Source organism: Python bivittatus, unplaced genomic scaffold (assembly GCF_059951505.1).
Source record: "Python bivittatus isolate LINGU-HERP-01145 unplaced genomic scaffold, Pbiv_v1 ctg000960_np1212, whole genome shotgun sequence".
In the NCBI taxonomy this organism is placed as follows: Eukaryota; Metazoa; Chordata; class Lepidosauria; order Squamata; family Pythonidae; genus Python; species Python bivittatus.
The window spans coordinates 10,731,518-11,019,875 of record NW_028277124.1 but is presented as its reverse complement, the minus strand read 5'-3'; the positions used below and the strand labels follow the sequence as shown (position 1 = coordinate 11,019,875).

The 288,358-nt window shown below is 40.7% G+C and overlaps 1 protein-coding gene and 1 pseudogene across 1 annotated transcript; both read left to right on the top strand.

The window, feature by feature from the left end:
- The first annotated feature begins 125,353 nt into the window (after nt 1–125,353).
- On the top strand, nt 125,354–281,972 carry PCDH1 (protocadherin 1). The gene is made up of 5 exons (XM_088131581.1): nt 125,354–125,410; nt 153,115–153,926; nt 178,558–180,750; nt 262,120–262,339; nt 277,778–281,972. Exons 2-5 carry the CDS (start codon nt 153,132–153,134, stop codon nt 278,161–278,163), a joined length of 3,594 nt encoding a protein of 1,197 aa, XP_087987707.1. The 5' UTR covers nt 125,354–125,410; nt 153,115–153,131; the 3' UTR covers nt 278,164–281,972.
- LOC148213634 (uncharacterized) lies at nt 233,280–234,191 on the top strand (annotated as a pseudogene).
- Nucleotides 281,973–288,358: the final 6,386 nt, after the last annotated feature.

The following is a 288,358-nucleotide window of genomic DNA, read 5'->3' as shown; positions in this document are numbered from 1 at the left end:
ATCATTTTAAGATTTATTTTCTGAAGAAAAAAATTTGTACAGGAGTTTGTTCCTTTTCCACATTATTGGTTACAAATAATGCATCATTAGGTCTATTAGGCCTCAGTTTTAGCCATTTCATTCATAGATGTTCCTGAAAGTTAACCTTCAGCGTGCTTCAGGTCATATATTCTAATCATGAGAATCAACCTATCAGATTTCTGTTATAGTTACATTTGCTTTCCTGGACTATGTTTCTCCTTATTCCCATACGCTGAGGAGTAGCGTAAACACAATGGAGGCCAGGATCTTCATGAATCAATCCTGTTCTGTTTTATCACTGAATAGTTTAGACCCCAGGACTCCTGCATCTTTCTAAGTTGTATAACTCTTTACAGTACCCAAAATCCTTCTTTCATGGTTTTGTTTAACAACCACAGTTTTAAAGTCTCTTGTGTTCATTATGCCTCAGCCAAATTTTTGCCAGTTTTTTTAGGTTTTGCCAGCACTCTAATCCGCAGATAACTCATACCATGGTCCCAGAAACCAAATCTCTCCCATTTCTATAACCATTCACCTGCAGTATTCTTTTCCTTCTTGGGCCTTTTCCAAACAGTGGAAACAAGCATAAGCTTCCAGGATCTTGAAATTCCTGCCTAAATCTTAAAAGTCAATGGTGATACACTTACTGTTGTGAGATTTGCCCCGTTCGACAGAGAAACTCTCGTGACACGTGTGGTTCACAAAGAAGGTTTACTCATGCGTAACGTAGTAGTCACAAGCAAAGCCAGGACTGGCTTGGTACAATTGCATCACTTGTTATATTCCCCCCTTCCCGCGCTTTTTCCCGCCTCGTGATCGCGTTGCGGCTGTGGGCAATTAGGCCCCCCAATGTCCCCCCTGATCGTTCATGATGGCAGGGTCGGTCAGAGTCCATTGTCCTTGATTGCCAGTCCCCCTCCGGCTGGGTTGGCCCCTCCCTGCTACGTGCAGACCCGCGGGTTCTGTGCTGCGTTGCGATCTTGTTTCGCTGCCCTGCGGCCCCGTTCCTTGCTTGCTCGCGCCGTTATCAGTTCGTAATTAAAAGCTTCCGCTGCGGTTTTCCTGTTTAGCTGGCCGCAGGTGGCTCGTTAATTAGCGGCGCTTTCGGTTCCTCTTTTCCCCGCTAGCTACCGCCGGTGGATTCCGCGTGGTCTGGTTGCGAGCTTCCCTGCAGCCCCGTGCTTCCCTGAAACCTCGTGCTGACCGAACCTGACATGCCGCCCCCCTGACGACAACTCCCCCCCTCGGTCCTATTTCGGCTTCCCGGGGTATTTACTGTAAAAGTCCCGCACTAGGTCCGGCGCCCTTATGTGGGCTTTACTCACCCATTCGCTGTGGGACTTGGGGAAATGTTTCCATTGCACTAGGAGCTGGGTCTGCCCCTTGTGCCTCCGGGCGTCCAGTATCCGGTTGATTTCGAAATGCTGCTCCCCCCCGACCATGATGGGTGGTGGTACTCCCTCCGCCTTGTGCCAGGCGTTCCCCGGCTGGTGCAACTTTAGCAGGCTGCAATGGAACACCGGGTGGATCTTCCCGAGGCTTTTCGGGAGCGTCAGCCTGACGGTCACCGGATTGATGATCTCCGAAATGGGGAACGGCCCCACAAACCTCGGGCTGAGTTTTTTCGATGCCTGGTGCGTCTTTAGGTTTTTGGTTGACAGATACACCTGGTCCCCCACTTTCCACTTTTCCTCGGGGAGCCTCTTGCGGTCCGCGTGCTTCTTGTAGTCGGCTTTGGCTCTTTGCAATGCCGCGTGCGCCGCTCGCCGGGTCTCGTCGATTTGGGCGAACCAGGCGTCCAGGGAGTTGATCTGGGATTCCGGCTGAGGCAGCTCCGGCATGGGGACGAATTCTCTCCCGGTGGCTACTTTGAACGGAGAGAACCCGGTGCTCTTGTGGACGGCGTTGTTGTATGCCACCTCCGCGAATGGTAGTAGCTCCGCCCAATCGTCCTGTTGGTGCCCCACGTAGCAGCGCAGGTACTGTTCGAGCCCCCCGTTCAGGCGTTCCGTGGCTCCGTCTGTCTGCGGGTGCGCCGCGGAGGATAGGGCTTGTTTCGTCCCCACCCGCTTCAGGAACTCCCGCCAGAACCGCGCGATGAAGTTGCCGCCCCGATCGCTGACGATACGTCGAGGTGCGCCGTGGAGTCGGTAGACATGTTGCACGAACAGTTTCGCCAGCCCCTCGGCCGTGGGGACTCGCCGGCACGCTACAAAGTGCGCTTGTTTGGAGAATAAGTCCGTGACCACCCAAATGGCGGTCTTCCCCTTACTCTTCGGGAGCTCCACTATGAAGTCCATGGCGACCTCTTGCCAAGGGCCGTCGGGTTCCGCTACCGGCTGGAGTAGGCCTCTAGGTTTGCCTTTGGCTCCTTTCGCCGTTGCGCACACCGGGCAACCCCCGAGTACGCCTCCACGTCCTTCCGGAGCGTGGGCCACCAAAACTGCCGCCGGATTAAGTGGAGTGTCTTTACGAAGCCGTAATGCCCCGCGCTCCGGCTGTCGTGGGCTCTCTCCATGACCTCCCGTCGGCAACCCTCGGGCACGTACAGCTTTCCTTCGTGCCACCACAACCCCTCTTGGCCGGTTAGCGCCTCTCGGTTCTGCTTGAGCCAACCGTCCCGCTCCGCTGCCTCCGCGAACCCTTGCCTTACTTCAGACGCCGCGTCCCGTCGCTCCCCCTTGGTCTGGCTTCGGGTCACCGCCTTTGCAGCCAGCCTGCTGGCGGGGATGACGGAGTCCACGATCTCCTCCCGTAGGCTGGCGTGTTGGGGCATGCGAGACAGTCCATCCGCTAAGAAGTTGCGCTTCCCGGGGATGTGTTTCAGTGTGAACCTGAACCTCCCGAAGTATTGGGACCACCGTGCCTGTTTGGGGGATAGCTTACGCGGGGTCTTCAGGGCCTCGAGGTTCTTATGGTCCGTCCACACCTCGAACGGTTCAGTTGCCCCCTCCAGTAGATGCCTCCACGTGGCCAGCGCCCACTTGACCGCGTACGCCTCTTTCTCCCACACCATCCACCTCCTCTCCGTCTCGGTGAATTTGCGGGAGGCGTAGGCGCACGGGTGGATGGCCCCCTCCGGGCTGGGTTGGAGCAGGACTGCTCCCGTTGCCACGTCTGATGCATCCACTTGGATTATAAACCGCCGGTCTGGGTCGGGATGGCGCAGGATCGGCTCCGCGGTGAACCGCTGTTTTAGTTCCTCAAACGCCCCCTGGCATTCTGCAGTCCACGCGAGTGCTATGCTGGGCTTGGGGGGTTTCCCAGTGCCCTTGGTTTTTAGCAGGTCGGTTAGGGGAAGGGCGATTTGGGCGAAGTTCGGGATGAACTGACGATAGAAGTTCGCAAACCCTAGGAAGCTTTGGAGTTGCCTCCGGGTTCGCGGCGCTTCCCAGCCCAGAACATCCCTTACTTTCGCCGGGTCCATCTCAATTCCCCGGCTGGATATTCGGTAGCCGAGGTAGTCTAGTTGCTCTCGATGGAACTCGCATTTTGAGAGCTTTGCGTACAGCTGTGCCTTCAGCAGTCTCTGGAGCACCGTGCGCACCAGGCTCACGTGCTCCGCCAGGGTCTCGGTGTAGATGAGGATGTCGTCCAGGTAGACCAGGACGCCCCGGTAGAGTAGGTCGTGCAGCACCTCATTAATTAGCTGCATAAATACCCCCGGGGCCCCTTTTAATCCGAACGGCATCACGGAAAACTGGTAGCTTCCGAGCGGGGTGTTGAACGCCGTCTTCCACTCATCTTTTGCGCGGATCCTAACTCTGAAGTAGGCTTCGCGCAAGTCTAGTTTTGTGAACACCCTCCCCTTCGACAGATGCGACATCAAGTCCTTCATCAGGGGGAGGGGGTATTTGTACTCCGTGCTGATTGCGTTCAGCCCCCGGTAGTCTACGCACATACGGAGCGAGCCGTCCTTCTTCTCCCGGAATAACACCGGGGCCGCTAATGGTGACTTCGCGGGTTGGATGAATCCCCGTGCTAGGTTCTTGTCTATGAACTCGCGCAGGGCTCCCATCTCCCTCCTCGACAGGGAGTACATTTTTGGCTTAGGCAGGGTCGCTCCTGGCTCTAGCTCGATGGCGCAATCACTGGGCCGGTGTGGTGGGAGCTGGTCAGACTCCTTCTCCCCGAACGCTGCCGCCAGGTCTCGATACTGCCTCGGGATTCCGCCGCCCGTCGGGGGTTCCCCGGGTCCGGCCCCTCGCTTTGCGGTTGCCTCGCCAGTCGCCGCTGCCTCCCCTCGCCTCGGGATCGTGGCGGGTCTCCGGGGTCCCGGCGCTGCTGCTGCTGCTGCTGCTGTTGCTGTCGCCGCCCGGGTCTCGGGCCCCATCTGCTCTCGTCCCGTCTCCCGGTGTCCCGGACCCTCCGCTTGTCCGCCGGTGGTTGCGGCTGCCTCCGTCTCCACGGCTCGGTCCCCTCTGCTCTCGCCCCTCGCCGGTCTGTCGACCCCGAACCGCACTGCCTCCGCCGTCCAGTCGACTCGTGGGTTCCGCCGCCGCAGCCACGCCAAGCCGAGTACCACCGCGTAGTCGGCCACCGGGACCACCACGAACCTCAGTTCTTCCCGGTGACTCCCGATCGTCATCTGGACCGGCTCGGTGTAATACTGAGCTGGTCCCCCCGTGCCAGCGTGCCATCTAACTGGCTGAATGAAATGGGCTCCCGGAGGCGCCTCAGCTGTAGCCCGAGCCCCGAGACCACCGCTGGGTGCATCAAGCAGTGGGTGCAGCCCGAGTCCAGTAGCGCCCGTAGCTGCGCCTCCCTTCCGGATCTCACCCCCGGACGTGTATCCTCACCCGGAACGGTGGGCAGTCCTCGTCTCCTATTGGGTCCGCGCGCCTCGACTCCCCTGCTCGCACTGGGACGCCGTTCAGTGCGAGCGCGCCTCGTTTCCCGCCGGCTCCGAGTCCTCTCCGGAGGATGCTGTCTCCGGGGTCGACCACCACCCGTGTCCTTTCTCGGTCACCGCCGCCACTGCCCCCTTCCGCGGTCGGTCACCGGTCCTTTTCCCGTTCGCACGCGGGGTTTTGACTTCAGGCCGTGGTGGGGCGCCTTCCCGCTCCGTCGGGCACTGCGCCGCTCGGTGGCCTCTGCCTCCGCATCGGAAACACAGATTCGGGGCTCTGGTCGCCTCTCGCCTCCCGGTGGACTGCCGTCGACCGCTCCGTCTCTCCTCGGGGGTCCTCTCCCTCGGCCGGTCCCTCGTCTGGTCCCGTCGTCTTGTGCTCTGTTGGATCTGCCGCCACGCCGATTCCGCCGTTCCGGCCAGCCAGATCCAATCCTTCACTGTGGCCGGGTCGTCCCGCCCCAGTGCCCGTTCCAGGATCTCTGGGTTGAGTCCCCTCTTAAAATACTTCACCTTCAGGGACTCCGGCCAGTCCGCGAGCTTCTCGGCCAACCTCCGGAACTCCAGGGCATATTCCGATACCGATTTGCCCCGCTGCCTGAATTGTAGGATGTCGTCCTCCGCCCGCTTGGCGCTCAATGTGTCCTCGAATCTGTCCCGGAGCGCCTGCATGAAGTCCGGGAAACTCCGTAGTTCCGCCGCGTTGGCATCGTACAGCCCGATCACCCAGCTGGCGGCTTGGCCATCTAGCAGCTCGGCCACGTAGGATACCCTGTCCTCGTCTCTAGCGAATAGGTGACCACCCCTCTGCATGAACCCCCTGACGTGCGTCAGAAAGTGCGGCAGCTGTTCGGGGTCCCCTGAGAACTTCCCAGTGATACCTCGAAGTCTCAGGGCATCTGCCGCCCGTTGGTCCTCCGACCGGGGCGCCGTGGGTGGTGCCGGCGGGGGTGTCGGACCGCCCCCCCTGTCGCTCGCCTCCTCGTTTACCGCCGGTGGCCCCACTCTCTGCAGTAGGGTCTGGAGCATCGCCTCCACGGCGTCTAGGCGTCGCTCGACTCTCTCCTCTAGTCGGGCGAATTTCTCGCTCCACTCTCGGTCCCGGAACCCCGAACCCCGGGTCATCGTAACGCCCGAATCGTCTGGTCCTTGATTCACGCCCATCGACCACCGCTCGGATGGAGTGCGCCCGGCCCTGGCCGCTGCCCCGTCGCTCCCGGGCGGCTCCGACCGCCCTTCCGCGAGCTTGGATCCCTCGCGCTCCAGCTGACCCACGGATTCCTCGTCGCTGGTCATGCCTGTATTGAGAAAGAAAACGCTCCTCGGTGGTACCGGGTAGCGCTGACGGTGAGTCCTGGCTTTATGTGAGATTTGCCCCGTTCGACAGAGAAACTCTCGTGACACGTGTGGTTCACAAAGAAGGTTTACTCATGCGTAACGTAGTAGTCACAAGCAAAGCCAGGACTGGCTTGGTACAATTGCATCACTTGTTATATTCCACCCTTCCCGCGCTTTTTCCCGCCTCGTGATCGCGTTGCGGCTGTGGGCAATTAGGCCCCCCAATGTCCCCCCTGATCGTTCATGATGGCAGGGTCGGTCAGAGTCCATTGTCCTTGATTGCCAGTCCCCCTCCGGCTGGGTTGGCCCCTCCCTGCTACGTGCAGACCCGCGGGTTCTGTGCTGCGTTGCGATCTTGTTTCGCTGCCCTGCGGCCCCGTTCCTTGCTTGCTCGCGCCGTTATCAGTTCGTAATTAAAAGCTTCCGCTGCGGTTTTCCTGTTTAGCTGGCTGCAGGTGGCTCGTTAATTAGCGGCGCTTTCGGTTCCTCTTTTCCCCGCTAGCTACCGCCGGTGGATTCCGCGTGGTCTGGTTGCGAGCTTCCCTGCAGCCCCGTGCTTCCCTGAAACCTCGTGCTGACCGAACCTGACAACTGTATCCTCTTTTGGCTTTTCATATGTATTAGCTGAAAGAAGTAATTGTCAAGGGGAAGCCTTGAAAGTTGTTCTTCCACAACTTTAATCTGTGCTCCTGAACACTTTACAAATCAGCAAATCCAGTCCACACATGTTTGCTTGTATTTCTCATAGCAGTGAGTTGCCAATACTATGACCTTGTTGCAGGACATGGGTCTCCTCTTTAGAGAGGGCCATCCTCTTTTCTCCTATTCAGTAACATTTATTTTTCTTCCCTTGAAGACTCCAAGCATATTTTTTCTGTGAAAACTGTTTCTAGATTCCGGTAGTGCATAATATCTATGTCTTTTGTTTCTGGTTGTCACTGTTTACTACTGAACTTGCTTTTTTCTATGATTATCTGTATGTATAACTGTACTGTAGTGATTTGCAGCTCCAGTGCTCCTATGTTTCCCTGAAGCATGACCTCAAACTTGTATTTGCTGCAAATATATGCCAGGTTCTTTTAGGGATTAACCCGAGCATGTCATCAGAATTGCATGCTATAACTGAAGAACAAAGTTCATCTCCACTTCTGTTTCTTAGGGCACCTTTTGCAGGAAGCCTTTCATTTCTTCCCTTCTAAGCCTCTCAGATTAGTCAACAGGGATTGGTTACAGGGATACCAACACAATAGATGGCAGTATGAAGATTCAGGAGATTGGACAGAAACTGGCAAGATGAATTTCAATAAGGGCAAATATAAAATCCTTTGCATGGGTAGGAAAAATCAAAGGCATAATTATAAAATGAGGGTACATATGGGACAAAAGTATATGTAAAAACATTCTGGTTGTCTTAGTAAACCACATGCTGAACATGAGCCAACAGAGATGCAGCTGCCAAAAAAAAAAAAAAAAAGCAAATGTAATCCTGGGAGGTATCCACAGGAGATAAGTCAAGATCAAAGTCTTTTTCTATTCTGTGTTGGTCTAGAATTGTGTCTACTTCTGTGCACTGCATTTTAGGAAAGATATTGACAAAATTGGATCATGTCCACAGGGGCACAACCAAAATGGTGAGGAACTTGGAAAGAGAGAGAGAGAGAGAGAGAGAGAGATGGATGGACGGACGGACGGACGGATGGATGGATGGATGGACGGTTGGAGGTACACCTGTATCTGAATGACTGTCATGTAGAAAATGATTCATTCAGCATCATTTCAAAATTCAGGACAAGAAAAAATGCATTTAAACGACAAGGAGGCAGATTTTGACTGGATATTGGGGGATGGTAACTCCTATGAAGAGGCTTGATTTAAGTACTATGCCAGCTCTTCCTGCAGTGGATGAGGCTGAGGAAGGCCAGAGGATGAAATCTTCTCCCTGCCCCCCACTGAAGAAAGGAGGTGGTGGTATTGATGATTCAGGCAGTCAGACCACTCCCAGGGCCTGAAGGCAAAGGCCATGAATAAGAATCTTCTAAATCTGAGCATATGGTACATATTAGTGGTGATCCAGATATATCACCAGACAATACTACTTCCACCAAAGTAGATATGCTAAGAACCCAAGAGCCACATGATAAGTAAGGATTGTAAGCTTGTACTTGAAGACCTATGCCATTCTGTTTGCAACCATCACTGCAAGAGACAGGCAGCATGGAGGAGGAGATCAAGCATTTTTCAATTTTAGGAGCAGCTGTTGAGGGATCACCCATTTCCATCTCTGGCAGCAATAGGCAACCTGTCCTGCTAACTAGCATTAAGACTGTTAGGGAGTAAGCAGCAAGGTGGTCCAGAGGCATTAGCTGTAATTCATGTCATCATGCAGAGGAGGGCTTTGAATGACCAAACTTTAAATATAGTATAGGATGCTGAGTTGTAGTGTCTCTTTCATCTGGCTGCCCCTGGTCTCCTGATCCCTTCATGAAACATCATGAACAGGTATGTTGCACTCTTCTTAAATCACTGATGCAAGGGAGGAAATGTCTGCAAGCAGCAACAATGTTCATATTACCGTAGACCTTTGGCCTATTCAAGGTGGATCATGTAATTCTTACCTCTCCCAACTTCCAACCTCCAAAAATGAGTATAATTCATTGGAGATGTTCTTTTTGTTAGCGTGGTCCCAAGTTCTTTAGAGTCATACTACTACCTTGGTGGCAAACAATGGCCAAATTTACCACCCTTATCAGGTAAGAGGTTAGTTAGCACTCCAGACTATGAATCATACAGCTCCTATCTTATTAGTATTCTCATTCAATTCATCTGTGCATTTAAGTACTGCTGTAGGACATGCCATATTGGTGATATCTCATTTCAATTCCCTAGAGATTATAGACACACACACACACACAGAATACATAGAAGAAACAAGGCACTCCACAGCAAGACAGACAGATTTCCAGTGCTATTCTCTGGAACCTACCCCACAGATAGGAGCATTGTTGTGTAATGGTTTTACTCCCTTCTCTTATTTTATAGAGATGATCTAAGTGGATAATACAATCAATGTTATAAAAAGTAACTAAAAGATTCAGCAAGAACAGCACCATCATAGTCTATTTGCCCCTCTCTTGGTAAATATAATTCCTCAAGGGGACCTAGGCCAATCCCATTACATAATCAGGTGAGAATCCAGACAGGAGTTGATTTAGATAACATTATCCTCCAAGGAAGATTATAGCTGAATCACTACCACCCTCTTACTTACCTTGCCCAAGAAGATGTATTCACCACTGAACAAGCCCTATTATAACCTTTCTTACCCAGAACTCACTGGTTTGCATTAGGCATAATTACATGCTGTAAACACAAAGCCGCACAATTTCAGTTGCTTTAAGGGCTGTCTTTAAACAGCATGTCAAGAGCTGCTCTCCAAAAATAGATGAAAATAGAGCCCAAAGTGGGCAGGTCCAGGAGCCAAATGAGTGGGGCAATTGAGAAATTCTGGAAAGAAGTTGAAAAGTAAAGACAAATGAGATAAAACAAGTTTATTTTAAAAGAAAAGAAAATGGAGGACTGAGAAAGTGTCATATACTGCACTGGTAATACCTCTGGGCTGCATTTTTTGTAATCCTGTTGTCAGGACTGCATCACCCAACTATTGTTGTTTTCCTTTGTATTGCATTCGATGGGAGTTGGATTGATTTGTTTCTGCCACTTGTCACTAAGGGGGGGGGGGGGTTGCTGTTAAAGGTTGTAATAGGAGTAGTAATAGGAGGTGGGAAGGAGCTTAACCATATATGGGCAATTTAGACTGGCCTGATTGCCCACAAGGCAGCTGGGGCCCAAAGAGCCAGGAAGGAGCTCGAGTAGGAGGGGGAGGAAGGAAAGAGGTCACCACCAGGTGGAGAAGAATCCAGATGCCAGGCAATAAGGGGAGGGGGGATAAATAGAGGGAAGTTTACCCAAGGCTTTAGTTTTAGCAATGTTCTGTTTGCAAGCTACATGTACCCCATAATAAAGAAGTATTTTTCTGAACCAAGCCTGGTTGCATGAGAATGCTTCTGAATTGGGTTTTGGACATCGTGGACTTGACACCTGTTCTCATAACGTGAGACTAGCTGAGCATCAAATCTTTTGCTCTAACATTCCAAGTTCTCTAGTAAACTAGGGAACATCCTGCAAGGGGGAATAGCTGCCATAAAAGCAATTTATCTTACTATGACCCTGGTCAAATCAAAGGTATATGACAAACTGAGACAGCCCTATGAAGCAAATGAAGTCCTGATTCAGCCTGCTCAACACAGATTTATCACAAATATTAATTTTCCTCTGAGTAACTGTTCTATATTGTGTACAGAATTTCTTTTGTGTTTTTATGTTTTAGCTAAGTAATTGGTTTAAAAGTTTTCAGACATATTTAATAATATTTGAAGGATCGAATCAAATTTCCTTAGGGGTATATGTTTCCCTAGGGACCTAAAAACATAATAAATAATTTTAAATGATTTTTAAATAATGAATACATCTTTAAATAATTATCTGATGCAAAGTATGTATTTCTCTGTTTTTACTAAAATACAATTCTAGTATAAATTAAAATAGGCACAAATATGTCAAAAGAGTTTTTAAAAATTTGTTTAGCATGGTACAGCATTCACAACAATCAAATAACTAATGGATAACTAAATTTGTTTAGTAGTTCACCCTAAATCTCAATATCTTCATATCTATGTTTGACAGATATTTATGAGCAGCTCATCTGTGATGACACCTATACCTCAGGTATGTTTAAATAGGTAAAACCATGCTCAATATATGGAACATCTATTCACTGTTTTCTTTCAACAACAGTTTCTAGACTTCCACTCATAATCTTTCTGAGTACTACCAGATACTATGGTCAGAGTTAGGGAAGAAACATAGGTTTTCTGTCTATAATTAACATCACATTTTCTTCTCAGAATCCTTTCCATGTTTTTTTCTTTGAGCGTTTCTATATTTCATTCATCATTATTCTCATTCAACTTAAATTATGCAGGTGATGTCTGTTACATTCCACCAACACTCCCCAATTCTGGAGGGCTTTAGGGTGTGAGATTTGCCCCGTTCGACAGAGAAACTCTCGTGACACGTGTGGTTCACAAAGAAGGTTTACTCATGCGTAACGTAGTAGTCACAAGCAAAGCCAGGACTGGCTTGGTACAATTGCATCACTTGTTATATTCCCCCCTTCCCGCGCTTTTTCCCGCCTCGTGATCGCGTTGCAGCTGTGGGCTATTAGGCCCCCCAATGTCCCCCCTGATCGTTCATGATGGCAGGGTCGGTCAGAGTCCATTGTCCTTGATTGCCAGTCCCCCTCCGGCTGGGTTAGTCCCTCCCTGCTACGTGCAGACCCGCGGGTTCTGTGCTGCGTTGCGATCTTGTTTCGCTGCCCTGCGGCCCCGTTCCTTGCTTGCTCGCGCCGTTATCAGTTCATAATTAAAAGCTTCCGCTGCGGTTTTCCTGTTTAGCTGGCCGCAGGTGGCTCGTTAATTAGCGGCGCTTTCGGTTCCTCTTTTCCCCGCTAGCTACCGCCGGTGGGTTCCGCGTGGTCTGGTTGCGAGCTTCCCTGCAACCCCGTGCTTCCCTGAAGCCTCGTGCTGACCGAACCTGACATGCCGCCCCCCTGACGACAACTCCCCCCCCTCGGTCCTATTTCGGCTTCCCGGGGTATTTACTGTAAAAGTCCCGCACTAGGTCCGGCGCCCTTATGTGGGTTTTACTCACCCATTCGCTGTGGGACTTGGGAAAATGTTTCCATTGCACTAGGAGCTGGGTCTGCCCCTTGTGCCTCCGGGTGTCCAGTATCCGGTTGATTTCGAAATGCTGCTCCCCCCCGACCATGATGGGTGGTGGTACTCCCTCCACCTTGTGCCAGGCGTTCCCCGGCTGGTGCAACTTTAGCAGGCTGCAATGGAACACCGGGTGGATCTTCCCGAGGCTTTTCGGGAGCGTCAGCCTGACGGTCACCGGATTGATGACCTCCGAAATGGGGAACGGCCCCACAAACCTCGGGCTGAGTTTTTTCGATGCCTGGTGCGTCTTTAGGTTTTTGGTTGACAGATACACCTGGTCCCCCACTTCCCACTTTTCCTCGGGGAGCCTCTTGCGGTCCGCGTGCTTCTTGTAGTCGGCTTTGGCTCTCTGCAATGCCGCGTGCACCGCTCGCCGGGTCTCGTCGATTTGGGCGAACCAGGCGTCCAGGGAGTTGATCTGGGATTCCGGCTGAGGCAGCTCCGGCATGGGGACGAAATCTCTCCCGGTGGCTACTTTGAACGGAGAGAACCCGGTGCTCTTGTGGACGGCGTTGTTGTATGCCACCTCCACGAATGGTAGTAGCTCCGCCCAATCGTCCTGTTGGTGCCCCACGTAGCAGCGCAGGTACTGTTCGAGCCCCCCGTTCAGGCGTTCCGTGGCTCCGTCCGTCTGCGGGTGCGCCGCGGAGGATAGGGCTTGTTTCGTCCCCACCCGCTTCAGGAACTCCCGCCAGAACCGCGCGATGAAGTTGCCGCCCCGATCGCTGACGATACGTCGAGGTGCGCCGTGGAGTCGGTAGACATGTTGCACGAACAGTCTCGCCAGCCCCTCGGCCGTGGGGACTCGCCGGCACGCTACAAAGTGCGCTTGTTTGGAGAATAAGTCCGTGACCACCCAAATGGCGGTCTTCCCCTTACTCTCCGGGAGCTCCACTATGAAGTCCATGGCGACCTCTTGCCAAGGGCCGTCGGGTTCCGCTACCGGCTGGAGTAGGCCTCTAGGTTTGCCTTTGGCTCCTTTCGCTGTTGCGCACACTGGGCAACCCCCCGAGTACGCCTCCACGTCCTTCCGGAGCGTGGGCCACCAAAACTGCCGCCGGATTAAGTGGAGTGTCTTTACGAAGCCGTAATGCCCCGCACTCCGGCTGTCGTGGGCTCTCTCCATGACCTCCCGTTGGCAACCCTCGGGCACGTACAGCTTTCCTTCGTGCCACCACAACCCCTCTTGGCCGGTTAGCGCCTCTCGGTTCTGCTTGAGCCAATCGTCCCGCTCCGCCGCCTCCGCGAACCCTTGCCTTACTTCAGACGCCGCGTCCCGTCGCTCCCCCTTGGTCTGGCTCCGGGTCACCGCCTTTGCAGCCAGCCTGCTGGCGGGGATGACGGAGTCCACGATCTCCTCCCGTAGGCTGGCGTGTTGGGGCATGCGAGACAGTCCATCCGCTAAGAAGTTGCGCTTCCCGGGGATGTGTTTCAGTGTGAACCTGAACCTCCCGAAGTATTGGGACCACCGTGCCTGTTTGGGGGATAGCTTACGCGGGGTCTTCAGGGCCTCGAGGTTCTTATGGTCCGTCCACACCTCGAACGGTTCAGTTGCCCCCTCCAGTAGATGCCTCCACGTGGCCAGCGCCCACTTGACCGCGTACGCCTCTTTCTCCCACACCATCCACCTCCTCTCCGTCTCGGTGAATTTGCGGGAGGCGTAGGCGCACGGGTGGATGGCCCCTCCGGGCTGGGTTGGAGCAGGACTGCTCCCGTTGCCACGTCTGATGCATCCACTTGGATTATAAACCGCCGGTCTGGGTCGGGATGGCGCAGGATCGGCTCCGCGGTGAACCGCTGTTTTAGTTCCTCAAACGCCCCCTGGCATTCTGCAGTCCACGCGAGTGCCATGCTGGGCTTGGGGGGTTTCCCAGTGCCCTTGGTTTTTAGCAGGTCGGTTAGGGGAAGGGCGATTTGGGCGAAGTTCGGGATGAACTGACGATAGAAGTTCGCAAACCCTAGGAAGCTTTGGAGTTGCCTCCGGGTTCGCGGCGCTTCCCAGCCCAGGACATCCCTTACTTTTGCCGGGTCCATCTCAATTCCCCGGCTGGATATTCGGTAGCCGAGGTAGTCTAGTTGCTCTCGATGGAACTCGCATTTTGAGAGCTTTGCGTACAGCTGTGCCTTCAGCAGTCTCTGGAGCACCGTGCGCACCAGGCTCACGTGCTCCGCCAGGGTCTCGGTGTAGATGAGGATGTCGTCCAGGTAGACCAGGACGCCCCGGTAGAGTAGGTCGTGCAGCACCTCATTAATTAGCTGCATAAATATCCCTGGGGCCCCTTTTAATCCGAACGGCATCACGGAAAACTGGTAGCTTCCGAGCGGGGTGTTGAACGCCGTCTTCCACTCATCTTTTGCGCGGATCCTAACTCTGAAGTAGGCTTCGCGCAAGTCCAGTTTTGTGAACACCCTCCCCTTCGACAGATGCGACATCAAGTCCTTCATCAGGGGAGGGGTATTTGTACTCCGTGCTGATTGCGTTCAGCCCCCGGTAGTCTACGCACATACGGAGCGAGCCGTCCTTCTTCTCCCGGAATAACACCGGGGCCGCTAATGGTGACTTCGCAGGTTGGATGAATCCCCGCGCTAGGTTCTTGTCTATGAACTCGCGCAGGGCTCCCATCTCCCTCCTCGACAGGGAGTACATTTTCGGCTTAGGCAGGGTCGCTCCTGGCTCTAGCTCGATGGCGCAATCACTGGGCCGGTGTGGTGGGAGCTGGTCAGACTCCTTCTCCCCGAACGCTGCCGCCAGGTCTCGATACTGCCTCGGGATTCCGCCGCCCGTCGGGGGTTCCCGGGTCCGGCCCCTCGCTTTGCGGTCGCCTCGCCAGTCGCCGCTGCCTCCCTCGCCTCGGGATCGTGGCGGGTCTCCGGGGTCCCGGCGCTGCTGCTGCTGCTGTTGCTGTTGCCGCCCGGGTCTCGGGCCCCATCTGCTCTCGCCCCGTCTCCCGGTGTCCCGGACCCTCCGCTTGTCCGCCGGTGGTTGCGGCTGCCTCCGTCTCCACGGCTCGGTCCCCTCTGCTCTCGCCCCTCGCCGGTCTGTCGACCCCGAACCGCACTGCCTCCGCCGTCCAGTCGACTCGTGGGTTCCGCCGCCGCAGCCACGCCAAGCCGAGTACCACCGCGTAGTCGGCCACCGGGACCACCACGAACCTCAGTTCTTCCCGGTGACTCCCGATCGTCATCTGGACCGGCTCGGTGTAATACTGAGCTGGCCCCCACCTGCCAGCGTGCCATCTAACTGGCTGAATGAAATGGGCTCCCGGAGGCGCCTCAGCTGTAGCCCGAGCCCCGAGACCACCGCTGGATGCATCAAGCAGTGGGTGCAGCCCGAGTCCAGTAGCGCCCGTAGCTGCGCCTCCCCTCCGGATCTCACCCCCCGGACGTGTTTCCTCACCCGGAACGGTGGGCAGTCCTCGTCTCCTATTGGGTCCGCGCGCCTCGACTCCCCTGCTCGCACTGGGACGCCGTTCAGTGCGAGCGCGCCTCGTTTCCCGCCGGCTCCGAGTCCTCTCCGGAGGATGCTGTCTCCGGGGTCGACCACCCCCCGCGTCCTTTCTCGGTCACCGCCGCCACTGCCCCCTTCCGCAGTCGGTCACCGGTCCTTTTCCCGTTCGCACGCGGGGTTTTGACTTCGGGCCGTGGTGGGGCGCCTTCCCGCTCCGTCGGGCACTGCGCCGCTCGGTGGCCTCTGCCTCCGCATCGGAAGCACAGATTCGGGGCTCTGGTCGCCTCTCGCCTCCCGGTGGACTGCCGTCGACCGCTCTGTCTCTCCTCGGGGGTCCTCTCCCTCGGCCGGTCCCTCGCCTGGTCCCGTCGTCTTGTGCTCTGTTGGATCTGCCGCCACGCCGATTCCGCCGTTCCGGCCAGCCAGATCCAATCCTTCACTGTGGACGGGTCGTCCCGCCCCAGTGCCCGTTCCAGGATCTCTGGGTTGAGTCCCCTCTTAAAATACTTCACCTTCAGGGACTCCGGCCAGTCCGCGAGCTTCTCGGCCAACCTCCGGAACTCCAGGGCATATTCCGATACCGATTTGCCCCGCTGTCTGAACTGTAGGATGTCGTCCTCCGCCCGCTTGGCGCTCAATGTGTCCTCGAATCTGTCCCGGAGCGCCTGCATGAAGTCCGGGAAACTCCGTAGTTCCGCCGCGTTGGCATCGTACAGCCCGATCACCCAGCTGGCTGCTTGGCCATCTAGCAGCTCGGCCACGTAGGATACCCTGTCCTCGTCTCTAGCGAATAGGTGACCACCCCTCTGCATGAACCCTGACGTGCGTCAGAAAGTGCGGCAGCTGTTCGGGGTCCCCTGAGAACTTCCCAGTGATACCTCGAAGTCTCAGGGCGTCTGCCGCCCGTTGGTCCTCCGACCGGGGCGCCGTGGGTGGTGCCGGCGGGGGTGTCGGACCGCCCCCTGTCGCTCGCCTCCTCGTTCACCGCCGGTGGCCCCACTCTCTGTAGTAGGGTCTGGAGCATCGCCTCCATGGCGTCTAGGCGTCGCTCGACTCTCTCCTCTAGTCGGGCGAATTTCTCGCTCCACTCACGGTTCCGGAACCCCGAACCCCGGGTCATCGTAACGCCTGAATCGTCTGGTCCTTGGTTCACGCCCATCGACCACCGCTCGGATGGAGTGCGCCCGGCCCTGGCCGCTGCCCCGTCGCTCCCGGGCGGCTCCGACCGCCCTTCCGCGAGCCTGGATCCCTCGCGCTCCAGCTGACCCACGGATTCCTCGTCGCTGGTCATGCCTGTATTGAGAAAGAAAACGCTCCTCGGTGGTACCGGGTAGCGCTGACGGTGAGTCCTGGCTTTATGTGAGATTTGCCCCGTTCGACAGAGAAACTCTCGTGACACATGTGGTTCACAAAGAAGGTTTACTCATGCATAACGTAGTAGTCACAAGCAAAGCCAGGACTGGCTTGGTACAATTGCATCACTTGTTATATTCCCCCCTTCCCGCGCTTTTTCCCGCCTCGTGATCGCGTTGCAGCTGTGGGCTATTAGGCCCCCCAATGTCCCCCCTGATCGTTCATGATGGCAGGGTCGGTCAGAGTCCATTGTCCTTGATTGCCAGTCCCCCTCCGGCTGGGTTGGTCCCTCCCTGCTACGTGCAGACCCGTGGGTTCTGTGCTGCGTTGCGATCTTGTTTCGCTGCCCTGCGGCCCTGTTCCTTGCTTGCTCGCGCCGTTATCAGTTCATAATTAAAAGCTTCCGCTGCGGTTTTCCTGTTTAGCTGGCCGCAGGTGGCTCGTTAATTAGCGGCGCTTTCGGTTCCTCTTTTCCCCGCTAGCTACCGCCGGTGGGTTCCGCGTGGTCTGGTTGCGAGCTTCCCTGCAACCCCGTGCTTCCCTGAAGCCTCGTGCTGACCGAACCTGACATAGGGCTTCCCCAAGGGCTCCTTGTGGTTTTCAGTTTACATATTGTACATACTGTACCTATTTTAGATTTTCTAGAAGAACTCCTTCCTGCCACTCCAGCCGAACATTCAGCAATATGCTCTTTGCAATATGGCTTGTACCGTGTGCCTTACCATCTCTGTAAAAGGTGTAGCAGGCTTCACGGTGTTGTACAATGATAAACTGCAATACTAAAAATGAGAGGAGACCTCTCCAGACATGTCATTAGCTAGAGACATATTTCTTCATCACAAATAATAGTATCATTGTATTGTCGAAGGCTTCCACGGCCGGCATACGATGGCTGGTATGGGTCTTCCGGGCTGTGTGGCTGTGGTCTTGAAGTCTTGTTTCCTAACGTTTCGCCAGCACCTGTGACCGGCATCTTCAGAGTGCAGGAGCACAGACAGGAGCAGTTTTCTCTGTGCCCAGGGTGAAGTGACCCTTCTGTGGGTATTTATAGAGATCTGGGGGGGGGGTGGGGGGGGTTGGGTTACTGAGTGGCTGCTTGTTTTGGAGTCAGCATCTGTGTGTATTTTCCTGGGGATTAGGCAGAGTTTTTTCTTCTACTGAATTGTTAACGAGGGGCTGCTGGGGGTGATTAGCAAGTTCATTGTGTGAACTGTTCACATGTCCTGGTGGTTGAGCTGAGTTCGTTGACCTTTTGCAGGCTGTATTTTTCAGGATTGGTAGCCAGGTTTTGTTGATTTTTAGACTCTCCTCTTTTTTATTGAAACTGTGCTGGTGTTTGTGAATCTCAATGGCTTCCCGGTATAGCCTGGTGTAGTGGCTGTTGGTGTTGTCCAGTATCTCTGTGTTTTCAAATAGGATTTTGTGTCCAGTGTGCTTGAGAGCATGTTCAGCTACTGCAGATTCTTCTGGTTGCTGTAGTCTGCAGTGTCTTTCGTGTTCTTTTATCCTGGTATGGATGCTGCGTTTTGTGGTCCCGATGTATACTTGCCCGCAACTGCATGGTATGCGGTATACTCCTGCGGCGGTGAGGGGATCCCTTTTGTCTTTTGCTGATTTTAGCACTTCTTGTACTTTTCTGGTGGGTCTGAAGATTGTTTGGAAATTGTGTTTTTCCATCAGTTTTCCCATGCGGTCTGTGACCTCTTTGATATAGGGCAGAAATACTTTGTTGGTGGGTGGCTGTTTTTCTTCTTCAGTCGCATGTTGCTTTCTTGGTTTGATGGCTCTTTTTATTTCATTCTTGGAGTAGCCATTCGCTTGTAGGACCCAATTAAGGTGGTTAAGTTCAGAGTTTAGGAATTGGGTTTCGCAGATCCGATTGGCACGATCCATGAGGGTTTTGATAATGCCTCTTTTCTGACGTGGGTGGTGGTTGGAGTTTTTGTGTAGGTACCGGTCTGTGTGGGTGGGTTTTCTGTAGACTTTGTGTCCTAATTTGAGGTCTGGTTTGCGTATGACCAACGTGTCTAGAAATGGAAGTTAGCCGTCCACTTCTTTTTCCATGGTGAATTGTATATTGGGGTGGACGCTGTTTAGGTGGTTCAGGAACTTCTGTAGGTCTTCTTCATCCTGACTCCAAATTGCAAAGGTGTCATCCACAAATCGGAACCAGACTGTTGGGGTAACAGGTGCGGTTTCTAAAGCCCGTTTTTCAAAATGTTCCATGTAGAAATTTCTTCTCCACTTCTTTTTCCATGGAGATTAACCTTCCTACTACGATGCAGAGACACTGGGACCATCCCAGCTTTTCTCAGAACGAAAAGGACTCTCAAATCTCTTCAAGCTAACCGCATTTATGACCGACTTGAACAAGCCCTCCTATGTGAGAGAATACACACAACCCGCAGAAAGCTTGCCATCACAGACAAAGAATTATTTGACACACACATCAGCATCAGTCAGAAAATGAGAAGCCAGGACTGGGACAAGATTGACACTCTAACCTACAGGAAAATGGAAAAGGATATCATTGACCATACAACCAGGCAAAAGCAAAAGTTTAACAAATGCCAAAACAGTCAACCAAAACCGGCGCTGGATCCCGCCCGCATTGTCATCAATTTGACGGAACGCCAACTCGCGCCAGAAGAAACCGCCATCCTAGCCAAGGGAGGAAACTTCGCAATCACACCCCCCAGAATTCCTGTGGAAGATATCATCGCCAATGTGGAATCAGCCATCCGCCACTGCCCTGAAGAGGAAGCAGAGGAAATAAGGGGTGAGATAGCAAGGATCCTACGGAGAGCAAAGCCCCCCACCAGCAACATAACGAGGAAAGAGAGAAATGCCATAGAAACCCTCAATTTGGACCCCGATATCATCATCCTGCCGGCTGACAAGGGCAACGCCACGGTAATTATGAAAACAGATGAATACAAAGACAAAGTTAGAGAACTACTAGACCCCACCACATACAGAAAACTAAAACGGGATCTGACCAGCAAAATCATGAAACAAACCAACACCCTGACGAGGAACTCCTCCCTTCACCCCAACGCACTTCAACGCATATGCAAGACAGAAGCCCTTACACCCAGACTATACGGACTCCCCAAAATCCACAAAGACTCGATCCCACTCAGACCCATCGTAAGCGCCATTGGCTCCCCGACATATGAATTATCCAAACATCTGGCCACCCTTCTACAGACCCACGTGGGACAGACTCCAGCCCATATCAGAGACTCAGGACATTTCATCGAGAAAATCAGCACCCTGAGACTCAACCCCACAGACAAACTGGTCAGCTTTGACGTGGTCTCCCTGTTCACTAAGGTACCAGTGAGGGACACCCTGGCACTCATCAAACAGATTTTTCCAGAAGACATCACAGCCTTATTTCAGCACTGCCTAACAACCAGTTACTTCCTATGGGACAATGAGTACTATGAACAGATGGATGGTGTCGCCATGGGAAGCCCCCTGAGCCCAGTCGTAGCAAATTTCTACATGGAACATTTTGAAAAACGGGCTTTAGAAACTGCACCCGTTACCCCAACAGTCTGGTTCCGATTTGTGGATGACACCTTTGCAATTTGGAGTCAGGATGAAGAAGACCTACAGAAGTTCCTGAACCACCTAAACAGCATCCACCCCAATATACAATTCACCATGGAAAAAGAAGTGGATGGCCAAATTCCATTTCTAGACACATTGGTCATACGCAAACCAGACCTCAAATTAGGACACAAAGTCTACAGAAAACCCACCCACACAGACCGGTACCTACACAAAAACTCCAACCACCACCCACGTCAGAAAAGAGGCATTATCAAAACCCTCATGGATCGTGCCAATCGGATCTGCGAAACCCAATTCCTAAACTCTGAACTTAACCACCTTAATTGGGTCCTACAAGCGAATGGCTACTCCAAGAATGAAATAAAAAGAGCCATCAAACCAAGAAAGCAACATGCGACTGAAGAAGAAAAACAGCCACCCACCAATAAAGTATTTCTGCCCTATATCAAAGGGGTCACAGACCGCATGGGAAGACTGATGGAAAAACACAATTTCCAAACAATCTTCAGACCCACCAGAAAAGTACAAGAAGTGCTAAAATCAGCAAAAGACAAAAGGGATCCCCTCACCGCTGCAGGAGTATACCGCATACCATGCAGTTGCAGACAAGTATACATTGGGACCACAAAACGCAGCATCCATACCAGGATAAAAGAACACGAAAGACACTGCAGACTACAGCAACCAGAAAAATCTGCAGTAGCTGAACATGCTCTCAAGCACACTGGACACAAAATCCTATTTGAAAACACAGAGATACTGGACAACACCAACAGCCACTATACCAGGCTATACCGGGAAGCCATTGAGATTCACAAACACCAGCACAGTTTCAATAAAAAAGAGGAGAGTCTAAAAATCAGCAAAACCTGGCTACCAATCCTGAAAAATACAGCCTGCAAAAGGTCAACGAACTCAGCTCAACCACCAGGACATGTGAACAGTTCACACAATGAACTTGCTAATCACCCCCAGCAGCCCCTCGTTAACAATTCAATAGAAGAAAAAACCCTGCCTAATCCCCAGGAAAATACACACAGATGCTGACTCCAAAACAAGCAGCCACTCAGTAACCCAACCCCCCCCCCACCCCCACCCCAGATCTCTATAAATACCCACAGAAGGGTCACTTCACCCTGGGCACAGAGAGAACTGCTCCTGTCTGTGCTCCTGCACTCTGAAGATGCCAGTCACAGGTGCTGGCGAAACGTTAGGAAACAAGACTTCAAGACCACGGCCACACAGCCCGGAAGACCCACACCAGCCACCAATAGTATCATTACTTAAGAGCAAGATTTGCCAGGCAGTTCTATTTTAGATAATGAAAAGCTTGCAGGTATACTAACGAACTTTGTTACACCATCAGAAATACAGGGTGGAGATGATTTTACCAGTTATTGTTGTTTTATTATTAGTCCAGTAAATCAGCCAGATATTTTTGTTTTGTTTTGTTTTGTTTTTCTGTCTGGACCTGACAGAATGTCTCTGTATATCACTTAAATTCCACCTAATTTTCCACAGGATTCATTTCTGATCATTAATATCTCTGCTCATGACATGTCTACAGCTATGTTGTCTTTGTTCAATGTTGTCATAGTAACAATGGCATTTTCCTGTTGCATATTGGATTCTGATTCAGTATGCTTTACTGTATTTTTCTCCCAGAAAGTATTCTGTGAAATTCTTTTCTTATTAAATCTTGCTCCCTCCAATCTCTTTTGCTACCACTCTGTTACATATTGAAGATCTGTTAGCATATGGTCAGTATAGTCACCTACCCTCCAGCCTCAAACTGCCAACATGCTTTGGTTCTGAGGCAGAGCGCCTTGTTTCATCATGTTTACCCAAATGTTGGGAACTTTTTTATTGACTATTGTCAGAATCCTCGCAAGATTTTATAATAGATTATTAAATGGCTAGTTTAAAAAGAAAAAAAAATGTTTTTTTACATGCTGCGGTTCTGCCATTGTAAAAGGGGGGGGGGGAGTAGGGATGAGAAACCGTTAAAAAGCAGATGGCTCCTTATCACAAGCTCTGGCATGCTCAAGGTCATACCAGCAAGAGAATCAGAGGACCAAGAACTAAGGCCAATGTGGGGGGGGGGAAGTAAGAAAAACAGCTTTTGGCGCGCTTTTGATCAGTCTTAGCAATGCTTTGGTTCTGTACACTTATTCTCAATAAATGAACTTTCTTTTGAATCAATATTGGTTGCAAGGAAAGTTGCTGGATTTGGGATCAACAGGTGGCAGCTCGTTACATTTTGCTAAGACTCCAAGTGTAGACTTCCACCAGGGAGATTGCCCTGCGGGGAGTCCAAAGCCTCACGTTGACCGGGACCAACCGAGCAGCGGGATGGCTGACGATGTAATTGAGGAAGAAGAAGAGAGACCGGTCCCCCCTCCATTGGAAGTGAAGGTGATAACCCAGGAGGAGCCGGTGCAATCATTGCGCCAAGCCCAAGCGGGGGCGAAGGCAACGGCGACAAGGGGACGAGGCCCTTCGATGAAATATCGCATGGGGAGATTGGAAGGACAGATGGGGTCCCTAGCCGATGATGTGCGAGGGCTTAAAGCAGCGGTGGATCAACTGCTTGGAGGGAGATTTACGCCCCCCACGTGAGAATCAGCAGCCACACCGGGAGGTACGGAGGCAGCAGAGCAGTCGGCTGAAGGTGAGACCTCCAGCGAGGAGGAGGAGGATCTCACACCTAGCAGAGCCAAGAAGAGCCCGATGCAGCAGCGGGGCATCTCCATGAAATTCGGGGGAGATGCTGAGCAGCTGGCTTGCTTTATCACCCAGGTGCGGATCTACATGGAAGGCTATGGAGGTCTGTTCCGCAGCGAGGAAGAGAAGGTCTCCTATGTGTCCAGTTTTTTTGAAGGTACGGCTGCAGAATGGGTGGTTGGCCTGCACAGGGCAAAGGACCGGGCTTTAAGGAGATTAGAGGATTTCATGGCGGCTCTCTGTGCACACTTTGAAGACCCGTGCGTGGCCCTTAAAGCACGACGTGACCTGGAAAGGCTGAAGCAGGGGTCCAAGTTGGTATCAGAGTACGCCTACGAATTTCGGGGGTTGGCTCAAAGGCTGCCTCACGTGCCTGAAGAGCTCCTGATCGAGTTTTTCCAGAGAGGCTTGCAACACGAGTTGTTGCAGCATGTGGTGTGCTGGGGTTTCCCAAAACCTTTAATGGATGGGTGGCTATGGCCGACGAGGTGGAGGAGCAATGGCGCACCATAGAAGCAAGAACCCGACTTCCGCCCTTACCCGGCACAAAGAAGGCGGCACCCAAGGCGAAGACCAGTGCGCCAGGAAGTAGCAGGAGCCAGCGCGTCTGTTTCAACTGCGGGGAGCCGGGGGACTTTGCCGCTGCGTGCCCTAAAGCAAAGACGGAGCAAGGAGGCAAGAAGACGAAGCAGAAGGGGCCGAAGTCTTCAAAGCCCAGCAAGAAGGAGTCAGCGGCAGTCGGCAGCGAGACGGGAGCTAGAGCGGCAACACACGGCGGCGGGAAAACCCGGAAATTGTTAGCTCCGCTCTCTCTCCGACAGGCGGCTGCTCTTCCGGAGAAAGAAAGCAGCTCACGAGAGGACTCGGAAAGCGAAGAGATGGGGGTGAGTCCCATTAAAATTTGGGTGGAACTAAGGGTGGTGAGGACGAAGCGAAGGGCAGAGATGCGGGCGCTGATAGACTCTGGCTGCTCCCAAAATCTGATTAATCCCACCCTTGCCCGGGGTTTGGGACTGAACTTAAAGAGACTCAAAACCCCTGTGATTTTTACCCAGCTGGACGGAGGGCCGGTGGAGTATTGTACTGAAGAGCTCGAGCTAACCATGGGGGACCATAAAGAGACTATTAAATTCCTAGTGACTCCCATGGCGGGCAACCCAGTGGTTCTGGGCATGAACTGGTTAAAAAGTAAGAACCCAGAAGTGAACTGGGAGGAAAAGATCTTACGTTTCCCAAAGGAGGGGGGAGTGCAAGTTGAAGGAGTTACCGAAACGTTGTCAGATGAAGAGATGGGCGCTGTGAGTAGGGAAAAGGCAGGGGAGGCTGCAACTCAGATTCCCAAGCAATACCTCGACCTGCAGGAGGTGTTTAGTAAAAGGGAGTCAGATCAGCTACCCCCCCATCGTGCCTGTGACTGTGCCATAGAGATTGAACCGGGGGCTAAATTTCCAAGGAAGAAAATGTATCCAATGACACCCAAAGAGTTGGAAGCCTTGCAGGAGTTCATTGATAAGAATCTAAAGAGGGGCTTTATTGTACCAACGCATTCTCAAATTGCTGCACCGGTGTTATTTAGAGAAAAGAAGGATGGCTCCCTACGTTTGTGCACAGATTATAGAGGGCTAAATGCCATTTCTTCTGACAACCGGTACCCACTCCCTTTGATGAAAGATCTGTTGGCCCATTTATCCAAAGGGAAAATTTTCACAAAACTGGATTTAAGGGAGGCGTACTTCAGGGTGTGAATCTGGGAAGGAGATCAATGGAAATCTGCCTTTAACATGCCCCTGGGGTGTTTCCGTTATGAAATAATGCTGTTCGGATTAAAAAGAGCGGCGGGGGTGTTTATGCAACTTATAAATGAGGTGTTACAAGAGCATTTATACCAGGGGGTGTTGGTTTATCTGGACGACATCCTGATTTACACTGAGACCATGGAGCAACATGTACAATTGGTCAGGAAGGTACTAAAAAAGCTACTGGAGGCTCAATTGTATGCCAAGCTCTCCAAATGTGAATTTCATAAACAGCAAATTGACTATTTGGGGTATAGAATTTCGCATCAGGGAATTGAAATGGACCCGGTCAAGGTGAGGGACGTCACAGGTTGGGAGGCTCCCAAAACCAGGTGTCAGCTTCAAAGTTTCCTGGGCTTTGCCAACTTCTACTGGCAATTCATACCCAACTTTGCCCAAGTAGCACTCCCACTCACCGATTTGTTGAAAACCAAGGGCAAGGACAAAGCGAAGGCATCAAAACCTGGAGCCCCCCTGGCATGGACTAAGGAGTGCCAGGAAGCTTTTCAAAGTTTAAAGTGTCTGTTTACAGCTGAACCGATCTTAAAGCACCCTGATCCAGAACAGCCATTTGTCATACAGGCAGACGCTTCGGATGTAGCAGTGGGAGCTGTGTTGTTACAGAAGGGGGCAGGGGGAGAGCTGTTTCCATGTGCATACATATCCCGGAAATTTTCAGAAACTGAGAGACGCTGGTTGGTGTGGGAACAGGAAGCGTTCGCAGTGTGCTGGGCGTTAGTTTGCTGGAGGCACTTGTTAGAGGGATCACCCCATCCCTTTGAAATTTGGACTGATCACAAGAATTTAGAAGCTTTGACTGCGCCGAGGAAGCTGTCACCCAAGCAAATGAGATGGGCACAATATTTCCATCGATTTAACTTCTCCCTGAAGTACATTCCTGGGGGAAAAATTTTTCTGGCAGACGCCCTGTCTCGATTGCCTCAACACAACAGCAAGCGAGAGGAAGTAGTCGCTCCTGTAATTCCATGTACCCAAACAGCCCTAAGGGTGGTCACTAGAGCTCAGAAAAAGAGGAGTGAAGAACAACCAGAAGGAGAAATGTTGAAAAAATTAAATGCCCAAATTGCTCAGGATGATTGGTTTAAAAGCAACAGCCAATTACTAGTGAACAAACAAGGGGCATGGTGGTGGCAAGATAAGCTGTATGTCCCTGCAGACGCTAGAAAGTGGGTCTTGCAAAGAAGTCACGACAGCAGAACAGCTGGGCACTTTGGTTTTGTGAAGACATTACATCTATTCAGGCGACAATTTTGGTGGCTGACAATGAGAAAAGATGTAGGGGAATATGTAGCTACATGCCCCACGTGTGCAATGGCGAAAAAAAGAGGGGGCAAACCAATGGGGCTTCTACAGACAGTAGCAAATCCAGGGGCTCCTTGGAAGCAAGTTTCCATGGACTTTATTGTAGACCTGCCTGAAAGCAACAAAAAGACAGTTATTTGGGTAGTTACAGACCTTTTTTCCAAACAAGCACATTTTGTGGCATGCCAGTCCCTTCCATCAGCACCCAAACTGGCCAAGTTATTTATACAACACGTCTACCGAGCTCATGGTGTCCCAGAACGAATAATTTCAGATCGAGGGGTCCAGTTTACTGCCAAGTTCTGGAGGGCATTCCTAAAACTATTGGGGGCATCGCAAGGCTTGAGTTCAGGGTACCACCCCCAGACGGCGGGATCATGTGAACATCTGAACTCAGTGTTAGAACAATATTTGAGATGTTTCATTAACTACCAACAAGACAACTGGGATGAGCTGTTACCGTTTGCTGAAGTAGCTTATAATAATGCAGTGCACCAAAGCACTGGCCTCACCCCTTTTAAAATAGCTACAGGACAGGACTTTGTACCAATCCCAGAACTACCTAACCAATCCACTCAAGTCACTTCAGTTGATGAATGGGTCCAACAAATGACACAAGTGTGGCCTCAGATTGCTGCGTCGTTAAAGGAGGCCAAAGCAACGTACAAGAAATTTGCAGATGCTAAGAGAACCCCAGAAAAGGAATGGAAAGTAGGAGATAAGGTTCTTTTATCTACCAAGCATCTTAAATCATTACAACCTTCCAGAAAGCTTGCTCCAAAGTTTGTGGGGCCTTTTATTATAGATAAAGTAATTAATCCAGTTGCCCTACGATTACAGATGCCTGCTACCTTTAAAAGAATCCATCCAGTGTTCCACTGCGACCTGCTTAAACCCTATAAAGAGTCATCTCTATGGCATCCCTCCCCAGCACCGCCTAAACCGATGATGGTTGAAGGAGAACAACATTTTGAAGTTAAAGAGATACTGGACAGTAGAAAGCATGGGGGGGGGGTTCAATTTTTAATTCAGTGGAAACATTTTCCCAAATCAATGGCTGAATGGGTTGATAAGAAACATGTAAAGGCTCCACATTTAGTTAAAATTTTTTATGATGTTTATCCTACAAAGCCTTAACATTTAGAAGGGTTATTGTATTATGTTCTTCTTTGCTTTTGCTTTTTTAGAGTGAAGAAGAGGAATCATCCGACTGACATCCTCTTTTGTGAAGGGGCAGTATGTCAGAATCCTTGCAAGATTTTATAATAGATTATTAGATGGCTAATTTAAAAAGAAAAAAAATGGTTTTTTACATGCTGCGGTTCTGCCATTGTAAAAGCGGGGGGGGGGGAAGTAGCGATGAGAAACTGTTAAAAAGCAGATGGCTCCTTATCACAAGCTCTGGCATGCTCAAGGTCATACCAGCAAGAGAATCAGAGGACCAAGAACTAAGGGCAATGTAGCGGGGGGGGGGGGGAGTAAGAAAAACAGCTTTTGGCGCGCTTTTGATCAGTCTTAGCAATGCTTTGGATCTGTACACTTATTCTCAATAAATGAACTTTCTTTTGAATCAATATTGGTTGCAAGGAAAGTTGCTGGATTTGGGATCAACAGGTGGCAGCTCGTTACAACTATAGCATATGCCTATACATTTTTAATCTAAAACCACAAAGCATGAGTCCACAGGTGTTTATTGACTTTATTAATCCAATTAATGTTCCATAATAATTGCAAGTTTTCAGGCTTCTCATAACTCTTCCTAAGGCTAGAATAGTGAAAACCATGAAATGGTTATGGGGTATATATACAGTGGTACCTCGGGTTACGAACGCCTCTGTTAACGAATTTTTCGGGTTACGACCAGCTCTGGCCGCAAAAATTTACCTCAGGTTGCGAACCGGATCTGCGGCCATTTTCCCTGCTGCCACGCGGTCGCGGTTTCCTGTGGGCGAGATCGCGGTAGCAAGGAGACGTTCGGTGAGGCTTGTGGTGTGTTTTGTGGCGTTTTGGAAGGTTTTTGGTGTGCTTGTCAGCATGGCTCCAAAGAAAATGCAGAGCAGGCTTGGCAAGAATAAGGCTTTGAAGAAAAAAGTGACAATCGAACTGAAGAAGGACGTTATAGAAAAGCACGATCGTGGTATTCGTGTGACTGATCTGGCCTCGGAGTACAAGATGGCGAAGTCGACCATCTCGACTGTTTTGAAGAATAAAGATGCCATCAGAGGAGCTGATGTGGCAAAAGGAGTAACGATCTTAACGAGGCAGAGGACACAAGTGCTGGAAGAGGTGGAAAAGCTGTTGTTAGTGTGGCTGAATGAGAAACAGCTGACAGGTGATAGCGTGAATGAAGCTATCATCTGTGAAAAAGCCAGGAAACTGCACAGTGATTTACTGCGGACAAACCCCTCTACCAGCGCAGCAAGTGAGGAATTTAAAGTCAGCAGAGGCTGGTTTGAGAAATTCCGCAAGAGAAGTGGCATCCACAGTGTGGCAAGACATGGTGAGGCTTCCAGTTCTGACAAGGCTGCTGCAGAAGCCTACAAGAAAGAATTTGAGGACTTCATGAAGGCGGAAGGCTACGTCGCTCAGTAAGTGTTCACCTGCGACGAGACAGGGCTCTTCTGGAAGAAGATGCCAAACAGAACCTACATCACGCAGGAGGAAAAGGCACTGCCAGGGCACAAGCCCATGAAGGACAGATTGACCCTTTTGCTGTGTGCGAACGCAAGCGGTGACCTGAAGATTAAGCCGCTACTGGTGTACCATTCCCAGACCCCTCATGCGTTCAGGGAACACAATGTGAACAAGGCCAGACTGCCTGTCATTGTGGAGGGCCAATGCGAGAGCGTGGGTCACAAGGCAGTTGCTCATGGAATGGCTGCACGAGGTGTTCGCACCCAGCATTACAAAATACCTGTCTGACAACCAGCTGCCTGAAAGGTGCCTTCTTCTGATGGACAATGCCCCGGCACACCCTCCAGCCTTGGTGGAAGATATGGACGCTGAGTATGACTTTATAAAGGTCAAGTTCCTCCCCCCCAACATGACACCTCTTCTGCAGCCCATGGACCAGCAGGTGATCTGCAAATTTAAGAACTCTACACAAAGGCGCTCTTCACCAGGTGTTTCAATGTCACTGAGGAAACATCCTTGACTCTGAAAGAGTTTTGGAAGAAACATTTCAATGTCCTCCACTGCATCAGCCTCATTGACAAAGCCTGGGAAGATGTCACCTGCCGGACCTTAAACTCAGCCTGGAGGAAACTGTGGCCAGAATGTGTCGCTGAACGTGACTTTGAAGGGTCTGATGCAGAGGTAGTGGAGGAGATTGTGTCCATGGGCAAGAGCATGGGTCTGGTTGTCAATGATGCAGACATAGAGGAGCTTGTTGAGGACCATAAGGAGGAGCTGACCACGGAAGAACTTGCTGAGCTCCAGAGTGAGCAACAGAAAGCGCTTGGCAAGGAGCATTCCACTGAGGAAGAGGAGGACGGGGAGGAGGTGAGCAGTGAAGTGATACAATCCATCATGGCGAAATGGAATGAGTGCAGGATTTCCTTGAGAAGCACCACCCCAACAGAACTGTGACAAACAGAGTGTTTAACATGATGAATGACAACGTGTTCTCTCATTTCCGAAGGGTTATGCAGCGCAGGAAAAAACAACTGACTTTAGACAGGTTTTTCCCCAGAACTGAGCCTGCAGCTAAGAGGCAAAGAAGAGAGGAAACCCCTGAAGGAGATCTCCCCGATGTCCTTTTGGAGGGGGACTCTCCCTCCAAACAATAACTGCCTCCCCACCCCATTCTCCCTCTTCATACTGTGCTGTACTGTACTTTTTTTCACGTTTTTGTGGTTTAAAAATAAAATGCATATGTTTCAGAACGGATTAATCGTATTTACATTGAACCTTATGGGAAAATTTGCCTCGGGTTGCGACCAATTCGAGTTGCAACCAGAGTCACGGAATGGATTAAGTTCGTAAACCGAGGTACCCCTGTATGTATCTGTGTATAATGTATGTGTGTGTGAGATCAGTCCAAATCAATCCACTGCAGAATGAATTTATGGATGGTAATCTATCATGCTGGTCTAGTGTGGGTTGGCAGATATATGTTTTTTGACTTGCCAGTCTAGGGCTGAGGGAGAATGACCAGCCCAAAGTCATCCAGCCAACTTCCATGCCCAAGGGAGAACTTAGGACCTCAGTCTCCCTGCTCCTAGTCTAGCACCTTAACCACTACACAACACTGGCTGTCTCTCTCTCTCACACACACAGCTGTGTATGTGTGCCATGAGTCAGTTTATTACAGTCATAGACCAGTACAACTAAAAATGCACATGTCTACTTAAAAATCTTAGATATAATAATATCAAGTAAAATCTATATCATAAGTATAATTTGGCCGCCTAAATGTTATTTATACATGAAGTCAAATGGCCTATCCTATAGTGTAATTATTACTCCTTAAATTATGATATCCTACAGTTATGAATCGTTAGCTAAAATAAGGTGATGATTAAATGATAATATCTAAAATTGAAATGTGTTGGTGATATTTCTGTCTGTTTTTTAATGATCACCTACTTAGTCCACCCCTACCAAAATCGATTCCACTCAGCAAGGCCCCCTGACTCTCCAAGTAGTATTTTCAGGTCTCTTTGGGAACTGTTAATGCAAACTAAAATACTAGTTGGCTATAATCCATTACTGCAAAACCTTTCAGCAGCTTCCTATCCGATGTTGACGGATCTTTATTGCCGCCGCGCAGAACCTGGCTACCTGCGGTGTAATGTAAGGCCAGTCATCCATGAGAAGCATGTGAAGATAATCTGATTCTTGACAGCCAGGCTGCTTGCTGATCAGGGGTGCGAGCAATTTACTCCGTGGGACTTGGTAAAAGATACAGTGGAGGAGAACATGGCCCATGTCTTCTACTTCCTTGGCATCATAAGGGCAAAGTCTTGCAGCTAATGGAATTTTTTTGTATTTGCCATCCAGCACCACTGAAGGAAGAACATGGCAATGGGCTAGAGAGAATGCTTTCCGCTGACTGGGGAGCTCAAGCTGGGCTAGATATCTGGCAGCAGTGACTGTATACTTGCTACATGGCGGGGACAAAAAGGATGGAACCTTCCCTAAATCTGCTTGACGTTCAATATCCTCTGTCCTTTGCTTTATGGCCATTCTTGCCTGCTCATATTCCATTGCTAGAATCCCAGCTGAAGAATAGCCTAACTTAGAGAGGTTGAGCTCGATATCCTTTTTCCACAAGGATTGAAATTTATCTTGAAGGATAAGTGGAGTTAGGCCCTGCGGGGAGTCCTTTATTTTTAGCCAAAAATTCAGCGAAGCTAGGCGCACTTTCAACTCGACCTTTATCGTGCCTGTTTCCAAGCGTAATTGTGCATTGGTGACACATCTGGGCATTTGCAGGACCGCCCTGATGAATTTAGCTTAGACTCTTTCCAAGTATGTCACATATGAAGCTGGAGAGCCGACAACAGACCCATAGAGAAGTTGGGCTAGCGCCTTTGGCTGGAAAAGTTTGAGAGCTGCTGGGACAAAATACCCCCCTTTACTTCGAAAATTTTTTAGAATGGCATTGGCGGAACGAAGACCTAAATCAGCTGCATATTCACAATGAGCTCTCCTTGATCTGGAGGCATGCATGATTATGCCTAAGTATTTGAAACTATTCACTTGTTCTATTCTATGACCGTTGATAGTCCAGACGTGTTGTTTTGGTCTTTTGGAAAAGGCCATAATTTTTGTTTTCTGATAGTTTATATCTAGAAGGTTGTTTGCACAGTATTGGACCAGAGTTCTCAGGACTCTTCTTAGACCAATCAGTGTCCTAGAAAGGACAACCGTGTCATCTTCATAAAGCAGCAGGGCAATGCTACGAACCCCTAATTTAGGTGGGTGAAAATCCGGGTGGTTTAGGTATCTCACCATGTCATTGATATAAAAATTAAAGAGTAAGGGAGCCAAGATATATCCCTGTTTCACCCCCTTTTGCACTTTAATTGGTTTTGAAAGAAACCCTTGCCTATTACATTTAACCTTAAGGGTGGTGTTAGTATGTAGCGCCCGAATTAAATAGAGAAGCCTACTGTCTATTGATGCAGCTTCCAGCTTCTCCCAAAGCTTGGTCCTGGAAACAGAGTCGAAGGCTGTCTTGAGGTCTATAAAGGCAGCAAACAGTGATGTTATCTTGTTGCTGGGATACATTTCTATCAGATGTTGAAGAACTTGACATTGTTTGATGGTATCTCGTCCCTCTCTGAATCCTGCCTGCTCATCTGCTATCAGGTTCTTCTGGACCATCCAGTCCTTGAGTTTTTCCTGCAAGTGTCTTGCATATAATTTGCTGATTGTGTTTAGTAAGCTGATTGGCCTATAGTTTGTATGGTCATCCCTCCTGCCTTTTTTGAAGATTGGGACTATAATAGCCAAGCCCTAGTCCTCCAGGATTCGTCCCGTCTTATCAATGTAAGTAAAGAGAGATGCTAGCATCGGAGCCCACCATTCCATGAAATTTTTCAATGCTTCTACTGGAATAAAATCCGCTCCCGGGGCCTTCCCTTTTCTTAGTTGCCCAATTAACATCTTGATTTCAGCTGTTGGGACAGGTGGCCACTCGTTTAGGCCATCTTTCATTTGTATTTCCATCTCAGCGGAGGAATCTTCATATAGTCTCTGAAAGTGAAGTTCCCATATTTCTGGGGCTATGTGGGAATCTAACATGGTAGAGGATCTCGCAGATCGACGGGAAACTAGATGCCAGAACCAGGAAGAATTCTTTATCTTAGCAGCTTCAATAAGTCATTGCCAGGTGGATTTCATATCATTTTTCTTTTTGTCAGCCAATAGTTTCTTATACTGTTTTTTGATATTAAGAAGGTGTTCAAGAGACTTGGTGCTGGTGCTATTATTCTCTATTTCATTTTTATACTGATGGTAGGCCAGGGTAAGCATTTTCTTAATGTCAACACATTCTCTATCAAAACATGGCTTGGAAAAACGTGCCCCCCTTTTGGCCAATGAGTTTGGGGTACGAGTTATTATAGGTTGTAATTTTTATATTAATGTTTTATATAACCTCAAAGGGTCCTGTGTGTTTTCAGTTGACATAATGGATGCCCGAAGTGTTTGTAAATCTACGAGTGCTGATCTCATCTTATGGTCAAGAGAAGGAGGCCATCTGGCATGACACTTGGCTTGGCCTTCTGGGACAATTCCAGGAATATAATGACTCACCAGAATCTCCTGCATAGCTGGAGTCTCCAGCTGCAAACAGAATGGAAGATGGTCATTTTCTGGATGTGGTAGTACCTCGAAGTTCTTCACCAGGTGTGTTAGACTTGAATTGACTAACATATAGTCAATAGTGCTTTTTCTGTACCCAGCGATAAAAGTGAGTTCACCTGGATAGTCACTTGTAATGGAGCCATTTAGGATGAGTAAATTAAATTTATTTGCCAACTTGGCGAGTCGTAGTCTGGCATAGTTAGATTTTTTATCTCTAGAGAGCCGCACCAACACGATAGGGGGTAGATTAGGCACAACAGAAGGGGGATGCTGATGGAATTTAGAATATAGTGCATGGTTATCAGTGCCTAGCCTAGCATTAAAGTCACCCCCAAGAAGAACCATGGCATTAGGGAATTCCAAAAGAAGATTGCCAACATAATCCTCTAGTTCCAGCCAACTTGTGGCAGTTTAATTTTTTTTCGCTTTGGAGAAAGATAAACATTAATAACTAACAAATGCATGCTACCCATGTTCAAAAGTATTGCCATGGCCATTTGTTTAAGAGGGGAGATAGGTATAGGGGTGACTCTCAGGGCGGTGGAGATGAGAATTCCCAGACCACCTTTTAGTTGCCCCGGGCCTTTACTTTCAGTTGCTTCCAATTTAAATGATTGGAACCCATTAAATAGGAGATCATCAGCTGTCCAAGTTTCCTGCAGCAGTAGAACATCCATGTCTGACAAAAACTCAAGATGGTTGAAGTCATTATTGCAATGCCAACCGGCTAAATTCCATGATATAATCTTTAAGGGGCTTTGCCTTGTACTGGTCCGCGTGCTGCTAAACCATCTGTGTTAAAGGACTTTCCCTGCCGGAGTCCTCTATCTGTTCCATCCCATCAGTACATCTATCTTCTGCAAGTCCAGGATTGGGTGTATCAGAGGGTTGCTCATGAATCTGGGCCACTGTTAGTATTTTTTTTCTAGTAATTTCCTGTTGCTTCTGGAGAAGCTTGCACTATGCGTACTAGGGACTTCTGACTCCAATGTTATAACCGGCTTTTGTGTATCTTTACAGCATCTTTATCAATGCTGATGGGAAGTTCCACTCCATCTGCACATTTACTTTGATGTTCAAGAGGGGGGGGGATTGACCTGCATTTTGCAGAGTTCTAGGTTTATAAGTGGCTTTGCTGCATGACATATTGACATCAAGGATCCCCTTAAATCATCTAATTTCTTAAGTATTTCCACTTGTCTGCTATCGGCAAGGGCACCGAAGGAGTTAATTAGACTTTCTTCTAATGAGTCAGCAGGCAGCTGTGCATACATAGGACAAGTGGGTTGTTTGCTTTCATCATTCGTTGTCCCGGACTCCACTGGTGGAATAGCCTTGAAGTTATCTGAAGTAATCTTTCCACTACATATTACAGCTCCATCGTTCTCTCGGCTGCACTGAGCTAATTGCCCCAGAATGAAAGACCCGGATTGGAAATATTGAAAAGGATTTCAAAAAGGCTTTCATTTTTAGGAGCATACTAGGAATCATTGGCTGCCCAAATGTCAGCAAAACACGCTTAAAGCTGCCTCTGGCTGGTAGCCATTCTATCTTATGCAAGTTTAGGAGCTGTTTTTCACAGCGTAATAGCAGACTTAATGATTGGGTGACTGTCCTTTTGGTCTCCCATTTGCCTCTATTCATACTGATGTTTAAAATTTGAAGTGTTATCTTGTTGGTTTGTAAGTAACAATTACTTATTACCGGTCTGTCCCCCTTATCTCCTGAGTGTACAAGGCTGTTTATCTTTACCTTGTCCTCCCTAGCTAGTCCTACTGAGGGGTTTGTTCTGAAACCAGGGTCTTCCTTTCCTCCGATGAGTGTTTGCAGAGGGCATTTTGGAGGTGGATTCTTGGATTTGTCAGGGTACTCAAATTGCTTCTGGTGGTTTTTCGTAAATTCTATGAAGGATTCTTTTAAGGCGTCTACTTGGTTTTTAACTGTGGTCAATAAGTCGAAAATTGAGAGAACAGTCTGTGCCGTCAACAAACTGTGTCTAGATAATAAATCTACAGCGTTTTGATCTTTCAAATTTTGGAGGTCAGAAGCTCCAACTCCCTTCTGGATAAACTGTTCGGCAGCTGAGCTGACAGCAACAGCCTGTGGAGAGGGGGCATTTTCTATCAGGGAAGAGGTAAGCTCCACCAGTTGCTGACTCTCTATCTCTGCTTGTAAGTCCCACTCTAATGGATCATATCTGTCCGGTAAGTGAAGTAGGGAGGAATTACTTGCCGAAGAGATACGTTTATTGGTTATAAATTTATCTACCTTCTGTTGCTTCAGCGGCTTTGCTGAAGGTTGCGTTGTGGAGGGTATTCTTTGTCGCTTCTTCCTTTTCCCCATAACACAAATAGTTAGTTGCAGCTTTAGCTGTTATCCAGAAATACTCCAGATGGGAGGATTGTACCATCTTATATTGTAAGCAGATCTTAAAATTTTAAAGGATATGTGGATTTAGAAGTAGAGAACCTTTTTGCAGGAGCTCGTTGTTAAAGCTGCAGCCTTGTCGCCATCTTGTTTCCTCTCCATATGTGTGTCTGTATATATACACACATATACAAGTATATATGTCCAGGAAGGCCCACCCATAGGAAGAAAAATAATGAGCAACTACTTTCTTGGAACAGATGGTAGAACACCCCAGGGTGTTCAGTGAGAAAACAGCCTGAATGCCTTGTAAGTGGTTCCCAGAGGGTCTCAGCACACAGGATTTTCTTAAGCCAGTTTAGAGTCAAGTTGGCTTAAGCACAAGACAGGAGCAACGTCAATAGTTAGTTGCATGTGCTCAGAATCAGAACAGAAATTGAGTCTGGATATACCTTGAATCAGAATAGGAGCTGATGAGCGGTCTGCATTTTTCCATCTTCACTGAGCAAAGCAGAGCAGAGCAGATAGTGTATCAATCCTTTCATTTTATTTTGAACCTATACATCTTATCCAAGATCTTACTGTTCCAATATAATCAGAATTCCAAGCAAAAAATATCATTTTATGTTTTTATATATTTGCAAATATGTCTATTTTCCAAGACTCTTGGTGAGTTGCAGATTTAAAAATTTTTTTACAAATGTTCTTATATTCTGCAAAATCAGGGGATTTATAAATCATCTGGAAGATAAAATACAAGGCTTTTCAATATCTATGGCAGATTACATGGTATAAAGGTACATTTACCTACTGTCAAGCACTTGATAAAGGCAGAAAGGCAAGACAGCTTAAAATCTTCAGGAGGACGAGGGAGTTCCTACTTCAAGCTGATCTAGCCAGTGACAGAGCAGAGAATGAAGAACTATTTTTTCAGGTTTATTTTTAATCACAGCATAAATTGTCGTTGGCTATGAATGATAGACTGAGTAAACTAGTAAACAGAATGTTTTCAAACAGTGGAATTGTTAAGAAATTTGTTTATGTGTGCACAGAAGCTGGTTGCCTTACCCAGTGCACTAGAAAAGACAGCCATCTCAAAGAAATTATCACAAAATTGAGCTGATTTTTTTTAAAAAAATGTTTTCAATGACTGCAGATGGCAGTTCTGAGAAGGGGGACAAGTTTTCCCCAGTATTTATTAACTTTGAAGATCCTCAAATCTGAATTAAGATTCACTTTCGGGACATGTCTACAGTAAACAATGCATATGCTGAAAATATTCCAAAAAAAGAGAAAAATATTTCTCTAATTCAGAATTCAGCCTAGAAAGTTGTATGGGTTTTATTTTAGTGTCTCTGTAATGATTGGCAAACAAAACAGAGCTTTAAAATAGACACAAACAGGAGAAACAAAGTTGTGGTAAACTTTATGGTTGGCTATACATCCTACTTAGCACATTTAGCTGCAAAATATTGAACTAATGATTTCTTTTTAAAATAATTTTCTGGTAGATATTTAGCATAATTCTGAACAACGTCCCTCCCTTAAATTGCATGGTGTCATAGAAATAGAAGTGGAAATAGTCATTTAGGACCTTGTCCAACTGCCTGCCCAGTAGAGGAATTTAGATTAAAGCACCCAGACAGGCAACAGTTTGAATACATCCATGAACCTGGATGTATCTCTCTTGGCAATTTTTTTTCACTATGGGACCGCTGGTATTATCAGAAAGTTTTTTTTCCTAATAGCAAATATTAGAAACAATATCTTGGTGATTATCCAAAAAAATATGTTCCAGAAATACAACTGTATTAAAGTCACCAACCACTGAACTAAATGCACAAATAAAATCAGCTACAGATTTGCATGCCAGGAAATAAACTTATTAAGAGGGTTGATCATTGGCAGAATCTGTTTCAGGCCCAGTTAGCTCTCATACATTATTCAGACGTACAGTATTTCATGGCTTTTAGGAAACACGGTTCCCAAGTGTGAAATACTATTATTAATGTTTTGTTAGAACTATTAGTTGGAATTCAACTTTGCGTACACCTGATTTCTGTACCTATAAAACTGCTGACCACCAGGAACAATAGATGTAGAACTTGTTAGCAGAGGGACTTTCTGCTTTTATTTCCTTTCCTTGTCTAACAGACAAATTGTTGGGTCAATTGATATTGTCAGTCTTCCTTTTCTCTTCTGATTGTGACATCTTTAGTGCAGGTTGTTACCTGACTTATTCTCTCTCTCTATAATGGAGGAGAATACACTATAGGTTCTTAGCTATAGACTTAGATAATTCAGGTTTTCCATGTTATTTCTTAAATAAAGCTTGTCTTTTTTTCTTCTTCACACAAGTACCAGCCTCAAGATTACTTTCTTATAAAAGTTGTACTCTCAACTTTAGAGATTTTCTTTCCAACATTTGGTCTCCAAACTATTCTTTAGTACTTGAGAGACAGCATGCATGCTGGGTGAGAGGTACTTCCAAAGGATTGCATGCTGTGGGAAATGCAGTGGATTAGAATAATCATGTCCTTAATTCTGATTCTGACACATTGGCTGGCTTGTTGTATCAAGTCTAATTGGCAGGCTGGGCACCTCTAGAAGTTAAACACCCCCAAGTACAGGACGGCTTTTACTTTTATCTGTTTTAATGCATTACCATCAGCATTTCTGGAGGGGAATTTCAAAAAAAAATATACAGCATATACCTACAACTTTGAAGAAATGAAAACAGTGTGGCATGTGTTGCTTTATTGTTCATTCTATCAAGTTTTCTAAAATTATTTATTACTTACTTTTTTTGTACTTCTGTTCTTATCTTTCTGGTCACCCTTCTGATCAAGTTAAATCTGCTATTATAAAAGTAGCCAGATTGTTCCTTACAGCTATAAAATTCACTGCTGAAACACTGAAACTTGAACATACTGGGTTCAGAGTATATCAAGCTATGACATAATATTTAATGCTTTACCATAGTGTACATGAGGTTCTACTGATAGTAATAATGTATATTTATACAGAATTCAAAGAATAGCATTTACTCAAAAAGTACAAAAGCAGATGTAAGGGAGGAAGAGATGCAGAGTATGTTGAAAATATCCACATCTCCTCAGAAATTCAAGTGGATTAATTTGCCAATACTATAGAGAACATTAGGGTCCAGTTAGGAACAATTGAAGAACAAAGGAATGTAATACTAAGTATTTACTTCTGTCTGAAATTTGATGTCATTAAATCTTTGGAGAAATGTATGTTTGGCACGGTCATAGCCCAAGGATTGTAGAGACTCCGATAATAATCCACAGGTTATTAGTTTTTGTTTTATGACATTGTTTCCTTAAATTGAGACACTCATTGATCATTATAAATGGGAGTAGTCCTGAAGGGAAGAACTGGACCTTCAACCGGTAATTTAACATCAACCTCTATGCCCTAACCTCAATTTTAGGCATCCATGTTTTTAGCTTGATGTTAGATGCTGCTCGCATAGATCTAGAAATGTAGTCTGGAGTGCCTTGGGAACATTATTCCTAGCATAAAGGCCAATCTGGGCTCCATACAGTACTTGGGCTAAGGTTTTAGCTTGAAACAGTTTCAGAGCAACTGGTATTAATTAGCCTCCTTTGATAAAATAAAAGTGTTTGATGACATTTGCAGCATCCTAATGCTCCTAGGTATTTGAAGATCTGAACCTGTTCAACTGGGTTCCCCTCTATGTTCCATCTTTGAAGTGTGGCTCTTTTGGAGAAGGCCATAACTTCAGATTTTTTGGAAATTTAGCACCAACTTATTTTCTTTACAATATTGGAATTTTCCAAAAGTAAATTTCAGATTTCCAAAAGGCATGATGGTAATGTGAAGCTTCAATTACCCTGACATCTATTGGGAGATAAATACTGCCAAGAACATAATCTCTGGATAATTCCTGATTTATTTTCCTGATATTTTTTCCTTTGGAGGGTAGGAGAAGGCACAATTGGGTCAGTTCTCTTGACCTGATACTAATAGGAAAAAGTTAGTAAATGAGTGAAATAAAATATTAACCTTGCATTTCAAGGAAGCAGGGGCATCTAAGGGGCCAAGATTGTGGGGCTGACCTTGAATCAAATCTTTGGGCAGAGCTTCAATCACAAGGTTATATCCACCATCTTATCCCCTTGGCCACCCATGTTGCAAATCTCCCTGCAAAAATGGCAATTTTAATAGAACAGTGATAGGTACAATTCCATTGCAGTAGAAACTGAAGGGAAAAGGAGCTCAGGCTGGTTGGAAATTCCTTAAAAATGAAGGCTGCAAGATGTAATAGCAAAGACTTTTAATTCAGGAGAGGGGAAGGTAAAAGACAGTAGAAAAAGAAAATATGGCTATATATTCTAATTACATTTTTGGAGAGCTGTGAAAACAGTTGTTCAGAAAGGCTTAGGGGAATGAGTTCACTCATTTACTAACTCCTTCCAATTAGTATCATGCTAACCTGCATAGTGGTACATCGGACTGATTGGTTATACTTGCTTTTAACTTTTTGATATAACACTGTAAGCTCTTCAGAATCTCATATATATGAGTTAGAAAGATGGACGACTATTCTAAGGAACAGTTGAGAAATATAGAGATAATGTCAGAAAGACTAAAATTCAGAATGAGGCTGGTAAATGGTAACTAAAAGGGCTTCTTCAGATAAGTTCAAAATAAAAAAGATAAGAAACATTATACCAATTGTTTTGTAAAATATGGCAAAAGGCTAACCAATGCAAAATTAATCAATGTTTATTTTGATTCAGTCTTCTTTAAGAAGAGGAAATTTATTCCACCAGCCAATTGTAGGAAACAGATTGAAGAAACAGGATTACAGACATAGGGATGAAGACATAAGAAATACTTTTTGATCTTGAATTATGTCCTAAGGCATAGAAAGCAATGGCTGATTTCTGATGGAAACTCTAGTGTGGAAAACATGGGAAATGGCATATGATTACAAGAGGAACAAATCTTGTTTCCTGTCTTCCAAAAGACAGAAAAAAGAAGAATCTTGGGAAATATAGATGACTCATTCTGATATCATTCCCTGGGAAGATTCTAGCTAGTTAGGTGCATTCTGGTCAGGCTCAACTACTAGTTATTGCATGGACAAACATTCAAATTCAGATGCTTAAATAAGTGCTAAAGGAATATTGAGTAATTAATTAGCAGCAGGTTACATTCAAATTTGAATTTAAATGCAGAGTATAGGCTTAGTTTATCTATCAGTGAATGCTACCTAACGTTCATTATATTTGAAATTAAATATATATTTATTAAATTTATTAAATATATGTATAGGACTCACTTCTATCATGTTGAAGAAAGAGAAGACAAGAGAAAGAGAAAAAGGAAGTTCCCCATCCTCTTAAACAGAGACTTGTTTTACTGGGCTTCTGGGGAAGTATGGCACAGAACTGACAACTGCGGCAAAAACACAAAACAAAACAAAACCCCAGTGAGTAGACTGGTCCCTTGGAACCTCTCCAGATAAGGAGAGGACAGAAGATCCCCCACATGCGCTCCAGGCGGTTATGCCTGGAGACATGAGGGACATGAGGAGACCACAAGACAGCAGTTTTCCAAGGGTTTGAGGGCTAGGAGAAGACAGGATTAGCCATCTTGCTCGCAACCACAGTGGAGACTTTTAAAGGACAATAAGTTCACAAACCTCACTTTCTAATAAATTTGGAAATTGCTCATTAACTACCTCAGAGCTATTAGAGACTTTCAGAATGACAAATTTGAAAATGCTGGGTGAGTCTGCCTTTAATCCTTTATTTTTATTAATATTTTTTATTTTAAATTGAATAGTGACAGAAAAAGAAAAAGAACAAAACAAAACAGAGAGAAGATTATGATCCAAATACATACATTCTCAAGAAAAAAAAATGCATAAAGAGTGCTTTTAAAAAAGTGAAAAAAGAAAAAAAAATCATTATAACAGTTACTGTAACAGTTATAATTCTATATGTACTTATCTAATATCTATTTTTTCTAATACACTTATATAATTATCATTTTTTTAACTGTATTTTGTATAGATGAGTTCCATATTTCATTATACTTGTCCATACAAAGTCTACGTCTATAGGCAATCCATTCATAGGTGGCAAGCATAATCAGGTTTTCGATCCATTGAGTAAATGGGGCCATACATTTATCTTTCCAATGCTGCAATATTAATGTTTTGGCCATAGTAAGGGCACAGAGAATCCATTTACATTGTCCAGTTGTCAGATTCTATGTAATAAGTATGTAATTCAAGGGAATATTATCTTCTGAAAATTTTAGCTTTTGTCACAGAGTCATATTTATATAGTCTGCTATTTTCTCCCATAACTTAGTAGGTTTTAAAGAAGCATTATCCTTATTACATCTCCAAAAGAATGCTATCTTAATCCTTTTTTATACAAATGAAGTGGAGTCCAATAAATTCTAATTTTGTTGTTATAATTTTGTATAAGTCATAGTTTGAAATCCATTAACACTCTTGCTATAGAAGTTAAAATGCTTGCCTAGGCAATATGGGAACTTCTAATTCTTTATCCACTCACCCCTTAGCTTCTGCATATATAATTGATTTATTGATAACAGATATCAATACAAACATATAATAGGTTTTTTAGTTTTAAAGAATTTAACAAGTTGTTCTAGTATCTCAGGTGTCTCAGAAGTTGAAAATGCTGCTGGGCCAAACAATGTTGTTAAGAAATGTTGCAGCTGTAAATATTCCCATTGGGTTGCATCTGGTAGATGATAACTTCATCATCTGTCACTTGGTCCAAAGTCAGTATCTCCGTCTTCATCCAATTTTTCCATATCATCACCTTTTTCCCAATTTTTAAAATTGGGTTTCCTATAAAGTTAATTTAGCATGGGAAAATGGGTCAAATCTTCTTTTATTAGACATTCCATTCCATAACTTTCTAATTGACATAACTGTTTCCAAAGATACTAGAGTTCTAGTGTATTTTGATCCTAATATTGTCCATCCAACCAAGGGTACTACATATGTATATTCCAAAGTTGCCCAAATCAGAAAATTCACACCAGTTGTTGGCTTCCAGTATTTAATATCTGACAGTAGGTAAGCATGATAATATAGCTCAGATTTGGAAAACTGAATCCTCCCTTATTAACTGATAATTGCATTTTGTGTAAATATATTCTTGGAATCGAAGAATCCCACATATTTTCCAGATATATGAACTGGAATTCAGAATATAAATTAATATGGGAATAATATTCATTTTTAGAGCATTCATCTTTTCCCCAAAGGGTGAAGTTTAATGACTTCTTTCTATCAATATCTCTCTGTATATTTTATTTATATTGCATGCTACTAACTGAGTTATGTCTTTTGGTATGCACATACTTAGATATTTAATGGATTTGGTACAAATACGGAATTGATATTCTTTAACTGGATGGGTAACCAAATTTTCATTTATCAATTCCAATTTGGACCAGTTAATAAAGTATCCTGCTATTTTACTAATGGCATCTATAATTTGCATCAATACTGGAATAGTAGCATGAGGTTTAGAAATAAACGAAAGAATGTCATCTGCAAATAAAACCAATTTGTGTTCAACTGAGTTATGTACTACTCTGTAGAACTCTCTATGCTGTCTAATAAAACAAACTAAGGGTTCCAGGCAGATATTAAAAAGCAAGAGTGAAAGTGGATAGCCTTGTCTAGTTCCTCTAAATAGTGGGAAAGTAGCAAAGAACATACCATTAACTTGGGTGACTCATATAATCTCTTGATCCATTTTATGAATTCCAGAGGAAATCTAAACCTATTTAATATGGCAAACATGTACTGTTTATATATTTTGTCAAAGGCATTTTCAGCATCTAATGATAAAATTACAAATTGATCTTTGTTTTTATTAAAATCTATTAAATTTACAACTAACCTAATGTTATCTGCTGCTTGCCTAGTTTTTATAAACCCTGCTTGTTCATTCTTAATAATGAACAGTATAACTTGCTGTAATCTATTCGTTAACACTGCTAAGAACTTTGTATCAACATTAATCAATGAGACTGGATGATAATTAGCACACAGAGTGTGATCTTTACCTGCTTTTGGTATAACTGTAATATAAGCCTGATTGAATGCCGCAGATAAAATTTCCTTATCAAATATCTCATCATACAATTGACAAAGTTTTGGCACTAAAAAATCTGTAATCCATCCAATCCTGGTGGAATCCATCCAATCCTGGTGTTTTACCATTTGCCATTTTTAAAATTATTTGTTTAATCTCTAGCTCAGATAGTGGAGCAAATAGTTTTTGTGTGTCATCCAAATGTAGTAGGTTAATTTTATTTAGAAAGGCCTCTATATCTTCATTCAATACATTCTCTGGTTTGCTATATAATTCTGAATAAAATTTGAAAAATTGACAGTTTTTATCTGTTGAAGTTTTATATATTTCATCTCTTTCACCTCTAGTTGTTTAAACCATTAGCCAAAATCTTGCTGGCTCTTTCCTCCTAGTATCTCTGTTGTGGACATGTTAGCATGAATTCTGTCTGCTGTGATATTATAGTATTTAGTTCATACAGTGGAACCTTGGGTTACAAACGCCTCTGTTAATGAACTTTTCAGGTTACGACCAGCTCCGGCTGCAAAAATTTACCTCGGTTTGCGAACTCCGCCTCGGGGTACGAACAGGATACATGGCCATTTTCCCTCCCGTGACACAGTCCACGGCCATTTTTCCGCCCCTGACACGTGGTCCGCGGCCATTTTCCGCCCCTGACACATGGTCGTAGGGAGGGGGACTCTCCCTCCAAGCAATAGCCGCCTCCCTGTCCTCCACGCCAGAACGGATTAACGGTAATTACATTGAACCTTATGGGGAAATTTCCTTCGGGTTGCGACCAATTCGGGTTGCGACCAGAGTCACGGAATGAATTAAGTTCGTAACCTGAGGTTCCACTGTATTTATTTTTCTTTATTTCTCTGTACAAAATAGTAGCATCTAACCATCTGTGCCCATAACTTTTACAATTCATCTTTCAAATTATTTTCCCTTTAATCCTATTTTTGTATGATGCATAAGGAATAATTTGACCTCTGATATATGTTTTATATGCTTCCCATTAAAAAATTCAGGCATTTGATGTTTCTGAGTTCAGTATTGTAAGGTCTCTACCCACATTTGTTGTAAAAGTTCTTTATCATTTAATAAGGAGACATTGAAATACCAATTTCTTCATACTTTGACCAGTTTCTGAAACACACATTTCAAAATAATTGTATTATGGTCTGATGCATAACAAACATCAATATTACGTTCTTTAATTTGGTGAGATAAAGTCGATGATATTAAAAAAATAATCAAGCCTAAGAAAATTCTGGTGCACTCTTGAATAAAATGTATATTCTCTTTTAGTTGGGTGCCAGGGGTCTATTAAGTTCAATTCTTCCATATAAAACTTAATTGTTTCCCTCACTAATGATTGCTTTTTCCATGCCAGTGTATTTCTATCAAGCTCAGGATCCAATATTTCATTAAGTTCTCCTCCTATTACCACTTTGTCATAAATATACTCATCTGAGTGTTGAAACAATAGGAGAATCTAAGGTCCATAAACATTAACCATAGCTTTTACAGTCCCTGCTATTTTAGCATGTAGAATTAAATAATGCCCATTTACAAGTCTGCCTTTAATCCTGAACAAAATAAAACTTTAGTTATAAGCTTAAGAATGTAAAGAATCTGAAATAAACAGCCAAAAATTAAATAAGATTTTGATCTTAGAAATTTATAAATGGACTAAGGGTCCAAATAAAATTTGAATATTGAAACTTTTGCAATAAGATTTTGGAATTAATTATAAAGTACAAATAGCTTCTTGTGGGAAATAGATCCTGTTTTGGTTTTTACAAGACAAAACATAGATAAATAATTCCATGATTTCAAAAACTGGACACTAGAGAGGACTAAAGATTTTAGGTAGAGGAAAGATATACAGGCCTGCAAGAGGGTTAGAAGAAATGAAGAGAAATGAAATCCTATGACAATATTTGAATGAACTAAACATTAAGACCATTAGAAGTAAAAGGGAGGTGGAGCCAACCCAGCAACCTAGCAACACATGTCTTTTTAAGCTCCTGCTCTTTTAAAAATTTTATTACTTTTTAAATAGTTTTTCACAGCCATTTTTTTCTTTTGATAGTTTTAGTTATAATAAGCTTTTTAGAATACTGTAGTTTTTAAATTTGATTCTTATATTACATTTTTAAAATTCATTCATATTTTCCTACGGTGAGACGAATGTGCAGTAAAAAGTGTTAGCAAAACTGTCAGAGTGGATCTAACATAATGGGAAAAAGGAAGATTCGGCATGGAAATAGTCCAAGCTCTCTTTCTTTTTCTTCAAAGTCTGCTAAACAACCAAAAATAGAAGAACTACTTAAAGAAAAGGAAACTTCTACCCCACTCAGGCCAGCAGATGGGGCATGTTGCAGACCCCACCAGTCAAGGAATTTCAACTGGTGGGATCTGGGGAGAGGGCCTTTTCTGCTGTGGCCCCCGGTCTATGGAACAACCTGCCTCCCAAGGTGCGTATGCCCCCACTCTCATGGCCTTCAGGAAAGGTGTGAAATCCTGGCTGTGCCAGAAGGCCTGGGGGCCGAATGGAGGCTTGCACCAGTCGAGGTGGCTTGTGGGGTGACTGACTTTGCCCCCTCCATCATCTTGAATGTTTTTAGTATTTTCTATTGGGCTTGTTTTTTATATTGATTTTTAATGAATTAATTATGTTTATTTATGGGGTATTTTTAATTGTTGTCGAGGTTTTGATTTTAACTGTGAGCCCAGAGTCACCTGTTGGGGGAGATGGGCGGCATACAAATGTAATAATAAACAAACAAACAAACAAACAAACAAACTGTAAGTGAAACAAAGCTTTCCCCTACTCCCCCCACAGTAGTCCATGAATCATTCGAATGGGATTTCCAAACCGAACTTCAAAAGCAACGGTTGCTAGATATCTCATTATCTCTTAGGGAAGAGCTAAATGAAAATTTGGTTTCCATCCTGGACTCTCATCATGGGTCTTCAACACAATTAGCTAGCTCACCCAGTAACCTCAAGGGAAACAAAAATAAGCTTAAAAATAGGATACAAAACCAGAATTTGGAGAGACTTCCCTGGGATAACACAACAGAATAATAGGCAAAGCAATGCCTTCTTACAGCCCAAACTGTTATCTCATTGTTTGAGCAACTGGCTGATATAAAATACAATTTAGATTTGTTGAAAAAAGACTTGGCAATTTTTGTTTCTAAACATGATCCCGGTCTCACTGCCTTCACTAAATCAAAGGCAGAAGCTATGATAAAGCAAGACTCTCTTAACATGTGCTTGGCTAAAGGGCAAGTTGTTAAAGGAAAACAAACTGATAAAAGTGAGCAATGTCTTACGATGACACCAATAAATCCCAATCTTTTGACAAGATAAAAGGAGACAACATACAGACTAACTCCTCCCTGGGTTTAGTGGGGAAACCTTCCTGCAAGCAAGAACACATACTACAAACACAGCAGGTTGCTCTCTGTATTTCCCTGAATAAAATCAACACAGGACATTGGGACACTAGGAGAGCAATCAAAACCTCACTAGGACAAGTCTTGCACTGTCACCATAGATCGATTGACTTGCTATCGAATGGCTTCCTATAGTGCAAAATTGAAAACAGATTTTGCTATCGTTCAAACAGCCTACCATTCCATCCATGATATTCAAGATGAGACCATATTTAGCAACTTTTCAAATTTTTCCTACCAGAGTGTTCCGCGAGGTAATAGTTAATCCTTTATGTGGCTTTGCTGTACCCAGATGCTATTCCTACACCAAAATTGCAACAGAAGCTAACAAGCTTCCCCCCCCCCCCTCACAAGACCTTGAAAAAGCAAGGCAGTGGGAGTCAATTTTCTCCTCAACCAGACAGCATGACCGATCCAGTTGAAGTAGACCTTATCTGTGCCTTTGGCTCCCTGCCTAGGAAGGAACAAGATAACATTATATTTAAGCTAGAAAATCTTAAGAAAATCTTACTGGACTCTATTGCTATTGCAGAACCTCTCATTGATTTTGTGTCTCCAATTACTAACCCTAATTACTATCACCTGGTGGATATAGATTTGAAGGAAAATTGATACCCAAATAACAACTGCTCTAGCCTTTATGAGATGAATGGGGTCTTCCCTGGAGAGCACCAGTCTATGCAAACTACTGAGGAGGCAGTCTTCTCTAGACCACAGACAGATGCTGACCAACACCTTGTGGATACTAGATCTCCACACGATGGCTTGTCTCCACATTCTGTGGGTTCCTCTAACCATATTCCACAAAAATCAGACATGAACACATCTGGCTCCCCTGATCTGTTGAGAAATAACTGAATATGTCTCACCATAACCCTCCCTCACCCAGCTTTTCTACCCTGCCCCTTACAGGTGTTGTTAAGGATCCAGCAATTCACATATTATTGTGGAATCTTGCTGGATGGAAAAACAAACTACACGAGTGTTCTGATTTTCTGTCCAACCATGATCTGATTGCAGTCCAAGAAACCTGGTTAACTGCTGATGATGAGCAGATCTCGATCCTCGGCTTCAAATCCTGGTTCACTCTAGCTTGGAAAGTAAAAGAGAAAGGCTGGGCGATAGGGGGGTTGGCCATTTTGATTAAGGAAGACCTGGGATGGAAGGGCACTGAAACTCTCTTGGATGCCTCTTCTCCTTTTTGTTTAGCTGTTAAATTTCAATATAATGCTCTTGAGTTTATGATGTTAAACATTTATATACCCCACAGTCATCTACTGTATATACTATCCTCCAGATATATGGGTGACCCTAGAGCAATCCCTGATAGAACTAACCTTAAAATCTCCCAAAACAGTTATAATCATTCTGGGAGATTTTAATGCAAGGCTTGGGCCCAACATACAAGAGCATATTACCAATATGAATATCCCCAAAGAATTACTCCTGCTATTCCCTTCATGGTCTTTTAGGGACCAGAAAAGCAATGCTGCTGGTATACAGTGTAAGGTTCGCTGCATTCACCGCTGAACAGAAACCTCATGAGGCACAGGCTCAGATGAAAGCTAGTTTATTCAGGTGTAATGCGTAGCAGTTACAGACAAAGCCAGAATTGGCCTGGCATGGTTTTTTATAATAGTTTTATAGGGTTCCCCCCTTACCCACAGTTACTCCTCTGTTCCACCCCTTGCCCTTGCCCTGGGCTACCCATCTGTCCATTGCGATCTTCCTTCCCCTTGCCTTTCTTAAACACCTCAAGTCCTTGAAGTGGCTGGCCCAACACAAATCAGTCTTTCAACTAGAAAAGTACTTAAAACTCTTTTACCCCAATATCTTAGAAGAGCTTTTACTAGAGCTTGTTTCGATCAATTAGACTCTATGGTAAGATATGGGAGATTTCAAGGAGTTCCATATGAAAAAATGTATTTGTGGCACCTCAGCTGTTGAAGATATCGCACACATCTTATTTGATTGTAAATTATATTCGGTAGAAAGGACTGACCACTTAGATTTATACATAAAAAATAAAAAAATACTGGAGCAGCCAGCAGAAACTTTTCTACTTTTTACAGGGCAAGAACCTGCGTATTACCAGTAAGACTGCATTTTTCATATCAAAGGCAATTACAGAGAGGACAGATTATTTAGACCAGATTGGTGTTGACTGTAGGGGTGATGGTTTGATATGAACTTGTATCACAGTTTTACTTATATTTACTAATTCTTATCTGTATGTTTATAATGGCTTTTTATTTTATTTCCTTTATATTTGATATGGTCAATAGACTAAATCAATAAAGTTGATTTGAAGTAAAAGGAAGGACTATAAAGTTGGTTTATTTGATCAAGATTAAAATAAGATATGGTGTTACTTATGGCTACCCTTTTTGGACTTTCTGCTTACACCAGGACGGAAAAGAAGATATTTTATGGATTTGTTTATAGATAATAGATGGGATATGGGACAAAGAGATAAATGTTTGCAATTTTAGGGAGGGTGAAGAGTTACTAAATTTGTTTATACTTGTGATGAAGGTTGGAAATTATTTATTTATATATTTCTTTTTTTATTATTATATTCTTACCTTTCTCTTTCTTCTCTTTTTCTTTCTCTTTTTCCTTGTACTTTTTACTCCTATTTTCTTTCATTAAGTTTAGTTTGTATTAGATTGTACTATAATAATCAAATTTCTTAATAAAAATTATATAAAAAATAAACAAATAAACATTGTTTTACTAACAATAGGCCAAGCAAGAGGTAGGGATGGGAACAATGTGTGAAAACCCCTCCCCCCTTTTTTTTATCCCTTCAAGTGAGTGTTGATTCCTGGCGACTGCCTGGACAAGTCCCTGCAGTTTTCTTGGCAACGTTTTTCAGAAGTGGTTGGCCCTTGCCTCCTTCCTAGAGCTGAGAGAGAGTGACTGGCCCAAGGTCACCCAGCTGGCTTCATGCCTAAAGTGGAACTACAACTCATGGTCTCCTGGTTTCTAGCCTGATGCCTTAACCACTACACCAAACTGGCTCTCTCCCTTCCCTTATTAATCTATTGCAATTTGCCCTAGTGGTAAAAAAGGCTATTAGGGCAAACAGTGCAAAGAGATGATGGTTTCCCACACCTCTCAATTCTCTCAAATTATTGTGCACTAATTGGAAAGGGGAGTCACTAGATTAGAGTCCTTCTGGTATATCACCAGAGGTAAACATGTGACCAGCTGAGAAACATTATTTTACTATCCCATTTAATTCTGTATTGTTTCATAATTAGAAGACTGAAAACTCAGTGGAGTAGATATGAGTTGTTGGAAGTTGGGTGGCATACAAGTTTAATAATAATAAAAAGTAAAAAATAAAAAAAAACTTTAGTCTTCTATACGATAATGTCCCTAAGGGGCATCATATAATAGTTACTATTTTGTGGAATAACTAAGTGTCACTATCTATAGTCTACTTTAAAGGCAGGAATGGAACCACAACAAAGTATGTTGCTTTGGAATTGTCCAGCCAGAATGTAATATTATTCCAGAAGGGCAACTTTGCCTGGCAGGCAGGTTCCTGATTTCCTGGCAGCATGCCTGAGTCTATAGATCTGAGGTCAAATGTTGTTGGATGTTTTCTAGCAGATCATTGGGAGTCAATGGAGATTGTGAATTTGTAAGGTGGTATAATGTTCACAGGGATAAAATAACTCTTCATACCATTTGTACTCCAGTTTCTTGAAGAAAGCACCCACCCTCCTGTTGCTGTCTCTGTGAATAAACCTGATCTTGAAGTTAAAATGAGCAAAGAATAATGACCACCAGATCTGCCCCTGGTTGAGTTTGCGGGCTATCTGGAGATGATCTAGATACCAGTGGTTGGTGGTGTAAGAGTTACCACATTCAACTCCAATGAAAACTCTCATGAAACACAGGTTCAGCAGAAGAAGTTTACTTGGGTGTAATGCAGGTAGATACAAACAAAGCCAGGGATGGCTTGGCACAGATTACATAGGTTCCCTGTTCCTGCGCTTTCCCCCGTTGCCTAGTTACTGATTACCCTCGGTAATCTCCCCCTCGCCCAAATGGCAGATTCAGCCTGGTTCTTTTGTCCTCTTTGATTGCTGTCCATTGTTTATGGGGTTGTTGTGTTCGTTAGGCTTTCCTTCTGCAGGTTAAGCCGGGAGTTCTTAATTGCACGCTGATCGCTGCGCTTCTGAGCAGCTGCGGTTCTCTTTGTCTGAGACGCTTGAGGGAAGCCGGCTGTGATACAAGGTATCCGTTCTCGGCAGGAGTTAATTACCGCCACCTGTTGGAAATTAACTTGTGGTTTGGCTGACTTCCCCTTTTCCGCGGCTTGCGCCTGGGGCGGTGAAATTGAGGTGAAATTGAGCAGTGGCGTTCGCTGTGCCATGCTGGCTGAATCTGACAGGTGGCACTCCCACAGGGTGCCAGCTGCCTTCCAGAAGATACTACCATGTCTTGAAAGCCACCTTAATAACCAAAATCCTATAATGTCCAAAAGTGTATAATTATGTTCAGTTATTCTTATTTCTATTTTTCTTTTTCTATGCTTTCCCCTTCATGCAGTTTTAGCTTTCTCTTTGATTTCTTTCTTTTTCTTGTCTTTTTCTTACCTTATATTAGTTTGTATTAGTTTTTAAACTTCCTTTTAAAAAAGTTTTAATAAAAATTATATTTAAAAAAATGGAAAAAAGAGAGAAAGAAATAAGAAATATGCAACACCGTCTAACTGCAAGATTTAATTTTCCCCAGAGCAATGAGTAATTCTTAGTCTGAAAAGGACAGATTGTCCTTTAAACTGTAGGAACAGAGCTGAAAGGTGGCAAGATGCTTTCTCTTTCTGCCCTCAGTATACTGCATTAAACTAAAACAGAGCAAAACCAAGAAGCCTACTTTTACTTAGCAAGATGGGGAAAATGGAGAGGGAGGTAATTTGTTTCAGACATTCAGCTAGGCAGTTACTCAAAACTGAAGTTCCAGCAGCAGCAGTTCAATTGTAATCACAATACAGTGATCAAGGAAGTCCTGATTTTCTCTCTTCAGTAGAAAAGCAGAGTCCCCAGTGGCTCCTCAGTAATTCCTGCTTTGCTCTAGTACTCAGAGCACATATTACCCCATCCAGTCAAGGCCAGTAGAAGCAGGGACATGACTAAGCCCTTCTGTGGGCCTGGCTGGACTGGAATTATTTGTTGTTTAACTCACTTGCAAACCTCAAACATCCAATGATCAGCATAAATATGTGAAGCAACACTGGTTGAAACAGGTTTTAGTGTTTGCTTCAAATTCTTGTAAAACACATGTATTATCTCTACGTAAGGTACTATAATTCACCAAGAATGCTTACAGCTAGAGAGCCATCACCTCCTCAATCATATTATACATCCAGTGTGATGCAAAGGTAAGCGGTTGAACTAGAACCAAGGAGACCCAAGCTAAAATCCATTCTTAGCCATGGAAATTCTCTTATTGGGGGAAAATTGAAGGAAAGAGTATTATGTAGTGGCGCAGTGGCTCAATGACACTGAAAGTTGCTGGCCAGAAATGGTCAACACTTCAGCAGTTTGAGTCCAGCCTTCGCGTTAACAGGGTGAGCTCCTGTTTCCTCCCCAGTTCCTGTCAACCCAACAGTTCGAAAACTCACATGAGTAGATAAATAGGTACTCTCACTCCGGTGGGAGGAAAAATGCTGGCGGTGCCTTGCAAAAGGAGGCAGGAGCAGTTGCCGGGAGCGCGTGAAACCGCGCTCGCCCAAAAAGGGTGCGAAGCAATGGAAACCCGCCTCCTGCGCTCGCCAGCTCGGCTCTGCTCTAGCAAACCAATTCCGAAACACCTTGCCTTGAAAACTGCAAGGACTCGTCCAAGCAGTCACTGCAGAGTCAGTAACGACTGAGCGCAGATAAAAAAAACAACAACACAACCTTGAACTCCTGAATAAAAAGGCAATATAAATTTAACAAACAAACCAGCATGATAGGTTAGAGACTGGCCTATAATTGTCCATCTTCAGGGAACTGAAAGCGAATTTCTTAAGATCATTGAATATAAGAGTTGAAAATGGCCATTTAGGCCATCAGTCCAAAACCTGCTTGTATAGGCAATGGTGTCCAGGGGAGGGGGATATTACAAAAAAGTCAAAATGGCAAATCAACCACATGATCAAAGCCTCACCCCCTTTTAAAATACTGCATTCACTGCATATTAAGAGGGGCAGGCCTTCAGTCACATGTTCATGACCACCATTTGGCTTCTCCCACCAATGCTTCTTTAGACAGGAATTCAGTTTAAAGCATCCATGACAAATGGCTGTCCTACCTCACTTGAGCACACCCAGTAATGGGAAGCCTACTACCTCTTTGAGAAATCGGTTACATTTATTAAAATCCACTTTCTTGGGGCAAAAAAAGAAAACTATACTAGTAAGTCTCCTACCATCTGTCAGTGAGGCATTTATGTTAACTGAGTCATGAATTGCATACTTGTCAACATCTTCTGGTTGTTTTCAAATTATTTTGAAAACATGTATCACGTCCTATTCAGTTGAGCTGAAATCTGCTACTCCTGAAAGATAAGATACTTAGCTAGAGATCTGAAACTAGATCTCTTACCAGTTGGCCAGGTGTTTATTTAGAAGTAAATCTCATTTATTTCAATACAATTTTCTTACATAAAATATTATTTGGCAAGGTTGCAAATCTTGTTTTATAACATTGAAACAATGTTTATCCTCTTCACTATCATAAAAATTCTTTAGCTGTTAGTCTGTAATGGTATTTTCTAAACATTCATGGAAATGTTTCAGCATTTTCTGATGAAGAAACAAAAGCATTTGAGCGTATCAGAAAGAAGAATAAAACAAGTTTTCTTCAGGTATCTCCCCTGACATCTGGGAATTTGTGTCCATGGGAAAAGGGGCACTCTATCCTCCTTGTCACTATGAGATAACAGCAAAGTCTTAACACAACATTACTCTATCAAAAATAACACAATTAGTGCATAGGTGGTGGGTATTAGTCATTTTGATTTTTAAAAATCCAGCTCCTGCATCCACTAGAGGACAAGCCAAACCACTGAAAGACCAGTAAGAATTTTAAAGCTGCTTGTAATACTAGATGCCTTGCTGGACAGGTAGCTTGTGTGTTCAGAAAGCTTGCTTTATTACAGTAGGATGCAAGAATGCTGTTGGGGGGGCTTTCCAACACACACTTATGTGTCTGTGTTTAGGTTAGCCTATTTTACTCAGGGTTTTGATCCCTGCAAGGGCAATCACTTTCTATTCAGTCTCCAAGGCCTCATTATCCTTAGAAGCCAATGAAAGTACGAACAGGAATTTATCAGGTCAGGATACCCATACAATGAATATGAAAAATTATTCTCAATTCATCTCTTAAATCTGTCAGACACAGGTTAGGAAGCAAGCAATTGAGAAATAAAGTATTATGGAGCCACAGTTCACTCCCTGCATCCTGTAATTGTGTTTAACTAACAGGCTGTGTTATTGTAAAGACATTTGATTATAATGCTTAACCCTGCAACTAGCAAACTGAAACACCTACATACTTAAGAACCTGAATAAATGCATGTTCTGTGGGGATTATTCATTACAGATATACCCTGTGTAGTTTAGATATACTGTATTTTTAAATGTTCTCTTTATTCTAGCACTCTCTTTAAAATCCACTCAAAAATGGAAAGAACCTCCAGTCTGGGAGTCCAATCTGCATCCCTCCAGATGCAAATTTAAGAGCTCTTCGTGCAATTCAGTACAGAAAATTTTGGAGCAGCCATGTATTTGTCAGCAGGGAAAACCTTTTGCTTTTGAAAATGCCTCCTTTCTTTGGCAGTTTAATCTTCACAGAAGTTATGTATTATGTTTACTCAGCTAAAAATGCCCAGTGCTATGGTGCAAGTAAAATAAAGATGGGAAGAAATAGTTATTTCTTTTAATGATAAACCATTTACAAAAATTGCACTGAATGTCTGCTTTATGTGTTATCCATTTCTCAAAATTCTACTAGGCCCATTGTTGAGAAGCTGACTTTTTGGTACAACATGACAAATGCCAAACTAAAGTCACATGATCATATCCTAGACATTTATCTGATTTCATAACCATAATTACAAATAATCATAGACCAGAATCCTCATTATAAGATTGTAGTAATTTCACTCCAAGAATTTTTGTGATCTCATGTGGAATGCCTAAAGCTTGTGCATTTGCACATGAAATATCATAAACTTGTATGCAAGAACAATGAAATTATATGAGAGTTGGCAGTCTTGCATGATTTTAGCCTTTTAGATTCATTTTTAATGTAGTATTTTACTTAATTTTGGAATTCTGCAGATGCCATTTAGGTACAAGTGCTTTGGGTCCCACAAGAAGCATATTGATGATTCTGAAATAGATTAAAATAATAGGGATAATCACTCTTTTGTCAGTTCTTTTGCTAACTTGTTTGTGAACAGAATGATAATTAAAAACCAAGCTATTGCATTCTTTAGCTTCTCAGTTTTTTAAAGTTTCCTTTAGCCATGTTTTGTTCCAAATTTTTTTGTTCGGGCTGGAAATTACCATTTCTTTTGGATGAAACTGGAGAGTGATTTTCAGCAGGTAGTTTGAACAGCACATAATTAACTGAAATTGAGCACCTTTAGTCTCCTAGCTGGCACAAGCCTAGAGCAATAGCTTGTTATTTTAGTTCTATTTGGTTGCTATGGAACTGCTGATTACTGAGTAGAAAACTGGCACACATGCATAATAGGTAAGGATGTGCTCTTCAGTCCCACTGATCCCATAAAGGCCACCGTCACTGTTGTTGCTTTATCAAGATCTGTTGTTGCTGGGTTATCAGAATCTGATTTAATTTGTTTCCTAGATTTTTCAGGAAAACCTGTATCTGTCCTCCCTACAGCAAGGCCTAGAGAAAATATTCCTGAAGGCCTGGCAGACACTCCTAGGGGGATGCTTTGATGCTATCATGTTCAGAAATAAAAGCAATGGCATTTTCTCTGTTTTCCTAAAATCATCCTTATTGATAACTGTATAAAACTAGTTCTCACTTTTCACAGGTTGAATTCACCAGATCATAATTTCTTTCTTATTACATAGCTTTCATCTACAACATCAAAAATAAACACTTCCCCCCATTCTTTTAATTTGTTCTTTACACTAATCCTTTCCATCTAAAGGGAATAAGAATAGACAGATGTTGCAGTATCACTCCAAACTGTATCTGGAGCCAGTCTGATCAGCAAGCCTAGGAGATCTCTAGGAATCAGCCCTGATTTGAATTGTAAATTCAAGATTCAGGATTCAAAGATGGCATGATTTGATTCAAGTTTCTGCTTTGAGATTTGAGGATACACTGATTTAAGTTACCTTGAGATTTAATCTGAAATAAAAGTTTGTTTATAAGCTATAATGAGGAAGCATCAAACTTCCTGCACTTTTGGTAGCATGGGATGAAAATAGCAGGATTGGTAGATTCTTGATAGAAATGTTTCTCAACCTATAGTACAACTATTAAAGATGATAAACAGGAGAATGTAATCCCCCTCCCCAAAACAGAAAAAAGACTGAAAGAGTGAGTGTGCGTGTGAGGGGTGGGGAGGGAAGAAAACAGAGAAGATGAGCAGAGCTGCCAGTCTCCAACCGCTTATGATGATACAAAAAGAACTAAGCATCTCAGCAGAGCATTCCTGGAGTTCAGGATTACAGTAGTGTCTGAGAGGTTTGGGTTTCGGAACTAATATGAAATAAAATGATGCTTTATTTAAGAAAGTTGGTGCTGTCTTATTATTGGGTTGGGTTTTGGAATGGGGGCTTAGATGAAAAAACACACACAGAGGGAGACGTGTATGTGTACGTGCATGTGTGTCATTATTTTTGGAAAAAGTGGTCTTTTTGCTTTGGCTTTAATAGGACCTAGGTTCTTTGATAAACTGATTGGTAACTTTCAGATATGAAAAAGTTGACAGCCATTGTTGTTTAGAGCACATTAAAGATGCTAGGTTTCAACCAAATACCTTCAAGAGTTTCACTGCCATACATCATTTGCCATACAAGGCAGGGATAGTGTGGATCAGATATGGACAGCAGTGAAGCAGTCTTCAGATTATCCAGCAGAGACTAAAGGCATTTCCCGACTACTGAGGTATATCTACCTATCCTTGAATTTACAGGAAATTAGATTGGCATGAAATTTGCTACTCTTATGGTCAATCCCTATCTCATCTCACTTATACCATTTGAAGTCACTGCCAGATCACGTTGCTAGATTATGTGTATGCAGCATGTGATAGGCAGAGAACTTGATTTAATCCTGTGATTTTGCTTCCTCTTCAGCAAATACAAGCTGGTAGGAAGAACACACACCAATCACAGCAGTGTTACAGGGATGGGGCAGATCATGACTGGCTTCTCAAGGTTGTTTTATGTGCCCCTCATTCTACATACTATTCTGAAAGCTCCCTCATTTTCATTGGCATCCTTCAGTGTTGACTTTCTCTCCTCCCCTGCCTTCCACAAACATCCCATGTTTCTAGTTTTAGAAAAGTTTCTATCTAGACTCATGGATCCCTCCACCCACCCACCCACCTAGTGGCACTGCTTAATATGTTAAAATCTTGTCTTAATCATCTGATTTCATTCAACAACCTTAGGGGTTACTTGAGAATTTTTAATTTGTTTGTTTGTTTATTATTAAATTTATATGCCACCCATCTCCCCCAGACGGTGACTCTGGGTGGCTTACAATTAAAAACAAAGCCAATAAAAACAATACAAATATAAATACCCCCCCGATTAAAACACAAATAGCAAATCTATAAAAGCAATATACAAATCAAGAAGATGGGGGAAGCAGTATCAATCATCGCATGAGCCAGTTCCAGCAATGTGAGCCCCCATCAGGCCCCCAGCCATCCAGCATAGCCATGCTTTTACACCTTTGCAGAATAATTGTGGAAATAATGCCTTTCCAAAATAGGAGTAATAAAATAATTAAAATTAAAAAGAAAATATGTTTGTGGTGATGCTGTAGCAAGCTTCCTCCTTTTTCCTGGGGCAAAGGATGTAGGGTGAGTTCATGTAGAAAAAAACTAGCCAAGGAAGGCAAAAACAGGTTTCTGCACTCTGGGAAACAGCCCTCATTGCCTTGGCTCTTTAAGCTGACTAAGTTATACAGCCCCTTACAATTCCAGTAGCAGATCTTGCCTGTAGCAAAAACACAACTCCTAGTCCTGGGAATGATATCCCACCCCCCATCATTGGCTTTAGTAGGCAGGGCACACTGGCAAAACGTGACCTCTTTGGGACAGAGTTCAACTCGCCCTCTTTGAATGGTAATGCTTTTCTGGCTATAATCACTGAGTTTTGTGAAGTGCCAGTGTTGGAATAACCCCTTCTGAGAAAGAAATAATCATTAGTGGTTTTAGTGGAAAGAGAAGCAGGGTGAGCAAATTGGCAAAACATGGCATATTCTGGGCAGGGCTTTGTTGTGTCAGGGCTGTGTCATAGTGTTAGAGAACCCCTCATACCTCTCAACAATGATTTGCTGAATTTACACAAATTTCTATTTTAATTCATTAAACTGCTTCAGTGGGAAGACTGAAGCTTCATCAAACCAAATTATTCCTTTGAAACTTTGCAGAATCCTAGCATTTAGGCATGGAGGTGAGTTGATTGGAAGCAAACAAATATTGCCTGGCAATTCTCGATACTCAGCTATTGGCCAAAAAGGTCAAGCACTGATTGGCTAGCAATTCTTTGTGAACTCCAGATTTGTAAACCTGTAAACATGCCCATGCTCATATGCTCTGATATTCATCAAAAGAGAAAAGAGGCAAAACCATATGATTAATCTTGGGTGATTTTAAATTATATTCAGAAGGGTTGATCATCTGGAAAGACCTCCAGTGTCTTGCATTCTGGGAAAAAGAAACAGGTCACAGCTTCCTTCATTATGGCATTTCTTCAGGTACTTGAAGAGTGCTACCATATTGCCCCTCAGCCATCATTTTTCAACACTAAATATATTTTCATTCACTTTTCATAGGACCTAGGCTCCTATCAACATCATCTGTTTTCCTTTTTTGTATCTTTATCAGTTTGTCTGAATCCTTCCCAGACTAGGTTGCTCTGAACCAGACATAGTAATGAAGGTAGAATCAGACTAGTGGAAAACAGGGTGGAACCTACGTACATCCTGTGATTTAGAAACTATACTTCCATTCCTGCCATCTGCAACTGTAATTGCATCAGCCATTCCACACTGCAGAAATAGTCATATGGTTCTGATATCCACTTTGCAAGGAACTATTATAAACACAGATATTCCTAATCTATCATATCCAAGCCAGGGGGTAGGAAAAGAAATTCTCTAAGTCTTTAAAAAGAAAAAAAGGGGAAGTAAAATTTCCAACAAACAGAATAAAAGCAAACCACACTGAGTATTTCATTTTTGCCCCCCAAGTCTTCTTAATCAAAAAGGGTCTCCTTTTACTATATAACACATATAAACACGTGTTAATCTCTTTACTAGTATGCCAAAGGGAGAGGTTTTGTTTTGTTTGGGTTCTCAAACCAATGTCTTTTCCTAATACTGTACCCAATATAGATTTTGGAATTTTGAACACTAGCTCCTTTTTCTTAATTAATATTCCCAGAAAAAAAAAATTCTCAACTTTGATGGAGGAGTGTATAAAGAGGCTTTGCAAGAAAAACTGGAAGCTAAGCAGAGGGAGGTTATTGGAAGCGTAATGAAGAACCATGCATAATTTAATATCTCCTCTTCAAAAAATACTGTATTTCCTGCTACATCCACAAATTTCATGAAACAAAATGTTCCATTCACAAATGTCAGTACATATACATCCTATCCAAACTTCCTATCCTAACCACCATACACATCCCTGATTTCATATTTTAGTGCCCTGCAGTTAGCAGTTTGCTATTCTAGAGTATTCTTCGCCCTGCTTTGTTTTATCTGCAAATTTCATAAATATTCCTTCCACCAATTTATCCAAGTCATTAATTGAACTGATGAAGAATATTGGGCCAATGATGGGCCTTTGATAGTCAACTTGGTATTTCACTCCAGTTTCATGAAGAAGTGTTAATCAGAAGTCTTTGAATATATTTTTCAAACCAGAGATATGTCATCCAGCACACAGTGCAGTTGGATGATGAGCTATTGATGAGAACTCTTTGAATATGACTGACTGATTCTTTATATTTTTACAGTGTTTAAATGGATGGATGGATGAATGGATGGATGGATGGATGGATGGATGGATGGATGGATGGATGGATGGATGCATGGATGCATGGATGGATGCATGGATGGATGCATGGATGGATGCATGGATGGATGCATGGACAAACAAACAAACAAACAAACAAATGATGCAATAAATTGAGGCCTCTCCAGATAAGGTAGAGAAAGGTTATGTATCACTCTTTTTCCTCTTTCCATAAACCTGGCAAGAATGTGACAAAATATAGAGTGAAAAGAGATGCTGTGTCTAAAGGAGACCCTTTTTTGTGTCAGTTGTAGCAGTAATTTTCTGTATCCAGAGGTTGGACTGCAATGTTAACCAAATATTAACTTTCTCATCCAGGTTCAGGTGACCTTGGAAGATAAATTTACAAGTAATCTTATGTAAAAATTGGTTAAGGCAGTGATTTTTAACAACTGACCCATAATCTGGTGTAGACTGCATGATATGTTTACTGATAACCTAGCTTAGTGTGACTCTGTTTCAAACCATTCTGGTTTAAATTCTATTTTTAACAATGATTTGAAGCCTGACAGATGTTATCTCCTGTGTTTCCTCAGATCTCTATGTTCAGTGAAGAAGTGAGTCATTTCTTAGTCTAAACATTTTTATTCATTTACACATAAATTATGAAACATTCACAAAATATACACAAAAATAAAAATGTAGCATTTAAAACAAATACTAGAAAGTTTTAAAAACACCTTTAAGTATGGGACAAAATTGGGATTTTGGAAACTGATTGTTCCAGCCAATAAACTTTTAAGGTACAAAGAATTTCATGCCAATCTCTCATTTCTTCAATTCAGTTTTATAGGACTTTTTCTTTATTGCAAGTTTCATTTCAGTCTGCTTCCAGCAAAATACTATATAGCTCTGTATTTATCAGTTTTCTTTCTTTCTTTTTTCAAATTATCTATTCTGGTACTAAAGCAGTCAAGAAATGCACTACAGACTAGCACTCAGTAGAGCAATCATGAATGCCTTGAAAAAGATATTCAAATGCCATGATGTATCTATATCTACAAAGATCAGAATAGTGCAAGCCATGGTATTCCCTGTGACACTCTATGGAAGCAAAAGATAGAGTTTAAAGAAGCAGAATAAGAAGAATATTGATGCTTTTGAACTTTGATGTTGGAGAAGACTCCTTTTTTTAATAGTAATTTTATTACAGATTATAATTACAGCAGTAAAAAACTAATACAAACTGAAAAAAAGAAGAATAAAAAGAAAGAGTAGAAGGTGCAGAAAAGAAAGAAAAAAGGAAGAAAGAGAAAGGGAAAGAGAAAAAAATAAGAATATAGTAAAGAAAAAGAAAAGAAATATATAAAGAAATGACTTCCCACCTTCATGACAAGAATAAACAATTTTAGTAATTTATCACCTTCTCTTAAAATACAACAAATGTCCTCTTCTTCCCATATCCCATATCTTATCTATAAACAAATCCATAAAACATCACCATTTCAGTCCTGGTGTCAGCAAAAGTCCATTAAGGGTTACCAGAGATAACAAAATATCTATTTTAACCTTGATCAAATAAACCAACGTTATATTTCTTCCTTTAAATTCTAACAATCTTAATCTTTAGTCCCTTCAAATAATGTCATAGAACTTCTTTTCATTTTTTCTTTGTCCCTTCTCACAAGATACTTCATAACTTTAACAAGCCTCTTTTGTAAATCCAATATAAGAAAATTATCCAGGTCACTGTCTTGGTTTATTGTTTGTATATCCCTACATCAATCAGTTTCTTTTGTATATCCAGTGTAACATCTTTTTCCATGTCATTCTTGTAGCCTGTCATTTGTAGATCCACTTTCAACTCAGTCTCAATCTTGTCAGGTAAAACTTGTTCCTCTTCCACAACATCTTTTAGACACAGTCTCTCCATAGAGGCAGACATCTCTGTTGACACTATTAAAATTAACTTCTGGGTCCATTGTTCAAAAATATCCTTCATTATATCCAATGTTAGAATATTTTGCTTCATTCTGTAACTGTAAGTCAAGTTTAAGTGTTGTTCTCCTTTAATTGTAATCTTTAGTTCCCTCTAGTTCCCTCTAGTGTCCAATTTTAAATCTTTTTTTTTTTAAATTCAAAACAAAAGCATTTTGCCACAGGAAGGATTCTTTATAATTAATTACAAAATGTTATTTCAAATTTATCTGGACCCTTAGTCCATTTGTAATTTTCTAAAATCAAAGTTTTAATCACCTTTTTGCTGTTTATTAAAAAAAAAAGTTTTTTAAAGTTCTTAAACTTGTAGTTAAAACTTCTTTTGCTAAGGATTGAAGGTAAGAACCTTCAATCACTTACCAGGTGCTGTAAGGTAAGAACCAAAGTGTAACGAACTGCCACCTGTTGATCCCAAATCCAGTAACTTTCCTTGCAACCAATATTGATTCAAAAGAAAGTTCATTTATTGAGAATAAGTGTACAGATCCAAAGCATTGCTAAGACTGAGCAAAAGCACGCCAAGAGTTGTTTTTCTTACTTTACCCCCCCCCCCCATCTCCCTTAGTTCTTGGTCTTCTGATTCCCTCGCTGGTACGACCTTGCACATTCCAGTGCCTGTGATAAGGAGCCATCTGCTTTTAATGGTTTCTCATTCCTCCCCCCCCCCCTTTTCCAATGGCAGAACTGCAGCATGTAAAAAGCAATTTCTAAACTAGCCCTATAACAATCTATTATAAAATCTTGCAAGGATTCTGACACAAAGGTTCCTAATAGCTGAAAAGCAGTTAACAAGCAATTTCCAAAAGTTATTAGAAAAGGAAGTATGTGAACTCCATGTCCTTTCCAAGGGGCCCTCTGCAGTTTGAGCAAGATGGTTATTCCCTCATCTCCCAGAACTCTAAGCCCACTGGAGACTGCTCTCTTGCGGTTTCCTCATGAGGAGCAATTGTCTGGAACATTTATAGGTGATCTCAAGTCCTCTTCTTGTCTGGAGAGGACTTATCAAGGAGCCAATCTACTCACTGGCTCTTCATTCCACCACAGTTGTCTTCAGTCTGCCATTTTTTCCTCCAGTAGTCAAGAAGACTTCTGAAAATACCATGGACAGCCAAGAAAACAAACTGATGGATCACTGAACAAATCAACCCAGAGTTCTCACCTGAGGCACAAATGACCAGGCTCAAATTAACTTACTTCGGACACATAATGCGAAGACTCAGCTCTTTGGAAAAGGCTCTAATGCTGGGAAAGGTAGAAGGAAAGAGATGAAGAGGATGACAGAAAGAAGGTGGATGGACTCAGTTACGGTGGCAATGAGTGCACCATTCAGAGACTTGAAAGAACAGGTTAGGGATAGATCGTCATGGAGAAAATCTATCTATGTGGTCACTAGGAGTTGAAAACGATTTGATGGCATATAATCAATCAGAAGGAACTCGGTAAAAAGTATTTTATTTTGTATTCAAAGATGAAATAAATATATTGTACATAAGAGGTGAAACTAAGGTTGTGTAAGGTTTCTTATGATAAGAAAATAACATACAATTTTGGTCAAATAAATGGCTCAATATTACAGCTGTGCAATGGTGCTTTGATTTGATCAAGCAACTCATTGAAGCATATTCATGAACTGAAGCAGGGTCCCACTTGGAAGCAGCAAATCATATCAGGTGGCTGAAAAGTGCTTCATAGCTGATGATTTTTCTGCTACTTGGGGTTATTACAGATTATATACAATGTTGCAACTTTGCTTCTACAGATAAAGTTGGAACATTGAATGAATTAGTCAGCCAATTTTTTCACCTCATTAAACTGTAGCTATCAGAACTCTTTTGTGATAGGAAGATTGCCTTGGGCTTCATTTATTTTCTCAGCTCTCAACTTCTTAATGTGTCCACCAGGAAAGTTTGATTTGCTCTTTCTTAGGCTAATGGAATGTTGGCTTTCTCTCCCAACACGTCAGCCCTATGAACATGGGCTTAAGGGTGTCAGTCCACTATGAATGCCTGAATCAAATCTCATTTTTTAATTCTCACAACAGTGACTCATGCCCGCGTCACTTCTAAACTAGACTAATATAATGTGTTCTACATAGGGCTGCTTTTGAAAACCATCTGGAAACTGCAGTTGGTACAAAGTGCAGCAACACAGCAGGTGGGTGTTACCTGCTAAAACTACATCACAGTATACTTAGGGCCCAACATTAGTTATCAGCAGGTTTATGGGTGCAATTCAAAGTTCTGGTTTTGACCTCTAAAGCCCTAAATGGCTTGGCACCTGGGTACCTGCAGGATGACCTTCTCCTGGCAGAATTGGTCTATGTTCTTCTCAGGAGAAGCTTTTGGCCATATCCTACTTTCATACTCTCCCTTAGAGTTAAGACTTGCTCTATCCCCTCTAACTTTTTGGAAGCTACTGAAAACAGAACTTTTCTGAAGAATTTTTGTTCAATTGTTTGTCCTCAGCATCTTTAATTTATTTTACTTTGAAGTACTTACCTTGATTTATTTGTTGATATTATTTTAGTTGGTTTAGGTTTGATTTTTTAATTTATTTTTCATTATCATGATTATAATTTATTATTGTAACTTTAATTAGTTATTGGTTATTTTCATTTATTTATATCTATATTATACTTACTATGTTTTTTACTGATATGGATGTCTTTGTTGATAATTTTGTGAACTGCTGTGAGTCTATTATTTGTTCAGTGGTATTTTTATTTTCTTTTTATTTATATTTCAAATTTGGTCACTGTCCATCTCACTAGGAAGTGACTCTAGGCGGTTTACAATGAAAACCAAAATGAAATATTAATTAAAATACAGTAAAAATAGTATAAAAATACAATAAAAACCATATACATACATAAATATTAATAACTTCCAAGGTGTTGCTGATAGGAAAGATATTAACATACAGGAGCATCTTCAAGGTGCTAGCCACCCCCAGGGTTGGTTGCCCTTTTTTTCACCCCATGCAAGTTGGCAGAGCCAGTTCTTAACTGCTTTCCTGAAGGTCGAGAGAGTAGGGGCCTGCCTCACCTCTGGGGGAGGGTATTCCATAGGGTGGGGAGCATGGCAGAGAAGGGTCTCCTTCTGGGCCTTCCAGTCAACATTCTTTCATTGACAGGGTCCGCAGCATACTCCCTCTGCTTGACCAGGTGGGATGGGTCGATATAATGGGGGTGAGAAGGTCTCTCAGGTAACCCGGTCCCATGCCATGTAGGGCTTTAAAGGTGATAACCAACACCTTGAATTGGACCTGGAAGCAAACTGGCACCCAATGCAGCTCCTGCAGCAAAGGTGTAACATGTGCCATCCTTGGGGCACCCAAAATTGCCCTTGCAGCTACATTTTGAACCAGCTGTAGCTTTCAGATACTCTTCAAGGGTAGGGTATACAAGTAGTACTGTTTTGCTCTTATGTCTTGGGGAACGAACAGAACGTGTATTAAAATTAAAGCTTAGAGAGGCAAGTTTTGAAAACATTGAGGCAGATAAGGCGATGAAAAAATCTACAAAATAATACAATTTGTGTTTGGATTGTATAAACGTTTACAGCCTGATTCATAAGCCACAATGAGGTTTGTTTGGTTTTGGTTTAGCGTGTTATATGAACTTAGCCATTTTGGCTGGTAAGTCATGATTTATAGCTTAACATGATTTATGTACACAGTTGTGATTTATTTAATATTTGTTGTTGTTGTTGTTTAGTCGTTAAGTCGTGTCCAACTCTTCGTGACCCCATGAACCATATTGCGCCAGGCCTTCCTTTCCTTCACTGCCTCCCTGAGTTTGCTCAGTTTCATGCTCATTGCTTCAGTGATGCTATCTAACCATCTCATCCTCTGCCGTCCTCTTCTCCTTTTGCCTTCAATCTTTCCCAGCATCAGGGTCTTCTCCAAAGAGATCTCTCTTCGCATTAGGTGGCCAAAATATCTGAGCTTGAGCTTCATTATCGATCCTTCCAATGAGCAATCAGGGTTGATTTCCTTTAAGATTGACTGGTTTGACCTCCTAGCAGTCCAGGGAACTCTTAAGAGTCTTCTCCAGCACCACAGTTCAAAGGCATCAATTCTTCGGCGCTCGGCCTTTTTTATGGTCCAGCTCTCACAGCCATACATTACTACTGGAAAAACCATAGCTTTGACTATGCGGATCTTTGTCGGCAAGGTGACGTCTCTGCTTTTTAATATGCTATCTAGGCTTGCCATAGCTTTCCTCCCAAGGAGCAAGCGTCTTTTAATTTCATGGCTGCAGTCTCCGTCTGCGGTGATCTTGGAGCCCAAATAAATGAAGTCTGTTACTGCTTCCATTTCTACCCCTTCTATTTGCCAGGAATTGATGGGTCCAGATGCCATGATCTTAGTTTTTTTAATGTTGAGTTTCAAGCCAGCTTTTGCACTCTCCTCTTTCACCCTCATCAAGAGGCTCTTTAGTTCTTCTTCACTTTCTGCCATTAGGGTGGTATCATCCGCATATCTGAGGTTGTTGATGATTCTCCCTGCAATCTTAATTCCGGCTTGTGATTCTTCCAGCCTGGCATTTCTCATGATGTACTCTGCATATAGGTTAAATAAGCAGGGTGACAGTATACAGTCTTGTCGTACACCTTTCCCTATTTTGAACCAATCGGTTGTTCCATGACCGGTTCTAACTGTTGCTTCTTGGCCCGCATACAGATTTCTCAGGAGACAGGTAAGGTGGTCTGGTATTCCCATCTCTTTAAGAATTTGCCACAGTTTGTTGTGATCCACACAATCAAAGGCTTTTGCATAGTCAGTGAAGCAGAAGTAGATATTTTTCTGGAACTCTCGTGCTTTCTCCATGATCCAGCGAATGTTGGCGATTTGATCTCTAGTTCCTCTGCCTCTTCGAAACCCAGCTTGTACATCCGGTAGTTCTCGGTTCATATATTGCTGAAGCCTAGCTTGTAGGATTTTGAGCATAACCTTGCTAGCATGTGAAATGAGTGCAATTGTGCGATAGTTTGAGCATTCTTTGGCGTTGCCCTTCTTTGGAATTGGAACGTAAACTGACCTTTTCCAATCCCGTGGCCACTGTTGCGTTTTCCAAACTTGCTGGCATATTGAGTGCAGCACTTTAACACCATCATCTTTTAGTATTTTAAATAACTCAGCTGGAATACTGTCATCTCCACTAGCTTTGTTGTTAGCAATGCTTCCTAAGGCCCACTTGACTTCACTCTCTAGGATGTCTGGCTCAAGGTCAGTGATCACACCAGCGTGGACATCAGGGACATTAAGATCTTTCTTGTATAGTTCTTCTGTGTATTCTTGCCACCTCTTCTTAATCTCTTCTGCTTCTGTTAGGTCCCTGCCTTTTTGTCCTTTATCATGCCCATCTTTGCACTAAACGTTCCTTTCATATCTCCAATTTTCTTGAAGAGATCTCTAGTCTTCCCCATTCTATTGTTTTCCTCAATTTCTTTGCATTGTTCATTTAAGAAGGCCTTCTTATCTCTCCTGGCTATTCTCTGGAAATCTGCATTCAGTTGCTTATATCTTTCCCTTTCACCCTTGCTTTTCGCATTCCTTCTTTCCACAGCTATTTGTAAAGCCTCATCAGACAGCCATTTTGCTTTCTTGCATTTCTTTTTCTTTGGGATGGTTTTAGTTGCTGCCTCCTGTACAATGTTACGGACCACCATCCATAGTTCTTCAGGCACTCTGTCTACCAAATCTAATCCTCTAAATCTATTCATCACCTTCACTGTGTACTCACAAGGAATATGATCCAAGTTATACCTGAGTGGTCTAGTGGTTTTCCCTACATTCTTCAATTTAAGCCTAAATTTTGCAGTAAGAAGCTCATGATCTGAGCCACAGTCAGCTCCTGGTCTTGTTTTTGCTGTCTGTATAGAGCTTCTCCATCTTTGGCTGCAAAGTATATAATCAATCTGGTTTCGGTATTGACCATCTGGTGATGTCCATGTGTAGAGTCGTCTCTTGTGTTGTTGGAAAAGAGTGTTTGCTATGACTAGCTTGTTCTCTTGACAGAACTCTATTAGCCTTTGCCCTGCTTCATTTTGTACTCCAAGGCCAAATTTGCCTGTTATTCCGATTACTCCTTGACTTCCTACTTTAGCATTCCAATCCCCTATGATGAAAAGGACATCTTTTTTTGGTGCTAGTTCTAGAAGGTGTTGTAGGTCTTCATAGAAGCGGTCAACTTCAGCTTCTTCAGCATCAGTGGTTGGGGCATAGACTTGGATGACTGTGATATTGAATGGTTTGCCTTGGATACGCACTGAGATCATTCTGTCGTTTTTGAGGTTGTACCCCATTACTGCCTTTCCCACTCTCTTATTCACTATGAGTGCAACTCCATTTCTTCTAAGGGTTTCTTGCCCACAGTAGTAGATATAATGGTCACCCGAATTAAATTCACCCATTCCCGTCCATTTCAGTTCGCTGATTCCCAAGATGTCGACGTTCAATCTTGTCATCTCATGTTTGACCACATCCAGCTTGCCTTGGTTCATAGATCTTACATTCCAGGTACCTATACAATATTGTTCTTTACAGCATCGGACCTTCTTTTCGCTTCCAGATACATCCACAGCTGAACGTCCTTTCGGCTTTGGCCCAGCCGCTTCACTCTTTCTGGAGCTACTTGGAAATGCCCTCCGCTCTTCCCCAGTAGCATATTGGACACCTTCTGACCTGAGGGGCTCATCTTCCGGCATCATATCTTTTAGCCTTTTAACATTGTCCATGGGGTTTTCTTGGCAAGGATACTGGAGTGGGTTGCCATTTCCTTCTCCAGTGGACCACATTTTGTCAGAACTCTCTGTCATGACCTGTCCGTCTTGGGTGGCCCTGCACGGTATAGCTCATGGCTTCACTGAGTTACGCAAGCCCCTTCGCCACGACAAGGCAGTGATCCATGAAGGGGTTATTTAATATATGTTTAGGCAAATCATGGCTTAGCCGAGTCCTAATGTTCGAAAAGTCTTACCTCTGGATAAAAATACACAAGATTAGAATGCAATAAAGAGAAAGAACAGATGTAGAGAAATGAGATATAAAATAATTCTCTATGATTTGAGATTTGAGGGACATTAATAAGAATAAGAGAAACCACAAATTAAGGCTTTAACTTCTAAAGTGTTACCAGGAATTATCCCAAATTTAACTCAGTGAGATTTACTTCTGAGTAATCATGTATATGTTTTATTTTTTTATTCTAGAGAAAAAAGGAAAAAAAATATCTGGGATATTTTAAATCTGAGATATTTAAAGCAGCAACTTTAAGAGGAAAAAACTAGGGAGGAAGGAAATATGGAGTAAATAGATGGACTGGCAGATTGCTCCTCTTTAATTATAACATTTAAGTTAAAGCAGATATCTTAGAGAAGTGATGTGTGCTTGTTTGGGTTCAACTTTAATGTTATTTCACTGGCAGCGCAAATCTGATAGCAACATTAATTATACTTTTCTTCCATTTTTAGGAGTTAAATATTTTGGAAATATTGTAAAACTTTAAAGAATATTGGATATAAAGAAACAAAATTATAGATGCCTCCTGAGAGTTTTAATAAATGCAGGTTCTTTGGAGGATCATAAGAGATTATGATGGAGTGATCAGAGTGACAATGGAACAAACAGGGAGAGGATTGCAGCTTGAGAGTCATAGAAAGATGTTGAAGAAATACTATTTATCTCAAATAACTTCCATTTTCAGGTCCATATTAATTACATTCTAGAATGCTTGTGAACATCCTTATGATCTGTCCAGACCTCCATACATTATTTTTCAAAAACCCTGAATAATGGATGAAATGCCAGATAGCTAGAAAGGGCAAATATTTCATTCTTCAAAAGAGAAAGAAAGGTGGATTTAGAGAACGTTCACCAACTCTTAGCAGGAAAATATCTGTAAGGACAATGAAAACTATTCAATAATTGCTAGTAGACAGCATGGATTTGTCAAATACAAATCCTGCCAGATCTATATTTTAATAGGATAACTTATTTAGTATGTTGTCTGAATGCTGTGGGTGTTGGTATAGGTAACATTTATAGGTGCATGATACATTGTAAATGTATCATTTACAAATATGTTGAATAACATAGAGCATAGATGAGTGTACCACTTGACACTTCCTTCTAGGTTGACATGAAATATTGATATACACTCATTGTGTGATTGTTTGACCACTTATGTATTCATCTAATAAAAGTACAGTCCAACCCATATTTTGCCATCTGCTCTACTAGACTTCCAGTAGTCATAGGAGACCTTTTTTTATTTTCTTTCTTTCAATGCACAGTGATACTTTTTTTTTACATAGAAGTGCTTTAACATAAAAGTGAAAAAATATAACAAAAAGAAAAAATAATAATATATCATTATAACAGTGAACAATTACAATTCTATATACAGTATGCTTATCTAACGCAAATATTATTCAAGTACATATATATTTGATAACTTTAGGTTAGTTGTAGATTTAATAGACTTGAATAAAAACAAAGATCAGTTTGTAATTTTATCATTAGATGCTGAAAAGGCTTTTGACAAAATATGCAAGCAGTATATGTTTGCTGTATTAAATAGATTTGGATTTCCTTTGGAGTTTATAAAATGGATTAAGATATTATATGAGTTGCCCACATCTAAAATAAAGGCTAATGGTATGTTTTCTCCTACTTTTCCACTATCTAGAGGAACTAGACAAGGATGTCCACTTTTACACTTGCTTTTTAACATTTGTGTGGAACCCTTGGCTGGTGCTATTAGACAACACAGGGAGATCTACGGAGTAGTACACAACTCAGTTGTGTACTAAATTGGTTTGATTCACAGATGACATTCTTTTGTTCATTTCTAAACCACACACTACTCTTCCAGTATTGATACAAATGATAGATGCCTTTAGTAAAATAGCAGGATAATCTATTAACTCATCCAAATTGGAATTGATGCCAACAGGTGAAAACATGGTTACCCATTCATTTAAGGAATATCAAATCTGTATTTATACCGAACCTATTAAATATTTAGGTATGTGTATACCAAAGAATATAACTCAGTTAACAACATATAATATAAATAAAACATATAGAGAGGTTTCTTTAGATATCAATAGATGGGAGCCATTAAACTTCATCCTCTGGGGAAAGGTGAATGCTCTCAGAATGAATATTATTCCCAGGTTCATTTATATTCTGAGAGGAATTCCAGTTTTTATACCTGGAAAATATTTTCAGAAACTAAATTCTTTATTTAGAAAATTTCTATAGTAGTCATAGGAGACTTGGTGAAATGATTTGCTGAAGTCAACTGTTTTGGCTGATTTTTAACTTTTTTTAAAAAATTATGCTTTTAAAACTTGCTCTCCTGAAATGAAGTATAAACATATGACCATCCTCAGTTTTCCCATTATGTGGTATCTTGAAATTCAAGATACAGTATATATACACTTTCCGTAAGGTTTCACTATTCAGTCACCTTGTCCTTTTGGTCACTCCAATGCCACCTTGATTACTGAATAACTTGATTACATGATAGGTTTAAAAAAACCCATAGAAATAATAAAATACAAAACAAATAATAATGCATAGCCATATATTGAGGAAGATAATCAACCTAAAACTATAGTAACCATCTGGAACAAACCATCCAGTAATTGCCAGTTACTGAACACTGCCCATGGGCCTATTAGAAGAGCCAGGTTTTCACAGCTTTATGAAAATCCAATAGGATCAGGGCCAGGATCTGGAGAACAATGTTCCAGAAGGCAGACACAGCTATGGGATGCTTCCTTGGCTCCACAAGATGGCTCTACATCAAGTTGGAGAACAGTATACCAGGGTCCCTCAGGGATCTGTCTGGGGGCCAATATCATTCAACATTTTTATTAATGACCTGGATTACAGGACTGATAAATTGATTGGTGGAAAGAGACACAGGAAAAAAATCAGACTTGAAAAGAAGGATCATCTAGTTTTGAGACCCATAGATGGTCTTCTCTAAATGTCTCTATGGCAATGTATCATTAACTTTAAAAAGACACGGTTGTACTACCAAAGAAGGTGAATGTTATTAAATAATTTTTCTGAAAAAATGATTCCATTATATTGGAGTTTAGGGAAACTTGGATGACTAATGCAGTTTGAAACTAATGTGATAAAAAATATACAGTACTGCTAAGATAATGAAGAACCTGCCTCTTTTTATTAACAGTATTCCATCTGCATCAATCTTCATTGTTCCAAAAGACATGCATGTGAGCACTGATTGCTCACTAACTCTCCTTCTGATAGGATGTAGTTAGCTAGGTGCTAAGCTTTGCTTATTCCTGTCATGCATTTCCTTAAATAGATCTTTCTTTTATAGTTATAAAACCTGCTTAAGGTTCAGGTTTCTTCTTTGTAGTTTAACCCATTGGTTCTGGTCCTGTTTTCTGGGACAATAGAGAATAAGTCTACACCTTTTTCTGGGTGACAACCCTTCAGATATTTGAACACTGCTATCATATCTCCCCTCAGTTGTTTTTCTCCTAGGCTGGACACATACACTTGATTTCCAGACCATTCACCATCATGGCAGCCCTTCTCTGAACATGCTCCATTTTTTCCTTTCTTTTTAAACTGGACCCAGTACCCCAATGGGGTCTGATCAGAAGCAACATCTTATGGGAGTTTGCTGGCCTGTTATAGGCCTGCCAGTGTGGCATATATAGCTCAGTAATATTTATGTTTTACGCTATGCTTTGAACATAAAAATATGTGTTCAACTTTAAATGGTTCCCATTTATATTTAAATGTTATAAACATCTTGCCTTGAGGTTATAAAAAGCTTCAAAACAATAAAACCTAATGACATAATTATTACACAACATAACACATATAAAAATAGGACCAGGTATAAAAAAACACAACAAAGTAATGATGAATGCAAGAAAGTGATTGTACTATAGAGAGTAAGGGAGATGACCTTGACAGAAATATGCAAGAACCATTACCTAGGCAAAGACGGCTGAAACATTCATTAAACCCTGGGAAGGAAGATAATATTTGGAAGCACCTCAGGGAAACTCCTCCCTGATCTGCTGGGAAGGCCAGAGAAAGAGGGCATGGGTATGTGTGTGTGCGAGCACAGGGAGACCATGAAAAAAGGGTGTGGGTATGTGTGTGCACGTGTGTGATCGCAAGGAGGCCATGGAAAGATGGCGCAGGGTGTGTGTGAATGAAGGGATGAAGGGGGGCGCAGTGCATGCAAGCAAAGAAAAGGGGGGACTTATTCCAGAGACTTGCAACCTTCCTTGCCAGTTTCCCATTGACTTTGCTTGGGGGAAGCCAGCAGGGAAGGGCGCAAATGGTGATCATGTGACTATGGGATGCTGCAACTCGTTATAAGTGCGAGCTGGTTGCCAGGCACCCAAAATTTGTTCATGTCACCTTGGGGATGTTGCAACAGCCAGAACGTTGAGAACCAGTCATAAGTCCCTTCGTTCAGCACCATTGTAACTTCGAACGGTCGCTGTACAAATGGTTGTAACTCAAGGACTACCTGTATCTGCATCCCTCCTTCCCTTGTGGTTAGTAGAATGTGAGATGCTACTGAGAAGTGGCAGTGCCACTTAAGTTTACTTCCAACAGTCATCTGAAACTTCCCACTTCATAACATTCTAATTTAGTTCTCTCTTCCTAGCTGAATGTTAAATGTATGGATAATATGGAATATATTCCATTTTTTTTCTTGCTTTGGTATTTTGCTGCATACATTCATATACACATAGACAAAGCAGAGATTTTCTAAAATGAAGGCTGCTGATGTCAGCTCCCTTTGGTTTCTTTCAACAAGTTATTCTATTGCTAAAGCATACAAAAGGCAGTTTTGTGTGATATATTTGTTGTTAGATTGTACCCCACTTTGGATTACAAGTGGGCTGTCAAATTAGGACTAACATATCTGGGCTGCAAAAATATGACCACTAAATGGAATCAAATAGATACAGAAAACTAACATATCAGACAGCTCAACTAACACAATTGAAAACTTTTTTATGCCAGTAGTGGAGAGGAGGGGGCAGCAATCTGTAAATACTTACAGGAAAAACTACACAGATTCAGTTTCATCATGTGCCTGATGAAAATTAATTAATTTGATAAGCATCCAACAGATGCTTAGCATTAATTCCAGTTTTAAACCTGGGACCATTAAGAATACACTCTGTGCTATCAGTAAGATGACAACTTAGAATAGTGAGCTTTCCTTCTCTCTTCTCAAAGTTTACCTGGTACTAGTGGAATGTAGGACTCATAGTAGGATCTTTGCAGACCTGAAATATCATCACAAGCATTTGTTAAAGCATCCATATCACAAAGAATAATGAGAATATTTTTCATATTTCTTGGCAGCCTCTGGAGCACATTTGCAGCAGCAAGGAGAGCCTTAAAAGAAATTTCACTATATGACTTTTTAATTCCTAGTGAGTTTGACACAGGTAAGAAAGGTGCAACAATGGTGGAGGAAGCTCACAGCAAGGGATCTTTCTGTTCAGAAAAATGTGACCTAAGTCTGGAGACTTCAAATCCCCTGAATTCAACTTTGAACCTCTCAAAATCAAATGTTATCTTGTATTGTACTAAATATATAGGACAAAATATTGGAAAGAACAGTCTTAAATTAGTCATGACTCTGATGTGCTTCTTTCTCATGTACAAGTTTGGGGCATTTGAACCTTTAACTGAAGTCTGAAATCCATTGTTCTGGATTATTGTGTAGCTTGGTTTTCTTTCCCTTTTTTTCAAGTGAAGAAAAAATCCAAAACAGTAGAATTCATTCATTCACTGAAATGATTATATCTGAATTTGACAATATATTAGCAGTAAATGCCTGTACAAAATAACTGCAATCCAATCTCACCTTTAAATTTACTTTTCACTATTTGTAAATGTTGCGATTAATGGAACCACGACAAGAAGGATTGATACTTGTAAAGGAGTAAGACAAGGATGCATACTTGCACCATTGTTATTTAGCCTATATATTAACGACTTACCAAGACTAATGAAGGACCCTGAAGTACATATGCCTAAGGTGTTAAACACATATTGTAACACCTTGCTATATGTTGACAATATAATTTTACTATCATATTCGCAAGTTGGGTTGCGTAGGTTGTTAAGAAGACTTGGCTCCTACTGTCATCATAATTCTCTAATCATTAATAAAGTAAAAATTATGGTATTTGGAAAACGACATCATGACCATAGATGGCTATTAGATAGTGAGACAATCGAGCAAGTTAACACCTTCTCTTATCTAGGGGTAGTCTTCTCTGAGACCGGATCTTGGCTTCCTCATCAGCAAAGGAGCTCACTTAGAGCAAGGGCATGTATGAACTTACTGCACAAATTAATAAAGCATAGTTATCCAGGCTCCTTAGCCCCAATTATCACAGTATACAAGGCCAAGGTTACTCCTATGCTCTTATACGGCACTGAAATTTGGGGCTTAAAACACATATCACTATTAGAACAAACGCAACCATCTGAGAAGTATCCTGGGTATGGATAAAAGAACTTCAGCTGCTGCAGTTAGAGCTGAATTGGGAATCCATACAATTTGTTCTTTGTCTAAAATCAGGGCTTATAATTATTGGTGCAAAATCAATGCTATGGAAACTGACAGACTCCCAAAATTGTGTCTGTTAGAACAGACAAAATCTCAATTACAGACTTCTTGGATAGTCCAACTGTTTCTGGGGAACAAGCTAAAAAGATTGCCACACAAAGAAACTTGGATGTAGAAGCAAAGAAAGATATAGCCACCCTTAGTAAGGTTCACCTTCCAAATTGCCAAGTATTTAAACACAGAAATGCCCAAATATCTTAGGGTGGTATTTACTCAAGCAAGATTTAAGCAGTTGGACACAATGGTTAAATATGGAAGATTTAACCAAGTTCTTTATAATGAACGCACCTATATTTGCAGAGCCCCAGAGATAGAAGACATAACACATATTATTTGAATGTCAACTGTATAAAAGAGAGGGATCAGTATCTTGGACCGCACATTATATGAATGATCTACTGGGATCCTTATATTAAAACAACATATTTAATGTGTGGTCAGAATTCAAAAATTACATACAGCCCTATAAACAGTATAGCTGAGATCTGCATATGTGAATCTGATTGGAGTAAATTGTAGGAGTGATACAGAAACATGATTTGCATCTTTTTTTCTTTCTTTCTTTTTTAATTTTAATTTTAATTTGTTTTTCTTATCCTATTTTTAATATATGGTCTTAATAATATCTTATGTTTTATATGTTTTATACTCTGTATCCTGATATGGCCTAATAACTAATCAGTAATAATAAACTAAACTAAACTATTTGTAAATGTAACTTGAGAGTCTCTGCAGCATTCTGTTACACTACAAGGAGAGATATCCGCTTCTAAAGAAACCATTTCCAACTTTATCCAATTAAAACCATCAACTTACCTCATACTAGAAAACTAATTTGGAAGCATGCTGGTCCCTTAGCATAGCTGAACTGTGGTACAGAAACCAATAACTGTGTTTGTTTTATTGCCATCGCAGAAGCAGGAGAGAATAATTTTACCTATGAAGGTTCCTAGTCCTGAGTCTTCTAGTCCCATGTTGAACAGAGGTAGAACTGGATTTACTGGTAGATGCTTAGGTGATTTGCCACAGATCAGCAAGAATATCTGGCTTATTTAACAACAGTATAAGCTCCCTTGTACTGCTGAACTGAAGAAAGTATAGAGGCAGCCAAGACCGGATTTTTAGTTGTGATGAAAACAACAGCTCAGAACTGTTGAATTTTAAATGTACCTATGTCTTTTGCATCTGGCTGCAGCTGCAGATCTTGAAGCCTGCTCATTCATGCTCTAGGGACTTAGCATGTTGGTTCTAATACTTGTGCAGAACTGAAGTCCAGTTCCTGAATGCCTTCAGCTAGTTTTTTGTTTTCCCATACTTCACATGTGGTTGGCCACCCCTTTCTTCCCAGCTCACATTCTTCTCGTAAATGACTATGTACTGGAAACAACATGGATTAGCTGTAGACCTCCATTCTAGAGGATCTGAAAAATCTCTAGCCCTCCATGAAGGTAGCCTCTGCTTGTCAATTTTTCCCCAGAGCTCTGACTTAAAGAGAGTTCTTGCTGGCAAGTTAAGGCAAGGCATTTTGAAGACAATGTATGGGAAAGCTGCATTGTTTTACAATGCCTTGGATATGCTTCTCAAATTGAATGGATTGAGTTATGGCAGAGCTCCCATGAAATCCTACTCTACTCAGAGAAATCCTACTCTGAATAGAGATTTTTGCTATTTGTGATAATAGTAATTCATTTTGAGAAATTCTATATGCATCTTAGTGGAAAAACAAAATCTCTCCCTTGCTGGAAATTAAAGCAAAGCATGAGTACATAATGTTGCCATTGCTGACTATTAGAAATCTTTTGTAACATCATAGTAACATTTCAGTGTACATAGACAATTTGCCATGAAACTATCACTGAATTCTCAAACTTGGCACTGTAAGGTTTACCCCGTTCAGCTCCAATGAAACTCTTGTGACACGCAGGTTCAGCAAAGAAGTTTACTAGAGTGTAATGTAGGTAGGTACAGACAAAGCCAGGGTTGGCTTGGCATAGCTCACATAGTGTTTTATAGGTGCCCCATTCCCGCGCTTTCCCCGTTGCCTAGTTACTGATTACCTGCAGTAATCCCCCCTCACACAAATGGCAGATTCAGCCTGGTTCTTTTGTCCCCTATGATTGCTGTCCATTGTTTATGGGGTTGTTGTGTTCGTTAGGCTTTCCTTCTGCAGGTTAAGCCGGGAGTTCTTAATTGTGCGCTGATCGCTGCGCTTCCAGGCCGCTGCAGTTCTCTTTGTCTGAGGTGCTTGAGGGAAGCTGGTGGTGATACAATGTATCCACTCTCCGCCGGAGTTAACCACCGCCACCTGTAGGCAAGTAACTCGCGGTTTGGCTGACTTCCCCTTTTCCGCGGCTTGCGCCTGGGGCGGTGAAATTGACTAGGTGAAACTGAGCAGCGGCGTTCACTGTGCCATGCCGGTTGAATCTGACAGGCACAAAATATGCTAACTGTACTACCACCAGCTACCTGATTTCTCAGAAGATGACTTTGCTTTCTTCAAATATATTGACTTTGAATAAGGAACAAAAACTATTGCCCTTCCATAACATGCGTATATGCAACAAACAGAGTTTTCATCAACATGATAAAACATAAATTGTGATGTCATAATGTAATCTGTTCCTTATGTACTTGCATACAATAGCATGTTGCAAGTTCAAAATTGCTGAATTTGCATCATGACATAGTGATGCCTGTTTCATCATTCCCTCCCACTCCTGTTGCTGCAGTGGTTTATTCTTTATTCCTTTATTCTTCAGTGCTTAATGAATTGGATGAAGAGATGGAGGGAATGCTTACTAAACTTCTGTTTTGCCATGTTCCTTCTGGACTGTAGCTTCCTGGCCTGTGTATAGGTTTTGCATGAGGACAATAAGGTGTTCTGGGATTCCCATTTTCCTAAACATCTTCCACAGCTTGATATGGGTGACACAATCAAAGGCCTTTCTATAATCAATGAAGCAAATATTGACTTAATTTTGATATTCTTTGGTTTTCTCAATTATCCAGTGTGCATCAGCAATAATGTATCTTGTTCCTCAGCTTTTTCTAAAGCTTGAACACCTGGCATCTCTCTTTTCATTTAGATCTCTAATCTATGTTGGATAATCCTAAGCATTATTTTCCTGGTGTGTGATTTTGCAGTATAGGATACACTGTACAGGTAGTCCTTGAGTTACAACTACTTGTTCAGTGATCGTTGAAAATTATGATGGTTCTGAATGAGGTGGAACACTCGTTGCAGCATCCCCATAATCAAGTGATCACAATCTGAGCATTCAGGTGCCTGCTCGTGATTACATTGCAGTGATCTGTGGTCACATGATTGCCATTTGCAACCTTCCCTGCTGGCTTCCCACAAGCAAAGTCAATGGGGAAGCCAGCAGGGAAGGTTGCAAGTTGCTCTCATAAGTTGCTACCACTTTCTCCCAAGAGCCCCGCTACCCTCCCTGGCTGCCCACACTCCATACCATGCTCCTGCCTGCAGCACTCCCAGCCCACACTCTTTAGCACAGACCTGTGGCACTCATCATCCCCTGCAAGACCTTGCTAGCCTGCCTGCGCTCCCTAGCCCCTGCCTGCAGTGCCCACCTCCCCATATTCTGTAGTGCCTGCTCACAGAACCCCCCCCCCCGTTCACCTGTGCACCCCCCCTCACGCTCCTTGCCTGGGACTCCTGCTTCTTCGCGTTTAATGACCCATGCTGTCCTGGGGTTATGACAGCAACCAGGACTGCTGGGATTGCAGTCGCTAAGCAAAACAGTCACATGACGTCATGCTTTATGACTGCATTGCTTAGCGATGGAAATTCCAGTCCCGATTGCCATCGCAACCTGCGGACTACCTGTACCACATTTTTATGGTACTGATTGACTGTCTGACAATATTAAAGTATTAGACTTAGAGCAGCAGGACCAGACAAGGAAGATGGAAAAGTTTTAATTGCCATCCAGCTTTTTTGGTAATTATATTCCTTTTGTAATTTTTCAAAGGTGTTGAAGGTGTCATTACATATTTACTTTTTAAGATATTTATCTGCTTTTCAGACAAACTTCCAAAATAATTTTTCCTGTCATTTTTAAATAATAAATATTCCTAAGTATCAGTTTCTGATGAGATATAAATTCAAATTTATAAAATTTCTACTTAGTTACTATAGAAAGAACATAAAACTGTGACTCTAATCATTCTATATTAACGAAGACTTCATAGGTATTAAGTAATGGCTCTCAAACTGACCTCATATTGAAAGGTATTCAATAGCATCTGCATTCCAGTATCTTATTGAAGTTAACAAATATACCCAATTATATGCTTTAAAATCAAAACCAAAATAACTTTACTGCAGTCATTAACCAGCACAAGGGAACTGATATTCAAATATCCAAAACTGAATTGATAATATCAGGGTAATTAGAAAAGGTACATACAAACAAAAGAAATACTAAATGAAAAAATGCTAATGCTTGCTCGGGCTACACATGTGTGACAAAAGAGATTAAAATTAGCAGTCCGGGTAATATAAACTTTGACATAGGAACATAAAATACCAATACAAAAAAATATTGGTAAATAAAACAATAAAATTATCCAAAAGGGATTTGGTGCTTATAAACTTCACTTACAGACCCTGTCAAACCTGAGAAGAATATAGTATAATGGCTGACATAGCATACATAGCATGTATACACCAAAGCATAAAAAAAAGAAGCTAAAAAGTAGCCAATGCTGAGCCCAAGCCATTTCTGGCTATCCTTACTCAGGCAGGTTCAGTTGCTCTTAATTATTCTTTGCCTGATTTTGCATGCCGCCATGCACCTGGCAACCTTGTGTGTTTTCAGGGTTGATGTTGGAAAGTAGAAATTGCTTATACTGTTGATTGGTGAACCCTATTTTGCTGGTCAGGAGTGGGGTAATTAGAGCATTTCGAGCTTCTGCATAAAACTGGTAATACAGAATAACACGTTCAATAGTTTCAACCTGTCCTGAAGGGACATACTCATAATGGAAATGGTATCGTTTTGTATCTTCCAGACAGAAGTGCTGAAGGGAGAGCATTACATCGGGCTAAGGTGAAGGCCCTTCTCTGATCTGGGATGTTAAGCTATGTGAGATACATAGCTGGTGTCAGAATATCTGCCTGGGAAGCTGAGTGGTATTACCAGCATCCGTTTGACAGTCTATGTCAAACAAATGTCGCTTAAGTGTGGCCCTTGCATGTTCATAGCCCAGAGATAGTAAGTAAGTGGGGGGAAATCCTAGGAGAGAGAGCTTGTTGTAAACTGCTTGTTTCCACCCACTTTGAAATCTGTCCTCTAATGTCAGTGGAACTAAACCTATAGGAAAAAGTGTCAGCTGTGGCCAGTAGTGTAACACAGCTTGCCATATTCTCAGCATTCCAGCCTCCATGTATAGTAAAGCATTGGGGATACAGCAAGGAACCTGGAAAATTGGTCTTAAAAATTTAAGTTCCAGTGGTGCAAGGTTGGGGGTGGTCCAAGTTGTGTACCATATAGTAATTGAGCTAAGGGCTTGGCCTCAAAGAGCTTAGTGACTGCAGTTATATATTGATCTCCTCTGGAATGATGAAATCTTAAAATAGCTGCTGCACTCCTATGTGCATTTTGTGAAATATAGTTAGTATGGGCCCTTTTATTTCCATTAGCCTGGAAGATTACCCCCAAGTATCGAAAACATTGCACTTGTTCCATGGGGCATGGTTGTTAATAGTCCAGGAGTGCTTTTGGGGCCGATTTGTGAATGCTATTATTTTAGCTTTAGAGTAGTTGATTTCCAGCTGGTTCTCTTTACAATGACGTGCAAAGGTGTTCAAAGCTCTCTTAACTCCAGTGGGTGTCCTCAAGAGGATTACTGCATCATCTGCATATAGCAGTATAGCAAGATATCTCTCTGCTAGTTTGGGTGGATGGAAGCTTGGGTTCTTCAGCCAATCTACCACATCATTTATACAAAAATTAAATAAGAGAGGTGCCAATATGCAGCCTTGTTTTATGCCTTGGTAGTTGGAATGGGTGCTGTCAGGTGTCCTTGAGAGGTGGGAAGTAGTACTCCAAGAGGTGTATTTCTTGATAAGGTGTTGAAGTATTAGACATTGGTCAGTTGTTGAATGACTTCCCTAAAACCAGCTTATTCCTCCACCAATAGTCCTTCCTGTTTCACCCAATGCATAAAGTTTACTTATAATATTAAAGAGGCTTATAGGTCAATAACTGGCAGAATCAGTCTTATTCCCTTTCTTATGTACAGGCATGATGATTGCTTTAAAATCAGAAAAATTTAAACTACCATCTTCACATGAAAGCCATAGCTCTGAGTGAGAAATTCTAGGTGTTTGTTCCTTTCATAAAAAATTAAACATTAGTTTATTGACTTTTAAAAATATTTTTCTTTTTTTTATTAAGTAAAGCAAGCAACAAAAAGGAAAAACAAAGAAAAGGAAAAGGATTCCCTATACATACATAAAAGTAACTTTACACTAGAGAGAAGGTTGAAGTGCAAATATAATGATTATGAAAAAAAATTAAAAGAGCAAAACAAACAAAACATTATAGCAAAAATCATTCTCACCCCCTTTCTCCTCCCTCCCAGCTAACTGCTATTTAAATATTTTTATACTATGCTTTGGACATCTGCAATTATTGCTCATTTCTATTTGGATCATTTTATTTATTTTCAAACAGTTTTTCTTTTTCTTCAAAAACCATATTCTACGTGTCTTCACTTGCTTTGCTGTGTAATGTGTTGTATATAAGGGAACCATTCCTGCTTGAATTTGGTTAGATTTCTGCTGTGAATATATGCAGTCAATTTTTCCATTGCCACATATCCTCCAATTGTAGTCTCCCAGTCGGCAAGGTTTCTCTTTTCCAATGTTGTGTCAGATTGATTCTTGCCACTGTCAGCATATAGTGTAATATATTGTTATGCTTTTCATTTATATTCTCTGGGATCACCTAATAAACAAATATGGTTTTAATTCAAATTTTATTTTCAGAATTTTCTGGATGTTTTGGTTTGTTTCTTTCTGTACTTTTGAGTCTTTTTTGCATAACCACCACATATGATAAAATGTTCCATCTTTGTTGTGGCATTTCTAGTATTTATTGTTGAATGTTTTGTCCATGTGGGCAATCATTGACAGAGTTATATACCATTTGTAGAATACTTTATACCAATTTCCCCTCAAATTGTAGCTTGGTGTGAATTTTATTGATTTTGTCCATACTTCTTCCCATTGTTTCCCTGTTATTACTTCTTTAAAATTTTGCATCCATTTTATCATACAATTGTTAATTGATTCTGTCTCCATGTCATATTGGAGTAACAATTTGTATGCACTGTAAATCTTAATAAATTATCTTGATTCTGTATAAATGTTTCAAATTATGTCATCTTCTCAGAATCCCTCCTTCTTCTCTGAGATTGCATTTTAGTTTTCCAGTTATTCACAAATACATTAATCATGGTAGATTCCTACCTTCATTAAGCAATTCTTGTTGTTTCTTTAGTCGATTTCTTGAGACCAGATTTATCATTGTGTGGGTATGTGTATGTGTGATCAAATCTTACTTATTGTAATTGTCCTTGAAATAGAAAGCATTTGATGGTGATGACATGGTGAAATCATTGGACTTAATCTTTTTTTTAAGGAATTCCAATTTTTAATAGACTTTCTCTTATAATATATCCCTTCAGATTCTTGTCTTCTTTTGTTTCCTTATACCATAGATATCTATGAAGTCCATTGGCTAAGCCTGTTCCTTCTATAGCTGCTATTGGGAAATGTTATTCATGATAGACAGTTTGCTCTATAATATAATCTGAGATTGGGAAAAGCTAGTCTACCACTCTCATTTAAATTTTGCAGAATTTTAAAATTTACTCTTGATTTTTTCCCTACTTCATGTAAATATATTAATTATTTTTTGCCAGACCTGCAATTTTTTTATCTGGGATTTTAATTGGTACTGTTTGAAACAAGAATTTTATCTTAGATAATACATTTATTTTTATTATTGCCATAACTCCTAGCCAGGGAAGTTTTCAGCTTTTCCACCTTTCAAAATCTTGCTTTATATCTTTCCCTAATTTGTTGTAATAGTTTTGAAATATGTCTTTACTGCATCCTTCTCTGCCATGGAATACTCTCCCCCTAGAGGTGAGGCCAGGCCCCAACTCTCTTGTCCTTCCAGAAAGCAGTTAAAACCTGCCTCTGCCAACTGGCATGGGGCAAAAAAAGGGGCAACCTTGAAGATGCTCCCATATGTTAACATCTAACTGATCATCAACATCTTGGAAGATATTATTATTTGTGTATGTGTTTGGTTATATTCTATTTTTACTGTATTTTTATATAGTTTTTATTGTATTTTAATTAATATTTATTGTCATTTTATTGTGAACTGTCCAGAGTCACTTCTTCGTGAGATGAGCAGTATCTAAATTTGAAATATAAATAAATAAAAATCCTGTCAAGTACAGTCCTAAATATTTCACTGGATCTTTTGTTATCTCACAGCCAGTCTCTTTTTTCACAAAATTTTCTTCCTCAGAAGTTAAGTGCCTTGTTATTATTTTTGTTTTCTTTTCATTGAATTTATTCCAGAAAAACAACAAAAATATTTTATTACTTTCATCAACTGTTGTCTAGAGCTTTGTGGTTTCATAATTGTTAGTACTATACATCTGCAAAACATTTCATCTTGTATTCCTCTCCTTTAGTTTTGATCCCAGTTATCTGTTTATCTTTTCGGATCTTGCTGACCAAGAGTTACAGAGCTGGGTGGCTATGGCTGCCTTCAAGAGCAATAGCATAATACTGCTCCTTGTGCTCCATCAGCAGTGAGTACCTCCTGGTCATCTTGCTGTGACATGCTTCCACTTGTCTTTCTTTTCAGGTTCTCAGGCATGGTAATTCAGAACAAGTGCTTTGAATGCTGTGCGAACACAATGCATTTCTTCAGAATCATTTTCAAAGTGACATCATCTCTGATAGCTACTTTTAACATAGCACTGCAACTCCTCCCTCCCCATATTGCTCTGTTCTTTTGAATGAATTCAGTTGCTACATTCCATTGCTATATTCCGGTCATGTGAGTCATCACACCACATCTCTGTTGTACTTTTAAAATTATATTTGCTTCCTGTGTCAGGTTCAGCTGGCACTGCACGCCTAGGAACTTGCCTAGCCGTGCTTTAGTCAATTTCACCGCTCAAGCGCCAGCGCAGAAAGAGGAAATGCGAAACCGCAAGCTAATGAATGGGCCACCTGGCGCCACTTCACTAATCTGGAGTGGATGCGTTGTGTTAACGCCAGAGGGCCGCTATAGACAAAGGAGAGAGCCACGGAACTGAGGAAGAGATCAGCGCGAGGGGATGCCCCGGCTGTGCGCGCGACAGAAGCCCCAATGAAGGCAACGACCACGCCATAGGCAACAACAATCAAAGAAACAAGAGAACTGGGCTGAACCTGCCATTCCAGTAGAAGGGGGGGATTACAGGGGCAATCTGCAATCTAATTTGTAATGTGTAACCTAGCAACGGGGCCCGCAGGGGGATTGAGACAACTATAAAGGAGTAATGTGAATGTACCAAGCCAGTCCTGGCTTTGCTTGTGACTGCTACGTTACACATGAGTAAACCTCTTTTGTGAACCACACGTGTCACCGGAGTTTCTCTGTCGAACGGGGCAAACCTTACATCCTGTAGTAGCAGCTCAAGCCCATCTTGTACACTTCTCATTTTGTTGGAATCCTAGTCCACCAAATTATTCCCTTTGTGGTGTAGAATAGAAGAAGGATTACCTTCTTCCTATTTCCATCTCTATTCTGCTTCTGCTGTGTACATAAAAGATTTAAAGCTGGAATAACCAGAGGCCACACCCTTTGGGACTGCCTATGCCAACTATCCACAGTAATTCTGTATTCTTTTGACATTTAGATATAAATTGTTGCCTTTTGTTCATCTCTCTCTCTCTCTCCCTCTCTCTCCCTCTCTGCCTCTCCCTCTCTCTCTTTCTGGTTTTGCCTGCCTTTTGTCCTATTTTGCTAGTTAACTGTTTTGATGTTTGCTGATAAATAAACATCAGGCTACATTTTTTGCTAGCTGAACTGAGTGATGTGTGTGCTTGCTCTGATCTGCATATAGGGATTGACTGGGGGTGTGTTGGATGCAGACTAAACTGGAAATTACCCACAAGTAATTTTCCAACAGATTCATGGAGAGTACAGGTCACATATTTTATAAGCCAATGTTCTTTCTGAGTTTTCACCAAGTGGTTTAATAGACCTCATTACAGCAACACTCATATGTCCTTCTACAGTGCACAAGCCTTTGTCTTAGGTTGTTCATATCCAATCCTCCACAGGATTCAGTTTAAAGTTCTTTTGATAAAGCTCACTAGGCTTTGGCCAAACACATTTTTACCAGAACTTATAAGATTGGTCAGCAGAACTGAAGAAAATTTCTTCTATTCAGTGAAGGTATCCTTTTCATTCTAGGAGTTCTCCTCTAATGAAAGGCCTTTTCTATGAAGCTTAGTTGATTTAGTGTTGTAGGCTTCCAAGGAGCTACATGGACTTTTTAAAGATTTAGTGATTTTTGCACTTCTATGTGGTGCATGTCAGATTCGGTATGTACATACATACATACATACATACACACACAGTGGAACCTCGGTTTACGAACTTAATTCGTTCCGTGACTCTGGTCGCACCCCGAATTGGTCGCAACCCGAAGGAAATTTCCCCATAAGGTTCAATGTAATTACCGTTAATCCGTTCTGGCGTGGAGGACAGGGAGGCGGCTATTGCTTGGAGGGAGAGTCCCCCTCCCTACGACCACGTGTCAGGGACGGAAAATGGCCACGGACCACATGTCGGGGGCGGAAAAATGGCCACGGACCATGTCACGGGAGGGAAAATGGCCGTGTATCCTGTTCGTACCCCGAGGCAGAGTTCGCAGACTAAGGTAAATTTTTGCGGCCGGAGCTGGTCGTAACCTGAAAAGTTCGTTAACAGAGGCGTTCGTAACCCAAGGTACCACTGTATATATACAGTAATACCTTGGTTCGTGAACGCTTCTGTTTATGAACAATTCTGTTCACGAACAGCTCCGTTCGCAAAATTTTGCCTCCGTTCGCGAACGCCGGATCGGGTTATGAACAGGATCCGCAGCCATTTTCCCGCCCGTGACACATGGTCGCGGCTTCCTGTAGGGAGGGGGACTCTCCCTCCAAGCAATATCCGCCTCCCCACCCGCCTTCCTGTCCTCCACGCCAGAAGTCGCGTCGAGCAAGGTTAGCGTTCTCTCTCTTCGTGCTGTATTTTGTTTCATATTTTTGCGGTTTAAAAAAAAACCCATATGGTTCAGAACGGATTAACCATAATTACATTGAACCTTATGGGGAAATTTGAATCGGGACACGATCAAAAATCGGTTGGCGACCAAATTCGGAGGGGTCAGAACGGATTAACCATATTTACATTGAACCTTATGGGAAAATGTGATTCGGTTCACAACCAATTCGGTTTGCGACCAGAGTCACGGAACGAATTAAGTTCATGAACCGAGGTACCACTGTATATATAATCTGTTCAATCATGTCCGATTCTTGGAGACTGCCTGGACAAGTCCTTGCAGTTTTCTTGGCAAGGTTTTTCAGAAGTGGCTTGCTATTGCTTCCTTCCTAGGGCTGAGAGAAAGAGACTGGCCCAAGATCACCCAGCTGGCTTTGTGCCTAGGCAGGACCAGAACTCACAGCCTCCTGGTTTCTAGCCTGCTGCCTTAACCCCACACCAAACTGGCTCTCATGGATATGTTACTAGGGATTATATTGTAGGACACAGTTGAGAACCATTTGTTTAGTCAGCCTGAGTTTATGGACAGCACAATTCACACAAGGAAGGCAAAGATATGTAGAATGCACCTTGGGACTGAAGTGAAAGGCATCTGGATGTCACTTACCATTGATATGTGATAGAAACATACTTGCCTTTTAGGCTGTTCATGATTGTTCTATCATAACAAAGTAATTGAATAAATGAAAATGAAAATCATGTCTGAATCTTTAGTAAGATTTGTTTGGTTTTATGGTGATATTTTCAGAATCAAGTATGATAAAAGAAAAACTGTCAGATCATGGTTCTTTTTCAATGGCTATAGCTGTTGGTTTGAGAAGTTTCTGGGAGCTGTCATTACAGAAAACTTGTGAAAAATAGTCAAGATTTGGAACTTCATTTAGTAAGCATTTATGCATCTTTCTCTTATTTACCATCAAAGTTTAGATTTCTTAATTATGTAGCTGAATGGAAAATGAAAAGGTTTCAAAGAACTTTTCACCAAAAATGAAAAAATTCACAGAATTTATATTCTGTATTAGCCAACAGGTGAAAAATGGACAAGAACTAGATTTAAATTCTTACACAACCATGAAGTTCAATGGGTAGTCCTGTGCAAATCCTATATCTCATTCTTCTGATAAGGTTGTTGATAACTTCATACTGCTCTGAGCTCCACAAGGGAAGGAAATGCCAGCACAAATAAGCCCTTCACACTACACACATTTAATTTGTAAAGTAAGTATCACTCATGACTATACGACTGCCCCCTGTTTTTGTAGTAAATCAAAAGGCAAAAAAAATCAATGCAAAATTAGTAATAAGATCAACATTCTAATGTCTATCTGACTTTAAAAGTAGTTGTAATAAAATATCCCTTGTAGAAAAAGGAAACTGATTTGGAAAAGCTATATTTTAGGAAATTGTTTATCATCTTTGGAGACAGAGATTGCAAAATCATTAATAATGGGACATTAACAGGGTTGAGGGAAAGAATATCTATCCAGGATCCCAGTTTGAGTAAAATAGATTTCAGTGCTAAAGGTAGCAAAACCTTTAGGCAGAGTTAGGCAGAATGTTACTTTCTACTTTGTGACTTTATCTCCTACCTCACTTCTGTGATAGTATGAGCTTGTAAAAAATGTTCAAAATGAGATTGAGTACCTGTACAAAATTCCACTTCCAAAGGCTACTCCCTTACCCCTGCTCTAGAAATATCATCCAACCTGGAGGCTGGTGTTAGGATTTTTTAAAAAAATTGTTCTGCAGCAGAATTGTAAGCTTCAGTTGGGAAAACATAGAATGTTAGAACAAGATAAGGATTAGAATAATGATTAACAGAGGGGTGGTGCAGTGAAAGTACCCAAGATGAGAAGCACGTACTTCTTAGAATGGTGAATACTGAATGCTCAATGCATAGTGGACAGGCAATTCCAAAAGGGGATGAACTTCAGACTTTATCTAGATGGGTTGTACTGACAATCAGTGGCCTGAGAGAATGACTAGATCTGGCATTAATTGATTCATAATGGAATATACCTGAAGACAGACATTACAACTATATGCTTTGCCCTGCCAGTTTGATAAGACCAAGACTGAGGGAAGGCTGAGAAGTCCAATCGCCTGCTGAAAAGAAACACATTGAGGCTTGAGGCAGCCAAAAATAAAGGCCCTAGATTTTATTATTTCCCATAAACTATCCATTGAAGCTTCACTGGAAATTTATATGTCACAGTAGTTATTATAAAAGACTCTCCCAATGTATCAAGGAGCAGGACACATCTTGTCATAGTTGATATTGGCAGATTTAAAGAGGAATCCAGGTAGAGATTGCAAAGCTAAAACTAATTTCAAAGAGCAAAGTACAGAAGTGGGAAAAACTTAGTAAATTAGGAGAACCATGACATAAGCAGATGTTTATAGAATAGATGGCATGTCAGGATACTAATCTCAGAACTTTACAAAAAATATGTGTTATCCAATGGAAGGAATATTTCAGACAATTTCAGACAAAGAGGTTATGGTATTTTATGAGCAGGAAAGTCATGTTCTAGATCCTGTCTGCAAGGAAGTGCCATCTGGTGGGACTCAAGAAAAGAGTCTTTTCTGTTGTGGCACCCACCTTCTGGAACATCATCCCACCAGAGATAAAACTTGTCCCAACCCTGCTGGCCTTGGTTTTGCCATTAATCCTGGGCCCCTGATAGTATAGGTGAGCCCATTTCTTGGTTATATTGATTGGGGGGAGGTTTGTTGCTGTTCTCAGCTGCTATTTTATGTTATTCATAATTTCAATTACTGTTTTTAATTCTGTTTTAATTGTTAGCTGCCCAGAGTCATGTATGTGAGATGGGCAGCCATACAAATTATAAATTATAATTAAATAGATATGTGGAATATATAGTTGTTTCTGTCTCAATTTCTAAAGAAAACTCAGTATCACAAAAAGAGTTCATGGCCCTAGTATGCATTGCTGGAGCTCCCCAAAAATAGTCCATGTTGCACCAATGCAACAAACACAATTTAGATCAAGAAGGAATATTTAGTGTGCAAAGCCTGGGGCTGAATAAAAACAACCCAAGATGATAGTGAGAAGAACAGAAGGTACTATACATTTGTAGCAAAGAAAAGGAAATTGTTGGAATGTCTTGGAAAGTTCCACAAGAACTTGAAATTTCATTGGAAAATGCAGAAAACAAGAGCTTTCCAGATGGGACAGTACTGAAATTTGCCAAAAACATTGCTGCAACATGTAATAAGATAGTAGGGCAAAGAGATACTCACTGCCCCTAAAAGAAAGGGCTTTCTCATGGAGAGATATTAGATTTAATAGCATTCCATTCTCTCTGGTATTTAGTCAATTATCCTTTAACGTATGAAAGAGATTATAGAGAGGATTTCTTAGGAAGCAGAGGCAGCTTTCTCAAGGCAAAAGTTAGATATACTGTACGTTATGTAAAATATATAAAAAGTGCAATCTATCATATAACATGCTTTTTTTAAAGAACAAATTACCTTAGCAATGGCTATTTAAACCAATGTATTTGTGAATTCTTATTGTGCAGTTACATAGGAATTCAATAGTCCTCTGTGATTCACTGTGATTTTCATTAAAGAGAATGGTACACTCAGATTGATAATGTATTACAGACATTTAAACAGCATGCTTATCCTTTCCCCAGGATAAAGAAATGTTTTCCTTCCTTGCTGAAGGAAATAATAATGGGGGACTTTAATTAACTTGACATCTGTTGGGGACAAACTCTGCCAAGAACAGTTCTTCCAGGAAATTCCTGATTATTCTTGCTGATAGCTTTCTCTATCAGAGTATGTTAAATCCAAGTGGCTATCAGAGCAAGCTATTAATATGCAGGGAAAAATAGAGGATAAAAGCCATGGGTAACAATAAAATAAAAATGATGGTGTAATACAGATTTTTAACATCAAGTAAGAAACAAAGAGGAAAGGTGTCTGAACCAAGAGTTAACAGAGGAATATTATAAGGAAGAAAAAACAAGCTATCACTTTAAGATCAGAGAAATTTGCAGCAGAGGAATGAATACTCAAATGTAAGTACAAAATAGATCTGACAGAGGGAAATAAAGAAAGATTGTAAGACTATACTGAAACCCATTCTAATCAGAATAATCCAGAACTGCTTTCACTAGAAAGTAAAGTGTGACAAGCAATAGATCAGCAAAGAAAAAAATGTACCAAGCACCAGGAACAGATGAAATATTCCTTGAATGACTGAAAGCTGCAGGAGAAAAGGAAGTTAAAAATACTAAGAGATACAGAACTCTCTATCAACAAATATGGAACAAGACTGTGCAGCTCAGTAATTGGAAAAGGTTGGTGTATACACCTATACCCCCAAAAAAGGACATGTCAGAGAATTTGCAAGCTATAGAACCATTATAATGATTTTTCATGCAGGCAGATAATGCTTAAGATCTTACAAAGAAGAATAGAAAGACATAGAGATGTGCTGAGTTTCAAAAAAGGCTGAGGGACACAAGGTCAGATAGCTAACATAAGATGAATAATGGACAGAACAAGAGAGTACATGACAGAGATTTAACTTTGCTTCATTGACTACAGCAAGGCTTTTGACCATGTCGATCATGGCAGATTGTGGAATTTTTTTAAGGTTAATGAGTAAACAGTTGATTATTCTTCTGAGCGATCTTAACAATGAACCAGAAGCTACAAGAATTGAATTTGGGAGGTTCCAAATAGGGAAGGGAGGTAGACAAGGTTGTATATAGTCCTCATGGCTGCTTAATTTTAACTAATATTAAAAAGACGATAAGATGATCCTTTGTGCTTAATTAACTTAAAATTGACAGAGCTCAAGAACAGATAAAGATGATCAGGATACTAGAAAAGTCATTTCAATATCAGCAACAAAGTTCAGAACAGTTTAAGCAATGGCCTTTTCAGTGGTGTGAGAGGAAAATTTTAGTAGCCTTCTATATGTTTTAATGTTAGTTTTGATTGCATTTGATAAAGCCAGGTTAGCTTCTTGTGACCTGTAGGGCAATGACAGGAAAAGTCAAATGCAAGACTAAGCAAACTGCTGATGGGAATAGAAGAGGAAGGTATGGTAAAATTAGCACCAAGGACGTTACGAATCAGTTGCTAAACCTAGGAGTCATGTCTGTGGTTTGTGGTTTTTGAGGATAAAAAGGATTGCATCTGAGGGGGTCGGTACCATTTTGGTCAAGCTGTTTACCTGACGGCTCGATTAAAATGGTCACGACATTGCAATGTGAATCTAAGTAGGTACCTTGTATGCTATTGGTTAAATTTTACTTCCTTGTTGAACTAACATTTAATAAAGCTTTTAGAACTTTGAAGTAACTTGTTTTATGGTGTGTCTGCCTCCCGTGTTTAACGTGGTTTTTCCCCTGACAGTGGTATATACAATTGTGAAAAAGGGCAGAAGAAAAAACATATATGCTTTCAAATTATGAGCAATTGCTAACAGCAGCATGGATTGCAAAAAGAACCTATCTATCAGTCCTTGACCAAGTAAAAGTTGACTGTTCCCTTGAGGTAAAGATCAGTGAGCAGAAATTTACTTTGGGCATGTGATATGAATGGATTATGAACTAGAAAAGAAATTATACTTGGGGAAGTAGAAGAAAGGAAGACAGCGGATAAGATAGATGGGTGGGATGAAAGGGATTATTGGAATGTCCTTAGATGAAGTATAAGTTGTTACTGGAAGCAAGTCAGTATGACAAGCAGTTGCCCCTGCAGGTATGGAACCTGATGTGATGGCACCTAAGTAACTAACTATCTAGGTCATAAAGTAGCTATGATTATTGTGCTCCCTCTTAGCAATCTGAATTTTTATTTGTTTGAAGCTCCATCTTTATAGGAGCCTAATTATGTTTAGGTTTGAATGACAAAACTCTATCACTTTTTAAAAACCATGTTATACATTTTGTCTTTAGGCACCTACCATTTAAGTTATTCCTATCTTGTGCTTATGCTGGCTTGACTCAAAACCTGCTGAAGAAAATAGCTTGGAAAGTATTCCGTCTGGACTGTAGGCTACCATGTCATCCCCTGCTGCTGCACCCTCCCATCTTCTGTTCCATGAAAGGAATGGCCAATCACTTTCCTTCCTGGGAGCAGGTCTTAAGTTATATTTATATATACAAGGTTAAAAAATCAATATGCAGGCACACACAGGCACAAGAAACAGCTTTTAAAAAGAATCTCTTCTTTCCTCCATGCACTTGAGTGTTTCTATATCTCCTTTTACCAGCATTATAGAAAAAGCATAATGATTAAGTTGCTCACTTAACATAGAGAAGGTTGCAGGTTTGACACTTGGCAGCAACTTTTTTAAAATTACTATTTCTTTCATGAAAAGCTAGTTTCCCCCCTGGGCTTTTTTAAAAGTAAGTTTAGGCTTTTACTGTTTTAATGTTTTTCCAGTCACTTGGGTATAAGGGTTTGAATCCTTTCTTACTTACTAGGCTATTTATGCAGAGCTGGTAAAGGGTGATACAGGACTCATTAGAGTACATTGTAAACACTGGCTCAGTTGAAGAGATGGTCCTTCCTTTACAAAACAGACAACTAACTGCTAATGTTAGCCTGGAACAAACTGCTCTATTCCAAATGAACAGGAGCACTTTTGGTGAAGTAAAAATGTATTTCAGAAGTGGAACAGAAAGGCAGTCCCTGAGATCATTTCAAAGGTGAATAGGGATTAATAGGAGGTGAATGAGTTGTCCATTTCCTCCCTCCAGAAACAGCTGTCTGCCTGATCTAGCAAGGCACACGGTTGAATTGGAAATTCTGTCCTGCCACATGATCAGTATGTGTTGCAAACGTTTCCCTTGGCATGGACATATACAAAGGTAATAAGTAAGAGTTTTTTTAAAATTATCAGTTTATAATGGAAAATAAGGTAAAACCTTCACATTCATTTCCTTGCTTATTTTAAAAAAGCATATGCTGCCTCAGTCAAACACACTGGATGGCTTCCAATTCATAAAAACCTATCAATTAAATTTATAAATAATCAATAAAATTAAGCAGCAAATCAACATAAATATGACAGCAGCCCCCTACATAGGCCTCACTCCCCAAAAAATCAGTGGAAGAGCGCTGCCTTGACTGGCTTGGAAAAATTTAATAGGCAGGAGCCATTTGATGTCATAGGATAGCTGTTCCATGATGCTGGGGCTGCCATAAAAAAAGCTTCTTTGGTACCCTCAGTCTCCTAGCTTTTTGCAAGGTGGGAATCTTCAGCATACCCTTTCTGTATACATACAGGATGGGCAGACTCTGCTTGGGAAAGATGGTCCTGCAAGTAACCAGGCCCTGAACCACATAGGCTTTATAAGTAATAACTATCACCTTGAATTGTACAAGGAAAACTAACTGGCAGCCAAAGCACCACCATCAGTATAGGTGCTGCCTGCTGAAATGGCTCTCACTGGCTAGGAAACAAGCAGCCTGCTGCAGTCTGCACCAGTTAAAGTTCCTGAGTAGTCTTCAAAGGCAACTCTAAGTAGAATATAGTACAATAATCCAAATATGAGTGGATGAGAGCACAAGTGACAGCTGCCAAGCCATTCTATTCCAAGAAAAGTTGCAGCTGAGACACCAACCAAAGCTGGGCAAAGGTTCTTCTGGACATGGGCTCTACTTGCTGTTCTAGTAGGATCTGTGATTCCAACCTGCTTCTTCAGGGGAACACCCATCTAGCAGCTACAATCAATGTACCTCTTTCTTTTTCCTCTTGTCTTCATCAGCATGGATAAAGATCTTTCTTTCTACAGATACTTTATGGTTGAAAAATTGATGTTTTTCTATCCTGAAATGATGAAAATGGGGAGGGGGGAGGGGAGGGGAGGGGAGGGGAGGGGAGGGAGAAACTTAACATTGGGGTTTATCTTAGCTAGCCGCTAAGAATTTTCACGCTGAAGAAAATTCCCATGGAATCTCTGTATCAGTTGTGAATTGATGTCCTACAGAGAGTAAAACTAATATTTTGGAGATAATCTGGAATCTTTATATAATACAGTATTACAGGGAGTTTTTTTTCAGTTGTGATGGCAGGCACAATGATAAGCAGATTTGGATATTACTTTTGATTGTACTGATCGTGTCCTAGCAGCAAGCATATAATACATATGTGAGTGTGTGTGCATTTTCCTGAGGAGAATGTCCATCTGGGAAACATATTCTAGTCCTACTGAAAGGATACCCTGCAGTAGTAATTTGATGCCACTTTATGCTGTGCTAAACCAGGCAACTGCCTGCACTAGTCTCTGCAGTTTTCCTGGCAAGTTCTATTAAATAAACCAGAATGGCTGTATTAACACAATATTAAGCCAAAACCAAACAAACCATTTTATGGCAAAATGTGAATTCAGCTGAATTGTATGTTGTATAATTATGCAGTTATAGGACCACTTATCTAGACTGGCCATTAGTTTCTTCTGCATAAAAAAGGAAAGACAGATAGGTATCCATTTCTAACCACAAATACACCAAAATGATGAAATATGATCATGACATCAGAACACAAGCTCTATTATTTTGTACTTGTGTTGCAACATCACCTACAAGTATGTAAGGAGCAGAACTTGTGTCAAAACATCATAATGCACATTTTGTTACATGACACCCCCCCCCCAAAACTTGCAAGTTCTCAGGGTTGGACAGAACTGTTATATAAATGTTAAGCAGAGGTCTCCCAACCTCAAGGATGGGAAAAAATGGCCCAAATTCTATTGAGTCAAAAAGTAAAAAAGAAAGGATGAGAATTTATTTATTTCAGCCCAAATCAATCCATTGCAGGATGAAGGCCTCTTCACTGTGAACTGTTATCTACCTTGCTGGTCCAGCGCAAGTTGGTAGATAGATGTTATTTGACTTTCCAGTCCAGACCTGAGAGAGAATGACTAGCTCAAAGTCATTCAGTCAAATTCTATGACAAGGGAGGACTACAACTTGTGTCTCCTTGCTCTAGTCTAGCATCTTAACCACTACACTGGCTTTCTTTTTATATAGGCTTTGATTTCTGGGTTTTTCAGTAGGCAGATCTTTTGCAAATATACGTTTATTGTCTACAATAAAGCAACACATCTGACTGTATCATATTTGTGAGGTTCTACTGTAAGCAAGTTTTTAAATATGAGATAAAGGGCCTAAAAAGTCAAGAGAGGAACAGTGGTGGCAAAGTACACTATCCTTATTTACAATTTATAATGCACATTAAGGGCAAGGATTGGTAGATTCACTCATTTGTACTTCCTTCCATTCCTATCAACATCATTAGCTGATGGGAAAACATCCACAAATCACTTTCCTTGGTGTGGGCTGGGACTGGGGACAAGGTCTAGCACGCTTAGCCATCTGTCAGAACCCGCCCTGGTTCTGCACAAGCATTTTGCGCCAGTGTGTTCATCAAAAGGAATAGAACTATACTAGAATAGCACTAAACCCATGTCCAAAAGAAATAAGAGTACTAAATCTGTGTTCAAAAGCAACTTGAACTACAACTAATAAACATGGGGAGAATTTGCACCATGAAGCAGCAGGAGCAGCTGAGGGACAGAGAAAGTAAGCACACACTCTCTCCCACTTCACCTACCCCCACCACTGTTGGTTAGCTGCTATTCAGGCTGATCCAGGTCTCCAACCTGGGAATCAGCTTGAAGATCTGGTGAATACATGGAGAGGGCCCACTGTGAAAAAAAAACAGATTGACCAAGTACCTAAAGTAGAATACAATATCCAGGAACCAATGTGCCCACACACATATAAATTGGCCAGTAGGATACCTGTCTTTGTCACTGACCAAATAATCAGTAAAGTATGCGAGATTTTATCTGAAGCAAAACTGCATGTCAGGATAAAGGGGAAAACATATTTCAGCACAGAAGCAAAATCTGGGAAGCATACTATAGGTGACTCTAATAGTCATTCCATCCAGCCTACATTTCATCCAGCCTACAACCTGCCTATTGAATATTGTGGACTCCCTGTTCACTGAGCAAAGGAATATCCTAAACAGGGATAAGAAATAGGGAAAACGAACAGAATTTTGGCAGGAGAGTTTGACTGTGGATAGAGAAGCAGCAGGGGAGAAAATGAGTGTGGCTGTTTCTCTGAGTGCTTCTGATAGTTTCTTGGGAGATACTGGTTGATTCCTGAGTGCCTCTGATTGCTTTCTGAGTGCTACTGATTATCCGTTGTGTGTGACTGGTATACTGTGTTCTGCAGAGCTAGTTGAGACAGCTTCAGAGGGCATATAAGGAAACCAGTTTCCAGGCAATGGGTGAGTAAACAGAGGTTTGGTGAAGAAAAGAAAGAAGGAATATGGAAATGGAGATAACTTCTCTCATGACCTGCAGAAGATGTGCCATAAATATTTCCCCCCCTCAACATAATAATAAGTACATGTCCTGAAAGTGTAGCCTGACTCCCTTTCTGGGAAGAAAAAATGAAAGGGCTAGAGGTGAGCCTGTCTATACTCCAGCATATTGGGTAAGATAAGGAATTCATGAATGAGACACAGGAAGTGCTTGTCCTTCTATAGGAAGACTTCTAGAAAATAGGGGGAAAAAAGCTAAAAAAGTGTTTTTTACTCTGGTCTGCCACCTAGTGCAGTGGTTTTCAAACTATCTGTGCTGAACGACCAGTTTTTAAAATTTCCAATCCATTGTGGACCTATACTTTTGAAAACAAAAATGAATTATTAGAAAAATAAAATGAAAAAAAGGTCATACAAAATACAACCCCATGTTTTTATTATAGGTAGTCCTCACTTACCAACTATAATAGGGATTGGCAACTCTGTCATTAAGCATTGTGGTTGTTAAGTGTGACATCATGTGACCATGCATGATGTTAGTTCCAGCTGTAGTTATAAAGCAATTCACCATGGGTCATTAAGCATGACATCATGTGACTGTGACTCACGACTTCCTGCTGGCTTCCTCATTGACTTTGCTTGTTAGAAGCTGGCTGTGAAGATTGCAAATGGTGATCACATGACTGCAGGATGCTGCAACCTCGTAAATGTGCCCCAGTTGCCAAGTACCCGAATCACAATCATGTGATTATGGGGATGCTGTGATGGCTGCAACTTTGAGGACCAGTCATCTCATTTTTCAGTGTTGTCGTAACTTCAAACGGTTGAAGTTGATGAATGAATGGTCAGTAAGCAAGGATTACCTGTGTTAGATTCAACAGACATAAAATTACATTTCAATAAATACACTCAGAACAAACAAAATGTAAGACAAAAGAAAAGAATTACAAAACACATTGGTCACTGGAAGTGTGGGCATAAGTAGTTAATATAGAGAATTGCTATTACTCTCATAACTTTTTGTTATGAATTGTAACTAAACAAAAAATTATGAGTGAAAGAATGATTCCCCATATTAAATGTGTATACTTTGAACTAATACGTTATACATTAATATTTAAAGTTTTTAATGTGACAAATGAGCTTTCTCCTTGCTTGTTAATTCATCTAACCTAGTTGGATTGACTACAATGCTACTTCCAGGAGGTAACGTATATCTAAACTGTTTCTGTTTTATTTTTTTAAGTAACACTCATAGTAGAGAGTCCGTATCTGCCCTCCGATTTGTCCTCACCACTCATTAAAGTTTGGGTGAAACTAAGGGTGGTGAGGACCAATCGGAGGGCGGAGATACGGGCGCTGATAGACTCGGGCTGCTCTCGTAACTTGATTAATCCCGCCGTCGCCCGAGGTCTGGGACTGTGATTAAAGAGTCTCAAAACCCCTGTGATATTTACCCAGCTGGATGGATCCCCAGCGGGGGGAGGTCCGGTCGAATAATGTACGGAAAAGCTCGAGCTGAGGATGGGAGGCCATAGAGAGACCATTAAATTCCTAGTAACTCCCATGGCATCCAATCCAGTGCTTCTGGGCATGAACTGGTTGAAAAGAAAGAACCCAGAAGTGAACTGGGAAGACAAGATTTTGCGTTTCCCGAAGGAGGGAGGTGTGGAAGTTAAAGGGATTACTGAGACGTTGTCAGAGGGGGAGATGGGCGCTGCGAGTGGGAAAAGGCAGCAGAGGCTGCAACCCGGATTCCCAAGTGGTACCGCGACCTGCAGGAGGTGTTTAGCGAACGGGAGTGGGATCAATTACCCCCCCATCGTGTCAGTGACTGTGCTATAGAGATTGAGCCTGGGGCTAAATTCCCAAGGAAGAAAATGTATTCTATGATGCCAAAAGAATTGGCAACCTTGCGGGAGTTCATTGATAAGAATCTAAAGCGGGGCTTTATTGAACCTACGCATTCTCAGATCGCTGCACCAGTGCTTTTTAGGGAAAAGAAAGATGGTTCTTTACGTTTGTGCACGGACTATTGGGGCCTAAATGCCATTTGTGTAGACAACCGATACCCACTGCCCCTAATGAAAGACCTGTTAGCCCATTTATCCAAAGGGAAAATTTTCACAAATCTGGACTTAAGGGATGCTTACTTCCGGGTGAGGATCCGGGAGGGGGATGAATGGAAAACAGCATTTAATTGCCCCTCGGGTGCTTCCAATATAAAATCATGCCGTTTGGATTAAAAGGGGCACCTGGCGTGTTTATGCAACTTATTAATGAGGTGTTACAAGAGGACTTGTATCAGGGGGTGTTGGTTTATCTGGATGATATTTTGATTTACACTGAAACCATGGAGCAGCATGTGAAATTAGTCAGAAAGGTGCTAAGAAAGCTGCTGGGGGCGCAGTTGTATGCCAAGCTCTCTAAGTGCGAATTTCATAAACAACAAATTGACTATTTGGGATATAGAATTTCGCATCAGGGAATCGAAATGGACCCGGCCAAAGTGAGAGAGGTCGTGGGTTGAGAGGCTCCCAAGACAAGGTGACAGCTTCAGAGTTTCCTGGGCTTTGCTAACTTCTATCGTCAGTTCATCCCCAACTTTGCGCAAGTAGCGCTTCCACTTACAGACTTGTTGAAAACCAAGGGCAAGGACAAGGCAAAAGCCTCAAAACCTGGAGCCCCCTTAGCATGGACTAAGGAGTGCCAGGAAGCCTCTGAGGGATTAAAGCAGCTGTTTACAGCTGAACCGGTTTTAAAGCACCCTGACCCAGAGCAGCCATTTGTCATCCAGGCAGATGCTTCGGATGTGGCAGTGGGGGCTGTTCTGTTGCAGAAAGGAGAAGCAAGGGAGCTGTTTCCATGTGCCTACATTTCCTGGAAATTTTCAAAGACAGAAAGGCGCTGGTTGGTGTGGGAAAAGGAGGCGTTCGCTGTGTGCTGGGCATTAGTTTGCTGTAGACACTTGTTGGAGTGTCTACACTCCATCCCTTTGAAATTTGGACTGATCACAAAAATCTAGAGGCCTTGACTGCACCAAGGAAACTGTCTCCAAAGCAATTGAGATGGGCACAATATTTTCATCGGTTTAACTTCTCCCTGAAGTACATTCCTGGGGGGAAGAATTTCTTGGCAGATGCTCTGTCCTGGTTGCCTCAACACAACAGCAGGCGGGAGGAAGTGGTTGCCCCTATAATCCCATGTGTCCAGGCAGCCTTAAGGGTGGTCACTAGGGCACAGAGGAAAGGAGTGAAGAACAACCAGAGGGAGAATTATTGAAAAAATTAAATGCCCAGATTGCCCAGGATGAATGGTTTAAGAACAATAGCCACTCCCTGGTAAACAATCAGGGGGCATGGTGGTGGCAAGATAAGCTGTATGTCCCCACAGAAGCTCGAAGGTGGGTTTTACAAAGAGGCCATGATAGCAAAACAGGTGGACATTTTGGCTTTGTGAAAACCCTACATCTACTCAGACGTCAATTTTGGTGGCCAACTATGAGAAAGGATGTAGGGGAATATGTGGCTACATGTCCCACGTGTGCAATGGCCAAGAGAAGGGGGAGCAAACCAATGGGACTTCTACAACCAGTGGCGAACAGAGACTCCTTGAAAGCAGATTTCCATGGACTTTATTGTAGACTTGCCTGAAAGCAACAAAAAGACAGTCATCTGGGTGGTGACAGACAAGCCCATTTTGTGGCATGCCACTCCCTTCCATCAGCCCCCAAACTGGCTAAGTTATTTATACCACATGTCTACCGAGCTCACTGTGTTCCAGAATAAGTAATAAGTGATCGAGGGGTCCAGTTCACCGCCAAGTTCTGGAGGGCGTTCCTAAAACTACTTGGGGCATCACAGGGCCTGAGTTCGGGTTACCACCCCCAGACGGCAGGATCCTGTGAACGATTGAACTCAGTACTAGAACAATACCTGAGATGTTTCATCAACTATCAGCAGGACAATTGGGATGAGCTGTTACCTTTTGCTGAAGTAGCATATAATAATGCAGTGCACCAAAGCACTGGTCTCACCCCTTTTAAAATAGCTACCAGACAAGACTTTGTACCAATCCTGGAACTACCTAAAGAATCCACTCAGGTCACTTCGGTTGATGACTGGGTCCAACAAATGACACAAGTGTGGCCTCAAATTTCTGCATCGTTGAGGGAGGCGAGGGCATCATACAAAAAATTTGCAGATCAAAAGAGAACCCCAGAAAAGGACTGGAGAGTAGGAGATAAAGTTCTTTTGTCTACCAGACATCTTAAATCATTGCAACCCTCAAAAAAAGTCAGCCCCAAATTTGTAGGTTCTTTTGTTATTGATAAAGTGATTAATGCAGTCTCAGTACGATTGCAGATGCCTGCCACTTTTAAACGAATTCACCCAGTGTTCCACTGTGATCTACTTAAACCATACAAGGAATCTTCTCAATGGCATCCCACCCCATCACCACCTAAACCTATTATGGTTGAAGGAGAGCAACATTTCGAAGTTAAAGAAATACTGGACAGTAGAAAACATAGAGGGGGGATTCAGTTTTTAATTCAATGGAAACATTTCCCTAAATCATTGGCAGAATGGCAATGACAAGAAACATGTGAAAGCTCCAGATTTAATTAAAAAGTTTTATAATGCTTATCCTACAGAACCTTAAGACATAGAAATGTTATTATACCATGTTTTGTTTTTGTTTTTCTTTTTCTTTTGCAGAGTGAAGACTATGATTCATCTGACTGACATCCTCATTTGTGGAAGGGCGGCATGTCAGAATCCTCGCAAGATTTAATAGTAGATTTTAGTGTTGGCTAGTATGGTACAGTGGTACCTCGGGTTACGAACACCTCTGTTAATGAACTTTTTGGGTTATGACCAGCTCCGGCCACAAAAATTTACCTCAGTTTGCTAACTCTGCCTCGGGTTACGAACCGGATCCGCGGCCACTTTCCCTGCTGCCACGCGGTCACGGCTTCCTGTGGGCGAGATCGCGGTAGCAAGGAGACATTCGGTGAGGCTTGTGGTGTGTTTTGTGGCATTTTGGAAGGTTTTTGGTGTGCTTGTCAGCATGCTCCAAAGAAAGTAATTTCCTTTGGGTTGCAACCAATTCGGGTTGTGACCAGAGTCACAAGTTTGTAACCCGAGGTTCCACTGTATTTGCTTTTTACATGCTGCGGTTCTGCCATTGTAAAAGGTGGGGGGGAATGGGGGGGAAATGGATGAAACACTGTTAGAGGCAGATGGCTCCTTATCACAGGTGCTGGAATGCTCAAGGCCATACCAGCGGGAGAATCAGGAGACTAAGGAGGCAAGGGGGGTGAAGGAGGGAAAAAGTAAAAAACAACTTTTGGCGCGCACAGACTTACTCTTAGCAATACTTTGGAACTATGCACTTGTTCTCAATAAATGAACTTTCTTTTGAATCAATATTGGTTGCAAGAGAAGTTACTGGACTTGGGAGCAGCGGGTGGCAGATCGTTACACTTTTTAAACTTTTTTTCCAAAATGAGGCAAATTATGGTTATTTTCAAAATTCTTCTTCAATGCATCAGTAGCCAAATCCAACAATTTATCCTGTAAAGTTATAATTAAATTTAAATTATCTTTTGATGAAAGAAATGGATTCCTGATCCACACATTTCCTATGCAATTCAAAATGTTCTATCAAATTTGTAATGTGTTCGGTGATAACCTTTTGCAGATGTGCAATATCAAGATAATTACCTACTTCATTGTTAACTGTTGTTAAATTATGGAGCAATTCATAACAATCTATAGAAACTCTGTTCTTCCAAGCTTCTAACTTTTGCTTTAGCCCTTTCATTTTATCTGCCTTTGAAAAACATGTTGCATTCCTTCCATACATGGAAATTTCATAATTCAGTATCATTAAGATAATTAAAGATATCAGAAAAGTTGTGGTTCTTAACTTTCAAAACAGTGTGTTCCATAGTTCAAACATTCTTGACAGCACTTTTCCTTTCAATAACCATCATGCCTCAGCATGCACTAACAGTTGTTTACGCTTACTTCCATATGATCATATGTAAAACCTAATGCATTAAATTCAAGATTATTCTCTTTGTTATAAGGAAATAATCTTGAATTTAACGCATTCGCCTTTTACATTAGTCACAATTTTTACTATGTCACTAAGCACACTGCTTGGTTCAGCTGACATTTTTTTCATAGCAAGACTTTCTCAATGAAGGAAACTGTGGTGATTTACATTCTGGAGCAAGCTCCTTAATCTGGGTAACTACCCCAGAATGTTTTCCTGTCACTGCAGAAGTGCCATTAAAACATTAAGAGTTTAATTTTAATTGTATTTAAAAAATCACACATATATGACAAGTATCGCCATGTTAGCGATAGCTGTGCATTTCTTAACTTGCAATGAAAACTACTTTGCTAGCTTTATTTGTTTCAGTACTTGCTCTTCAATATCATTATCCAGTTCAAGCATACCCTGAGTTATGGTATCTTTGGAAAGTGCTCTTGAGCTACTTTCCTTGCCACAGACTCAGCCAATATTTCCAAGCAAACATCTTTGATGTAGTCTTTCACTAATGTCTTGGAAATTGTACAGTTTTTTAGTGTTAGCAACCCAAAGTGCTATTTTATAAGTAACCCGCAAAGCATTACTTTTAATGCTGTTTCTTTCAAAGGATTCTTTTACTTTGAACTTATTTATGTTTTGTATGTAAATATCACTTAAATTTTAATGGTTTCATTGCTTCATTAGCCAGTACATCTCTGCAAATAACACACTGTGGCTTTAGCACTTTACCATCAATTAAGGCTACAAAACTGAACTCACTATATGAGTGATCATAATTCTGAGTAAAACTTCATTTCTTCATAATCATTTCCAGTAGTAGTTTACTGCTACTCCCGCATTTGGAAAAGTTGTGTCATTTGACAAATAAGTCCAATGAACCTTGTTTCACAATCTGTTAATTAGGGTTAAAAATAAATAATACAAATTCTACTTCCCTAATTTACCTAATTTACCTAATAAATCTGTGATGCCAGTGAATAGCACTGGTCATCTGGATTTGTGTTGCCACTGGAACAGTGCTGTTGAAAAGCTTGAGTTTCAGAAAGGTATTTTAGCACTGGGGATCAATGTGGGAGTTTTAAACTATCCCAACATTACCCAAGGAGAACAAGTAAGAAACCATGGTTCCTGGGGGTAGCAATAATTAAAAAGGAAATTCCCTGGCAGGAAGACTCCAAGAATTCAAAAGTCAAATCCTTTCAGTTATCCTTTCAATTAATACTTTAAGCTGGGGACAGGCTAGTTAATTTCAGGGTTTCAGACTTTTTGGGTCTATAGTGACTGGTTGACCAATCCTTTTAAAAAAGAAAAAAAAGTGAGAGTGAAAGATAGAATTCTAGTCTGCCTCATGGGTGGCCCCACAGGAAATTGGCAGAACCATTTGGAGCCACAGATTTGCCAGCATGGAATATTTCATTTCAGACCACTTGCTCCATGTGCATTGATATGTCCTACAGTGCCCACATACAGCATCTGGAGACAGGATAGAAGGGAAAACACCACTTTCAAAGTGGAGCACCTAAAGCCATGCTTGGACTGCCTCACCTCTGGGTGGACAATTGTAACGAGCTGCCACCTGTTGATCCCAAATCCAGTAACTTTCCTTGCAACCGATATTGATTCAAAAGAAAGTTCATTTATTGAGAATAAGTGTACAGATCCAAAGCATTGCTAAGACTAAGCAAAAGCGCGCCAAAAGCTGTTTTTCTTACTTCCCCCCCCCCTTCACCCCCCTTAGTTCTTGGTCTTCTGATTCCCTCGCTGGTACGACCTTGTACCTTCCAGTGCCTGTGATAAGGAGCCATCTGCTTTTAACGGTTTCTCATTCCTGCTCCCCCCCCTCTTTTACAATGACAGAACTGCAGCATGTAAAAAGCAATTTCTAAACTAGCCATATAACAATCTATTATAAAATCTTGCGAGGATTCTGACAACAATAAGATGTACATAGTGTCATATGAACATGCATTCTGGAAATGGTTAATGGGTTGCTCTTGTGCCATGGCAAGGGGGCTGTGTGGATTTGCCCTTTATCCACCTTTCCTTTCCTTTTTTTTTTTTAAGAATAACATGTTTGCCCTTCCCAGTCATCTGGTACTTCATCCATTCTTCAGGATTTCTGAAAAAATGTATGGCAGTCTGGACAGATCAAAGCAAGTTCATTAGCCTTCTAGAATGCTCTAGAATGCAATTAATGTGGTTCTTAATTTATTTGAAATAAATAGGTATAGCTCATAATTTATCTTAACCTTAAGCTCCAATCCTACCTCTTCAACCTGCTGTTTATTCCACTGTTTACTCTGATCATCCAAAGAAGCTGCATTTACTAAAACGTTCAGATGTATCTATGTTATTTTTTAAATCTCTAATTCAGTACTTATTACTGAAATACTGCAAGATGAATACTGCAGAATACTTATTTGTAGAAAAGGAGGTTACTAATTTAATTTGATTAAATGAAAAAATGATTTTTTCTCTCATTTGTTTTCTTTGATGAACATTGTTTACAATCTCAAAGTAGCTTTGTATCTTATAGGAAAAGGGAAATGAGATGAACAGAAAAGCTGAAAAAGCTGTTTATATACAGTATCTACCAATGTAGGACTCTCACCTTTCTACAAGCAGAATTGCATCAAACCCTATAATATCATATGGGTATAATTAGGGAAATCCCTCTTCTTCCTTGCCTATTTTTAAAAAATGAATATTTTTAAAGACTTGCAAGGTTTGGGGCAAAGAGAAAACTCCCCTTTGCAAAGTAGCAAATGTCTTTTTCACTCCTTGTCTCTTGTTTTGGTGGTTGGGGAGCAGGAATGGGCAAAAGGCCCAAAAGACAGAACTATCATGTGGGGAAATATATCACCTTGGTGGGCAAAAGAAAGCTTGCAATTTTTAAACATTTGGTGGGGGGGGGGAATGGAAGGGGTTTATTTTTCACAGTGAAACTGAAGGGGGAGGATGATACACTCAGGTACTATCCAATATCTAAACAAAGACTGGATAAGACGTCTCTGTGCTCATCGATTAGGTAGGAAGGAGACATTCTGATTAGCTGTTGGCTCTTTGTAGTGGACATAGACTCATACAGAAATAAACATCCCCTTTTCTATAGGGCCCTAATAGCAGCATGCTTCAGCCCAGCTTCATTTTAATTATGGAGCTAGATGACATGAGTGTGGGAAGTGCCCAGGCTTTGAAATGTCAGACTCAAATATATGAACAACATGAAACAGGTAGCAATGTGACAAAATTGTGCTGTCATGACTTGAAGTGCTTGTGGCCCCAAAATAAACTGGCATATTCTTGCAACAAGTGTAGACTTGTGATGCCTCTTGAAAAAAATGTCAGGATGAACATAGATCAGATCCAAAAAAAGGAGATGCTGACAGAGGAAGCAATTCTCTGTAAGAAAATAGTCAATCTAGGGAGCAAACCCCATGGAAGAGACATAGCAAACTCCATGCAAGAGATGTAGAAGATACTGATGTTTGGCATGAAATGGATTGCACTTAACAAGCACTGATAAACTTTAGCCAAGCCATGGTGAACCTGATTAGGAAGGCTTAAAGCTGAATCCTGGGAAGATCAGAGGTGGAAACTCTGAAATGAGGCCTTCAGGTGAAGATTTCTATACAGTAGAAGGAAGTGGAAGTGTTGCTGTAAAATGTTGCCCAATAAAACATTGGGGGGGGGGGGGAATGGAATTCATGGCTTTAATTGTCTATACACTATTTTCAGCAAATAAATTCTTAATATAGGGAGGAAAATATGAGTAGAGACACTATTTCTATGATTGGAATATAGAACTTGAAGGGCACAATTTGTTCAAAACCAAGAGAAGCAATAGCAAGGAAACAGGATTTATGCAATATGTTGAAACTACTCACATCTGCTCAGAAATCCAAGCAAATGAACTTGGCAATATTATACAAAGCATGGGAGTAAAAAGACTGGATGGGTGAATACAAGCAATGCTGAAGTTGCTGTCTATTCTTATCTGTCAACCAAAGAAAAGATGTGGGCAATGCTTTCCAAAGCAAAATAAGGCTCTTTTGATGAGGCATGATGTAATTGTAACGGTGGACTATAATTCCCCCAATACTTTTTGGGAGACCAGTTCATGCTCCTAGAAAATTCTTGATCTAGCTTGCTGACAACTTTCTGCTACAGGGATTGGAGTAAGTCATAAGTGGACTATCTATCCTTACCTTGATACAAATCAATAGAGAAAACTACAGGTAGTCCTTGCTTAATGTCCATTTGTTCAGCAACCATTCAAAGTTACGATGGCGCTGAACGAATGGTACTTATGCCCAGTCCTTGAAGTTATGGCCGTTGCAGTGCCCCCATAGTCACATGATCAAAATTCAGTTGCTCGGCAGCCTGCCTGCATTTACAACTGCATGGTGTGCTTCAACTTCCCCCCACCTGCCTATCTCCCCCCTTTTGGCTGCCCTGTGCTCTGCTCCCTGGTGCCCCGCCACCCCTACTGCCCCCACCACCCTGTACTCTGACTTGCACCTGTGCTGCCCTGCACTTCAACTGCCTCTGCTGCCCCCTCTTAGAGTAGGTCCCTCTACTCTAGGTGGGGTGGTGGGGGCAGCAGGGGTGGCGGGGCACCAGGGAGCAGAGCACAGGGCAGCCAAAAGGGGGGAGATAGGCAGGTGGGGGGAAGTTGAAGCACACCATGCAGTTGTAAATGCAGGCAGGCTGCCGAGCAACTGAATTTTGATCATGTGACTATGGGGGCACTGCAGGTCCCTCTTAGAGTAGAGCGAGGACTACCTGTACTTCAAGGAAATAGATGTAGCCAAAGTATTGTAGAATATTACTGGAATCAAACATGTATCTTGGACTACAAGAAAGCAGATTTTAATAAACTCAGAGCAAGGATAAGGATTCAATGGCAGAAGAGGCTAATGGGAAAATGGGGAGCTCAATATGTTTGGGAGCTCCTAAAAATAAGACTCTAGCACAGTATCAAACAATAAAACAGAAAAAGAAATGACAGAAGAAGTCAATGATGCTGCAGAAGATCTGAAGAAAAAAAAGTCATGCGTAATGTATATAAGGACAGGTTACCAAGAAAGAGTAAAGAGAGGTGACCTGGAATTGTCTAGATGGTGTTAGAAAGACTGAAGATTGAGGTTAGTGAATGAGCTGGCGTTAACAAAGAAATCCAAAAGGGCTTTGTCAGATATTTTCAAAACAGAAAAATAGAAAAGAAGTTTCCTTTGAAATTATCAAAATGATAATAGGTAGCAAAGAAAAGACAGTGCTATTCAACTCCTAATTTTGCAAAAACACCTTCTAATGAAAGGGTATGTTTCTACCAGACAATCAGAAAGAGCAGGAAGTGGGGGGGGGGAGGGAGGGGTGCAGAAGTGAAGGTTAAAATTAACAGAATCATGGTCAGGAACTTTCTAGTTTTAAAACTGAGTTTATGAGTTTAAATCTCTAGGGCCAGATGAACTGCATCCTTGGTTACTGAAGAAACTTGTGGATGGCCTTTGAGAAAGCCTGGAAAACAGATGGCTCATAACTGGCAGGTAAATGTTTGTTCTTTTCTTCAAAAAATAAGGACTGGAGAGTCCAGAGAACTATCAGTTTGATATCAATATCTATGAATATTCTAAAATAGATTGTAATCTGCAACATTTGAAAACAATACAGTGATTAACAGAAATGAATGTGCCAGACTAAACCTAATTTTTTGGTAGAGTAACTTCCTTAATACACTGTAGAAAACCAATTTCAGCAAAATATTTAACAAAGTACTTCTGATATGATAATTAGCAAGCAAGTTATGTGTAGATGGCATGATAACTTAACAGATACATAGCTGGGTTGAAAATGATATTCAAGGGTGCTAATCAATTGGTTCTCAGTGAACTAGAATGAAGTTTTGAGTGGCACGCAGTAACATTAAACCCTGTCTCTATGCAACATTTTTATTAAACATTTGGATGAAGAATTGGAAAGAATGCTTATCAAATTTGGGTAGAATACCCAGTGCTCCAGAAGACAGGAAAAAAGAAGACATCATTGATAGCTTATAGAAATGGGCTGAACCTAACAGAATGAAAGGTATATGTGTTATTCTTTTTAGCTAGGAAATAGAAATAAAATGCATATGTATATGGCGGGAGGCACTAGTTTTGTAGTAGCATTTGTGAAAAAGACTGAAATAGTATTTGATTTCAAACAACATGAGTCAGTGGTGTGATGTGGCTGTAAAAAAGGCAAATATAATTTTAGATTGCATTAGTTGAAAAATAGTTTTGAAACTGCTGCAAGTAATGTTTTATTTTATTCTGCATTAAATAGACGCTATCCTGAGTATTGTGCTCAGTTGTGGTCACCGTATTATAAGAAAGAATCAAGAAACAAACCAAGTAGGCGAGTAAGAATTATCAGGGGGCTACTTCTATGAAGAGATTGAAGAAACTTCCTTTCTTTCTTCTTTCTTTCATACTTATTCACCATAGTGTAACACACATAATAATAGATTCAAGTTACAAGAGGGCAGATTCCAATTGAGTGTTAGGGGGAAAAAAAACTCCTGACAGAAAGAATAGTGTGACACTGGAATTAATTACTCAGACTGGACAGTTGTCATACACCTGATCTGGTGTTCCTATTGGAGGAATGGCTATGTGATCTGAAATTGGGGGAGCTCTCAGAGTCTCCCTTGTCACGGTCAGATCACGCCCTGATTACCATGGGATTCTCTAGTGTCACTGTCCATTGCAGGGAGGCTGGACCCACTAGTTTGGTCAGCCCTTGGCGACTGATGGACCCAGATGGGTTTCAGAGGGAGCTGGGGGTTGTTCCTGTTGGTCTGCTGCATCTGAAGCCTTGGTTGCTGCTTGGGGACAGCCAAGGCTTTGGGTCGGATGGCCCCCACATGACCTCTCCCCTCTTGTAGATCCTGTCACTCCCCATGGTTGACAGAGGAGCTGAGGGAGATAAAAAGAGAGGAGAGACGTCTAGAGTGTTGCTGGTGCTTGATGAAGGATGAACTCGACCAAACATGCGTTAGAGCTGCTATTAAGGCCTACCTGTGGCGATAAGGGGAATGAAGCATCAGTATTTCTCTGCCCTTACTGTGTCTGTGGACTGCCATCCCGCAGCCTTGTTTAGAGTGACACATGCCCTCTTGGGAGAGGGGGCTCAGAGAACCTCTTGCAGAGACATGCGGAAGAATTTGTTCAGAATCTATCAAAGTTGCTTGAATTTGTTCAGAGTTGGACTCTGGCCTTGTTGCAGATCCAGGGAAGATGCCTGGGGAGGAGTCTTGCCTGGTTATCTGGGATCTGCTGTTGGGCCTGAGGAAGTGGACAGTGTGGAATGTGAGCTCAGCTACCTGCTCTTTAGATTCATAGATCCTGGCTTGTTAAAGCGGCGGGGGGGGGGGTGTATTGTGTGAGTGGGTTCTAGTGGTGGTGAACTCTTCCTTGAGTGAGGGGGTTGTTCCTTTACCTCTTAAAGAGATTTTGGTTTGCAGTCTCCTCAAGACTCCATCACTGGACCCTACTATACTGGATAATTTTCATCCAATATCTAAACTCCCCTTTCTGGAGAAGGTGGTTGAGAAGGTGGTTGTGCAGCAGCTTCAGAAGACCTTGGATGAAACGGATGATCTTGATCCCTTTCAGTCAAGATTCAGGCCAGGGTATGGGACATAAATGGCATTGGTCATGCTTTTAGATGATTTAGAAAGGGGTTATGCACACATCCTTGCCCTACTTGTGGCTTTCAGTAGCATCAACCATGGTATCCTTCTGGATTGGCTCAGAGGACTGGGGGTGGGCAGCACTGTGTTGTGCTGGTTCACTTCCTTTCTCCAGGGGCGGTTCCAGTCGGTGGTGACTGGGGAGAAGAGTTCCTGCCCTTGGCCCTTACTATATGGCATGCCGCAGGGTTCGGTGCTCTCTCCACTCCTATTCAACATCTGCATGAGGCCATTGGATGAGCTCAGCAGTCGCCATGGGGTGAGGTATCATCAGTATGCTGATGATACCCAATTAAATATCTCTGCTCCTGGTGAATTAAGCAATGCTGTGGACGTCTTATTCTGGGGTTTGGAGGCTGTGAGGGTCTGGATGGGGAATATAGGCTTCAGCTGAACCCTGGCTTTGGGTTTTGGGTCCTGCCAGTTCTAGGGCTATGCCATCTTTGGTGCTGGGTGGAGTTGTATAGCCCCAGACAGACCCAGTGCTTAATCTGGGGGTCCTTCTGGACTTATGACTCCTGCTTGAAGAGCAAGTGGTGGTTGTGGTTAGAAAGGCCTTTGCACAGCTTTGTGTTGTGTGTCAGTTACGCCCGTTCCTGGATCAGGGGGCTCTGCTGAGTTATTCATGCCCTAGTCACCTCCTGAATGGATTATGGTAATGGAGCTACTCTTGAAGAGTATCCAGAAGCTTCAGCTGCTGCAAAATGCAGCAACACAGGCAGCTATGTGTGCTTCTAGAACAGCACGTGTATGCCTCTGCTCTGCGAGCTGCATTGGTTGCCAGTTTATTTGAGGGACCGCCTCTCCCCACTTACATCTGTTCATCCCATCAGATCTGGCAAGAGAGGCATGCTGCGGGTCCCATCTCTCATGGAACTGGACTTGGCGGGCCCAAGGAGGTGGGCCTCCTCTGCTGTGGGGCCCGCCTTATGGAACATTCTCTCCTCTGAAGTGAGGTCAGCTCCATCCCTCCTTACTTTCTAGAAGACCCTCAAGGCCTGGCTATGTCATCAGGCCTGGGGGGTCTCAGGGGATTGGTGAGATCTAGAGATGGCTCCATTGCTGATTGAATCTCATGTGTGTGTGTTTTGTTAATATGACTGTGTTTGACATGTTTATTGTTTTATACTTTTTTTGCTATACACCACCCAGAGTCACTTCTTGTGAGATGGATGGCCATATTAATTAGATAATAAATAAATAAATATGCTCAAACAGAAAGGATGCTTTAATTTGGACTCCTATACTGAGCAGATGTTCACATCAAAGGCCTGACCTTTCCAGCAATGTGATTCTTTGAGCACCCTGTATTTATATTTATCTCTAGAACCTGTTTTGGAGGAGTCAATAGTTAAGAAGGAGAATTATTTTATTTATCATATTTATATAGCCACCCATCTCATAACTAGCCTGAAATGGAGATGTAAAGAGTGTAATTTATATTATAGTGTAATCTCAGGCGAATGTTTTCATAATCTTCGAACAGAGACTAAGGAAGGTCTTAAAAGGTGTGAGCTATGGGCTAATAATGGGAAGTTTCATGTAGCGCATGACCTCATCCCTCCATCACTGCAGAGTCTGCATCAAACTGGCATTTGCAGCAGCCAACACAAGCTGCTGTGTTTTCTTATTTGTGTTATTTCTAAGAAGATATTTTAGCACTGAACACATTTCCTTTTGTTGCCATGGCAGCCATGACTGGGGTTATATACCGTGAGAAAAATACCAAAATTAATGAGTGACTGCAAGTGCAGTAGAAGGAAAAACAAGGTTAAAAAGGAGTTAAAATAGTAATAAAAACAATATTTTAATAATTTGGCAGCAACATTCTACAGACAAGAGAAATAGAGTTGGACACCATTTCCAGGTAGATATAATCTCCATCAAAATTTCAGAGCCCCCCAAAATTATATTAAAAAAAAAACTTCTTTCTGATTTCACAATGACATGTGAATATTACTTCAGTTTAAATCCATTTTTTTTAAATCTCAAGGGCATTTCAGCATAAGGCTTTAAATGTTCTGATAGCCTTTTGATTATAGACTGTATTTAACATAATTCCTTTGCAGCCTTATAATAAAATTACTATAATCCTTCAGAATATACCTAAATTTCTTTTCGGTATAAAATGATGCTCTTCTATTTCAGGCCCTCAAACTAGTACATTTCCAGACTATACTTAACCAATTGCCGCTGAAACCTCTCAGATTAACTCTAAAATTAGCATTCCAACATACATTCATCCTCAAATCAATGCAATGTTTTTGAATACTGTAGTTCCCGTCTTGTCTGTCCCCTGACATTAGACTGAAAGTAAGTAGTTAATTTCAGAATGCTTCTTTTGGCCATATGGGTGTTGTACATTTTCAACAGCAGCCAAAATGGGCTAGATATCATCAGAAGATTTTCCAAGTAGAATATTACATATTTTAATGATCTGGCTTGAAAAATAATTATTGTGCTCTGAATACCAAAACTCAAATCCATGCTTCCTTCTCTCCTTTAGTTCATTAAATGATAGAATTTAAAGGGATCATTTAGGCTATCCTGCTGAGTGCAGTGATCCAAATTAAAGCATCCCAGAGAGATAGGGCACATCTCTCTATTTGAACACACCTAATGAAAGGAAGGCAGGCACCTCTCTGGGTAACTGTTTACAGGAACAAAAGAGAAAATGTTTATGAGTCATTTATGTTGTTCATTTTTCCTCTTGTTCTTTTTTTCATGTCTTCATTGTATTTGTATGAAGGGAAGAATTGTCAGAATAAGTGTTCTTAGCTCTCCAGATTCTCCCTTTTCTTCTCTACTGTGTAAAAGGCAAAGATGCTTTGAACTCCTCCATAGAGTCGAAATTATTCTCATGTAAGATTCATTTAGCCTTCTTCTTTTGTTGAAGAAATCTCTTCTTTGAACAGTCTTGGCTCAGATTTAATTCTACTAATAAGGCCCACTGAACAGCTGTCTTGGTACAATGTGCCAGAATAAGGCTGGCCTTAGGTATTCTGTTCCCCACTGGTCCCCCAGAATGTTATGAAAGGGGCAACATCAAATGTAGGGCTGCTGAAGTGAGAGAAACTAATTATGGGAATCACTTTATATAATCATAGAGTTGAAGAAATCTTAAAGCTCATCTAGCCCAACCACCTGATCAGTGCAAGATCCACTAGAACATCTCTGACAGATGATCAGAGTTCTCTCCCTCTTCTTGCTGCAGTTCCCTCATTCTCATAGTGACATAATGATGTCATTTTTCCTTTCTGAGAGAAGACAGATGCAAAATAGAGTTAATAACTTCTGCCTTTTCATCGTCATCTATTACCAATTCACCAATTTATCATTGCAATGGATCTCTTTGACATTATTTTTGTTTTTAACATACACAATCTTTTTCTTTTTGTGTTGTTTTTAGCTTATCTCACAAGCCTCAGCTCATTCTGAGCTGTAGCCTTTCTAAGAGAGTTCCTACATGTCCTTTCAGTGGTTTAGAGAGGTCTGCATCATGCTGGCCTATTCAGATTTCTCACATTTTTTCTTCTTGTAGGGATTGTTTACATTTGTGACTTCAGTATTTCATTTTGTAGATGTTTTTTAATATTTTAATTTTAATTTAATTTTAGTATTTCTTTTATTTGAAACTATTGGATCTGACCTAACTTTGCTTGGAGTTCATCAAAATAGGTTCTTCTGAAATCCAGTAGGCATGTCTAACGTTTATCAGCTGTTCCTCCTCTGGATATCACAAACCGAAAGATAACATGATCACTAACCCACAATGTGCAAAACATCTTTACTTCTTCAACCAATGCCTGTGTTCACTTAGCAACCATTTCACTTCTGATTTAAGGAACAGATTGCAGTTGCTAAGCGAGGAGAGGATGTAAGTATCTATGCTCTGACTCCTAAATTTCTGTGCAGGCATCTTTCTTTATGTACAGCACAACACCCTCTCCCTTTCTGTTGAGTCTGTTCCGTTTGAATAAATTGTAGCCTTCCAGTGCTGTGTGCCAATAATGAATATATCATCCCACCAAATTTCAAGGATGACTATTGCATCATAGCTGTCTTCCTAAATCAGTTTTAGTTGTCCCTTTTTAGTTTCATTACTCTGTGCACCGTAGTAGAAACATCTAAGGTTTTGAACACTGGCTTTTTTTTTTCATGTCCTGAGAAACCATGAGTCCCCTTTCTGGCCTCCCATTTCTCCTTTTTTGTATTCTGCTTTCTTGGCCCCACATCTTGGCTGTGTATTCAGTTCTGTACTTTTGCCGCTCTTTCTTTTTGTTCTACTTTAATACCTTCCTGATCAGACTGATGAGATGCCTACCAAACACTTCTCCACTTTTTGTAAGATGTACCCCATCTCTTCCCAGGGTTCCTTCACAAAGTACTGAAGAATCCAAACCCATCCTGGTGACACCACCCCCATAGCAAGTTGTTGACTGCCATGTCCCTGTATTCTCTTCACCTGAAAGAGGGGACGAAAAAACTACCTGTGCTCCCAGTTTCTTCACCTTCCTGCCCAAGGCCTCATTGTCTCCAGAGATCCTTTCAATGTCTCTTCTGGCAGTGTCATTCATCCCCATATGAAACAAGAGGAAAGGATAGTTGTCAGTAGGTTTGAATAGACAACACACCTCCCATGAATTCCCTAGAAGGCTGTTCATTTTTTGTGGAATTCCTACAGTTGTTTTTAAAACTGTAATACAATGTTTTGTGCATTTTGTAAGGATCTTTCATTCTGAAGATCCTTACAAAATGAAGATTTTAAATACATAAAAATATGTATTAAAAAAAAAAAGAATCATAAAGATACTTTGGATTTACTGGGCTCCATTGGGTTTATATAGAAAAGTCCTGAGCAAATTGTCATATTGTTGGAAATGTAATAAGATTAATGCTTCATTTTAAGCATATGCCTGTACAGTATCACATAATTGTTTCATTTGGAGAGGAAGATACTACGTGTATTAATTCAATTTTTAGACAAGATTTAATATTTTCAGACTCCTTATTTCCCATATTCTGTGGACTGATGTGGAAACATCTGATGTCTCATAATGTCTTCTGAAACTCTTGAGTCCCCATCCTGGCCTTCTCTCTTTGCATTCTGTTTCCTTCGCCCCAGTCCTTGGCTGCATATTCAGTTCTGGGCTTCTGTCACCCTCCTCCTTTTACTCTAACAAGTACAAAAGGCAAGGTGCCTGCCAAAGTCTCTTCTGGTTATGCCATTCATCCCCATATGAAAGGAAAGGACAGTTATCAATGGATCTGTATAATCTTGGTACCTATCACATCCTGTATACAAATATTTGGAAGAGATCCCATATTACCATAGTGTCATAGTGGATCTGCATATAGCTGCCTCAGTTCTGCTTACCGGGTAATTCCCACCACCCCACCACACCTCTTATTCTCTTCTTTCTCAAAGTGGGTCTTGTTTCTTTGCTCCATGGAGGCCCAAGGGTCTTCTCTGTTCTGAGATGTAATTTGCTCAGGTGGCGATTGATCATCCTCTAGAGTAAGAGCCTGTACCAGTACTTTTCATATTCTTTCCCTCCACCAGAAGATTTTTCCCCTTGCTCTTCAGTGTTTCTTCACTTCGCTGTCCTGGAATGCTTCAGCTGCTCTGTTCAGAATTTTTTTTTTCTTTTTGCATGGCTGCCTGGATAAGTTCCTGCAGTTTTCTTGGCAAGATTTCAGAACTGGTTTGCCATTGCCTGCTTCCTAGGGCTGAGAGAGAGTGATTGGCCCAAGGTCATCCAGCTGGCTTTGTGTCTAAGGCAGGACTACTGTAGAACTCACAGTCTCCCAGTTTCTACTCTCATGCCTTAACCACTACACCAAACTGGTTCTTTCAGAAGCCTTTATCCAGGAGTCTATATATTTCAGTATAGGAACTCTCTTAAGCCCCTTTACTTTCACCAAGCTTGCACATGCCGTAGATGTAGTTTAGGTTCTTTTCAGGCAGGAAGACAAACAGTGACTATATGTTGCAATTCACATTGTCCATGTTCCTTGGAGCCTTCCTCAACAATACTTCTCACCAAGCTTCTACACAAACCATCCATGTTGCTTGCTGTGGTTGTGAGCTCCCATAAGCTGTCCCTTTGGATGAGGACTAGTTTGGACACAGAGATGACACTGGAAAAAAAGAGGAAAGAAAAGTGTGTGTGTGCCTTTCTCTTGACCTGCCCTGGAAACTCCCTGTCTCCTTATTCACTCACTTTCTGGAAACTGGGTTTCCTCTCTGCTGCCTTAACTTCTAGGTCAGCAAATGGAATATTCCAATCAAAGACAATGGGCAATCTATCAGGAAACTATAAGCAGCAGTTAGTAGTCAGTTATCACCATCAGCAAACAGTCAGCAGTTTTCCCCCTCATTGGCTCTTCCTCTCCCTTTTATTTTCCTCTCTTCTGCTTCTCCCAACTCTCTTGCCAAACTCTGTTTATTCTTCCTCTTTTCTCAAATCAATGATTTCCACTTTTGGGGCAAGAAAGGAGGGAGGGAAGGAGGAAGAAAGAAGTAATTTGTCACCTTGAAGTTTAACAAATTTCTTTCCTCGTTAACTGCAAATAAACCACAAATGTTTATGCAGGATATGTTAGATCCTAAGTGTCACAGGATTCTTTGTCATTCTTGATCTGAGGATCTATGCCACCTACTGTGGGCACTTGGCAGGCTTTTTCTATTTCTAGACTTTCACAGATCTGCACTAAAACAAGAGAACAGAGCACATCTGATGGCAGTTCTGAGATCTTATATTATTCTATGGTTCAAGAATTAGTGACAAATAAATCTAGCCATTGATGTTAATTAATGGAAGGAAAATTGCTACATGAATCTCCTTTGCCAGAAATGTGCAAAGTACTGTGCAAAGGTTTTAGGCAGGTGTGAAAAAATGCTGTAAAGTAAGAATGCTTTCAAAAATATATATTGTAATTGTTTATGTTTATCAATTTACAAAATGCAAAGTGAGCAAACAGAAGAAAAACCCAAATCAAATCAATATTTGGTGTGACCACCCTTTGCCTTCAAAACAGCATCAATTCTTCTAGGCACACTTGCACACAGTTTTTGAAGGAACTCGGCAGGTAGGTTGTTCCAAACATCTTGGAGAACTAACCACAGATCTCCTGTGGATGTAGGCTGCCTCAAATCCTTCTGTCTCTTCATATAATCCCAGACAGACTCGATGATGTTGAGATCAGGGCTCTGTGGGGGCCAAACCATCACCTCCAGGACTCCTTGTTCTTCTTTACGCGGAAGATAGTTCTTAATGACATTGGCTGTATGTTTGGGGTTGTTGTCCTGCTGCAGAATAAATTTGGGGCCAATCACACGCCTCCCTGATGGTATGGCATGATGGATAAGTATCTGCCTGCATTTCTCAGCATTGAGGACACCATTGATCCTGACCAAATCTCCAACTCCATTTGCAGAAATGCAGCCCCAAACTTGCAAGGAACCTCCACCATGCTTCACTGTTGCCTGCAGACACTCATTCTTGTACTGCTCTCCAGCCCTTCGGCGAACAAACTGCCTCCTGCTACAGCAAAATATTTCAGATTTTGACTCATCAGTCCAGAGCACCTGCTGCCATTTTTCTGCACCCCAGTTCCTATGTATAGGAATGCATAGTTGAGTCGCTTAGCCTTGTTTCCATGTCAGAGCTTTTTGGCCGCAATTCTTCCATGAAGACCACTTCTGGCCAGACTTCTCTAGACAGTAGATGGGTGTACCTGGGTCCCACTGGTTTCCGCCAGTTCTGTGCTTATGGCACTGCTGGACATCTTCCGATGTCAAAGGGAAGTAAGCATGATGTGTCTTTCATCTGCTGTGTTAAGTTTCCTTGGCCGACTACTGCATCTACGGTCCTCAACGTTGCCCATTTCTTTGTGCTTCTTCAAAAGAGCTTGAACAGCACATCTTGAAGCCCCAGTCTGCTTTGAAATTTTTGCCTGGGAGAGACCTTGCTGATGCAGTAGAACTACCTTGTGTCTTGTTGTGCTCAGTCTTGCCATGGTGTATGACCTGTGACACAAAACTGTCTTCCACAACCTCACCTTAGTAGCAGAGTTTGGCCATTCCTCACCCAGTTTTAAGCCTCCTACACAGCTTTCTGTTTCAGTTAATGACTGTGTTTCAACCTACATATGAAATGGATGATCATTATCACCTGCTTGGTATACTTGGTTAATCATACACCTGACTCTAATCCTACAAGATCCCTGACTTTGTGCAAGTGTACAAAGTTTGCAAGTGTAAGAATTGATGCTGGTTTGAAGCCAAAGGGTAGTGATACCAAATATTGATTTGATTTGGATTTCTCTTCTGTTTGCTCACTTTGCATTTTGTAAATTGATAAACAATTACAATATATATTTTTGAAAGCATTCTTACTTTACAGTATTTTTTCACACCTGCCTAAAACTTTTGCACAGTACTGTATATGGTTTAGAAATGTGGCATAGAGATGGCAGTGATGTGGAGAGGATTGAAACCATACAAAAAAACCCCCTGCAGCCCAGAGAATACATTCAATACCCTTGATTGGGTACATTCAATACCCTTGATCCAAACAAACTGCAAAAAGTTAGATAACTGTAAAATACCAAAAAAATTATTTATAGCCTTAGCTTATAGATACCGTATAGTCTCTTCTATAAAACAAAGAGCCAGTTTGGTGTAGCGGTTAAGGCACCAGGCTAGAAACAGGGAGACCATTGAGTTCAACACTGACTTGAAGGCACCAAAATAAATAAGAAACATTAACTTTATAGATTTTCTTCCTTTTATATATGTATTAGGTAACCTGTGAACCATTAGGTTATCGTTTCAGAGATATTTCCTTGCCTAAACAGAGAAAAAGAATGACAATGGGTGGGCAAAAAAGCAGTGGAAGCGGGAGTGACTTTCGAATTCCTGCAGACTTCCCCACTGACTTTCCTTGGGGGAACCTGACAGGGAGCACTGGAAACCAACCAACCAACCTTCCTTCCTTCCTTCCTTCCTTCCTTCCTTCCTTCCTTCCTTCCTTCCTTCCTTCCTTCCGTCCTTCCCCTCCCTCCCTCCCTCCCTTCTTTTCTCCCTGTTCCTCCCTCCCTCCCTCCCTTCCCTCACACATGTACCCTCCTTGACCCTCACCACATTTCTCACGTACCTCTTCGTTCCCTTCCCCATCTGGAAACAGCCACTTACCTGCCTGCTGGCCTTGTACTTGCAACTTCTTGCTGGCTCCCTCACTGACTTTGCTTGTGGGACGCTTGCAGGGAGCATTGGCAATCATTGACTCGAGTTCAGATTTCTTTCCAGCTTGCCCATTGACTTGTGGGAAGCTGTCAGGGAGCATTGGAAACGATGATCACGTGACTGCAGCTGACTGTGGCAGTGTGACAGTGCTGAAACAGCCACAACTTTGCCAAATTTCAATCCCATGGGAGTAATGGGTGCTGGATTTTGGATGCATGCTGTAAGTGTTGCCATATGACGCACTGTTTCATCCAATTGAAGGTTACAAACAGACACAAGAGTTTTAGTAGCATATAGATGTACTATATATAGTTATTTATATATGTATTAATTAATTAATATTTTTAAAAATCTTTGACTTGGTATTGAACCATAAATAAATATATTTTTTTAAAAAAATACCCAATACATGTATTAATTTGACTAAATGTCCAACTATATAACTAGTATTATTGTATTTCCTTAGTCCCTTATGTAAGTACGGTCTGATGCCAATCGTCAGACATTTGTGCAAATAAACTCTTGCATGTCTATCTAATAAACAGTGTTCACTAATAAACAGTGAAAAGTCAGTTGAGGTACAGTGTACTGTCCCTCTCAGTCCTAACTTTCAGGTCTTTGGTATAGTTTTATTACTTCATTAACTGAAACAAAATCAGCATAGTTCCAAAGCAGTGGTCCGTAGTAAAAAGACCTGGAACAAGCCTGTTGGATTAGCATGGAGTAATGAATACTGTAAAGGACAGAAAGGAACAGAAAGAAGAACCTCTCATGGGGGCGGAGGTGAGGGAAGGAACGGGCATCTGGATAAGAAAACCACCCTCCTTGCAAGCCCTGCCCCCACAAGATAGGAATGGGATTCGTATAAAGGCAGCCATTCCACGGGGAAACAAGATAGCCTGTAGATGGTGCAATGGGTTATGCAAGAAAAATGGATCATGTATGGAAAAAAAGGAGAGATGCAACAGGTTCATAGCAAACAATTTGAGATGTGGGAAAACAGAACTGGTTTATGTTTTGTTTGGTTTATATGTTTGTTAAATCGGTGCAGGTTTTCACATAAACTATTTGCAAGCTACAAAATTTCAGAGCAGAAATGGCCTCTTCCCCCACCCCCTGCTCATCTGGAAAACAATCCAAAAGCCGCATTAATAGGTAGCCCTGCCCTCTTCAGCCCTGCCTGAACTAGCTCTACGGAGAGCACACATGACCCGCCTGTCTGACGTGGCAGGACTGTAGGTACACAACAGGCAAGAATCTACCGAGCCTGGCACTGAGAACACCAGGCTGAATAATAGCCGTGCTCTGCCTTTGGCAAAGAAGTAGAGCCCATTGTGCTTCTTAAAGGTACAGAGGAATCAGTTATCCGTTGTCCAAGTGAAAGTAGGTGGTGGTGTTTCTTAGTATGTATGTTCAATAACCAGGAATGTGTTTGCGGGTCCCGATGATAATACTCACCCACCATGAGATCTGGTTAAAAGATAGGACATTTGACTTGTTATTTATAATTACTGATTCCTTGTTTAATGGTGATCGGGGTCCCTCACGTCTACCTAGTTCTGGTGCATCGCCCTGCACAAAAACCTCCTTAGTTCTGAGTTTCTGCGGGATAACCTCTGCTTTTACTATAAAACCCTGAAGATGGTGCTACGATGAAGGACGCGTCAATTTGCAGGTGCGTAGCCCCAACTCCTTCCCTAGCAGGTGCAGTAATAGACGGAACCAAGTCTCACCGGAACCAAGAACGAGTTTAGAGATGGGAGGCATCGAGATTGCTATGCTTTGGTTTGGGGACAGAGTTTGGCAAGGTCAGATCCAGTCACATGGCAAAAGGGCCCCTTGTTTATGGACTGTTGGCGTGGGTCATTTGGATTTAGGAATCTCTCGGCGGAAGGAAACGTAGGCCTAGCGCTCCCACCCCACCCCACGCCACGCTACGCTTGAGGCGCATAAGCGATTTGGGAAGGAGGCCTAGGATGCCCCTAGTGGCAGTGCTGAGCGCCCGCCGCGATAACGTGCGGAGAGCGGAGGGGAACAGGATTCTTGCTCCTGTCACCCAGCTCCATGCCTGTGGCTGCAAGCGCGCAACCTCGAGATTTAGGCAGCGGCAGGAGCAGCCGACAGTAAATCAACTTTTCTGTTGCTAAGAGGGCAGCACGCAGCAGGCAGTATAAATTTCTGGGTGCTGTTGCTATTTGATGAGCGTGAGGGAAGCCAGCAAACGTGAAACTCAGGCAAGTAAATGGCCGCGAACTCAGGGAGGGAGGGGCAGAGCGAGTGAGACGCAGAATGGCGACCAGGAACTGGGGATACTGCTAGGATAAGCTGTTGAGAGGAGATTCAGGAGATAATCTGGTTCGAATTTGCATGCATATAAACATTGCGAGGCTGCATTTTTTCCCCCGTTTATGGATTTTTCGGGAAAAAATTTAATGTTCCTTCTGGTGCACCACCAACGAGCATCAAGCTTTAAAGAGCTTGAAGAGGATTTGGCCATGGATGCCAGTTTTCTTGCAAGTGGAAATGATTAAAGAGAAGGTGAATGAAGGAGTCCTCCGACCGCCCGGTATATTTGGTATAAAATGTTTATTTATTTATTTACACAATTTATTAGCCGCCCATCTCATTTTTTCCAAGCCAAATGTTGGCAGCTGCTTGGCCAAGACAGGCGGTGGTGGTTACATAGATCGCTTCTGGCAGTCCCTGCGATCTCCGCGAATAGTTTCGACTGGGTGCATGATTTGATAAGAAGCCGGCGCATCACCTCTCCTCTGGTAGCTAGAGGAGGAGGTCAGCCGGGAGGGAGGAGAAAGGAGGGTGAGGCGGGTGCTGCAAACCCGGGGCTGCGCTTCTCTTTCATATCTATCTCCTTTCTCTTGCACACACGCGGGCACGCATTCTCACACACACACATTTACGCATATAGACAAACGCACATCCATCCAGAGGCAAGCTCTGGTTTGGACACAGCCAGTAATTCATCCAGAAAGGCTGCCGTCTGCCCCTCTTTTGAATGCGCACCCAGAGAGCTGCATAGCTGTATTCTGGTAGCGGGTGGGTGGGGTAGGTTTTTTAAATTGTTTTGATGATCCATCACAAAATAAACCCGCCACAGCCCCAGTGGCTGAGGTAGAAAATCCGAGCAAAACCGATCTCGATTTCCTGGGAAGGAAAACAACCCGACGGTTAAAGAAGATGCCTGGAGAGGAGAGGCGAACTCGGAGAAAGCCCCGGGTTGCTCTGTGCTGGCCACCATTAAGTAAGGAGGAGCTGTAGCTGCGTGCAAGCTGGAGCCGGTCGAATGCATGAGAGGCTGGGAGGATTACGATGGGGACTAAGAACGCATCTTTGCCGCCGTTGTGTGATGGAATGTAGGAGGTGTAGTTCATCGGGCGTCCAGTTGATGCTGGGGATGCGGGAGGGAGATGAGAATTTAGCAGAATTTTAGGATGTTCGCGGAAAAGCGTCTGGTTTGCGATAGCAGCTGCAGCAGTTACTCGGGGATGGATGGATTATGGGGATATCACGTTTCTGGTTCAGGCTGAAGTTGCAATGGCTAGCGGATCTTATTGGAATTCTAATCGCACCTAACCTCTCTCCAGCTTCTGCCGCTCATCAGTTGCTGCTCTCTCAGGAGCAAATCTGAATCGTTCTCCCTTTTTGCTACACCATAATTTCGTGTGAAAAAGTCAGTGGTTTATGAGGCTGCACTGTGTAGTTTAAATGGACTGGGAGTGGCTAATACAGTGGCCCCCAATAGACAAAAAAACTCGTTAGCATAAAGGAAAACCGAGAAGGGTCAGGGAGGAGGCTCTGCTCAATACTATTTTTCACCTACTAGTTGGATCGTTACACATATGTAGTGTGTGTACACCTTTCCTGCTTGGAAATGGCATTTGGTATAATTCAGTGTAAGCAACATGGCAGGATATTACCTCTTGCTGCTGGCTTATTTGATGCTGGGGCGGGAAAATGCTCTGCTTCATCTCCTGGAACATGCAGAATGAGCTGGCAGCAAACCCCCTCCCCGCAGGACTTGCGCGATGCTTCACCCCTCCCCCAATCTGGCTAGGCGTTGGCTTGGGGACATCACGTAACTGCTGCAAATCCTTTTCTTTTTCTCCAAATGCATTTGTTTTCAGTTGCTGGTACGAGCATTCTTGGGGGATAAGGAACACAAACGAGTTTGGCCAGGTACAGTGGCTCCTTTTAGTGCTTACTGCTGTGTTTTTTAGTGAAGCATCTCATTCTGGGGTGGCCAGGCCATGTATCTAAGGTAGAAGGTGTGTTGTGTTATGGCTCATGCTAGAGCAGTCTTAAAATATTCTTCTAGAATCGGTCATTTTACAGGAGCTGAGAAATGCTCCTGTAAAATGTTTCTCTGGACATAGAGAAAATGGAAATAAGCCAAAAGAAAAGGTGAAAAATATATTGTTTCCCTTTGAAAGAAGCATTAATGAAATGAAGAAATAGGTCTAGGTAAGTGTGGATGGAAAGAAACTGGTTCTTAGAGATATGGATCATGCAGATAAAAGGTGGATATCTGGATAGATTTTAGGTTAATTGTATATGATCAGCATGAATATACACCTTCTTGAGCAATTTGGTAGACATATTGGTATGTATTTGTGATGAAATTGTAGAGAGACTGGGTGAATAATGAACATATGCTATGTTGAAAGGAGATGGGTTTGGCAAAATGCAAAAATACACTTGAAGGAATTGTATGCATGGTGTATAATCTATCTGAAAGAAGAGGACATAATATATATATTAGAATAGATGTAATAGTGGAAGATGTTTAAGATGTGCCCTGGAGTAAGGAAGCATATTGCTTTGATCGTTGGATAGTATTTATGCCACTTTTTGCTTCCTGGATTTGTTTTAATCTTACCTACGTTAGAAGATGAGTTATATTAATATATTATGTAATATGTAACATATTAGAATGAGATGGATTTGAGGAAGGTAAGGATTCATTACATTTGAAATTTTTGTTAATACCAATGATTATATTAGAGTCTCTTCTGCCTCATAACCAGGGGCATCCCATTTTCTCAAGGTTAGCATTGTGCATTTCTTATGCATTGTCCCTAGTGAGTCACTATTTTAAAAACCAGAACTTGGTCCAAAATTATGTTTTGTTTTCTGTTATAAGGATTTGGATTGTGCACAGTATTTTTCCAATTTCTATTAGTGTTTTTGGAAGTTTCCAAATTCTTGAAAATCTCTAATCATGAATACAGCTGAAAAATACGCAGAAAGAGTCAAGGGACTGGAATAGTTTTCCTGCAAGGAAACTGTGTGTTGGGGGAGGTATTCATTTATGTTATAAAAATTATTCATCAACTTTTTTCCCTTTCAAAGACCTAGGGACTTCTGGTTGGGGAACTGAAACAGATAAAATGGCTTATTAACAAGAATGACAAGATGGAGTATGGCCATAGTCTTGGTCAACATTTAAAAGGATTAGGCAAATACATGAAAATAAGAGAATAAATGGCTTCTAGACATAACGGCTGTAGCAAATGCAGTAGATTTGGGAATCTAATTGGAAGGTTGCCATTGTTCCCAGTGGTACTTCAGTCTGATCAGAAATGTTCTTATAGATTTTGGGGATAAATTTAGTCCCTATTCTGGACTAAATTGTGGAAGGGAACATGAATATGCATATAAAGTACAATCCTATATGCCAGTTTGAAAAAAAAATCTTCAAATATTTTAAGGGGCCTGTAAGTATATAGACCCAAATGTGTTCTCAAAATGGATAATGTGATATTTAAATTCACTTAATTTGCAGGTTTTATGTTGTGGAGTAAGCAGTGGGGAGTAGGCCCATTTAAGCCATTGAGAGTTTATGAAAGATTTTGTAGTGGCTGGAATCAAGGAAAGGAAAGCATGAGACACTTCGAATGTTTTATTGGGAGGCACATTTTTGTGGCATATGTCATATATTTCTCTCAAAAATAGTAAAGTTACGCACTGAAATCCTATATACACTTCCTAGGCAATAAATCCCAATTTACATAATGGAAATTATTTCTGAGCAAACATTTGTAGGATTGCTAAAATAAGTAGCTATACTTGCACAAAGCTATTAGTTTATTTAATAACATAAATTGTGAAATAGACTGTCAAGGATGCTCTGTTCAGAACCCTGGTATATTGCTTCCAAATTTCACTCCCCAACTGGTCAAATTTGGCAGGGCAATTTTTTCTCCACAATTAATAGTGGAAAGGAGATGCAGACATTGTGATTAGGGCCATTTTGTAAGGTTTGGACAATGGAAACTGGAGCAGTTTGCCTCTCAAAGGTCTCCTGTTCCCATTCTCATCCTTACAATTCTTGCAAAGCCTGAGATGTTGCCATGTCTTATGATGATGTCACCACCTCACTAGACTACTTCCTGCAGCCCTCTAGAAGATTGGAAGACTAATTTGTGGCCTCTAACCTCTTATCTTTCCCATTCTACACCAGTGATTACAAACTGTAATGGCTGTGCTATGACATGGTATGCATGATTAACTGTTGGAGGGATAACTGTTGCTAAATGTTAGCAATGGATTACATAAAGAATATTGGGAGTTTGATTCGATTCGTGGGAAACAAAAAACTGTTCTATTATTCTATTTAGAATAAACTTAGTTATGTGCAAAATTTAATTTCTAATATTGATCATTATGATGGTGTCTAGCGAAATGGAATTGTAGTAACACCAATTTCATGTTTAATATTAAAACATACATTATGAACTTAGACCAGTGGTTGGTTTGTATCCTCACTGCAGGAGAAGCTAGTATTGGATATTCTCTAGTTAATCTAATGATTAAATGTTGACTAAGCTAACTAGGTTGTTTGTTTACATATTTATTTTATTTATTTTGTGTGCTGTCCTTCTCAATCAGTTTTTTCCTGTCATGGCAACTTGTATATTATTTCCTGTCAATAATGTAGTGAGGAATACTTGATCTGTGATGAATTCATATCAGCATTCCACTGCAGTGAACTAGTTATTTCACTTTTCTCACACTGAATTTTTGAGGAGAATATAAAGTTTGATCCACACTGAATCAAGGCGCTCAAGAGCTTGCTATGAATCCTTGATTGCCTCCTTTTCTTCATTCTTTCCAAGAAGGAAAGAATTCACAATAGGAAGCAGGGATGGATCAGTTTGGAGGAAGCTTCCTTAAAAATGAAAGAAACCTAAGCTTTTTTTCTGTTTCCAAAATGAAGTTGTTAGCAAAAATGATTTGCTCCTGAATATCATATTTGTATGGTTGGAGGCTGAGAAAGTAGTGAACTGGAGCAAGGAAGCAGGAGAAAACAATGTGTTTAGCTATCATATCTGGGCTGAAAAAATCCAGATAACCATGGCACCAAGGAATTAGAGTTAGTGAATTTATTTGCTGCCATCTAACAGTTGTCTGGATTTTTGTAACCCTAAGCAATGTGGCCATCCATTCTCCATTACTCTGCTTGACACTGCTGGTTATTCTGCTAATGGAAATAGGAAAGTAGCAATTCTGAATAAAAGATTTCATGATCCTTTATTCATATATGGCTCTCAAGCTGTAAGGATTGCTTCTCCATCATCTAAAAATAACTTGCTGTAATATGGTGCCTCTACATGTATTGAGGCTACGGTATCCAAAATCCCCAACCAACATTTTGGGAGTCATGGTCAAATGTATCTGGAGGGGACATGGTTGGGTATATACTGCCACTTATTTTGTAAATCTTTTTCATGTAGTAAGTAATGCCATATGGGTTTCATGTAGTCAGTAATGCCATTTGTATTCTGAACATAATAGAAATATTTACAATTCAATAAAGTTTAAATTTGCACTTTTAATTTTGTATAAAATGTAGGAAAGTTACAATACAAAAGAGTATACTGGCAGTAGCAATGTGTTGATACTTGCTCATTCAAAACCAAGAGAAAGGCAGGGCAGGAGTCAAAGCAATTTTATTACAGGAAATCTTTGTTTACTTATACATGTTAACTGATATGTACATCCGTGTACCTAATTGATCTGGAAATACAGGGATCTTACATAGAGGTGTGGAACTCTTTGTCATTGAACTTACCCTGAGGTAATTAGCTTACAGATGTGGGTCAGGAGGAGGAAGCAACGACAGATCAGCCCATGTGCTGTAATTTCAAGATTTGTGGACTTTGTGCGAACTTGGCATTTTATTTTATTTTTTATAATGTAGGAAAAAGGGAACTTAACTTTTTGAGGATCTGATGAGTATTGCATAATGAGATTAAAAATGTAAAGACTTCCTCAAGTAAAGCTCAGCTTCTGATGACTACATGGGTGTGTCCATGTAGTTTTCTTGGCAAAAAATATGGCAGTGGTTTGCCATTTTCTTCTGAGATTTTAAAAAAAAATTCCTTTAGTTTAGGTTGCTTCACCAGGAAGGTAACCTCTGCCAGTTTCCCCCCCCCCCCCTCTATGCATTAAAAGTAGCATTTTCTGGCTTGTGCTGGCTGAAGCTGTGCTTGCTTTGCTTGCTATTCTTCATTCTATTGTAGGCAGGCATTTCCACTCCAACTGGCTACTGTGCCCTGTAGCAGGAATGCCCCTCCATGGACATTTTTAATGAGTTCACTAATGAAGCAGTGAAATGATGGACCTCTCTTTTGTTTAAAGAAACCAGCTGAAGTTAACAAGAGTTCTGTCACTTTCTTTTGCTAACTCAAATGACAGGAGAAATGGCATTTTTTTCTTTTTCTTTCGTTTTTTTCCAGTTCATGAGGATAAAAAAGAAAGGGAATGAATCAATCATTGACCATAGTAAATGCAGTCCAAACAGAGCATCAGGCCATCTCCATGGCCAAAGCAAAGCAAGAGGTTAAAATCTGGAAAGGGATTTCTTAGGCCATTTTCATTTCTACCCCATTTTTGCATGGGAATCAAGCACCTTAAAGCTGCAGTGAGGGAAAGACCATAGTCCTGAGAGTAAGGCAAGTAAGACTTTGACAGGATCATGAGAAAAGGGCTAACAACCTAATCAAATCTTGGGGGGTGTATCCACATTAACCTTTTGTTCTAAGGAGGGAGTGCACAGGGAGCCTGAATATAATAATATAGATCTCAGACAGAGAGCCCAAAAGCAGGCTCAAGGTAAAATTAAAAGGGACAAAAAATATTGGGGGATAAAAGGATTTTTTCTTTTGAATGCCTGTTTTTTTCTGAATGAGGATTTTTCTGCACATACACTTCCAAGCCTTTCCCCAACCTGGCTGTAATGGCTTAAAAAGCAAACTCTTAAGAATAATAAATCTGAGCATTGAGATCTTTCATCTCGACCTAAAGGCTGATTCCAGTGAAACATATAGATTTGATTGGTCCAAAAACAATCAATTCAAATAATTTTCTGCCTCTCTTTCACAGGAAATAAAGTTTGCTAGGAGAAAGAGACAAGGAATGGAGGAGAATGTAAAAAGCTATGCATTCTGGATTCTGGGTAATTGTTTGTTTAGCTGTGAGGCCTGAAAATATCTTTTTTTGAATAGCTGTTGATTGCAAGTGTGATCTCAGAATTGCTGATTGCCCATTGTGGGTGATTTCAGGATTGCTTCCTGTTGAATAAAGCAGAGGCTGCTGTAGCAGGAATATAAGGCTGCCAATTTCCAAGAAAGGAGTTTACTGACCAAGTGAAAAGGAGAACTAACAGACATTTCTGGGGAATTCAATTTTCTCCCTAAGTCAGTGAGCCCTTTGTTAATTTGAGAACAAGAAATATGAGCCTTTCTACTAGTGTCACTTAAAGGAACAGTGAAGAGGAATAGATACGACTTTGCATTAATGACTTACAATGCTTGTGACATGGTTGTATTTTTGTCTGAAAACAGTTTGGCTCATGCTTGCAATAAGTGCAAGCTTGTAGCAGTACTTGAAGGAAAAGTGAGAGATTAGAGCAATTTAGCTCCTTAGAACAAAAGTTTAACAGATCAAACAATGGACACACTACATCAGGAAACAGCTCACCATAAGAAAAACAAAGAAGCAAACCTGTAGATAAAAGTGACAAGAGAAATAAGGCACAAATATTTTCTACATCTTTGAAATTCAAAAACATCCTTGAGACTTTCAAAGTTTCTTTAGGAAAAGAAAAAGAAACAGTAGTGAACAGGAAACAAAATGGCGAATCCTGAAGGCAAAAAGGGATGCAATTTGGCATGAAGGGACATATCTTTCTCTTCTACTGTGTATTTTTTTTAAACTACATTAAATTCTGTGCTATAGGATCAACACTTCATTAATCTTTACATTTCAGTATGTTTATTATACTTCTGTATTTTGCTTTAAATATGTCTACAAGAAAGCAGCAGCTTTATCTTCTTCTAAGGAGAGGGGAACTACAATGGCTTTATTAGAAGACATTTTCTGTCAGCTAAAAGCTTTGAAACCTATTCCAGGATCTATTTCATCTCTTCTGACAGCAATTGTGAAATCAATAACTATGAAGCACATAGAAAATAAGGTCAATAATCTCAAAGATCATTTGCAGCACAAGAAATTGCAATACAGACAAGTCACACTGTTTTGATTTCTTTTGCAACTGTTTTAGAAGCTCAACCATAACTTTGGGTAAGTGGTGTGTAAGATCTGATAGCACAAGATACTTTGCTGCAGTTTATGGAGGATTTTTTCAGGGAGTTAACTAATCCTGTCGTATTAATTAAAATCAAATAGGTTAATAATATTCCCATAGCAGAGAGATCATGATCTGAAATGAACATAAGACATTGTTCAGTTCTGATGCATCATCACAAAAGATGAATTCTGCACAAATTTAGACAAAAATCAAAACCCTGCTGGAATGGAAACCCCCAAGGCAGTCCGCTGTATCTTCCCTGATATTCCAAAATAAGTATATTTAAAGCAAAAAAGTGTCAACACAGATCATGATTTGGCCAAATCCCTGCAGCTTCAGCATTGCTTTCATGTCCCTTCTACTTTTTGTATTAACTTTCAAAGTGAAATCAAGAAATTTCTGGTCATGGCTGTGGTTAAAGCATTTTTAATGGGCCTGAGAATGACTCCTACTGTTTCTCCAGTTACTCAGTTTTATTCATAATATGTTATTAAATTGGAGTTTTAAAAAATACATCTCTTTTCCCCCTATTTCTTCTTTTCTCAGTCTTCATCACTTTTTCATCACTTTTTTTTAATCACTTTTCTGGGCATATTGCCAGTTCATATTTAGATTCTCAGGACTGCCATGTCCTGTCTCCTAGGTGACTTCTCATACTCTCTGTTCTTTTTTCTTTTTCTTTTTAATGTAATTTAAGTAGGCAACTTTGTGATCTAATTAGGATAAGATTTTCCCCACCCACATACTGATGTAAAGTCATATGCTTTTTATTTTATTATTTTATTAACGATATATATTTTAATGTAGTCTTTTTCTTTTCAATTAGAGTACATATTTTTTAGACTGGTGTGAAAGGAGGAAAGAGTAGGCTGATGGCAAGACCTGTGCTCCCTTCTTCCATTCCTTTTTGGTTGTTTTCCCCAGTGATGGAAAGCAAGTGGTGCTCCGTGCATGGGGGGGAGGGGAGAAGGAGGAGCAACAGTTGGAGCCAGAGTTCAGCTGAGAGAAGGCAAGCAGAAAGACCATTGAAAATACAAGCTTAGAGAGAAAGAAACAGAACTGAGCAACCTGGTGGTGGTTCAATCTGCAGGATGGGTGAGCAGCATTAAACAGAAACAAAAAGGAAGAAGCTGAAGCCAGTTGAGAAGGGAAGACCTTGGGGAGTGGCAACAGTTGAGAAAACTGGGGTCTGGACAGTTGTTCCCTCCTCCATCAGAAGAAGAATATTCTTGATGAGAACAGCTGACAAATGGATGGTGGCAAGTGCAGTAACATGAACAGCCACTATAATGCTGGTGGTGCTGTACCCAGCTTCAGGAACCCTGCAGCACAGAAGTGATGATGAATGGCAGGAAGATTCAGTCACCCTCTGGGGAAGATGGGCAGCAAATAAATAAATAAATAAATAAATAAATAAATAAATAAATAGTCCAACTTCTGGCAAAGTGAAGAATTGTGTCGGAGGGAATTCTGAGGAAATCACATCCACCAAAGGTCAGGAAACTAAATCCCTGGAAGCAAGAAGCAAGGAAGAAGCAGACAACACCAGCGTCAACTCTGTCTGAAGTCTGCTGAGACCATGCAAATGACTTTGGGACAGAATGGATAAGAAGGACCAGGGGAGAATTTGAAGGGCATGAGAAGTGGAATTGAAAGGGAAACTAAGTGGGGGTAGCTTAGATAGATAAATGTGATAAGAAAGAAATATTGCATTTAGGGTATAAACCCAAAATAGTGGATAGACTATAAAATATAACTGGGTAGACAGTAGAATAGAACAATACAAGGTAAAGGTAAGAATAATTCCTGGGAATAAGAAAAAACAGCCTCTTTGTATTAGACAGACGTTTTGGACTTATTCAGCCTCTTGTATGGCTCTAGCTGCATTTCCCAAAAAGAACTGGCAACAATATATATCTGCATAATCATTAATAGATTTAAGTAATGCAAATAATACAGACCAGATGAATATCATTAAAATGAGTTGCTGTTTTGATTCATAAAGATTTCTGTTGCCAGATATCATCACTTATAACTGGTATCAATTAAAGATTTTAAATTTTGATTCATATTAATTTTGGTTATCATAATAGTTAATATATATGGACTTAATTTGCACTTTTCCTGCTATGTTACATGAATGTTTTCACTATTTAATAGAGATATCTTATGACTTATATTATGGGGGGAAACTTTAATAAAAATTCAGACTGCAAACTAGGTAGAAATACCCACATACATTTTTAAAAAATCAGTTAAAACTACAATTTGAACCTACAATGAAAAAGTTAAATTTGATTGATTCTTGGTGATTGCTACATCCTGAACCAAGAAGAATAGCTTTTTATTCAGCAGTTCATCAAAACTTTTTTTTGATCAGAATGTTTAATCTTTTCAATATATTCAAATATGTAAGATTAATACCACTGTATGTGTATTTCAAATCATAGTCCTTTTAGTTTAAAATTTTATTAATATAGTCAACCCCCTTGGAACTTGATGATTCAAATATTCTTTGTTGAATGATGTTGATTTTATAAAACAGATTAATGCTGTTTTAATTAATGGATTATAATTAATCCATTATAATATTTTGAATTCAAAGCAGGTACAGCCAGTTCCCTGATTTTTGAATAGGAAGCATGTAAGGCCCATATTTGTGGTTGTTTTATCACATATACATCAATAAAAAGAACCAAAAAAAATTACATGAGACCAAAATGAAAAATTGGAAACTTTTTGAACATATGTTGTTAGAGGTCCTATTTGTAGTTTATATAGGGAGATATAGCAAACTAAATCTGAAGTAAATAATATCTTATTGGAAATACCTGAATTTGCTGTTGTTTATGTCAAATACATTAGGAAAAAGTGAATTTATTTATTTTTGGGAAATGTATATGGCTGCCCTTCTTAAGCAAATAACTCTCAGAGATTAACAATACAAACCAATAAAAACATCAACATTAAAAAATCAACAATACAAACCAATTAAAACATACTTAAAAACATGCAGTTAAAAAAACTTGAGCCCTGGTCAGTTCTTGGCAAATTGTTTGAAGAAGAAAAAGAAAGAAAAATGTAGCTATTAAAATGAGGAAGATAAATTATGTAGTTCCTCTGAAGACATAAACTTTCAGCTTTTACTTTCACAGGCTTTCTTTTGCTAAAATTGATCTTCCACAATTAGTGAAATTGTGAATTTTGAACTAATTGACTTTTGACTTTTGATCAAATTAAATATGTGACTTTAACTTTGAGTAATAGTAAAGCAACAAGATTTGATGGATTTCTTGTCTAATGGCATAAACATTTTCTGATACTCTTGATTCTAAACATGATTTATATGAAAGATCTTGGAAGACAGTTATTTGTTGTCATTTAGCAAAGACTACAATATACTTACACCAAACTCAACAAAGATAATACTTTACGTCCCATGTACAATAGATGTCAAAATTCACACAGCTCTTTTTGCAAGAAAGATTGTAAAAAGTGATTCCTTCAGTGGTCAAGAATGATTTGCTTTTTAACCCCCCCCCGACATAGATTAGACAATATTTAACATAACATATATGATTGATTTTAATAAAGATAGAGTTTATTAAGATGCAGTTACACTGTCAGAGGCTGAAAAAGTCTTTGATAAAATTTATAGGTAGTAAATGTTCAGTATGGGTCAGTATACTACGTGCAGCCCCTACATCCAGAGTTTACCACCCACTGTTCCAATTCATAAAAGCACCAAGCAAGGATGCTGACTTTCCCTTTTGATTTTGAATATTTATTTGGAAACCTATCTTGTGTTATTAAATAGGATTATAATATGTGTGGTTTATTTTGTAATTATTTAGATTACAAATTAATATTAAATGTTTATTATACTTTATTTATATCTGCATTTCATGTTGATTCCAGCTTTGATTAATTGGATAAATGTGTTTGTGAAAATAGTAGGATATTAAGTTAACTGGTCCACATTGCTGTAGATGCCAATAGATAAAAATCCCTTAATTCATTAAACACTTTTTAGTTTCATATTTGTAATGAATATTTTATTTATCAAATTCAGCATTAATCTTCAGAAAATGGTAGATCAGATATTTAAAGCTACAAAAGCATAAATAAGAACTAATAATTATAATCTTTGGAATTTCTGCTTTTAAGAGGCACTAAATAAGGATATTCACTGTCATCTCTTTTATTTAATTTGGTTACAGAAGTGTTAGCAGTAGTATTACAGATGAATAGCCACAACAAAGGAATGAATATAAAACCTATTAGACTTATTTGCTGGTGATCCGATGCTTACTCTGTCAAATCTGGTACATTCAGGCAAGTTTATTTTAGAAACAGTTGCAAAATTTTACTATGGTATTGACCCTGTCAATTAATTATAAAAAATCTTAATTTGCATCCATACTCCCCACAAAATCCAAAAAATAATATCTAATGCTAACAAATTTAAATCAAAAAAAATTTGGAGGGGGGGTGCCTTCAAGTCAGTGTTGACTCCTGAACATATAATGTCTGGACTAGTCCTTGCAGTTTTCTTCACAAGATTTTAGAAGTGGTTTGCCATTGCCTCCTTCTGAGGGCTGAGAATGACTGGCTCAACATCACCCAGCTGACTTCACCATCTCCCCGTTTCTAGCCTGGTGGCTTAACCACTAGACCAAACTGGCTCTCTGTTTAGTATTAATTACAGCCAAATATGGGGAAAAAGCACAGATCTGAAAAACAGGATAAAAAGTTTAAAAAAATATTTTAGGCCAAATTGCATCATTTAAAATGATGATTATTCCTAAATTGACCTTTCATTTGAGACACTCCCAGTGGGTATCTTGGATAAAGACATAACAATTTGGCAGAGAAAAATTGAAGCATTTTGTTTTAAATCATCAAAATCTAGAATTAATAGAAATACTTTATATGTACCATAGAGTATGGGTGGGTGGGGAAGCCCATACTTGAAACCACATTGTCAAGCAGCACAGCACAGGGTTTATTCCATTTATTCTAGAAGATTCAGTAAGGTTTATTTGAATGAACATAGAAATTAAATATTCTTCTTCCAAAAATATCTATAAAATGAAGTTAAATAAATAAATGGATTTATTCAAGTTATGACCCAGTTGCATAGGAAGAGGTATTTGGCACATACTGGGTACCTCTTCATGAACTACCCTGATGATATACACAGGTTTTTATAATCAGGGCAGAATAGTCCACTTGAAATTGTGGAAAGAGAAGGGTCTATTTAGAACAAGGGATTTTTATAATGATTTAGTAAGTTACATGGGCTAAATCAAAAAGGAACTTTCTTCCATATTTGATGGAAATACAGTGCTCAAAATTTTGGAGGTTTTTAATGCCAGCAATGACAAAACAAAAGGTAGAATGTGTACCAATATCAAGCTGGAAGAATGGAAGAAATAAAATCATTCAAAGCAAAACCGTAACCTTTTACATGCCTTTAGCAGCACTGGCCTTGACCACCAGTGGAAATACATGGATAATTTATCACTTGAAGTGGAACAGTCTTATGGGAGGATCAGCCTGCCTCCTGAAGTCATGGGTGCTCCATCAGTGGAGGTTTTCAAGAAAAGATTGGACAGCCATTTGTCTGCAGTACAATGAAAAATGGTATGATAAGATTTGGTCATTAAATGATCAACATTTATTTACAGTCCAAGACCAAACACAAAATTGTTATTTTTATTGCTTGTGAAGGTCTCTGATAAAATACACATGCTTAAAGAACGAAGTGGGGAAAGTGTTATCAGAGTAGTCAGGATTTTATCTATTTTATAAATGGCAAAATGAATATTGATCAGGCTGAATGGAAATTTTAAATTTAAATGAGCTGACATAAGAATAAAGCTGTTGTGTGCAGTGCAATGTAAAGAAACTTAAGGATAAAAAATATATATTAAAAACACTTAGAAAAAGGAGAATAGTTCAGTTATGTGTTTCTTATCCCATGTGATATTTCAGATAATTACTCATACATGAATAAAATATATAAGGAGATATTTTTTAATCTAGATAGATGACATTCTTTAAACATTATCTTTTGGGGCAAGTCTAATGCTCTTTAAATTAATTAGCTAGAATATTCATCTTGGTGGAATTCCTACCCATATATCGATAGGTAGGTAGGTAGGTAGAGATTGTGTCTGTGTGTGTGTAATGTTTTGTAAACTTTTGTAGATGCTTTCTAATCTGAAGCTGTATTTTTGGATTTACAGGACTCCATTGTATTTACATAGAAAATCTTGAGAAAATCATCATGTTGTTGGAGATGTAATGAGATTAATGCTTCATACTGGTATAGGATTTCACAGCTGGTATCTATTGGGCAGTGTTGGGCTCCAGGGTCTAGTGACCATGGTCTAGATGACAGATAGGAGAGTAAGCTATTATTCTCTTTCTCAGGGTGATTCTTCGATTTCATATTTACATAGGAGCCTATGGAGTTTTCTCTGTTCTGTGGTGTGATTTGCTCAAGTTCATCATCCTCTAGAGGGAGAGGGTGATATTAATTCCTGAGTTCCACTGGCACCAAGTGCTTCCTTGATCTTCTTGCCTCTTTGGGTCACATTCTTCTACATGTTTCCCTCTGTCAGAGGGTTTCCCCCCCTCTCTTGTAGGGGAATGTGGGGGTAACCTTGATGAAGGAACTTTAGAACTGTTAAGAGAGGAGAAACCAAAACTTAGTGCTGTGAAAGTGTGAGAAAGAAACTCAAAATAACCCTGCTTTGGTTTTGCTTTGTATAACAGGGGCAAAGTGAAATCTGACTGGCTTTCAAGATTTTGTTATTATACACTACAACAAAACAATAACATTCCTGTAATCCATGTGAAGTTTGTTTCCTGACCTGGCCTACTTCAAAGAGCTGGAAGCCTCACTATTCTCTCAATACAGAGGCATTGTACCTTGGTTTTGATTTTGGAGCTGGTGTTGTATCCCTGGGTCATCCTGCTCTCTACAGTATAGGTTGCCAAGGTGGTGTTGCAACATTATAGTGAGAGGATATGCAAAAAGCAAACCTCTGCAGTGCCATGCAATTGGGGCAAGGTTTTCCACAGCCAGGAACGGCTAAATGGCTTGCAGCCCAACCAGTATTACTTTGTTCTCATGGAAAATGGAGAAGTTTGGAGGAGCTGGAAATCAATTTCTTCTGACCCAATATGATTTTTTTTAATAGTAGATTGGCCAGCATAATTTCCTACAGATCACTCTAAATTTGCCTTTGTTCTTAGTCTGCTGAAAGAAGAGGCTGTCAAATGGGCTGTGCCCCTCATTGAGGGCAATGATCCATTGTTGGATAATTACCAGAACTTCATGCAAATATTTAGAGTTGTTTTTATGATTTCGCCAAGAGGACAACAAATCAGAAGATTTGTAAGCTGAAGCAAGGAAACTACAGAGTTTGTGAGCACATACTGGATTTTCAGTTGTATGCCAGAAATGTGGGGTAGAATGATTGTGCTTTGATCAACCAGTTTCAGGTAGGATTTGCTGATGAACTGAGAGATGAATTAGTGAAGCAAGGCACCACCAGAAGAACTATTCCAAGGTTGTGTGTGAATTGATGGGTAACTGCAGGACTTGAGGCACAAAGGAAATAATAAGGGGAGGAGGTCTTATACAGTAGTCTCTCTTCACCCATACCTCCCTTTTCCTATGGCCTCTTCGGATTCCAACTCCAGAGAACCCATGAAAATAGGAGCAATGAAGAGATCTCTGTCCTCAGCAGAGAAACTGAGAAGGACAGACCTTGGTTTATGTTTTTACTAGACAGTATCTAGCCAAGAGTTGCACCACTAAAGTAGAAACATTGAATCATAGGGTTGGAAGGGACCTTGGAGGTCTTCTAGTCCAACCCCCTGCCCAAGGTAGGAGTCCTCATACCATCTCAGACAAATAGTTCTTCAATCTTTTCTTGAAAGTACAGAATATACAAATCTCTGAATCAGTTGTATCTATGGAACTCCACGTCATGGCAAGTGCCCAAAGCACTCCAGAGCCTCATCTTTGGGAAACTTTACAGGCTCCCTTGCCTTGAATTCAACAACTTTCAAAAACTGCTTTCCTCCTTGGCTCCGGTTGTGGTGGATGAAGATGTAAAGGGGAGAAGGAATGACCTTGAGGAACAGGAGAAAGAGGCACAACTAAGGCAATCATTAGATAAATCTGAGTCAAGGGCAGAAATGTTATTTGAGAAAGTGCCTCAGACATGACCCCAGTTCTCATGAAGATGGAGGGAGGGGGGAAGCACATTCAGACTTGCAAGATTCTGTTACTGTAACCTTATAATAAAAGTATTAATATTCATAACTTTGGTTTCCTAGTCTGGTCTATCTTGAAGGCTGACAGAGGAAGAAGAATATGAAAGAGAATGTATTTTGGATTCTAGATGCAGGAGAAGACATTTGGAATATCTTATTCACTGAAAGGGCTACCTTGAATCAGGTCATGAGAGAGAGAGTGACCAATGTCCACGCTTCAAATCTTATACACCATTTCCCATGACCTCCCACTATTGTTAATAGGCAACAAGCCCCAAGACAAAGGAAACTCTTTACTTCTTGCCACATAGATTTTCTAGTGCCAGCTGCCATGTAATAAGGGAGGGTGAACTTTTCAGCTGTATGACTCTGGGTTGCCAGGCTTGTCTTCTGACCCTGGGCAACTGCTGGGACATCTGCAAGCAAGGGTGGAGGAAGTGAGTCTGCAGCTGTTTTCCATATTTCCATAGACTGAGCGAGAATGATTCTGATGGGGGATGTAATGTAGAAGACTGTTGAGATCATCTTGATGAAGGAATGCAGGAGAAGTTAAGGGAAGAGACGTGACAGTTAAGTCCTTGGAAAGGGAAAGTATGAGAAAGAAACCCAAAATAACATCTTGATTCTATTTGGTAGAAGTGGGGCTAAGGGAAACTCTGTCAGGCTTTCAAGATTCTGTTATACCCTGCAACAATAAAGTAGCATTCCTGTGATCTTTGCAGTGTCTGTTTACTGACCTGGCCTACCTTGAAGGGCTCACACCTGCTCTTTGGTATTCTCTTCTCTGTCCTCCTGGAGCACTTCAGCACATCCTGTCCAGAAACCTTTCATCTTCCCTGATACACTTCAGTAGAGCAGTATAGCAACACTCTCCTCAAATCCCTTCAGTTTCTCCTCCAATCAGAAATAAGGTTGTACTTGCAGCAGGTGTAGTTTGAATCCTCTTTAGGCAGGAAGGCAAATATTACATGTACTTTGCAGATCACGATGCTTCTCTCATTGTCCATATTGCTTGCCAGCCTTCCCTGCCAATTCCCCTAGTAAACTTCCACACAAATTTTCTATGGTTTCTTGATGTGGTTGCAAGCCCCGAGAAGCTGCTTTTCTAAGTAAGGATTGAAAGAAAAAGATTAGGAAGAAAAATAAAGAGGCAAAAGAAAAGTGCCTCCCCTTTGACTTCTCATCCAAACTCCACTGCTAGTCTTGTTTGTCTCCTTATTTGCTTGCTAAATGAATTTACTCTTCAGAAACTGGGTTCCTGATATTTCTCCTTCACCTGCCTCAATTAGATTGAGGAATGCTGCAATCAGACATAATACAACAGGAATGTTGCCATCAGACATAATGAGCTCGGGGAAGAATCAGTAATCAGTCACCAGCTCTTAGGAAACTATCAGCAGCAGTTAAGACCCAGTCGGTAGCAGCAAAGAGTTAGCAGTGTCTCTCCCTGTTCTGCCTCTTCCAGCTCTCTTGAGAAACTTCCATTTTCTCTTTCTGTTAATACCTGCAAAAGGAGGAGGACCCAGGGAACTACAAAGCAGTAAGTCTGATGTAGATACTTAGGAAAATTCTATGATTGATTGATGGTGCTATCAAGTCAGTATCAAATCCAACATTTGATTGATTGATTATGTGCCACCAAGTCAGTGTCAGCTCTTAGTAAACACATAGACTTTCTTCAAGATAATTTGTCTTCAGTCTAGTCTTTTAGTTCTTTCAATGTGCATTCATTGCTGTTGTAATTGAGTCCATTGACCTTGCTGCTGGTCATCCTCTTTTTCCTTCCATTTTCCTCAGCATTATGGACTTCTCAAGGGAACTGAGTCTTGTATGACTGTAACTGAGTCTAGTATGTTCAAAATATGAAAGTTTGAGTCTGCTCATTTGTGCCTTGAGTGAAAACTCTGGGTTGATTTATTCTATGAGTTTTTTGTTTGTTTTCCTGGCTCTCCTATGGTATTTTGGTGTTGGAGTCATCTCCAACACCAAAGTTCAGAAGTGTCAATGCTTTTTCAGAATCCAACTTTGGCATTCATAGGGCATCAGAGAAAACCATTTTCTGTTTCTTTTCCAAAGCTTTCATTGCTACCTTACTGAGTGGTAGCTGTAGTGTACTGCTGATTTCTTCATTACTGAGAGTTATATTACTGTGAATTACTGATTTCTTTATTACTTAGAGTTGACCCTAAAAGGCAGAAGTTACCCACCACTTCAGTGTCTTCATTGTCACAGGTTGCTTGTACCTGTTGTCACTAGCTTGGTCTTCATACAGTCATGTGAAAAAGAAAGTACACCCTCTTTGAGTTCTATGGTTTTACGCATCAGGACATAATAAAAATCATCTGGTCCTTAGCAGTTCTCAAAAGTAGGTAAATACAACCTCAGATGAACAACAACACATGACATATTATACCATGTCATCCTTTATTTTACAAAAAGAAAGCCAAAATGGAGAAGCCATGTGTGAAAAACTAAATACACCCTTACTGCTTCTGTAGGTATGAAGAGGCTAAGTAGCAGCCAGGTGCTGCTAATCAAATGCCCTTGATCAGTTGATCATCAGCAAGTATGACTACCTCTATAACAGCTGAAGTTTTAGGAGTTTGCTGGTCTCGAGCATTGAGGTGTGTGTTAACACAATGCCAAAGAATAAAGACATCAGCAATGATCTTAGAGAAGCAATTGTTGCTGCCCTCAGTCTGGAAGGGTTATAAGGCCATTTCCAAGTCCATCATTCTACAGTGAGGAAGATTATTCACAAATGGAAAACATTCAAGACAGTTACCAATCTTCCCAGGAGTGGATGTCCCAGCAAATGCACCCCAAGGTCAAACCGTGCAGTGCTCAGAGAAATTGCAAGAGAATCCAAGAGCTACATCTCAGACTCTATAGGCTTCAGTTAGCATGTTAAATGTTGAAGTTCATGACAGTACAATTAGAAAAAGACTGAACAAGTATGGTTTGTTTGGAAGGGTTGCCAGGAGAAAGCCTCTTCTCTCTAAAAAGAACATGGCAGCACGGCTTAGGTTTGCCAAGTTGCATCTGAAAAAATCACAAGACTTCTGGAACACTGTCCTTTGGACAGATGAGACCAAAGTGGAGATGTTTGGCCATAATGCACAGCACCACATTTGGCGAAAACCAAACACAGCATATCAGCACAAACATCTCATGCCAACCGTCAAGCATGGTGGAGAGGTGATGATTTGGGTTTGTTTTGCAGCCACAGGACCTGGGCACCTTGCAGTCATTGAGTTGACCATGAACTCCCCTGTATACCAAAGTATTCTAGAGTCAAATGTGAGGCCATCTGTCCAACAGCTAAAGCTTGGCCAACATTGGGTCATGCAACAGGACAGTGATCCCAAGCACACCAGAAAATCTACAACAGAATGGCTGAAAAAGAAAAGAATCAAGGTGTTGCAATGGCCCAGTCAAAGTCCAGACCTCAACCCGATTGAAATGCCATGGCAGGACCTCAAGAGAGCTGTGGATAAACAAATGCCCACAAACCTCAATGAACTGAAGCAATGTTATAAAGAAGAGTGGGCCAAAATGCCTCCACAATGATGTGAGAGACTGATAAAGTCATACAGAAAACGATTACTTAAGTTATTGCTGCTAAAGGTGGTTCTACAAGCTATTGAATCATAAGGTGTACTTAGTTTTTCACACATGGCTTCTCCATTTTGGCTTTTTTTTTTTGTAAAATAAATGACATGGTGTAATATGTCATGTGATGTTGTTCATCTGAGGTTGTATTTACCTACTTTTGAGAACTGCTAAGGACCAGATTATTTTTACTATGTCCTGATAAAACCATAGAACTCAAAGAGGGTGTACTTTCTTTTTCACACAACTGCATCTTTTCATTTTGCTCTTAGTTTTTCATTGGTTGAATAAATATGCAGCCTTAACTCATTCTCTTGCCAAACTGGAGGTTTTTCAGTCTGTCACTTTGACTTGGCAATGACCAGAGTGCTGATCTTCATCTTCTAGTACTAGAGATCTAGTAAATAGGGAATATCTTCTAAGGTATGTTGGATATTGACTTCTCTATTGCACAGAGTTCCAGTATACTTCTTCCATCTCTAGTCTTTTACTGTTACTATTGGTGTTCTTTAGAATTTGAGGTTGGAACCTTCTTCTGAATTCAGAGATCTTTTGGATGACTTTCCTAGTTTTATGGTTCTGTTTTCATCTTCAGTGTCTTTACAAATGTTGTTGTAATACTGCTTCTTGTCTCTTCTAACAGCATGAAAGATTAGAAAATTTATTGAAAATAACAATGAAATTTAAGAGAAATCTAAAGCTCTTCACTTAGTACATAGAAATCAAATGCGTAGGTATAGAATGGGGAAATATCTGGCTAAGATATTCATCTGTATGCTGATGATACCCAGTTATACATCTTTACCCCAAGCCAGGCAGGTGATGCTATTTCAGTGTTGACTCAGTACCTGAGGCTGTGAGGGTCTGGGTGGGAAGGAACCAGCTCTGACTCAACCCTAGCAAGATGGAGTTGCTTTGGGTTTTTGGTCTCTGTAGATCTGGTGATGTGTTAACTTTGACTTTTGATGGGGTACTTCCCTGGATAAAGCTGGTGCACAATTTGGGGGTCTTCCTGGACTCATGGGCCCTGCTCAAGGAGCAGGTGGCTGCCATGGCTAGTGGTGGCCTTCTTACAGATTCATCTTGCGCATCAATTGCACCCATTCTTGAACTGAAATGCCTTGTTCATGATTAGTCAGGCCTTGGTTACTTCCCACTTGGACTACTATAATGTGGTCCATGTGGGGTTGCCCTTGAAGACCACCTGGAAGTTATAACAGGTATAGAATGTAGAGGTGTGCATAGTGTTGAGTGCCTCCCCATATATCCATGTTATACCACTGCTGCATAAGCTACATTGGCTCCTAGTTTTTTTCTAGCTGCAATTCTAGGTGCTGGTTATCACCTTTAAAGCCCTGCATGGCATGGGGCCAGACTAATTGTGGGACTACCTTTCCCTGAAGCTATCTTCCTGTTCTATCTGCCAGGTTGGATAGGGTGAGTGAGCTCCAGGTCCCTTCCCTCTCTTCTGTTGAACACCCTTCCCTGGAATCCAGCAGGCCCCCTCACCCTTTTAGCCTTCCAGAAAGCTGTAAAAAAGCTGGCTTTTCCCACAAGTGTTGAGATAACCATTGTGGGGAGATGGGCGGGGACAAGTCTACTAAATAAATAAATAAAATAAATAAAGTTTGTATTTGTTGATGCATTAGAGAGTGTTGGTTGGGACACTAGGTTCTGGTTGTTGTTGTTATTATTATTATTGTAAGCTGACAAGTCAAATAAATAAGCAAGAAAGCAAGCAGTAATATTTACAGTAAAAAGGTCTTGGAACATAGCTGATAACAACCTGGATGTGTTAACAGTATGATATGATTTAAAAAGGAAAGAAAAAAATGGCAATTTTAGCTTGTCTGAACTTTGGTGACACAGAAGTATAGAAGAGTCCTCAAGATTTAATAGACAAAACCACAGTACGTAAGCACAGTCTTGTGAGCCAGTTCAAACTTTACTGTAACATTCTAAGATAGAAAAAAATTTGTCATGTAGATAAAATAAACAGATCTTCAGATCCCCATTTTCTTCACTACTGCTCTAACTGACATAAACAGGTTACAATGCAATAAAAGCAGCAAATTACATTAAAACATTAACTGTGCTACTTTATAGTAATTAAATATTTCCTTGCCTGGAAAGTAATGCGTCTTCTGAAGTCAGTGTACCTATGTTACTGTTTGGTGCATAGCTACACCAAATTCCCCATAGAGTTAATCAAGGACTTCAGATAAATTTAGCAATCTCTCATAACTAGCAGACCATTGGTGTTAAGATCCCATTCTCTCCCTCTTTGTGTCAGAAGATCATTGTAAAAAGTAATTGCATCAGCAATTATTAAATGCTAGCTTTCTAGGAAAAGAAATAGTAAAGTAATTAGCCAGAACAAATGTGTGTTTTCGACAAATATTGCTAATAGCACCTATGGAGTTCTTTGATAACTGATGGCTAAAGGATAGCTCTGTCTTACACATGGAATGCTGTAGGGAGATTTCTTTCAGAACTAGCTATTCGGGAGCTCCATAGGGAACTTCTGTGATGGGAGGCATGAGTGAGGAGGATACTGGAATGGAGCTTCAAGGTTACAGGGAGGGGGAGAGACATTCCAAGCATCTCCTCAACCCCCAGCCGGAGCGTGTGAAAGTGAAGAGGAGACTGGTCCCTCCCTAAGGGATTCAGGGTTATAGTTGTTGTAGTTGGGGGTTAGAGTTAGTCTGGTGAGATTCTGTCTAGTAGGTGTAAGCTAATAAAGTAACTGAGCTGTTCCTGAACTGTCTCGTGGTGGTTCTTGGGCTGAACCTGACATCAATCTCGCCAGACTCCTACTCCCATCAGGAGGGAGGAAATTCTCAGCATCGCAACTGTAACCCTAAATCCCTTAAGGAGGGGCCAGTCTCCTCCTCTTTACTTTCACACGCTTCCGCTGGGGGCTGAGGAGATGCTTGGAATGTCTCTCCCCCTCCCTGTAACCTTGAAGCTCCATTCCAGTATCCTCCTCCCTCATACCTTCCATCACAATTTCCCTGTTAATGGTATTGAAAATATTTTTAGCGGCCCCTCTGAAGCATGTCTGTGGTTGAACATCTTGAAGGTGTTTCCATGATTATTTCTCTGTGCAGACCCTGCAAGGGATTTTTTTTTTTAGTTGCTAACATGTAGTAAAAGATATACACATGCTCAAACATACACATTGAGAGAAAGGCCAAATGCTAAGAGGGTAACATTCATCTCAGCTTCTCCGCCATAGCTGTGCTTTTAGTGGATAAGCGTGCATATTTTTGGTGTGAATTAGATTAGATTAGATTGAATTTAAACATTAAAGCTTAGAACTTAGAAACTGGTAAGTGGCATTAAAACCTGTTAATTGCTCTCTTAACTTTTTTTTATTTTACTTTCTTGCAGTACTCATGGTCCTTGCTGTCAGGTTTTCACTAAAGAAAAAATAAATGTTTCTGCTCTCAAATGAACATTGCCTTGTGACTCTTTCTAAATATGGACATTATTAATCCCACTGAAACAAGTCGATACTAAGCCCCTCAGGTCTCACAGTAATGCTTCTAATATGAAGTAATTGTTTGCTGTGAGACTTATCCATGGGATATCCTGATCCTCAGAGATCACTCCAAGTGGGTTCTGAGAAGAGGTTATTGTTCAACCTGTAATCTGAGAAAGGTAAACATGATCCAACATCATGTTATTTTCCAACATCTTTGGTGAGCTTCCTTTCACCCAGGAATTTGCAGATCTCCAGTGGTCTTTGATCCATCCTGGAACCTGCAGTTCTTCAGCAGCCAAAACTGCCTACTGCCACCTGTCATATTCTTCTTCTCTCCAGCTCCAAACACAACTCCTTTTCTGCCCACTCCTTTCAACTTCCTTTCCCTCCAGCACAGTGATGGTGAACCTTTTGGGCTCGGCATGTCAAAATTTCAGAAAATGCCTAACTTGACTCTGCTGGCGTGTTGCCGCCCCCCCGAACAAAAGGGAAACAATTCTTTATATATTCACTTATTTTAAAAAATACAGTCTGATCATGTGTGGTGCTATGTATTATATAAGGAAAAATCAAATAATTACAAAAATGAGATATGAGTAAAGCAAACTCAGTTTCTTTGGTAACTCAAATAGGGGGAATAGTTGTTGGTATTGGTGAACACTGGTGCGTCACTCAAAATGTCATGGCATGCCATCTTTGACACACGTGTCATAGGTTTACTATCAGTGCTCTAGCATGACAGACTGAGTGCGTTTCATATCCAGCTGTTACCAGACTCCAGGCATAACTTTTATGTCTAGGAGATTACATGACAAGATTATCAGATAGTGTTTACCTATACCATTCTATCACACTATGCCAAATAATACTTGTTCAGACCCCTGCGTTAAGTATTGTTGTGCCCAGGTCTAGGCACCATACTTTAAAAAACATTCAGACAAACCTCAAGTGAAATTCAACAAAGATGATTGGGAGACTACAAACAAAATGTATGTCCTAATGGAAACGGGTGATATTTTTTGAGCTGATTTAATTTGAATTCTTGCATTGAATAAGGATTGGACTTAATTGTTTATTATGACCCTTTCAGCGCTGTGATTATTTGTATGTGTGTGTGTGTGCGCATTTGTGTGTATCCAGTGATATGCTGATGATATTTTATGCTTTATTGATAAACCAGAAACTTAAAAGCATCTCCAGAGGGGGCAAGGAGGATAAGTGATTTGTGTTTTGGCATCCTGATGACTTTGTTGTTGTTCAGTCATTAAGTCGTGTCCAACTCTTTGTTACCCCATGAACCATATCGCGCCAGGCCTTCCTCTCCTTCACTGCCTCCCTGAGTTTGCTCAGTTTCATGCTCATTGCTTCAGTGATGCTATCTAACCATCTCATCCTCTGCCGTCCCCTTCTCCTTTTGCCTTCAATCTTTCCCAGCATCAGGGTCTTTTCCCAAGAGTCCTCTCTTCACATTAGGTGACCAAAGTAACTGATGACTTATATACTTGTTTTTCATGTTTGTGTCATGGCATTATGATGCACTTTTCATCATTTTTCATTATTGTAGTTAGTAATGGACTCCTATGACCAGAAGGCTTTATTTCTAATCTTATAGCATTATTATGTGACTTTGGGATCCTGCTTGGTTGTTCTGTAAACTGGAATAAATCAAGCTTGAAGCCACTTGGTCCCAGTAACAACCTAGTAGAGCATAAGGATTGGGTTATTAGGTTATTCTAACTCTTTTGTTTATCATAACATGAGAATTTCTAGAAACTATACTCAGTGTATAGTTTATACTTATCCTCTGTTTTCATGCAAATAGAACTTGTAAATAAACAGAGGGTATACATTCCTTGGATATTTGACATACGATAAGTGTGATAAATTCTTTTTAAGAATATAATTGCAAGTTTGATTAGTTTGAGCAGCCTTCCCAAATGTATTCCAGCATTTTTTTAAAAAAATCTAGCTTATCAAAAAAATGTCTTATGCAATTTTCTTTAAATAAATTATAATTATCTGTTGAGAAATTTGGGTTTAATTTTCCACACTTTCAGGCTTACATTGTGCGTTTCTCCTAGTTTTGAATCCTATATGGAATAAGGAACTTTAGAATTCAGCTTCTTTTGGAGCTCAGCTTCAGTGTTATTAACTGACCACACTGAAATCCCAGCAAATATCAGGAATGCTGTTTGTGCAGTACCTGCACTTGTTGTAAAACATATATTGAAAATACATGCAACTGACACATTGGTCTTGAAAATCTTTAATTATGGGATAATTATAGTTTTAAAATAGCCTTTAAATAATTTAATTTTTTAAAATAAACTGAGCCTTTCATAACACTTATATTCAATCAACTCAGTTCTGAGGAAACCATTTAAATTTTTTTTTACAGAATTAAAAAATATGTGTTCCTTTGCAGTATATTCAGTCTAAACATTTGTTTATTTGATCCTGACATGAAAGCTGCATTTGAAGATCTATAGTCATTAGAGATTCTGGAGGAATTAATTGTAGCTCCTACACCAGTTCCCCTTCTTTATAATAAGCTGAAGGAAGTTAATGAAATTGATGTTATTTGTGTATTATTTATTACAAGTGGTTTTATGCTGCTCCAGTGAAATGAATCCAAACAGCGTACACAAGTTATATACCAGTAAATCTAGCATGCACACACAATATGTACACACAGAGAGCTAGAAGGAGATGCATATCTATATCTCAAAAACATTCAATAATAAAACAGCAGGAAGCAGTACTCATACACTTCTTATGTTGACTCCTCACTCCCTGATGCCCGCTGCTAGGTTTTAACAAGCTTTCAAAATGAAGATGCTGATCTTGTTTGTGAGGGCAACTGACTGAGAAGTTTAGTTTGTAGCCCCTTCTGCCATACATCGTGAAGAATGGAGACTCTTAGTATGCTCTCTTGACCAGCATGCCTTGAATAGGCAGTTTCTACCTGAAGCAAGCACTCCATAAATATCCAGATCCTGAGGTATTTAGGACTAATAATAATTTGTAGAGTGTTACCAGCATTTTGACTTGTACCCAGAAACAAACTGGCAATTAATAAAGCTCCTGTAATATTGAAGTTATATGGCAATATGGAGGTATTATATGGAGCATACCATTAGCACATGACCTTTGGAATAATGAACTTACATTTAATAATATGAATTTTGTTTCCTATCATCTTAAAATGAGATTAATGCCACACACACATATATACAAACTTCCTATGCACTGGACATTTCAGAGAGTATTCAATAGGCATTGATTGAATTATTGAAAATCAGAAGTTTGAACATTGACCCATATGATTTAGTTTTGTTGTATTATTATTATTGCATTTGGGGCTGATATTAACAAGAATGCTAGTAAGATTCTGGATCAGTCACTATCTTAATTATGCATATGTTCTTCTTAGCTCCATCCCCAAGATTTGGAATCTCTGAAGATATCAAAATTGGTGGATTTTTCAAGCATAGGGACAGGCTAAAATAATTTTTATACTAATCCTGAAGGAGAAACCTAAAAAAAAGTGCCAGTTTGACTTTTATTGCTGGCAGCTGGTAAATGTAAGGCCTTATGGGAAAGATAGGGTTAAGGGAACTAAGTCACAATTCAATCTGCTAAAATTATCTGGAAGTTTTTTTTAATCTATAGAAAGGTTATACAGAAAAGTACTACGTTATAATAAATGAAATCATAAGCCAGTTTTGAGGTTGTTTTTTTAAATGAGATCATGGGGATTAAGCATACACATGTTCTAAAGTTACACAGTACGACATGGTGGTTGTTAGGTAGATGAGTAAGATCTTGTAAATAATTTTTCTTTGTCTTGTGGTAACCTGTGGATTCAACAGAAACTTTGAAATTTCTTGGGGCACTTCATTAGAGAGTGTAACTTTGAATTGTCTTTCCCTCTTACTTTGCTGTTAGATTTGCTGGCTACAAACTTGCTAAGGACAAACACTACTTCCTGTAGTGTTTACAAAATATTTATTTTCTTAGCTTTATTCATAATTACATTTACACACATTGGCATTTTCTTCTGGCTCTGATCCTCTATTCAGAGATTGAGTACCTGCTCCATAAATCATGCGCCACATGAGACTTGTGACATTGTTATTTCACTTTTTATACTCAATGTCATAGCTTCCATAGTGTTTTTTTTATTAGAGTAATTCTATGTAATATTATTTAGCCTTCATGTCATTTAACTAGCACTTTAAGTATTTCTTTTATAGTCATTGTGTACCTAAAATGCTTAGCAATACACACCTTTTTACTTCTAATAACATACTTGGAGTTAAGTTTACTTCCAAGACTGTGACGTCCAACAGCTCATGCATGTAAACATGCAGATACTCAGATTTTGGGGGTTGCGTAAGATAGGTTGATATACAGAACATTTCCCATGGATATTCAGGTTCATGTTTATTTTTTTAGCTTTATTCATAATTACATTTACACACATTGGCATTTTCTTCTGGCTCTGATCCTCTATTCAGAGATTGAGTACCTCAGGTAAACATGTATGATGAGGGACTGATTACTGTAGATTGAAACTGCAGCTATGAGAAGGTCCTATATCTGCTTTACCTATGAGTGTGAGATATTCCATTTTTTATAGTTTGTCTATCAAAATGGTTGTAAAATTGGCATGCTAGTAATGGATCATTAAAATATCAGGAAGAAATTAAAGTTCAGTTCATAGCAATTAACCCCATAATAGTGGACACACAATGATAAGCTTTGTGCATAGATCTACTCATATGAAATATGCTGTTAAACATATTTTTAGTTAATGTAACAGGGATCACTAATTTTTTTAATAGAAGAGATTCACAAATGTTAGCTAGTCTTTGTGGTTAACTATATATTTGCAGTCAGAGAATACATACGTACATTCTTTATTACAAGTCTGAGAATATACCTAATCCCAGATGAAATAAGAGCCTATCTGGTGGCCCTAGAATCGAGCTGACATGTATGCAGACAGAAGCATCTTAAACTGTAAGTGCAGGTATGCCCATTATTTTTGCCAGGACAAAACTGTCTGGGAAAACCTGATAAAGAAGGATATTCCACAGCATACTAGGACTACCTTGCTGATTCATCTTGTGCCAAAATGCTAGCTGTGTTAATATGTGGCAGTAAGTAAGTAAATATATCTTGGTACATGAGAGATAGGGCTAAGCATGTTGTATTAAAAAGGCTTATTACATTTCAACAATGGGAAAAAAGGGTTTTTTCAGGAAATCAAAAGATTGTTCGCTCAACTGTAGAAATGTCTTCTGAAAAGCGATGCAGAGATTTTGATGAGGGATTGTTTATGTACATTCTATTCTGTATGCATTTGTAATGTGTAGTTTTTTAAAAAACTTTTGTTATATGTTATTTTCAGAAACATGTAAATGCTTCTGTGATGCAAAGTCATACCATGGATTTCTGTTTGGTATTGTATGTATTCTTGGTGTTTTTCTATTTTAGATGGAGCTCTCTGCCAAGTTCTACTAGGCAGGGTAACTACAGATTCCCCTTCTTTGCATTTTTATTAGAGATTATAATTTATCATTTAGTGACTAAGGTATGAAGCAGTGGTAGGTGTGGCCTTCTCCAGAGCCAGGCAGGTGTGGCCATTCTGGTATCGAGCCTGGAGTGATTCACAGAGGCACTTGATTCACAGAGGCACTTCTGAAAATGGGAATGCTTTCTCTATATTCAGGAAGAAGCTGAGGGTTCGTAAGTGTTTGTTCTGTATTGACCTGCATATATAGTCCACAGCAGCTACATGCTGCTTTGTGTAAAAACTAAATTAAGTTTTCTTGGGTAGGAAGTGAACTTGGCTATTATTAATTATTTGTTTTCTCTGCTTTCTTTCAGTCTCACCACAGTTCAAAATGCAGCACCTGGTTTCTTGCCTGGGCTTGTGGTTTTTCCTCCAGCTTCCCTGCCTGGGTTCTGGAACGCGTGTAGTCTATAAGGTACAGGAGGAGCAGCCATCCAACACACTCATTGGAAGTCTGGCAGCAGACTATGGTTTCCCAGATGTAGGACACCTCTATAAATTAGAGGTGGGTGCCCCCTACTTGCGTGTGGATGGCAAGACTGGTGACATCTATACCACAGAAACTTCTATTGATCGGGAAAGTCTGAGAGAGTGCCAGCAGTTATTCCCAGGAGACCCTTGTTTTCTGGAGTTTGAGGTTTCTATCACAGACCTGATGAACAATAGCCCTCGCCTACTGGAGGGACAGATTGAAGTGCTGGACATCAATGACAACACACCCAACTTTGCATCTCCTGTCATCACGCTAGCCATTCCTGAAAATACAAATATTGGTACACTTTTCCCTATTCCATTGGCCATGGATCGTGATGCTGGTGCCAATGGTGTGGCTTCCTATGAACTCATGCCTGGTTCAGATGCCCAGAAACTTTTTGGCTTGCAGGTAGCAGAGGATCAAGATGAGAAACAGCCACAGCTAATTGTTATGGGAAACCTAGACCGGGAACAGTCAGAGTCCTATGACCTAACCATCCGGGTCCAAGATGGGGGTAGCCCACCACGTGCTAGCAGTGCTTTGTTGCGCATCACCATTCTGGACATGAATGACAATGCACCAAAGTTTGAGAAACCACTATATGAGGCTGAACTCTCAGAAAATAGTCCTATTGGTCACTCTGTATTGCAGGTGAGCCTTTTTTCAGTAGAAGAGTCAATACCTATATAATTCTAGAGTTCCTACTAATTGCAAAACATGAAAAGGATTAGGTATTTTAGATATTATTTTACATGTTTTACTTATTACTTCATATTAATTAATATAATTAATTATATTATATAATAGTATATAAAATATTTATATTTCATATATATATATATATATATATATAATATGAAATAATTATTATATAATAATAATGTAAAATTATTATTTTAGATACTAGATATTATTTGAGGTTTGGATTTGTCAACAGTTTTTGCTCATCAGCAGATGTGCTTTGCAAGGAATAGTTTGGGAAGATGGGGGCTGGAAAAATGAGTTGGGAATTTTTATAGTGTAATCAAATTCACTGGAGTTAACGGGGAGAGAAAAAAGCATATATTTCGTTTTTGTTTTTCCTCAGCTTCTGATCACATAGTATATTGTTCTAATATCACCCACTAATACTACTACCAGCAGCAATAGCACTTGATTCAGCGTGGTTGCATCAGAAGGAAGGGCAGTGAGACTCCGTCCATCAGCCTGGCTGAGTTCAACAGCCATTGTTTTCTCTCCCTGTCCACCCATGCCATCAAATGTGTTTGTTTTGCTTTTGCTTTTGTCTTATGCATTATTTTTATCACACTGTAAATGCATTAACAATAGGTAAATATTTTCCCTCTTAGGTTTATATATCCAGGAATTATAATTTGGGAGATAAGACATGATCCTAGCTGACATGGCTAAACCAAAGCCACCTCTTCCTTTCAAAATCATTACCACAACCACCCGTTTCACATTGATTTTGAGACATAGACATTGGGTGTAGATAATTTTAACTCATTGTACTCACTGTATCCACATTCAAATCCATTAACTGAGCCCTCCTTTCATACACTTAAATCTGCACGTATTCTCTCATTTCTCTAGGTATAAATGCAAACCATAAGGGGAAGGCATTTTCTAACTAGCCTGATAGAAAACTCTTTTAAAATACTTATTACTGTTTGGGGATTGAACATGACACAGAGACGGCTTAAATTTCTCCACATGCAGCAGTCCTAAGAAGAATATAATTCCGTTGCAATGTAGAGCAATATGAGAGTGGATGCAGGGTAAGAAATTGATAGGGCCTTAGAGAAGAGTTCAGTGGTTCAGATGGAATGAGAATGCTGGCCCATGGATCACTGATAATCTGCCAGGCTAAAATAAATTTGTGCAAGAGTATTGGCAATAAAGCATTATGTACATGAAACACAAATATCAGCATTTATAACATGCAGTTGAAGTACTTACAGTGCTTCATGTATCTTCCCTTAATTTATAATAATTGCAATTCATCAAGGATCAGATGAATCTTAGACTATTGTTGGCAAAGAGAGGATATATATGTATTGTCGAAGGCTTTCACGGCCGGCATACGATGGTTGGTGTGGGTCTTCCGGGCTGTGTGGCCGTGTTCTGGAAGTTTTGTTTCCTAACGTTTCGCCAGCACCTGTGACCGGCATCTTCAGAGTGCAGGAGCACAGACAGGACAGGAGCAGGAGCACAGACAGCTGCTCCTGTCTGTGCTCCTGCACTCTGAAGATGCCGGTCACAGGTGCTGGCGAAACGTTAGGAAACAAAACTTCCAGAACACGGCCACACAGCCCAGAAGACCCACACCAACCAGAGGATATATACATTTCATATTTTTTCATGTTTTCTTTAAATTGCATATTTCTATTACTTTGGCCATATCCTGCTCAGATAGTTTATTTCTTCCAGTAATTTTTTTTGTTGTTAAAGTCAATAACTTTTAATATTCTGATGAGTATTTTTAGCTTTATCCAGTAAATCAATATCCACATTGCAACTATTCCTTAATTTTGTTGGTATGCCAGTGGCATTATCCCACATTGTAAATATTTTATGATATCTTGCAGTTATCATTAGAGATGAGAGAAAAGTTTGACATTTTAATACGAGCTTACCCATTCTGGCACTTCTCAAAAATTATGTGAACCAGAATGCAGTTATACATTTAAGTAAGTCCACAGCTTAAAAATATATACAGACAAATGCATGTATTAAATAATAGTACACATAAAAGAGTAAATTAAACAAAAGTGTATAAAATGTAGAAAAATTAGCTTGTAAAAATGCCTATCTGGAAAAAGTACATTCAAAAACTGATACTGTAGTAATTTATGTGCATTACTAGAGAAATGCACATAAATGTTTATGAGGGCATTTTATTTATTTGCAGGCAGTTTTTGTTTAGTGACCACAATTAGGACTGACAACTTGGTTGTTAAGCAGAGCGGTTGCTGAGTGAAACCGTGACTGTCCTTATGATCTTACTTCAACTTTCCTTTGCTTTACAGACCTGTAAAGGTCGTAAATACGAAGATTGGTTGCAAAGTTACTTTTTCATCACATCGTAACTGTGAACAGTCACTATATGAGGCAGTTCTAAACAAGGACTATTTATATATGATTTATATAGCTGCCCATCTCACACAAGTGACTCCAGGATGTTTACAAGAGGGGCCATTCGAATCTCCAGAAGGATGCTGTTCCACAGAGCAGGTGCTGCCACTGAAAAGGCACAACTCTGTTAAAGCAAATTTAAATTTCATTTCTTGACCCATTGTTGATTACTGTAATGTTTATTTAGAAGATAGATTTCTGAGTTCAATAGGGATTTATTGACAGATAACATGTATTATATAATATGCTTAATAATAAATGAATAAAATTAATTATTGAATAAAAGTATGTTAGGCTTCAATCTTTACCCATATATCTTAAGAACAATCCTCATTCATTTCAGTATTTCTTGTTTTGGAGTAGAAATATGTAAGATTGTGTTTAAAGTACCTTTTAATTATGTTTTCTTATTTAATGGCCCACTGTTTTTCCCCATTTTTTCTTCCAGTTCTGTCAGCAACCCTTACTATGCAAGGTCTAAGTAGAGGGATAAAGGACTGTGGTTCAAACTTCCTATAAGCAATTGCTGCCTGCAAAACAATACAGGATCCTTAGTGAGGTGAAGGTGATTTGGGAAGAGAAAATGGAACAATGTAACCCTTTATAAGAGCTTACCTGCTAGTAACCATATTAATATAGCAGCCAAACGAAAATTTGCTATTCATTCAACTTAGCTAGGCACCAGAATTAAGGCTTTTTTTATATTTGAATACCCAAGGTAATAATTTGAAAGCTTTTCTCAGAAGAAAGTCTCTGCTTGTAAGATACAGGAATTCAGAATTCTTTTCACTGACTTACACTTGGCTTTTGTAATCTGCAGTTTGGAGTTGACACCATTAGGAAACAAATAGTTTGGAAGAGTGTGGCTTTTGTTAAACTTACTCTTTCATACTTTTTCATTTGACAATGACAGAGTTGGCTTATCCCTAGGACAGTCCCACTGAAGGGGCAGATCATCCCATGCAGAGATTGCTAGTGCCTACCAAGGTTGCAGTTACAAGTTCCCCCCTCCCTCTTCGTTGGTAATTTGGTGTCCTGACTTCAAAACTGTGCTCTTACCCAATTCCTATTCATTATGGTTACATCAGAGTGATTGTTTTGGATGTGAACAATTGGTTTCATCACTAACTTTGGCTCCTCAAAACTAGAAGAGGATAATTTTAATCTTGTATTTGGTACTTGCTTTCCCTGTTATCAGCATTGTCCCCCATTTTGGGAGAGGATTTGTAGGTAGCCTTCAACGTGGCCTTAGTTCCTTCCTGTTGCTTACTAGCAATTTACTAGCAGTATTTTGTTGCTCATTTTCTTGGTAAATTCCTCACATACCATAATGGAAGAAGTGGCCTCTCAGTTAAACCTGTCAAACCTGTTCCACAAAAAAAATCACAGAAAGAAATACTACCTTTCAACTTCTGGCATGAGCAGAACCTAGGCTAAGAGCAAGAAAAATGTTTAAAAAAAAGCTATAAGGGTCTTCAGAATTCAGTGTATGAGGCAATATTGGATATGGCTTGTATGTGCCAAATTAATAGAGAACATGAAAAATGGCTTTATATTTTATTTATTATGACTGTGTTATTTATGTATGTATGTATGTATTTATTTATTTATTTGACTTGTCCCTGCCCATCTCCCCATAACGGGGGACTCTGGGCAGCTTACAACAAACTAAAATCAGAAATACAATTAAAAGTTATAAAAACCAGACATGACAAAAATAAAAAAGCTAAAAAATCCAAGAGGCCAATAGGGGCCACACTAGGCCGCTAAGGGGCCAGCCAACCCCATTTCTGATATCCTCCCTCCCCGCCCCAGGCCAGATGGCAGAGCCAGGTCTTCAAATCCCTCCGAAAGGCCTGGAGTGAGGGGGCCTGTCTCACCTCCGGGGGCAAGATGTTCCAAAGGGCGGGGCCACAGCAGAGAAGGCCCGCCTTCTGGACCCCGCTAATCGAAGTTCTTTTACCACGGGGATCCGGAGCATGCCCTCTCTGTGAGATCGGTGGGACGGGTTGAGATCGTGGGGGCGAGAGTTAGCCAGATAGAGAAACAGAATGGCTGGCCTAAGGTCAGCTAGTGAGATGCCATGTATCATTACAGTTGCCTTGTTGTTAAATGTGTAATTTAACTATTGGAAAAGCGGTAAAGTAGGTTAAACAGCTAGTCAAGACTGAGGAATCTGCCCTCAAGAGAGGCTTAGAGGATCTGATGGTATAAGGAAAAATTGGCAGGGAATGCATGAATGGATCATGATCCATGATTTTTTTTCCCACATAGACTTGGAAAATAGGCACAGCACGTAATTAAATGTGGAATTCATTTTATGATGTTCATTTATATGACTTCATGCTATCTGGAATCTCTACATTTGAAACACAAACTATATTTAAAAGCTAGTTACACATGAACAAACAAAAATTCCTGAAGGTATATGGCTGGCCAATAGTGGAAATCATTTATTTATTTACAGGGCTTATAGGCTATGCCAGTCTACCAACTGAGTGGTATATAATTTCCCAATACATATCTGGGATTAAAAACCATAAAATGAGTTTAAAGAACAGCAACTAGAAATATTCCTATTATAGTAGAAAAAAGTCCCTAAAAAAGATTCATTTAAATGGAGATCAGGTACTTTACACTGAAGCACAAATTGGTTTATTGATAGCACTGGAGGCCTAAAGAGGTGTGGGGTCAACAGTCCCTCTTTGTAGACTTATTCAAATTAAAATCATCCTTGTAGGAGGGGGTGTTCCCAAAGCCTTTTAAGGAGGCCCTGGTCTGCCCCCTCCTCAAGAAACCATCACTAGATCTCACCCTTCTGGACAATTTTTGTCCAGTTTCCCACCTTCCCTTTTTAGGAAAGGTGGTGGAAAAGGTGGTTGCACGACAGCTTCAGAGGATCCTGGAGGAAACAGATTATTTGGATCCCTATCAGTCAGGTTTCAGGCCCGGCTATGGGACAGAAACAGCATTGGCCACACTTTAGATGATCTTTGACAAGAGCAGGATGGGGGTAGTGCATCGATCCTTGCTCTTGACCTCTTGGCAGCTTTTAATACCACCAACCATGGTATCCTTTTGGGTTGGCTGCAGGAATTGGGGCTGGGTGGCACAGTTCTGTGCTGGTTCAGCTCCTTTCTCCAGGGCGGTGTTGGTGGGGAGCGAGAGGCCCAACCCATGGCCCCTACTTTTTGGGGTGCCTCAGGGTTCGGTGCTCTCAGCGCTCCTATTTAACATCTACATGAAACTGTTGGGTGAGATCATCTGGCACCATGGGATGAGGTATCATCAGTATGTTGATGATAATTATATATCTCCATCCCTGGTGACCTAAGTGATGCTGTGGCTACTCTTTTGTGGTGCCTGAAGGCTGTAGGGGCCTGGATGGGGGACAACAGGCTTCAACCCTGGTAAGATGCAATGGCTGTGGGTACAGGGAGCATCAAGATCTAGGAGTTTTTCATCTTTGGTTCTTGACAGGGTTGCACTACCCCAGACAGACCCAGTGTGTAATTTGGGGGTCCTCCTGGACTTACGACTCCTGCTCAAAGAGCAGGTGGCAGTCATGGCTAGGAAGGCCTTTGCGCAACTTCAAGTTGTGCATCAGTTATGCCCCTTCCTGGATCGGGAGGCTCTCTACATGGTCACTCATGCCCTGGTCACCTCCTGGTTGGATTACTGCAATGTGCTGTACATGGGGCTACCCTTGAAGAGTATCCAGAAGCTACAGTTGGGGATAGCTGCAGCAGCGCAGACAGTTCTGAATGCTGCCGGGGGGCCCATATAACACCTCTGTTACACGAGCTGCATTGGTTGCCGGTTTGCTTCCGGGACCAATTCAAGGTGTTGGTTATTACCTTTAAAGCCCTTCATGGCACACGACCAGATTACCTGAGGAGCCATCTCGCCCACATTATAGCAGCCTGCCCTGCTCAGTCTGGCAGAAGGGGCATGTTGCGGACTCCACCAGTGAAGGAATTTCAACTGGTGGGGTCTAGGAAGAGGGCCTTTTCTGCCATGGCCCCTGCTCTGTGGAACAGCTTACCACTTGAGGTGCAGTGTGCCCCCACTCTCATAGCCTTCAGGAAGAGTGTGAAATTTTGGCTATGCCAGATGGCCTGGGGGCTGGATGGAGGCTCACCCCATTGGAATTGGCTTGTGGGGTAATTGATTTTAACCCCCCCATCTTTTTGAATGTTTTTAGCCTTTTATGTATATGGTCTTTTTACATAGTTTGACTTTTTAACTAAATTAATGTGGATATTTATATTAACTGTTTTGGGGTTTTATTTTAATTGTGAGCCGCCCAGGGTCACTCTCTGGGAGAGATGGGCGGCATATAAACAAACAAACAAACAAACAAACAAGTAACTGGATTATAGTTACAAGGTATTTTATTGGATATACTCTGGGAGAGATGGGCGGCATATAAATAAATGAATGAATGAATGAATGAATGAATGAATGAATGAATGAATGAATGAATGAATGAATAAATGTAACTGGATTATAGTTACAAGGTATTTTATTGGATATACCACATCATGTGCCTAGTGAGGTCAGTGAGGTAATTAGGGTGTACTATGAAGAAATAGGCATGGCCAGAAAAATAAATTAAAAATAAGTAGCACTAATAAAAAGAAACCCAATCTCATAACTACAGGGCAATTACAAATCACCTTTCTGGCTTGGTGGAACAACCAGGTTTTTACCAGCTTCTTAAAAACCACAAGGCAAAGAGCTTGATCATACATTGAGAGGTCAGTGACTGGAAAGGCCATGAGATGGCCCTTGAAGTGACAATCTCTAATTGCGAGGAGACATAGCGGGTCTTGTTAGGCAGGAAGATGCTACTGGGAGAAGGTGGTCCTGCAGATACTCAAACCTTGAAACCTGAAGAGTGTTAAAGATGGCAACCAGCACCTTGAACGGTAACCTGGAAGCCAAGTGGCAATCAGTGCAGATCTCACTGAAATTTGAACCCACAAGTAGTTCATCTTGCTGCATTGAGTCTCAACCTTTTCCTCCCCATACAGACAGACAGCCTCCAGGTACTGTACCTCAACAGCACTTTGATAATATCACTTATTGTCAGCCCAACAAGGTAGGTCAAAGTAGGAAACCAGTGCCATATAGGTCAGGACAACTTTGATTGTAACAGCTATAATAATAGAATCATGCAAGTTTGAATGTGCTTCCCCCTCCCTCAGTTTTTCTTCATATAAACTAGGGAGGGACTTGTCTGAGACATTTTCTCGGCCTGGGTTCAGGCCCTGCTTATCTGACCATTGCCTTGGTAGCAGCTTTTCCTTCTGTCCTTCAAGACCATTCCCTTTTCCCTCTACAGTTGGTCCTTGTTTAGTGACCACAGTTGAGACTCCATTGCTAAGTGTGACCATGACAGGCTTACAATGTCACTTCCCATTTGGTCCTTAAGCAAATCACCACAGGTAGTCCTCACTTAACAACCATTCAGCGACTGTTCAAAGTTACAGTGGTGCTGAGTGAATTGTAATTATGACTGGTCCTCAAAGTTACAGCCGTTGCAGCACCCCTGTGGTCATGTGATCAAAATTCAGGCTCTTGGCAGCCTGCCTGCATTTACGACTGCAGCATGCGCTTCAACTCCCCCCACCCACCTGTCTCTCCCCAACTCTGCCCTTTTGGCTGCCCTGCACTCCCCCACCACTCACCACCTGGGGTATGTGACAGCAGGCGAGTGCAGGGTAGCCAAAAGGGCAGAGTTGGGGGGGAGATAGGTAGGTGGGAGGAGTTGAAGCAGAGGTTAGTGTGGCGGGGCAGGAGAAGTGTGAGGTCTTTGCCTAACAACCAGGTAGTCCTCGCCTAACGACTGCAGTTGGGACTACCAGGACTGCTATTGCTAAGCAGTGTGGTCATGTGACAATTTGCTTAACAACCACTTTACTTAGCCACAGAAATTCCAGTTCCAATTAGGGTCATTAAGCAAGGACTACCTGTAACTCTGCTTGTTGGAAACCAGTTGTGAAGCATGCAAATGGTGATCATGTGACCACAAGATGCTGTGATGTTTGTAAATGTGAGGACTGGTCACAAAGCTGTTTCTTTTACATGTAATTTTGAATGGTTCCTAAATGAGGCAGTTGGTAAGTGAAGACTACCTGTATACTTATTTGGCCAAAGCTAGAGATGTATGAAACCTGATCCCATACTAATGGATGATCTCAGCCAGTGGTTGCATGTAGATGTTGAATAGGAGTAGGGAGATCTTTGAGCTTTGTGCTACTCCTCAGTTAATCTTTCCTTCCTTATTACCACCAGCTGGAACTATCTCTTGTATAGTGAATTAAATGAAGATCTGATCTGATCTAGCAGAGCCTTTGTTTTTTAAGGGCCAAGAGAAGATTTGATCTTAGATCATCTCAGTCAAGTTTAGCAGTCTGTACATTACAGTTCACTGGCTTGTTAAATGCCTTTTATATTCTCAAATTCTTTATTTACAATCAGAGATCAGCAATAGAAACCAGTAAACAAAATCAAAACAGCTAAAAGGAAAAAGAAAAGATTGTCAAGTTATGTTTGGTGCTAATTGTTACCTCATGTTAGCTGCTACAGCGATAAATTTGATTACTGTGTAGGTGGTTTTGCGGTTTGAGATTTGACAATATAAAGTGGGCGTAAAAATAGTCTGTTCTCCCAGGTGCGCTTGGTAAAAGAGGGATTATTATGTCATTTCAAAATCCTTATAAAATTACAATAAAAAAGAACATGATGAATTGTCTCTATCTCCCCAAAGTCACAAGGGGAAGTGTGCTGAGATAGGGGAATATTGGCATACCTGTCAAATAATAGTGTGGATGGAAGGGTGTTGTGTCTGACCCTGAAAAGTCCTTTCCTCAAGCTAGAGGAAGTAAGGGTAGAAGTTGAAATGTCTTGCAGGTTCCCAGAAACCTGTGTCTAGCATACTTCTGAGGCTCTGAGAGAATAAGTTGACTTCAGATTGATATTCAGTGTTGTTCAATCTTTGTAGCACCAGCTTTTCACCTGAACAAAGTCTGAAATTAATAAGGAATCTACAGGTACTCCAGATGTTCTTAATCTCTGCTTGACTGCTTTTGTCCATAGTGAAAGAATTGTGAGCTAAGACTAGTGGTAGCTTATCAGCTTTAACTGGAATGCCACCGATAGTCTCCATGTCCTGTGTTCAGCTTTGGCCATCCCACACTCAAGCCTGAATACTACACTGGGAGTGCCCTGAGGGGTTAGAAAAAACTTGGTTTGTACATCTCTAGGATGTTTTCTTCATACGTAGGCCAACCTGAACTGCATAGAATGTTTGAGCTAGTGTTTTAGCTTCAAAAAACTTCAGCACTGGAGGTATCAATTTACCTCCTTTGGAGTTAAAAAATATCTTTTGATAACCTGTGTAGATTTTGATGCTTCTTGCTTAATATACATGATGGGCTTTCTAGGATACTCCATCATGAAAGACTGCTCCTAGATATTTAAAGGAGTATACCTGTGTAATCCTGTTCTGCTCAATTTTCCAGCTTTGTTGTTTTGGTTTCTTGGCAAAAGCCATGATCTTAGATTTCTGGTGATTTATGTCCAGGCCATTTTGGGTACAGTAATGGACAGTGGTTCTCACCACATGTTTAAACCCACTATGTATACTAGAAATAACTGCAGCAGTGCGTGCATAAAGTAATATGGGGACCTTGCATCCCACAATCCTAGGCACAAGAAAATCTGGGGAATTCAGCAGTTTGAACCATTGTGTTTACATAAAAGTTTGAATATATGTGGAGTCCTTGGGGTTCTTTGAGCTTGGTTTTTTTCTTGCAAACATTTCATTACTTGGTTAGGTAACATCTTCAGTGCTAAATGGGATGAGGTTTGCTCTCTATACTGTGGCATGCCTTGGCAGTGCTGTGGCATGCCTTGGCAGTGCTGGTGGGCTTTGTTTTGCTCCTCTGGTAGTTCCTTGATTTGTTGTTGTTGTTCAGTCGTTAAGTCATGTCTGACTCTGTGACCCCATGAACCATATCGCGCCAGGCCTTCCTGTCCTTCACTGCCTCCCTGAGTTTGCTCAGTTTCATGCTCATTGCTTCAGTGATGCTATCTAACCATCTCATCCTCTGCTGTCCTCTTCTCCTTTTGCCTTCAATCTTTCCCAGCATCAGGGTCTTTTCCAAAGAGTCCTCTTCACATTAGGTGACCAAAGTATCTGAGCTTGAGCTTCATTATCAAAATTCCTTGATTAGCATATGTTTACTGCTTGATTGTGTGTCTGGTGGTAACCTTTGCCTTTTGTCTCTTTTGAATAGTATGTAGATGCTGTTTATCTCTATGTGTCTGTTAATTGCTGCCTTGTCTGAATACCAAGCTTCCAGGAATTCGCTTGCATTTTTGGATTTAGCTTGGTCTAAAATGCTGACCGTTTCCCAGTTAAAACTATGGTTAAGTCTGTCCATGTGTTGTGAGATTAAGGAGTTCTCATCATGTCTTCTGACTGCTAGTTGGTACTCGTGGATGTTCTCTGCTAGTCTTCTGCCTGTCTGTCCTACATAGTGTTTACACTGTATGTTGTAGATGACTCCTGTTTTTTCTTCTTGTGCTACTGGGTCTTTTGGTTTACTTAAGATATTTTGGAGTGATTTTGTTGGTTTGTGTGCTACTGAGATGCCATGTGGTTGTAATAGTCTGTTGGTGGTTTCTGAGATGTTTCTGATGTATGGCAGTGTGATCCTTTTCATAGCTTGTGTGGGTTGTGTTGTAGTAGGTTGAGTGGTCAGGCACTTTTTGATAAAGTTGCGTGGATATCCATTTTGTTGGAAGATGTTGTATAGGTGGTCTTTTTCCTTTTTTTGATGTTCTGGGTTGCTGCAATGTGTTTGTGCTCACTTGAATAATGTTCTTACCCAGCATCTCTTGTGGGAGGTTGGGTTGTTACTTTGGTAATGGAATACTTGATTGGTGTGGGTTGTCTTCTGATAAACTTGGGTTTCTAATTTACTGTTGTTTCCTCTGCTGATGAGGATATCCAGGAAGGGTAGCGTGTTGTTGTTTTCTTCCTCTCTGGTGAATTTTATTCCTTTGAAGATGTTGTTGATGGTTTCATGTGTCTTCTCTAGTTGTTCCTTTTTTATTATGACAAATGTGTCATCTACATACCAGATCCATACTTTAGGTTGTATGTAGGGAAGTGCTATAGCTTCTAGGCGTTGCATTACAATCTCTGCTGTGAGTCCTGACAGTGGTGATCCCATGGGTGTACCTCCGATTTGTTGGTATATTTGTCCATCAGACTGAAAATAGGTGGTGAGGCAGAGGTTGATGAGGTCCATGATTCTGGGTATTTCGATCTGGGTGTATTTGGTTAAGTTGGGTGTGTTGTGTAGTACTGCTGATATGGATTCTTTTGCTAGTTCTGGGTTTATGGATGTAAAGAGTGCTGTGACATCAAATGAGACCACAATTTCACCTTCATCGATGTGTACGTCTTTGATTTTCTGGAGGCACTGTAGTGAGGAGTTGATAGAATATTCACTGTTCTCTGTGAGTTGTCCAAGCTTTTTTGTCAGTTCTTTCACTATGTTATATGTTGGGATCCCTGGTAAAGATACAGTTGGTCGGAGTGGTATGTCAGGCTTGTGTATTTTTGGTCATCCATAGAAGTGTGGGAGGATGGGTCCACTGCTTTTCATCTGCCACTGTTCTTCCTTTGTGATCTGGCCTTTCTTAGTTAGGTCATTGAGGGTTCTCTTGATTAGGTTGTCTAGTTTCTGTATTGGGTTGGTGTTAGCAGGGATGTAAGTTTCTTTGTCCTCTAATAGCTTTTTGGCTTTTTGCAGGTATTGTGATTTATCCATAATAACTGTGGTGTGGCCTTTGTCTGCTGGGAGGATGATGTTGGTTTGGTCCTTCCTTAGGCTATTGAGGGCTGCTCTGTCCTCTGCTTTGAGTTGGTGTTGATACTGTATTCTTCTGATCTGTGGTATGATTGTCTGCCTTATGTTTTCTTGGGTCTCTGGGTTGAGTCCTGTCATTTTGAGTGCTGCTTCTAGGGCTGCGCAGAAATCTAGTTGATTGGCATTGTCCATGTTATAGTTGAGGCCTTTCTGGAGGATATTGTGTTCTGCAGTGGATAGTGGCCAGCTAGACATGTTGATTACCCATTCTGGTTCAGGTACCTCTTTGTTTCCTGGGTTTAATTTGAGTACTTTAGTTTGCAGTTTAGTTTTCTTTTCTCTGCTTGTCTTCTGGATGTGTTCTGGATGGTGGTGGTCAGTATCTTAGTATGCTCTGGGGTCATGGTCAGTTCTAGTTGTTCCTTGAGGTTGTCTGTTGTTTGCTGGTACTTGTTCAGTCTGTGGTGCGCATCCATGATCATTAGTCTTACCATTTTGCGGCCGTTTTGTTGTGCTATCTTCCATCTAGCTGTGCTCTTTATTGGGGGTTTGTATCTGACGCTGGTGGGTAGGTTATGCTGTCTTAGGCATTCATGTAGAAAGAATAGCTGTTCTTTGGTGGGGGGTTGCCTGCATGCAAATTTCTCCCATCTGCGTGCTTTCTGAAGCATTTGACACCCATATGTGGTACCAATAGAGGCGAATATGTGTAGCTCAGGGTTGAACTGTGGAGTCCTTGGGGTTCTCTGAGCTTGGTTCTTTTCTTGCAAACATTTCAAGAAAAGAACCAAGCTCAGAGAACCCCAAGGACTCCACAGTTCAACCCTGAGCTACACATATTCGCCTCTATTGGTAGTTTGAATATAGCTCTTATATTAAGAGAAGTAGTGTCAATGTTGGCATCCAAAAGTTTTCCCCGTAACAATGACTGAGAGATGGAATTGAATGCTGCTTTAAAGTCATGGCCATATAAAGAGGAATCTTTAGTTTGAGGATGTGTCTCTCAATCAAGTGATGTAATGCAAAAGCACAGTCTACCACTGAGCATTCAGTTTGGAACCCTGTCTGTTCATCCCTGATGAAGCCTTTAGATTTGATCCAATCAGTTAATTTTTGATTCAGGTGTTTTATAATTTCCTTAACATACTCAGAAGGCTAATAGGTCTTTAGTTTGCTGGGTCTCCTTTATTGCCTTTATTTTGATTTTTTATTTAATTATTATTGCCAGTCCTCAGTCTTTGGAGATGTGTCCTGTGTGATCAGTATGCATAGAGAAAGAGGCAAGAAGAGGTACTCACCATGCACAGTTCAATTTAAACAGTTCAGGAAAGATGCAGTCACTACCAGGGGCTTTTCCTGCTCTGAAGGATTCAATTAATTTGGCAGCTTCAGAGAGGGAGAAGCCAGATGTTTAGTGTAGCAAACTCGGGGCCTCGGTGGTATTTGCCTGCTTGGGCTCTGAGTATAGAGATCTAAAATGCTCCTTCCATATTTGTAAAGGAACTTGATTTGCAGGGTTTTTAAGAGTTTTCCTAAGGCCTTTAATTATAAACTGCCAGAAGAATAAGTTTGTTTGTTTTTTAGTTAACTGACTTGATTAAGGTCTGCCAACTTTCCCAGGTGGCTTTATACTTTTTACTCTTGAGGAGGGCCTTTTGTCTTTTTTCTAAGTCAAAGATTGAGCCCACTCCAATATAGGGGATTGTCTATACAGTTTAGAGGTCTCTTTTGAGTTGTTTACATTCCTGATAAAACCATGGTTGATGTTTGGTTTTATAGTCAGTAACAGTGTAGGGTTTCTTTGAACCCATGCTTATTAGATCTCTAATAAACTGTTCATACAATATTAAACAGTTGTGATGGGCCTCTATGATGGAATGGCACTTTTCTGAGGTGGGTGCTGAATGAAGGCATTCAGCTTCCATACTTGCATACCTTTCATTCTATCTGACTCTGACAAGGCCATTTGTGTTCTCAAGGGGTAAAGGGAGTCTTCCTCTCAATCTTCTAGTCTCACAGTCAAATTGTAGTTCAACACAATGGGATGATGGTAACTCTCCATTCGTGGTTCCATGTGTAGGCTAGTCAGAGGTGAGATTACATTATGGGATACTAACCATACGTCAACTCTGGATTTCCTGTCTGCTTCCTGGGAGGTATATTCTGCAGGTCTATCATTGCTCAAGGCACCGTGAAGAATGCTCAAATCTAAGCAGAGGCCATCTGCTTCAAGCAGAATCCAGCGAAATTACACTTTCTGTTTTTTGCTTCTCTAAGGAGACAGGGCTCCTCTAATTCCTCTAACTGTAGGAGGATTTGAAATGCTGTTAAAGCGTTTGATCGTGTGGGCCCAGCCAGGCATCTAAGTCCTGGTTTATAACCAGCTATGCAGAAGAGAAGTTGGCAGAGCAGCTTTCTATATAGCTTTTTATTCAATCCCAATCTAATTTGATTTGGCCATAAGTTTTAAGTGGAAGGATGCACCCAGTAAAAGGTGGTATTTCAACTCCCTAAATATTACTAACAATGTCAAGTGGTCAAGAGGAGGCAGTAAGATATAGTCAAATTGCAATTTAACATTAATAAATTGCCTTTTATATTTTGATAAGGCAGATTTCAGGGCATGGGATTTTCTGTTCTGTTATGTTTGGTTTTCCATCTGGAGTTTGAGGCAAAATAGAAATCCAAGGAATAAACTTAAATGTGAAATGAGAGAAAAAGGAATCCTTGAGTGCACCCTTAGCTCAGGAATATGAGTTTAGTAGCAACACTACACGTAAGCGCATTCCCGAACTTCCCATAAACTTCTCTTACATTTATAAAATTTAAAAAGTTTTGTTTATTGTGGTCCCTCACATGCATATATGAATTAGACAGCTGCACAGAGACTCATTTAAAATGTTTCAGAGCTAAGATTTTGGTGGGTGCCCCAAATCTCTTTGTATCCTCTAAAGCTCAGTTTCTGCCACTTTCCTATGTCTCCTTCCATTGCTTCAGTGGTAGTGGTAATTCTTCTGGAACTTTATTCTTTTTCCTAGTGCTATCATCACTTATTAATTTGCTTTTCTTTTTTTAGTTGTTATATTTCTATTTCAGTTTGGTTTTAAGGTGGTGCCTTTGCACTGTTTCTGCCAGTATTTGGACCATATGGACTCTGTTCTGTAAATGACAACAATGTAGGGATAAACTTCCACAACCAGGTGAATATTGTCTGACTTTTCTTCCTGTCATGAAATAAGTGAGCTGCAGCTCACTTCATCCAATGCATAGACTGGCTAGACTCATTTAGGATTTCATTTGGGGTGAGGTGGGGGGAAAGGAGGGGAAGATAGGTTGGTTATGCGGATGCAGGTTACATGTGAGACAGATTACAAGTTATCTTATCAATTAACAATTGTAATGTGTTAAATCCCATTGTTTTTGTTGAGACCTTCTGAAATAACCTGAAATCTTTTTATGCGAGTTCAACAATTTTTCACTCAATGAAGAAAACCTATGCCTTTTATTAAAATTTATTAGCCAGAAAGGGTGCTACCAGATTCCTGATTTTTTGCCACCTTAGACTAAGACAGCTGTCTCCTACAATATCTAAATAAGCAAAGAATACCTGGCCTTGAGATTAATGCTGGTAATGTGAGCATTACTCCTCTCATTGCCCAGCCCTACATATTATCTACTAAGAGGCTCATCATAGCCAAGAGACAGGGATCAATTTCAATTGCACTCCATCTGCTTCTTTCTCACAGTTTCTGCAATTAGGATTACTAGAACAAAGGTGCACTTAGCTCTCCCCATTCAGCTCCTCTACTTTCATGTCTCAGGCCAGTTCTCATTCCTGCCTGTCATCCAGCAATCTTTAGGGGCACCACCTCTGGGATTCTTGTAGGCTTTTGAGCCATAGTACATTCCCACTGTCATTCCATTTTACCATTGCAAGAGGACCATGCTTCCATTTTGCCCTCAGAACCTTAAATGACAAGATGCAGAAGAGCACAAGTCTGATTTGGATTCCTAGTTGAGGTCACCATCAGCATGTTCCTCAGATGCTGAGATCAGGTACCAAACTTCCCTATCTCCTTCAAAAGTCATCTGTGTAATATAGAGAAAAGTCATATACCTCCAGTATTTTCCTCAGGATTCTGAACTACCAACTCTGCATAAGAGAATACCAGCATTTTTTTGGGTAGAAAGTGACATTCATTTCTCCTCACCTGGATGACAGAAAAGGATGAAAATATTCCATTTGAATGTGTCCTAGTTGCAGTGCAGCAAAACAGTGTTTCTTGTCAAGCTATCAAATTGAAAGTTGAAGGAGTTAGTTCCTCTTAGTTAATCAGGCTTGGCTGCATTCCATGGACTTCCCTCTCAGGTCTTTCTTTAGTACAAAGATAGATGTCATTCTTGATACAGAACAGAAGCCAACATTTTCTGTCAGGCAAATGAGACTTATACATCAACAGTGTTCATATTACCTTAGATTGTATTACTGACTTCAGGAGTAACGGGAAACCAGATCTCAAGCTGACAGATTTCACTGTTCTTTCAAATGAAATCTTCAAAGAACTTTCATCCTCCTTCCACTTTTCAAAACAGCATCTTTAATTAAAGGATGCTCCCCACTTCCCCCATTTGGGGATTCTAGCCCACCGATTATCACAAACACACAGGTGGTATTTATTGTCTGCATATCGTCATGTTGTACTAGGAGGTATGTAGCCTGCTGTGGATGAGAGCAGTTGAAGCTGTCTCTTCCTGGTAATGATGCATGAGTTCTTTTTACATATGCTTTGTGGTTTTTTAAAGGCATGGAAGAGTGCAACTCCTTTTGAATCTTAAGAGATTGTGAGCTTATTCCTCTCATATTTCAACTGTTTCTTGCCTTCAGCCTGCCCTTTCTCCATAAGGGCCAGTAATCTGCAAAAGTAGACAGCTGATATGCAGCTGATATTGACAGTTTCTCTGATACACAGTGGGATCAGATGCATATGATCCCTTCTTTTGGCTTGGCTACAGACTCATTCATGTTCACAGAATGCATGGTAGATTGCTTCAGGCTACAAGTGATATTCTTGGATAACTGGCTCTACATTGTTCCTTCCTGGGAGCAGCTTGCCTGCACTATTTAATATATTCTTCCCTTATTTGCTGAATTAGAGTTACAGATAAATTTAGACAAATTTCACTTGTTTCTTCCTAGGTCCTGATGTTTATTGGGCTGTCTGTGACATAACCCAGAGAATAGTTTTACCTGACAACAGGTTGGATTCCAATGCAGTGTCTGCTTTCTCAGATCCTCAACTATACTTTGTTTCCAGCTCAACTGATCCTTCAACTTCTGTGACATGTGGGTTCAACTATAATTGTGAAGCTATTCACACATTTTTGGACACTGTAGAACTAGGATTTGTACCTGTAGATAGTCCACCCCGAATTGATTTTTGAGCTGTACAGCTTGCATTCCCACAATCTGTTTGGGACTTTCTTTATCTGGATTTCAAGATGGGAGTATTCTCCCCCTCTTTTTTTTAAACATAGTTTTATTAGAGATTTTAACAGGTAAAAAATAAACATGAAAATATGTAAGGAAAAATTAAGAAATAGAAAAAAGATAAGAGAAAAAGTACAGGAAATAGTGCAGATAGAAAAAGAAATATAAAGAAGCAACTTCCAATCTTCTTTACAGCAGTTACAAACAAACTTATCTGTCCTCCTTCTTATCTGTCCTCCCTCTTTAAGATTACATTACATGGTTCCCTTCTTCCCATATTCAACCCTTTTTAATCAGCAAATCCATAACTCACCAATTCATTTTTTCCCATTTTCAGCAAAAAGTCTAGAAGAGGTTTCCGGTCTCTTATGAAAGTACTTATTGTTTTATCCCTTATCAAACAGATCAGTTTTGCCATTTCTGCAAATTCCGCCATCTTCACAATCCACTCCTTCTTGTGGGTATTTCAATGTTTTTCCATCTTTGTGCATATAGTAGTCGCGCTGCGGCTACCATATACAAAACCAGTCTTTTGTAAGTCTTTTCTACTTGGCTATCCATAAATCCCAATTTTAAAAGTTCTGGTTTCATCTGAATATTAATCTTTAAAATTCTTTGCATCATCATGTGTGTTTGTATCCAGTATTCTTTTGCTTTTTTGCAAGTCTATCATGCATGGTAAAATGTCTCTTCATGTTTTTCACATTTCCAACATTGATTAGAAGTACTTTTATACATCTTAGATAATTTCTCCGATGTCATATACCAACAGTACATAATTTTATGAAAGTTCTCTCTTAAATTGTAAAACAGTGTGAATTTAAATCCTTTTAGCCACATTCTCACCCATTGGTTCATGTGTATATTATAACCAAAGTTCTTAGCCCATTATATTATGCACTCTTTAACTTCTGCTTCTTCTGTTTCAAATCTCAACAGAATTTTTTACATTTTAGCAATCACATGTTCATCATTTGTACATAATTCAATTTCAAATTCCATCTTATGTTGTTCAATTCCAGTTACTTGTTTATCTATATTATATCTCTCAATTGTGCATATGACCATTGAAAACTATATCCCTCTGCAGTCAGTTGTTCTCTTGATTTCATGGCAAGTTCTCCATGTTCCTGTACTAACAAATCTTGGTATGTTAAACATTTCTCTTTGCCTGCTGTTTCTTTTCTGTAAAATGCTTCTTGTGCTGAAATCAATAAAGGTATTTTTGGGCAGAGCCTGAGTTTATCTATTCCATATTCTTAATATGGCACTTCTAACATCATGATTTTTAAAATCTAGATTAACTTGAACTTTATCATGCTATAAAAAGCCATGCCATCCAAACCTCAGGTTGTGTACTTCAAATTCGAACATGCTCTTATTTTTCAACAGCACCCACTCTTTCATCCAAACCAAACAGCAGGCTGCAAAATATAATTTGAAATCGGGCAGTCCTAGTCCTCTTTTCATTTGCATCTTGAAGAATTTTATATTTAACCCTTGGTTTCTTCCCTTGTCATATAAATCTAGATATATCTTTTTGCCATTACTTAAAAGGTGCATCATTTGTCAAAACAGGTATTTGAAATAAAAACATCATTCTAGGTAATACGTACATTTTTACCACAGAAATTCTCCCAAACAGTGATACTTGTAACTTTTCCTATCTTAACATATCTTTCTTAATTTCATTCCATAACCTTAACGTAATTATTTTAAAATAAGATACAATTCATATTAGTCATAGTAATACCCAGGTATTTTACTTCTTTCTGAATCAGAAAACCAGTTTTTGCCATCAATTCTTTTTGAACTTCCATCCTCTTATTTTTGTTAGCATCTTCATTTTCTGATCGTTGATTTTAAATCCAGGTAATGCACCAAATTCCTTTAATTTTTCCATTAATATTTCTATTCCTTCCATAGGATTTTCCAAAACTAAAACCAAATCATCTGCAAGTGCCCTTAGTTTATATACTTCTTTTTTAATCTTCGCCTGGCTATTCTCTTATCACGTCTTATATCTCTATTCAAAACTTCAAGAACTAGAATGAATAACAGTGGTTATTCACCATTAACTATAATTGTGCCATTTGTGAAATATATATTGATTTTACCCATTTAATACAATTTTCTCCAAGATCCATATCTTCCAGAATTTTAAACATAAAAGTCCAGTTCAAATTATCAAATGATTTCTCCACATCAAGAAATATCAACATGGCTTGTTTTGCATTATGCTGCTCCAAATATTCTAATATATTATCATAAATATTTTATAATCATTGTTCAGTAAAGATATTGGTCAATTTTTTGGCAAAGTTGGGTCTTGACCTCTTTTAGGAATTAGTGCTATATTTGCACCTGTCTAGCTGTCTGGTATCCTTTCATTATCTAGAATGGAATTCATCATTTTTTGAAGAGGTTGTACCAATTCATCTTCAAAATGTTTATAATAGGAGGCCAGCAGTCTATCTGGACTAGGCATTTTCCTTTTTTTTTTTTATAGCCTCATAGACTTCCCTTATTGTTACAGCTCCATTCATCATCTGCTTTTGTCTGTTGGTTATCTTTGGTAAATTTTGTTTCTTTAAATATTCATCCACTTTTGCCAGGGAAATTTCTTCTCCCTTATACAGTATAATTTTGTATGATACTGATTCTTTGCATATTTGCATTGTCTATTACCATAGTTTTCCCATTTTGTAATTTTAATATTTTCTTCTCACTTTCTTTTCTTTCTTTCTCTTCTTTCTTTCATTTATATACCAAACATTTCCCCAGTTTATTTGCAAACTCAAAATTCTTCTATTTTACAAAGTTCATTTTTATTTCCATTTTTCTTATTTTTAACATGGAAAGTTGGCGTTGTAGAAGTTTAATTTGCCACGAGTCATTTTTCTTTCCTCAAAATTCTTTCTCTCTTAATTCCTGTATGCCATATTATTTAGGTTTTTTTCCATCTCTTGGTGTATTATTTCTCTCTTCTTTTCCAAAATTTCTATTTTGTCTTTAATTTGTTTAACCTGTAATTTGTATTACAGATTCTTCAAATTTTTAATTCATATTTTCTTCCATATTTGCAAATCTTTCCTCCATTCTCTCTTCAAGTATAGCCAGATCTCTCTTAACAGATTCAGTCACTGATGCCGTCATTGGTCCTGTAACATTCTTCCCCAGTTCTTCAGACATCCTTTGTAATATCTCTTGCATGATCCTTTTTTCTGTTATTTGCTCTGTCAATTATCCTCTTCTCCCTTCTGTGGTTTTTGCTGTTTCCCAGTAGTAGCCATTTCTCTGTTTTAATTTATAATTATAATTATAAGGGGAAGTAAAAAATAAAGGGCTGCCTGGCTGCCTGGCTGCCTGGCTGCCTGGCTGCCTGGCTGCCTGGCTGCCTGGCTGCCTGGCTGCCTGGCTGCCTTTCTCTATATCCTTAACCCTTTAATCCCATTTGGCACTTCATGGTTCTATAGTCACATGATCTTTCACAATTTTCCCTTATCTCTTTGTTTAATAAAACCAACCAGTCATTCCTCTTAGTAAATTTAAACAGTCCTTGTTCCCAGGGAGGTATATATTATTTATTTAATTAATTCAAAAGTACTTTAAAATAAACAATATTCCAAATTTGGCTGTCCCCTTAATTTGTTTTAACTTTCGTAGTTCAAACCCTTCGCAAGCCTTTTGCTTTTAATTGTTTTTAAATCCTTATAATTATTTCTTCACTTTTTACTTTAATCTTGCCCTGGGTCGAAGGAACTCCCACCAGGTGGTTTAGTTGCTCTACTGCTTGGAAGATCTCTGTAACTTTAAAATTTTTTATAATCCAAACGTGCTCTAGAAAGTGGAGTTTTAAGCCAACCCAGTGTCCTTGAAGCAGGCTCCACATGAGACTGCGAGCTTGATATTCTTCCTCCGCTCCCAGTACTCTACTCATGAGTCATTTGCAGGTTCCCTCTGGATCATGTGGGTTTCCTCATGCGGAGCTGCCTTCTGAAGCACAAGTGAGCAATCTCTTGGTTTCTCCTTGTCCAGAGAAGCTTCCTTGGCCTGGGCTTGCTGCCCCTCTACCAGTCTCCATCTCTGCTATTTGGAGACATGTTAGTTTGCTATTTTCTACACCTGGAAGTCCCGATGGGAGTATTCTCTCCAAGTGCAAAGGACATATACCAATCCTGAGTGTAGCTCTCTGTTGATGAGCTCATAGCAGACTTCAGACTTTTCAGATTTTCAAAATCTTACAAATATGCCATATCATACCACCATAGTTCTCTGGTACACCAGCAAGTTGAGTGGAAAGAAAACAGTGACTGCTGAATTTGATCTTTTTTCTTTGGGATTAGTGCTCAACCAGAGGGATTGACCTGTTCATCTGGCTGAATCCAAAAACTTCAGCTAATAGTCATCCAGTTTTGATGACTCATGAGGAGAGACTAAATTGATAGGTAGTTGTATTCCTCTTTGGACAGTAGGGACGCCCAGCATCAGTCTGTTTGCCTCCATGGACAAGAATCAGTGCAAAGCAGATATAAATCATGGACTAGATCATGGACTAGTTAGCCATGAAACACATTTCCTTCACTACTATTCTTCATTAATATTGTTCCAAAATTCATTCAGGACATACTAATCATCCCATAGTAACCATAACAAACCATCATTTACAGCATTCCTGCTTCATCTCTTGAGAACCATGTTTCCTTCCATCTCATCTAAAAATATTAAGTCTCTATAGAGACACAGTATATTATCTAAACCTGTCAACTTTGGTGATTTGGAAACTCCAGACAGAAACCAATTCCTGACATAACTATTGAATGTTTGTTTTGTAGCCCAACTGGTTGTTGTATGGAAAGCTTATCAGTGTAAATTGAAGAAATTTTCAGAATAAATTCTGGTCATGATCTTGTTCTTATTAAATATAATATTTAATACATTTTGGAATGTCTCCTATTAAAATTTCAGGGGCTGCATTCTTATCCCTCAAGGTTTACTCACCATGAATTTTACATTTTATAATGCAGCTGATAGTATCTCAATTTTATCTTACTATTGGTTAAACAGTTTCTTTAAGGATTCATGAATATGTATCCACACTTATCACACACTGGTATTTGTTCTGGTGCTCTTCATTGCAATCTTTAGGCCGTTTGAGTTCATGACTACCTGCCCCTTATACTTACAGTTTCTAAAACTATCTTTTTGCTGTCTCCTTTATCAGCTTGGGTTAGAGTTAGGTCAAATGATCCTCTCATCGAGACAATGTATTATGTGCCATTTTTTCCCAAGGCCATTTCAGTCCTTCTTTTAATAAAACAATGAATTTTCCTCATATCCTCTCCAGTCCAAGCATCCCTATCCACATATTCCTAATAGCAGAAAAGTGATAGGCTTCAAGTATTCTGAAAGTGTTTTCAAAAAGGATTGGCAACTAGACATGAAAAAAGGAACTACTGACTCCCCTCAAACATATTTTAACTGTATCAGTTAAATGATCTCAATGATCAAATCTGGTTGTCATCTGGCCAAGCAATTTGCCTGTTTTAGTTTGGCACATTTCATGAGAGTGATTGCAACATGAAGTGCATTTCTGAAGGAAATTCCTTTGCTGGAGATATGAAAGAATCCTACCTAATTGTAGCCTTCTATCTTCATTTGGCATTTTGGCTTGATCTGCAATTTCTCTATGATTTATTTGTCAGAGCAATGCTTTCTTTTGTTCATCTGTTAGACTCCTAACAGAAAGAATTGATTATCACTTTATTCACACAACTCACCCCGTTCCCTATCTCCAGGCAGTATCACTTGTGATTTGCTATCATGTCTGCTGCTTGAGTCTTCAGAACCAAGGGGGAAATGACCGGAACTGCACATTAGAGGATGCATGATACAGAAAGAGCAAGGTTCCTGCCAAAATCTTAACTTAGGAATATTTTGAGTGGAAGTTCATAGGTGACAATTAGAAGAATTAGTTACAAATAAGTAACCCACTCTTTTTTGTTGTTTCTATTAAAACATGAGAGAATCAAAAACCTCTTGCTAAAATACTCTATATTGACAGTATATCCCATTCAACTTCCTGCTCACTCATATTAGATATAACTTCTATGGGTGGACCACAAGCAACAGCTCTAGTGCACTGGTGTTCCTGAAGTTAGTAAGGTTTACTCAGTTTTAAATGTCACTCAATAGCAGAGATGGATAACCTTTTCAGTTCTGAATGTTGCTTTGATTATTAGAGGGGGATGCACTTTTTAAAAAGGAAGCTGGATCCAGGGCTGTACTTTTTTGGAAGGAAGAGGCAAGCTTTGTTCCTTCCCCAGTGATCCTGTTCAAGATTGCTCTCGCTCTTTCTCTCTCTCTCTCTCTCTCGCCATAAAGGACAACCAGCGACCTTTCCCCATCAACTCAGTAGTAAAAAGCAAGTAGGGATCCTTGATGTTTTGTAGGCCATAGTATTTGTTGTTGTTATTGAAGATCATATATTGTCTGTGTAGTTGCCCAGTTCTGCATTATACTGTGTAATAGCTAAATATGCAGTTGAGAGGCTCACACTTGCCAAAAATTGCACTCCAAAAAATAGACAGTGGGACCAGGACAAAAACTAAATTTGATTCAATGTAAATGTAATATTCTGTAATTATTTAATAATTTCTGCTTCTGTTTAATTACAGTTAGGTGATGATATTTTAAATTCTCCGGAACTAGCTCCCAATGCTTGAAAACACTGAAGTATTACCTGATCAAATTCTTTTTTTCATTGCAGGTGAAAGCCAATGATTCTGATCAGGGTGCCAATGCTGAGATTGACTATTCCTTCCATCAGGCTTCAGATGTAATTCACCGGCTACTTCGCCTAGACAGAGCCACTGGACTCATCACTGTACAGGGTCCTGTTGATCGTGAAGACATCAACGTGCTCAAGTTCTCAGTGTTGGCTAAGGACAAGGGAGCTAACCCCAAAACTGCCCGTGCCCAGGTAGTGATCAGTGTCAGGGATATGAATGATAATGCTCCATCCATTGAAATTCGTGGCATTGGTTTGGTCACTCATCAGGATGGCATTGCCAATATTTCTGAAGATGTGCCAGTTGAGACACCTGTGGCTCTGGTACAGGTGTCTGATCGGGATGAGGGTGAAAATGCTGTTGTAACTTGTGTAGTGGCTGGTGATGTACCTTTTCAGCTGCGACAAGCCAGTGATACTGGCAGTGATAGCAAAAAGAAATATTTTCTACAGACCACTACACCTCTGGATTATGAAGCAGTGAAAGAATATACCATTGAAATTGTAGCTGTGGATTCTGGCAATCCACCCCTGTCAAGCACTAATTCCCTCAAAGTGCAGGTGATGGATGTCAATGACAATGATCCAGTGTTCAGCCAGAGTTCAACAGAGGTGGCATTTCCTGAGAATAATTCCCCAGATGACTTGGTAGTAGAAGTGAGTGCTACAGACGCAGATAGTGGATCTAATGCTAAACTGGTCTACTCTCTAGCTGGAGAATCTTTATCAAAAGATATCTTCTCAATTGATCCAGAATCTGGTGAAATCCATGTAAAGAATGTGCTGGACCGGGAACAGCAAGAACGCTATGAATTCTTGGTAGTTGCAACTGATAAGGGTAGCCCTAGCCGCAAGGGAACTGCCTCAATTGCCATCAATGTCATGGACCGCAATGACAATGATCCAAAATTCATGCTAAGTGGCTATAATTTTTCTGTGATGGAAAACATGCCACCCTTGAGTCCAGTGGGCATGGTGACAGTTATTGATGCAGACAAAGGAGATAATGCTGTCATTCAACTCTCAGTGGAACAGGACAATGGTGACTTTGTAATCCAAAATGGTACTGGAACCATTCTCTCCAGCATATCTTTTGATCGTGAACGGCAGAGTACTTACACTTTCCGGCTTAAAGCTGTGGATGGGGGTGACCCACCTCGATCTGCTTATGTGGGGGTGACAATCAATGTGTTAGATGAAAATGACAATGCTCCTGTAATTATATCTCCATCCAATGCTTCCTATAAACATATTCTACCCAACACTAGTCCTGGGCAGCAGGTCATGAGTGTTGGAGCTGAAGACATTGATTCTGGGATTAATGCCGAACTACTATTTAGAATTGCTGGTGGAAACCCCTTTGAGCTCTTCAAGATTTCATCTGTAAGTGGAAATATCACACTAGAAAAAGAAATTCTCCGCAAGCATCATGGACTTCACCGCTTGGTTGTACATGTAAATGACAAAGGGAAGCCTTCTCACCATGGCACAGCATTAGTTCATTTTTATGTTAATGAAACACTGGCTAACCGGACACTGCTGGAGACCCTAGTGGGACACAGCTTGGACACACCTATTGACATTGATATTGCTGGTGACCCAGAGTATGAGCGCAACAAGCAACGCAGTAATATTTTGTTTGGAGTAATTGCGGGCATAGTAGCTGTCACCTTGATTATTTTGCTTGTCGTGCTGGTGCGCTATTGCCGTCAAAAGGAAGCCAAAAGTGGCTATCAAGCTGGCAAAAAGGAAACTAAGGATCTATATGCTCCCAAGCAAGGTAGCAAAGGGAACAAAGCCAAAAGCAAGGTGAAAAAAAGCAAATCCCCTAAGCCACCAAAACCATCTGAGGATGAAGAAGAAACAGGTCTGCAGAAATCCCTTAAATTCAACCTTATGAATGATTCAGTTAGTGACAGTCCCCGCATCCACCTGCCTCTTAATTATCCACCTGGAAGCCCTGACTTGGGCCGCCATTACCGCTCCAATTCACCTTTGCCTTCCATTCAGTTGCAACCCCAATCACCATCTGCCTCCAAGAAGCATCAGGTAGTACAGGACCTCCCAGCCACCAATACATTTGTGGGCACTGGGGACAGCAATTCTACAGGCTCGGAGCAGTATTCAGACTACAGCTACCGTACCAACCCTCAGAAATACACCAATAAACAGGTAGGAGAGATTGTGCTGCACCCTCCCACCATCCCCTCATGCTACAGCAGGGCCATATGGACAGAGGTGTGGGAGTGAAATGGACTTGGCCCACTTTGCATGAATGGATTGGCATAATGCAGGTTGAAGGCCTGCAGTGTCCAGATGCATGTTACATTCATAGGACTGCTTAGAAAAGGCATCATTCAGCACAGCAAATTAAGGGAATAAGTGTGTGAGAGTAGGGAGAAGATTGCATAGTTGAGGTAAACCAGAGTAGGCTGATTGCATTTAGGAAAATGAATCCTGACACTTGCGTGGAACATAAAGGGTTTGGGTTGTCAGTGGTCAATGATCTATGCATCAGGATGCGTTCAGTTCTAATTTTTGGTGCTCATTACTATAAAACAGGCTTTAAAGTCCTGCAGCTGAGTCTTTGTTTATGTATCCCATATTCCAGCCATATTTCCATACAGATATCCAGCACTGATTTCTTCTGTAGGAATTTGATGGCATTGGAGCCTTAGTACATTTGAAGACATGGTATGGTAAAATTGAACATTCTCAGTGGAGTGACATGGGCTATGGATGTAAGATTTTTGCATGCAGAAATGGTATTGACTCTACAGCTAGGATGGTGTGGGGAGTCTTTGCTGAGGGGAAGTTCTCTGGAATATGTAAAAGGTTAGATTATGAGCACATGCAGAGCAAAGGTTACTGCTGCGGGAATTCAAAGGAAGGAAAGCTATCTCCTACAAAATGTTCTGAACTGTATGATAGGGAACTTGGCCGTATAGAGAAGTGATATATGGTTTGCAAGTTGTATAGCATCCTGGAAATATTATTAAGCAGTAAGGTTTTGGTGGATACAGTTTTAGATGCCATGCTTCAAACTGGCTGCAGTTAGTTATCAATTTTTTTAAAAAATGAAACATTCAGGGAATAGTGTTGATCTTCCTTCCATTGTATCATTAATTCCTTTCTTTTGGGGCTTATATATGCTAATTTTCCTTCCCAGCTTTGTTCAGGTAAAGTTATTTTACCTGTTATGTGATTTCAATAAATGTTTCCATTGTTGGCTGGTGTGTGATGATCACTGACTTTTGTGTAGCAGTCTATAGAGCAGTGGTGGGGAAGCCAAATGACCCGGGGGAGGGGGAGTGGTCATGATGACATTGCTTTTGGAGGTTGTTTCAGCAAATGAAATTATGTTACATTTTTGCAGTTATTACAAGTCCAAGGAAATAGAAAAAGCATATCAAAGGAACCAATATGAAATTCACCCAAACACATCACAATCAAATTGGAATGGAGTTATCACAGAAAATTTTATTTTTGACGTTATCAGAGAGATTTAATGTACTGATTAAAAACAAAAGGTGGTTTCTGTCTTTTTACAATTACTTGCATTTCTTAAACTACCTCAGGGCACAGAAATTATAGTAGTGATTTCATACATATTGTAGGTACTTACAATGTCTGTAAGATCTTATTGTCAGGATTTTTTAGATTTTTTTTTTGCAATCAACATTTTTTCAAAATAACATTGATAATTAGGCTGACCTAGAAAATTTTAAAAATAATTATGTATTCTTTGTTTATGAATTCCCAATGAGGCTATGTTGGCCTACCTGAGATAGTTTAGATTGACATACTGTAAATAGCTGAGGCTCAGTGGGAAATTTATTCTCTGCTCTATTCAGATATTTAGCCACTACCCTTCACTGGATCACTTGTTCTGTGGAGTACCACAGTTACTCAATCCTCTTATATAACTACTAAATAAGATAACATTTCTAATGTTAGATTGTAGCACTACATTTTGTTTGCTGAACTATGTTTTGCCTTGTTAACTTGGGTACATTATAAATGTTGTTGCTCTGCTGAGAATGTAGGCAACTTTATTCTGATGTGTTTGCCAGTAGTGCAAACTACTTTGCCTTTTTTGGGGCTGAAAAGCAATAAATAAATATTTTAGATAAAATAACTTTGCAAAAGGTTTATATTTAATAACTGTATTCAGGGATCCAAATATTCTTCATCTAAACAGTTTTACTCAATCTGATACATATATTATAATGTCCAAATCTCATTTTACTTTATGTTAGTTAAAATTTGCCTGATTATCAAATGTATAATATATACATTTGATAATCATGTTTCAAGATCTAATTCAGCTTCAGAGTCCTTTATTTATTTGTTTATTTATTTATTTGAGATCTAGAGGCTGCTGAACCCTGTAAAACTCTGAGTGGCTTACATTGAAAACAATAAAACACAAACCATGCATGTCTAAACAAACCCAGATCTACAAACAAAATTCTATAGGGCCTTGGAACCCATTATAATCCTTGAAGTCTTTACTTTTGTTGCAGCTGGACTTTGAGCTCAATTTCTAAATAGGAAATTTAAAAGAAAATACACTGTCAAACTGCTGTTTGGAAGGTTTTTCTAATATTTAGCTTGAATTTGCCTTCCTTTAATTTCAGTACATCGTTCTAGGTCCTATGCTTTGAAACAATAGAGAACACATATTTGCATATCTTCTTCCTTTCAGGTATACATAAAAAAGTTTAAACAGCAGATTAAAAGAAAGTTGATATTACGTTAGCAATCGACTATTGTTTCCCTTTCATGTTTGTATGCCTAAACCTACAAAATTGTAACTATAGCTGAGTTGGAACTATAGCAAGCTTCATTTCAGAACTAGAGAAGTGGAAGCTGGCAGTCTATTCTGGCTAATCGCTGACGACAGGGTAGTTTCTCACCTGTCTTGTGATAGTCCTGGTTTATGGACAGATAGATGCGCGCGCGCGCGCACACACACACACACACACACACGTAAAGTATCCTAGCAAAAATCCTCAAAATATCAGTGAAATATTACCTTACTGATAAGCTCTGAATAACCTGTGTTTAAAGCAGTGGGTCATGCCTCCTGCGCTCATTCCAATTTTTTATTCAAGCCATAGAATTGAATTCTGTGGCACCCCACTTGATCTCTCATTCTACTTTGTTTAGGAATTGTTGGTGAGTGCACTTTGGAGGCTAGGTGTAGAACTACCTTGTAGACATGCCATTCAGCCCAAGCTAAATTAAACTGCTAATCAGAATGTCATGGGATATTTTTTAAAATCCTTTGTAAAGTCAGGGTATGTCCACAGCATTCTCACAATCTCTTAAGAAAGTTATGAGAAATGTAATTAGTCTAACAGAAGCTACTGTAGAAAAATCTATTCTGACTTAGTTATCAATGTATTGATTTAAGATAATTACAAATTGATCACTTCATGAACTGCTCTAGAATCTTTCCCAGTCAGACAACTGGGAAATCACTATCTAGACCCTACTTTTTCCTCTTTTTGAAGATAGGAACAATATTTTCCTCCCTCTAGTCATCTGATGCTTCACCCATTCTCCTGGATTTCTGGAAGATAATGAATAGAAGTGTGGAAACTTCCTTTAATAATTACCAGAAATCTACATGGATTTGTTAAGAACAAATTTTGTCAGAATAACCTGATTTTATTTTTAGATTAGATTATTTATCTCATTTTTTATTGGATAGCTTTTTCAGTAGATTTGTGGAAATTACATAGACATAATATATCTTGATTTCAGCAAAGGATTTAGCAAAGTGTCCTATGACTAGCAACCTTGTTAGATGTAGGTTGGAAGGCATGATGATTAAGTAGGTACATAGCTGGTCTTTAAAATTATACTCAAAGAATGTTCATGAAAGGACTTTCATTAAGCTGGAATGAGGTATTAAGTGGGTGTCAGAAAATTCAGTTCTGGGCACTGTATTTGTCAATGTTTTTATTCTTGATTTGTATGAGGAGGTGGTGAAAATGCTTAAGAGACCTGTCAGTTTTCAAAAATTGGGTAGCATAACTCATATGCTAAAACACAGAAAAAAACGTTCATAATATTCTTGATAAGTTAGAGAAAATAGAGAAATTAAATTTAACAGAAAGAATGGTAGAGTAATTTCTTCAAAAATAGAAATCAAATAGCATAGAAAATACTTGCAATGGTAAAAACTCTCACAAAAAGATATTGGAATAATAGTTAATTGCATAGTAAAAATGAATCAGAAGTCTTATGTTGCTGCCAAAAAGGCAAATACAATTTTAGGCTGCATCAATAGAGGCATAGTTTCAAATCCTTTCTTTGCTTTCTTTGACAATGTGACTAGGTTAGTGGACCAAGGAAATGCTGTGGATGTAGTGTATTTAGACTTTAATAAGGCATTTGATAAAATAGACCATAGCTTCTTGATAAATTGGAACAATATGGGATGAATGATCCCCCTACCAGATGGATTTGTAGTTGGCTGAATAACTATAGCCAGTGCCTGCTCCTTAATGGGACTGTGTTCCACATGAAGGGAGGTATGCAGCGGCATACCTCAGGGTTCTGTCTTGGGCCCAATAGTCTTCAGTATCTTCATAAATGAGTTAGGTGAGGGAATAGAAGGCATGCTTATAAAATTTGCAGATGGCACAAAGTTGGGGATTGCTAACATCCTAGGAGACAGGCTCAAGATTCAAAAGGATCTTTATAGAGTTGAACAAGAGGTTCTAACAAAATGTTCAGTGGTGAGAAATATTATTATTATTATTATTATTATTATTATTATTATTATTATTATTATTATTATAACATGTATGCTGCCTGAGTCCCAACTCTGGGCAGCTCACAACAATCAAAGAAATTACAGTAAAATTAATAAAAGATAAAAAATGGCAAGCATGACAGACCAGAGGGAATGAAGCAAGGGATCTCACTCTCCCTTGCCAAAGGGTTGGTGAAGAATCAGGTCTTTACTACTCTTCTGAACAGCAGCAGAGTGGGGGCCATATGGATCTCGAAGGGAACCTTATTCCATAGGGTGGACTTCTAGGGTCCCGATATATGACACTGTTTAATCAAAGGAACCCAGAGTATGCCAACCCTGCAAGATTGAAGTGGTTGGGCAAATACTAGGGGAGACAAGTAGTTCCTCAAGTAACCAGGCCCTGTGCCATCTATGGCTTATAGGTAACAACCAGCTCCTCGAATTGCATTTGAAAGCAAGCTGGCAACCAGTGCAGCTTGTGAAACAGAGGTGTTACATGGGCATAGCAAAGTATGTTCATCACTGCTCATGCCGCTGCTCTGGACCAGTTGAAGTTTCTGGGTGGCTTCAAGGGCAACCCCATATACAGCACATTGCAGTAGTCAAGGTATGAGGTGATTAGGACATGGGTGACTGAATATTTGTTTGTTTGTTTGTTTGTTTAATTAGTAATCTTCCGAATCTTGTTGACTCAAAGCAATTTCTATTAAATCAACATCCTTCAATACAACATCTTCAATAAAACCTGTACAAGAAATCCTAACATGTCATAAACAAGATCTAAACAAACAACCCCCCAAAAGGCAGTTAAGTTGCCCAAATACTCAGTGACTGTCTGAAGGGCCCCCCGATCTAGGAAAGGATGCAACTAGCAAACCAGATGGAGTTGTACAAAGGCCTTCCTGGCCACATCTGCCACCTACTCTTCAAGCAGAAACTGCGAGTCCAGGAAGACCCCTAGATTGTGCACCAACCTTGAAGGGGTAGTGCTACCCCATCCAAGGTCAAAGATGGAATATCTCCAGATCTGGGTGGTTCAGATACCCACAGCTATTTGGTCTTGGTAGGATTGAGTCAGAGGTGGTTATTCCCCATCCAAATCCACACAGCCTCCGGGCACTGGGACAGAACCTTGTCAGCCTCGCTTGGCTGGCCCTGGATCAAAAGATATAATTGGGTATCATCAGGATACTGATGATACTGAACCCCAAACCAGCGGGGGACTGGCCCCAGAGAAAGGAACAGAACCACCGTAAACAGTGCCCCCAATCCCCAACCCACGGAGCCAGGTGGTCAATCATATCAAAAGCCACTGAGAGATCAGGGAGCACAAGGATGGATTCACCACTTCCCTCCTAGCTCTGCCACAGGTCATCAACAAGCATGATCAAGGATGTCTCAGTACTAAATCCTGGCCTAAAACCAGAAAAACTATATACAGAGGTACAAGATAGATAGTACCTCACTTGGCAGTAATATTTCAAAAAGGGTCTAAGAGTCTTGGTAGATCACATATTTAACATGAATCAGCAATGTGTCATAGCTGCCAAAAGACCCACTGCAGTTTTAGGCTGCATCAACAGAGAATATAGTATCAAAATAATGAGCACAAAGAGCGGTTAAAAGTATGTTTAGCCTATAGCTGAGGGGAGACATGATAGCAGTGTTCCAGTACATGAAGGAATTGGAACAGGGCTAAGAGTATGGATTTATTCTCCATATCACCCCAGGGTAAGACAAGAATAGCCTGGCTCCTGTCAGATCTGCAGTGTTCAAATCCCAATGAAGAAAAATCTTGTGCAACCCGAGTTAGGTTCAAAAAGGATTTCATTTATTGGAACGTACATGCAACTCTAAGCAAAGCATTGCTGAAACTAAAACCTGCACTTTTGCCACTTTACTTTTACCCCTACTTCTCACCCCCCTCTTTCCAGATGCCGTTCTGTTTCTCACAGAGGTACAACCTTGCACATTCCTAACCTTTGATAACAGTCCATCTTCCTGGCCTTTGATAGCATACCATTTCCTTCTACTTTCATTACCCCCCTCCCTCCTCCTAAAGAATGGCAGAAACAAAGCAAGCAACTACTACATTAATATTTTGATTGCTGAAGGTTCTGACTCTCCTGAAAGTGTGGGTGCTCCATCACTGAAGGTTTTCAAGAAAAATTGGATAGTCATTTGTCCAGGATGGTATGAGAACTTCTGTACTAGGCAGGGTTTGGGCTAGATGACTTCAAAAGTCTCTTCCAACCCTCTCCTTCTATGATTCTAGTCAAATCCCACTTTTGAGTATTGCATCCAGTTCCGGACATCACACTAAGAAGGATTCAGACAAAGTGGAACAGGTTCAGAAAAGGGCAGTGAGGACAAAGACCAATTCAGCAGTGGAATCAATTACACAAAGAGGTGCTGGGCTCCTTCACTTGATGTGATCAAGTGGAGTCTAGACATCTATGGGGGGATATTTTTAATTCTTATTACTTTACTAAACAAGTCGTTGGACTTGCCAACCTAAATGGTGCCTCCCAAATCTGATTCAAGTATCATAGGATGCAGATGCATAGAGATTCAAATTCTATAAACGATTTATGCCTTTTTCTGTCAACCCTTAACTGGAATCTGGGTCTTTCAAACTCCTTTTATTAAAATACGTACCTTCTTTCTAAAAAAGATTATGAAAAAACAGGAATTGAGGGGTTTTTTGGAGATCTACAGGTAGTCCTAGCTTACTGACCGCTTGTTCAGCAACTGTTTAAAGTTGCGATGGTGCTGAATGAAGTGGTACTTATGATCGGTCTTTGACATTCCAGCCACCACATCAAATGGTCACATGATCACCATTTGCAATTTTCCCTTCTGGCTTCCCACAAGCAAAGTCAATGAGGAAGCCAGCAGGGAAGGTCACAAGTTGCTTGGGTAAGTCTGGGAGCAGCCACCCTGAGGCCCGAAATTGCTTAAGTACACTGCTGCAACCACCCATGCATCCTCCCCCACCTGGCAGCAGCCACCCCTGGACCCGAGAATGTTCACGCATGCCATTTACCTGCCTGCTGGCCTGCTTGCAAGACACCTGGGACTTGCACCTTTTGCCAGCTTCCCCACTAACTTCTTGTTAGAAGCCAGCAGGAACTTGGAAGGAGGTCCTCACTTAATGACCTGCAGTTCTCACTTAATGATGGCAGCAGGGATTGCCAGAATTGCCATCGCTAAGCAATGTGGTCATGTGAAGTTGCGCTTTACAACCACATCGCTTTGCGATGGAAATTCGGGTCCCAATTACTGTCATCAAGCAATGATTTCTTGACTTTTGCCATCTTCCAGAATAACTAGAATGCTGTGTTGAGGATGTCTGAAAGAGCCCTTCTTTGTTGTTCTCAATCTTCTCCATAGCTTATTTTAAAATTTAGGTTTTCTAGCTCCATCTCTGTAAATCCAAGTTATCCGTACAGATTCTGCCTTGGTGAAAATCCCTTCTGATGTGTCCTTTTTGATTTGAAGATTTTAATATGTTTTTTGGGGAGCCATAATGGCTTCATCTGCTTATTTCCCCCTTAGTTATAATTGCTTCTTAATTGTAAATGCATCTTAGTACCTCCTATTTTTTTAAGGAACCCCAACATCTTGGATTCCCTTTCCCATTATCTTCTACTGGTATGGAATTTTGCATATGATTGTTCTGTATTTATTACAGTCTGCTTTTTTTGAAGTCCAAGACAGACTTTTCAGGTACTTAGCTTTAGTTTCCCTTAAAATGAAAAACTCTAATATTACATGAAAAGTTTCCTGCTCCCTCCAATTTCTTGGCTAAATGTTCTTTATTTCTTAGTTTGAATCAGTGATGAGTGATCTTGTGCCTTCTTTCATCCCCTGAAGGAGAAAGTTGTCAGGCAGAAAATTGGAAATTGCCAGAGCTTATCTCTGCGCAAATACAAGTGTAAATACAACTATACTAAATTCTCCCAGGATGGATGGATGGATGGATGGATGGATGGATGGATGGATGGATGGATGGAGATGGATGGATGGATGGATGGATGGATGGATGGATGGATGGATGGATGATGGGACATTGAGTTGGTGTTGACTCCTAGTGACCGCATAGATAGATTTTTCCATGATGGTCTGTCCTAACCTGGTCCTTCAGGTCTCCCATCATTATTCATTACTTGTTTTTATATGAGGTCCTTGCTTCTAGTCTTTAATGTATTCCACTGGTGTTCACCATTGTCTGGTTGTTCCTCCTAAAAAGGCTCAGAGCTAGTTTCTTTCGTGAGGGCAAAAAATGTTTCTGAATTTCAGTGGTGTGATATATTTTCTGAATCTCTTTTTTCTTATTGTCATTCGTATCCATTTAATTTACTCTACTGCTTAATCTTCTTTCTTGTGGAGAGTTGATTTCTCTGTCAGCTCCTGCTATAGCTTTCTTTGTTTGGTTGAAGAAACCTTCATACTTCTTATGATCTGAAGTGTGGCCAATTCTCTTACTCCTTTAACCCTCTTATTTATTCTCAAGCACTGCACAAAATACACATTTCCTTTATATATACTCTCTGCTTTGTTTTGTGGGAGGAATACAAAAGATTTTACAAGCACATCTGACGGGAACTTCAGAAATACTTCTATCCACTTAAACAGTCAATTAAAGACCTCCTACACCAAATTCCACAGCTAAACTTCTGTTTGTTCACCCTTTACATTCAGTCAGTGAGCTTGCTTCCTGGAAACTGGCTGCCTTATATTCTTTTTCTAATCTCTACTATAGCTTTTGCACTGTTACCCAGTTATCCATAGTGGCCAATGAGCAGCGATTAGTCTTTTATAGAGTTTGATAGAGAGCGAACAAGGTATTTTGTCCCTTTTCTGTGTGACAATCCTCTGTGACAAATGGAAAGAATCCATGGTTCTTTCATGGGATTTACACCTGAAAATAAACCATTAATTTCAGAAATTAAGACTGGAATATAAATTTCAAAAATAAAGAACTATACATAAAATCAGCCTGTTGACTAGGGATATTTAGAGAAATGAATCCAGTGGTGAAAAAGGAAGTATGCACATTGTTGTATTTGAGATTTAGGCAAGAGACATCAGAAACTGGAATAATCATCAAGAGTAGCATGAAGGAAATTGTACTGTTTAACTGTACTGTTTAAGCATCAGCAGAAGAAGAGGCAGCAGATGTATCATGTTTTATCTTATTAGGTGACTTACCAGGGACCAGCATTTTTAGGAGGTCCTAACAAGATCTAGTCAATGAGGCTATCTCAAAGCATTAAGCATGGTCAGACTGGGTTAATATTTGGATGATGACCAACAAGAAATGCCAGTTCTGTTGACTAGTCTGGGAAGTAAGAAGAAATGTCCATGATGAAGGCAATGGCAAACCATTACCATATATTTTCCAAAAAAACTTGATGTGTCCATGAAGTTACCAAAAGTTAAGTTCAGCTCAAGGGAGACTTAATCTTATTAGTTTTTATTGCTGAAGTGCAGCATCCCCTGATGTAAAAGAGGTCCACTGGTCTGTCCCATGCACAATAGAAAAATCTCATCCCATTCAGATTTAGAGGGTAGGCAGCCCAGGAAAGCTACCGCTTGCCTACTTTGCTGTGAAAGGAGATTTGTTGGGCTAAATTCTCATCCTCCCTTCCTTTAAAAGAGAGAATCCGCATATGGAAGCTGTCTTCTGTCTCCTCTCATATAGATTCTGAGAAATAATGACCATAGGTTAGAGCAGGGTATAGAGGATAGGTTTCAATAAAGTAGCTTGGAATACAGTATCTGATATATGCTTAAGGAAGGTTAAAAAATTTCTTAGAAAAGGAAAATTGTATTTTTAGTGACAAAAACACTCATTTCCTTGTAAAGGAAAAAAGTCATTTATTTTTTTGGTAAAATTTATTGGACAAGAATTGAAAAAATACCCCCCTCCCAATTTCTTATTTATTCCAGAAATTATACTATACTAAATATAGTATACCTCAGAGCTGACTGTGCCCATATGAACATGCTAATAACAGCATCAAAGACTGTTAGTAGACTCTTACTAAAAGTCTATCCAGTTGCCAGTACAAAAGATAAAGCCTTTTCAGTCATTATCCTGCACAGGTAAAATTGCATCCCCTAGAGATCAACTTGGCCTCCTCCCTAAACATTAGTTCTGTTATTCTGACAAGCTTCTTGCTTATTTTATTACTGGTCCCCTATGTTTGTATTGTTATTTTTATTATGTTTTTTCCTTGGTTTTATTTATTTATTGTAATGTAGTCTGCCACATTCCAGGGTAACTCTTGGCAGTTTTGCCTTTTCTTGTCTTAGAATTGTAGAATTTTAGAACAAAAAGATACACAGATTTTCAGTTCAGCATCCCTGTCAAACTTTACAAAAGAAGAACCCAGTAGTTCTTAATGCATTGACTTCCACTCCAAAGCAGCTGTTAAATTTAGGAAAATTCTCATGGTGTTAAGTCAGTCTGCTTCTCTGTAGTTTACATCCATTGCTTCTAGTCCTGCTCTCTGGTGCAAACATCTTTTGCATGATAGTCTTTCACCTACCAGAAGATCACTTTCTTTCTCTTACAAACTAAACAGTTCCAGTGCTTTAAGCTGTTCCTTATCCTTATCATCTTGCTAGCTCATCTCTGCTGTATTTTGATCTGTCAGTCACTGTTGACAAATTTGACAGCTTATACTGGGCTTAGTAGTTCACATGTGATCTGATCAATATAGAATGTGAAGACATGGGGAAAAATACAGAAAATAAAAGTTTTCCATTTTTTCCAGTGCTTTGTTTTCTTTGATATTTTGTCTTTTTTTTCTAAAAAATTTGGGAGGAGGGAAATGCAGTGAAGAGTAAAGCTCCAATAAAAGTTTCTTTTACAATAGTGAATACAATAAGACAAACCCCATATATACTGTAGCTATACTTTTCCCCCTCCCAATGTTTTGCAGTAACTTATAATTAGACTTTAATCTACAGTATGAGAGCACTACAGTTCCTGAACACAAAGGACTAATACAAAAGTGCAGAGAGAACTAGGAATCTATCAAGAAAAAAAGAGAGGTTATTTTAATGGATAGTTATTAGAGACATGGGTATGCATGCAACCCTGAACGCTAATTCTTGTGTATGTAGCCTGCGTGCCATCCCTTCATGGCAGACTATTAATCCACATCTGCTTGAGGAGAGCAGTTCTTCATGTCAGTACACAACCCATGAAGGAGGGCTGTTCTTGGTTACAAAATATTTTATCTTTTTATAAGAAGTTGGCAAAATTCAGTTGAAGTCCACATATTGGGGCTGGAAAAAGTATTACTGTTACCCACAGCTTTGGATTAAACTTTAGAATTGCCTCAAATTTTACAGAAGTCCAACTAAATGAAGCAGAGGAGCTTTTGTTTCAGAAAATTGCTATTTCAGTAGAAATAGGTAAAATGTCTAAGCAGGAATTTGTGCTAGGATTTTTGAAGTATAGTTCTAAAGTCTCATTGTCTTATGTTGTTATTTCTCTCTGTACGTGTTTAGGGAATTGCCTTTTTTCAGGTTATGTTCCAGAAAATATATTTTTCGGTGAAAGATTGCTTCATTTAAACTTTGTCTCTATTTTTAGCCATAGGAGTGAATTTTCTAATTTATTATCTTTTTCTGTTTAAAAATACCTTCCCATGTAAAAGCATTGAATATGGCTGTTTAACATTTTGGTATGTCTTTATTCATATATAAATACTCCCAAGTTTTAAAATTTGCTTTTGCTTATGTTTTTCTGTTCTTTCCTCTTTTATGGTCTGTCTTTTAATTTTAATTATTTTTTGTCAGCAGTAAAAGCAAAGTTGGGTTTTTCTGAATGCCTGATTTGAAGACTTGCAGAAAACCTGAGGGAAAATGCTACTATTTGCCCTTGCTTGCTTTCTTGAGTATACCAGCAATGTATGTACAGTGGCAGTAAAGGTGATATGTGTCCAAGATCCAGTCCTATAAGGAATGGAATTAGAAGTATACGTCCCCATTTCTCCAGTGAAAAGAATAATGCAGTTCCGCGTGGAAGAAAGCACTCTTCAGTTTTGTCTGCTCTAGAACCAGACCAACACCATTTTAAATCATATCTTCCTATAATTCTTTGGAGGCTTGCTTACTTGCCTGGAGACTGCCTGCTAGTTTATTTGGACTGTATTGTTTTCTCTCATTGTGTCAGGCTCTGACAGCTTGTTCATACTCCACTAATCACCAGGATTGGATATTTGCAGGAGGGACAGGGGCTGCAAACAATTATACCTGTGTGAAGACATAGTCATGCAAATGCTGTGTCCTCATGCAAGTAAATAATTGAGGCATTTGCATAATTACATCATCATATAACTATTGTCATTGTCATCATACATTTTGTTGTGAATGCCACTGGGATTGTATTATTACAGGATGTCCTCAACTTATGACCATAATTGGGACTGGAACTTCCATCACTAAGTGACGCAAAGATACAAAGTGAGGATAGAAGTAACAAGCAATAAATTAGGAAACATTGTGGAGATGGTGAAGAAAAGTTCACATAGAATCCACTTACGTATTTTCTTGACTTTGGACTTAATGGATACCCACCTTAACATCTGCACATTAGCATCTAAAGAGGCCCAGTGAGGAATTTTTTGTGGGCCCTTGAACACCATCTGGCTTCTTCTACCATTTCTCCAGCACAAGCTCATAATATATTTATAAGACAATACAATAGTAAATTGCTTTAAAGAACATTTCTTTGAAGTTTCAAATAAAACTTGGCAGGTACTTAACTTCTTATTTCTTTAAGTTAGAACACATTTTGTTCAAAGTAACTGTTCTGTCTCATGTGTGCCTTATTCCCGTCCCACTCACCAGTTTCTGCTTTCTGCTAATCACTCATTTCTTACCCAACACGTGCAAATCATACCACTATCTCCCTTATACAGTACAAGGGAAAGTTTACATGTAGGATAAGAATGTGATATAGTACCACCCTATTAATGTTTTGCAGCAAGTGCAGTTACTTAGATTATAAAGTAAGAAGGAGCCATTTAGACCTTTAAGTTCATCCCCCTGGTCAATACTTTAGAATCAGAATCATATGGTAGAGGTCTTCTAGTGCAATTTCCTGCCCAGGGCAAGAATCCTCAGACCATCCCAGATAAACTTTTGTTTGAAAACCTCCAGTGATGGAGCCTTCAGGACTTCAGCAGACAGGTTGTTCCACTGCTTAATGGATCAGGAAATTTATCATTATTTTGAGTTTGATCTCTCTCTGTAAAGCTTTCATCCACTAGGTCTTGTCCTAAGGTCAGACACCATTGAGAATAAACCCACACCCTCTTCCCTTGGATATCCCTTTAAGTACAGGTAGTCCCCAGTTTGTTTGTTTGTTTATTTATGTTTCAAATTTAGTCACCATCCTTCTCACTCAGTAGGTGACTCTGGGTGGTTTACAATCAAATAATTAAAACCAGTTAAAATACAATAAAAATAGTAATTATAATGTATATTATAAATAATATAATCCAAGGGATTATAATAAATTATTGACCTCTGGGAGTGTCTTCAGGGTGCTAATGTCCCCCAGGGTTGGTTACCTCTCCTTGAGCCCCATGTGAGCTGGCAGAGCCAGGTCTTCACACTTTTCTGGAAACCCAGGAGAGCGGGAGCCCACCTCACCTCTGGGGAGGCTTTAAAGGTGATGACCAACATCTTGAATTGGACCCAGAAACAGACTGGCACCCAGTGCAACTCCCAAGCAAAGGTGTTACATGTGCCATCCTTGGGGCACCCAAAATGGCCTGCGCGGCCGCATTTTGAACCAACTGTAGTTGGTTAAGAACAAATTCCATTCCAAAGGTCTGTCCTTAAGTCGAATTTGTACGTAAGGCGGAACAGTATTATTGTATAAGTTATATAAGTAGTTTTGTGTAATGAATTTGAACCATTGTGTATTTAACTCGAATCATTATGTATTTAACTCACATTTTGCTATGGCAGGCTCCATTCTTAACTATGGGTCATTCTTAAATCGGGCATTCTTAACCCGGGGATTACCTGTGTTATAAAATTGCTATCATGCCTCCCACTAGCATTCTCTTCTTTAAGCTAAATCTACCTAATTCTTTTAATCATTCATTATATGAATTAGCCCCTCACTATCTTTATTGGTTTTCTCTGCACTTTCCAGTTCCTTGGCATTTTTCTTGCATTTTTGTAACCAAAACTGGACACAGTATTTCAGATGCAGTCTTATCAGTGCAGCATAGAGGAGAACTATCACTTCCTGTGGTCTCAACATTATATTTCTGTTGATGCTGTGCAAGGTTTCATTGGTTCTTTTGGCAACTGTAATACACCATTAGCTCATGCTTAGTCTGTGGTACTACTGCTGAGCCAGGTGCCACCTATCTTGTATCTCTACATCTTATTTTTTTCCTACTTAAGCGCAGATCCCTATGTTTCTTGCTACTAAACTGCATTTTTTTGGAAAAAGCCCAATGTTTAAGTCTATCAAAATCTTTTTTAACCTTGAGCCTGTCTTACAACTTGTCAGCAGTCGCCAGCTTTGTGTCACCTACAGATTTGCTGAGCATTCCTTCTGTTTCCTCATTTAAGTCATTTATAAAAATGTTGAAGAACACTGGGCCAAGGACAGAACTTTGAGCTGGCCCACTGCATACCTCTTTCCATGTAGATATTAGACATGCTGGCTTCTAGTAATCACTAGTTGTTTTCTAAGTCCTTGATTATCTTTTCTAGGATTTTTCTAGGCTTTGATGTCAAGCTGATTGGTCTGTAATTCTGGACTCACTCCCCCCCCCCCCTTTTAAAGATTGGAACAACATTAGCTTGTTTCTTCAGTCTTCTTCCACTTCCATTGTACCCCAAGAATTCCCAAATATTACAGTCCATGGTTCTGAGGTCCTGTCTGGCAGTCCCTTGTAGCACCCTGAGATATAATCCACCCAGCCTCAGTGACTCGAATTCGTTCAAAGCAACTATGTATTCTTCCACCACTTCCATGCTTATTTTGACTTGCATTTGTCTTCTCCTTCCCATAGTGCAGCTTCTTCATTTTTTATTATTTTTATTGAGAATGTTTACTTTAATTAAAAAAAAGTAATATATAAAAGAAGAAAAGAAGAAAAGAAGAGAGAAAATAGAAAAATGCAGGAAACAATACAGTTAAAAGAAATTAAAAAAGATAATTAAAGAAGTGACTTCTGACCTTCATTATAGCAGTTACAATATCAAAATTATTATCCCTCTTCCCTCTCAAACATAACAATAATCTTTCATCCCCTTATTCAACGTTTTTTCAGTTGTCCAGTCTAAAAATAATAATTTTAGCTCTTTCCTTTTTTAGCAAAAGACCATAAAAGGTTCAGTATTCTGCAAAGATACTTGTTATTTTATCTTCCATTCTGGGTACTTCAGTATGTCTCCATTTTATACACTTATAATAATCTTGCTGGCCGATGAAATAGTATCTTCTAATGTGAATTTATCCATCATAAACAAATATATTCTTCTGAAATGGTCCAACAATCCTCTCCTCCCTTCTATAACTTTCACTCCCTTTAGTAATAATCATTTTTCTTCGTTTCAAATTTGTAATCCATAAAAGGGGCCTAAAAATAAAAGCTTTTTTTCCCATGTCATAACACTTTGGTCCCTTTCAGCACTTCATACTTCTGTAAGATCTTCTCAGAACTTCACGTTTCCCTTCTTTTTCTACTTATCTCTTTGCTTGACACAGTCAGCCAGTCAGCTTCCCTAACAAATTTAAACATTCTTCTTTCCCACAGAGATATATATTACCTATTTATTTAATTCGAAAAGTGCTTTAAATAAGGCAATATTCCAAATTTGGCTGTCCCTTTAGTCCATTTTTTAACTTTCTTCCTCCAAAATCCTGGTAAGCCTTTTGCATTTAATTCTTCTTAAATCTTTATAACTGGTTCCTTCCCTTTTATTTTAATCTTTCCCGGATCTAAGGTACTTAGGTGCTCTGCTGCTTTGAAAGTCTCTTTACACTTTAAATCTGCTCCATTTAACTGTGCTTTAGAAAGTGGATCGGGCAGACCCAGTGTCTTTACCCAGGCTTCACTCAAGGCTGTAAGCATGGTGTCTTCTTCTGTGGCTCCCAGCGCTCTACTCCCAGGTAACCTGAAGGGTCCAGAGCTGTTCCCCTGGAGCTCATGTGGGTGCTCTCATGGCTTCTCCTTGTCTGGAGAAGCTCTGTTAGCTGAGCCATATTGCCTGGCTGTTGGCCTTTGCCTCTGCATCATCCCTGCTGTTTCATGGAGACATGCTAGACTGCCATTTCCACCTGGAAGTTTCCCCATGGTGCAACTTCTGACAGGTTGTACTGCTTCTTTTGCAAAAAGACAGATGCAAAATAAGAATTAAGCAGTTTAGCTTTCTCCCTGTTGTCCATCACCATCTTGCCATCTTCTCCAGCCAGTGGATTAATAGTTTCCTTGAGTTTCCTTTTTTGTTATTTTTGGCATTCATTCTAAGCCTCAGCATTCCTGACCCCATCCTTACAAGTTTGGGCTATTTCCTGATACTCTGCTTTTGTTATATGCCACTCTTTCTATTTTTTTAAACTTGTCCTCTTTTTTTCTGTTTATCAGAGAGCTTTTTATGCAATCACTCCAGTTTCATCAGCTGTCTCCCAGTTTTATTACTCCTTGGTATTGTTAGTATCTGGGCCTTAAGTATCTCAATTTTCAAAATTTCCCAACTCTCCTGAAGTGTTTTTCTGTTCAGGATTTCCATTAATTTAAAGCATTGTTGGCAGATGGCTGTCTAGCTTGAACACACCCAGTGAAGGAGAGCTCAATACCTCCTTTGGTAACCAATTCCACTATTGAACTGCTCTTACTATGGGAAATTTTTCCTAATGTTTATTTGGAATCTGTGACATAAAAACATTATTCCATATCCTGCATTCTTTATAAAGAAATATTTATTATTTTATAAGGAATATATTCTGACCTTCTTCTGCATGACATTCTTTTTAGTATTTTAAAGCGTTATATCCCTGTCATTCATATTTTCTCAAAAGTAAACATATTCAGTTCCCTCAGTCTCTTCTCAGAAGACAGTTTCTTATTCTCTGATCATCCTGGTTGCCATTCTTTGAATCTATTCCATTTTCTCTGAACCTCTATTAAAATACGATGCCAAGAACTGGATACAGAATTTGAGGTCAAGCCTGACCAGTTGTCAGGCCTAGCCCAAGGAACTCCAGAAGACCATGTAGATTCAGTTCAGCAATGTTTATTAGCTACAACCTCTGGCAAGAATCTTCCCAGACTGAAACCTCCGTTCCCAAAGTCAGCCAGTCATAACAGTGTGAATTCCTCAGGGAGGTGCCAGCCTCATCCTCTTATCACTTCCTCCCCCCTCAGGAGACGAAAGAGCATGTTTTCCTCCCTGAGTTTGGCCTTCATAATTCCATTCCATCACACCAGTGTAGACTCTGATGGATCATTACCTTGTAAACTTGCATATTCCAATGACATTATGAACCGTACTGTTAGGACTACATAACTCTCAAAAAGGTCTCCTGTGGCAGGTAGGACAAAGATGAGGGATCAGACTAAATACAATCCTCTATAGAAGGAAAAAGCAACCACTTCCAATATTCTGACCCCCCAAAAATTACATGGGCATTCACAACCAGGACAGTGTCAACCTGACAATGGAAAATGAGCCCTCCAAGTTAAGATATGTCCAACAAGCTACTGGGGAGGAAGAGGTAAGTAGGATTAGCAGTTTATGATGTTAAATGATGCCTGGCTGCTGATGTGCCCCAAAACAAAAAGGAGCTTGATCATCAGGAAAGGCAAATTTGATCTTGTCACAACAGAAATGACATTCTGGGAATTAATAAAATAAAATGCACTGGAATGGGTCCCATCACATCAGAGGAGCATCAGATCTACTGTGGACAAGAAAATTATTGAAGAATGGAGTAGCCATCATTACCAAAAGAACATCCAAGTCAGTGCTCAAATACAACCTAAGAAATGATAGAATGATCATAATTCATGTCCAAGGCAGGCCAAATAATATTGCAGTGATATAAGTTTCATAGATGCAAAGGAAGGGGAAGTTGAACTATTCTATGAAACACTTTGCCTACAAAATTGTAAAAAGACATAGAAAACCAGAATGCTAAAGTTGGAAGTAAAATAGCATATGAAGTAAAAGGAAGATTTCATATTCAAAATGAAACAGAATTCTAATAGAATTCTTCCAAGAAAATTAAATGTTTAGAGCAAGTATATCCTTCTAATAATCTAAAAAAATAACACTATTTGTGGACATCACATAATGCAAAATATTTAAATTAGATAAAGTGTATACTCTACAAGCAAAGATGGAGACATTCTTTTCAGTCAACAAAAACAAGACTAGGTGCTGACTGTGGCCCAAGTTATTCACTCCTTGGAAAATTACAATTTAAATTAAATAAGATAATCACTAGCAAGATGCAACCTCAGCAGTATTCCATGTGATTATACAGGGAAAGTAAAGAATAAATTTAATGGGTTAGGTTTGATAAATAGAATGCTTGAAGAATTTTGGATTGAAATTTGTGATACCATGAAGCAAACAAAAGTATCTTGAAATGCAAGAAGCAAAATGGCTGTCTGCTGATAAAAACAAAAGGCAGTGGATGGAGAGGGAATATTTGCCCAACTAAATGCTAAGTCCCAGAGAACAACAAAAAGATCAAGGAGTTATACCCAAATGAAAACAAAAAAAATATAACAATGGGCAAAAGGTCTATTTTAAAAAGTTACAGAAATTAAGAGAAATTTTATGTCAATGTGGATATAATAAAAAGACAAAGAAGACAAAGATCTACTGAGGAAAGAAAAGGTAAGATATGGCACAAATATATAGAACTGTAAAAAAAAAAAATCCAAAATGTAAAGGTTTGATCACTGAAGTAGAGCCAGACATTATGAAAAGTGAGGGTAAATGGCCCCAGTAAATATTGCTAAAAAGAAATCAGCAGGAGTGGATGAAATACCAGCAGGAAAAAAAAATCTTACAAAATGATGAGTTAGTGCTACCTAAAGTTTGTATGTAGGTATCAAAAACACAGCAGTCACCAAGGAAGTGGACAATATCAATTTGAAGCAACATAACAATTACACTTATCTCAATGCTAGTAAGATTTTACAATCCAAACTTCAATAGTACCTGGAACAAGAACTGCCAGATGTACAAGTTGAATTCAGGAGAGTCAAGGGGCAGACTGTAGCCATGAAATAATAAAAACTGACATATCTATACAAAACATTAACAGAGACATTGCACTGACAACAAAGATACATACTGTCAAGGCTATAGTTTTTCCAGCTGTAACATACACCTGTAAAATCTGGATCACCTGAACAAAGAAAAATTGACTGGTTTGAATTGTGATGCTGAAGAAAATGGTTGAGAATACCTTGGACCCCCAAAAGAACAAATTAATTCCTAGACAAAGTAAATACAAGAACAAGAGTCATTTGAGAAGACCTTGATACTTAGAAAAATTGAAAGCAATTGAAAAAAGGTCTGCTGAATACATGGTGGCTAGGTGTAATCACACAAGCATTAGCTTATTCAGAGAACTAGTTACTGACATAAAATCCTGAGAAAAAGATGTTCATCAGGTCATGAAGAATCAGCAGTGATTGAAGAATGATTGAACAATGATAGTTGTGTTTTGGAAATTATACTTTAGATGCAGCCTACAGCTGCCTTTGTAGCCATGTTACACTTCTCATTCATATTGAGCATGTAATCATCTTCAATTCCAAGACTTTTTTCTCATCTAGGCAAGATATCCCCCATCCTATTCCTGTACATTTTATTTCTTGTCCTTAAGTGAGAGGCGTTGCAATTGTCTCTATTAAGGGAGAAGGAAGCAAAATGGCAACACAGTAACATTTCATGCATAAAGCTTCATATCTAGAAGCTGCGTTTCTTTTCCCTTCAGATAAATGGTAGCCAAATCTCTCTCCCCTTTGTGCATTGGAGACCTGTTTTTCTCTGCCAGTAACTTTACAAGGTTCTTTTTATTGACCAATTAATATGGAGAATAAGAAAAAGCAACTGAGGGCAAGCCCAAAGGACTCCAAGCCACAACAATCATTGAAAGGCTGTAAACAATAGAGGATTCTCAGGTGGATGAAATAGAACACTGGATCCTTTTGTAGTCTCAAATGTATATGCTCCTTTGGCATTGCCTATTAAGAATAATGTTAAATCTATCTACCTCCAATGATAATGATAATGAAGCAGGAGACTCATAGCAGACAGATTCAAACCAGCAGTAATTCATTCTATTTGAGTGCCAGGTCCATAGATTTGTTTGACTAAGTGTATAGTACAGCCGTGTGAAAAAGAAAGTACAATCTCTTTGAGTTGTGTGGTTTTACATATCAGGACATAATAAAAATCATCTGGTCCTTAGCAGTTCTCAAAAGTAGGTAAATACAATCTCAGATGAACAACAACACATGACATATTATACCATGTCATCCTTTATTTTACAAAAAGAAAGCCAAAATGGAGAAGCCATGTGTGAAAAACTAAGTACACCCTTACTGCTTCTGTAGGTATGAAGAGGCTAAGTAGCAGCCAGGTGCTGCTAATCAAATGCCCTTGATCAGTTGATCATCAGCAAGTATGACTACCTCTATAACAGCTGAAGTTTTAGGAGTTTGCTGGTCTCGAGCATTGAGGTGTGTGTTAACACAATGCCAAAGAATAAAGACATCAGCAATGATCTTAGAGAAGCAATTGCTACATCTCAGACTCTATAGGCTTCAGTTAGCATGTTAAATGTTGAAGTTCATGACAGTACAAATAGAAAAAGACTGAACAAGTATGGCTTGTTTGGAAGGGTTGCCAGGAGAAAGCCTCTTCTCTCTAAAAAGAACATGGCAGCACGGCTTAGGTTTGCCAAGTTGCATCTGAAAAAATCACAAGACTTCTGGAACACTGTCCTTTGGACAGATGAGACCAAAGTGGAGATGTTTGGCCATAATGCACAGCACCACGTTTGGCGAAAACCAAACACAGCATATCAGCACAAACATCTCATACCAACCGTCAAGCATGGTGGAGAGGTGATGATTTGGGTTTGTTTTGCAGCCACAGGACCTGGGCACTTTGCAGTCATTGAGTTGACCATGAACTCCCCTATATACCAAAGTATTCTAGAGTCAAATGTGAGGCCATCTGTCCAACAGCTAAAGCTTGGCCAACATTGGGTCATGCAACAGGACAGTGATCCCAAGCACACCAGAAAATCTACAACAGAATGGCTGAAAAAGAAAAGAATCAAGGTGTTGCAATGGCCCAGTCAAAATCCAGACGATTGAAATGCCATGGCGGGACCTCAAGAGAGCTGTGCATAAACAAATGCCCGCAAACCTCAATGAACTGAAGCAATGTTGTAAAGAAGAGTGGGCCAAAATGCCTCCACAATGATGTGAGAGACTGATAAAGTCATACTGAAAACGATTACTTAAGTTATTGCTGCTAAAGGTGGTTCTACAAGCTATTGAATCATAAGGTGTACTTAGTTTTTCACACATGGCTTCTCCATTTTGGCTTTCTTTTTGTAAAATAAATGACATGGTGTAATATGTCATGTGATGTTGTTCATCTGAGGTTGTATTTACCTACTTTCGAGAACTGTTAAGGACCAGATGACTTTTATTATGTCCTGATACGTAAAACCATAGAACTCAAAGAGGGTGTCCTTTCTTTTTCACACGACTGTATGTAACTGCTAAGCAAAACCCAATAGCACAATTCCATTTATATCAACATTTTACCCAGATACCTTATCATTAATTAATTAACAAGATTTATAAGGCTGCCCACCTCAAACAGTTCTGAACAGTGTACAGCATAAAAAACAAGCAGTGAACCATCCCTACCCCAAGCCATATAACATTCATCATATATAGTATATAAATATAATATATAAAATGATGACCAAGCAATATAATAAAACACATTGGAACATAAAAAACAGTATAAAGCATATAGCATAGCTAAGTTTGAGTGCAACTAATAAAGCACACAAATTACTGTAGCTTGATCTGGTATAACGAACAAACAAATCCAGAGTGAGTTATGTGCTGTGTCATTAGAATTTTGTATTTTGTTTTAATTGGCTTTATTACACTATATTATTGTAGTGTAATTTTGCTGTTAATTTTTTCCTTATTCTGCTTGTTGATCAAAAAAATCTTGGTCTGTCTGTATCTGTTAACCTGTAACCTTTGAGAACTTCTGGAGAACTAATTAGGTCCTAGATAGAAGACTGGAGAGGAACAAATGTTGTCCCTATCTTCAAGAAAAGGAAGAAGGAAGACCTGGGAAAATAGCTTCATCTGCACAGGCCACAGTTGAGATGTAAAGCTGGGTATCATCAGCATACTGATGATACCAAACCCTGAACTGATGGATGACCTCATCCAGTAGTTTCATGTAGATGTTAAATAGGGGGGTGAGCATCAAGCTCAGAGTCACACTGCAAGTGAGAGGCTGAGGATGCGATCTTTCCCCTCCCATCAACACCATTTGGGACTGACCACTGCAGGAAGGAGGTGAACCACTGCAGCCTAGTGCCTCATTCCCAACTCCCACAGCTGGTCCAGAAGAATACTTGTCTATCCTATCAGATTTTTCTTAATTTTATTTCTGGGTTTTGGATAACCCTAACCCTATTTTGTATTATCTGAAAATTTGAAAAACATTCTCTCTACCTCTTTGTTCAAGTCATTAATAAAATGTTAAAGTGTACTGGTTCCAAGAGCAAACCCTCTGGCACTACACTCATTCCAGTTTGTTGAGAAACTGTTGATGGTTGTTTTTCAAGCCTGCTATGTATCTTCTTAATTGCTATGCCATCCAGGCCACTTTTAACTAGTTTTCTAGTTAGGATGTCATCCAGCTTTCATAAATTGCTGTACATCAAGATACATTGTGTCTATAGCATCCTGACAATCGGCTAAGGAAGTTACCTAAATTGAAAATAAGATGAGGATAATTTTGATTTCTGGGAATTACCACATTATTTTCAGGTCCTTTCAATGGTTTTATGATCTCTTCCAGAAACATCTTGATATTGAGGTCAGACTGATTGGACTATAATTCCATGGATTTTCTTTTTCCCCCACTTTAAAGACAGAAAGAAAATGTATTGTCCTCTAATCATCTGGTGCTTCATTCTTCAGGGTTTCTCATAGATAATGGGCAGATATCAGTAGGTTCCTTAGTGGTCTAGGATACTATTCATCTGGCTGTGGATATTTAAACAGGAATTTTTCTTTCTATGTCTGTGTCAAACTCAAGCTGCAATTGTGTAACAAATCTTATCCAATAGAACATACTGTAAACTTTGTTCTTTGGGAAAATGAGACAAAATAAGTGTTTATCAGTTTTCCTTTTCTCTGTTTATCTGATCACCTCATTCTTAGTTTCCTTTCTTTTTATTTTGAACATATTTATCAAAGCTAGCAAATGGAGGAAAAAGGAGAACTAGTTTCTTAATCATTTCTTAATGAACACTATGCAGAATTTTGTCTCTCATTATCCTTCATTCCCTCATTCATCCTTTTTTAAGCTAAAATGTAGTAATCCTTTAGAGAAAATTTTCTGGAATCCCTTCATTATATTGGTTTCCCTTTTCTAGCTCTACAATATGTAGTTGAGGTATAGTAATCAGAGTACAGTAATTCCAGGTCAGATACATCAGAGATTTGCATTTACGATCTTCACAGTTTTATTGCTGACTTTTCCAGCTCTAAGAGTGGTGAATGAGTTTTTTGCCTACAAGGAGTCAGTTCAGTTCATGAGCTGAACAGTTCATAAGGAAGGCGGAATATAAATAAGATAATAATTAATGTCATGTAAATTAAGTTAATGTAATTTAGCTAATGATAGGGAGTGTTATGCTTTACCTCTTTTTTGTTTTTTTAATTCTCATTTACACAAGTGTGTATATTGATAAATCATTGAAAGTAATCTGCATAACAAAACATACATGTGTGCACATACCACACACCCCCAAGCCAATGATAGAAAAAATAATACAGAATATATGGACTTGCAACCTTGAAGAGAAATACCAAAATTATAAACATCAATACTCATTTTTTTCTGATAAGAAATAGATTGAGGTAATCTATAAGGAACTATTTTGTTACTATAATTAAATGGAGACAAACATTGAATAAAACAGTCCTTAATAAAAGGATTCTTTAAGATGTTTGCTATTGTGTTAATGCTATTTCATGATTATGAAATCAAAATCAAAATTTGATTTTGATTAAAAAGATTATAAAATATATTTTGATTTTCTAGGGTTTTGCTAGAATAAAATTGTCAGCTAACCAAAGAATTGGAATAATTTCTTGCATAATTTTGTGAGTCTTAAGAAAAAAAGACAACAGAACCATACTTAAATTATTTCTCCAGTTTCCTCAAAAACTTCCAAATAAATGAGTAACTAAGTAGATTTTGCTACCAAAGATGGTAATATGTATCAATTTGATTACAATATTCCAACACAGAAATATGTAATGCAATTTTAAAGGAATATATTTTATTTATTTATTCAACTTAATACTGCCCAACTTCAAAAGATTTTGGGTGGCTCATAATACACCAAAACAATATAAAAAGATTATAACCAAAAAAAAAACATAACCACATTAGGACAAAAAAAGAAAAAAGATCAAGATGGCAAACCTGGCAAACCCCAAAACATCCCACCAGCAACAAAGGGGCACCAACTACCATAACCCAAGGCCTGGGAGAACAGCTAGGTCTTTATGGCTCTTCAGAATGCATCTCAGAGGAACCTCATTCAGAGTAGGCATGCTTTCTGGGTCCCAATAGGTGACATTGTTTAATCGAAGGAACCCAGAGAGTGCCAACTCTGTCAGCAGACACCATGAGAGATAGGCTGTCCTTCAGATAGCCAGGCCCTATGCCATGTAGGGCTTCATAGGACAAAACCAGCACATTGAATTGCACCTGGAAGCAAACTGGCAATCAGTGCAGCTTACACAGCAGAGGTGTCACATGGGCATACCAAGACATGCCCATAACTGTCCATGCCAGTGCATTCTGGACTAGCTGAAGCTTCCAAGTGGTCTTCAAGGCAACCCCATGTACAGCACATTGCACTAATCGAACCACAAAGTGACTAGGGCATGCCTGAGTGTCTGAATATTTGTTTGTTTGTTATAATTTGTAATCTCCCCAATCCTGATGACTCAAAGCAATTTACATAAGATCAACCCACAATAATACCTGTACAAATCCTAACATATCCTAAACAAGATAAAAACATGCAACTCCCCAAAAGGTAGTTATGTATTACCGCTATTGCCAAAATATGCATCAGAACAAGATGTTTTTAACAGCCTTCTAGAGTGTCAGCAGATTGGGGAACAGGTAGTCCTCAGCTTATGATGGCAGTTGTAACCAGAATTGTGGTCACTAAGTGATGCAGTTATAAAGCCCAACATCAGGTGACTGTTGCTTAGCAACAGCAGTTCCAATGATCCCAATTGCCATCATTAAACAAGACTGTGTGGGTTGTTATGCGAGGACCTCACATGACCGTAACTTCCCCATTGGCTTTGCTTGTGGGAAGCCAGCAGGGAATGTCTGAAATTGCAATTGCCTCACCTCGGAAATTGCAGAGACCTCGGCTCTCTGTGATGTCATAATTGGGAGCCAGATACTGAGTGCCTGGATTGCGACCATGTGACTGGAGGGATACTCTGAGGACTGGTTATAAGTCCTTCTAATTCAGCACCATTGTAACTTTGAACAGTTGTTGAACAAATGGATGTAACCTGAGGACTGTTCCATAATGGTGCAGCAAGACTGAGAAGGACTTCTGCTTGCAAGGATGGGCAGATCCTGATTGAAGGACATGGCCCTGAAGGTTCACAGAACTCAAGTCATGTACAGCTTTGCAGGTCAAAACCAGCATTTTGGACTGGACTCAGCATAAACAGTGCTGCATCTGTAGCACTGGTATCACCTCTGCCAGCAGATATATTTTAGACCAACTGCAGTTTCTGAATCTTCAAAGGCAGCCCCATATAGAGTGCATTGCAGTAGTTTAATTTACCAATTTAAACATTGGTGATAAAGGCATGAGTCACTCTAGCAAGAACTTTTTTTGTCCAGAAAGGGCAGCAATAGGTGTAGCAGCCTAAGCTGGGCAAAGACTTCCAGACCAAGCCTGTATTTGCTGTTTGAGCAGGTCATGAATGCACTACAGTCTCCCAGTCATGGCTTTTCTTCATCAGGAGATTAGTAGCTTGAAGAGGCATTAATCACCTCCCTAACTGTCCAGAGGAGCCAGGTAGGGCATGGACAGGTAGGGCATGGATAGAGATGGCAGACTTCATTCTACAGAGAGTCATATCTATTTCCCCAAACTTCACAAGCTCAAAGAGTCCCAGACCACATTGCTCCATTAATCTCACTACATGCTATGAAACAGGCATCTAATCCAGAGTGAATATGAGTGACTTTATCAGCAAAGAATCTTGCAAATATGCCATAATGGCCTGCAGAAGTATCTGCCTAGTAGATTCTTGTGGTCTGTTTATTTATTACATGTATGTCTCACAGCAATCAAACAACTCTTGACATTTGCTCTAATAATGGTTGGATTGATCCCAGACTCAGTAAGACTTGGAAAGCGTCTGTTTTTGAGTTTTAGCACAGGGAAAAATTTATTATACAAAATAAAGAAATATAGATATATTCATTAATTTTACTAATCTATACTTTATTTCTAACACATCTTATTTCTAATAGACTCATACCTTATTTTGTAACAGACTTAAGTTACATTTTTAACACACTAAAATCTTTTTTCTAACACTTATTCCTTGTTTCTGGGTTTCTACAGTTATTTTATTGATTTCTATGTAACTTTTATCCTACTCCTGGGTAATATATTACTTATCCTATTTCTATCTTATTTCTTAGATCAGTGTTCTGTATACTTTCTGTTTCAATATATATGATCTTTCCCTGAGTTTGTCCTCTTTTCGAAGAGACTAGTGTCTGCTTGCTTGCTTTCCTGCTCTTTTGAGTCCTGTTTTTCTACCTTCCCCCACTACAACCAATAGATGGAACTCTTGCATTTTTTTTTATCAGCTTCTGCTCCTTTTCCAGCAGGGGAGTGGCCCTTTCTGGTTTCCTTTTCAGGTTTGAGAAAGTTTTTCTTTCAGATTCCAAGGCGGAGGAAGGGGGACAATTCTGCAAAACCCGGTTTCCCAGTTGCCATCACTCTCACTGGTTTTCTGCTTAGTGTGGTTTCAGTTGCATTGCTGACCTTTGCATTTTAAGCACGCACTCAGACTCCCAGTGCTTATACTATCAGAGATGCCCAAGGTCTAAGAAATGCTTTACCCACTGATAGGTTTCATTTTTTTTTCCTCTTGTGTCTGGCTGCTGTTCCATGTGACTTTTGTCAGTTGAATCTTCTGTGTATGTCCAGCTCATGCTCCTGTTTCCTCTTTTCCTTCTTCCTCCACCCAGTCTGAAGCACCAGAGTTTTCCTATCCCACTGCTGAAGAAAGCTAGAAAAGGGAGTGGAAGGAAGGAATTAATCTGCTTGCAATCTATGTTTCTTTCTTTTACATAGGATCAAACATGTGTTGACTTTTTCTTCTTTCAAGTAATCCAGTGCTATTTCTGTGTTCTTCCCATAATGGGACAGATAATCAGCCACCAGGGTTTGGTTTCCTGCTCAATGAATTATATTGAATCAGTATGGTTTGTAATATTGGATACCGTCTTGGATACTGATGTTATCTTTCAGTCTTTCAATTGAAACCAGGTAAGTGTTTAATAAAAGAGAACTCTCAGCCCCATAAGTATTCACAGAAAATTTCTGTTGTCCATTTCAAGGCATGCACCACCTTCTCTAAATTGTTGCATTTTTTTTCTCCAGGTAGAAGTTTTTTTGATAGATCACAGGGTGATCTGGTCCATTATAGTTTTGAATTAATATAGCACCCAATCCTACATTTGAGGCATCTATTTGGAGGACAAAAGGATAAATATAGTCAGGTGGTTTAACATGGGCTTGGTTTGAAGTGCTTTTTTAATGTTATCAAATGCTTCGTGGTGTACTTTAGTCCATCTTATTTTCCTGGCTCAGTTTTCCACATTACATCTGCTAGGGGTTGGATCAAAGTCTAAATATGGGTGATAAAGCTATTGCAATATCCTGCCAATCCTAAGAAGAATCTGGCTTTCTGTTTGTGAGGTCTCTGCTTGTTATAGAGTGTCAAATTTTCCTTGTACAGGTTTTAGGGTTTCTTCCCTACCAGGAACCCTAGATAACTGGTTTTCTGATATCCTAGGTTGAATTTTTTAGGACTAATTAATAGTCCTAGAGGGGACCTTCCCCAGAGGGGAGGCCTCACAAAGGGCCAGCAGCTGCCTCCTCCAGATATACCTCAGCAGCAGCAGGAGGAAGAAGATGGCAAAGGTCAGCTGGAGGTGGTGGGGGGCAGCAGCACTACAGAGATGGGGAGGTATAGGTGGGGGGGAATGAAGCAGAGGTGGGCAGGGCAGGAGAAACATGAGGTCTTCACCTAACAATGGCATGGTCCTGGCTTAACAACCACAACGAGGACTACCGGAACTGCCATCACTAAGTGGAACGATCATGTGATGTTTCTGTTCTGTTTCAAGGTAGCAGACACAGTTGCCAAAGAGCAGAAGCAGATGACAAATTGCAAACAAAGATCTAGCAAAGTAAAGTACCGCTTGTAGTGTGAAAAGCAAAAGAGTAGTCTAGTTACAGTACCAAAAGTCACAAAGCCAAATCACGTAGTCAGCCAGTCCAGAAGTCAGGAATTCAAGAACAGGATACACACAAGCTAGTTTTTCAGTTGTTTTCCAACAGAGAGTGAAGGCAAAGCAAGCTACATAAATCTCTCTGCTGGCAGCTGGCTGCAATTATTCAGGCTTACCCTTTGCCTTGCAAGGAGTCTCCTTGATTGATGCTGCTCTGCTCACCTCTGCATGCATCTGGATCTGGGGCTTGGGGGTCGTGCCTCGTCATCTGACTGCTCCAGCTGATCAGGAGATGCCTGTGGCTGAGCAGCCTCAGATGCATCATGGCTTAATGATTCCTGAGGCTGACATTCACAGGCTCAGCTGGAGCAACATTGTCAGAATCAAATTCAGATTCTGAATCATGGCTCATGACAGTTTCACCTAGCAACTGCATCACTTAGTGACAGAAATTCCATTTCCAGTTAGGGTCATTAAGAACTACCTGTACTGTCTTTTCCCAGCACTGGCCTCTAGAGGAATGTGCCAGTATCCTTTTGTCATCAGGTCTAGAGAAGGCAAATACATGACCCCACTCAAGCCATTTAGGAGATCATCAATTTGGAGCATTGGGCATCTATCAAATTTTGCCACTTTGTTCATCTGCTGGAAATCTACACAGAAGCATACTTCCCAATTGGCACCAATGAAATAGGGAAACACCAGTCACAGACAGTTCAGTGATGTTCATTTGGAACACTTAATTCATTTTCTCTTTCAGTACATCTTTTGAGCATTTGAGGGCCCTGTAGAGTCACCTCCAGCTGGGCTGATCTCCCTCAGTCTCTATAAGGCTCCATCACATTCATTAAGCATGGTTGAGTATTTCTTGAAATTTAGTCCCATTTAATTCTTACTGTTGATTTTTAGAAAATTCAGGATTCAGTCTTTTGGGAGGACTACATTACCACATTCCAGGCTTGGTCCAATAATTTTGGTTCTATTCTATTCAGAATTATTAATTTTGGCCTAAGTTCAGTTCTATCAAGCCACTTCCATAATAAATCTTTGGGGCCAGTTCATTCATTTAGGCCATCTGCTGTAGTGACATTACAGAAGACTAGTGTATTTTGAGGAGTATAGTGACATCTTTTACTTTTTCCTTCATATAAAGAAGATTCTAGAAGTTTAGAGTTCATTAACTTGCTTGCTGTTCACTTCTGTTAACAGATAAGGAAGGAATCTTAACACAGCTGTAGTATCTGTACATTTACCATCTCAGGTGCTATCAGTTTGCATGATGAAGGTCAGGTCATGAGGTTTTGGTATCAGTGTAGACAATCAACCACTTGGCACATGATCTGGTGCAAAATAGGGATAAAAAAAACCCTGGTATTGCCCTTGAGTCTGGAGCTTGAACATAAACTTGCAGCTGGGTATTGTGTGAATTGGCTGCCTTGGAGGCTCTTCCACTGGGGTTCCTGACAACTGAATGGAGATTGGTTATCATTTTGGTTGGTATATGATGCTTTTGTGTTTCTGTTTAATCTGTCTACTAAAATGAACAATAAAGCTTAAAATTTCCTTACTTGCATGTTTATTGTCTCTGGAACCAATTGCCTAGCCCTTGGCAGTACATCTGACTGGAGACAATATGGCCTGGTATGCATGTTTCTAAAGTCTCCTAGTATGCCAATGTAAAAATATATTAGTAGAACCAACTGAAAGTTTGTCCCTTGATCAGTAAGGAGCTATTTAGATATGCCTACTCAGCTGAAAATTTGGGTTTGTCACCTATTTTCTTGGCTGCCATACTTCTTAATAGCATGGCTTCTTGATAGCAGGGTACATAACTACAGATAACTAATATGCATTGGTTGCCTTTGCTGGAACACAAGAAAGGGCCCATGAAACTCCAGGCTCCTTTGGTAATCGAAGTAGGATCAGTAGTATTCTCTCCATCTGTATTGTGTATAGTTTGGGGTTTGTTTAATAGACAGATGGACATGGCTTAGATTATTGAGCCACATCCTAGTAATTTCTGTCCAAAATAACTGGTCCAGTATTCTGTATAAAATGTTATGTCTGCCCAGGTGTCCAGACAATACATTTTGTATGCTATCTCTAATAAACACTTTTAGTATTCTTGTGGAATCTGTTCTACCTATATGAGTGTCTCATAATTTGGAATATAGGTAGTCTTCACTTACTGACAGTAATTGGGACTGGGAATTCTATCGCTAAGCAACACAGTCATAAGGCATTATGTCATATGACTATGCTGACTTATTTATTTATTTTATTTATTTTTAGATTTTTTTTTATCCCGCCTTTATTATTTTTATTAATAACTCAAGGTAGCAAACATGACAGCAGTTCTAGTTGCTGTCACAACATCCTGTGGTCACATGAACACCTTGCAACCTCCTGCTGTCTTTCCCATTGACTTTGTTTGTTGGAAGCCAGCAGTGAAGGTTGCAAATGGCAATCGTGACCGTGGGATACTGTGATGTTGTCATTGCAAATTGGTTGCCAAGCACCCAAATCGCAATTGCATGACTATGAGGATGCTGCAGGGGCCACAACTACGAGGACTGTCATAGGTCTACCTCATTCAGCTCCATCGTAACTTTGGTCACTGAATGAGTGGATGTTAAGCAAGGAGTACCCGTAATAATTCTGTTTTCTTTAAAAATTAAGTTTCCTTTCCCCTTTTTGGCCACCATCCAATTTCATTTTCAGGTGGGATTCTTCTTAGGTAAGGGCCCCCAAAAGACCTCCCATTGGAGAGTGTTCTTCTCTATAGGTCCACTGAGGCTTGTTGGCTTTTTGCAACTTTCCTCCTTTTTATGGCAGCCCACTTCCCTTATTAAATCAGGGTAATTAGGAAGAATCCCAGGTTCCTCCACCTCCTTGTTGTGTTCCTTCTCCACCTCTACCAGAGCTTGAGAGTTGGCTCTGATAGTTACTCCCACTTACCTAGAACCCTTCATAATGCCTTCTTTTTCAATCCAACCTTTGGAAATAAGAAATTTGTTCCATTTTCCAGATTGCAGAGTAATTTCGAGATTACATGTACCAGCATGATTTCCTCCAACTCTTTTGCTTGTATCCTTTCCCTGACTAATGAGACTTCTTCAAAGACACTAATTAGGGGCTCTTTTCCAATATGAAAAGAGTTATACCACTGACTTTTACAGAAGAACATAATTTTGTTCCCCAGGGGTGCCTGAACCTCCACAGTTGCTTCAACCATTATAGAATCACATTCCTAATACATTTGTAATCAGTTATATTTCTGGTTCGGAGATGTTTTTAAAATCTCAGGGCCCTGCCCTTTAGATTGAGGGCCATCCAAGCCACCCATTCATCTTCAGGCTATTTACAGGAAGTAGCAGCATACTCAAACATTGTGAAGAAAACCTTGATTCCCTCTTTTGTTAACTTTGGTATCATTATATACAGTATTTGGAATGTCTTTCCTCTCTGCTTGTTCAGTAGGCACTGAAGGTGAAGGGTCCCTTCTTGGAGACTGAGCTTCCTTGATTAGGTCTATTAATCCCTTAAACTTTTGCTTTGTGCTTTCCTCTCACATTTTTTCCATTCCAAATGGCACTTCCATTTGGAGTTCCACCAAATTCTTCTTTATCTTTCTTCATTAATCTAGCTCTTCTTGTTGTTGCTTCAATGTTTCAGTGATAGTTGGTGCAAACCCTGGAACTTGTTCCCTTATATTGACTTTCTGACCCTTTTTGTTGGCTTAGCATAAGAGGCTTTTGAAGAAGTAGCAAGGCTCTTGCCTTCTCTGTTTGGTTTGGTATTAGCTCTAGTTCAGGGTATCCCCTCTGAGGTGAATAGACTGGCTTCTTGCAGACTTGAGGCCTATAATGATCACAGTCTCACCTTCTAGCAACTTGTTCATGTTTTCTCATTCAGAGAAGGTGTTGAATTTGCACCAATCCCGCCGCTGCCACCAGTGAGACACAAGTCTTGGAAATTAACAATTTTTAAAATTTTATTTCTGTTCAGTGCATGTGAAAATTTATTATACAAAATAAAGATTTTGCTTTGCAAATAAAAGTGTGGGTATATCTGTTTATTTTACAGGCCTATACTTTAATCATAACAGAACTATATCTTGTTTTTAATGGATGTATACCTTATTTTCTAACAGACTTAAATCTTACTTCTAATAGATTTAAGCTTTCTTTTTTAGCAGGCTTATACCTTATTTCTGGATCTCTACAGTTATTCTGTGTATCTATGCAACTCATCCTATTGCTGGGTATTATAGTACCTATTTTATTTCCATGCCTGTTTCTTAAATCTATTTCAGTAATTCTATTATTCAGTCTACCTTCTATTTCAGTGTCCATGTTCTTGCACTGTCCTCCTTGTCCTCCTCCTGAAGTGGCTTGTTTCTATCCCATTGCTCTGATTCTGAGATTTAAGAGATAGGAGTGAGGGCAGGAAAGAAAAAACTACTCTCCAAACCTTGGTTTCCCAGTTGCCATCACTCCCATGCTTTTCCACTCAACAAGGTTTCAGTTTCACTGCTGGCCTTTTTGTTCAGCATACATTCAGTCCTGCTATGCCACCCAGAGATCCCCAAGGTGGGTTTCAACTTCTTTCTTCTTGTGTGGTTGCTGATCTATGCACTTCTGTCAGTTTAGCTGTCTGTATGCGTCTTCCCCCTCCCAACACCCAGAACACTGTTATGTTATAGGCATCCAGTTATTGGAGAAGATTACAAAAGAGAGAACTAGGGAGGACAAGTACTTGGTATCTATACCTCATTCCATAGTCTCCCTAGTATGAACAATCTGAACAAGGTCATCAGATAAGAATCTGCAGACACAATAAATGTGGAAAAGTAAGCACACTTTGCCCCTTTTATGGCCATATATTCTGAAATGTGGATACGTAACCATGTTTGGCTGCATTCACTGTACATTTTCTGATTATTTCTCAGAACTCCTTCATAAAGCATGAGCCCTCCCACCCACACCTCTCAGGACTGGTGCTGGGGGCAGTCTCATCCAGCATTCTGTCATCTTTGAATGTCATATACTCAAGTTTAGATGACTCACAGGAATGAATTTAAAGGGAATTTTATACCATAAAAGGCTCCAGGTTGATATACACTCAATTTTATATCCCCAATAATTTTCCTACTGTTTTAAAGACTTTCAAGAGGGTCTTTAAATTTGTTTAAATTTTTTGTACAGCATTGAAGAGGTAAATTTGATTTTAAATGATGTGGATATACACAATTTTTTAAATATTGTTCACATTCTAGATCAGTTAAGTTCTGATAAGCTTAATAAATGTTTGCTCTTATGTCATTTGAAGCCAAGTTAAAACTTGTAACCATTCTTCACTAAATTGTATACAAGAGTGATAAAGTCCTATTAGTAATCACTAATCAGTAATTAGTAATCGCAGCTCTAATCCTATAATGTCCTTGTTTTCCCATTCCTTGTATACATATCCATGTATCCGTATATTTAGGAGTGAGCTAGAAAAGGGAGGAGAGGAGATGGTTCAGGGTCAGAATTTGTTTGCATCTCTTACAAATGTCTAAGGTAAGTTTTAAAATGGATTTTTGATAGCATATATTATTTTCCTAATAATAGGGAGAAATGGTATTGTCCTGATAGATTTGGAGTCCCGTGGTAACTCCACTTGGACCCATTCACCATCATTAGAGTTCTGAATAATATGACTTGTCTTAATTGAAATGCATCAAAGAGATGTCAAAGATTTGTTATGTGTAAACTTTTCTTTAATTTGTATAGTTTCCAAGATCCTAGGTATTTGTATATTTAAAGTAAAGAAAGAAAAAAAAATATTTGCAAGATACAAAACACATCCACAGACAAGAGAATTGGAAGTATTAAAAACAAGAAAAGAACTTTAGGGAAAATAGTCATTTTAAGTATGGTTATTCTGACAAGCAGTGATACAGAAAAATATTGCCATGATTTAAACTATGTTTTCATCTGTCAGAGACAGTGTTCATAATTATCTTTCTTTCACTGTTTCACTTCACTTCACTTCTTCACTTCTGTGAAGTTTGTAAATTTTATTCCTTAGTATTTAAATTCACCTAAACTGAATCCTCTAGCTTCTTGAAACTGTTTTTGTAATTCTTTGTCATAGCCTTCCAATCCAGTTTAAATATATAATTTAATATAAATTGTAACTGCATTACAGCTCTAATAGAATCTTGAAGAATAAGCATTTTATTTCCAAACTGAATTTCTATTCATGTCTTAATTAGCTAATATTAATAATCACTCTTTACACTGTGTATTTAAAGCAGCATAAACTAGCATTCTGAGATAATTTGCATTTAGTCTTGATTTTGTTGTTTAATAATTTTCTACTATTCTATAATGGTTGGTCTTTTAATCTTTATTTTAATATAATTTCTCATACTTAGAAAATGCTGTCTAGTGAGTCCCATATCTACAGTATTCAAGTTCCGCATGTTTCTTTATTTGAAATAACTTTGTATTTTTAGGAATGTGCTGCATTTTGGATCTGAACTGAAAAGTTGCCGTTGGAGAAAGTGGAGTTGGTGAGGAGAATACATGCTACATCTGGTAGCATCTATTAAAGAAACTACAGGTAGTCCTCGCTTACTGACCACTCTTTCAGCGACTGTTTGAAGTTACAGTGGCACTGAACAAGTGGTACTTATGACCGATCCTCAAAGTTCCAGCCATAGCAGTGTCCCTGCGGTCACATGATTGTGATTCGGGCACTTGGCAACCAGCTCACACGACAGTTGCAGCAGTGTCCTGCGGTCACGTGATAGCCATTTGCAAACTTCCCTACCGGCTTCCCACAAGTAAAGTCAATGGGGAAGCTGGCAGAGAAGGTTTCTAGTTGCTCTGGTAAGTCCCTCCCCTGCCATCCTCTGCATCATGCCAAGCCCTCCTTCCCTGGGCCTCCCTGTGCTCACATACATGCACATACCCACCAGCACCCTCCTTCCCCAGCCTCCCTGCATTCGCACACACCCACTAACACCCTCCTTCCCCAGCCTCCCTCTGCTTGCGTCACACCGCAGCATGCCCTCGCCCAACCCACAAGTGGCCTGTGCTGGGTCTCCCAGGGCCTCCCGCACCCCCCACAGCAACCCCACATTCCTTACCTGAGACTTCCTCTGCTTCCCACTTAACAACCTGTACATTTTGGGTTACAACAACAACCTAGACTGCCTGGATTGCTGTCACTAAGCAATCCAGTCCTGTGACATTGACTTTTATGACCTCATCGCTTAGCAACAGCAATCCCAGTCCCAGTTGCTGTCATAACTACCTGTACACCTTTTCCTGGGCTTGCATGATAGCTGTGTGTTCCCAAGAAAATGTGGGGTTAAGAAGACACTAGCAGTATACCCACACCTGCTCCAAAGCACCTTTTTCCATCCTGGCAGCATATCCTTTGACACATATGGATTGGATTGAATGGCCCTAGAAAAAGGCACAACTTGTCTAAGGAGGCACCAATAAGTATAGTGTGTGTGCCCATACCAGCTCTGAAGCAGGATCCAAAGCACAGCACATCCCTAGCATTTTCTTTAAATATAGTCTTTAATTCAAGTATTCTGTAGTAATGAAGGATTTAATCTCCGGTTCTGATCATGTTATCTAGCCTGGTAATGAAACGTCTGCAGGAAGAGAAGCAAGCTCAGAGACCACCAAGAACACAATTCAGCCCTGACCTAGAGATATTCTCCACTGTGTTAGGCTTCTGCTTGATTACATCCAAGTGCCTTCCTCCTTTCTGTATGATCATTTTACTGTCAAACTGTTCTTATTGTTAGAAAGATCTTTTTAAAATTTAATAGGGTTTTTTTGAACTTCTCTGCATTATGGTGCCTGGAATTGGTGATAGTACTCAAGATAAAGTCTGACCAAAGCAGAATTTCCATGATTTGAACATTGTACTTCTATAGGTGCAGCTTAAAATTGTGTTTGCCTTTTTTCTAATCACATCATATTGTTAGCTCATAATCAGTTTGCAATCAATCACTATTTCAAGACCTTTTTCACAAGTATCATTAACAAGCCAAGTATCTCCATCTCCCACAAATACCTGTGTATCTGATGTGTTTCCTGAATAAAAAATGTTGCATTTATGTCTCTTAACTTTTATTTTGTACTTTCAGCCCATTTCTCTAATGTATCAAGATTGTTTTGAATGTTATTTCTGACTTCTAGAGTATTAGCAATCCCATCCATTTTTGTGTTGCCTGCAGATTTGATGATGCACCTTCCTTCTATTGCTTCCACCAAGTTATTAATACAAACACTCAAGAGTAGAAGATGTTAGATATCTCTCACCAATTTGATGAGCACTCTTGAGTACAATTTTTAGCCAGTTATGCATTTATTTAATTTTTATTAATTCAAGATATATTGCTTTATCTCTTTCAGTATAAATATACTTTTTTCCTTCCCATTTAAATTTAAAATTAATCAGAAGGAGAATGCCCAGTGACATGCTTTATCCTGAAAAGTAGACTATAAAAACTGAAATGAACATATTCCGCAGTCTGTCGCATTAAAGATTTTCTAGGCATTTTCTAAGATATTCAGTCAAAGTTTTAAACTTATGTCTTTTCTGAAGAATTTCAGTTGATATTTCTTGAAATATTTGGACTCTATATTCACTAATATGCTTCACTAATATGCTTTGTATTATTCTAGCCTTCTTATAATAGTTTTTTAGACAATAATACAAAAACTTACCAATATATATTTTTTTTAAATTATCCAGGGGATTATAGTGTCTTACACTAGTGTCTTCCATGTCCTCTAAAACTAGTGGATCCTAGAGTTAAAAACTGACCTTATCTCTAATAAATCCTAAATGAAAACTTAATTTTATCACACCACTTCTGATCTTTATGTTTACAATAAATAAAAACTCTAAATCAGTTAATTTGATTATTTAGGCCATAATGTTCATTGATAATATTCCCAATTCAAATATCACTAACAATTATCCCTTTTCTAAAAATAATTATAATAACTAACAATAGACCAAATGTTGTTGTTCCTATTTTTAGAAAAAAACCATTGCATGTACTACATTACAAATGTGTGTTAACAGAAATGGGGTATATTGACAAATAGGTAAAAAAAGACCTAGTGGGATGTAGTCTTCATAGCAAAGAACATTCTATGGAACCCCATCTTGGATTGAAGAAAGTGGGAGCAAAATTTTGGAAAGATGGAATTGTTGAAAATACCTCAACTCTACAGACTTCATATCTACAGGGTTTGCATTTTTAATGTTGCATAGCAGACATGAACAGAACTATATATAGATATAAACTCCTGACCATTTATATCTGTATAAACTGCTCAATGTTAGTAAGATATACTTTATTTATTTCCTTGCTTGCTTGCCATTTTTATATACTGCCACATTCCAAAGCATTTCCTGGCAGTTTATAATAAAAGAACAATAGAAATGCAGGTAAATGCCATTTAAAAGAAAAATAAACATTTATGACAAAACCCCCAATCTTGGAGTCTAATATAAGTGACAGTTTTATTTTTTGGGTGCCTTCAAGTCAGCTTTGATTCCTGGCAACTGTCTAGACTAGTCCCTTCAGTTTTCTTGGCAAGATTTTCAGAAGTGGTTTTTCACTGCCTTCCTAGAGCTGAGAGAAAGTGACTGGCCCAAAATCACCCAGCTGGATTCATGCCTAAGGTGGGACTAGTATTAACAGTCTCCTGGTTTCTAGTCTGGTGCCTTAACCACTAGACCAAACTGGCTTTCAGGTAACAAATACATGCCAAATGTATCCGAGGCTGATCAACCACAGGCATCTCCTGATCAGCTGGAACAGTTGGATGATGAGGCATGACCCCCAACCCCAGGTCTCGACACATGTAATGGTAAGCTGAGCAAACACTATTCAGTGAGGCTCCTCGCTAGGCAAAGGGCAAGACCTGAGTAATTGCAGCCAGCTACCTGCAGATAGATTTATGTAGCCACTTGGCCTGCAGCTTTCATTGGAATCAACCATTTGGAATTCCAGCTTGTGACTCTCGTTCCTGTGTTTCCTTGCTCTTCCATCCTTGACTATTGGACTGGCTGACTACTCAACTCGGCGCTCTAACTCATGGAATGAATTTGGACCATTCTCTTGCTACTTGAACTTCAAACAGAATTATTCATGCAAGCACTCTTTGGAAAGACCCTGACTTATGATCTTGCCTACTGTTATCTGCCTAGATGTAGCAAATAAATCAGCTCTTAGCAACTGTGACTGCATGTGTATGTCTGCAACCTGAAATCAGTACACTGGTGCTGGGAGCCTAGCCACGTAGGAAAATCAGTAAAAAATTTCAAGTAATTTGAAAGAAAAGAGAAAGTCATATTTCATTTAATTGTTAGACTTAAAACCTAGTTCATTCTTTTGAACATGAAACATATTTCAGCTATCTGTATCTGAGTACTGTGACCCTACAAATGTTGCTGAATTATAACTCCAAATTTCCTTCACCAGTAGCTAAGTTGGTATGGGTTGTTGGGAGTTGTGGCTGTGTAGAATTTTGAGGGCAACAGGTCTTCACACTGTGAAATTTAACTGCAACAAGTGCAAAATATTTATGTAGGAAACAAAAACAGCATGTGCAAATTTAGGATAATTAATATCTGGATCAGTAATTATACTCTTAAAAACAATTTTGGAACAGTAGTTGCATGCAACCAAAGGATGATGTGGCTATATGACAGGCACATGCAGTTCTAGGCTGCATCAAAAGGGGTATAATTTCCAAATAATGAAAAACAATTATTCCACTTTATTTTGCTTTGGTCAGACCCTGCCATGAGAATTGAGAACACCTGTGGGCACTACAATGTAAGAAAGACTAAGAGAAATATTTAAATTTAAATATTTAAAAATTTAAATAAGTCAAAAGAAGAGCAATAAGGATTATCAGGGGACTAAAAACTAAATCCTGTGAATAAAAGGTGAAGGAGCTTGATATGTTTAATCTTGAGAAAAGATGACTGATAGCACTCTTCAAATACTTGAAGGATGTCACAGAAGTACATTCCAGAGAACAGTACGTGGAATGGTGGATTCAAGTTACAGGCAGGCAGATTCTGACTGAATGTTAGAAGAAGCTTCCCAACAATAGGAATAAGAATGAAAGTGACAGTTATCCAGAAAGGTGGAGGATATTATTTCATTGGATATGTTCAAATGGAGAGCTAGACAGCCATGGGTTGCTTTCACTGGAATATGTCACTGAAAAGGCTTGAACTAAAAGGCTCTTTTCAACTCCTACATTTCTTTGAAGAATGAATGCATGAATTCGATCTGGAGCTATGTGTTAGATTCCTGCCTCCAAAGTATTAGACTTTAAACCTAGCATGGAAATAAATATCAGTACTCCAGACACTCAACACCATAATCAGGAACTTGCTTACAACAGAAGGTTGTAAGACACAATACAGCCAGCTAAGTTGTTTTATTGTGAATAAGAAAGAAGCCATATATGTAAAGAAGATCTGCCTACTGCTGAATGTCAGAATCAAGCACTATGTATATATTTTCTTGAGAGTTTAAATGATACAACTTTTTCTCCCACCTTTTCAAGTCCACAGACTTTCGGCTGCTCTTTTCCTAGTCTTGACAGTGGGAGACGTCTGTTCAGTGGTTATATAACTCGTCTATGGCCTGAGGATCACTAGTTCTTGTTTTGTCATCTTCGGCCCTTATGTGACCACCAGTTCCATTTCTTGATTTTTGGTATTTCAGAGGGCAACCTTTAGCTAAGGGCTACATTTTTATTAACAAGGAGGTCAATTAAACATCTAAACAAGGTTGGATGAACATTTACAATCTCACTTCATGCCTTTTGTACTAACAGCCAAAGTTTGGGATAAGTGAGCAAATGGCACACCAAAGTATTGTATGCAATTTGATGCTTTCCTCGTAAGTATTTGCACATGGTTGAAATAAAGCCTGATTTTGTTTGTGTGTATGTAAAATGTTATTTATTGATAGTGGTCAGCTAGTTATAAAGAAGAAGAAATATTAATAAATATCTTAATATAATATATTAATATAAATATAAATAAATAAATATAAATATCTTAATATAAATAAATGTCTTCAGATATGATGAATCATGCCACTGCCACATAATAATGTGGCAGTGGCATGATTCATCATATCTGAAGACATTTCTTTTTCTTTTTTCATTCATTCATTCATTCATTCATTCATTCATTCATTCAAGAAATGAATTTTACTTGAAACAACATTTACATTCTATGTGCTGATAATTGTTTATCAAAGAGCCCAACATATGATAGGCTATCCCAGGATAGGTTTTCTGCCCTTGTCTGAACATGGCTTGATGATTGGTATTGGTCTGCCATGGGTAGTTAAAAAGACCTTGAGCACAATTGAGATACAGATACATGATGATGAAATTGTTTCTTCCTAGCCAAGATTAAAGAAATATGAAACTCTTTTTTATGTTTTGAGCAGAAAGGATTCTTCTTGGTTTTGGATACCTGCTGTCACTACAAATTAGTTAACCATATTAGTTAAAGACAGAATAGAATGAGAAAGTCTTCCATCATGAATATTTCAAGTGCCCTTAGGTAAGTCAAGTTTTTTTCTCAGCCTCAAAACTTGTACTTGCAATTAGAGATTATGGTACCAGTTTACAATTGTAAGTTAAGGATGGGCAGTTCATAATTGTGTGTGCTCCCAAAGCCTACCATGATTTTCCAGTATTAAAAAAAGGAAAAACAAAATCCTGCTATGCTCTGCATTCTCCAGAAATATCAGCAACATGTCGCCTGCAGACCTCAGAAACTGAAGAAAAAAAAAATCAACAAAATGCAGCCCTTGATCATTCAGGGGCCTTGAATACAAAAAAGGCCACTTGAACTCTGAAGCTGTGTTTACTTAAAGCATAACAAACAGTGATGGTTGGGTTTATACTATATAGTAAGCCACAGAAAAGCAAAACACACTTGTTTATTGAGTTGTTGAAATCCAGTTTTGATCAATGCTACAGAAAGGCAGGCAACTGGAGTTAAGGAGCAGAGGATGTAACCCTATTCTGATATACAGGTAGTCCTCACTTAACGACCACAGTTGGGACCGGCAACTCCATCGCTAGCAAACTGGTTGTTAAACGAGACATCACATGACCAGGGCAGACTTATGACCTCACTTCTGCCATGGTCGTTAAGCAAATCACTGAGGGTCATTAAGCAAAAACATGTGACCACAACTTGTGATTTTACTACCGGCTTCTCCATTGACTGCTTATTGGAAGCCAGCTGTGAAGTTTGCAAATGGCGATCACATGACCATGGGACACTGCAATGGTCATAAACACCTGCTGGCTGTGAAGTGTCTGAACGTGGATCATGTGACTGCGGGGATGCTGTGAGGGTCGTAAGTGTGAAGATGGGTTATAAAGTTACTTTTACAGTTCCATCATAACTTTGAATAGTTGCTAAACAGGGCAGTCATTAAGTGAGGACTACATATAGTTAAAAAAAAAAACTTTCCCCACTTAGACCTAATTATGTTACAAACATGACCTAACAGTTTCTTATCTCTGCCATGAGGTTCTTTTCCCAGCTCATGAGAGAGACAGGCTGTAGTGTTTCCCCCCTCCCCCTTACTCCAGGCATATACAGTGTGTTAGACTGTGTCTCTTATTACCTTGGAGAGAAGTTAGGGGAGTGGTAGTGAAGCAGGATAAGGTTTGACTGTGGTTACAGCAGATTTCCTGCCAGAATAATTTTCTGCTGACTTCAGGATGAGTGAAGTCCACTGTAACTTGGTAGTGGGAAAACACTGAGTCTTACAAAGATTTATTTATTTATTTATTTATATTTCAGATTTAGATACTGCCCATCTCTCAAAAAGTTACTCTGGGCGGTTCACAATAAGACAGCAATAAATATTAAAATACAATAAAAACAATATAAAATACAATAAAAATAGAATAAAAATCAAACATGCACAAATATGTGTATTTCTACATGTTTATTTAGCTAGTAAAGTGCATTTTTAAACTATTGTCTATTTTATGGTTGATTGTGGTTAGTAATATTGACTTAGTTTTGCCTGTCACCTATAGTTAATACTGATTTAACATATGCTACTGGATATTTTTCTTCAGGTCTGCCCATCATCTTAAGCTAAAATGCATTTTTATCTTAAAGAGAAAGACTGTTAGAAATTGATAATGTCTCTTCCCATCAAAACTTTGTACTTCACCATATTCTTAAATAGTTCTCATTTATTTAAGTGAAAATATAGGACAAATTCTTAGTGAATTTAATCTGATGGGAGAAAGCAATTTCTCTACCAATCCTAGCAACAACCAGAATCTGTGCCTGAAGAAGTTATCTCAAGCTTTCTCTTCATAGAGCTGGTTTAGCTTAACTTTTATGAATGTCGCCTTGCCTGAATATGAGTTTGGAATTCCTGCCAGACAATGTCCACAGTAGAGCTAGCATCAAGGATAACTATTGTACGCCACCCAGAGTTGCTTTGTGTGAGACGGGTGGCCATATAAATGTGATTAATAAATAAATAAATAAAAATAAAACTATTGTCAAATGACACTTCAGAACTCAGGACACTGCAAGAGCTCATTTTTTATCCTTGACATACTGTGGAGGAGCAACAGCAATTACTGCTGCCTTTACTTTCTTGTGAATTAGTCTTTTTCCCTTTCAGTGCTGCCTCCATCTGTAGTTTGTGGTACTGTTCCTTTTTTTATCTACAACATTGCTAAACCTGTTCAAAATCCCAGGATTGTGAAATACATTTTTGCATATTTAAAATAATCATCAAGAAAAAGGACAAAATGGGTGAATTGGAATGCCTGTTTTTAAAAGATATAGTGGGTGAAACTGAAACCTGTTGGCTAGGGAAAAGTCAGTAGGACTCAGTAATTCCTGATTACAAATTCTATAGGAAAGACAGAGAAGGGCATAGTGGAGGAGGAGTTGCCTTGTAATTGAAACAATTGAAACAAGTTATCTTGACATCTCCAAAGGGACAGATCATTTGGTAGAATTGCTCTAACTATAAATATCAGATCATAAAGGGAAGTTAATATTGGGAGTGTACTATTGTCCCCCTAACCAAGATGCTCAAAGAGATCCGGAAATAGAAATCAGAGGCACCTGAAAAGGAACTCTTGTAATTACAGGAGATTTCAATTATCCACACATTGACTGGGTAAATGTGTGTTCCAACCATGATAGAGAGATAAATTCTTAGGTACTATAAATCACTATGTACTGCAGTAGTTGGTCATGGAACTGATAAGGGAGGGGGCAATACTAGACCTACTCTTAAGTAGTGGTCAGGACTTTGTTAGAGAAATGTATGTAGTTGAACCGATTGGGAATAATACCATAATGCAATAAAATTCAACATTCAAAGAAGCAATAACCCACATAGCAAGTCCCTCACAGTCATATTTGACTTCAAAAAAGGAAGTTCTCAGAATTGAGAAGATTAGTGAAAAGGAAACTTCAAAAGGAAGGTCAAAAGAATGCTCTCCTTGTTCCTTAAAACCACAATAATAGAGGCTCAGGTATATTGTATTTCTAAAATTAGGAAAATGGCCCCAAAGCCCAAGAAGAAACCTGCATGGTTGATTAGCATTGTAAAGGAAGTTATTAGAGCCAAGAAGGTATCATTTAGAAAGTGGAAGACCTATCCTAATGAAAACAAGTCAACACAGTGTGCATCTGCTACAAAAAGGCCAACAGCATTTTAGAGATAATAAGAAACAGTGTTGAAAATAGAGATGCCAATATAATGTCCTTATATAAATCAGTGGTGTGACCACATATGAAATATTGTATGCAGTTTCTGGTCTCCACACCTTGAAAAGGATATAGTGGAACTAGAGAAGATTCAGAGGAGGGCAACTAAGATGATCAAGGGGCTGGAGCAGCTTCTCTATGAGGAAAGGCTATGACACTTGGCACTTTTTAGTCTTAGAAAGGAGATGAATGAGAGGACATGGTTGAAGTGTATAAAATTATTCATGGTATGGTCAAGGAGATATTTTCCCTTCCCCAAAATGCTAGAACCAGAGGTCACCCAATGAAATTGAATCCTGTAAGAATCAAGACAGACAAAAGGAAATATATTTTTACACAATGTGTGAACTTCGGAATTTGCTGCCACAAGATGTGCTGGCTACCAGCTTGGCTGACTTCAAAAAAGGATCAGTTTATGGAAATCATGAGGATCAATGGCTATTAGCTTTGATGACAGTGTCACTGCCCCTGAAGGCCATCTGCTGGCAGACTAGTGGGCTTCCTTGTACAGTTGGATGGCCACTGTGAGAACAGACTGCTGGACTAGAAGGGCACTGCTTATGTTCTTATCTTATAGCCAGAATACTTTCCAAAATACTGTATTGCTCTTATAAAATCAAGTATAATTTCTAAAATTGCTAAAATCGGTTTTTAAAAAATTATTTATATTTCAACCCACCAAAATAATACTTATAATATCCAAGATTGCCTTAAAGGCCCAAGAATTAAATCAAAAAGTAAGGGGGAAAGTGGGCAACCCTGCCAAGTAGCACAATGTAATTCAAAGGAGTCTGAAATCATCAGTTATAGCTCTAGTGTAAACTAGATTGCATTACGATTAAATGAATGCATAGTTTGATTGAAAATTATACTCAGTGAATGCTTATTAATGGTTCTCCATCAGAATGACATGAAGTATCAGATGTATTGCTGATACTTATATGCTGGTTTGGTCTTACATGCTGAAATTTTCATTTTTATTCAAGACTTAATTTTTTTAAAAATTAGAATTTTATTAAGTTATAAAAGCATACAGATAAAAGCAAAGAATTAATAATTGAAGAGAGAAGTAGAAAACAGTTGGAAATAAAGAATACAAAAGTGATAAAAATAAAGGAAAGGGAAAAGAAAAATTACAAAAAGAATGACTTCCAATTTCTTATACAGTAGATATAAATAAAGCATATAGTGACCTCTTACTCTAAAACTACATCTTAACATACATATTTTGTATAACCTATTATTTTAACTAATCATCAAATCCATAAATCATAATTTCATTTTTTTTCTGTCTCCTGCAAAAAGTCCAATTGGCATTAAAGATAGTCAATGTTTTTTCTCTAAGCAAAGCTGTCAATTTTGCCATCTCAGCTAACTCCATCATCTTCATGATCCATTCTTCCATTGTGGGTAATGTCTATTCAAAACTTAATTATGAATGGGGGAATGTTTATCACATATACATGACATAAAATTGGGTGTGTGTGTGTAATACCGTAGAAGCAGAAACAACATTCAAAGTCATCAAGTTGGAGAAGTAGCCTAAACATACAGAATTTAATTTAACAAGCACAAATGAAAAATCTTGCCCTTAGGAAATCAAAATCAAAGGCATAGCTATAAAACGAGATACATCTGGCTTACTAAAAGCACACATGAAGACCTGTAGTTGATCACACACTAGGAGTGTGACATTATAAAAATCCAAAATGATCTTTTTGTATATCAAGAGAAATAGAGTTTTCAAATTATGGGAAGCAATATTTCCGCTCTACTCTGCATTGATCAGGCCAATGTGTAATTTTTCTGTAAAACAGAATAGGATAAAATTACAAGTAAGCTACAGTGTTACTGTTATGCTTTTCTGGAGCTTAAGTAAAGAATTTAAGAATTCTTGAAATAATTCACAGGGAATCCCCATCTAAAAATTGCAAAAAATATTAAAACTTTGCAATGGAATTCACTTCTAACCTACACAATTCATGTTTTATGTTTACAACAACTACAAAGCATAAAAATTCCCATCACTGAAAGTGCTAGCTTTGCACAGTGTATGAAGTTCAAACAACTTTTTTTTTTCAATATTGAACTCTTGCAGAACTCCCTAACAATCTGTTGCAGAGCCCAAGAGTTCTGCAGAACCCCAGTTGAAAAGGGCTGGGTTAGATTATTATCACAACGGGAGAACTGTTTTATGCCTGAATGTTACATTATGCTGGTTGATGATCAAAATAAAGGCTTCTTAAGAAACTGGTGGACATTTTTAGCAACATCATGTTTTTCATATTTTGATGACTTACTAAGATTTATCAGAAAAAGAATCCCTTATTCTAAAATAGGACATTTAACTAAGTGTCGTCAATGAAATTAGCTCTTCAGATTTTCAAACTGCAGTATTTTCCCAGTTCTACCTAAGGAAGCCAGAGGTTAAACATGAGACCTTCTTCATGCAAAATGAAGGCTACAAGGTAGTTAGCACCATTTCAGCAGTAACAGAGATTCCCAACTTAACCAGTGTATGAAGTAGGTTTTCAAACCCAAGTTAAGATGGAGTCTGGTTAGAAATTACCATAGATAATAATGTCTTAATTAACCATCAGTGCATCTGAAGGACATTACTGTAAAGGGACGGAAAGCCAAGGGAAACTACCAGATGCATGCAAAAAATGATATGTATAACCCAGAGTCTGGTTTCTGATTTTCAAACCATGGTTTCCAGGGAGGCAGCATTATTTTTGTATCTGAATAGAGAAAAATGGTAGCAAGAGCTTTTGTTTGGTTGTCAGACATAAACACCATCTGCCGTAAGAACAATAGCTGCTCTGATTGTACAGCAGGAGTTTAAAGAAGTTATTACTTTTGGAACAATAAAAATACTTCAGATATTTGTCAGAATGCTCATTATATTTGTTCACATCAACAGCTTTGTGAGAGAGAGCCTATTGTAGAATTAAACCATGAGCGTAGGACAATTTTAATTAACAAAAGCATAAAATATAAAGGTACTTACTTCCTTTAATTGTCAGTATTGTGTTCTTTTCTGAACTAAAATATTAAATAAAAGAAAATATCTTCTGTTTAGTTGTGACAATTACATATTTATGAACACTTATTGAATCTTAGGAACCTTGAAAATCTTCTAGTCCAACCTCTGCCAAAAGCAGATATTTTCACACCATCCTAGGCAACTGGCTGTCCAACCTTTGCTTAAAAACCTCCATTAATAGAGCACCTACAACTCCAAGAGGCAAGCTGTTCCACTGCTTAATAGATCTCACAATCAGGAAATTTCTCCTTATTTTGAGTTTGAATCTCCCTCTGTAAAGCTACCTGTTGGTTCTTGTCCTATTTTTGGGAACTATGGAGAATAAACCTATACTGTCTTCCCTGTGACACCCCTTCAGGTATTTGAAGAGCCATCAGATCTCCTCTTTGCTTTCTCTCATTTAGGTTAAACATACCCAGTTCCTTTAACAGTTTTTTGTAAGATGTAGTCTGCAAGCCCCTCATTTTTGTCACACTTCTCTGCCATTTAGTTAGTTAGTTAAGCTGCCTGTTTGTGACTCTTTCCAGTTCCTCAGCATCTTTCCTGTATTTTGGTAACCAAAACTGGACACAGTATAGCAGGTGCAATCTCACCAGTGCAGCATAGAGCAGGACTATCATTTCCTGCGGTCTTGACACTATGCCTCTGTTAATTTTGCCCCAAGATATTATTTAGCTTGTTAGTAGCTGTGGCACACTACTGACTCATGCTTAATCTGTGGTCTACCAGACACTCAGACCCTTAATTGATACTGCCACGCCAAATACCACCCATCTTGTACCTCTGCATGTTTTTTTTTCTATTTAAGTGCAGAACCCTACATTTTTCCCCACTGAACTGCATTTTGTTAGATAGGACCCAGGGTTCAAGTTTATCAAAATCCCTTTGAACTGTTTGTCATCTGAGATGTTAGCAATCTTCCACAACTTTGGGTCATCTATAAATGTGATAGAAATGCCTTTCTATCCCCTCGGCTAAGTCATTTATGAAAATAGCATTGGACCCAGGACAGGCCCCTGAGGTACCCACACTAGATATCTCCCTCAAGGTGACATACAACCCCCAAGGTGGATAAGGGCCATTCATTGGGTATGGTTCTTCAACCAGCTGGAAATCTGTTGGGTAGTGGGACCATCCATCCCATATTGTTCCATTTACCAAGGCTATGTATTCTCTCTATAAAAAGAATGTGATTTAATTTCTGTTCCATGGAAAGATTAATATCATGTCCTATAGTTTGTTATTTTACAATTATGGAAACAGATTTTCAGGAAGCACCTACCTAAATAGTCTCTTATTTCTTACATAGCATACATATAATTCCATAAATATTTTTTTTTTCTCATTTATTTTGCTAAGAAAAGAAAAAAAATGTTGATCATTGTTTGTAATAGGCAACTTTGTATTGGGTATTCTAAACCACAACAGCTCACAAATGATGATGTTAAAAACAGTTTTGGGATCTATGGAGACTGCAGGTATTTGCCTCTTCCAGAGTTAAGTAAATACACATATGCTAAATGGTTCATTTGAAAGTAGTACAGGATGGAAAATTCTTTCTTACTCCTGACTGCTTTTAGAGAGTTTTGAAGCCTGTTTAAGATAATGGATTGGCTGTTAATATAATTCTACAAACTATGTGGTTGGTATATAGAAAGGTTTTCCTTGATGCCACTATACAGAAAACTTTTTATGTATCAGCACATCCAATTTCTGTATTGGCCACTATTTACAGGAATGTTTTATACTGCAGTATTTTGCTGCTGGAACAGATGCAAAGACTATATTTTGCAAGTATTTTGGACAACCTATCTTGTAGCAGCTTGCTTGCTTGCTTAATTATAGCATTTATATGGCCACCCCAGCTAAATGACATGACTCTGGGCAGCATAAAAAATTCATCAATACAAAAAAGAAAAAAATACAGTCTTCTATTATATTATTATTTGTATTGTTTTTTGAATGCCTGTATACATCTAATTATTTTATAGCTGGGTTCCATATGTATCTCACGTCAAGTAATTCTTCATGTGTTGGTTTTCTTCATTCGTCACATTCATCTTCAAACAATTGGCAGTGTCTTCCCAGTGTTAGACTTAGTTGCTCCTTCTGGAACAGTAAGTCCTTCTGTTCTCTGCTGTGTCACAGTGTATTTGGATGCTCCCCCTCCCAGGACTGGCATCTTTATTTAAATGTCTCAGTAGAGTTATAGGTGCTCTGGGACATTATTTAGGTCATCTGACTACTGGAACATGACTTTGGGTCTATAAGAATTGTATTTTGTATGTGAATTGTATTTTGTATATATGAACGATAGCAGCTTTACTGTTTCTTACCTTGATGTTGTATGCCCACATCAAGATATAACCAGTTACAATTGTTTTTATTTGAAATCAGTTTGGGTTTATTAAAGATTTTTGCTAACTAGCTCCAGTTTAATGCTTTCTCACTGTTCTAAATTGCTGGCTAGTTGGCCAGTTAGTTTGTGCAAAAAGGAACCATACTGTATCCCTTAGCCAAGAACTTTCAGTAACATGAGCCATTCAGTAATCTGGTACTTCAGTTATTTGTTTGCTCCAGTTTGGTTCAGTTATTTGTTTGTCCATTTGAATGGACAGAGATTCAGGCAGACCATCAGAAAGCTTCTTTCTTATCCTGGAATCCAGTCGATCTAAGCCTGGAGATTTCAACTCATGTACATATACCCTTCATGATGATTTCCTTTGAGATAAGCAGAATTATACAGGACACAGAAAAAGAGTACAAAAAGCAAGACAGAAAGAATGCAAGTATGAACTAAGAAAAAGAAATGGCTAAAATGAATGCTAATCATTATCTCTCTCCTTATTTTATGTCTTTGCAAACCATCCTAGCTTCCATCATGACTCATCATGACTTCTTCATGCATTGTTTTTTGTTTTTTAAATTTCTTGCCTCTCTTTTTTTCAGAATCTTATCAACTCTATCCAACAATGACTTTTTTGATCTTCCTTATCCTCTTACCCTGTTCACTCTTCATATATTTATTTACAGTTTTTTCCACGTTCATTTTCTCTATATATGATCAAATCACCTTTCATATTGTATTCAATCCACATTCATTCAGTACCTATTTATTCTTGCTCCTATTTCTTTCTTAAATACCCATTTCCACTGTTTTCAGCTTGTGTGTTTTTTCTGATAAACTCCAAAATATTCTTTGAGGAGTCTTAATGCAGACTACAGAGTAATTTGTAACTCTTTGTTACGTAGCAGTTTTAAATACAGAACTCTTAAATCTGTTTTTATTTCCTTCCCTACTCCCTATCCTCTTCCAGTCTGCTGCAGTTCCTCCTAGGACTTGCAATACTGTGTTACACACCAAACTATCAATTTCATATGAAGCAAACAAGTTTTATATACAACCATTTTTGCTTCTTTTGGTTAAACATTCATTCCTGACAGTAGACCACGTATCACCCACCATCTTTCTAACAGCATTTGCATATCTTAGAATTTCTCCATTCATTTCCCCGTCTTGTACCAATCTACCTACTTGTTCCAGTTCATCATTATTAATATATAATATTCAATTGCTAACCCCCTTTTTTTGTCAAGTACGACTGCCTGGTCTGCAATACATTTATTTTCCAAATTCATATTCCTTATTCATCATGCAGTCCATTTGCTGTGAATTATTTGGGTTCTTAGCCAACAGTGTATCATCCGTATGCAAAAGTATATGTTCGTTCAAGTGCAAAGCAATGCACCACTAACATCATCACAAGCATTCCTGATGCATTTATCTGTAAATATATTCAACAACCAAGGGGACATTGTAATCTTTATGTTACTCCATGCTCGCTGCTGAACTGTTCACTAAGCATTCCATTTATTCTGACACATAGAATCATAAGGTTGGATGGGACCTTGGAGGTCATCTAATCCAAAACTCTACCCAGTGCAGGAATCCTTATACCATCCAGGACAAATGGCTGTCCAGTTCTTTCTTGAAAACCACTTAATAGCGCTCATAGTCAGGAAATTCCTCCTTATTTCAGGTTTGGAGCTCTCTCTCTTAAGCTTCCACCCATTGGTTTGTGTCTTATCTCAGGTGCTTTGGAGAATAAATCCACACCCTCTGACCTGTAATATCTTTCATGCACTGGAAAGCTGTTATCTTGTCTCCCCTTAGCCTTCTCTTCTTTCAGCTAAATATATCAAGTTCCTTTAACTTATCTTTGTAGGATTTAGCCTCCAAGCCCCTTGTTGCTTTTCTCTGCATTCTTTTCAGTTCCCCAGTGTCCTTTTTGTGTTGTGGCAACCAGAATTGAACACAGTATTGCAGGTGGGTCTGATCAATGCAGCATAGAACAGTTCTATCATTTCTCATGATCTTGATACTAAGCCTCTGTTGATGCAGCCCAAAACTGTGCTGGCTCTTTTGCCAGATGCAGCACATTGCTGGCTCATGTTTAATCTGTGGGTTACCAAGACTTCTAGTTCCTTCTTGCAAGTACTGCTGCTAAGCTAGGTACCATCTATCTTGTATCTGTGCAGCTTGCTTTTCCTGCCTAAATGCAGAACCGTACGTTTCTCACCATTGAACAACATTTTATGGGATAGGACCCAATGCTCAAGTCTATCAAGATCCTTTTGAATTTTGAGCCTGCCTTTGGAGTGTTAGCAATCCCCTCCCCCACAAAAAAAATTGTGTCATCTGCAAATTTTATGAGCATGCCTTCTGTTCCTTCATGTAAGTCATATATGAAGATGTTGAACAGTACTTGGTCCAGGACAGAACCCTGAGGTATCCCATTGCATACCTCCTCTGATGTGGACATAGACCCATTAAGGAACATGTCTTGGTTATGGTTGTTCAACCAACTGCGAATCCAGCTGGTAGTGAAAGTATCCATCCCTCATTGTTCCACTTTATCAAGAAGGAGGCTATGGTCTACTTCATCAAATGCCTCACTAAAGTCTAAGTATACTACATCCACAACGTTCCCTTGGTCCACTAATCTAGTCACATTGTCAAAGAAAGCAATAAGTTTTGTTTGGCATGACCTGTTTCTAACAAATCCTTAGTGGCTTCTGGTAATAACCCAGTTAGTTTCTTAGTGCTCGCCAAGCCCACTCCTTGATAATCTTTTTTAATATTTTCCCAGTTATTGATGTCAAGCTGTCTGTATAATCCATCTGGTCCAGGAGACCTGAATTCATTCAAAGCAACTAAATCTCACCAATTCCTTACTTATTTTGATCTGCATTTCTCTTCTGCTCCCCATGATGCAGCTTCTGATAAGTTGGACCACTTTTTCTTTTGTGAAAAAAAAAAGATGCAAGGTAGGAATTAAGCAGTTTAGCCTTCTCCCTTTTGCCTATCACCATCTTGCCAACTTCTCCAACCAGCGGGTCAGCTGTTTTCTTGACTTTCCTGTTATTCTACAAAAACCCAAAAAACCCTTTTTTGTTATTTTTTGCATTCATAGCAAGTCTTACCTCAAGCTGAGTCATATCCTTCTTGAACCCATCCTTGCAGATTTGGACTATTTCCTGATATTATCCTTTTGTTATATATCCTTTTTTCCCTTTTTAAACTTGACCTTTTTGTTTCTCAGTTTGTCAGAGAAATCTTGGTGCAACCATGCTAGTCTCATCAGATGCCTGCCCCCACTTCTTTTTCTCTCTCTGATACTGTTTGCGCTTGGGCCTTAATTATCTCATTTTTTAGATTTCCCAACTCTTCTGAACTGTTATACCCTTCAGGACTTCCATCCATGGAAACCTTCCTATTTTTTCTGTTAGCTTGTTGAAGTCAGCTCTCTTGGAATCTTGAACACTAATCTGGCTATCTTCAATTCTGCCTGCCTGCAGTATGATGAATTTTAGGATTATATAATCACTCTTTCCTACAGTTTCTGCCACTCCTCCAACCACTTCTTACCTGTTAGTAAGTATTAAGTCCAATATAGCTGATCCTCTAGTTCCCTTCTCCACCTTTTGGACAATGAAGTTGTTTGCAAGGCACTTCAAGAAAACTGTTGGATCTCCTACTTGCTGCAGAGTTTGTATCCCCTATGATGTTGGGGTAGTTGAAATCCCCCATTATCATAGAAGCATTTTCCTAAACACCTTGGCCATCAGATTTGTGAATATTTCATCTACAGGTAGTCCCTGCATTAAGAATGCCCAGTTTAAGGATGACCCATAGTTAGGAACGGAGCCTGTTGTAGCAAAATCCAAGTTAAATACACAATGGTTTGAGTTAATTACACAATACTACTTATTGTAGTAGTATACTGTTCCAGCTTATATACAAATTCAATTTAAGGACAGACCTGGGAAACAGAACTTGTTGTTAAACCTGTATATCTTCTGCTTGGTTGGATGACCTGTAGTACACACTCACAACAATATCATCTTTGTTTCTTTTTCTGTTAAAATTCACCCAGACACTTTGAACAGGATTTTCTTCTTTGGATCATGAATTTCCATACAGTGTTATCATTTTTACATATAATACAACTCTACCTTCCCTTTTGTTGGCTCTGGTTTTTTGGGACAAATTTTACCCTTCCAGTACTGTAGTCCAATCATAAGATTCATCCCACCATATTGGCCTCACACATCAAGTTCTGCCTGTTTATTTCCCATACTGTACGCATTAAAGGGCATCTGAGCCCTTTCATACTGCCCTTCTTAGGTTTCCCTGTTGCATCTCCTGGTGTATTCTTGAGTACTCCTTCCTTCCTTGTTTTAGGGTTTACTGTCTTTGGTCTTATGTTTTTGGTGTGGTTGTAGGTAATGATGTTCCTCCCTCTCCAGATTTTGTTTAAAGCCTTCCAGATGACCTTAGCAAGATGTCTTCCAAAGGCATTCTTTCCAGTTTTTGTGAGGTACATTGTATCTCTCAACAGAACCCCTTCATATATAGGCAGTGAAGGCTGTGGTCAAGGAATCCAGTTTCCTCGACAGCACCACCCCTTGAACTCCAGCCAGCAGTCCACCTCCTTTTCCAATGTATATTGTTCTTATCACCTTCAGCAACCAATCTTCAGCTCCATACTAATGCAAGATGTTCCATAATCCAAACCTATTCATTTTATCATATGCTGTCTTTCTTTCTCATATCAATATGGTTCTCAATGACTTGGTCTACATCATTCCACCATTCGGTGTACCAGTGTATCTTTCCCATACAAATCTCTTCCAGCATTCCCTCACTTCAATTTCATTTCAAATCATATTTCATTCACTCTGCTGGAGATTCCTTGTTTAGTCCACTTCACTGACTTCCAGTGTTTTTAAAATTCTGATCAAAATCACTCTACATTTTCTTTACCTCTTAATCTTGACTGTTCTTTGCTGTCTTTGACTACATTCTTTGCAACTATTTTTTCTGTACACATTATAGAGTATCTTTTAGCTTTTTTTTTTTTGGCAGCAGTCATTTTCTTAGATACATGTTTTTCCTCATCCACAGTCACTTCATCATTTCAATAAGCATCCTTTTTCATACTTCTCATTAGGGTTCCACAGACCTCTGTGGCACTCTATAATAATTTTTTTCATTCTGTTTCAAGCAGCTTCTACAGCCTCTTTCCTTTTGTCAGTTTTTCATTCGTTCTGTTGTGAGACTGATCTGTTTTCTAATATTTTTTCACATACTTATACAGTACTGTGCAAAAGTTTTAGACAGGTATGAAAAATGCTGTAAAGTAAGAATGCTTTCAAAAATATATATTGTAATTGTTTGTTTATAAATTTACAAAATGCAAAGTAAGCAAACAGAAGAAAAACCCAGATCAAATCAATATGTGGTGTGACCACCCTTTGCCTTCAAAACAGCATCAATTCTTCTAGGTACACTTGCACACAGTTTCTGAAGGAACTCGGCAGGTAGGTTATTCCAAACATCTTGGAGAACTAACCACAGATCTCCTGTGGATGTAGGCTGCCTCAAATCCTTCTGCCTCTTCATGTAATCCCAGACAGACTCAATGATGTTGAGATCAGGGCTCTGTGGGTGCCAAACCATCACTTCCAGGACTCCTTGTTCTTCTTTACACAGAAGATAATTCTTAATGACATTGGCTGTATGTTTGGGGTCGTTGTCCTGCTGCAGAATAAATTTGGGGCCAATCACACGCCTCCCTGATGGTATGGCATGATGGATAAGTATCTGCCTGCATTTTTCAGCATTGAGGACACCATTGATCCTGACCAAATCTCCAACTCCATTTGCAGAAATGCAGCCCCAAACTTGCAAGGAACCTCCACCATGCTTCACTGTTGCCTGCAGACACTCATTCTTGTACCAGTCTCCAGCCCTTTGACGAACAAACTGCCTCCTGCAATAGCCAAATATTTCAGATTTTGACTCATCAGTCCAGAGCACCTACTGCCATTTTTCTGGATCCCAGTTCCTATGTTTTCGTGCATAGTTGAGTCACTTAGCCTTGTTTCCATGTCAGAAGTATGGCTTTTTGGCCACAATTCTTCCATGAAGACCACTTCTGGCCAAAGTTCTCCGGACAGTAGATGGGTGTACCTGGGTCCCACTGGTTTCCACCACTTCTGTGCTGATGGCACTGCTGAACATCTTCCGATGTCAAAGGGAAGTAAGCATGATGTGTCTTTCATCTGCTGCATTAAGTTTTCTTGGCCAACTACTGCATCTACGGTCCTCAACGTTGCCCATTTCTTTGTGCTTCTTCAAAAGAGCTTGAACAGCACATCTTGAAACCCCAGTCTGCTTTGAAATTTTTGCCTGGGAGAGACCTTGCTGATGCAGTAGAACTACCTTGTGTCTTGTTGCTGTCCTCAGTCTTGCCATAGTGTATGACCTGTGACACAAAACTGTCTTCCACAACCTCACCTTAGTAGCAGAGTTTGGCCATTTCTCACCCAGTTTTAAGCCTCCTACACAGCTGTTTCTGTTTCCGTTAATGACTGTGTTTCAACCTACATATGAAATTGATGATCATTAGCACCTGCTTGGTTAATCATACACCTGACTGTAATCCTACAAGATCCCTGACTTTGTGCAAGTGTACAAAGTGTGCAAGTGTAAGAATTGATGCTGGTTTGAACCCAAAAGGTAGTCACACCAAATATTGATTTGATTTAGATTTTTCTTCTGCTCGCTCACTTTGCATTTTGTAAATTGATAAACAATTAGAATATATATTTTTGAAAGCATTCTTATTTTACAGCATTTTTTCACACCTGCCTAAAACTTTTGTACATTACTGTATATTCTTTTCTCATAGTTTTCCTTTCACTTTATACACCTTTCTCATTCAAGTATTAGCTATGATTCTTTCAAACTTGAACGGGAATTCTGTCTTTTCAACTCTTTTATCATAATTACCCAATGGAATATCTATCCTTTTCTCAGAGAATACAGATTTTAAAATGTGGGTTAAGTGTTTCTGCCTTTTATCGTTTATCCCCTTGTATTTTTACTGATTAGTTGGTATTCTGTTCCTTTTTCTTTTAAAAAACCATATGTTTAACAGTGTATTTTTCTTGACCTGTCTCTTGTTCTACCTACTGTGTTAACTTTTTAAAGTCTGTATGCAGCTACATTGGCTGTTCCTGCCGACTTTGCTTTTTCTCATTGAAATTTTTGTAGTTAAACCTTTAGATCTTCTTCAAGAACTCTCACTTATTTAGGACTCTTTTTCCATTAGATTCTCCTACCATGGAATTCTACTTACCATAGTTGTGCTCTATTAAAATCTGTTTTCTTCACATTCAAGTTGCATTCAGCTACTCTCAGCTTTCGTTTCCCTTAAAATCAAGAATTCCATCTTAGTATGATAACCTTTCCCCAGAAGGCCTGCTACAACTGCTTAATTGATTATAATCAGTTAAGAATAGTTTATATTCCTGTGCTTTCACATCCTCCAGAACAGAAAGGTGCTTGGGATTTTATAGTTTTTGTTTTTTTGTTTTTCTGCAACAGAGAACAGGAATTTTCTGGAAGGACTGTGCTTGATAGAATTTGTTTCCCACAAAACGTTGTGGTCATTGGAGTTTCCTATCACTACTATTTTATCTATTTTAAAAAGTTGCTTCATAAAGCATCATCCATATCTCCTTGATTAAGTAATCAGCACTGCTTGGGCGCTGCTTATATTCTTCTTCAATCCAAATGCTCTCAACAGCAGTATTAACAGTACCACCAAATTTATTCCCCAAAAGCTGTCAGTGTGTGATAGCCTGACAAGAAAAGTGTGCTGCCTTCCTGGGGCTCTCATTCAGGATGTGATAGCAAGACCTCCAAGAATCTTTAAGACCACTCATAGATTCACCTTTCTACTGACCCATGTGTGGATGAATGACGCAGCCAGCCTTGAAGGCACTCTGGGGACTGGGACCCTGGATAAGTATCATGGTAGCTTGGTTGGCTGATAGTTATGATTGGAATATAGGATTCAAACAATATTACTTATTCAAAACAAATACAAGAGCAAAAATGGAGGCCCTATGTAGAAATTCATTGCACTGAATGTAGAACTCCTGTTGAAAGCACCTGGTAAGAAGTAAGAAACTAAAATCATAGGAGATCCCTATACAGATAATCCTTGGTTAACCTCTCATTCAGTGACTGTTTGCAGTTAGGATGCCACTGAACAAGTGGTACTTACAACAAGTCCTCAAAGTTCCAACCATCCCAGCATCCCTGCAGTCATGTGATCGCGATCCCAGTACTTGGCAACTGGTTCACACGATAGTGGCAGCATCCTGCATCACATGATTGCCATTTGCGACGTTCCCTGCTGGCTTCCCACAAGTAAAGTCAATGGGGAAGCTGGCAGGGAAGGTTGTAAGTCACTCTAGTAAGTCACTTGCATTCCTGTGGCTTCCCCCTGAGGATCCTGGCTATGGCGCCCACAGCACTCCCCTGCCCGCGGTGGCCACCTGTGCACCCTGTCTCACCCAGCAGCAGCTGGCCCCACCACACTTGTGCCATGCTCTGATGTCCATTCATGCAAACTCCCTCACCCAGAATAGCTGGCCATGCTGTGCTGACCACCCATGCACCCTCACAGACCGGCAGCAGCCATCCCCAGTCCTGTCGCAGTTGTACTGCACCATACTGGCCACCCTCGTGCACCCAGCAGCCTCCACTGCATTCATACCATGCTCTGATAGCCACCTGTACAACCTCATGTACACTTCTACCCGGCAGCAGCCACCTCCAGCCCACTTCACTCACGCCACACCAGCCACTTGCACACCCTCCCCAACTTAGCAGCAACCACTTATGTAGCCACCGGCATGCTTGAGAGCTGCCTGGGACTTGTGACTTCCTGTTGGCTTCTTCATTGACTTTGCTTGTCGGAAGCTGGCAGGAAGTTGCAAGGAGGTCCTCATTTAATGATCTGTGAGCCTCACTTAATGACAGCAATGGGGACTACAGGGATTGCCATCACTAAGCGATGTGGTCATGTGATGTTGCGCTTTATGACCGCATTGCTTAGTGACAGAAATTCCAGTCCCAATTGCCATCATAACCCAAGGACTACCTGTGGGCCACTTTACTCATGCAGAGCAAGTAGAAGATTCCTTTTTAAAATCAAGTTCTCAAGAAGTCAGGTTATAATCATAATGGGAGATTCGGTTACTCTGATACCTGCTTGAAATCTAACTTAAGTAGCAACAAGAATTTGAACACATTTCTAGACGATTTCATTTTTTTAAAAGGTGGAAGAAGAAAGGTGTAGAAAGTAAGGAAGATGACTCTCTTTTTATTAAATGCTAAAACAGGATGAGAAAAGATATACAAACAAAAAAGAACAAGAAAAAGAAAAAGAAAAAAAAAAGATATAAAAAGTGATTCCCCTCTCCCTCCAGACAAGTATAAGCATTTACTTAACACCTTGTCTGATATTACAGAAAAAGAAACTCTTCCTCCCATTTCTTATCAGTAAACAATAACCAAATTATAAAAAGGTTCATTGATCAGTCTTATACAGCAAAAGGATTAAAAGTACTAGTAATAATAACCTATATATTTTAAGCTTAAACAACTAAATCTATTTTACATTGTGATTTACAACTTTCTCTAACAAGGAAAACGTAAAAAAGTATTCCCATAGGCATAGAGAATATCAATAATAGTAACATATATATTTTATACTAGATCCAATAGGTCCCTTTTACATACTAACCCCTAACTTTCTCTAACAAATAGGAAGTAAAAGATTCATTCCTGTATAAAAAAATCTTGACATCATCTTGCAGTCCTGGTCAGAAAAAAAGATTCCAATAGTAACAACCCAAAATCAAAACTTATACAATTTAACCCTGGTCAAATAAGTCCACTTTGAACTCCTTTTTCTTCTTTTTAAGAGGCTTGATCTTCAGTTGCTTCTGCAAATAAAGTCGCACATAGTGATTTCTTACATTTTCTCCCTGTCTGTTTTCAAAAGCAACTTCTGAGATTTAATGCTTCCCTTCTGTGGATCCAAAGTAAAATAACTCTCCAATTCACGCTTCTGATTTGTAATCTGGATATCCCCCTTAATTCTTAAAAAATCAGCCAGCATAGTTTGTATCTCCATTACAACTTCTTTCTCCATGTCACTCTTGTAATCAAACATCTTTAAGTCCATTTTCAGATCCACAATATCTTTTTCCATATCTTCCACATTTCTTTTATAATCTGGCATTTCTTTAAAGTCCATTTTAAACTTATTCAAATCATCCTCAGCTGTTTTTTCCAGTAAAATCTTTTTTTCTTCTATGACCTCTGTCAAATCCAATTTTAAAAATAAGTCCTGAACACATTGTTCCCAGACAGATTTTATAGTAAGACAATGTCCCTCCATTATGTTAGGAAGTATCTTTTCCTTTAATTGCTCTCTGGTTCCCTCTAGTTAACCTTCAAAGCCCAGCTTTATCTTTTGTTTATTTTCAGAGCCAAAACTTTGCCACAATAGGTTTTCTTACAGTTAAGTCCAAAATCATCTGCTGTATTTTTATAAAATTTAAAACAGTCCATAAAAAAAAAAAAAGAAACTATTCTTTCAAATCCATCTGGCTCCTTAACTGTCCTCACTCAGCATTCTTAACTCCCTTTCACTGTTTCCAAAAGTTAAGATTTTTCTTTTTAATCTTTAAACTTACCTAAATCTTCTTTCTTCAGGATAGAAGGAAATTCTCCCAATGTACAATAATTTGCCTTTCAGAAGGTTTTTAATTTCCAAGTAAATTGTTAATAAGTAATTTCCAATGGTAATTAAAAAAGGAAATGAAAGCAAATCCAGTGTCTCTTTGGAGGCTCTGAACTGCAGCTTGGGCTCAACATTTCCCACGAGCCCCAGAGTGCTCAACCTGCTGGAGATCGCTGAATTGCAGTCTCTTCACAGAGATCCTTTGTAAAGAGTACTTATGGGTAATCAAGTCATCTCTTTGTCCAAAGATGGTTCCGAAGAGCTGGGCCTTTCACCACCTCCTCTAATCCACCATGGTTGTCAGCTCCACAGAAACAGAGCCATCTTCAATCCATCATTACTCCCCCAAAAGTCCAGGAAGATGACTTTCATGGAAATATATAAGAACTGTTACCTAGGCAAAAGGGGCTGAAACAAAGAGATAACATTCAGAAGTGGCTTAGGTAGATGCCTCCCTAATTCACTGGAGTATAAGAAGGAGGAGTAGGTACAGTGCAGTCAGACTTGCAATATTCTGTTATTATAGCCTATCTCAGTAAAAGAAGTTTTAAGTCTTCTTGTGAAGTTGATTTCCTGATCTAGTTTACCTAGTGAGGCTAACCCTCTGCAATTCTGGACCTAAACCTGATAACTAGAGAGAAACTGATCAAAGGAGTGAAGGTGTAAGAAATCTTGGGGGAAAACGTTGAATTTCAAGATAACTAAAGGATGAAAAATGGAAAAGTCAGTCATGTACCTTGGATTTCAGGAAAGCAGATTTTTATGAACTCAGATGAAACATGGGCAGTATATCACTCATTTGGAACCTGCCTTCCAAACTTGAAATCCTGATAAACAAGTCAGAAAGGGATAGGAGATACTAGAAAAGGAGATACTGAAACAAAAACAATCTCCATAAGAAGGAAAATTGGGAAAAGCCTTAAGAGATCCATATGAATGAACAGAAACTCACTGGCAAGCCAGAAAGCAAAAAGGAGATGTAAATAAAAGAGAAACCACAACTAAAGTAACTAAAGAAGAGTATAAGATAGTAACTCATGTAAGGAATGCCCCATTCGTCAAGAGAAACTCCCGTAACACGTGTGTAGCACAAAGAGGTTTACTCAAGCATAACGCAACAGTTACAAACAAAGCCAGGACTGGCTTGGCACATTTCATGGTACAATGTATAACTCTCCCCTTCCCACATTTCACCCTGTCGTCAAGTTACATGTTGCGGCTTGTCAGTACCCCAATAATCCCCCTTAATGGTCCAAGTGACAGGTTCAGCCAGTTCCCATTGTCCTGTGATTGCTCTGGCCCTCCAGTGTGGTCTTGTTTTCTCGGGGTCCTTTCAGCTGCGCGCAAAGCCGGGGTTTTCTCGATCGCGCAGTGATCGTCTTTCCACGGCTCGCATCTTTGCCCTTTGTCTCGGCGCGCGCTGCTCATCAGAGTGGATACAAAACATCCACTCTGCAGTTTCCTTGTTAAGTGGGCGCAGGTGGCCCATTAATCAGCCGCGGCTCTCGCTTCCTCTTTTTCCCCAGCTTGCGAGCGGGCGGTAGAATTGGCTCAGCATGGCTGGCCGGGTTTCCTAGCAGTGCTGCGCCGGCCGAACCTGACAACTCATACCTGCAAGAATGAAAACAAGGAAGGTAAAGCTCATAAAGAGATGAGGCTAGTGAGGAACCTATTATATTTTAGGGGGTATGTGTGAAATTTTTAAAAAAGTCAAGGAGGATGTTCATTTGTTGGGTGGGGAATATGGGGAAATCATGATAAGGAATAGGAAGAAACTGGGACTGCATGACACCTTTGTGTCTGTCTTCTTTCAGAAAGAGAGCGAGCACTTCCTGTAATATGTGAGGAAGTGGTATGGGGAAGGGAAACTCAGCTCCAGTTTAATCAAGCTATAATAAGAATCCACTTTGCTATCTTAAATGAATCCAAAGACCAGACAAATTACTTCCCAACCTGTTGAAGGAACTGGTGGGAGTGATCTCAGAACCACTGATCATAATTTTTCAAAACTGGAGAACTGGTGCAATGTCAGAGAACTGGCAAAAACAAATATAGTCTCAATATTCAAAAAGGGAGAAAGGAGGACCCAAGAAAGTACAAACCAGTTAGTTTAACATCCATATTGGGCAAGATATAACATATTGTCAAGCAGAAAGTCTGCAAGTACTTTAAAAAAATACTACCATGGGTTTGCTAAAACAATTTGTGTCAGAGTTTATCATAAGAACAGGTAAAGTTTGGTAGATCAAGGGAACATTGTGGATGTAGTTTACCTTATTCTCGAATAAATGCAGGATAGAGGATTCCACAATCTGATGAATTTGCAACTGAATGAAAAACTGCACCCAAATTATATCTATATATAATTCTGGAGGGGAGCTTTGACTGGGTTGGGCCAATCTTTGGCCCAACCCGTTCAAAGATATTTGAAAATGACTTATGGATGGAATGGAGGAAGCGTTTATCAAATTTTCAGATGAAGCCAAGGAAGGGGAAATGGCTAATACTTTAGAGGAGAAAATCACAACTCAAAATGATCCTGACAGGCTTGTAGGATGGTATTTAGTGGTGACAAGTTCTGAATTTGGTAGGAAAAATCAAATGCATAGGTACAGGACTGGAGAGACCTGGCTTGGAAGCAATGCACATGAGAAGGATCTAGGAGAAGGAATAGATCACTAGAAAAATATCATGCAGTGTGGTGCAATCACTAAAAAGGCCAGTGCAATATTGGGCTGCATTTATAGAAGCTTTGCACGAAGATCATGCAGTGTAACAGTTCTGTTGTACTCTGATTATACTGCATTTGGAATACTGTGTCTAGTTCTAACCACTGCATTTTATAAGGGATATGAAGAAGCTGGAGCAGGATCAGAAGAAAACTACCAGGATGAAAAGGGACTTGAAAAACAAATGTCATGAGGAATGATAATGGTGTTGGATAGGTTTAGCTTGCAAAAGAGAAGATTGAAGAGAAATATTACTGCAATTTACAAATAACATGCAAGATGGGATGGTCAGCTTCTCTGTTGAAAGCGATAGTAGATTAAGGACCAAGGAGCTGAAATTAAAAGAATGGAGTTTCTGGAATATTAGCAGAAATTTCCTGGTGCTAAGTCTTTCTAGAACAATAAATTCTCCTTCATTGCAGGTTTTCAAAAGGGAGCTGGATGTTCACATACCAGGAATTGTTTAGTGCATGTTTCTTACACTTTTTGTTCTCAAGACCCCTTCCCACTTTTAAAAATTATGGAGGACCCCCAAAATGCTTTTGTTTTTGCAGGTTATATTTATCAGTATTTACCATATTAAAAATTAAAATTGATGCATTCATAGAATATTTATGCTGGTGTATGACTGTAATAAATATTTGATTGATAGAATATATTAAATCATGTAAAAATAACAACATTAAACATTAGATACTGCAAATCTTCAAATTCTGGCAAATAATTTTGATTTTGAGGACCCCTGAGAGAATCTTGGGGGACCCCCAGGCATCCTAGGACCATACTTTAAGAAACACTGGTTTAGTGGATGCCTGCCCTGAGAAAATGATTGGACCTCTTGGCCAGTAAAGCCTTTTCCAACTTGCAGTTCAATGATTTCATAGAATTAGAGCAGAAACATAGACCAGCCAGATCCCTATGCAAACAGATATAGGTTGGTCAGATTATCCTCTGCTGCAAGCCGAAATGATTGCTGGCTGGATAATGAAAAGGGAATGAATGACAAGATGCCAGAATGGTATCAATTAATAAAGATTTATTAATTAATCCCAGATTCTCTCCCTCAACTGCAGTGAGTGAAAAGAGCAGAAGGAAACATAGCACACTGCTCACAAAGGAGTTGCGTTTATTGGGTAGATCTTATAACCCAGACTCCTTTCCCCACCCTTTGGAATGCTCACCCCAGTCCAGAAATGGTTAATCAGAAGGAAATTACATGTTTATTTGATTAGATTTTTGTGGACAAAGAGAGTAGGGCATATAGTCAAACAATGGGGAATCCACAAAGAAGGTTACAAATTTGCAGTCTGTCTTGTTAAGCCCTTAGTGGCAAGATGCAAGCCACGCTGGAGGTGAAAGGTAAGTGATTATCTTATTAGGGTCAGAGCAGGGAGTTTATTAGCTTGTAGCTCATGCTTAGCAAGCAAATGGTATGCTGCTCAGAAAAGCAAATAGGAAGAGCTAGCTTGCTGAAGCACCCTTTCTCTCTAGCTTTAATTAAAAATGTGAGTCAATCGCAGGACATCTCCAGAACCACATCTTACTTTCATTACATTATCCTAGTAGTGGCAAGATATTAAATATATGAATATCTTGTCTGTAAATGTATGATTGTGTGTGTCACTTGTAACGGCAAATCTTCATCTGTAATCATACTGAACTTTCTTATTGCTGATCTACATGATGACAAGTCACCCAGTTTTGAAGACACTGCAACAGCCCAGGTTAGACAAGTGATGCTGTCTAGGTACTTACCTAGTACCTGGGGGATGTGATGGTCTGATTGGGGATGAACATACTGACACTTAACCTTGTATGAAAGAGTGGTTTTGTATTGCGAGCAGGGGGGAGCTGGATCCAAAGATTCTTCATCTTTGACTCTCAGTAGGGTAGCATTCCCACAGACATAGCTGGGGCACAATCTGGGAATACTCTGGGACTCTGGCTCCTGCTTGCTTAAAGATCAGGGAGCAGCCATGTCCAGGGGAGCTTTTGCCAAATTTGTATAATATGCTAGTTGTGTCTGTCCCTGGACTGGAAAATCCTGCTCACTGACACCCATGCCTTAGTCACCTCTTGATTGGGTTACCACAATGTGCTCTACATAGGGCTACTCTTGAAAAACACTTGGAAGTTTCAGTTGGTCCAGAATGCAATGGAGCACACAATTCTGAGCACACCAAGGTTTGTCCAAATTACACAGCTGCTGTGTAAGCTGCACTGGTTCCCAGTGTGCTTCTGGGTGCAATTCAAGGTGCTGGTTATCATTAACCATTAAAGCCCTGCAGGGCACATGGCTAAGCTACTTGCAGGATCACTTGTCTCTGAGGGTTTCTGCCCATCCCACCAGATCAAACAGGGTGTGCTCCATGTCTCCTTTATTAAACAATGACATCTTGTAGGCCCAAGCAGCTGTGCCTTCTTAGAGCCTGCCATATGGAACAGCCTCCCCCCAAGGTCTGGAGGGCTCAACCCTCTCGGCCTTCCATGATGATATGGCTTTTCCCCCAGACTGAGATGATAGGTGAATCCAACATAGGTATGGTTTGTGGTACAGTGACATGGTTATATATTGACTTGAAAATTATATTCCTAATCAAACTGGAATAAGTTATCAAGAGAGGGGCTTCAAGATTTAGCCCTGGGCCTTGTATTCTTCAACATTTTTATTAATAACTTTGATGAATGGGTGAAGAAAATCTGCAAGTGACACATGAGGGCTGGAAGAGGGCATTAAGGTATTTTTTATCTCCTTTCTCTGAAGGTGGCCTGCCTGCTATCTTCTATTATACCTACCATTGCCCATCACCACTTAACTGTGACCGCCCTTCTCCTAGCCCTCTTCTACTCTATTTGCATTCCTGCTTACCAGGTAACTTGTAGGGGATAATAATACAACCATAAAAGGGACAGAATTAAAACTTCAACCTAAAATCCCCCCTCCCCCATATATTTATTTCATCTTTTTATGGCTGCTTTAAAAGACATATTATATAGGGATTCATGTCCGTCCTCATCCTCCATATACTTATTATTCTTACCCACCTCTGCTCCAGACTCTGCTTTCACCAGAGTTTCATGGGGCAGGTTGCTCTCATCCCAAGCTCTTATATATAGCAGCCAATCCACTCCTTCTCCCCATGTCCCTTGGGAAGGCCAACCCAAACCCAATTCTCTCCCCTCCCCAAAAAATTTACACAATCCCACCCCTGCCTCTCCATATATTTCTCTCTAAAATCAAAGCTAGAACTATTAGAAGTATTATTTCCAAAGTAATCGTTCATTTTGGGAGGCATGCAGGCAAAACCCCATCTTAGCTATCATTCAGTTCTGGGCATCATTATTAAGGTTTCTGTCAAACTAGACCAAATACAGAAAAAGATTAATTAGGTTTATCATGGGATTAGAAACAAAGACCTATGCAGAAAGACAAAAGGAACTAGTTATTTTAGTCTTAAGACAATATAACTTTTAAATACATGAATGTTGCACAGAAGATGGAGATCTATTCTTCATCACTGTAGAATGCATAGTACAAAAATGGTTTTAAGCTATTGAAAGGTAGGTTTCTTACTGAATGTTAGGCAAAAAAAGCTTCCTAGCAATAAGAGCAGTGTGACACCACCCAATTATCCAGAGAGGTGGTGAGCTCTCCATTTGCTACATTATGTTCAAGTGTAGGCTGGATAGCCATCCAACAGGAAAGCTTTAATTTGCATTCTTCCATGCAATAGGATTGGATTCAATGACTTAAACATAATTTTGAATTGTAAGAGTCTTCACTATTTTGAGATTTAAAATTACAACAACTATTTCTTTCTTCAGGAGTTGTGGATCTAGTAGAAGCTAATGGCTTCTAATGGATTCCAGATTAAACCGGGGGACTTTCTATCTAGTATATTATGTGCTATGTACTATTACTATGTGTTGAAGCTCCATAGAATATGAAGATGATGTGGATAGGTTCTCCTGATTTCTAAGTATCCGTGTCCCACTTTACAGAATTCCTTCATTGAAGGTAAAGATGAGGGTAATCAAACATGCAGAGATATTACTAGAATGCAGGTGGAAGAACATTTGTCTTAATATTCTGCCTTCTATTATATTTGATTGAATGCTAACAAGACCACAATTTTAAGCTTACTCTGTAGCAGTGATGAAAACAATTTTTTTTTCCACTACTATTGCATCTTTTCAGCGTTGTCCATGGCTGCTTTTCTGAGTGGATCTATGTCTCTGAGATTTTATGAGAATAACATTAGTTGTATCTATCATGACTTTGATTTCACAGTTATTTCACAGTTATGGCAGCTCAATCCATAAAAGTGTCTTCACATTGGTCAGATTATTATGGATGATTTTTCACTTTTCAGGGTCTGATAATGAGGACTGGAGAAGAGCCAATATGGTTCCAGTATTTAAGAAAGGGGGGAAAAAAGCAAACGCAGAAGACTACAGACCAATCTGCTTGACATCAATAACTGAGAAATCCTAAAAAAGATAAGCAGTGGGTTTGCAAGCACTCAGAAACAAATAGGGTGATTACCAGAAGCCAGCATGGATTTGTTAAAAACAGATTGTGCCAGCAAATCTTACTGCTTTCTTTGACAGAGTGACTAGAGTAGTGGATCAAGGGAATGCTGTGGATGTAGTATACTTAGACTTCAGTAAGGCATTTGGTAATGTAGATCATAGCCTCCCTCTTGATAAACTGAAATATGTGAGCTGGATGGTCCCATCACCAGATGGATTCAACATCTAACAATCATAGTCAACACGTGATCCTTAATGGGTCTATGTCCACATGGAGGGAGGTATGCAGGTAGTCCTTGCTTAACAACCATTCACTCAGTGACAGTTTGAAATTATGATGGCACTGAATGAGGGGACTTACGACCGGTCCCCATAGTTGTGGCTGTTGCAGCATCTCCACGGTCACATGATTGCAATTCAGGTGCTTGGCAACCAGCTTGCAGTTATGATGGTTGTAACATCCCACGGCCATGCGATCACCATTTGTAACCTTCACTGTCAGCTTCTTACAAGCAAAGTCAATGGGGAAGCTGGCAGGTGATTGCAAATTATGATCACGTGATGTCACACCTAACAACTATGCATGATTCACTTTAATGATGGCAATCAGAACTGCCAAGACTGCTGTCATAAGTTGGCGCAGTCACGATGTCACACTTTACAACTGCATTGCTTAGCGACAGTGTTGCCAGTCCCAATTACTGTCATTAAGCAAGGCCTACCTGTACTGTTCACCATCTTCATAAATGACTTAGATGAGGGAATAGAAGGCATGTTCATAAAATTTGCGGATGATGCAAAGCTGGGGGTGGGATTGCTAATTTGCCTGAAGACAGGCTAAAGTTTCAAAAGGATCTTGATAAACTTGGACATTGGGTCCTATCCAATAAAATGTTGTTCAGTGTTAAGAAATGTAAGGTTTTGCACTTTGGCAGGTTTTATACTTAGGCACAGGTACAAGGCAATAGTACTTGTGAAAAAAATCTAGGGGTCTTGCTAGACTACAGATTAAGGATGAGTCAGGAGTCTGCTGAAGCTGCCAAAAAAAACCCCAAAGCAGTTTGGGCTGCATTAATAGAGGTATAGTGTCAAGATCACAGGGAGTGATAGTATTACTCTATGCTGCACTGTTCAGACCAGACCTAGAATATTGTGTTCATTTTGTAAGGTTTACCCTGTTAAGCTCCCAAGAAACTCTCGTGACATGCAAGTTCAACAAAGAAGTTTACTAGAGTGTAACGTAGGTAGGTACAAACAAAGCCAGGGTTGGCTTGGCATAACTTACATGGTGTCAGGCCTAGCCCAAGGAACTCCAAGTAAATTCAGTTCAGCAATATTTATTAGCTACAACCTCTAGCAAGAATCTTCCCAGACTGAAACCCCAGTTCCCAAGTAATGCCAGCCACAACATTGTGAATTCCTCAGGGAGGTGCCAGTCTCATCCTCTTATCTCTCCCTCTCGCCTCAGGCGATGAAAGAAAATATTTTCTCCCTGAGTTTGGCCTTCATCATTCCATTCCATCACATCACCCCTCCCTCTATCTCTGTCTTCCCCCTCGGAGTTCTCAACAGAACTTGGCAAAGGCGGGAGGGACGACATGTCAGGTGATGATGGTCTCTCGGTACGTCTTGCCTCCTCCATACAGTCATCCGACTGGTCCTGAAAAACATCTACAACATTAGCAGAATCAACTCCCCTCCCTCCTACCATCTGCAAGCCTGAAGTAGAAGGCTGTGGACCGCTAGCTTGAGTCCGCTCCTCCCCTAAATCCCCCACCAAACCTTCTTCCAGCACGCCGCCCCCTCCTTCTTCTTGCTGATTAACTGCTGGCACTCCAGGCAACATTCAAGGCTTCCGTTTGCTAGGGAAATGCCTATGGAAGTCAATGAGCAGCTCCGGGGCGTGAATGTTCCTTGCATTCTCCCAAGAACACTCTGCTTCAGGGTAGCCTGTCCAATGAATCAAATACTGAATTCCTTTTCCTCTCCTGCGAGAGTCCAATATCGCCTCCACCTCGTATTCCTCCTCTCCTTCGACCATAACTGGAGGAAGTGGGGAGGAGTGAGTTCTCAAGGGACTTGGTGGGGCATCCTTAACTAGTAAGGAGCGGTGAAAAACCGGATGGACCTTCATCGACGGTGGCAGCTGCAATCGAAAGGCCGACTTATTCACCTGCTGCAAAACTTTAAATGGTCCGACGAACCAGTCATCTAATTTTATGGATGGCCTACTGGAAGCTAGAAACTTGGCAGACAATCACACTTTGTCTCCCATAGAAATCTGTGGACCTTTCTGTCTGCGGGTATCAGCAGTCCTCTTGTACACCTCCTTTGCCCTTGCTAATTGATCCCGTAACAGTTGCTGTGCTGCTTGCTGTTCTTTCAGAAAATGGGCTGTCCCTGGGACCCCTCCCTGTGACACAGTCTGTGGCAAAACCTGGGGAGCCCATCCATAGAGTGCTTGAAATGGGGACATTCCAATTGAAGAGTGCACTGAATTGTTGTAGGAGAATTCTGCCAAGGGAATTAACTCAACCCAATTGTCCTGGCTGTAGGTGGTATAGCACCTTAAATACTCTTGCAACATCTGATGGGTCCTCTCTGCCTCTCCATTGGTAGCCGGATGGTGCACTGAAGACGTGGCTGTGTACCTTCAACAGTGCAAAAAGAGCTTTCCAGAACTTAGAAGAGAATTGACTCCCTCTGTCCGTTATCAATGTATTAACCATTCCTCTAAATTGGAAGACGTGATCCAAAAATAGTTGTGCTGTGGCTTGAGCAGAAGGTAGACCCTTGTATGGTATGAAATAAGTAAATTTAGTAAATAAGTCCACCACCACCAGCACTGACAAATAACCCTTCACTGGAGGCAAATCAGTAATAAAGTCCATTGATACTGTATGCCAAGGTTTGGGGAGAGTCTCTAATGCCTGTAACAGCCCAGCGGGTTTCCCATGAAAAGGCTTAGCTCGTCTGCACACGTGACAAGATGCCACCTAATCTCTAATGTTTGCCGCCATCTTAGGCCACCAATAGTCTCTTAAAGTCCTGTGCAGGGTCTTAAACACCCCTCCATGTCCTGCTGTTACATTATCATGGCAAAGTTGTAACTTCCCCTTGTGACGGAGGCATCCTCCTTCCACTGAAAATGGGGAACCCTCATCCTGCCGGGTGCCCTGGAGATCATCCAAGCTCTCGCAAAAGTGTCCTGCGCCTGCTGCACCCTTATTCTTACCAGTAAATCTTCTGTCTGCTGACTCGCTCCCGACTTCTCTCTTGCACTGTCCAATTCTTTAAAGTTGCGAGGCTGCAGGATCACTACGCGCTGTTGAGGTGGTTGCTCAGCAACATACTCCGGTTTCCGGGAAAGCGCATCTGCCATCAAATTACGTGCCCCCGGAACATACGTGATGTAAAAATCAAAACGTGAAAAAAAATGACTCCACTGTACTTGCCGCGGAGTGAGCGAGCGCAAGCTCTGCATTGCTTCCAAGTTCTTATGGTTGGGGCAGACCCGCACAGGAAACCTCGCCCCCTCCAGCCATTGCCTCCATTCCTGGAAAGCTGGTTTAACTGCAAGTAACTCTTTGTTAAAAATGTCGTAATTTCTCTCCACTGGAGAGAGCGTGCGAAAGAAAACGGCGCACGGCAGCCACCCCCCCACACCTGCCTCATCTGCCTGCAACAAAACCACCCCATCACCACATCAGAGGCATCTGTGTGGAGCACAAACTGGTGGGAAGGGTCGGGGTGCAGGAGGAGAGGTTGGGAGGCAAAAAGCTGTTTTAACTGTTGGAAGGCTGCCTGCTCTCCCTCTGCCCAAACAAACTTTTTTCCTTCCTTCAATAGTTGTGTGAGGGGCTTCACGCGCTCCACAAAATTGGGAATGAACTTTCTGTAAAAATTAGCAAACCCCAGAAAGCATTGTACATCCTTTACATTACGGGGTGGGTGCCAAGATAACACTGTCTGTACTTTAGCAGGATCCATCTGCAGCCCCTCTGTTGAAATCCTAAAGCCCAAATAGTCCAATTGAGGCAAATCAAATGCACAGTTCTCTGGCTTGGCAAAGAACTTATTTTCTCTCAGTCTCTGTAATACATTCCTGACATGCATCGTGTGTGATTGAACATCGTCAGAGTATATTAGAATGTCACCCAAGTGAATCACCACATAGGAATCAATTATGTCCGAGAAAATCTGATTCATAAATCTAGAAAATACCGCTCCACAATTAGAAAGCCCGAACGGCATCACGGAATATTCATATTTTCCATATCTTGTATCAAAAGCAGTGATATATTCATGCCCCTTCTTCACCCGAATAAGGTTGTAGGCATTTCTAAGATCTAGCTTTGTGAAAATGCGAGCCTTTTGTAGCCGGTCTAAAAGATCTGAGATCAATGGGAGTGGATAATGATCTCTAAGGGTTACTTTGTTCAGCTCCTTGTAATCATGCACCGTGCACATCGGAACTGTCCCGCTAGCGGTGGTTCCGAACGTCTGCAGGTCTGGCTTCTTTGGTACAAAAAATATGGGAGCTGAGACTGGAGACTTCGATGGCCTGATAAATCCTTTTTTCAAATTTACCTCTAGGTAATCCTTGAAAATAGCTAACTCTTTTGCAGACATGGGATATTGTCGCCTGGCTGGAATTTTAGCACCTGGTTTCAAATCAATCGTGCAATCACAGTCTCTCTGGGGGGGGGGGGGGGTAAAGCCGTAGCCGCCTCCTCTCCAAAAACATCTGGAAAGTTTGCATACTTGGCAGGCAAATCCCTTCCCCCATCCTGGATGCCTGCTAGAGAATTGGGGAGGATAGTTCCCTGTACTTTGTGGTGTTGACAATCTGGAGCTGAAAATGAGAGGGTCCCCGCTGTCCAGTCAATGTCAGGGTTGTGCAACCTAAACCACGAAGTGCCCAAGACCACTGGCACCTGTAAAGATCCTGTAACATACAGGGTAATAACTCCATGTGGTGGTTAATGGTCACCTGCAAAGGGACTGCGGTTTGCAGCACCGGACCCACCCTCAATGGTTGAGCATCTATAGTCTCTACATTCATGGGTTTGTCCAAATCCACCATAGGTAACTGCCATTTCTGTACAGTTTGAACATCTATGAAACTCATGGTAGCGCCTGAATCTATGAGAGCCTCCAACTCAATTTTGGAGCCGGAAGGCAATGTCACTATGAGAGGCACTGACATGAAGGCCTGGTTGCCATCTCCATAGTGAGCTCTTCTTAATTGCTTGATAGCCCCCCTGCCTGCGAGCTCTGAGGAGGGGGGCTTTGCCAGTTTCCCTGCTGCTGCGCTGGGACAGAAACTGCTTTCTTGGGGGGTGCCTGCTGCGCGCGTTTGGCTCCTGCTGGTATACCTCTCGCCGGGCAAACTCTTACCATATTCCCTGGGGCTCCACAATAGAAACACAAGTTAAGATCTCTGCCTTTCCTCCCCCGAAACTGTTCTCCGAGCAGCTCCCAATTGCATCTGCTCTCCCTCCGCAAATTCTCTTGTTACAGCACGAGGGGAGGGAAGCGGGACCAAGGCAGGCTGAGGAGCAACGAGAGGAGTAGACGGAACATACTGCTTCAACTCCATGAGCCTGGCCTCAACTATTATACAAAGCTGATACAGGTGATCCAGAGTATTTGGAATGCCTTGTTTTACCATCTCCGACCGGAGTTCAGGGTCCAACCCCTCTCTAAACTGGTCCATAAGAGCTACTTTATTCCACTCAACATCCCCTGCTAGCAACTTGAAATCTGCAATGAACAACCTTACCGGTCTGTCGCCTTGCCTGAGCTTACGAATGTCCCGGCAGGCAGTTAATCTTCTCACTGGATCTCCAAAATGCCCCCTGAATGCTGTGACGAAATTCTAGTAGTTGTTGAGCATTGGATCCCCTGTCTCTATGAGGGGGGTAGCCCACTTGGCTGCAGCGCCCTTCAATAAACTCATCACAAAAGCCACCCTTATTCGATCTGTAGGAAACTCTCCCAGTCTGCCGTCCATGAACAACTCACATTGTGCCAGGAAGGTTCTCATCTGTTCCACTTCACCTCCGTACTTCTCTGGCATGCTACCAGGTGAACGTAGTAACACCGGTGCGGGGGGGGGGGGGAGGTTGTGGCTGGGCCACTGGTCCGAGTTGCTGTATTAGTTGTCCCATAGCTGCTTGCAGGTTATTAATCTGTGGATCCACTTGCTGCTGATGCTGTAGCAGGGCTGCTGCCAATAACTGTAGTGTCAAATTAGCTCCCTGGGGATCTGTTGCCATGATTCAAACTCCTTCGTCTGGAAGGTAGTATGAGTCTGGGAAGATTGATGTCAGGCCTAGCCCAAGGAACTCCAAGAGGCCATGTAAATTCAGTTCAGCAATGTTTATTAGCTACAACCTCTAGCAAGAATCTTCCCAGACTGAAACCCCAGTTCCCAAGTAATGCCAGCCACAACATTGTGAATTCCTCAGGGAGGTGCCAGTCTCATCCTCTTATCTCTCTCTCTCGCCTCAGGCGATGAAAGAAAATGTTTTTCTCCCTGAGTCTGGCCTTCATAATTCCATTCCATCACACATGGTGTTTTATAGTTTCCCCATTCCCGCGCTTTACCCCGTTGCCTCGTTACCAATTACCCGCAGTAATCCCCCCTTTGCCCAAATGGCAGATTCAGTCCGGTTCTTTTGTCCTCTTGATTGCTGTCTATTGTTTGTGTGGTTGTTGTCTTTGTTGGGTTTTCCTGTTGCGCATAAAGCCGGGCATTCTGCTTGAGGGAAGCTGGTGGTGATACAATGTATCAGCTTGCAGCCGGAGTTAAGCGCCGCCACCAGTCGGCAATTAGTTCGCGGTTTGGCTAACTTCCCCTTTCCAATGCTAGTGCCTGGGGCGGTGAAATTGACTAGGTGAAACTGAGCAGCGGCATTCGCTGTGCCGTGCTGGCTGAATCTGACACATTTCTGGTCACCACAGAACAAAAAGAATGCTGAGGAACTGGAAAGAGTGCAGAGAAGTGCAACAAAGATGGTCAGGGGCTTGGAGGCTAAATCCTACGGAGACTGGCTAAAGGAACTTCGTATGTTTAGGTTAAAGAAGAGAAGAGGAGATATTATAGCAGTCTTCCAATACATAAAGGGATGTCACAGGGTAGAGGGAGTAGATTTATTTTCCTTAGCACCTGAGTATAATGGGTATAAACTTTACAGTGAGAGATGCAAATTTGAACTAAAGAGGAATTTTCTGACTATGAGGACAGTGTTTATGCAACTTTCAGAGGAGCACCAATTTACTCTGTCTTTGCAGTCTAGTTTATTTTATGCAAGAAGAATTCCATGAAGTGATCATTTCTCCTTTCAATGAATATTGTTCCAAACTTCATAAAAGGATGTAATTGTTGAGAGCGCTGCAAAAAATAATAATCAGACTCCAGAAGCTCTAAATAAGTATAGATCAGTATCCAGCAACCTATCCTGGCTTATCAAGGATAACTATTCTTAGATGAAATATTTTTTATCCATTTCAGATGGTATTTATGGTTTATTCTGGCACTGAAACTGCAGGGAGAAAGCATGACTCTAACAGAGTCTTCTGAATTTCTCAACAGTTTTATTACCATCATCAATGATATCTTTCTGAAGAAGTTTAGGCAAACCGGAGAAGACAGTAGATCAGTTTATAGATCATTTTCCCATGTGAGTGATATTCAGTGTGTTTTGAAAAAGGTTGCATTGTTCTGAATTCATAACAGAATTCAGAATGTTTGCATTTTCAAATTCATGCCCTATTCTTTTTTATGTATCTCTATTGCTTGTTTTTTTTTTAGATTTTTTTATCCCACCTTTATTGTTTTTATAAATAACTCAAGGCGGTGAACATACCTAATACTCCTTCCTGCTCCTATTTTCCCCACAACCACCCTGTGAGGTGAGTTGGGCTGAGAGAGGGTGACAGGCCCAAAGTCACCCAGCCGGCTCTCATGCCTAAGGCGGGACTAAAATTCAGTCTCCTGCTCTCTAGTCTGGTGCCTTAACCACCAGATCAAACTAGCTCTGTTTGGCTTATTTATATACTGCTTGCTCACAAAAGCAGTTAGCAACAGTTAACAACAGTTCCGATAAGTAACAATGAATACCAAAAAAAAAACCAAAAACCCAAAACTTAGGGTTTACATCATGGCAATAAGGGCAGTGAAACAATGTTATTGCTCTGCCCTTATCTTGTCTGCTGATAGCCACCCAGTGGCCCTGTTTAAAGTTACCTAGTTCCTGTTGGGGAGGGACAGCTCACAGTGCTGATCTGAGGAATATTCTTACAATTTGGTACATAAAGCCACTCAGATTTCAGATTTAGGCTCCTGCTAGAAGGTCCAGATGAGATGCCCGAGGTGCAGCCTTGTAGGACTATATATGTGAGTTTGTAACTCCTGAGGAAGTGAATAAGATCCTCCACTCAGTGAGCTTGGCCATCTGTTCGTTAGATCCAGGTGCCTGAGAGGTGACCTATGGTTGGGTCCATGCAATGGTATCTGCTTCTCTTTGGGGGGTGGGGATTGTTCTCTCAGCCTTGAAGGTGTCAGGTTCAGCCGGCACTGCACGCCTAGGAACTTGCCCAGCCGCGCTTTAGTCAATTTCACCGCTCGAGCGCTAGCGCAGAAAGAGGAAATGCGAAACCGCAAGCTAATGAATGGGCCACCTGACGCCACTTCACTAATCTGGAGCGGATGCCTTGTGTTAAGCGGGGTGCTATAGACAAAGGAGAGAGCCCGGAATTGAGGAAGAGATCAGTGCGCGAGGGGATGCTCCCGGCTGTGCGTGCAACAGAAGCCCCAACGAAGGCAATGACCACGCCATAGGCATCAACAGTCAAAGAAACAAGAGAACTGGGCTGAACCTGCCATTCCAGTAGAAGGGGGGGATTACAGGGGGCAATCTGCAATCTAATTTGTAATATGTAACCTAGCAACGGGGCCCACGGGGGGTGGGATTGAGACAGCTATAAAGGAGTAATGTAAATGTACCAAGCCAGTCCTGGCTTTGCTTGTAACCGCTATGTTACGCATGAGTAAACCTCTTTTGTGAACCACACGTGTCACGGGAGTTTCTCTGTCGAACAGGGCAAATCTTACAGAAGGAAGCTGTGGTGTGCCTCCTCCTTAAGAGGCCATTGTTGGATCCAACCATCCTGGACAATTTTCACCCAGTCTTCGACCTCTTCTTTCTGTGGAAAGTGATGGAGAGCATGGTTGGGCTTCAGCTCCAGAGATCTCTGGAGGAAGCAGATTATGTAGACCCATTTTAGTGGGTTTCAGGCTGAGGTTCAGTATAGAGACAGCATTATTCACACTTGCCAATTACCTCTAACAGATGATGGCGGTGCATCCCTCCTGATGTCTCTCAGCAGCTTTCAGTACTGTCAAACATGGTATCCTATTGGGCTGGCTTTGGGGATTGGGAGGCACTGCTTTGCCATGGTTCTCCTTTTACTTTGGCCAGTGTTGATAGGGGGTGAAAAACGATGCCTGTGATCCTCACAGCTCAATTCTCTCTTCCTTTTTGTTAAACATCTGCATGAAACTGCTGGGTGAGGTCATCCATTGGTTTGGGGTCAGGTATCACCAATATGCTGAGAATATCCAATTATACATCAAAAGTCCAGACCCAGTGCCTGGAGATTGTACAGGCCCAGGTGGGGAGGAACAGACTCAGGCTCAATCCTAGCAAGATCAAGTGGCTTTGTTTGTTTGCTGATTTCAGGGACCTTCTTCAGTGGGGTTGCATTTCCCCATGCAAGACTGGTGCATAATCTGGGGATCGTTTTGAACTCATACTCTTGCTCAAAGAACAGGTGGCAGTTGTAGCCAAGAAGGCCTTTGCACAGGTTCACCTTGTGTGCCAGTTGGGCCTGTTCATGGACTTCGAGGGTCTTCAGACAGTTACTCATGCCCTGGACCACCTCTTGATTGTATTACTACATGGGGCTGCTTTTGAAAACCACTAGGCATTCTCTCTCTCAGATTGTTAGCCTGTTGTTCTGACTGGCAGAATGTGTTCTCTCCTGTCTCTCTGTCTTCAGCTTCTGAGTGTAAGGTTTACCCCGTTCGTCTCAGAGAAACTCTCGTGACACGTGTGTTCAGCAAAGAAGTTTACTCAAGCGTAACGTAGTAAGTACAGACAAAGCTAGGATTGGCTTGGCACATCTTATAGCACAATTTATAGTTCCCCCGTTCCCGCGCTTAGCCCCTGTTGCTTGGTTACAGATTACCCGCAGTAATCCCCCCCCCTCACTCAAATGGCAGATCCAGTCCAGTTCTTTTGTGTTCTTGACTGCTTTTTATCGATGGTGTGGTTGTTGTCTTTGTTGGGTCTTTCTGTTGTGCGCAAAGCGGGGAGTTCTCAATCACCGCTGATTGCTTTGCTTCCAAGCCGCTGCGCTCCCCTTTGTCTGCAGCGCCTGAGGCAAATTGGCGTTGACACAAAATATCCGCTTGTGGTTTAGTTAAGTGGCGCCAGCTGGCCCATTAATCAGTTCGTGGTTTCTCACTTCCCCTTTTCCTCTGCTAGCACTGGGGCGGTGAAACTGACTAAGAGCAGCCCATCTTGCACTCATCTTGCTTTTACAAGCGGCTCTGAGCAGCTTACAATGTTCTTTATATACTAACAATTACATATTAACAATTACATTAACTAAACTTGGCCAGCAGCGGTTGCAGGGGAGTCAGATCATCCGGGCTTTCTTCCTCCGCTGGTCTTCCGTTGATTGTGTCGCGTCTTCCGCTGATCGCATCTAGGCAGGTCCAGCAACTGGTTCCTGTCACCCGTCCAAAGCACTGCCAGCGTTTCCTCCCACTGAAATGGGAGTACCTATTTATCTACTCGCAGATGGTATGCTTTTGAACTGCTAGGTGAGCAGGAGGTAGGGACGAATGACAGGAGCTCACCCCATCACGTGGAGCTGGGCTTGAACCACTGGAGTGTCGACCATTTCTAGCTGGCAACTCCAGCATCATTCAGCCACTACTCCACCGCGTCCCCCTTTGCCTTGATACAAAGGCAAAAGAAAAGCAGAAGCATATGCATCCAAAAATTTCTTCCTGTTTGGCTTATTAAGCCATTATATTGATAACTGGAACCATGTCAAAGAGTCTTACTGTTCATTGAAGATTAATACATCAAATGTACAGGTAATCCTTGCTTAATGACCCTAATTTGGACTGGCAACTCAGCTGCTAAGCCGAAGCAGTCACTAAGTGGGAAATCAATGACCGCAACTGTGCTTTCCAGCTGGAAAGAGACAAGACTACTCAGTTTCACACCTTTGGCTTTTGTTTGCCTAACCATTCCCCTGCTCTTTGGAATGCCTGCTTACTGTCTTGTACACATCAAAAGCAATGCGATTGCATTGCAGCCCAGGGCTGAGAGCCACAGGTGCACTATGCAAACAGCTTACTTTCTTGAAATTCCTTTCTCTCCAATCTCTCCACTTTGCAAGGGGGGGAGAGAAAAAAAGCAAGTGATTTCTGTAGGCAATCTCTCCTTTGCCTGACCTTTCCCCCCTCACCTGCAGAGCAGAGAGACAGTGGAGAGGAAGAGATTTCAAGAGGGTACGCTTGTACACACTAAGAGCAATGCAATTGTACCAGCAGCGGGAAAGGCAAAGGAGAGATTGCCTACAGAAATTGCTTGCTTTTTTTCTTTCTCCCTCCCTTGCAGAGCTGAGAGATTGGAGAGAAAGAGATTTTAAGAGAGTAAGGTAAGCTGTTTGCTCCACACCTGCGGCTCCCAGCCCCGATTGCTTTTGATGTCTAGAATAGCAAACAGCTTACTTTCTTGCAATCCCTTTCTCTCTAATCAATCTACTCTGCAAGGTGGGGGGGAACCACAGGTCAGGCACAAGACAACGCATACTGACTGCAATGGCAATCACGTAACTGAAGGATGCTGCAAAAGTCATGAATGGGCTGTGAAGTTATTTTTTCAGCACCATCGTAACTTGAATGGTTGTTGAACAAATGGTCGGTAAGCAAGGACTACCTGTAGTATGCATTTTTATGAAGCAGAATCTGTAGGATAGGCAACAACCTGTTTGCATCCAATACCCTTTTTATTACTTTATTTTTGTTTATTTTATTTTACACTATGCTACATTGTTATCACCTGTGGCTACAACAATAAACTTTTTTACATATAGATATATAAATTTATATGTTCAGGAAATTACAGAAAAGGCAAGATTTCATCTTCTCTGTGTTCTCTGTTTTACGTTCAGCATTATGAATTCAGAAATCTTGAATCACTGCATTATGTTAAGAACAGAAATGTCCATGAGTCGACAGTATAATTATTAATTTGGTGACCTTCTATCAGAAGTTGACAATTGGTAATCAAAATTATTACTATTCACATGTTTGCATTAAGTCCAGCGCGCTCTATAATCTAAGTAGATTTTCTTAATGGAAAAGTATATATTAGATTTCATCGGTAGAGTATTCTTTCGGGCCACTTATTGAAGATACATCTTTTTACAGTACTTTTATGGAACACATTAGTTAAGGATTTTTTTTTTTTGCAGTTACCTCATCGCCGAGTGACATTCTCTGCAGCCAATCAAGCTCAAGATCTGCAGGATCCCTCCCAGCACAGTTACTATGACAGTGGTCTTGAAGAGTCAGAAACACCAAGCAGCAAATCTTCATCAGGGCCTCGGATTGGGCCTCTGGCTCTACCTGAGGACCACTATGAGCGCACCACACCTGACGGCAGCATTGGGGAGATGGAACACCCTGAGAATGGTAAGAAACTTACAGCAAATTAGAAGGACCTCTAATAAAGTACATCTAAGAGTCCATATTACTTTTACCCAAGAATGAGATTGGGACCTAATAATTCATCATGCTGGAAAAATACTTCAGCAGTAGTTTATATTGCAGATCACTGGAACAGACTGACTTCCACAGAAAAATATTCAATGAAAGAATGAAATTCAATAAAATAAAAAAAAGAAAGCGAAGGTATACTGAAATAAGGGTTTTAGGTCTGAACAATTGTCAGTACATGAGTGCTTTCACCCCACTCTGTACCATAGATTTTCTATGCTCTGTAGGCCCTCCTTCTCACATAGAGAGGGCGTCTTTAAGGTCATTATTTTGGGGTAGTGAGTAAAAAATATTTCTTGTTAATGAGACATTAACTACTCCTTGGATCCAAGCAGTTAAATCCCTCTTAGATCTTATCCACCATGAGAAGCAAAGATCAAGAGAATGTTTGGATGGCCTAAAGCTTACAAGTATCTTGTTTGCTTCCTCAAGCTGCAAACAGAAATTATGCCCACAGACTCTGACCAGAGCGTATCACCAGTCCTGCAGTGCTATATCACTGAAATTAATGCAAGTGACTGTTCTTTCAAAGCACTGTTTTATAGTAAACTGTTTACCACTTGAGATCTACTTGGACAGTTATTTTGGCATCTTATGAGAGAGCCAGTTTGGCGTAGTGGTTAGGGCACCAGGCCACAAACTGGAAGACCATGAGTTTTAAACCCTACTGGTGCTACACTCAGTATAGATCAGCACAGCAGACTCAGATCTGGGCCATCTAACTCTGTTAATTCATGTCTTGGTAAAATATATCAGGTTTTCCTCTTCATCTGATCAGATTGTAGATGAGTATGATTCATAGTATGTCTTATTAGAGACTGATATACCATTAAGTGTATATAAGGACAGAAGGTGACAAGGTGGAAACCAATGATTCTTAAGCTGAACCAAGCCTTTTATGTAAATTTTAAGCAGATGTCTCTGAATCTTTAGAACAGGACGAAGTTGATCAAATTTCCTTTGACTTGAAAAGGGAAATCCCTAGAATATAAACCATAGACGTAGGCAGGCAGACAGACAGGTAGATGGCTTGATCTTTCTGTTTGGCAGTATATGGCTTCTGCTTTTTCTGCTAAAAAGCTACTTATCTAGCTATGTGTTATCTATAGGCTTTTGCTGTAAGTTCCTTATGAGGTAAAGCATCTGGAGAGTTGAGATTTATTGCCATGCCTGGCATGAAGTCTGACACAGTACTGCGGGAGGAAAGGAAAGGCCTGCTGGAAGGGAATGGAAACTAGAGAATATCTGTTCCTTTACCGTCCTTTCCTTAACATTCACACATGCACTCCTATTACTCTTCTAAAGGTAGCAGCCAGAAGTCTCTCCATTCACCTTCATTACTCAACAACACATCAATTCTAGGACCAAAAACCCAATCTGCAACAGATACAGGTAGTCCTTGCTTACCGACTGCCTTGTGCAGTGACTATTTGAAGTTACAACAGTGCTAAAAAAATAACTTTGCAATTAATCCTTGCATTTACAACCATTGCAGCATCCTGTGGTCATGTGATTGCCATTTGTGTGCTTCGCAATTAGCACACATTTACAACTGTTGCAGCATCCCACATTCGCCTGATTGCCATTTATGTGCTTCATAACCGGCTTGCGACAAGCAGAGTTAATACAGAAAGCAGAAGTAAAATTGTAAGTTGTGGTCACATGATTTTTCACTTAGCGACCATGGCGCTTCACTTAACAACTGAAGGGGAAGTTAACATCGCTGGGGTCACATTATTTTCCGCTTAGTGACGGTGGCACTTAGCAACTAAGTTGCCAGTCCCAGTTGTGGTTGCTAAGCAAAGACTACCTGTAATGCATAATATTATTAATACATATCTAGACTACTTTTCTGTTTAGGGATGTAGCATTTTGCAGTTGAAAATCATGATTTACCAGGAAAAAAAGGAATGGATTAGAAAGAGAAGAACATTCACATATTAATTCTTTCACCATGCAGTGCCATAAGTTACATAAGGAAGAATGGCTGCTACAAGGGACAGTTCTGAAAAGGAAGGATAGTCCCAAATAGCAGGTGCCTTAGTCAAGCCAGTGCAGGGGAGCTAGCTTCTTTGATGCAGCCAGTGGATGCATGAAAGCTGTTCTGTATCATCTCCACCAACTGTTTTAGCATAGTAACATGCCTAAGGCCAGCCAAGTTCTCTGCATGTTGAACTTCTTTCCTAGAATCATTATATCCCATGGTAACTGCTGAGCTATCTTAAGTTTGTAGCAGAAAACAGCATTACTATTTCTTATAACATCCACTTGGATGCAAAGATTTTTTCATTCCTGCAACCTCTTCATTTCATCTTCATCTTTGATTTTAATGTTAAAAATGTCAATATAGTATACAATGAAAACAAATCATAAGGCTCAGATTGCAAGTTTATAATGCTAAGAATGATTGACGTACAAAGGAAACTGATCAAGTATTTTCCCCATGAAATTTATTTGATTCAAGAAACACCATCTGTTTTTCCTTTCACTGTTGTCTCTGAAGTAAATGTGTTGTTTTCTGAAGATTGAAAGAGAGCTGTCATCATTTTTGGATCTATCCCTCCCAGGCTCAGTACAAAGGGCCAGCTGCTGATGAGGTTCCTCACTGTGTGGGCCCAGCATTTCCTTCACATCTATCCTGCTTAGTAATTAGTGAATGAGTTTTCAGCTTAGCTCCAGGACCTCCTTTTACTTTGAATTTTATTTTATTTTCCAAATTCCACTTTTGTTAAGTTGGGTCTTTTCCTTTTCCCCCAACTGAAAGGGGAGAAACAAGGGTGTGGCACCTCATGACAGGCAGACAGACTACTTTAAGGAAGTAAAGGCTGAGACTGGTTATGCTGAAATCAGAGCAAGAGATAGTAAACAGCGTGTTTTTCAACAGAAGATTTTCAAAGAACTGCAGGTAACTATTTGCCACACAGAAGATGTTCAGTTCCTCACAAATTTGACCAGGCTGCAGATCACCAAAGTAAGAGGAAGATGCTGTAATGAAAGAATGACCATGAAAGCTAATGTCTGTTTCCCCATGAGATTGTTCTGCTATGTGCTTTACAGTATGAAGGGCAAATCTGAATAGCATCCGTATTTCCCCCAGCATGTTAGTAGGGCACATCAGAGAAACTGCGCACTACTGATCTATCTGAGAGCCAAGAGACTGAATGAAGACGACTGAGTAAATTTAGCCAACATGGCTACTCTGTTACTCTCTATTCATCATATTCAAATAATTACTGCACTTAGAGTGGCCAACCCAAAGTTATTGTGAGGCTACACAGAGAAGATGTGCTTGCACACAAGCTGTCCCATGGTAATTATAGATGGAAACCTTTCTGACTTCATCTTGCACAAGTCATTCAGAAATATAGGTTAATTAATTCATTGCTTGCTATCTGTTTCTCAGTCCTTTGGACTGCCATTTTACCAAATCCAAATCAAATGTGGTGTATCTTCTAATAAATATGCAGACCTTCTTAAATTGGTCACCCTGTTTTGTTTGTTTGTTTGTTTCTGAATCAAACCTAATCAATGGGTTAGGTCCCTTGATTTTTTTGTGTTTAACTTTTAACTTTTGTGTTTAACTTTTTGCCTTTCTAGGTTTTTTGTTTAACTTTTTGCCTTTCTAGGTTTTCATACTGTAACTCTAACAACTCCCTCCTGTAGTGTTTTTCCCTGCTAGTTGAAATTTGATTTCAGCTTTCTTCTGTCCTGTCTTAATTCTTGTCGTAGGTGTTCTGTTCCTTTGAGAAATTACAAGAGCAAATTATACTCCAATTTAAGAAAAGCCCACACTAGTCAATATGCTGATTAACAAAATTAAATTAAAATAAAACCGCAGGTGATATGCACCAGCATCCACAGGGAGCTCAAAACAGACACAATAGTGGATGTCCTGCTCCTTTTGTTCACACATGCAGACATTTAAAAGAGACAAGGCTTGGATTGCAGCATCATGTCCACTATCCTTCTGATTTTAAGAATATAGAGGGTACGCTGATCCATTGTATATCTATCCTCCCTAAATTCTGTATGCTCAGAATACAGAATTTATGGCTATTTTTGCTTGGTCCAACGACATACAAGAAGCGGACATATAAATTGCTAGGCATGCTTAATAGGCTAACTGGATAGTAATGTAGAGGATTTGTGCTGCTCCTGTAACATGGGTATAGTTACAGATTGAATCCAGTCACCTGGCATTTGGAGTACAGTGTATTGTTAATATGCGAGAAAAGGGAGGCCAAGACAAGTGCTCACCAATCTGCATTTCCCTTCGGTAACTCTGGTAACATTAGGTCACAGCCATGCTTTCCCACTTTTCAGTTGGTTAATTAATTTAAGAATCTGAGTGAGACCAGGGGGAGGGAGAGAGGGGATATTGTGCGAAGTCTCATATGAAAACTGGCAGATAGAAAGGGGAGAGCTATAAAGTGTGCTGTAGAACCCTCCATCTGGCAGCTGGAATCTTAGCCTCCAAGCAGTTTCCCCTGATTTGACGAGTAAGCAATTAGTTCCAAAACAGGAGGTATTCTTGTCTTTCATGGCCTGAAAAAGAATGTGGCTCTCAATTTGTGCAAAAGCTTGTGTTGTTTTTTTTTCTTTTTAATTAGATTTTTAATAAAACTTTCTGGATGCTTAACTGATTTCTGGCATGTGGGCAGTTACTTGATCTGTAAATTTTAAAAGGTGTCATTAATCCTGCTGTAGTAGATATACAATCCTGATCAAAGCAGGGTTTCTGAAGGTAGAGGCAGGTCTTCTCCTAGCATTTACATAGAGTCATGAATATAAGATGGGCATACATTTACTAAACAAATAAATAAAGAATATTGGGGGGGATTTTTTTAATAATGGCTAGATAGTGTTTATGAAATCTTTATATTGACTGGGCCCTCTGCTGAATTTGAGGTTGATAGTAGGCATCCCTGAAGCTGGAAGGACTCATCTGAGAGTGATACTTGTACTTCTGGTGCCTGCTTTACAGTCCATTTAATCCTGTGGCTGATTCTAGCTCCACTGGTACTCTCATTACTCTTGGCATTGACTAGGTTAGAGTACAGAAGATGCAACTACCTTATTAAATAAATTGCATGATGTCAGCGCAAAATCAATTGTGCATTGATTCCATGGGTTCCCCAGTACTGTACATAAGTTCACTATCAGGATCGCCTTTTCCTTCTAGTGGAAGCTGTCCCTCATATCTATCCATCTTCCTAATTAGGATGTTGTATGAAAATACCTTACTCATGTTAGATGTGATAGTTGGCCACCTTACTGCAGACATTCTAATCTGTTGGGGAGTGAAACAGGGTTGTATTCTAGCTCCCCTGTTTAATAATGTGAATTCAGTAGTAGCTACCTTAACCAAAAAGGAATTTCACCCTCCTAAACTTAGTGACAGGCATATGGTAGTACTCCAGTGTGCCGCTGATGTAGCAATTCTTTCATTCCCACAGGTGGGCCTCAGGAAAAGTCTGTGGGCATTAGTGGAATTCTGTAAGGAAGAAGGGCTTTCTTTCCTTTTTATAGTAATTGTATTGAACATTACAATTAAAAAGTTAAGAACTAAACTAAAAGAAATAAAAGAATAAGAAGAAAAAAGAGAAAGTGCAAAAAAGAAGAGGGGGGAGAGAGAGAGAGAGAGAGAGAAAGAAAGAAAGAAAGAAAGAAAGAAAGAAAGAAAGAAAGAAAGAAAGAAAGAAAGAAAGAAAGAAAGAAAGAAAGAAAGAAAGAAAGAAAGAGACTTCCCCCTTCATAACAAGTATAAACAATAGTAACTTGTCACTTTCTCTTAAAATACAACAAATAATCTTTTCTTCCCATATCCCATCTCTTATCTATAAACAAATCCTTAAAACCTCGTTGTTCAGTCCTGATCAGCAAAAGTCCATTAAGGGTTACCAGAGATAACAACATATCTATATCTAAATAAACCAACTTTATATTCTTTTCTTTTACTTTTAACAATCTTGATCTTTTTATATTCCTTCCCTTTACTTTTAACAATCTTGATCCTTAATCCCCTCAAATAATGTCCTAGAACTTGATTTCCTCTAATTTTTTCTTTGACCCTTCTTCAAAACTTTAACAAGTCTGTTTTATAAATCCTGTATAAGAAAGTTATCCAGGTCACTCTTTTGGTTTAATAAGATATCAACCAGTTTCATTTATACATCCAGTGTCACATCTCCTTCCACATCATTCCCACAGCCTAACATTTTTAAATCCAGTTTCAAATCAGACTCAGCCCTATCCAGTAAAGCTTGCTAGGAGGAGAGCTTTCCATCAATGACTCTAAAACCAAAATTCTGGTTTTCTCAGGAAGACCTTATTGCCACAAAAACCATGGCAAACTGGAAACAGTAAAATTGAATAAGTGCCAGCATTTAAATACTTTGGTATAATTTTTCAAACCTTCAAAGCTTGGCAGTAACAAATTGAAACTATTTCTGCCGAAGCCAACAATAATGCCAACACAATTTGGGGGGGGGTTCACTCCAAAGAGGATAGATACATACCTGCCACTGTTAACCCTTTAAAAGCCAAAATAACTTCTCAGATTCTATACAATACACAGGTATGGACCTACAATGCTTTAAAGCCCTTACACGTTGTTCAGTAGTTTTTTAGGTTTCTTTCCACATTTCACACTGCTTCTCAAATGCTATGATCCTCATGGAAGCTGATATTATTCCACTGAAGGCGATGTCCATGCCTGTCGATTCTCTTATTGGCTGATACAAAATGAACAGTCCATTTATTTATTTATTTATTTATTAAATTTGTATGCCACCCATCTCCCCCAACGAGTGACTCTGGGCGGCTCCCAATTAAAACAAAACCCACAAACAATTAAAAAAATAAATATACATTAATTAATTAAAATTGATAATCAATTAAAAGGTCAAGCTATAACACAAACCCTATACATAAAAAACTAAAAACATTCAAGATGATGGGGGGGCAGAATCAATTACCCCACGAGCCACTTCCACCGATGTGAGCCCCCATCCGGCCCCCAGGCCATCTGGCATAGCCAGGATTTCAGGATCTCTTCCTGAAGGCCATGAGACTGGGGGCACACTGCACCTCAGGAGGTAGGATGTTCCATAGACCGGGGGCCACAGCAGAAAAGGCCCTCTTCCTAGATCCCACCAGTCAAAATTCCTTGACTGGTGGGGTCTGCAGCATGCCCCTTCTGCCAGACTGAGTGGGGCGGGCTGATATAACAGGGGCTCCTCAGATAACCTAGTCCTGTGCCATGAAGGGCTTTAAAGGTCATAACCAACACCTTGAATTGGACCCGGAAGCAAACCAGCAACCAATGCAGCTTGTGTAACAGCGGTGTTATATGGGCCCCCCTGGGGGCATTCAGAACTGTCTGTGTTGCTGCATTTTGTGCCAGCTGTAGCTTCTGAATACTCTTCAAGAGTAGCCCCATGTAGACCACATTGCAGTAATCCAAACAGGAGGTGACCAAGGCCTGAATGACCGTGCAGAGGGCCTCCCAATCGAGGAAGAGGCTTAACTGCCGCATAACATGAAGTTGCACAAAGGCCCTCCTAGCCACAACTGCCACCTGCTCTTTGAACAGGAGTTGTGAGTCCAGGAGGACCCCCAGATTACACACCAGGTCTGACTGGGGTAGTGCGACCCCATCAAGAACCAAAGATGATAAGCTCCTAGATCTTGAGGCTCCCTGTACCCACAGCCACTCTGTCTTACCAGCGTTCAGTTGAAGTTTGTTGTCCCCCATCCAGGCCCCTACAGCCCCCAGGCACCGCAAAAGGGTAGCCACAGCATCACTTAGGTCACCAGGGATGGAGGTATGTAGTTGAGCATCATCAGCATACTGATGATACCTCATCCCATGGTGCTGGATGACCTCACCCAACGGTTTCATGTAGATGTTAAATAGGAGTGGCGAGAGCACTGAACCCTGAGGCATCCCACAAAGTAGGGGCTGTGGGTTGGACCTCTTGCTCCCTATCAACACCGATTGGGTTCGGCCTTGCAGAAAGGAGCTGTACCAGCATAGAACTGTGCCACCCAGCCCCAACTCCTGCAGCCAATCCAAAAGGATACCATGGTTGATGGTATCAAAAGCTGCTGAGAGGTCAAGAAGAGCAAGGATGGATGCGCTACCCTCATCCCGCTCTCTCCAGAGATCATCCAAAAGTGCGACCAGTGCTGTTTCTGTCCCATAACCAGGCCTAAAACCTGACTGATAGGTGTCCAGATAATCTGTTTCCTCCAGGATCCTCTGAAGCTGTTGCACAACCACCTTTTCTACCACCTTTCCTAGAAAGGGAAGGTGGGAAACTGGATGAAAATTGTCCAGAAGGGTGGGATCTAACAATGGTTTCTTGAGGAGGGGGCAGACCAAAGCCTCCTTAAAAGGCTTCGGGAAAACCCCCTCCTACAAGGATGAATTGACCACCGTCAGTCCCTGCCCTAAAGTCACCTCCTTGGTGGCTTTAACCAACCAGGAGGGACAAGGATCCAAAATGCAAGTAGCTGCACTAACAGCCGCGAGGACCCTGTCCACTTCTTCAGGGCCAACAGGATCAAACCGTTCCCAGATAAGTGGGTAAGAACGCTCCCCAGGCATCTCCACTGGACCCGCCTCATGCTTGGCCTTCAACTTAGAATGGATCTGAGCAATTTTAGCCATCAGGTGTCAGCAAATTCCTCTGCACAGCCCTGTAGATAGTCCTCCGAGCCCTCCCTACCCAGGAGGTACCGAGTGACCCTGAACAGGGCTGCCAGGAGACACTCTGAGGATGCAATAAGAGCGGAGAAATAAAAGTGTTTCGCCGCCCTTACTGCCACTACGTAGGCCTTAATAGCGGTGCTAGCCTGTGTTCAGTTGGACTCGTCTTTAGTTTTCCTCCAGCAGAGTTCAGAACGTCTCCTGGCCCTTTTCAGCTCCCTTAACTCCTCCATAAACTACGGGGAATGCCGGGGGCAATGAACCAAGAGAGGCTGCACAGGTGCTATCCTGTCGAAGGCCCCAGCTGCCTCCTTATTCCAGGCTGTGGCCAGGGCCTCTGCTGGACTGTGCAGCAAGGCCTCAGGAACAACCCCCAGCTCCCTTTGGAACCCTTGCTGGCCCATCAGTTGCTGGGGATGGACCGTTCAAATAGGTCCCGCCTCCTTTGGGAGGGGGGCAGCATAGGAGAATCTCAAGGCCACCAGGGAGTGGTCTGACCATGACAGAGGGGGTAATGTCAAATCCCCCACCAGATCACCCTGCCACTGCTCCAACAAGAAAACCATATCTGGGGTGTGACCAGTGTCCCAAGTCGGGCCATAGATGACTTCGGATAGGCCCATGGCCACCATGGTAGCCATGAACCCCCGAGCCGCCTCCGAGGCCAACCCCAGGAACGGCAGATTAAGGTTCCCTAAGACCATAAGCCTGAGGAACTCCACTGCCAACCCTGAAATGGCCTCCAGCAGCTGAGGCAGGAAGGTGCTAGGCAGCAGGGAGGCTGGTACAGAAGTAACACTCCCAACTGATCCCATGTACCCAACCTCAGAAACAGGGTCTCACATCCAGCCACTTGTGGAGCAGAGCCCCTGAAGGCCAGCAGAGATTCCTGGATGACCACTTCCACATACCCTCTCCTGCCCTGGGGTCTTGGCTGGTGCCAAACCCTAAACCCAGCTGGACACAATTCCAAGAGGGCAACACCCCCCTCTGTGATATAAGGCATCTCACCCAATAATAAGGGGGCGGAGGCCTTATTATTGACCAACTTATCCTTCACGGGTATTGAGGGATGATTCAGTACATGCTAGATTCCCAGTTTCTTTAATCTCTGTTCACAGGACCTAGTTTTTAGTCCCATAAACATCCTTCTCTGAACCTGTTCCAGTTTCACTTCAGTTTGATAAGAAATAATTGATGGATATTTGATTGCTTTAGCCAGTTGGAAGCAGTAGCTACTATGGTGAACATGCCCCATCAGTTTTCTGAATGACTGTGAGTCTTGGTTATTTGCTACAAGATCAGCATTCAAACTTTCATCATCCTTTGCCTTAATGTGTTTAGACAATTTATTTGGAGATGTCCTCTAAAATCTGGTGGATTTAGCAACCTTAGAGCTATTCCCTAGACTAATGTGTGGACAAGTTACTTCATTTTGTAATAGTTCAAAGAACAACTAATTTGTTTTTCACCACTGATTCATTGGAAGATGATTTCTAAAATCTTTCCATGATTTCTTGTGGCCATCCAGAATGATCCAATGCATTTCAATGTGCATTTGAAGTCCTTTTTCTAGCCAGTAGCAGTTCTGTGGCTCTGCAAAACCTTGGATTATGAAGACTTCTAAATTACATTATTTTATTCCCTCCCCCTTCCCTTTGTCTCATCATTTTATGATATCTAAAATTATTTGATGACTCTATTTTCCCTCTCCTAAATTGAAGTACATATTTAACCAGATATTTAATAATATAATTAACCAACCATAAAATAATTAACCAAATATTAAAATATTGTTTTCTTATGGTTGGTTAATTATATAATTAAAACAGAATCTTTTCAGAAATTACATAACATTTCTACAAAAGTTATAAAAATAAAAAATGTACACTGAAACATATAGTCTGAGGTAAAGTCCTCCAAAGATGAAGTGCAATCGCCTACATCATTCTGCTGGGGGGAGGGGAGCAAGGTTGTACCTTGTTAGGTATGTGTAGTATGCAGATTGTTTTTTGTACCCAAGATTCAGTTGTAATATGTAGAAGGGGTATAATAGCAAGGCTGAGTGAAAGCGAGATCTCCAGGGCTGGGAAAGAAATGAGAATACCTCCAAACACAATTAATGATGAGCAGATGGATATTCCAGGATCAGTCATTGGAAAAATGTCAGCCCTTCAGCAGAACATTCTAGGAAGAAGAGGTTCAAGCAGCATTCAGAACCCATACCCTAATGAATTCACTGATAATTGAATGCTAGTTAATCCTTTACCTTCTTGGTAATAAACCTACTGGGTTGTACTCTGCTGTAAAGGGCTTGATATTAAACCCATAAGGTGAAGATTGAAGGTCTCAACGTCTTCTCTCAGAAGTCCTCTGGGTATCCGCACCCTAGCTCTGCCTCAGGAGTTGCTGTTGCTACCACATATCTTCCCAGTGGGATGTCTTTACTTTTTTCACCCTACCCACTCCCAGCTGCAGCATGAGACACATAGGAATCCCACAGCCTAGGTGCTTTACTGCCGAACAGAAGGAAGAAAGAAGATAAATGTGAAATAAATTTTCTAGTACCACCCTCTAGCCCTTATAGCTTTGAGGAATGTAACTAGGGAAATCACATATATAATCTTTCAGTTAGTTAGACAATATCATGAGATATAATTAAAATCAGACATTCTTAAAAGGAAAAAATGAATGTAAAAATTCCTTTTTTAACTTTAGGGGGTAAAAACAATCAGTGGTAGAAGAAATGGGTCTGCTGCTCAGAGATCCCAACAGGCATCAAACATACAATAGTATATATACAGTAACAGAATGCATAGATATAACAACAGTAGGGGCAATAAAGATTTTGACATATGGAAAACAACAAATCTTAATGGAATGCCAACGAGACGTTTACCTATGTGTACTCAAGTACTAGTTCCTCGAACCAGAGAAGTTTTCTGAAAACAGAATTTGTTTTCTGCAAATTGCAGCCTTATTTCTGGGTCTGAAGCCTTCTCCTTCCTTCCATCCCAGCACACACTTCTTGTTTCCTTCTCTTCCATAGGAGTTTTCCCTCCCATCTCTCCAAAAGGACAACCTTTCCCTCCCTTGGAAGGGAGGGATTGGGGGATTTGACTCTGCATGTGACAAGCTGCAGTTTACCTCGGAGTCAGTGTGGATTGAAATTTAGACACTGGCTGACTGTCCTTTTGGCTGGTCATTTGTGAAGTCAGTAATGCCAACACAGAGCAAAGCTCCTGTTTGGTATCCAGTGTGACTTCCCCCTTTAAGAGCATAAGCAGTGCCCTGCTGAATTGAAGCCCTGGCCTTTCTAGTCCAGCTGTCTGTTCTCACAGTGGCCAACCAACTGCACAAGAAAGCCCACTAGTCTCTCAGCAGATGGCCTTCATTGATCTCCATAACATCCCTGAATTGGTACAACCCTTTTTTGAAGCCAGCCGAGCTGGTAGCCAGCACCACATCTCGTGGTACAGGTAGTTCTCAACTTATGGCCACAATTGGGACTGGAATTTCGATTGCTAAACAATGTAGTCATAAAGCATGATGTCAGTGAGCGCATCGCTTAGCAATGGCAGTCTCAGTTGCCATCGTAACCCCAAGTCACGCATGTCATTAAGGAAAGAGGCAGGAGTCCCAGGTAAGGAGTGCAGAGGTGTTGCGGGGGGGGGAGGCCTGGGAGAGCTGGTGTAGGTCGCACATGAGGTGGGAGAGGGGGGTGCTGTGGGACAGCACACGCTCAGGAAGGCCAGGGAAAGAATACACTGGCTCGGGCTTCTTGGCACGCTGTGGCTATGGGGCTGCAAGCTTTTTGCAGTCCCAGAACTGCAGCACTCCAGGAAGCCCCTTTGCACCATGCAAAGCCCAGCCCCACCAAAAAGCTCCAGAACTGTGGCGCACCAGGGAGCCTGTTTGTGTTGCATGAAGCCCAGCCCCAGTCCGGCCCAGCAGTGCAGTGCAAAGGGGCTTCCTGGCATATCACGGCTCTGAGACTTTCTGGCAGTAGGCCAAATAGCGTTAGGATATATTGGTGGGGCATGTTTTTATAGTTGATTACAACCATGGTTTTTCAGGCTGCAGGACTTGAGGAATCTAGTAAAAACTATGTTTATTATAGATTATATGTTTTTTATAGTATCTATGGTTGTTGGAGCAGTGGGATTAGGTACTACTCCAGTTTCTTATTATGGGGTTATTGCTTTGATAGGACTTGTATTTTTTTGTTGCATTTTTATAGGTCACACATTTGTTACCTTGGTAACGTATATTGTGTATTTGTAGTCCCAGAACCACCATGCTCCAAGAAGCCCTTTGTGCCACACTGCTGGGCCAGGCTGGGGCTGGGCTTTGCCCAGCATAAAGGGGCTCCCTGGTACGCTGCAGCTCTGAGGCTTTTTGCTTTTTGCAGTCCCAGAGTTGCAGCGTGCCAGGAAGCTTCTTTGCACTGCGTGAAGCCCATCCCAAGCACAGTGCAAAGCCGCCACACCCTGGGAAGCCCCAGCCCAGTCCCAGCCACAGTTGCCCTCGCCACCCTGCACTCCAAGCCCCTGCTACCCTGCACTCCGCTGCCCCAGCTGACTTTCACTGTCGTCTTGCTCCCACTGCTGACAAGGCATGCCTGGCCTGTCCCTTCACAAGGCAGCTGCTGGCCATGTGAGGCTATCTTCCCCAGGTCTTGCAAGGAAACCGCCGTGGGAAGAAAGCCTCGTGTGGCTAGCAGCTGCCTCGCAAAGGGCCAGGCTAAACAAGAAGACGGCAAAGTTCAGCTAGGGCAGCAGGGGTTGCAGAGTGCAGGGGGCCAAAAGTGCATAGATGGGAGATGGGGGAGTTGAAGCGCCCCTGCGGTTGTAAGTGCAGACGGGCTACCAAGCGCCCAAATTTTGATCACATGACCGCAGAGGTGCTGCAACAGCTGTAACTTTGGGGACTAGTCATAAGTCCCTTCGTTCAGGACCATCATAACTTTGAATGGTTGCGGAACAAATGGTCATAAGTCAAGGACTTCCCTTAGCAAATTTCAAAAAATATTTCCTTTTATCTATCCTGATTCTTCCAGGATTCAATTTCATTGGGTGATTTCTGGTTCTAGTATTTTGGGGAAGGGAAAATAACTTCTCTTTGTCTTCTTTTATCTACACTTTGCATAATTTTGTACACCTCAATCATGTCCTCTCTCGTTTACCTCCTTTTGATTTAAAATTCCCTTCCTCATAAGGAAGCTGCTCCAACCCCTTGATCATCTTAGTTGCCCACCTCTACCAGATCCTTTTTGCGGTGCAGTGACCAGGACTGCACACAGTATTCCAGATGTGATGATATCATTGATTTAGGGCATAAGGGCATCATGATTATTTATTAAACTTGTATGTTGCCCAACTCTCAGTGACTATTTTCTTATTATCCTTGCTGTTGGCCTTTTTTACAGTGGATGCGCACTGTGTCGACAACTTCATTGACCTGTTTACCATTACTCCAAGCTCTCTTTCCACATCAGTCACTGCTAGCTCTGATCCCATTAGTTTGTATGTGTAGTTAGGATTTTTGGCACCAATGTCCATCACTTAACGCTTGTTCACGTTGAATGACATGTCATTTGACGCTCACTTTCTGCCCATTTTGAGGCAGAAAGGATCACAACTGGCAGATAAAGCTGACTAAAATGTGAATTATTACTGATATCCTATAGGACTGTGTTTTTCTGCAAATGAACATGAACAATAAAAAGAGTGATACACAAATGTGTATATCCCAGATTAAGTTTATGTAATCATAATCATAATTATGTAATGTAATCATGAAAAAAATTGGCGCAACCTTTTTGAAGAGTGTACTTTTCTCTCATTCCAGATTACAGAGGAAAAGGGATACAAAATTAAAATTAAATATATATATATTGAATAAAATACTGCCACCAAGCTGCTTTCTATGTGTATTATCTTTTGCTTGTTTAATATAGAAGTATTTTGTTTAATTAGTTTAGAACATTGATCTCCCAGTTATAGTCTGAACATAGTCTATAGTTCTACCATATCAACACTTGCCACATCATTCTCTTATTCTGTTATACTGTAAGTAGGTCTTAGCCTTTTCTCCTAGCTTATTATGGTACGGATTGATGCTTTGCTTAACACTTTAGTTCTCTCTTTTGATATTTCTCTGCTTTAGAACTGTAATGTTTAGCCTTGAGAAGAGAAGACTGAGGGAGGTATGAAATCACTCATCAGTATTTGAAAGGATGTTACACAGAAAAAGGTCAAAACCTGTTTTCCATCGTCCCAGCATGTAGGATGTGGAATAATGAATTTGAATTACGGGAAGGAAGATTCTAACTGAATATTAGTAAAATATTTTTTAAAAATCCCAAGAGCAGTACAATGTGTTCCTGTCATTGGATATATTCATTGGAGCCTGGACAGCCATCTGCTTTTAAATGCTTTAATTTCAGTAATTCCTGCACTGAGTAAGTTGGACTTAATGATCTATAGGGCTTTTTCCAACTGTATGGTTCTATGAAAGTGACAAGGAAGTTACTGTTTTTCTCCCAGCAAATTTTGCTTTAAGCATTAGCTAGTCACACTAATATGTATAGATGAATGAATGAATATTTTTTCTTCCCTTTTCTTATTTCTTATATACAGATCTCCGACCTTTGCCTGATGTAGCCATGACAGGGACCTGTACTCGAGAATGCACAGAATTTGGTCACTCTGATACCTGCTGGATGCCAGGTCAGTCCTCTCCAAACCGGCGGCCCAAGAATGCCCTCAAACTCTCCACATTTGTGCCTTATCAAGACAGAGGGAGTCAAGAACAAGTTGGGAATGGAAGCCCCAGACTCTCAGAAGAGCGCAACACCAAAATGGCTAACCTCCGCCTGCTCCCCACGTACAGTGCCTTCTCCAACAGTAGCCATGAGCCCTGCAAGGATTCCCCCATGGAGGAAATCCCTCTCACCCAGACCTCAGACTTCCAGACAGCTACTACACCATCATCCCAAACTGCCAAACGAGAGATCTACCTGTGAGAGTGAGGAGGCCACATAAAGTATCTGAAAACAGTGCTGAGACCAGTGTTTAGTCCTCCAGCATGAAGTGACTTTTCAAACTGTGATTCTTTATCACTCAGATTGGCAGTTCTGTGCCTGCCAGATGAGACTGCCTTGCCCAGTCATTGGGCATGGGAACATTTCATTAACTGATTCCTCACTGGGCAAGGGAACTGACACCAACCAGAATGGCCAAGCTCTCAACAGAGCAGTCCATGGATATCTGGAAAGAGGGAGAAAGGAATGCAGTGAAGAGAGCTTGGCTTCATGGTTTCAGGGCTGGGGTGGGGGGAAAGGGCTTAGTTACCAAAGGTCCACGCAGACTTGGTGGAGTCCATTGGGCACAGGGCTGAGAGCACTTGGCACAGGTACAGGGGAAAAGCTGCCTTTCTTGTTACTATAGACTCCTGTAAATATGAATTTTAGGAATGACATTTATGTCCTGCCTGATCAAGTTTTATTGTCCTTGAAACAAAAAGACATTGAAACAAACAACACCACAGGGAGAAATTTTCAGCTTGAATTTTTCACCACACAGAAGAGCACATTGGGGCAAGCACTTCCAACCAGCCCACCCTTTACTTTCACAGTGTAAATAAGGATGGAGCATTCAGTTGGGAGGGGGGCATTCTGGTTGGTCAGCAGGACTGAGAAGGAAGGGCATGACAGAGTTTTTAAATCTTAATCTCTTTTCAGACTTCAGAAACTCTTCTCATCAGGTATGGAGGAGCCCTAGAGCTAGTAGTCATGGCTTTTAGCTGTCCTCCTTTGCCCGTGCCCCATAGATAATGAGCTGCAGCAGTAAGAAAAGTGGAAGAGCCTTCAGTTTTTCAGGTGGTACAATACCTAACTCCCCAAAATTACTCCACTGCCTCACCTGAGGCAGAGAATTTCCATGGGGTCATTAGGCCCCAGTGCCATGATTCTGGCCTTTGATTTGTCTGCCTGTAAGCCACCATTGCCTTTGCGAAATGGAGCTTGGACTCAGGGTCACACTGGGGCCCATGGGCCTCTGTATGCTGGAGTCATATACCCCCTCCCTACGCCTTTAGACAGCCTCAAGGGCTCCAGTATTCTCTTCCAGTGCCACATGTTTATCCACATAGTATCAGACTGCAGGAGCCTATCATAGTTTCAGTAGGAGCCCATAAAAAACAGTGCAACTATTCATGGGCATTATTATCCCCAACCATTGACACCATCATTTGGGATCACTCAAAAGACCTAAATTTATAAGAGAGCACTCTTCCTCCAGCAAGCAGTGGGCTGCTTTGGTGACTAAGTTCTTAAATCCTTAAGTATTCTTGACTTAGCTAGGTCTGATTCCATATAGTATAGTATTAATGGCAATCACTTGCCAGCCAGTATTTGTGGGACTTTTTCCAGTACGTATGGTAATGGAAAGATTCATTGAAACAGTCTCCAGAGTGGGGCCCTATCCACCAGACTAGCTAACACTTGTTGGACCCATCTTGTTTCTCTTGGCTTAATTATTCTGGTTCCAGCAGGCCCAACTATCTTCCTACACTTTGCCATGTGTTTTTCTAAGATGAATTGCAGAAGGTGGGCTGGATGTTGCCCTTTGCTGACTCTCTATTCAACTTTCTCAACTGCATGTATCTAGGAAGGAAAGAGACATGACTGATGCTTTGTGAAACTATTGTTTGTGTGGGTGTATGGGTATGTGTTTGACAGGACACATGGAGACAGGTTGGTTATCGAACTAGTAAGCTGGTGGGATGGACATAAAGCAATTTTCATGTTTCTCTACCAGAGTTAGATGATTTCTAGGGTCATGTGAAATTTTATTGTCCCCTTGTATTCTCTGTCCTCTAGTGAGCAGATTGCTCTGATCACTTTCTGATCATCAGTAGTGGTAGTGTGAAGCATAGCAGAGAGTAGACTAGTGATTCTACTCATACAGTAAGCTGCCACGTGCCATGGACCATTAGGTGTCTGAATTCTAGAGTCCCAGGTTTGAGATCACTGGTAACTTCCAGTGTATAACCAAGGACTTTTTCTCTTCTACCCCTATACTTTCTAAGGCTCAGGGCTATTTCAGCAGCAATCCATAGGATGGAGGGCAGGAATATAGCACTTCCTATCCACTCTTGTATCAAGAGCCTAAGGTTAGGGTGATCATCTGTAATCAGGAAAAAGTTCTGAACTAGTTTGTTCATTTTTGACTTAATATGATGCGTGAACCCACATAGTATGGCTTAGCAAACCAGGCCACTTTGGCTTGTGCCTCAATTCTTGGTTAAAAATCTGTCTGAGCTATACGTGTAAATATAGTTACTGAGGTAAGTATATAGAAGTGTAAATGAACTCTGTCCAAGGATTGCTTCAGCCATCCACCATACCCAGATTCTTTCAAGTGCAACTGTATGGTGTGGAAAGGATAGGACCTTCTCCTCAATCTCTCCCCTCCCCTCCCCTCCCCTCCCCTCCCCTCCCCTCTCCTCTCCTCTCCTCTCCTCTCCTCTCCTCTCCTCTCCTCTCCTCTCCTCTCCTCTCCTCTCCTCTCCTCTCCTCTATTTTTCTATACATTCCCACTGTGAAAGGAATAGGTGGGAGCCAAAATCACTGATGAAGGAATACCTGTGTTGCTCAGGTAAGGTTATCCTCTTTTGATTAGGTCCTTAAAATAGGCCTATCCATAGGCTTGGGCTCACTTAGTCAAAATAGAATAGGAGGCAACCTAATTTCTAGTCCATCCCTTGCAGATGGGAGTTATAAAACTGACCTCATCCCAAAACTGCTTCTGTATGTGGATATACTTGCTATAGGCCCATTGGAATAAATATGCTTTTTCTTCTGTAATAAGCCAAGGCTGATGACTTGAATGTGGAGAGCTCTTCAACTCTTTTCCTTTGGTTTTGCCAGAAATATGAAATAAAAAGGACTGGCTGTTCAGGGAAAGGGAAAGAAAAACTATATTACCTGGCCTCCTAAACTCAACCAAGACTTTGAAACTTCCTTTGTGTGAGGCAAAAGAGAAGATGGCAGCAGTAGTACCATTGAAATAGAGCCTTGATAAGGAACACTGAAGTTGCTCTGAGTATAAAGATGCCTCAGGAGTAGAAGTGATGGAACAATCCAGTGGTCAAGATACCACTAGGAGAAGCTCAACTGCACAATTTCAAACCAGGAAAGATCCTACATGCATAGGAAAAGAGATGGAAATGGGTAGGAAGAAGAGTGTTCCATGAGTCCTGGTCTAGACAAGCACATTCAAGGGCAAGGGAAAGAATTTTGAGCACTGCTTTAGGACAAGCCTGGGGTAATACCAAAGGTGGAAGGCCAGACACAGGTCAGTTGAGTGAGATGGAACCAAGCAACCCCTTTGTAGCTCTTCGTGTTGATTCTATTTATACGAGATTTCAGTTCTTGCTTGTGATGCCTTGTTTTTTTGTACAGTTTTATGTACATGCAGGTGTAGCTTTTTCTAAACGGAGAAATCCTATGGCAGAGTAAAGAGTACCCAACTATTTTTGAATTGTGACCTTTGTTTAGGTACTGCCTCTTTCTCTCTTGCTAAGGTTGTATTGCTCTCAATGTGATGCATTTCCCTTGCACTGGGAAAGCTTTGGGCCTAGGGCTTAGTTCTCCCCTGGCACTGTGAGCACAATTGATTCCCTTGTAATCCTTTTTGTTTGGAGCCGTGAGCATGACACCTCGTGAGCCCGTTTTGTTCTCTTCCATTCTGTTGGTTTGCTGAGCTGTCAGAAGATAAACTCCACTGTAATTAGCCCTCCCAAAGCTTTACAATAAAAAGTGTGAAAACCTTTTGGCTTGACCTGATTTCTTATTTCTGCAGATGAGCTGAGCTGTGTATTGGTTACACATGTGTAGGTGTTCTTTCGTTTCCTGAAGGCCAAAGTATGTGGCATGGGATTCTTCTCCCTCTCCCCCGCCCTCCCCCCCATATATAGAGAAGAGGGGGAAAAGAGGGAGAAAGAAAGAAAAATGTGGAATGGGATAAATTGGCTTGGAATAGAAGCAATTAATTTCACACAAGGCAGGTTCCTAACAAATAAAAGCAATACAACATTTGTAATAGCATGTCCTGTAGCTATATAAAGTGAAGGTATTACTTAATGCATATTATTATATCAGCATATTTGTTAGATGGAAGATCCCTGTGATCTTCCAAGACCAGATAAAACAGCCAAATCCTTGTAACATATACCACATTGCCAATGTCTAGAACAACCAAAGGAATTTGTGGTAGAGGGAAGGACCTCACTGCTCACATAATTAGCCTTTATGCTAGCTAGATTAATGCTCAGCATTGTACACTGCAGATATACACAGACACATCTACAGACAATGACAGATTAGAAGTAGGGATTGGAAGAACAATACATTCATTGTTTTGCATAAAACTTTTGGCCACTTATCTGAGAATGGACTAAAAAGACTAAATCGCTTCCAATGATGGAGGGTTTTTTTTTTAATAATTCTAGTCAACAGTACAATGTCATTGGGACAATCTTTTCTATTCATTGTGAAGCCACATGGGCTGTTCCAGCATATTACTAATTATTTCACTGCTCTTTTTATGTGTGTGTGATCATATGGAACTGAGTGAAAAAGCTTAGTGTTTTGGGGTTGTGTGTTTTTTTTTTTTTTTTGTTAAAAAATATAGGAAGTGGGCAAGAGATGAAGGCAAGCAAAGCTATTGCCAGGCAAATGCAGGAAAAGAAGGGCAGCAGAAAGAAACCGATTCTTCTTCCAAGTGCTGAAAGTAATGGAGATGGAAGTTCCAAGCAAAAAGCATTTAATACAGAAAAGAGGATATTCCTTAACATTACTCAACATTGTTTTAACTTGCAAAGCATTTTACACTTTTGTTACCTAAAATGCACTTTCTATGATTTAATATACTACTCTTCAAGTCAATCATGATTAACTTGGAAGGAATCTTAGAGATCATCAAATCCAGCCCTCAGTTCAGTGTGTTGCATCTCTGTCAGATAACTATCCAACCTCTGTTTGAAGACTTCCAGGGAAAAAGAACTCATCACTTCATATAACACCCTTTCCACTGGCTGACAGCTCATAAAATCAGGAAGTCATTTCTCATGTCTTGTCTAGTACTTTTAACCAGTTGATTCTTGGGCAACAGAGAAGTCCATTCCTGTGTGACAACTCTTCAGATATTTGAAGCCTGCTAGCATATCTTACCCAGATCCTTGAATTTTTCCTCATACAACTTGTTTCTCAAACCTTTCGCCATCTTAGTAGCCATCCTCTGAACGGAGGTGCCCAAAATGGGACACTATTCCAAGTGGAGTCTGACCAGAGTAGAATAGAACCATTTTTTCTGTGTTCTGGACAGTATATTCCTGTTAATACAGCCAAGGTTAGCAGTTGCCTTCTTAGAGGTTGCATCAGACTGCTGGCTCTTATTTAACTTGTGTTCAGCAAGATCACCCAAATCTCTTTTACATGCATTATTGCTGTCCTGTACTTTTGCCTTACTTTTTTCCTACCCAGATGCAGAACTCCACAGTTCTCCATTACATTCCATACTATTTATTTCAGCCTACTGTCCAAGCCTGCCCAGATCTTTTTAATATCTTCTTTTTACTCTAAAGTATTACCATCTGCAAATTTTAAAAGTGTCCCCTCAACTCCTGCATCCAAATCACTGATAAAAATGTTGAACAGCTTAGATTCCAGGACAGAGTCCTAGGGCATTCCACTTGACGCTTCTCCCCAAGCCAAAGTGGAACATTCTTAGAGTATAGGTAGTCCTCGGCTTATGATGACAATTGGGACCAGAATTGCCATCACTAAGGAACGTGGTTGTAAAGCGCAATGTCATGTGACTACATCACTTAGCAACAGCAATTCCAGCAGTCCTAGTTGCCATTGTTAAGTAAGGACCACACCGGTCATTAGGCAATGACCTCACATGAATGCGACTTCCGACTTCTCTGCCAGCCTCCCTATTGACTTTGCATGTGGGAAGCTGGCAGGAAACATCAGAAATGATGACATGACAGTGGGGACACTCCAATGGCCAGAACCCATTGTAAGTACCATTCATTCAGTGCTGTCACAACTTTGAACTGTCACTGAACAAATGGTCGTAACCTGAGGACTATCTGTACAGTCATTCAACTATCAGTCCATTCCCTTGACCTACTAAGCTAGTTCCCGTGACCTACTGAGCTCAACCATCCAAGTAACTATAGGCAATATACAACATTTTGAAATAATAAGTAGAAAACAATGGTAAACAACAAAAACAATTTACAGTGTATTACTATGTCAGGGAAGAAAGCAACAAGTACCAATCCCAGCATTAGTACAGGGGTCAAAAAGTGTTCTGCCCTAGGGCCTAATGAAAGAGCCACATTTTAACAACAGCATGGGGCAGTTCATCTTATCTCCAAAATCCCACAAAATAATTTTAACAAAGGGAGCTGGACCATGCTTGCTGTACTAGATCTCATAAGAGTGGCAGACATAACAGGAGAGAGATGATCCCATAGACCCTGAACCATTAGAAGTCTTTAAAAGTGACAACCAGCACCTTGAATTCCACCCGGAAGCAACCAGTGCAGCTTACAAAGCAAGGTGTGCTTATTCTGGACCAACTGTAACTTCCAACTAGATTTCATGGGCAACCTCATGTAATCCAACCATGAAGTGACTAAAGTATGAGTCACCATGAGTAGAAAATCCTAACCACAGAAAGGACATAGTTGGCACACAGCATGGATTTGTGAAAGGCCCTCCTGGCCACAGCTACCATCTGCTTTTAAGGAAGAGCTTTGAATTCAGGAGGTTCCTTCAATGGCACACCAGTTCCATCTGGGGAAGTGCAACTCCATCAAGAACTAGAGTTGGAAGATCCCCAGAAACAGGATGACCTATGAATCCACAGCCACTCAGTCTTGCTAAGGTTGAACTTGAGCCTGTTCATCCCCACCAAGACAGAACCTCACCAGGATCACTTGGTCAACAGGGGTCAAGATCTATAGTTGGATATCATCTGGATATTCATGATACCTAATCCCATGTCAGTGGATGACCTTAACCAGAGGTCTCAAATAGATGTTAAATAGAGTGGGAAGAGCATCCAGCACTTAGGAACCCTGCAAAGAAGGGGTCTCAGACTCAATCCCTCTCTCTCAGCAATTGGACTGGAAATATTTTCAGAAAAAGGAGGAGAATCATTGCAATACAGTGCCCCCCACTCCCAATCCCTGAAGAAGATCTAGAAATATATCATGATCAATGGTATCAACGGGCTCTGGGAGATCAAGCAGTATCAGAAGAATCACAGTACCATATCCCAGTTCTGCAAGAGATCATCCACAAGGGCAATCAGTGCTGCATTTATACTGTAACCAAGCCTGGAACCTGAGCGAAAAGAGTCCAGATAATCCACTTCTTCCAGAGAACTCCACTACCCACCCAGTAACAGCATAAAGCAGCCCCACTTTCAGTGGTGCTTCCCAACACTGCTGGCTTCAGCAATGTCTTGAGGTAAGGGTACATCACCACCTCCTTCAAGGCAGGTGGGCCTACCCCCTTCACTCAAGAATGAAGTTACCATCATTTGTACCCAATCATATGTAACTTCCAGGGTACAACCAATCAACCAGGATCTAATATGGATAATATGGATATTAGATATAATAAACGAATATGGATCTAATATGCAGAATAAGCAGCTGTGCTAATAGTGCCAAGAATCCTGTCAACTTCCTCGAGACACACAGGCTGCCCCCCCCCCCCCCAATATCAGGACAAGAACCCTACTCCATCTAACTTACAGGATCTGCCGAGCCAAACAGAACAGATCCAAGGACCTTTAACTGTCAGATACCTGGAATACTTGTCCCAGCAATCCTTAAATGTTCTTCATGCCCTTCTTTCTCTAAAAGGGGTCCAAATAATCTTAAGAAAGTAATCTATGCCAATAAAAATGGAAAAATAAGTATGTTTTGCCATTCTTATCTCCACAATGCAGGCTCAAACATGTGTTTGGTTGGACTTGCACTTAATCTTCCCCTAGCAGTACTCTAAGTATATCTTCTGCTGCTTCAGCTCCCAGAGCTCCTCAGAAAACCACAGTGCTCCCCAGGATCATTACATAGAGAGGCTGCTCAGGAGCTGGCTGTTGTGATTCCCTTATTCCAAAAAGTAACTAAGGCCCCAGCAGCACCAGAAAGCTCCAAATAAATCAGAGAGGGATGTGATCCTAACAAAAGACAGGTGTTAATATTCCCCGTCCTCAGATCACATTGCAAATGACCCAAGTCAAAACCCAAACCCAGCAAGTGACCAACAGTGTGCATCAGGCCCTCAATAACCTATGGAAAGTCTATGGTGGCTATGGACTCCTGAGCTTTTTTACATTCCAAACCAAGTGAAAGCAGGTTGAAATCTCCCAGAAACTCCACTGCCAGCCCTGCTACAAGCAGTCTAAGCAGGGAAGCCGCTGCACAGAAGTAAACAGGTACAGCAGTAGCAATCCCAACTAAACCCTAGAGCCCAACTTAACAAATAGGATCTCATATCTGGTTATCTGTGGGGTAGCACCTCTGAAAGGTATCAAAGCCTTCCAAACAGCAGTAGGCACTCTATAGCCCCTGCTTTGGGGAAGCAACCAGTGCCACACCCAAAACTTAGTTGTCCCTAACTCTGCGGGGGAACTCACCCTCTGTAATACACATCAGATCTGCCCTGCCATCCACAATACGAATAATAATCAGTCAGGGACCAATATAGTTATTGTTCAGTTTCTGCACACTACTACAATATGCAAGATTTTGCATAGATCTAGATAAAAATCAGTGACATATAAGTTGGAATGGGTTTCTAAGAACAAAATATCCATATTTCCTGATTTCACAAAAGAAGTGGTAGAAAACCAAGAAAGCTTTAATAAGGCACATGCACTAGTTAAATTTGCATAGCTCCTATATTTTATGTGCTTCTTATGTTTTGCATCACTTTCCAGGAGGAAATTAAAATGTTTCAAATCTTATCTTTGACTGAAGTTCCTCTAATGGAACTTAAAAATGGCACATTTTTCCAGATGCTTAATTCTATCACCAAGCAATGAAGTAATACGATTGTACCACTGTCACCATTATCATTATCAATATCATCAGTATAATTGCTAGTTTAAACTCTTTTTTCTTCCACCATAAATTTCCCCCCTTTTACTTATCTACCACTTACCAATCTCTGGCTTCTTGGTATATTTCAGCATTTTATCTCTTGTCTGCCAAGTAGTGTTTTTTCTGAACTATTTTTCACTTTCTCATTTGCCCTCATTCTGCTTCCTCTGCTTTATTTTTTGTTTAAGGTGCTGATACATTATCCTATTTTAGTTGAGAGAGAAGGAGCCACAAAGTCATATGACCTGGAAGTGAAGTGTTCTTTTAAAGGTTTTCTTTTTATTCTTATTTCTGCTTCACCTTGGGTTGTTTCTCCTTTATTTTTATTTTATTTTTATTATCTTTAAGTACTATGGAAGGTATTTTTTCTTAGTTGGTATTTAAATAGCTATGAAGTATTAATGTGCAACTCTGGAATTAACTTTTTTAAAATTCTGATACAGTTTCACTCCTATAAAAGATTACTATCCTATTAACATACAGCCATGGGTGAAAATAATGTATTCAAATTCATTTATTTAGTCTTAATTATCAAAGGGTTGATAGAATCTAGGAAGCAGTATGTAGTTTTAACTCATCTTAAATCTTTGAAAGCCAATGTTCCCTTTTTTTAAAGGAGACTCATTTACTAGAAAAAGATAAACATTTTTTGCTTAAAAATTGGGTTGGACAGGTTTATTTGATTAACGTTTTAAGATGGCATAGCCATCTTGATACTTATACATCTTTTTCTAGAGGTTGAACAGGCTGTAACTGATATAAATTATCTGTTTAAATTTTGATTGTAAAAGCCTATTGTTATGATTAATGTTTATGGACCTAATTTAGACTCCTCTCCAGCTAGAGGGATGCTTTCTATAAGGCAGTACAGTGACAGAGAAGACACAACTCTTAGGTCCCATAAGATGCTGTTGCTTGAGAGGTAGGACCCAGAGCATGCTGACCTGTCAGATCTTATTGGATGGACAAAGAATCAGAGACAAGCTCTTCTGCAAATAACCAGGCCCTATGCCATGATGGGTATT

Excerpts from the sequence above, each read along its gene's own strand:
- PCDH1 (XM_088131581.1), top strand. The coding sequence starts at position 153,132 with ATGCAGCACCTGGTTTCTTGCCTGGGCTTGTGGTTTTTCCTCCAGCTT. Across the intron at positions 180,751-262,119 it reads AGAAATACACCAATAAACAG|TTACCTCATCGCCGAGTGAC; the intron begins GTAGGAGAGATT and ends TTTTTTTTGCAG. Across the intron at positions 262,340-277,777 it reads GATGGAACACCCTGAGAATG|ATCTCCGACCTTTGCCTGAT; the intron begins GTAAGAAACTTA and ends TCTTATATACAG.